General features: G+C 45.5%; 9 protein-coding genes, 1 long non-coding RNA gene and 2 pseudogenes across 18 annotated transcripts; 6 read left to right on the top strand and 6 right to left on the bottom strand.

Annotated features, from left to right (window-relative positions):
- Positions 1–32,486: 32,486 nt before the first annotated feature.
- RAD51 (RAD51 recombinase) lies at positions 32,487–62,653 on the top strand (the record flags this gene model as incomplete). Of its 2 annotated transcripts, XM_082649271.1 has the most annotated exons (9): positions 32,487–32,573; positions 36,494–36,631; positions 44,412–44,529; positions 46,459–46,550; positions 53,091–53,185; positions 59,971–60,084; positions 60,421–60,550; positions 60,761–60,882; positions 61,898–62,653. In XM_082649271.1, 9 exons carry the CDS (start codon positions 32,487–32,489, stop codon positions 62,019–62,021), a joined length of 1,020 nt encoding a protein of 339 aa, XP_082505397.1. The 2 variants fall into 2 exon arrangements, with proteins under 2 accessions (XP_082505397.1, XP_082505398.1); XM_082649272.1 differs by lacking the exon at positions 60,761–60,882 and having other exon boundaries at positions 61,898–61,948.
- Positions 62,654–62,939: 286 nt separating this feature from the next.
- On the bottom strand, positions 62,940–91,006 carry RMDN3 (regulator of microtubule dynamics 3). The gene is made up of 13 exons (XM_082649270.1): positions 90,947–91,006; positions 90,385–90,566; positions 88,379–88,571; positions 87,822–87,965; positions 71,891–72,173; positions 71,021–71,123; positions 67,447–67,507; positions 65,770–65,845; positions 65,557–65,634; positions 65,217–65,315; positions 64,896–64,949; positions 64,676–64,756; positions 62,940–64,377 (listed from the first exon to the last, which is right to left on the bottom strand). The coding sequence occupies exons 2-13, from the start codon at positions 90,557–90,559 to the stop codon at positions 64,324–64,326; spliced, it is 1,401 nt and encodes a 466-aa protein (XP_082505396.1). The 5' UTR covers positions 90,560–90,566; positions 90,947–91,006; the 3' UTR covers positions 62,940–64,323.
- Positions 91,007–103,156: 12,150 nt separating this feature from the next.
- On the top strand, positions 103,157–107,466 carry GCHFR (GTP cyclohydrolase I feedback regulator). The gene is made up of 3 exons (XM_082648674.1): positions 103,157–103,705; positions 105,474–105,568; positions 106,799–107,466. Exons 1-3 carry the CDS (start codon positions 103,670–103,672, stop codon positions 106,920–106,922), a joined length of 255 nt encoding a protein of 84 aa, XP_082504800.1. The 5' UTR covers positions 103,157–103,669; the 3' UTR covers positions 106,923–107,466.
- Positions 107,467–107,478: 12 nt separating this feature from the next.
- Positions 107,479–146,169, bottom strand: DNAJC17 (DnaJ heat shock protein family (Hsp40) member C17). Of its 3 annotated transcripts, none has more exons than XM_082648671.1 (11): positions 146,075–146,169; positions 117,881–117,950; positions 117,524–117,582; positions 117,211–117,298; positions 115,383–115,474; positions 115,046–115,142; positions 114,327–114,442; positions 113,897–113,971; positions 113,282–113,362; positions 112,676–112,786; positions 107,480–107,676 (listed from the first exon to the last, which is right to left on the bottom strand). In XM_082648671.1, exons 1-11 carry the CDS (start codon positions 146,150–146,152, stop codon positions 107,554–107,556), a joined length of 990 nt encoding a protein of 329 aa, XP_082504797.1. In that variant the 5' UTR covers positions 146,153–146,169; the 3' UTR covers positions 107,480–107,553. The 3 variants fall into 3 exon arrangements, with proteins under 3 accessions (XP_082504799.1, XP_082504797.1, XP_082504798.1); XM_082648672.1 differs by having other exon boundaries at positions 107,485–107,676; positions 114,399–114,442; XM_082648673.1 differs by lacking the exons at positions 117,211–117,298; positions 117,524–117,582; positions 117,881–117,950; positions 146,075–146,169 and adding an exon at positions 115,850–116,587 and having other exon boundaries at positions 107,479–107,676.
- On the top strand, positions 109,988–110,572 carry LOC309818581 (uncharacterized protein C15orf62, mitochondrial; the record flags this gene model as incomplete). The annotated part of the gene is made up of 1 exon (XM_082648338.1): positions 109,988–110,572. One exon carries the CDS (start codon positions 109,988–109,990, stop codon positions 110,513–110,515), a length of 528 nt encoding a protein of 175 aa, XP_082504464.1. The 3' UTR covers positions 110,516–110,572.
- LOC309819019 (syntaxin-12-like) lies at positions 118,334–120,056 on the top strand (annotated as a pseudogene). The gene is made up of 2 exons: positions 118,334–118,477; positions 118,613–120,056. The product of its transcript is annotated as a syntaxin-12-like (transcript).
- A 274-nt stretch (positions 146,170–146,443) lies between the features above and the next one.
- Positions 146,444–153,287, top strand: ZFYVE19 (zinc finger FYVE-type containing 19). Of its 4 annotated transcripts, none has more exons than XM_082647578.1 (11): positions 146,444–146,580; positions 147,822–147,943; positions 148,115–148,168; positions 148,553–148,671; positions 148,768–148,913; positions 149,261–149,369; positions 151,400–151,609; positions 152,042–152,121; positions 152,433–152,531; positions 152,667–152,794; positions 152,877–153,287. In XM_082647578.1, the coding sequence occupies exons 1-11, from the start codon at positions 146,527–146,529 to the stop codon at positions 152,953–152,955; spliced, it is 1,200 nt and encodes a 399-aa protein (XP_082503704.1). In that variant the 5' UTR covers positions 146,444–146,526; the 3' UTR covers positions 152,956–153,287. The 4 variants fall into 4 exon arrangements, with proteins under 4 accessions (XP_082503704.1, XP_082503703.1, XP_082503705.1 ...); XM_082647577.1 differs by having other exon boundaries at positions 152,485–152,531; XM_082647579.1 differs by lacking the exon at positions 148,115–148,168 and having other exon boundaries at positions 152,485–152,531.
- Positions 153,288–154,194: 907 nt separating this feature from the next.
- Positions 154,195–162,541, bottom strand: PPP1R14D (protein phosphatase 1 regulatory inhibitor subunit 14D). The gene is made up of 4 exons (XM_082647545.1): positions 162,230–162,541; positions 154,929–155,012; positions 154,693–154,725; positions 154,195–154,505 (listed from the first exon to the last, which is right to left on the bottom strand). The coding sequence occupies exons 1-4, from the start codon at positions 162,476–162,478 to the stop codon at positions 154,440–154,442; spliced, it is 432 nt and encodes a 143-aa protein (XP_082503671.1). The 5' UTR covers positions 162,479–162,541; the 3' UTR covers positions 154,195–154,439.
- A 6,165-nt stretch (positions 162,542–168,706) lies between these two features.
- LOC309818095 (large ribosomal subunit protein uL11-like) lies at positions 168,707–169,372 on the bottom strand (annotated as a pseudogene). The gene has a single exon. The product of its transcript is annotated as a large ribosomal subunit protein uL11-like (transcript).
- A 2-nt stretch (positions 169,373–169,374) lies between these two features.
- Positions 169,375–176,495, bottom strand: LOC309818097. The gene is made up of 3 exons (XR_014296310.1): positions 176,309–176,495; positions 175,455–175,702; positions 169,375–169,388 (listed from the first exon to the last, which is right to left on the bottom strand). It is a non-coding gene; the product is annotated as an uncharacterized lncRNA (long non-coding RNA).
- SPINT1 (serine peptidase inhibitor, Kunitz type 1) lies at positions 176,331–187,591 on the top strand. The gene is made up of 11 exons (XM_082647544.1): positions 176,331–176,404; positions 176,618–177,157; positions 183,223–183,350; positions 183,582–183,720; positions 183,830–184,000; positions 184,177–184,203; positions 184,542–184,667; positions 184,780–184,830; positions 185,864–186,034; positions 186,259–186,306; positions 186,741–187,591. The coding sequence occupies exons 2-11, from the start codon at positions 176,698–176,700 to the stop codon at positions 186,950–186,952; spliced, it is 1,533 nt and encodes a 510-aa protein (XP_082503670.1). The 5' UTR covers positions 176,331–176,404; positions 176,618–176,697; the 3' UTR covers positions 186,953–187,591.
- Positions 187,592–199,729: 12,138 nt separating this feature from the next.
- RHOV (ras homolog family member V) lies at positions 199,730–201,685 on the bottom strand (the record flags this gene model as incomplete). The annotated part of the gene is made up of 3 exons (XM_082649085.1): positions 199,730–201,026; positions 201,225–201,283; positions 201,478–201,685. The coding sequence occupies 3 exons, from the start codon at positions 201,683–201,685 to the stop codon at positions 200,583–200,585; spliced, it is 711 nt and encodes a 236-aa protein (XP_082505211.1). The 3' UTR covers positions 199,730–200,582.
- Between the last annotated feature and the right edge of the window lie 16,189 nt (positions 201,686–217,874).

Here is a 217,874-nt window from a genome sequence, read left to right on the forward strand (position 1 = left end):
TACACAAAAATAAGCACGTCATTGATATTGAATGATCAGTATTATCTGTAAGATAGACAAATATGAAAAAACTTCACCCAATCTTTAGTCAAATCCTAATCATGATAATTTTTGTTTCTCTTATATTGAAGCCTAAACTAAAATATATTTGCATTTTTAAACTAGTTCGTCTTAATATTTTGCATTATACTTTAGGATGGGGTTTAAAGACCTATAGGTCCCACGGATGTTATCTGCCCTTTTGATTGGCTTTTACTTCGGAGCTACTTTGTCAAAAGAGCAACTGGTCTTTTAAGCTTCAAAAGTCAACATAAAACTCATTTGCCATAAAAATCAAGATGTAGATGTTCCCTATTTCTGTGAACTCCTTGAAAAACTTTTAAAGTCACCAATATGGTCTATTTCTCATGAAACTTAAATTAGTTTTCTTACTGGAGTTATTTCTTTTCTGTAAAGCTAAAAAATAGAAGTTTTGTTTTATGCATTTTGGTAACCTGGAATGACCAGTTCCCAGAATGATTTGGCTTGTAATGATGGTCTCTGCTTTCTTGGGCTTGGAGTACATAATTGTAATATTTACCTAGTTATTTGCTTTTGTATTTGTTCAAAGTATTGGTTATTTTTATAAAATTCTTTGGAAGTTTTTCCTCTACTGATTGGAAGCAGATTAGTTTTTGTGCTATTAAAATAAGCTTATTATATGAAATATTTTAAAAGCAGTGTCTCTTTATGAAGTTTTTTTTTTTTAACCATGTATCCAATACATCTTTGAAGATATGCCAAAGAAAGCTCCATTTAGGAACACCCACCTATTTGAAAACTCAGATAAGATTAAAGTATGTCAGGACCTTAATCAAAGAACCAGGTACAAACCATAGTTATCCTTATGCCTCTAAAGGACAGTAAAAGAAAGCTATTTTGAAGTTCCTTAGGAAACTATCACTTCTTATGAGTTAACGGAGTGGTTCTCAAAGTATAGTCCCTAGACCAGTAGCAGCAGCCTCACCCCAAAGCTGCTGAATTAGAAACTCTGAGGGAGGGGACCAGCAATCTGGGTTGTTGGGGTTTTTTTACTTTCTTTTTTTCAAAACAACTTTATTGAAATATAATTTACATATGATTCATCATTTTTTAAATTTTTTTTTTTTTTTGGCTACGTTGAGTCTTCGTTGCTGTGTGCGGGCTTTCTCTAGTGGCAGCGAGCAGGAGTTACTCTTCGTTGAACTGTGCAGGCTTCTCATTGCTGCGACTTCTCTTGTTGCGGAGCACAGGCTCTAGGCACGCCGGCTTCAGTAGTTGTGGCACGCAGGTTCTAGAGTGCAGGCTCAGTAGTTGTGGTGCACAGGCTTAGTTGCTCTACAACATGTGGGATCTTCCCAGACCAGGGCTCGAACCCATGTTCCCTGTATTGGCCGGCGGACTCTTAACCACTGCGCCACTGGTGAAGTCCCTGACTCATCATTTAAAGTGCCCAAATGAATGGTTTTTAGTATATTCACAGATACGTGCAACCATCACAATTTTAGAACATTTTCATCACCTCAAAAAAAACCCCCACTTTTCAACAAATGGTGCTGGGAAAATTGGATGTCTACATACAAAAGAATGAAGTTGGACTCTTACACCATATGCAAAAATTAACTCATAATGGATCAAAGATATAAATGTAAGAGCTAAAACTCTAAAACTTAGAAGAAAACGGGAAAAGCTTCAAAACATTGGATTCAGTAATGATTTCTTAGATAGGACACCAAAAGCACAGGCAACAAAAGTAAAAATAGTTAAATAGAACTATCAAAATTTAAAACTTGTGCATCAAGGGACATAATCAACAGAGTGGAAAGGTAATGTATAGAATGGGAGAAAATATTTGCAAATAATGTATCTGATAAGGGCTTAATATCCAGAATACTCAAAGAACTTCAATAACAAAAACAAAAAAACCCATATCACCCAATTTAAAAATAGGCAAAGGACTTAAATAGACATTTCTCCAAAGATGATACACAAATGGCCAACAAGCACATGAAAAGATGTGCATTATTTGTATTAGGGAAATGCAGATTGAAACCAAAATGAGATACCACTCACACCCACCACAATGATCAAAAAGAAGATGGGGACTTCCCTGGTGGTCCAGTGGTTAAGACTCAGTCCCCACTGCAAGGGGCACCGGTTCGATCCCTGGTCAGGGAACTAAGATCCCGCATGCCCACGCAGTGCGGCCCCCAAAAAAGAGGGAAAAAGACAAGATAACAGGTGTTGGCAAGGATGCAGAAAAATCGGAACCCTTGTGCACTGTTGAATTGATGGAAATAAAATGATGCAGCTGCTATGGAAAACAGCACAGTAGTTACTCAAAAATTAAAAGAATTAACCATGTGATGTAGCAATTCTACTGGGTATATACCCAAAAGATGTGAAAGCAGGAACTCTTAACATATTTGTACACTCACGTTCATAGCATATTCACTGATAGGCAATTTCAGTGTCTATCAGTTGATGAATGGATAAATAAAATGTTATATACATAAAATGGAATATTATTCAGCCTTAAGAAGGGGAAAAAAATTCTGACACATGCTACAACATATATGAATCTTGAGGATATTATGCAAAGTGAAATGAGCCAGTCACAAAAAGATAAATACTGCATGATTCCACTTACATGAGATGCTGAGTGTGGTCAAATTCATAGACACAAAGTGGAAGGGGGCGGGGAATGAGGAATTCTTGTTTAATATGTATTGAGTTTCACTTTTGTAGGATGAAAAAGAATTCTAGAGATTGCACAACAATGTGGATGTACTTAACACTACTGAAATGTACACTTAAAATTGGTTAAGATGTCAATTTTTGTGCCTTTTACCACAATTTTTTAAAAACATCCATAGGTGTTGCTATGGAAACAGACAGGACCTAGGAACCAGGCTTCTTGATTATTATATTCTGCCAGGAGTGTAACATGTTTTACCCAAGGGGGACAAAGACAACCGCATTCTTCTCTACGCATGCTAGAATTGTGATTACCAGCCGGAGAAGAAAAACGGGGCATCATCTACGTCAGCAAAATAACACAACTGACCCGGAACATCACTGACGTGTCCCAGGACCAGATGCTGCCTGGAACCGAGCACTACCGCTGCCAAAAGTGCGGCCACAAGGAGGCAGTGTTCTTCCAGTCACACAGAGCCAGGGCTGAGGACGCCATGAACCGGCACTACCTGTGCAGGGCCCCACACTTTGGCCACCACTGGAGTGAGTGAACCCCTTCAGCCCCACATGTATAAATGCTGGGTTCCTGCGTGCAAAACAAACAAAAAGCAAAACCTATAGCCTTTAGGTATTGCCCCCTATTTTCACATCACCCCAACCCACCTTACCCCTAAAGCAACTAGTAATCTACTTTTTTTTTTTTAAATAGCTCTTTATTGGAGTATAATTGCTTCACAATACTGTGTTAGTTTCTGTTGTACAACAAAGTGAATCAGCCATATGCATACACATGTCTTCATATCCCCTCCCTCTTAAGCCTCCCTTCCATCCCTATCCCACCCCTCTAGGTCATCGTAAAGCACCATATAATCTACTTTTTATTACTATGACTTTGCCTATTCTAGACCTTTCATATTAATGGAAGCATATAATATGTGATATTTTATGACTGGTTTCTTTAGCATAATGTTGGAAGTTTCAGTCAAGTTATGTATCAGCTTCATTCATTCCTTTTTATGACCAAATAATATTTCATTGCATGAATATACCACATCTTATTTATATGTATTAGGGTAATGGGATTTTAGAGATTACACAAGCAACAAATATATATATACAAATTAGACTTCATCAAAATAAAAAGGTTTTGTGCATTAAAGAATATCAAAGTGAAAAGACAATCTAAAGAATGAGAAAAGCTAATTATGAATCATATATCTGAGAAGGATCACGTATCCAGAATATGTAAAGAATTCTTACAACCTAACAATAAAATAGACAACTCTATTTTTTAAATGGACAAAGGACTTGAATAGACATTTCTCTAAAGATCTACAAATGGACAAAAAGTACATGAAAAAGATGCTTGACATCATTAGTCATTAGGGAAATGAAAATTCAAACCACATTGAGATACCACCTTAAACTTACTAGGATGGGTTATATAAGTTTTTAAAAATTGAAAATAAGTGTTGGATAGGATGTGGAGAATTTGGAACATTGTGATTGTTGTAAAATAATGCAGCCACTATGAATGAAAAATGATGCAGCCACTATGGAAAACAATTTATCAGTTTCTGAAAAGGTTAAACATAGAACTACCAAATGACTGAGCAATTCCAATCCTAGGTATATATCCGAAGGAACCGAAAGCAGGAACTCGGAAAGATATTTGTACATTAATGTTCATAGCAGCATAATTCACATTAGCCAAAAGGTGGAAACAATTCAAGTGTATATCGACAGATGAATGGGTAAACAAAATGTGGTATATACATACAATGGAATATTATTCAGCCATAAAAAGGAATAAAATTTTGATACAATAAGAATGGACCTTGAAAATACTATGCTTAGTGAAATAAGCTAGACACAAAAGGACAAATATTGTATGATTCCACTTATATGAGGTAAATACAGACCTTATTTAGTTCCACTAGTTTTTATATGCAACTCATTTGTGTGTGTGTGTGTGGTTTTATGCAATTTTATCCCATGTATATATAGATTTGTGTAACAACCACCACAATCAAGATACAGAACTGATTCATCACCACAGAGTTAGGACTCCCTTTTGCTTCCACTTTATAGTCACAGCCACACCTGCATCCTTATCCTCTGGCAACCACTAACCTGTTTTCCATCTCTATAATTTTATCAATTTTAGAATGTTATATAAATGAAATTATAAGGTATGTGACTTTTTTTTTTTTCGCGGTACGCGGGCTTCTCACTGTTGTGGCCTCTCCCGTTGCAGAGCACAGGCTCCGGATGCACAGGCTCAGCGGCCATGGCTCACGAGTCCAGCCGCTCTGCAGCATGTGGGATCTTCCCGGACCGGGGCACGAACCCGTGTCCCCTGCATCGGCAGGCGGACTCCCAACCACTGCGCCACCAGGGAAGCCCGGTATGTGACCTTTTGATACTGGCTTTTTTTCACTCAGCATAATGCCCTTGAGATCCACCCAAGTTGCCATGTGTATAAATAGTCTGTTCCTTGCTATTGTAGAGGGTTATTCCCACTGTAAGGATGTATCATAGTTTGTTTAATCATTCCCCCATTGAAAAATACTGGGCTGTTTCCAGTTTTTGGCTATACTAAATGAAGCTGCTATGAATATTCATGAACATATTTTGTATGATCATACATTTTTATTGCCTTGGGATAAATGCCCAAGAGCTTGCCGGGTCATAAGGCAAGTGTATATTTAGTTTTATAAGAAAGTATCATACTATTTTTCAGAGTGGGTACACCATTTTACATTCCCACCAACAGTGCATGAGAGATCCAGTTTCTCTATATCCTCATCAGCATTTAGTATTATTAGCACAATTTTTACATTCGCCATTCCAACAGAGGTATAATAATATGATTGTGGTTTAAATTTGCATTTCCCTAATGGCTAACATCTTTTTGTGTGTTTATTTGACATCTGTATGTCTTCTTGATGAAATGTCTGTTCATGTCTTCCGCCGTTTTCTGACAATCTAAACAAACTGTATTGTTTTGTTTTGTTTTTACTGCTGAGTTTTGAAAGTTCTTTATGTATTATAGATACAACTCCTTTGTCAGATATGTGGGTTGCAAATGTTTTTTTCCCAGTCTAGAGCTTGTCTTTTCATCCTCTTAACAGGGTCTTTTGCAGAACAAACTTAAAATTTTGGTGAAATCCAACTAACAATTTTTATTTTATGGATTGTGTTTTTGGTGGTATATCTAAGAACTCTTCACTTAGTCCTAGTTCCTGAAGATTTTCTCCTCCATGTACTTCTAAAAGTTTTATAGCTTTATGCTTTACATTTAAATCTTTTATCCATTTTGAATTAATTTTTGTAAAAGGTTTAGATTGAGGTTCATTTTTTTCCTATGCCCATAGAACTGCTTCAGCACATTTTTAAAAAGCCTATCTTTCAGGCTTCCCTGGTGGCGCAGTGGTTAACGGGATTAGCAACTAAGCCCGTGCACCACAACTACTGGGCCTGTGCTCTAGAGCCCGCGTGCCACAACTACTGAAGCCTGGGCACCCTAGAGCCCGTGCTCCGCAACAAGAGAAGCCACTGCAATGAGAAGCCCGTGCACCGCAACGAAAGTAGACCCCACTCGCCACAACTAGAGAAAGCCGCGCACTGCAGCAAAGAACCAAAGAAGCCAAAAATAAATTAATTAATTAAAAATTTTTTAAAAGCCTATCCTTCTATTGAATTACTTTTTTTTTTTTTTTTTTTTGCGGTACGCAGGCCTCTCACTGTTGTGGCCTCTCCCGTTGCGGAGCACAGGCTCCAGACGCGCAGGCTCAGCGGCCATGGCTTCACGGGCCCAGCCACTCCCCTGCATGTGGGATCTTCCCGGACCAGGGCACGAACCCGTGTCCCCTGCATCAGCAGGTGGACTCTCAACCACTGCACCACCAGGGAAGCCCTGAATTACTTTTTTCAATTAACTTTTTTGGTGTGCAGTAGTTTTTATTGTGGTAAAATACATAATATTGATCATTTTAACCATAAGCATACAATTCAGTGATAGACATTCTAGTTGTTTCTGATGCAAATGTTTCTCTAGGCCCTAGAGTGTAGGGCACATTCTAGAGAGAGAAGTTTCTAAGTCAAAAGATATATGAATCTTAAGCTTTACTAGATAAAGCTAAATTGTTTTCACAAGTATATCAGTCTTTCCCAAACCCAGTCGTGAAGATAGTCCTTTATTTTATCTTCTAAAACTTCATAATTTTTCTATTCACAGTCATATCTTTAATAAACCTGAAGCTGGTTTTACATATGATGTGAGGTAGTTTATTTGTTTTTTTTTTTCCATAAGTGCATACCCAATTGTCTGAGCATCATTTATTGAAAAGACCATTCTTTCCCTACTGAGAAATGACATGTGATACCTCTGTCATAAATGAAGAATCCATATAAATATGGGTTCTTTATTTTGTTCCACTGACCTATTTGTTTATAGCCAAGCCAATAAAACACTGTCTTAATTACTATAGCTTCAAGATAAGTTTTAATATCTGGAAAGGAAAGTCCTGTCATTTTATTTTTCTTCAGTATCACCTTGGCTAGTCTTAGCCTTTTGCATTTCCACATAAAATTTAGAATCAGATTGTAAAGATTCACAGGGGAAAGGGAGACTTGTTGGGATTTTTATTGATAACATTGAATCAATAGACCAATTTGAGAGAAATTGGCATATTTACAATTTTGAGTCTCCAATCCATAAATGTCTCTTCATTTATGTAGTCTTCAAGTCAAAGCCTTTTGATAAAGTTTTATAAGTTTCCCAATAGAGATTGTGTATATATTTTGTTTCTTGTTACTTTTTGATGTTATTATAAAAGATATCTTTTTCAAATGTCATTATTTTTGCTATTATATAAAATAAAATTTTTGTATGTTGATTTTTGTAATGCCACCTTTCTAAAACTCTTAATAATCCTAATAGCTTATGAAATTTCTTTTCAATTTTTTTATATACATAATCATATCATCTGTGAAACTGAGTTTTATTTCTGCCTTTACAATAATTATTCTTTTTCTTTCTTTTTCGTGCCTTAATGCACAAGATTAAACCTCCAGTACAGTGTTTATTAGAGATGGTGATAGGCAGGCACCTTTGTCTTGTTATCTCAAAGTAAAGCTTTAAAGTTTCACGATTAAGTGTGATGTTTACTGAAGGTTTTGTGATGTCACTGTTGCTGTTGATATACCCTTTATCCAGTTAAGAAAAATTCCCTTTTACTCTTAGTTTCTAAGAAATTTAACATGAGTGGATACTAAAGTTTTATCACAGTTTATTTTATTTATCGTGATGATTCTGTGATTTACACTTTTATCCGTTAGTGTGGTGAATTCTAGGAATTCATCCATTTAATCTAGGTTTTAAAATGTATTGGCATAAAATAGTTCATAATACTATTATACATGCTTATTATTTTTTCTACAATGTGAGGGTATGTTCCTTTTATTGATCCTGACTTTGGCCATTTGAACTTATTCTTTTTTTTTCCTTGATAAGTTTAGTCAGGAGATTATTAGCATTTTAAAATAAAAGATCAAATTTTGGCTTTGCAGTTTTCCAGTTTACTAATCCTTGATTATATCTTTATTTTGTCTGTCCTACTATTTTTAAGTTTATTTTGCTGTTCTTTTTCCAACTTCTTGCGATGGTAGATATCTAGCTCAATTTTTAGTCTTTTCTACTATGTACTTAAGGCTACATATTTCCTTTTTTAAATTATTTATTTGTTTGTTTGTTTGTTTGGCTGTACCGGGTCATAGTTGCAGCACACGGGATCTTCGTTGCTGCTTGCGGGATCTTTGTTGTGGCATGCCGGATCTTTTAATTGCGGCATGCGAACTCTTAGTTGTGACATGTGGGATCTAGTTCCCTGACCAGGGATCAAATCCAGGCCTCCTGCATTAGGAGCACGGAGTCTTAGCCACTGGACTGCCAGGGAAGTCTGTATATATTTATTTCTAAGTAATATTTTTGTTATCACTTAGCTCTTCTACATGATGTTTTAAATATATATTATGTTTCTATATCGTATTAATATATACCATATATTTGTCTTTTTTCTTTTGTGGTCAATAAGAAAATGAGATCATTATTGTACTTCATAACAGCACTCAGTCCCAAGGTTACAGATTGGACTTGGAAAACAGATGAAATTTTGAAGGTGGGTGTTTCCACAAATGAAGAATACCTGAGGGGCAAGAGATTGATTTGCACTACTGATATATTTGCTCTTAAAATGTTCATATCTTCAGTTTCAAAGTTTATGAAAATGAACAATGAATAACATATCAGACTGAGCCCAGGTAGGACCTATATAGCTGAGAGTAATTACACTCACAGCTGAAGAAAGTCAAGATGTTTAGACTGAAAATGGTATAAATCCCAAGTGGCACAAATATATATATATATATATATATATATATATTTACATATATATATGTGTGTGTGTATATATATATATATATATATATGTATATCTATATATATTCCAACCATTTTAAAATATTTCACTAGGGGGAATTCCCTGGTGGTCCAGTGGTTAAGACTCTGCACTTCCAGTGCAGGGGCATGAGTTGGATCCCTGGTCAGGGAACTGAGATGCCACATGCCGTGGTGCAGCCACAAAAAAAAAAAAAAAAAAAAAAAAATTCACTAGAAATATTTAACAAGGGCAAAAAAGTAATGAGGTAGAAAATTTTAATCACCATGGTATCATTTCCTTGGAAAGAACATCAAAATCCAGTCTGATGCTCAGATTTGCAAGTACACAAATTACCTTTACTGGAACTCAGCAAGATATTTAGACTCACACTAACCAAATTCACAAGAGATTTTTTTCATAGCAGCTATTATCCAGTGTAATATATACCATCCCAGAAGATCTTAATGGTTATTAACAAAATGTTAAGTTTATGTATCCATATACTTCAGTGTAAACTGCTGAGGAGGAAAATTTTTTTCTCTACCCTGCTAGATTTGTTAGCAAGACAGTAATAAGGAAGGGCTGGGGTTAAACTAGAGTATGTCATACCTTGCCGAAGTAGAATACCATACCAGGCAATAAGAGAAATTGTAACATGTGCTGGACAAGCTTAAGTTAAGAACCAGAGTGTGAATTTCAGAAACCTCTTTGTGTTCTCTTTACTGATGATTGAGAGGAAGGAGAACTATGGCCTCCTAGGTCTTCATGTGAAACAAAGAACAGGTCTCACTAATTAATGATTTTAAAAGATCAAAGAGGGCTTCCATGGTGGTGCAGTGGTTAAGAAACCCGCAGGGGACACGGGTTTGAGCCCTGGTCCCGGAAGATCCCACATGCCATGGAGCAACTAGGCCTGTGCGCCACAACTACTGAGCCTGCGCTCCAGAGCCCACGAGCCACAACTACTGAGCCCACATGCCACAACTACTAAAGCCCATGCACCTAGAGCCCATGCTCCGCAACAAGAGAAGCCACCGCAACAAGAAGCCTGCGCACCGCAACGAGGAGTAGCCCCGGCTCGCCGCAATTAGAGAAAGCCCGCGCAGAGCAACAAAGACCCAATGGGGCCAAAAATAAATAATAAAATAAAATAAATAAATTTATTTTTAAAAAATCAAAGAATGCAGGAACTATTATTGGGCAAGAGAAGTAATCATAGCAGATACAATAAATCAGTCACAAAATCTCCCAGTTCCATATCAAAGGTAAAGACCAGGGCTTCCCTGGTGGTGCAATGGTTGAGAGTCCGCCTGCCGATGCAGGGGACACGGGTTCGTGCCCTGGTCTGGGAAGATCCCATATGCCGCAGAGTAGCTGGGCCCGTGAGCCATGGCCGCTGAGCCTGCGCGTCCAGAGCCTGTGCTCTGCAACGGGAGAGGCCACAACAGTGAGAGGCCCGCGTACTGCAAAAAAAAAAAAAAAAAAGGTAAAGACCAGCCATAAGCACATCCTTGAGATGTTTTTGCAGAATCTAAACCCCCTTGAACACTCAACCACTAAACTAACTGGAGCTTAAGGATTGATTACGCTGACCTTTGCTGACTCTCTTGACTTCACTCAACTAGGTGCCTGGATTTTGTTAACCTAGAGTAAACTTTGCCTCATTTTAAGACTAAAATGTCCATCCCAAGGGCAGGGATTGCTACCATTTTTTAACAGGCAAGTATGTTTGAACATGTTGTGCTGCTCAACTAGAACTCCACCTCCACGTGAAAGATCACACTCACCCTTTCATGAATATGCATGCACCCTTAGCTTAACACTTCCCTGATCTTGCTGTGCTGGGAGACAGTGTTTTGAGAGCTATCTCCCTGTCTCCTTACTTGTCACAAGTGAAAAATACCTCTGCTTTGATCAAAAGTACTTGGCGTGTTCATTGGCTATGCACCCCAAGCCACGGACCCATTGAGTCTGGTAACAATTTCTGGCGACGCTGGTGGGTCCTGATCAGGGACTAGGATGGCCGGCCACACTGGGGTGAAGCAGTTGGTGGGGGCAACTCCTCCAGGGCTTACCTCCGCTACTGATCAGGCCGCTTGGGGTGTCTTGGTCGGTCAGAGGTCTGCTTGGTATCTACCAGCTCAGAGACTGCTCACAGGCTGATCTCTGTGGGTGGAGTGCCCACCTGAACAACTTTGTTCAGTACCAGCAGACTTCAGAGTGTGAGTAGAATTCAGAACCGGTGCTATATTTAAGTGCAAATGTTGGGATAATTTCACTTTTGATTAAAGCAGAATTTCAGGAACGTGCATTTGGGGTTTCAGGTGGGACAAATTAAACCTTGGGTTTCTGTAACTCTGGGAGGTTGTGTTCTTCCTGGTAAGGAGCCAGAAACCTCTGTGAGTGGGAACTTCGTTCCGACTGCTCTGGGGTGTTGCATTCCTCCTGTGGGAGACTAGAGACCTCTGGGTTTAGAAGCCATGTTTTCTGTGACTTGAGGAGGTTAAGTTCATTTTTTAATAAGAAACAAGCGACCTCTGGGTTCAGGGAATGCAGACCTGGATAGGGCCCCTATCAAGTTTCTGGGACACTGGAGACTGGGCAACTTGTTGTCGCAGCTTTTTGGGGATCAACAGAAAACTTGCCACGACTTAGGAGTTCCCACCTGAGATCAGTTGGGCCGGATACTCAACCACATCAGTTTTTTTTGTTTGTTTGTTTTTAAATTTATTTATTTTTGGCTGGGTTGTGTCTTCGTTGCTGAGTGCTGACTTTCTCTAGTTGCGGGGAGCGGGGGCTACTCTTCGTTGCGATGCGCGGGCTTCTCATTGTGGTGGCTTCTCTTGTTGGGGAGCACGGGCTCTAGGGCGCACAGGCTTCGGTAGTTGTGGCACACAGGCTCAGTAGTTGTGGCTCGCGGGCTCTAGAGCGCAGCCTCAGTAGTTGTGGCACACGGGCTTAGTTGCTCCGCGGCATGTGGGATCTTCCTGGACCAGGGCTCGAACCTGTGTCCCCCACATTGGAAGGCGGATTCTTAACCACTGCACCACCAGGGAAGTCCCCCACATCAGGTTTTTCCTTTCTTTTTTTGTTTTGGTTGCGTTGGGTCTTTCTCTAGTTGATGCGTGCGGGCTTTCTTTAGTTGCGGTGAGCAGGGGCTACTCTTCATTGCGGTGCCCGGGCTTCTTATTGCGGTGGCTTCTCTTGTTGTGGAGCATGGGCTCTAGGCGTGCGGGCTTCAGTAGTTGTGGGGCGTAGGCTCAGTAGCTGTGGCTCGTAGTCTCTAGAGCGCAGGCTCAGTAGTTGTGGCGCACAGGCTTAGTTGCTCCGTGGCATGTGGGATCTTCCCTGACCAGGGATCGAACCCGTGTCCCCTGCCTTGGCAGGCAGATTCTTAACCACTGCGCCACCAGGGAAGTCCCAGGTTTTTCAATCAGGAGGATGAGAGGTGGGAAACTATTTTCAGACTCAGGAGGAGCAGACTCTGATGTCTGTAAATTGTATCAGTCAGCCCCTGAGAATGGCTGCTTCCCTGTGGTACATCAGAATGGGAAACATTTCTGTTCCCGATTGTAGTCCGTTGAGATGTATTATAAGTAATTGTAAATCTTTTGGGTAACAACCCATGACAAAGAAACAGATAGTGATCTTCTGTAACGTTGTCTGGCCCCAATGCTCACTAGGAAGCCAAGACAAATGACCAGAGAATGGATCTCCAAATCACAGTATCATCCTATAGTTAGTTCTTTACTGCAGAAGGTTAGAAAAATGGGTCGAGATGCCACATGTACAGTGCTTTATGGCCCTTTGTAAAGTGACAGCAAGCGAAAAACCAGTAAGCATTGGGAAACCGATTCTGCCAATCATAGAGGGCCTATATATTAGAGGGCCCTGTAGATTCAGGACTTCCCATGGGAAGGGCCCAACCTCTTGTGCCACCCCCTTACCCAGCACCTCTTTTTTTTTTTCTTTTGGCCACGCCACCATGCGGCTTGTGGGGTCCTATTTCCCTGACCAGGGATCAAACCCGTGCCCCCTGCAGTGGAAGCGCCAAGTCCTAACCACTGGACTGCCATGGAATTCCCTACCGGGTACCTCTTACCGGGTACCAACACCTGACCCTGTTCCGCCTTCCCTGTCAGAAGGGAAGGGAGGTGTACCACCTCCTGCAGAAGTGAACAAGGGCCTGACCGTTCCCTCTCAAGATTTTTGCCCGCCCCTTCCTCCTGGGCCCTCTGTTTCAGGGGGAACCACCTGAAGTGGGGCTAATTATCAACCTGAGGTTTCTGTTTGCCGCCTCAGGCAGGTCCCTAATGGTGAGGGGGGCTTACAACCATCTATGTCCCCTTCTCTACCTCAGACCTCTATAATTGGAAAGAACATACTAGAAGCCTGAGAGAGGATCCAGAGAGATTCATAGATTTAATGAGTGGAATATTTATGACTCATAACTCTAATTGGGCAGATCTTCAGTCCCTCTCAGCCTCCTTAGAGCTGAGGAAGACCAGTGTCCTGTCGAAGGCTGGGGAAGAGGCAGATAAGCAGCACTTAACTCAGCCAACCACCAGATCTGGAGACCAGCAGTGGAAGCAGTCCCTGCCATTGACCCTACATGGGATCCTGTGTTTCAGTGAATAGGGCCTGGCTTGAGAATTACCAGTCTCCCACTTAAGGGGATAAAGCCTTCTTGCCGGAGACCCATTAATTGGGGAAAAGTCAAATATTCAGCAAGAGGCTGAAAACCCATCAGCATTCCTAGAGAGGACTAGAACATGTCTCCAACAGTATACAACTCTTGATCTACACACCCCTGAGAGTAACCCAGTGGTCAATACTTATTATATCTCAGAGTGCCCCCAACATACAAAGGAAGCTGCAGAAAGTAGCAATGGGCCCAAACACCCCAAACTCCCATCTGGTAGATATTGCTTTTGGGGTGTTCAACAACCGAGATATGGCTGAGGAAGAAAAGGGGGACAAGAAGCTGAAAAGGCCAGGCACCCTCCTGGCTGTTGCTCTCCAGTTCACCTCAGGTAAGCCATGGGCATCGGAGAGACCAATGTGGGTGAGTAACCCCGGCCCCCACCGAGGGACCAAAGTGGGGCCACCAGTGAAGTTGGGGCCCAATCAATGTGCTTTCTATAAGAAGGAAGGGCATTTGAAAAGGGAATGTCCTGACCATCCTCAGAGCAGGAGGGCCACAGAAATCCCAAAGCTCATGATACCCCAAGTAGAGGAAGACTGACAGGGCCTTATAAACCTGATAATACATAATCCCAACCTCCCCAAAGGAGCACCAGGTTGTCTTAGAACTAGAGGGGGAGAAAGTAGAATTTTTCATAGATACTGGAGTCACTTATTCAGTCTGGACCACCCTGAGAGGAAGACTGTCCACACTGGAGTGTACTATTAAAGAGGCATTAGGCAACTTTACTAGGAGGTTATTTTTAGAACAATTAACATGAAAATAGGACCCTCCACACTACTGAACTCCTTCATGTCCCAGAGTGTCCCATCCTTCTGTTGGGATGGGACCTGCTCTCAAAGTTAAAAACCTCTGTAAGTGTTGACCTAATGGAAAGGCATATGTCTCAGTGGGGAAAAACAGCTTTTACTAGCCCTAGGAGAGGATATAAGAAAGTCTGAGAACGTACCTGCCCATATCTTAGAGAAGGTGAACCCAGATGTATGGTCTCAGGGTTGAGTCGGAAGAGCTAAAAACATACAGCTGATTAGGATCACCTTAAGGAATTCTGATCAATATCCTCGAGAAAAGCAGTATCCCCTTAAGCCTGAGGCAATCAAGGATGAGTTACATAGGACTGAGTGAACTGGTGAATATGGTTGTAATATTTATGTTTTTCGTCTGACATATTACTGGCTTTTAATCTGTGTTTTCCAGATATAAGGAAACATTTCCACTTAAGCTAATTGTGATTGACAGCAACTTGGTAAATTATACCTATGTAAGCAGAATTGAAACACTTTTCTTTCTACCTAATCCCTCCAGAAACTGAAACCCTTAGGTTCCCAGCAGCCTGTCAGGTGAACAAGGAAGGTCACCTCCCAACAGGTGCAGAAATCTCAAGTATTTTGTGACTTCAAGAAGAGCGGAATTCATCCAAATCTGTAGATATCACAGGCAGAATCTGTGGCAAGCTCTTGACGTGGCTTTTCTGGCCTTGAGAGGCCTTTTAAAGATTCAATCTGAGATTCCTTATGAAAAGTTCCAGCACAGCTAATTGAAAAGACCCTTTATGATCAGTTAGACTTATGTAAATAATCAGACCAAGTTTATTGAAATTAGACTTACGTAGCAAACAAATTAGTCTTAATTTGGCTATACTGTTTTCCATAGTGGCTGTACCAATTTACATTCCCATTGAATGTAGGAGGGTTCCCAACTGTAAAGTTTAATTAAATTATTAAAAATACACTCTAAGTTTGTTTCTAAAGCTTATCACAGCAATCTATCTTTAGATGAAGATCAGATGCCCTATGACCTGCAACCAGGAGATTAGGCATCTGTCTCCAATCTAGATAAAAGGATCCTTACCAGGTACCCTTAACTAGCTCATGTGCAGTGAAACTGAAGGGAACTGACTCTTGAGTTCATATTTCCCACTTAAGAAAGGCCTCTGCACTGGACTGGTCTATAGAAAGAACTGCTGACTCCAAACAACATCCACACCAGGATGACAAGAAGACAGCAACAATGGTAGGCAGCTGACCCAAGAACCTGGACTAGGCCTGTAAGACCCATCCTACTAATTTAATCGAACTCTTTAACAAATGTTTGTAACTGCCTATTAATATTGAAAGTTATTGTTTTATTTCTAACCATACTGGTGACCCCAATGTATAGAATGGAAAGAAAATTCTCTAGTGAAGTTGTCACAGAGCCTAAGTACTCATGACATGTATCATTGCTTGCTTTAAGTCTACTGTTAAAAGCACATGTACAACGTTTGTGTAACAATTCGGTATAATTGATAAATGTATAGCCTATAAAAAGTTTTCCCATTAGCATACCTCTGAGCTTGTTCTCTGTGGTCTGATTAGTTTTCCCCCAAAGTAGATAACTAGGCAAATATCTGTATAAACAAAAAGGAGACCTAGCACTGAGTGACATGATGGACCAGGGTGAGGCAGCAACCTCACTGGCACTGAAGGACAAATATTTTGATCCAGACAAAGATTTGCAAACAAAAGGGGAAATGATAGAAGAAATCTTCACACTGAAGTATGGGTAAGTCATTCTGGCTAATACATAATTAACCTGAACTTTATGCTGACCAGAACCGCCTGCTTTGTGACCTATCAAACATGTATCGTATAACTGCTTTGACCACTAAGGAGGGGAATCATTTGAAAATCCAAATGGAGTGGCTGTAGTTCAGGCATCCAAGGTGGAGCTGGATGGCCATTGTGAATGTGATTTTTATTCTTTTTTTTTTTGCCTTGCCACATGGCATGTGGGATCTTAGTTCCCCAACCAGGGATTGAACCTGTGCCCCCTGCAGTGGGAGTCTTAACCACTGGACCATCAGGGAAGTCACCCATTTTTATTCATTTTTGTTTGTTTGTTTTTGTTTTTTGGATGTGATTTTTAGACACATTCCTGTATTGCTGTATTTTCTGAACTGTGTCAAGGACACTCACTGGTTCTCAAGGCAGTGTCTGCTGGCAGTTGCCAGCTGGAGACCATCCTTGTGGTCTCCTCTTGTAACTATTAAATTTTTTCTTATTTTGGAAATAGTAACAAATGAGACAGTTCAAGCCATAGCCTCCCAGTAGAAGACACTAGATTCTTTAGCCAGAGTAGTACTGGACAATAAAATTGCTTTAGATTAGATTTTAATAGAAAAAGGAGACATATGTGTAGTGGCCAATAGCTCCTGTTTTGTGTATGTTAATAACACATCAGAAGTTAAAACCTCCTTAAATAACATTAGGCAACTGGTTACCTGGCTACAACAAGTCTCCCCAGAAGTAACAGGTACAGACTGTTTTTCAGGCTTATTCTCCTGAATTCCTCAGAGAATGAGATCTACTTTTCAAGGTTTATTAAAGTTCAGGTCGTCACTCCTCCTACTTCTAACTGGGACTATTACACTAAAATGGTGGACCAAGGAACTAATATCTTCATCATGCAAGACTAGGTTCCAAGACCTGGAACTTGGGAATATTTCCATCTTGGTGTCCATTCCCCAGCTGAGGCAGGACTACACCCCATTTTAGTAGGAAGTATCCAGAGTGGTTACTGCCCCATTCCCTCAAAGATTTGGGGAAAGTTAAAACAGGAGTGGAGATTGAAACTGAGTCCCCCTAAAACTGACTTCCACTGCCAAGTTTATGATTAACCTCTCTATCCAAAACTGTTCCCTTTTTTGTCGTGCCCCTGTTACCCTCAGGATTGAGGAGTATCAAAGAAATGGGGGGATTAAAACTGAGCAGGTTATGACATAGTATGAGTGTGTTTCATGTTTGGTAATTGCAATCATTGTTGCTTTTGTTGTGGTCATCCATTTACAATGCTTGGTGTCAGTCTATTTATCTCTTGTAAAAATAAAATACAGTGTGTGTGTGTGAAGAAAAATCCATCTATATATATCTATATCTCTATATATATATGCTTCTCCCCTACCTCTTCTGAGCAGTTTACTCAGAGGTACTGAGTGGCTGTCTCTCAAGCTATAGTCTGCAATAAGACCCTGAATAAAACTTAAACTCAGAACTCTCAAAAACAAAACAAAAAAAAACTGAGCAGGACCCTGTGAGGCCCTCCTAGGTACAAAAGCCCCTTGAGTCCCCCATTTCTTATATGTAGAAAAAGACTAGACCTTCTCTGAATCCCAAACAGCAGACTCAAGCAGTTACTAATTAGGGGAATGCAGAAGCACAGGAAAAGCAGACAAGAAACAATAGTTCAGTGATAAAACAGAGTCCTAGTTCCTCCTCAAGGGATAACAATATGTTGAATATATTTGAGTTGTTATGCAGAAACTAAGGCCCCCTGCCCAGGCGAAAAATGGTGACTATGTGCTGACCACAAGTGTGTAGACCCCAGACTGATTAGAACCAGGTTGATGATTGAGATTTCTGAAACACCACCTTGTTACCTTACCACCAACCAGTCAGAAGAAAGCCTATGACCTGATCATGCATGCTGCAACCCTTACCCCAAGTGTTGCCTTTAGAAACACTTTCCTGAGGGACTTACCTGGTGGTCCAGTGGTTAAGACTCTGCCCTTCCAGTGCAGGGGGTGTGAGTTCGATCCCTAGTTGGGGAACTAAGATCCCACATGCCAAAAAACAAAAAAACCCACACTTTCCTATTTGGGTCTTTTGAGCATGAGTTACCCGTTCTCCTTCCTTGGTGCCTTGTGATAAACACTGTTCCTTCCTTCACCACACCCCAGTGTCAGTAAATTGACTTTGCTGCACAGCAGGCAAGTGGACCCTAGTTTGGTTTGGTAACAATAGTACCTCATATAAACGGATACATACATTTTAAATTCATAGGTGTGTTAACCAAGGTTCAGCTGGGCTGTTTTCATGGGAAAACTGGATGCCTATGAGTTTAATGGCTGTGACATTGATTGAAATTCACATCTGATTGAATCTTAAGGAATCATAGCAAAACTGTATTCAGCTGAATCTTGGGGAAATATACTTGTAGAAAGGTGTTTTTTATTTACAACGCATGTCTGCTGCCCAAGGACTCTTTCCATTTTGTCAGAGTACTAGGAAATTGAATTAGTAAGGAACAAATGAGATTGCTTGATACACATCACCTATATAGTATTCTGATTTTTAAAAAATGCTTAACCTGAATCTAATCATGAGGAAGTAAATAGCCAAATCCGGATTCTCTGGACAACTGGCTTTAATTCTTTAAAAGTGTCAATGTTGTTGACCTAAAACACACTGCCAGATATTTTTCCAGCAAAAGTGGGTTTATTCTGGATCAGCAGAGAATTGCAGTTCAAGATTTGCAACCATCGTGGGCCACATGCAAGTCCCCACACTATAAGGGAAGGAGAACACATTTATAGAGAGGAAAAAGAAGCTGGGAGGGCTGCAGTAAACAAGGAGTTCATGGCTTTTTGTTGGCTGAGTCCTTGCCAGGAAAGAAGAGGAGTCTTCTGCTTTTTGCTGGGCTCTGCTATCAATGCAAGGTTTGAGAGCACCCCCTTCTGGTCTCCTGACTCTACTTAACTGAGTTTTCTAATTTATTAATTTATTTATTTTAATTAATATTAATAATTTATAATATTAATATTAATAATTTATTAGTTTATTATTTTTTAAAATGTCATGAAATCAAAACAAAACAAAAAGGCAGGGGAATTCTCCTAGAACACAGGAGACTAAAGAGCCTTTGGAAAGGTAATGCCTGATCCCTGATTGAATTCTATAGTTTAAAAAAAAAATTCATAAAGTATATTTTGAGGACACTTGGAAATTTGATTATTAACTATATATTAGATAATATTCTTTTATCAATGTTAAATTTCTTGACTGTGATAATAGTATTATGTAGGAGAATGTCCTTATTAGGAAATACATGTCTGCAACTTACTTTCAAATGGCTTTTTTAAAGTATATATGTGGGCAGGACTTCCCTGGCAGTCAAGCGGTTAATACTCCCTGCTTCCACTGTAGGGGGTGCAGGTTCCATCCCTGGTCTTCGAAATAAGATCCCGCATGCCGTGCGGTGCGGCCAAAAATTTTTAAAATATATGTATGTGTGGGTATGTGTATATATGCATGTGAGAGGAAACAGAGAAAACAAATACAGCAACATGTGCATAGGTGTTTAAATGCACCGTTCTTTCAACATTTCTGTAGGCTTTTTTTTTTTTTTGGCCGCCAAGCGGCATGCGAGATCTTAATTCCCCAACCAGGGATCCAAGCCTGCCCCTGCAGTGGAAATGCAGGAGTCTTAACCACTGGACCGCCAGGGAATTCCCAGCCTTTAATTTATTTTTATTTTTATTTCTTTTTTGAAGTATGGTTGATTTACATAGCCACTGTGTTATTCATTTATTTAGTTATTTATTTTTTGGCCACACTGTGCTGCATGCAGGATCCTAGTTCTCCAGCCAGGGATTGAACCCATGCCCCCTGCATTGGGAGCTCAGAGTCTTAAACACTGGACCACCAGGGAAGTCCCTTCCCAGGCTTTAATTTTTTCAAATTGAAAAATTGCAAATGAAAAGAGGGTTGCTTGGTGGCCAAGTAACTAGAGGTAGTATAGTCCTGAGAGAGGTTTCATCCAGGCTTTAGGGAAGCCTGATGAATCGCTTTTGTTCCATAAGGAAGTATATCTTCCTGCAACTGTTTCTGATGCCAAATTTTGTTTCTTTCCTCCCTAGACTATGCCAAATTCTTGCTGGTGATGTATCCCCATCCTTTAAAATTTTTCCAAAATGAAAAATTGTATTGTGTTCATTTTTAAAAATCAGACTTAAATCTGTATTATTTTTAGTTTTTGAGTGGGTAATACATTCATATGGCCCAAAATTCAAAAAGTACTGAAAGGAAAGTAAACATGTCTCTTTTAGTCTTCCCCCAGACACCCAGTTTCCCTTCTTGGAGACAACTAATGTTACCAGATTCTTGTCCATCATTTCAAAGCTATCTTGAATACAAAAGCAAACATGTATGCAAGTAGGAATGAGTGTGTAAATATATATTTCTTCTCTCCTTCTTTCTACACAAATAGTACAGCAATACACACTGTCCTTCATTTTGCCTTTTTCACTTAACGACATATCTTATAGGTTCAGATCAATACATAAAGAGGTTCCAACCCATATTTTTCCTTTTTATTAAATCATAATCCACTGGATGGATGTACGATATCTCTATTGATAAACATGTAGGTTGTTTATCACCTTTTGCTACTGCAAACTATGCTGAAACTTTGCGTATGTGTAAGTTTATCTGCAGGATATTTTCCTAGAAATGGGGCTGTTGGGTCAAAGTCTAGTTGCATTTGTAACCTTAATAGATGTCACCAAATTGCCCTTTAAAATAGTCAAATCAATCCTACCAGCAATGAGTGCCACAAACTTGCTAATACAGTACATTCCAAACTTTTTGATGGTATCTCAGTATGGTTTTAATTTATATTTCTCTCATTATGTATGAGGTTGAGCTTCTTTATATATGCTTTAGAGAAATTTTTATGTCCTTTTCTGGGTATTGTTGATAATCTTTGCCCACTTTTTTGAGTTATCTTTCTCATTGACTTGTAGAATGTCTTCAAATATAAAAGAACTCTTTGTGATATAGGTTGCCAAATTTCCCCCCTGTTTGTTGGTTTATATGACTTTATTTATGATGGGTTTTGCCATTTAGAAATTTAAAGATATATAGTGATGAAATAAAATTCATATTTTAAGGCAAGACAAAAATTTAAACATAAAATTTTTCTCTGCCCTTTCGGGCCTCCTCCTTCCCCTCCAGTGTGCATTGTGCATCTGTATTATGTATTAACCAGACCTCCCCAACAGCAGAAATACCTGCTTAACCATAAAGATCAATTTTTCTTTTTCTGGAACCAGCCATATAATCCTTGGAAGAAATCATTCCTTTCTCAATCCTGTAAGGGATCATGATGAACCACTACCCACATTGTATGTGTAGATGTCTTTGGTGAACTTAATGAATAGAGATTGGTCCAGAACAGACTGGGTCAGATGACCTGGGAAGATACTGGGAGATACTAATGGAAATTCTTAGCTTAAATATTTACTTACTTTATTAATGTTACTAGCTATATTACTTGTATTCTGCCTATTTTACAAGATTATTGTTTTTTGCACTACCAAATGTGTGACTAAGTCTTCAGTAAAATAATAACGATTAGGGAACTTGAAACGACTGACCAAATATATAGGTCTATAAGAGCAATGATTGTAATAGTGTTAACTCTAGATATAGGAAGAAGCCATTTCCTGGACCATAACAGACTAGTAAGACAGGCGGTCCAGAGGATTTGGGCTGAGTCCAGTAACAGCACAATGAGTGGCCTATCAATGAAATCCTCGCCTGACCTGAGAATGAGTATTCCTAGCGCTGTGGGACGAATTGGTCATGAAATGCCTCCCATCCTTGGTCAAAATTAAGACACAAAGGGAGGGTTTTGTAAGATAAAGAATGGTGGCCAGGGACTTCCCTGGTGGTCCAATGGTTAAGAATCTGTCTTGCAATGCAGGGTATGCTGGTTGGAGCCCTGGTCGGGGAGCTAAGATCCCACATGCTACAGGGCAACAAAGCCTACGCACCACAACTAGAGAGCCCAAGTGCTGCAACTACAGAGCCCACATGCTCTCTGGAGCCCACAGGCCACAACTAGAGAGAAGCCTGTGCACCACAATGAAGAGCCCACGCTCCACAATGAAAGATCTTGTGTGCCACAACTAAGAACCGATGCAGCCAAAAATAAATAAATATTAAAAAAAAAAAAAAAAGGAATGTTGGCCACCATCCAGTTCTATAAGATTCCAGTCGTTAGCAGTGCAGTCACTGACCTACAGTACACCCGAGAAAGGAATTCAGGGCGAAGAGCAGGACAAGGCATTTCCTGCTCTGGGAAAACTGGTAGAACTGGCCCTCAGATACATATTTTCTGGAGAAAATTTTACGAACCCAGTTTCTTGCATCTTCCCATACTGAGAAAAGCACTAACACCATTAACTAAGATATCCATTCCTTTCAAATAGCAGTAACCTTCTACCAAGATGTGTGCTTGTTTGCACATACCCCTTTGTTAAAATCACATACATACTGGCCTCCCCCTTTACTTCTTTGGAACAGCCCTCAGAGCTTCTGAAAGACTGTCTCCTGGGTTATAATCTTCAGCTTAGCTCAAATAAAATTTTCTGTTTCTTTCTTAGACTGAATATTGATTAATTTTCCATCAACAATAGTCAAATGTTTCAATATTTTCCTTTATAGCTTTTGTAAGGCCCATGGTTTCTCTTAGAACTTTTATGGTTTGACACTTTATATCTTTGATCCATTTAGAAATTTATCCTAACATAAAGTATGAGATAAGGATCAAAATTAATTTTTTCAGATGGCTATGTGGTTATCCCAACACCATTTAATAAACCCTCTATATTTTTTCCCTCTGATTCAAAATTCCTCTTTTATCATATATTAAATTTCTCTGTATATTCGTATCTATAACTGATTATGGTAGGCAGAACAATAGCCCCCCAAAGATGTCCACATCCTTTTTTTAAAAAAAATTATTTATTTATTTGGCTGCACCGGGTCTTCGTTGTGGCATGTGGGATCTTTTAGTTGTGGCATGCGGGATCTAGTTCCCTGTCCAGGGATTGAACCCGGGCCCACTGCATTGGGAGCATGGAATCGTAACAACTGGACCGTCAGGGAAGTCCCAAGATGTCCACATCCTAATTCCTGAAACCTGTGAATGTTACCTTACATGGCAGTAGGGACTTTGCAGATGTTTTGAAGGATCTTGACATGGGGAGAGTATCCTGGATTAGCTGGGTGGACCAGTGTAATCACAGGATCCTTATAAGAGGGAGTCAGGATGTCAGAGTCAGAGAAGGAGATGTGATGAGGGAAGCCAAGGTCAAAGTGATTGTTGGCTTTGAAGATGGAGGAAGGGGCCTCAAGGCAAAGAATGCAGGTGCCTCTAAAACTTGGAAAAAGCAAGGAAATAGACTCTCTCCTAGGACCTCCAGAAGGAACACAATTCTGCCAACACCTTGATTTTAGCCCAGTGAAACTCAGAATTTAGGATTTCTGACTTCCAGAATTGTAAGATAATACATCTTTCTTGTTTTAAGCCACTAAATTTGTGGTAATTTGTTACTAGCAGTGATAGGAAACTATGACACTGGGATAACTAGTCTGTGCCATTGACCTATCTTTTTAGCACAAGTACATTTTAATTATTGTAGTTTTATAATTTGTTTTAATAGCTGGTCAGTTCAGGCCCTTTTATTTCAGGATTTTCATGGCTCTTCTTGCTTTTTATTTTACCATATAAATGTGAGAACTAGCTTGTTCAGTTCCAAAATAAAAACCTTGTTGGTATTTTTACTGAGATCATGTTGTATTAAAATTAAAGATCAACTAATGGAGGACTGCTGTCTTTAAGATGTTGAGTCTTGGACTTCCCTGGTGTTCAGTGGTTAAGAATCCCCCTGCCAATGCAGGGGCCACAGGTTCAAGCCCTGCTCCTGGATGATCCCACATGCAGTGGAACAACTAAGCCTGTGTGCCACAACTACTGAGCCTGTGCTCTAGAGTCCACGAGCCACAACTACTGAGCCTGTGTGCCACAACTACTGAAGCCTGCGTGCCTAGAGCCTGTGCTCCGCAACGAGAAGCCACGGCAACGAGAAGCCCATGCACTGCAACCAAGAGTAGCCCCCACTGGCCACAACTAGAGAAAGCCCGCGCACAGCAATGAAGACCCAGTGCAGCCAAATAATTAATTAATTAAAAAAGAAAGATGTTGAGTCTTCCATTACAAGTAGATAGTATGCTTTTCTGTTTTGTGTCCTTCTTTAATATCTTTTTTTAAATTTATTTTTTAAATTTTTTTATTTTTGGCTGCGTTGGGTCTTTGTTGCTGTACACAGGCTTTCTCTGGTTGAGGTGAGCAGGGGCTACTCTTCGTTGCGGTGTGCAGCCTTCTCGTTGCAGCAGCTTCTCTTGTTGCGGAGCACAGGCTCTAGGTGCGCAGGCTTCAGTAGTTGTGGCACGTGGGCTCAGTAGTTGTGGCACACGAGCTCTAGAGTACAGGGTCAGTAGTTGTGGCGCACGGGCTTAGTTTCTCCGCGGCATGTGGGATCTTCCCTGGCCAGGGCTTGAACCTGCGTCCCCTGCATTAGCAGGCAGATTCTTAACCACTGCACCACCAAGGAAGGCCTTTCTTTAATATCTTAAAGTTTCCTTTGATGTACACTTTTCTCATTAAGTTTATTCCAAGATATTTTATATTTTTGTTACAATTTAAAACTATCATCATAAAGTCAAAACAAATTTGTACAAAAAGTTCAAACCATACACAAAAGAATGCAGATGAAGACAAAGTCATCCAAAAATCTTACTAGAGAGCATCCTTCCACATACTAGTTTCTCTTAGCCATAAAGAAGAGCAGTGTCTGTTGGGTAGGCAACCCACAGTGATTGCCACAAATCCCATTGGGATTTCTATTAGGAATTCACTGATTTGGGAGAATTTTCAACTTTATAACATTGAGCTCTTCTGCGAACATAGTTTTAGAGATCTCTCCGTGCAGGTCCTGAACATTTCTTAAAGTTTATTCCTAGACATTTATGGGTTTTGTTGCTACTTTGAATGGGATCTTTTTTTCCATTACATTATCTAGTTATTGTTAGCACTTAATAAAGCTCTGATCTTTTTATACGTAATTAGCTACACTAATGTACTCTCTTATTGTCCCTTAAACTATCCAGGCAAATAATCATATCTGTAAATCTTTTCCAAGATATGCATCTTTTATTATTTGTTTTTTATCTTTTATTATTTCATTCTTTTGTTATTGCACTTAGTAGCACTTTTTGCACAATAGTAAATAATAGTGGCAATAGATAATTTTGTTCTTGATTTTAATGAAAGTGTTTCTAACATTTCATTAGCAAAGAGATGATGGCAGCTTGTCTGGGATATCTGTATCTATATATTACTGATCATGTTAAGCAAATGTCTAATTCCTTTTTACCGTTTTTTCCCCTTAATCAGGAATTTATGTTGAATTTTATTGGATATGTAGGGGAGCAAAACTTGGCACACCAAAATGTCTCTTTGGTTTGTGGGTTATTTCGAGTTGAAAACAATCAAGGCCCAATCAAGGTCAGGAAATAACTTTGACCTTCCCCCTAATTGCCTAAAACAAGTCCACTCTGTGTTCCATTGTCTCTGCATGGCCAAATAAACATTTATTTGCCAAACATTTGCTTTTCCATCTGCTTGTGAATTGCCTTCCTCTCTTTTGAAGTCCTAAACCGCTACCCTCAACATCCTCTTTTGTCCTTACTAAAGACAGTATTTAAGGTGAGGGTTTCTGCTGTTTTGAGGAGTAACTCAGGTTTCCTGGGTCACTCCCAGCTATACATGTTATTAAAATTTTGTTTGATTTTCTTGTCTTACGTCAATTTAATTCTTAGATCAGCCAGAAGAACTTAGGAGGGTAGAGGAAAATTTCTTCCTCCCTGACAGGTGCTTTTCCAATATGATGAAATTAACCATTTGGTTTTTCTCCTTGACCTATTAATATAGCCAATTATAACTGACTTCCTAATATTGAATCGTCCTTGCACTACTCAAATAGATCACTTGGATGTGACATGGGGTTTCCCTTTCTGGATTTCCCTTTCTGTACTCCAGGGTGACTACACTGATGAGATCACTTTTTCTTGAGATGAATTATCAAATTTCTGCTGATTAAGTTTTGGTCTTATTAGAAGTTGCCTCCTTGAGATTTCAGATAGGTCACTTACATTGTAACTTAGGATATATTCAAAACTTTTCAATTACATATTTATAAATATTCTCATGGATTGCTAATTTAACTGTTATCAAGAAATCTATTTTGTCTCATTTCCGACTTCTTAGTGGGTTGTCTTGGACGAAAAGACATATTTGTTTAAGCAGAAAAAAATGGGAGATCACTGGAACATAGGGGTATCTCACGGACCTCAAGAGCATTAAGTGCTGCTGGGCCCCTGAGAAATTGGAAAGATCTGGAAAGCAGTCAGAATTCAAAACTGTTTTTTTCTGTATGACTCTCTCCCACTTTCTTAGTCTCTAAACTTCTTAATCTTTCTGCAGATGGGGTTTCTCTGGTTTGACATCCACACAGCCAAAGGAATTCCATTTTAATGAAAGGTCGAAGTCATGTATCTTCACTCAGCCAAGAGGGGCTGTGGGTTTGCAGGTGCTCTCAGGAGGAAAGTACGTGAAGAATAGGAGGTGAAGGTGCGTATCTCTGGTATGGAAGGCAGTTCACTATTATCCCCAGGTATCATCTATAACCACTAAGGTTGATTCTACCGCCAGAATGCTTCCTGAATCTGTTCTCTCTGTCACTGCTCTAGCTCAGCCCTTCCTCTCTTGCCTGAAATATTGCAAGAGCTTCCTAACAGTTTTTGTAGTCTTTACTCTCACTCTCCTGAAATCTATCCTTCAATGCCACAAGGTAACAGTGTGAGGATTAAATAAAAACTTTATGAATTTTAAAGCACTCCACAAATATAAAGTGGTGGGGAACAAAAAACAGGTCTAAGCACATGACTCATCAGGTTAAGAACTTTCAGTGATTTCCCCATTACCTAAAGAATAAAGGCCAAAGCTCTATAATGGTCTTAAGCCTCTTCATAGCCTGAAATAAACGTAATTTAACAGTCTCAGCACCTGTTACTGCACTTCTCCTGCCTCATCAGACAACAGTATTCCTTGACCACACTGTTAATTTCCATACCCATGCTGCTCTATCCGCTTTTAATGTTTTCATCTCCTCTTCTTCGCCCAGGAAACCCTACCCAACCTTTAAAACCGTAATCAACTTTTAACCACGATAAGATTTACATTCTCAAAATCAATGTCTCCTTCCTCTGGAGTCCCGCAAATCTCCAATAAAGTACCACAGCTTTACTAATATTTCAGTCCTTTCTTCCTCTCCTCCATTAGCTCTATGTTCCAGCCTCATCCATCTACTCGAGCGTCCTCAGCTCCACCACCTACAAAGGCCTAGAAAGCCCCTGGCTCCAGAATTTGACTGAGTTGAAGTTCAAAGCAACCTGAAGGGCCAAATACCCCAGTTTAGATGCTTAAGAAACAGATCAAGAGTTCCGAAAAGCCTAGATATTATCTACAGGTGGTGAGGAGCTAAAGCTGCGTCACCCTCCCGCGGTGCATATTGGGAGATGTAGTCTCGGACCGGCCCACTACCTCTTGGGAGTTGTAGTCCCCGATCTGGTAAAGGGAAGAAGGACGCAACTTCCAAATTTTGAATTAGTCGTAAGGGAGAAAAACAAGAGGGGAACCCAAAACATCCTGCGAAGTCAAGTTCTTTCGGCCTATCTCGGCCTCACGAGTAGCCGAAGTGGCGGGGAGACGGACCCGAGAAGGGCGGGGAGACGTTACGTTGACGCAGGCGTGGCCCTGCCCAATAGGATTTGGCGGGATTTCCGAAGGCGGCAGACGGAGTGGGCGCTGCCGCCTGAGACCGCGGCCTGAAGAGAGCTGAGACGCGCCCCAGGAGCGCAGTTAGGAGCTGAAAGTCGCCTGGGTTTCGTGCAGAAGGCCGGAGCAAGGGCGTAGAGAAGTGGGGTGCAGGTGAGGGGGTCTGCAGTCCGTCCGGGGTCGGGCGCGCGCGGGTCCGGCGGACTGTAGTCGGAGCGCGCAGCCCGCCCGGGCGAGTTACGCTGCAGGCTGAGGTGAGTGTGAGGCGCAGACCTGGCCCCTTCCCACCGCGTAAGCCGGACCCGAACCCGTACCCGGACCCAGACTTGGGCCCCAGCTCCCTTAGCGGGCTTAGGGGCCCCTCCATGCCAAGTAAAAAACTCGGATATGGCGGGGCGGGGCGGAGCAGGGTTGTGCCCGGGCTAGTCCGACCCTCGGAGCTCATTGTGGCGAAAATAGAAGCGCATTCTAGAGCTGGGAGGAACCTTACTGGCCTTCACTTGCAACATCCACTTTATGGGCGTGGGCGAGGAAGCCCAAGATCCAGAGAGGTGTAGTGACTTAAAAGTCACAGCTCTTAAGCCAGAGCCGGATTTCTGGTGAGTGCCCTTTCCGTTACACAAAGTTTGGCTTACAGAGTTCCCAGCTCCAGTTGCCAGTAAGGTATTTGCGTTTTTTAATGCGGAAGACCGTTCAAGTGATGTCTAGGGAATGATCTCTAGTGAGATTTGTTGTTTTTTCTTAAACTTCTGAAGTGAAGTGTAGTATACAAATAGAAAAATGCACAGATCAAAAGTGTTTACAGCTCCATGAATCATTACAAAATGAATATATCTGTGTAATCACCACTCAGGTCAAGAAATAGAATGCTGTCAGCACCCAAGAAGCCTCCCTTGTGCCCCCTTCTCTAATACTCTCCCTTTTCCCCAGAGGTAACCACAGTGTTGACTACTAACACCATTGTCTAATTTTGCCCGTTGTTGAATTTTGTATATAGGAAGACTATATATTTGTGTCTGCCTTTGCTCAACATTTTGTCTGCAGGTTTGTAAATGTCTTTGCATTTAACAGTTCTTTCTTGTTCCTATGTTGTATTCCTTATTCATTATACCGGTGGCGGATATCGGGATTGTTTCTAGTTTTAACTTGTATGAGAAAGGCTGCTGAGAAAGAATATTCCTGCATACATTTTGGTGCACACGTGTATGCTTTTCACTGGGTTAATTTCACAGAGTAGTGAAATTCCTGGGTCATAGCATTTGTCTATCTTCACCTTCCATATTTAATACCAGTTTTCTAAAGTTGTCCAATTTACACTCAAACCAGCAGTGAACGAGTGTTTAGTTGTTCCACACGTTTGCTAATACTTAGTATTGTCGGTCTTTTAAATTTTAGCTATTACCTTGTTGGTTTGTTTTTTAAAAATTATTTATTTATTTTTGGCTGTGTTTGGTCTGCGTTTCTGCACGAGGGCTTTCTCTAGTTGCAGCAAGCGGGGTGGGGGTGGGCACTCTTCATCGCGGTGGGCGGGCCTCTCACTATCGCGGCCTCTCTTGTTGCGGAGCACAAGCTCCAGATGCGCAGGCTTAGTAGTTGTGGCTCACGGGCCTAGTTGCTCCGAGGCATGCGGGATCTTCCCAGACCAGGGCTCGAACCCTTGTCCCCTGTACTGGCAGGCAGACTCTGAACCACTGCGCCACCAGGGAAGCCCTACCTTGTGGTTTTAATTTTAATTTTCCTGATCATTAATGAAGTTGAGCATTTGTTGATATGTTTATTAGCCATTTAGGTATCTTCTGTTATGCAGTGCTTGGTCAAATCTCTTGCCTATTTTTCTATTGGGTTGTCTGTCTGTTTTGCTGATTTGAAGGAATTCTTTGTATATTCTGGTTACCAGTTATATATGTGGTAAATATTTTCTCCCCTCACTATCATTTGACTTCATTCTCACAGTGGTGACTTTTGATGAATAGAAGTTCTAAATTTAAATACAGTCTAGTTTTTCAGTCTTTTGCTTTTTGGTTATTGCTATATGAATACAGTTCAAGCCATCTTTTTCATAAATTATGAAGGAAGACACTTAAATTTAAGCTGCATTCAGGTGATTCTGATATTTGGAATTATCATAAACTCACATTATGCTAAACATGCCATCTAAGAGCTACACCTGAACCAATCAAGAACAAATGGTTATCTTCTGTCAAGTCTCTAAGAATGGACATTTCTTTTTTTTTTCCTGTTAATTTTATTTATTTATTTTTGGCTGCATTGGGTCTTTGTTGTCACGCACAGCCTTTCTCTAGTTGTGGCGAGCGGGGGCTACTCTTCATTGTAGTGCGTGGGCTTCTCACTGTTGTGGCTTCTCGTTGCGGAGCATGGGCTCTAGGTGCGCAGGCTTCAGTAGTTGTGGCACACGTGCTTCGTTGCTCTGTGGCATGTGGGATCTTCCCAGACTAGGACTCGAACCCGTGTTCACTGCATTGGCAGGCGGATTCTTAACCACTGTGCCACCCGGGAAGCCCTTATCTGTTGTCTTTTTTTTTTTTTTTTTTTTTTGCGGTACGCGGGCCTCTCACTGTTGTGGCCTCTCCATTACGGAGCACAGGCTCCGGACGCGCAGGCTCAGCGGCCATGGCTCACGGGCCCAGCCTCTCCGCGGCATGTGGGATCTTCCCGGACCCGGGCACGAACCCATGTCCCCTGCATCGGCAGGCAGACTCTCAACCACTGTGCCACCGGGGAAGCCCATCTGTTGTCTTTTGAGTTAAATTTATCTTGCTTGTTGAATTGTCCAGATTTAAGTACATTTATTCTTGTGGCCATCAAAACTTGTTTGCTTTTACTAATACCTCATAATAGAAATCTTTTTGTTCTTCATTCTTTTCAACCTGAGCAGTCATAACTCTATCAAAATAATCTGACTTTGGTATAGGCCTTATATTTATATGGAAGATTTCAAACTGAGCAAGGTAATTCCATGTTATTTATTCATTTGAACATTCAGTGAGGTCTGGAATTGATTACAATGGTGATCTTTATGGGACTTCCCTGGTGGTCCAGTGGTTAAGACTCCGCAATTTTAATGCAGGGAGTGCGGGTTCGATCCCTCATTGGGGAACTAAGATCCCACATGCTGCACAGCCCCCCCCCCAAAAAAATGGTGATCTTTAAATTTCATACACTTCTATTAGAAGCAGACTGTGTGACTGCAAGCCGTCCTTGCCTAAGGTGGGGCTACTTCTCTCATCTCAGTCCATTGTTTCTCTATCAGGAATGGAGGCTTATGGCAATTATTCTGTACCTTTGTTTCACTCCTGTCCCACCACCCCAAAACCCTGCTTTCTGGAAGGGAACAATGGAACTGAAACAGTTTAACCTTTCATCGATTGTTTTTTTTTTTTAAAGTAGAGTTCTGGAAAGTCTGCATTCACTTGCCAAATATTTACCAAACACCTAAGATGTACCTAAGATTTATCATGTATCATGAGGTGTATACAAATAAATGAGACTTGGCCCCTATCCTTAAGGAATATAAAGCAGGGGAACAGAGGGATATAGTTGATCTAGTTAAGCTGTTCGTCTCTTTTTTTTTTTTTAATTTTATTTTTTGGCTGCGTTGGGTCTTCGTTGCTGCACGCGGGCTTCTCTTGTGCGGAGCGCAGGCTTCTCTTGTTGCGGAGCACGGGCTCTAGGTGTGTGGCCTTCAGTAGTTGCGGCGCGCGGGCTCTAGGGCACCCAGGCTACAGTAGTTGTGGTGACAGACTTAGTTGCTCCACGGCGTGTGGGATGTTCCCGGACCAGGGGTGGAACCCGTGTCCTCTGCATTGGCAGGCGGATTCTTAACCACTGCACCACCAGGGGAGTCCAAGCTGTTCTACTTTATAGAAGCAAGATAGTGCTGGCTCCTCCTAAAGTCTTTCTGATACAGCTATCTAGGTGGAAGAGAAGGCTGGTGAGAGATTTTTTTTCTTTTTCCTGCCATGGGTATGTCAGTGATTAAGCCAAAAGCCTAGCAAGTAATTCTTAAAGAGATTTATTGTAAAACTATGTTTGCAGCTCTGTACTTTCTCTAGTGTTCTTCCTGATGGCCATCTGTACTTTTCAGTATTGAACACTAAGTAATGGCTATGCAGATGCAGCTTGAAGCAAATGCAGATACTTCAGTGGAAGAAGAGAGCTTTGGCCCACAACCTATTTCTCGATTAGAGGTATGTGCTTGGTTGCTAATTTTAGAATTATAATGCTGGACAAGATTGTTCTACCTATTGGGAGAAATCACAACCTTTACATAAACCATTGGTTTACTACCTAAGGTCAAAATCCAAATTAGAGTTTTCAGGAGGGTTGTCAAGGATTCTGTGGAAAGGCTTAAGACAGTTGCTAAACACATCTGGCCAGATCTCTTTTTTTGTCAAGAATTCTTCTACTACATTATCATTTTTCTTTCTTAGAGCTGTATGTCAGAAACTAAGAAGCCCTATGATCCCATGGTAGAGTCTCTGCTATTTGTACTAAGTATGAAATTACTGTCCAGGGAATTACAATGGCCTGGGCCAGCTATGCAGGAAGGGGAGAGGAACAATGTCTCTCCACTGACCTCGATCTGTGCTGAAGTTACTAGGAAGACAGCTGTCATAGGCAGAGAGAAGGGCTTGGGGTTACGTTGTGAGAGTTCAAGACTCTGCACAAGAACATCAAGCACCAGAGCTGGGGCCTTGCACTATTTCTGTGCATTTACAGAGGCCCCAGAGTGAGTGCAGTTGACTTGGGCTGAAAGAAGCAGGATAAAAAGCTGAGAAAGCCTTCATTCTTCTGTCTCTTTATGCATATTCCTCCCGTTGCCCCCTAAGCTTCCACTCTCTGGAAGTTACTTAAACGGGTTTGTGATAAACATTGGAAAATTCAGAGTCATAACTTTTGGTTTCAGTGAGCATCCTTATACCCACACATATGTATTGCTTTTTGCTTAAATATTAATAACAGACAGGTTTCTATGGGCAGGTACTATTCTCTCCCCTCTCCCAAACCTTCCCTGACCCCCAGATACATACACATCCCCCTAATAATTCATGCTGTCCTAGAAGTCATGGTTTTGGTGGCTAATAAAAATCAAAGCTGACTTTGTATATAGGGAGAAAGAAGTGCCTTTGGGTGGTTTGTTTTTGAGAAGTGGTATATAAATCCCTGACCAAAAGTAGTTTTCTCCATCTTTACTATCAATTGTTAAAACAGAGCTTTCCAGTCATTGTGCTACAAAAAGGTTATGCTAAGATATGCTTTCCTTAGCTCTGGGGCAGTCTTAGCTGTTTATCCTAGCTTAGTGTAAAACATATTTTTTTATGTGTGCTTGATGTGGAAAACATTGGGAAATGTTTAAAGTGGGCTTTTAGGGCCCAGGGTCTCAAAGTTCATTTAGAATCCTAGTCATAAAAGGTTTAGAGTTACAGGTTTAATCCAATTCATGACAAGAGTCTATTTTAATATACATAGTGCTAGGTTAAAACTACTGGTTTTGCTCTCCAGAAAGTGGGCATAGAGGGAACCTACCTCAACATAATAAAGGCCATATATGACAAACCCACAGCAAACATCATTCTCAGTGGTGAAAAACTGAAAGCATTTCCTCTAAGATCAGGAACAAGACAAGGATGTCCACTCTTGCCACTATTATTCAACATAGTTTTGGAAGTCCTAGCCACGGCAGTCAGAGGAGAAAAAGAAATAAAAGGAATACAAATTGGAAAAGAAGAAGTAAAACTGTCACTGTTTGCAGGTGACATGATACTATACATAGAGAATCCTAAAGATGCCACCAGAAAACTACTAGAGCTAATCAATGAATTTGGTAAAGTTGCAGGATACAAAATTTATGCACAGAAGTCTCTTGCATTCCTATACACTAACAATGAAAGATTAGAAAGAGAAATTAAGGAAACAATCCCATTCACCATTGCAACACAAAGAATAAAATACCTAGGAATAAACCTACCTAAGGAGGTAAAAGACCTCTACTCAGAAAACTATAAGACACTGATGAAAGAAATCAAAGATGACACGAACAGATTGAGAGACATACCATGTTCTTGGATTGGAAGAATCAATATTGTGAAAATGACTATACTACCCAAAGTAATCTACAGATTCAATGCAATCCCTATCAAATTACCAATGACATTTTTTACAGAACTAGAACAAAAAAATCTTAAAATTTGTATGGAGACACAAAAGACCCCAAATAGCCAAAGCAGTCTTGAGGGAAAAAAACAGAGCTGGAAGAATCAGACTCCCTGACTTCAGACTATACTACAAAGCTACAGTAATCAAGACAATATGGTACTGGCACAAAAACAGAAATATAGATCAATGGAACAGGATAGAAAGCTCAGAGATAAACCCCTGCACCTATGGTCAACTAATCTGTGACAAACGAGGCAAGGATATACAGTGGAGGAAAGACAGTCTCTTCAATAAGTGGTGCTGGGAAAACTGGACAGCTACATGTAAAAGAATGAAATAAGAACACTCCCTAACACCATACACAAAAATAAACTCAAAATGGATTAGAGACCTAAATATAAGACGGGACAGTATAAAAAACTCTTAGAGGAAAACATAGGAAGAACACTCTGACATAAATCACAGCAAGATCTTTTTTGATCCACCTCCTAGAGTAATGGAAATAAAAACAACAAATGGGACCTAATGAAACTTAAAAGCTTTTGCAAAGCAAAAGAAGCTACAAACAAGATGAAAAGACAACCCTCAAAATGGGAGAAAATATTTGCAAACGAATCAACGGACAAAGGATTAATCTTTAAAATATATAAACAGCTCATGCAGCTCAATATTTAAAAAAAAAACAACCCAATCCAAAAATGGGCAGAAGACCTAAATAGACATTTCTCCAAAGAAGACATACAGATGGCCAAGAAGCACATGAAAAGCTGCTCAACATCACTAATTATTAGAAAAATGCAAATCAAAACTACAATGAGGTATCACCTCACACTGGTGAGAATAGGCATCATCAGAAAATCTACAAACAACAAATGCTGGAGAGGGTGTGGAGAAAAGGGAACCCTCTTGCATTGTTGGTGGGAATGTAAATTGATAAAGCCACTATGGAGAACAGTATGGAGGTTCCTTAAAAAAGTAAGAATAGAATTACCATATGACCCAGCAATCCCACTACTGGGCATATACCCAGAGAAAACCATAATTCAAAAAGACACATGCACCCCAAAGTTCATTGCAGCACTATTTACAATAGCCAGGTCATGGAAGCACCCTAAATGCCCATCGACAGATGAATGGATAAAGAAGATGTGGGGGCTTCCCTGGTGGTACAGTGGTTAGGAATCCGCCTGCCAATGCAGGGGACACGGATTCGAGCCCTGGTCCGGGAAGATCCCACATGCCACGGAGCAACTGAGCCCATGCATCACAACTGAGCCTGCCCTCTAGAGTCCACGAGCCACAACTACTGAGCCCGTGTGCCACAACTACTGAAGCCTGCGTGCCTAGAGCCCGTGCTCCACAACAAGAGAAGCCACTGCAATGAGGAGCCTGCGCACCACAACGAAGAGTAGCCTTCGCTCGCCGCAACCAGAGAAAAGCCCACGCACAGCAATGAAGACCCAATGCAGCCAAAGATAGAATTAAAAGAATTTTTTTTAATTTAAAAGGATGTGGTACATATATACAATGGAATATTACTCAGCCATAAAAAGGAATGAAATTGAGTCATTTGTAGAGACATGGATGGATCCTAGAGACTGTCATACAGGTGTAGAGAACAAACATGGACACCAAGGGGGGAAAGTGGTGGTGGTGGTGGGATGAATTGGGAGATTGGGATTGGCATATATACACTAATATGTATAAAATAGATAACTAATAAGAACCTGCTGTATAAAAAATAAATTCAAAAAAAACCCCACTGGTTTTGATAATGAATAGGTTGATAATTTGTTATTAAATGCCTCAAATTTTAGGTCATACTTTTCAAAGCTTTTGTGTATAATATCACAGTTAAAAAGAGCTCTGTGAAGTAGGTAGGACAAATAACCACATTAGACAGATGAGGGAATCGAAGCTTAAATTTATCCACAATTTTCTTCACTTGCAGCAATGTGGCATACATGCCAATGATGTGAAGAAATTGGAAGAAGCTGGATTCCATACTGTGGAGGCTGTTGCCTATGCACCAAAGAAGGAGCTAATAAATATTAAGGGGATTAGTGAAGCCAAAGCTGATAAAATTCTGGTAAGTACTGTTTGTGTGACCGAGGGAGGCAGTAGTGGTATGCAAGGGTGTACAGTGAAAGGCTGCGGTCTTCCTCCTTCCACCCCTCCTTTGTCACCCTCTTCCCCTTTCCAGAAGTGACTGCATTACCAGATGATTATCTTTGTATGTGCCTCCTTGCATAAGTTGGGATTTTTCTTAGGGAATTGCAGTATCACAGGTTATGACATAAATATTGCTAAGTTGACTACCAGTTTGCACTCCCACCAGCAGTGAGTGGTATGTACCTTATAGTTCTGGATATTATGATTTCATGCCTTAGAAATGCACTCATTAGTATGCAGCCACAAAAAATGGTTTCAAAGAATATCCGTTGACATAGGAAAATATTACTGATATAAGAAAGCAGGTTAACAAAACATGTTTGTGTGCATATATGTTTTTGTTTTTAAAAAATGTGTGTTTTTATATATGTATAGCACATACACTGGGGATAGATACACTAAAATATTAACATTGTTTCTGGATGGTGAGAATGTGAGCAGTTTTTATTTTTGCCTCAATTTTCTGAAGTTTCTACAGTTTCTATGATAAACATGTATTAATTTAAATAGAAAAGCTGCTTTTATTGCTTGAATATTAAAGTCATGTTAATTAGGCTCTCAGGGTGTATAATCTGTTAGTCAACTAGTCATAAGCAAGATTCTTTAATAATAAGGAAAAATGTGATTATGAATTATACGCTTGTTTTTTTTAACCTAAATAAATGACATAAAAGTGATTTCACTGGCTTAACCTAAATGAGGTAGTAACTTAATAACCCTTTATATTATATAGCACTTTAACTTTTTTAAACTTTTTTTTAATTGAATTTTTATTTTACATTGACGTATAGTTGATTTACAGTGTTGTGTTTCAGGTGTACAGCTAAGTGATTCATATACATATATCCACTCTTTTTCATATTCTTTTTCCATATAGGTTATTATAGAATATCGAGTAGAGTTCCCTTATAGCACTTTAACTTTGAAATCCCATCCCTTTCATATATACAGTATTCTCACTTAGCCTTCATAATGACACTGGGAAAGACAGGACCAGTATTATCTCTGTCTTACAGATAAGGAAACTTAGGCACAGTGATTCAATTATTTATCCAAAGTCATGCAGTTAATCACAGAACTAAGACTAGAATCCAATTATTTTCATCCTGATATACTGTGATCCTTTCTCATTTCCCTCCAAAGTCTTACAGCTACTATTCATTTTTCTTGCTTCATATATTCCTTTAGCATTCATACCCTGTGATTACATTTTATTTTATGCACTTATCCTTTGGTATTTACAGGCTATACCTTGGAGATAATAGCAGGTTAGGTTCCAGACCACCATAATAGAGCAAATATTGCAGTAAAGTGCCACAAATTTTGTTGTTTCCCAGTGCATATAAGTTGTGTTTATACTGTTCTGTAGTCATTAAGTATACAATAGTATTATGTCTACAAAAACAATGTACATACCTTAATTTAAAAATACTTCATTACTAGAAAATGCTAACCATCATCTGAGCCTTCAGTGATTTGTAGTCTTTTTGCTGGTGAGGGTCTTGCCTCCATGTCAGTGGCTGCTGACTGATCTGGGTGGTGGTTGCTGAAGGCTGGGGGGGCTGCAGCAGTTTCTTAAAACAAGACAACAGTGAAGTTTGCCACGTAGATTGACTCTTCCTTTCATGAATGATTTCTCTGTAATATGCAGTGCTATTTGATAGCATTTTACCCACGTAGAAATTTTTCCAAAATTGGTAATCAATCCTCTCAGACCCTGGCACTGCTTTATCAACCAAGTTTATGTCATGTTCTAAATCTTTTGTTGTCGTTTCACCAGGGTCTTCACAGCATCTTTACCAGGAGTAGATTCTATCTTAAGAAACCTCTCTTTGTTTATCCATAAGAAGAAACTCCTCATCCATGAAAGTTTTATCATGACACTGCAGCATTTCAGCCACACACCTTCAAGCTCTACTTCTCATTCTTTTGTTACCGACCAGGGTTCTTGGCCTTCTTAATCAATGGAAATTGATCAGAGGCCAGACAAGAAATTCAGGCAAGGCTTTATTGGGGCCCCTGCTGCAGCAGCGGGGAGCGAGAACAAACAACAGGCTCCTTTGCTTGCTCGCTCCCTGAGTGGAGGTGAGCTTGTTCTTTACGTGGGGTGAGGGTAGGGGTGTGTCCAGGCGTCTGGCTGGAGGGGTGGCTTAGGTGGTTTGCCCATCCCTTAGTCCGTGTTTCGTGTAGGGCGCATGGCAGTACCTTCCTTTTGCTCCAGGCTCTTCAAAAGTGACAGTTGGGTTTTTTGGTCTCTTTGTATGTTTTGTCCATAATTTGCCCTAATTGCGCATGCAGACAGTTATTTTTTGTCCCATACAGTTTCTTTGTATTTTGTTGCTCAAGGAGAGGTGTGTCCAGGTGCAAGCATTGCAGCACTGCAGCAAAGGGTCCCAGGTCCCAGCCTGTCTCACTTGTTTTTTCCACCACATCTGTATTTACTTCCTCTGTTGAAGTCTTGAACCTGTTAGAGTCACCATGAGGGTAAGAATCAACTTCTTCGAGACTTCTGTTTAATGATATTTTGATCTTTTCCCATGAACCACGAATGTTGTTGTTGTTTATATATATACTTTTTTTTTAAACGAATGTTCATAATGGCATCTAGAATAGTGAATCCTTTTCAAAAGGTTTTCAGCTGACTGCCCAGATCCATCAGAGGAATCACTATCTATGGCTACTATAGCCTTACAAGGTGTATTTCTTAAATAGTAAGACTTGAAAGGTGAAATTACTCCTTGATCCGCAGGGTGCAGAATGAATGTTGTGTTAGCAGGCATGAAAACAACATTAAATCTCATTGTACATCTCCATCAGAGCTCTTGCGTGACCTGGTACCTTGTCAATGAGCAATAAAATTTGAAAGGAATCTTTTTTCTAAGCAGTAAGTCTCAAAGTGGGTTTAAGATATTCAGTAAACCATGTTGTAAACCGATGTGCCATCATCCAGACTTTGTCATTGCATTTATAGAGCACAAGCAGAATATATTTAGCATAATTCTTAAGGGCCCTAGGATTTTCAGAATGGTAAATGAACATTGGCTTCAACTTAAAGTCACCAGTGGCATTAGCCCCTAAAATGAGAGTCAACTGGTCCATTGAAACTTTGAAGCCAGGCATTGGCTTCTCTTCTGTAGCTATGAAAGTCCTCAATGGCTTCTTCTAATATAAGACCATTTCGTCTACATTGAAAGTCTGTTGTTTAGGGTAGCCAGATTCATTCATTATCTTAGCTAGATCTTGTGGATAACTTGCTGCAGCTTCTACATCAGCACTTGCTGCTTCACCTTGCTCTTGAATGTTATGGAGATGGCTTCTTTCCTTAAACCTTATGAACCAACCTCTGCTAGCTTCACACTTCTCTTCTGCGGCTTCCTCACCTCCCTCAGCCTTCACTGAGTTGAAGAGAGTAGGGCCTTGCTCTGGATTAGGCTTTGGCTAAAGGGAATGTTGTGGCTGTTTTGATCTTCTACCCAAACTACTAAAAATTTTTCCATGTCAGCAGTAACGCTGTTTCTCTTTCTTACCATTCATGTGTTCACTGGAGTAGCACTTTTAATTTCCTGCAAGAACTTCCTTTGCATTCACAACTTGGCTAACAGTTTGGCACAAGATGCCTCGCTTTCGGCCTATTTCAGCTTTCGACATGCCTTCCTCACCAAGCTTAATCATTTCTAGTTTTTTATTTAAAGTGAGAGATGTGCAACGTCACTCCTTTCCTCCTCTAACTTCACTTAGAGGCCACTGTAGGGTTATTAATTGGCCTAATTTCAATATTGTTGTGTCTCAAGGAATAGGGAGGCCTGAGGAGAGGGAGAGATGGGGGAATTGCCAGTGGGTGGAGCAGTCAGAACACACAAAACATTTATCAATTAAGTTCAGTCTTATATAGGCGTGGTTTTTGGCAGCCCAAAACAATTATAGTAACATCAAAGACCACTGACCACAGATCACCATTACAAATGTAATATGTAATAATAATTGTAATAAATGTAATAATAATGAAAAAGTTTGAAACACTGTGAGAATTACCAAAATGTGACACAGAGACATGAAGAGAGCAAATGCTTTTGGAAAAATGGTGCATATAGACTTGCTCAACACAGGGTTGCCACAAACCTTCAATTTGTAAAACGCAGTATCTGTGAAGCACAATAAAATGAAGGGCAATAAAATGAAGTACGCTTGTATGTTGTTACAGAGTTTATCTTTACTCTTGGAGTTTTCTGTAGTGCAAAGCAAGTATTTAATTTATAAAATTATATATTTATAGTTTGTGTTGACTATTGTTATACAGAATTTTCTATGAAAAATAATCTTCACACGCTAAAGAATCTTCAAAAAATGCATCCTACAGCTTCAGTACATGTAGTTCTGCCACATAACCTAGTCAGATGGACAATATCTGAGATTTATTTAATATCTCATATAATAATATGTATACAACCCAGTAAATTCTGTTTTATTGTGTATTATACTAAGAGCTTTGTTTTTGTTTTTGTTTTTTTTTTGTGGTACGCGGGCCTCTCACTGCTGTGGCCTCTCCCGTTGCGGAGCACAGGCTCCGGACGCGCAGGCTCAGTGGCCATGGCTTACGGGCCCAGCCACTCCGCGGCATGTGGGATCTTCCCGTACCGGGGCACGAACCCGTGTCCCCTGCATCTGCAGGTGGACTCTCAACCACTGCACCACCAGGGAAGCCCTGAGCTTTGAATTTTTAAGCACTGTTATTTTATAGTATTAATTCAGTGGGCTCAAAAATTATAAGTAATTCTTAATTTAAACCCTTAAAGATGTTGCCATCCATGAAGTATGAAGTTGTCATTTATTGGATTGCTCAAATAAATAAATTTGTTGAAGTGGTAACTTAATTGAATAAGTAAGAATTCTGAATACCTAATACCTCTTTGAAAGATTGTGATATTAAGCCAGTAGGTGTCCCTAAAGTCTATATGTTGTTGATTTCTGGGCATCTGTTTTTGTGGCTGAACAGATCCTGACCTTTGCTTATGCCTTGTCAGACATAAAAAACTCCTTGTCAGACATTGAAAACTCCTACAGATTTAAGACAGATGAAAGCAAGCTTATATAAACAAAATAATAGAAGTCAAGTTCTGCCAGATTAGGCAGTTGGCATGGTTTTTACTTCAAATTTCACTTTGGTTATAATCTGTTCCTTTAAGAGCTCATAGACTAGAAAATGTCGAGCTTAAAATGACAAGAAGGGAAAACATCTCCTATGAGTTTGGTTTTTTTCCTTCACATTTTTGATTAAAATTTTTGAACTTACTGGGAAGTTGAAAGAATGTTACAATGAACACTTATTTATCCACCACCTAGACACTGCTATTAACATTTTAATATACTTATTTATCTCTCTATCCAGCCATCAGTCCATCTGGGATTTTTTTTATGCTTTTCGAAGACAGTTGTAGATGTCAGTACACTTCCCCCTAAATATTTTAGCATATATTAACTAGAGTTAAATATTGGTTTATAGTTCTTATCCCCTCTCTTTAGTATTTTTATTTTCTAATTTTCATTCTTCCTGAAGATTAGTAAAAGTTATAGGAATAAAGAAGGAAAGAAAATTCTCAAAGAAATAATACAAGATTTCCCAGAGCTAAAGGGAAGCAGAAGTCTAAGGCCCCACAGAGTGTCAAAGATGCACACCTAGACTCCTCAGTGTGAAATTTTCAGTATACCAATTGTAAGGAGAAGATTCTGAAAGATTTCAGAGAGAAAAATGTAAGTGACCTCTAAAGGAACAAAAATCAAAAAGATAGCACATTTCTTATTAGAAATCTGGATGGTAGAAGCTAGTAGAGTAGTGCCTTCAAAATTCTGAGGGTAAATAATTTTAAACCTAGAATTCTATTTGTAGCAATATTATTCACCCAGTGTTAGAGCAGAATACAACATTTTCAGAAATACAAGAATTCAGAACATTTTTCTCTCATCCTATTCTTTCTTAGGAAGTTACTTGAGGATATACTTTACTAAAATGAGGGCAGGAAACATAGGATCTAGGTTGGAGAGACTCCAACTCAAATAGTTGGTGAAGGAAAGCCCAGGACAGTAGATAGCCTGGAGAGCAGATAGCCCCATTTGCAGAAGAAAAGGATACCTTCAGGGGGGAAAAGGATTAGCAGAATACTTAGTAAGATTGAGAGGTTGAAAAATTTGAGAAATGATAAAGTCAGAGAGTACTAGAGAAAGATATTCCTCAGATATAAAATCAAGGTAAAATGGAGCATGATTTTGAAACTAGCGGCATATAAAAAAGAATTCATTTGAATTTGACAGAAACCTTTGAGAGACATCGGTTGTTAACATTGGAAGCTTAGTGAAAGAATTGTATTTCTAGCACACCATTTGGTTCTGCAATAACTATAATATAAACATTGTAAGGAGTTTTCAAGTGAAGTATTAAGCATATAGAGAAGTTTAGAGAATAATGCAAACCCACGATTCAGCTATTTATTGGTTTTCTCCCTTTGTGGAAAGTTTTTAAATTACAGGTTTAATCTCTACTTGCTATAGATCTATCCAGATTTTCTCCTCCCTCCCTCCCTCCCTCCCTCCCTCCCTCCCTCCCTCCCTCCCTCCCTCCCTTCCTTCCTTCCAACTCAAACAATTTATTTTACTGAATTTAGATTCAAGCTCAGCTAATTATTTGGGGTCTGGACTTGGATTCTTTTTCTACTTAAGTGAGTTTTGATAGTTTGTGTCTTTCTAGGGATTTCTGTATTTCTTATAAGTTATCTGTTGGCATATATTTATTTTTGTAATGTTGGTAGTAATGTCCCCTCTTTCATTTCTGATTTTAGTGATTTGAGTCTTTTTAAATCAATTTTGCTTATTTTTTCAAGGAACCAACTTCAGGTTTCGATGATTTTTCTCTATTGTATTTCTATTCTCTATTTTACTAGTTTCTACTCAAATTTTATCTTCTTCCTTCTTGCTTTATGTTTAGTTTGCTCTTTCTTCAGTAACTTAAGGTGGGAAGGTTACGTTATTGATTTAAGATCTCTCTAATATAGGCATTTACAGCTATAAATCTCCCTTAAGCACTGCTTTTGCTGCATCCCATACGTTTTGGTATGTTTTGTTTTCATTTTCATTCATCTCAATGAATTTACTAAATTCCCTTGTGATTTCTTTGATTCATTGGTTATTTAGGAATGTAATGTTTAATTTCCATGTATTTGTGAATGCATTTATTTATTATTTTTTATAAATTTATTTATTTATTTTTGGCTGCATTGGGTCTTCGTTGCTGTGCACAGCCCTCCTCTAGTTGCGGCAAGCGGGGGCTACTCTTCATTGTAGTGCGTGGGCTTCTCATTGCAGTGGCTCCTCTTGTTGTGGAGCATGGGCTCTAGTCGCCCGGGCTTCAGCAGTTGTGGCTCGTAGGCTCAGTAGTTGTGGCTTGCAGGCTCTAGAGCGCAGGCTCAGTAGTTGTGGCGCACAGGCTTAGTTGCTCCACAGCATGTGGGATCTTCCCAGATCAGGACTTGAACCCGTGTCCCCTGCATTGGCAGGCGGATCCTTAACCACTGCACCACCAGAGAAGCCTGATAACTTTTTAAAGAGAGATCATTCTGGAAATTTTGTTAGATGTTATCTCTTCCCACTGTATGCCTGGTTTTTACTAAGCGTATTTCATCGATTTGGCATTTCTTATTTTTCCCCAGACTGAGGCAGCTAAATTAGTTCCAATGGGTTTCACCACTGCAACTGAGTTCCACCAAAGGCGGTCTGAGATCATACAGATTACTACCGGCTCCAAAGAGCTTGACAAACTACTTCAAGGTATAGTAATCCCTTATCCTGTGCTGTGAACTGTGGTTAGCAAAGCATCCAGGTTATAGAATATAACTAAATAAAATATTTGGGTCGGGTTTATGTGTTAGATAGAATTAAGAAATAAAGAGAAGTATTCACATTGAAGAAGGAAGACTGCTGGAGGGTGGTACTTGACTTAAAAAATACTAAAATTATCTGCCAATTAAATAATTTAATCTCCATTTAATATTACATTCTGAGAGTAAGCTCCCTCTGCCTAAAGAATAATTATAACCTTTTATCTACCACAAGGTAGAAAATCTGATGACTGGTTAAAACACTCCATGCTTGAATACTACTTTGTAGTATCAATACATTGTAGTGCACACTAATCTTCAGGACTTTATGGAAAGCTGTAAAGGTTTTGAACTTTTGAAAGCACTGCTGTCTTAAATTTTTGCAGAGTTAGATTTGGTCCTTGTTGCTTCCCCAAATATTCGATCATTCAAGTTTCCTTTTTTTTTTAGGGCACAAAATAGCATGGGTTCAGGAATCACACTCAAATTTGAGCATTTGCTTTCTCTCCTGTTCCCCGCTCAGCATTTACTGGCTGTATTACATGGTGCAGACTACTTATTGTGGTCTACGCCTCGGTTTTCTTATGTTCATAATGAGGACAAAAAGACTTCCTACCGGGACTTCCCTGGTGGCGCAGTGGTTAAGAATCCGCCTGCCAATGCAGCAGACATGGGTTCAAACCCTGGTCCAGGAAGATCCCACATGCCGCAGAGCAACTAAGCCCATGGGCCACAACTACTGAGCCTGCGCTCTAGAGCCCACGAGCCACAACTACTGAGCCCACACGCCTAGATCCCGTGCTCCACAACAAGAGAAGCCACTGCAATGAGAAGCCCGTGCACCACGACGAAGAGTAGCTCCCGCTCACCACAACTAGAGAAAGCCCGTGCGTAGCAACGAAGACCCAATACAGCCATAAATAAATAAATTTATTAAAAAAAAGACTTCCTACCTTATAAGTTATTGGAATTAAATGAATTGAGATATATATAAATACATAGCACAATGCCAGATACACAAGAGACATTTGGTAAACATTAGATATTATTTATAATTTATTTTTTGAAATGACTGCTTATTGACTTGTGATGGCATAGTTCTGTATATTGATTTGTGGTGATAGTGAAATGAAGCTACAGATGTGATAAAATTGCATAGAACTACACACACACAAATGAGTGCATATATACCTGGAGAAATCTGAATAAGCTCTGTGGATTGTATCCATATCAGTTTTCTGATATTGATACTGTATTATAGTTATGTAAAACGTTAACATTGAGGGAGCCTGGGTGAAGAATTCACAGGCCCTCTCTGTACATTTCTTTGAAATTTTCTATGAATCTAGAATTATTCCAAAATAAAAAGTATTTTTAAAATTACTGCTTGTTGAAAATTGGGGTTCTAAATTATGTAAACATCTTTCTGATGAGCTTCTAGGACATTTCTTTTTTTTATAAATATAAGTTTATTTATTTTTGGCCGCATTGGGTCTTCATTGCTGTGTGTGGGCTTTCTCTAGTTGCAGTGAGTGGGGGCTACTCTTCATTGCAGTACGTGGGCTTCTCATTGCGGTGGCTTCTCGTTGCAGAGTATCCGCTCTAGGCACATGGGTTTCAGTAGTTGTGGCACACAGCCTCAGTAGTTGTGGCTTGTGGGCTCTAGAGTGCAGGTTTAGTAGTTGTGGTGCACGGGCTTAGTTGCTCTGCAGCATGTGGGATCTTCCCGGACCAGGCTCAAACCCATGTCCCCTGCACTGGCAGGTGGATTCTTGACCATTGCGCCACCAGGAAAGTGTTCCCCTAGGACATTTCTATGACTGTTGTTTCTAAATATTTGTATTGTGCTAAGAGGTGTTTCTTATTGCTCTTCTATTAGGAGGAATTGAGACTGGATCCATCACAGAGATGTTTGGAGAATTCCGAACTGGGAAGACCCAGATCTGTCATACGTTGGCTGTAACATGCCAGGTGAGCTGTTGGGGCTCTAATCAGATCACCAAGAATGTGTTGATTCCTGTTATTAGCAAGCATCTGTTAGCATGGGCAAAAAATGCACTTTCACTGTTTTCAGGAATGCTATAGCTAGGGGAACTTCCTGGGCCATCCAGTGGTTAAGACTCTGTGCTTCCACTGCAAGGTTCAATTCCTGGTTGGGGAACTAAGATCCTGCATGCCACGTGGCTCGGCCAAAAAAGAAAAAAAAAGAATACTATAGCTAGTTAGAAGATAGACTGCTACTGCAAAACTTCCATAGCGTAGAAACTTTCAGATTATTAATTTCACCTACTTTCTTACCAACCACTAGGCCTCCCCTGGCTTCACCTGCCCTCTTCACTAGTTTATATTGTATGATTCATCATTAAATGATTCTTCATTAAAGTCATTCCTTTACAGATACCCTCAGATTTACATCCCCCATCTGAAGAGATGCCATTCCTAGGTAAACCCTATCTGTCTTTTCAGTGCCTGTTCCCAAGTAGCTGATCATACTGGAGAAAAATCCTAACATAAAGGTGATTGGCATCACTTTAAATTCAAGATGACAGACTTTAAGTTAACATTTGATACTGCTTGGCAGACCTACTGAATTTCTCCTCTGAAAAAGGTTGAATTCAGGCAGACTTTTTCCCACTCGGTAGGACAGTTATCTCATACTTTGTCCTTTCTTCTCAAACCTTCATGCTTCTCCTCAACCCTCACTCTTAGCCAAATGACCTAACCTGTTCTTCACATCAAAACTACAAAACCCACCTACCTTTTTTTAAAAATTGATTTTATGAAGTATAGTTGATTTACAGTGTTTTGTTAATTTCTGCTGTATAGCAAAGTGATTCAGTTATACTAATATATACATTCTTTTTCATATTCTTTTCCATTATGGTTTATCACAGGATATTCTTTTTTTAAATATTTATTTATTTATTATTAATTTTTATTTTCTTTTTCTTTTTTTCTTTTTGGCTGTGTCGAGTCTTAGTTGCGGCACACGGGATCTCTTCATTGAGGCATGCGGGATCTTTCGTTTCGGCGCACGGGCTCCAGGGCGCACATGGGTTCTGTAGTTTGTGGCACATGGGCTCTCTCATTGAGGCACACCAGCTCAGTAGTTGTGGCAGGCGGGCTTAGTTGCCCCGCGGCATGTGGGATCTTAGTTCCCTGACCAGGGATCGAACCCATGTCCCCTTCATTGGAAGGTGGATTCTTTACCACTGGGCCACCAGGGAAGTTCCTATCACAGGGTACTGAATGTAGTTCCCTGTGCTATACAATAGGACCTTGTTGTTTATCCATTCTATATATAATAGCTTGCATCTGCTAATCCTAAACTCCCAATCTATCTCCCCCCCCCACCCCTCCATCGCCCCCCACCTCCAGCAACCAGAAGTTGGTTCTCTACGTCTTTGAGTCTATTTCTGTTTCGTAGATAGGTTCATTTGTGTCATATTTTAGGTTCCACATGTAAGTGATATCATATGGTATGTCTTTCTCTTTCTGACTTATTTCACTTAGTATGATAATCTCCAGGTCCATCCATATTGCTACAAATGACAATAAAAAATACCCCTCAGCCCAACAATGTATTACTTTGGTAAACTCTAAAAAGGATTTTGGAGAGAGAGACAGTTTTATGGAAAGATGAGTTCAAAATTAGAGGTGGTGGGTTTGAGATGTTTTGAACAAAATGGTATTACAGATCTTCCTTGATATACGATGAGGTAACATCCTGATAAGCCCATCGTAAGTTGAAAGTCATAGGTCACAAATGCATTTAATACACCTAACCTACTGAACATTGTAACTTAGCCCAGCCTACCTTAAACATGCTCAGAGCACTTACATAAGCCTACAGTTGGGCAAAATCATCTAATACAAAGCCTATTTTTTTTATAAAGTATTGAATATCTCATATGTAGTTTATTGAATACTACACTGAAAGTGAAAAACAGAATGGTTGTAAGTGTACCAGCTGTTTACCCTTTGGCTCAGGCAGCTGACTGGGAGCACAGCACACTGCTGCTGCCCAGCATCATGAAAGTATCGTACAGCATATTGCTAGCCTGGGAAAAGATGGAAATTTAAATTTTGAAGTATGGTTTCTACTGAATTTGTATCACTGTTTCACCATAGTAAAGTTGAAAGATTGTAAGTCGAGCCATAGTTAAGTTGGGGACTATCTGTATTTGAATCTAGATAGATTATACTCACTTCTCCCATGGGCAAACTTACTGATGGAGTTGGAGAATAACTGAAAGGAAATCTGCCTCCTTTTAGTTTTTTTTTTTTTTTTTTGGTTTTTTTTTGTGTGTGTGTGATATGCGGGCCTCTCACTGTTGTGACCTCTCCTGTTGCGGAGCACAGGCTCCGGACACGCAGGCTCAGCGGCCATGGCTCATGGGCCCAGCCGCTCCGCGGTATGTGGGATCTTCCCGGACCGGGGCACAAACCTGTGTCCCCTGCATTGGCAGGCGGACTCTCAACTACTGCACCATCAGGGAAGCCCTTTGCCTCCTTTTATCATTATGACAGAGGGGGCTTCCTAGTATCTTTCCATTCAGTGTGAATTCTTATCATCTCAACAAAATAACAGTCATTGTTGGAACTCATTTATAAATTTAAAAATCAAATATAAATTGTTCTCTTTTGTGTTTTTTTCCCTTATAAAACAAGTTATGAACTATCCTTCATAATTCTGTATTTAAATAGCACTTTATAAAAAATGTTTATTACATCATTGTAATGCAGTGCTATAGTTAAAGATGGTATGTGCCATAAAAAAAAATATGGATTTTGTTAGGATCCTGTGTCTTGGGTAGGGTTCACATTTTAGTGAAACACATATATGTGCAGAGGCTAATATTATGAGACTGATTTTCTGAAGTTACCCAAGAAAATCTGTCTCCTCATTTTTTCATGTTACAGATATGTCCATCAGTCAATACTTCTGTCTTGAAGTGGTGAATGCCATTTCTTTCTTTCAGTATTTATTTATTTATGTATTTAGGCTGCACCAGGTCGTAGTTGCGGCATGTGAACTCTTAGTTGCAGCATGCATGCAGGATCTAGTTCCCTGACCAGGGATCGAAGCTGGGCTCCTTGCATTGGGAGTGCGGAGTCTTACCCACTGGACCACTAGGGAAGTCCCGCCATTTCTTGAGATAGGAAAATATTTTGCTTCTTCATGAATAAATGTTTATCTAATAGCTAGAGGCCCAACTTCATGGTCTTCTGTTTTTCTCATCATTTTCCTTTCTCACTTGTCATCTTAATTGTGTTTCTCTCCTCAGTTGCTCTACTGATCTTTTCATTGCAACTAAAATGTCACCATATGACAGCCACGTTAGGATTCCAGTATCAAGTAGACCTAAGCCATGTTGGCTCCATCTCATACATAACTCCTAGTAGAAAAAGAGTTAGGGGGATAGGAGAACTTTTAGGATAAGAGGGGAAGCAATGAGAAGAGGAAGAGTGGTATAGTAAGCTGTAGAAGCTATAGCTTATTGCCCAAAGCACCATTAGAAAATTGTTAGCTAAAGGGAAATAGGAGTGTTTAAAATATCACCCAGACATGGGTCATTTGACATGATATGTGACCTTTTTAAATAGAAATGATTTCCCCATGTTGTTTTGGGTTTTTTTAATCTTATTTTTTTTAATTGTTATATTTATTTTATTTTTGGCTGCATTGGGTCTTCGTTGCTGCGTGCAGGCTTTCTCTAGTTGTGTTGAGCGGGGGCTACTCTTCATTGCAGTGTGCGGGCTTCTCACTGTGGTGGCTTCTCTTGTTGTGGAGCACGGGCTCTAGGTGCAGGCTTCAGTAGTTGTGGCTCGCAGGCTGTAGAGCGCAGGCTCAGTAGTTGTGGCGCATGGGCTTAGTTGCTCCACGGCATGTGGGATCTTCCCGGACCAGGGCTTGAACCCGTGTCCCCTGCGTTGGCAGGTGGATTCTTAACCACTGCACCACCAGGGAAGCCCCCCCACCCCATGTTGTTTTGACAGGGATTCATGTGGAATAAATATTTCAAGTACATTACACAATATAGTTGCCATGGCAACTCAGCCTATCACACTGATGCTCTTAAGTTGTACAAACAGACTCCTATATTGGAAATGTTTATTAAGTTGTCAGATAATGCCTATTAATAAACTGAAGGAAAATTCTAAAATATATCCTCTCTATAAAAATAACTGAACATTCACAGTTGGCTGAATAACTACGGATCTTTGATATTTTTTTCAGAGAAAAACAATTCTAATTCATTAATAATAGAAAGGATTACATGTCACCAGCCTAAGAGCTGGAACCAGAGGTATAGAGAGGGTGTTAGATTACTATTTAAATCTAAACGTTATCACCTCACATTTTTTCAGGTTTTCTCAACTTAAGCAAAACCCCACTATATATTAGATCTCTGTCTAATAGTGAAGTTACATAAAGTTGGGAGCCATACTTAGGTTACAAAAATGAATAGCCCATGCTTGTTCAAAGTTCTAGTATAATTTTAAAATTCTGAGAAGACAGTTTAACATAAGTATCAATTTTAAATGCACGTGCCCTTGACAGAAAATATGTCTTACAGAACTTTTCACATATAGTCAAGAATAAATGTGTAAAGAATCTACACCATAGCATTATAAAATGGTGAAAGTTCAAAACAACTTGCATCACTACAAAATAGGAAGAAGAGTTAAATTATGGTACTAAGCAGGTATTAAAAATAGCTACTTTGGTGGTGTCCCAGCCCAGTAACACAAGATGGCTGAAGTGGCACTGGGAGGGTGAGGTGGAGGAGACAAAATGCAGTGGGGTGCAGAGCATATAGTCCATCCCCTTGTGACTGGCCCAGCAATACCCTGGGACCATGTCCACTTCTCTGCTGTCAGTCGGCCTACCAATGCCATGCCAGCCACTCATGGCCTCCCTTCTCCCAAGGAGGTCTATTTAGCTGGAAAAGAACTCCCTCGCATGCTAGCACTAAAGATACAAGAAAGTGAGAGAAGGGAGAACTTCATCTTAATTCCTGGGGACTTAGCCCCCTGAATGTGAAGATTTTCTCCTCCCCCCAAGCAGGCAGCTTCTGCTTTCTGTCCTCTTGGCCAGTGGTTTTAAACATTTCCTCTATCAAGACCCTCTTTTGTTATATACATATCCTTTGCTCCTTTCATGGATTCCTAAGATTTGAAAGATTTATCTGCCAACCTGCATAATGATAGCGTAATCATTTCCCCCTTTCCAAATTAACAACGCCTTCTGTAATTGAGTATACGCTAAAATCAGTGCCCTAAGAGGTGGAGGATATCAAGTCTTCCAAGTACATTCTGTATGTCAGGCACTGTGCTAAACAGTTTACATGAATTATCTAATCTTCAAAACAGTGCCATAGGGAGATTTTATCTACATTTTACAGAAAATGTAGAAACTGAGAATTAATATTCTCAGGTTCACATAGCAAGTGGCAGAATCACATAAAAAGTGTTTGTATGAAAATGTATAGAAAGTGATCTGGAAGAGGACTCCTGTGGGAGATGGGAGTGATAAAGAAGAACTTCCAGTTTTTTACTTTTTTCTATATTGTTTGAATTTTTAATACAAGCATGTAGTACTTTTGTAATTTTGAAAAAATACATTTTCTCAGAAATAGGAAAAGAAAATTTTGGTGCTACCAGGCACTTAATGTAAACTGTCCTGAGGGATTTTCCTCAGAATTCAAAGGTGTATTAGGCTCCAAAGTAGATTTCAAGGGTGGAAAATACACTTTAGCAACATTCACTTAAAATCTGTAGAACTCAGGGTGTCTGGTGTGGGATAGGTAGCCTGAAACAGATTTCCCTAAGTTTAGTTTTCATGTCATTCCTCCATTTTCTTTCCTTTTTTAAAACTCTTTGTATTCTTCCTTTTCTGCTTTTGTTCATTTTTAACATCTGTGTGTACAATTGGAGCAAACATCTTTTTATTCTTTCTTGCTCATACTGTAGACGTGCTAGGGATGCCCCTGGGGTATTTCCAGTCTCCTTTAGCAACCCTAAGGAATGAACTCTGCTCAATAAAGTGAAGTGTAAGTGTGGTCTGCATATGCTAATATTAATTGGGTATTGGATCAGGGTCTCTTACTTATTAAAGCTAAGTAAATGATCTTCCAAATGTTTGTTGTCTTGAGAGAATTGATCGGTCGTGTGTTGGTATACAGTCATAGAATTAAAAAAAAAAAAATTAGAAGTTTTTTTTTTTTTTTTTAAGAATTTTGTCACCTACTTTGGTCTATATTTCCAAGCACTCCAACTCTGGCTAGACTCTAGCCTCACGTGTTATGGGACACAATGAGCCTCATATCTACTACTAACTGTATTTCTATCAGAAGTGAATGCCTCCTCCCTACCTCTGATTGTCACTTTAAAGTGTTTTTTCCTTTTGCTTTACTGGGCGTGGGAGGAATTATAGACCTATCATGAGGAAGTTTGTCAGTTATATTAGAAGTACAGTGTCATTTCCACTGTTCTTTTTCTCTCTAGCTTCCCATTGACCGAGGTGGAGGTGAAGGAAAGGCCATGTACATTGACACCGAGGGTACCTTTAGGCCAGAACGGCTGCTAGCAGTGGCTGAGAGGTAGGTTACTGGATCAGGTGAGAGAAATATGGCTCCATATGTCACTGTAGTGATTGCCAGGGCTAGTCTGGCTGAAGGGTGTCTCTTCTTCTCTCTTATTGCTCTGTATCCCAAAGTCATATGTGTGTTTCAAAAGAATAACCTTCCTTAGAGAAGAACATGCTCCTTTAGTCAAAAATCTATGAGTTGCTGTCAGACTGGATAAAAAACAAGATCCAACTATATGCTGCCTTCCAGAGAACCACTTAGATTCAAAGACACAAATAGGTTGAAACTAAAAGGATGGAAAAAAGATATTGCATGCAAAAGTAACCATAAGAGGGCTGGAGTGGTTGTACTAATATCAGACAAAATAGACTTTAAGACAAAAAAAATCAGTAGAGGCAAAGAGGAACGTTTTAGAACTAAAAGGTCAGTTCATGGGGAAGATATAACAAATGTAAACATATAGAAACCTAATAGAGCCCCAAGATATGTGAAACACAAATTGATATAATTGAAGGGTGAAATAGACAATTCAAGCTCACTGGGGCCTAATGCCTCACTTTCAATAATGGATAGAACATTTATCAGATGCCCTGATAAAGAGCATCTACAAAAAACCTACAGCTAGCATCATTTTAATGGTAAAAATCTGAATATTTTCTCTGTAAGATTGGAAATAAGACAAGGATCTCCACTCTCACTACTTATGTTCCACATTGTACTGTAGATCCTAGCCAGTGCAGTCAGGCAAGAAAATGAAATAAAAGGCATCCAGATTGGAATGGAAGATGTAAAATATCTTTATTCACCAATGATATGATACTGTATGTAGAGAATCCTTAGGAAACTACACACAAAAAACTGCTAGAACTAAATTAGTTTGTTGCAGGATGCAATCTTAATATGAAAAATCCATTGTACTTCTGTATACTGTAAATGAACAATTCAAGAATTAAGAAAATAATTCCATTCACAATAGTGTCTAAAAGAATAAAATACTTAGTAATAAACTTAACCAGAAGTTCAAGACTTGTACACTAGGGACTTCCCTGTTGGTCCAGTGGGTAAGACCCCGTGCTCCCAGCGCAGGGGGCCTGGGTTCGATCCCTGGTCGGGGAACTAGATCTTGCATGCCACAACTAAGACCCGGTATAGCCAAAATAAATATATTTTTTTTTAAAAAAAGGACTAGTACACTGAAAACTAACATTGCTGAGAGAAATTGAAGATCTGCATAGAGAAACATTCCACATTCATGGATTGGAAGATGCAATATTATTAAAATGGTAAGGGAGTTCCCTGGTTGCCTAGTAGTTAGGATTCTGGGCTTTCACTGCTGTGGTCCAGGTTCAGTCCCTGGTCGGGGAACTGAGATCCTGCAAGCCGAGGTGCAGCAAAAAAAAAAAAAAAAACCAAAAAAAAAACCACCTCCCCTCAAATTGATCTATAAATTCAGCACAATGCCTATTGAAATTCACCAAGACATTTTTGCTGAAAATGACAAGGTGATTATAAATTAATATGGAAATGTCAAGGACCCAGAATAGCCAAAACATTCTTGGGAGGAAAAAAAGAACAGAATTGGAGGTCTCAGTCTTCCCAATTTTAAAACTTACTATAAACAATAGTAATCAAGACAGTGTGGTGCTGCCATAAGGAGAGACATATGGATCAATGGAACAGAATTGAGAGTTCAGAAATAAACTGTTTGGGGACTTCCCTGGTGGCGCAGTGGTTGAGAATCCGCCTGCCAATGCAGGGGACACGGTTTCGATCCCTGGTCCAGGAAGATACGTGCCACGGAGCAACTAAGCCCATGCACCACAACCACTGAGCCTGCGCTCTAGAGCCCATGAGCCACAACTACTGAGTCTGCGTGCCACAACTACTGCACCTAGAGCCTGTGCTCCGCAACAGGAGAAGCCCCCGCAATGAGAAGCCAGTGCACCACAACGAAGAGTAGCCCCCACTCACTGCAACTAGAGAAAGCCCTTGTTCAGCAATGAAGACCCAACACAGCCAAATAAATAAATTTATAAGAAAAAAAGAAATAAACTGTTTCACTTATAGTCACTTGATTTTTGACAAAGGTGAAAGACAATTTAGTGGAGGAAATAATAGTCTTTTCAATAAATGGTGCTAATGTAGTTGGATATCCACCTTACCTTACACTATACATGAAAGTTAACTAAAAATGGATACCATTCTGGTGATTCCTCAGAAAATTAAACATAGAATTACAATATGATTCAGGAATTCCACTTCTGAGTATATACTCAAAAGAATTGAAAGCAGGGACTCAGTTACACACCAGTATTCATGGCAGCCCTGTTCACAGTAGTCAAAAGGTAGAAACAACCCAAGTATCCATCAACAGTTGAATGGATAAACTAAATGTCCTCTATACATACAATGGAAAATTATTCTCAAAATGTAAGGAAATGCTTACGGTATGCTACAACATGGATGAACCTTGAAAACATAATGCTAAGTGAAATAAGCCAGTTGCAAAAGGACAAATGTATGATTCCTCCTATATGAGGTACTTAGAGCAGTCAAATTCATAAAGACAGAAAGTGGAATGGTGGTTGCTAGGGGCAGGGGTGAGGAGAATGGGGGATTATTGTTTAATGGGTACAGAGTTTCAGTTTGGGATGGTGAAAAAATTCTGGACATGGATGGTAGTGATGGTTGCACAACAACGGGAATGTGCTTCCTGCCATTGGACTGTACACTTTAAAAAGATTAAAATGGTAAATTTTGTTATGTATGTTTACTATATATATGTATATGTATATATATATTTAAAGAATGATAGTCCTATATTTAGCTAAAATTATAAAACTTTTAGGGAAAAAAAAGAAGAAAATCTTTGTGACCTTGAAGTAGGCAGAGATTTCTTAGATACAACACAAGAAAGCATAGTCTATGAAAGAAAAAAACGATAATACAGAGTCAGTTTTCATTTATCAAAATTTGAAACTTCTGTGCTTCAAAGAGCACTATCAAGAAAATAAAAAGACAACCCAAAGAATGTGAGAAAATATTTGCAAATCATATATCTGATAAGGTTCTAGTATCAAGAATATATAAAGAACTCTCACAACCCAGCAGAAAGACACCCCAATTAAGAAATGGGCAGGGCTTCCCTGGTGGCGCAGTGGTTGAGAGTCCGCCTGCCGATGCAGGGGACATGGGTTCGTGCCCCGGTTTGGGAGGATCCCACATGCCGCGGAGCGGCTAGGCCCGTGAGCCATGGCCACTGGGCCTGCGCGGCCGGAGCCTGTGCTCCGCAACGGGAGAGGCCACAACAGTGAGAGGCCATGTACCACAAAAAAAAAAAAAAAAAAAGAAATGGGAAAGGACTTGTATAGACATTTCTCCGAAGCAGATGTAAAATAGCCAATAAGCACATGCAGAGATGCTCAACATTATTATTCAAGAAGAAATGCAAATTAAAACCACAGTGAGATACCACCACTAGGATGGCTGTAATGAAAAAGTAACAAGTGTCAGGGAGGATGTGAAGAAACTGGAACCCTAATACATTGCTGGTGAGAATGTAAAATTGTGCAGTCACTTTGGAAAAGAACAATGTGGCAGTTAAACATAAATTTGTCATATAGCCCAGCAATTTCACTCTGGTTATGTACCCAAGAGATATGAAAACATGTCCACACAGAGACTTGTTTGTGGATGTTTATAGTATTGTTATAGTGGCCAAAACCTGGAAACAACCCAATTGTCCATCCACTGATGAACGAATAAAATCTGGTTGATCCATACAATAGACCGCTATTCAACAATTAAAAGGAATGAAGTACTGATACTTGTTACAGCATGAATGACCCTCAAAAAACATGCTAAATGATAGAAGCTAGACATAAAAGACCACATATGGTTCCATTTATATGAAATTTCCAGAAAGAAAATCTGTAGCGGGAATTCCCTGGCAGTCCAGTGGTTAGGACTTCGTGCTTCCACGTAGGGGGCATGAGTTCAATCCCTGGTCGGGGAACTAAGATCCTGCATGCCACGAGCCAAAAATTTAAAAAATTAAAAAAAAAATCACTTCAGGTGTCTTTTTGTTTTTGACTGCGTTGGGTCTTCGTTGCTGCGTGCGGGCTTTCTCTAGTTGCGGCACATGGGGGGCTACTCTTCTCTGCGGTGCATGGGCTTCTCATTGCGGTGGCTTCTCTTGTTGCCGAGCACGGGCTCTAGGTGCGCGGGCTTCAGCAGTTGTGGCTTGTGGGCTCAGTAGTTGCGGCACACGGGCTTAGTTGCTCCGCGGCATGTGGGGTTTTCCCGGACCAGGGCTCGAACCGGTGTCCCCTGCATTGGCAGGCAGACTCTTAACCACTGGGCCACCAGGGAAGTCCTATTTGTTTTCTTTTTGAAAATAGCCATTCTGGCAGGTGTGAGGTAATATAGCTCACTGTGGTTTCAGTTTGCATTTCCCTTGTGATTAGTGATATTGAGCATCTTTTCATGTGCCAGGTGTTTGTTAAATATGCAAATTATCACAACTCTTCCCTGAGCATTGTGATTCATTAAGTCTGGTTTAGACCTAGGATTTTTTTTTTTTTTTTTTGTGGTACGCGGGCCCCTCGCTGTTGTGGCCTCTCCCGTTGCGGAGCACAGGCTCCAGACGCGCAGGCTTAGCGGCCATGGCTCACGGGCCTAGCCGCTCCGCAGCATGTGGGATCTTCCCAGACCGGGGCACAAACCCGTGTCCCCTGCATCGGCAGGCAGACTCTCAACCACTGCGCCACCAGGGAAGCCCGGAATTTAATTTTTTTAACAGAGTATTCTTATCCTTAGGAAGTTCTGGAAACACTAAGAGAAGTTGCTTATTTCCAACCAACTTTTTCCAAGTTGTGGGAATTGAAAGTTCTATGTGCTGCATCAGGAATGTAAGCACAGAGATCCCCATAGTCGTCTTTGTGAACTCTGTTGAGAGAAAAGCCAGGATGACTCTTTGTTTTTCTAGTAAATCTTCCATATTCTGACAGCAAAAGGTAATCTCCGTTCCTGATAGTAGATTATATCAGTGTTTCTTGAGGCAAGACTAGAAGACTTGTGCAGTACAGTACTTAGGCCTCTTCAGTCTTTTTTTCTGTCTTATAGTTATGATTTAAATAAAGAAAATTTTATCTCCTTATTCCCATTTGGTCAAGATCCCAAGGTAAAACTCTATCTTCACTTCATTTTCTTATCTCCATGCCCAGACTCAACAAATTCATCATCATCAATCCACTTAGTACAAGAGCTATACTTCCATTCATGTTGATAATGGTGAAGAATAGCTGGTGAAATGTCCAGGAAAGTGCAAAGACTGCATGTGCCTAATATGATGAATCAATTCATCATAAGATGTGGAAAATTCAGTTGGATAGAGTGGGATCTCCTGATATTGTGGTTCAGCTTATTGCAGTGTTATTTCAAGTGCTAGAACATTCTTTTGTTTTTCTATTCTTTTGGGTAGGAAAAATGAGAGGAAAACTATTTACTAAAGCTAAGTCTCAGAAAAATAGGTTTGACACAGTGTATGCTGTTGTAATGATCAGAATCTACATAGAATAGACTACTTTTTAAAGACTGATAAAATCTTAAGCATAGAAGTTTTTGGTTCTCAAGGAATTATAGCACACTGATTTTGTTTAAACAGATTATCTTTTGAACTGTTACATAAGGGAGTCAGTATTATACTTTTAGACTATAATGATTTTAGGTAACATTAATGTGAAAATATTACTTGAGTTAAAGTGATGATATATAATTCTCTTTTGGTTTGGGTTATAGATAATAGCTGTATTCAGCAAAATTTATTCAGAATGTACTAGGTATAAAAAAAAATGTGCTAGTTGGAAAGGCCTAGTCTTTTCCCTCAGGGAATTTGTTGTCTAGTAAAAGAATGGCAGGTAGCTCCTCACAAGTGCCATAGAAAAGCCTAAATCAAGTTTTCTGTAAGTGCAGAAGAGGGAGAATCACGTCTATTTGAGAGGTGCAGGGAAGCTTTTATAAAAGTGCGGGTATTTAGTTGTCTTGATAGATGGATAAATCAAACTACCTTTGAAGAAATGGGGTCCCATTAGCATACATTTAATGAGAAGTTGTCTTACTTGGACCACCTTGAGTATTCATGTCTTAGGAAGCAGTTACAAAGGTGAGAAAATATAGATTGTTCTAAGAAAATAGGAAGTATTTTTAAATGCAAAGGGAAGAAAAATCATTATTGAGGTATAAGATGAATTAAGGTATCACTTATTTAACCATACTAGATACATGTCACATATTCCATAACTGTAACTAGTTACTAGCAAGAAAAAAGGGGAGAATAGATGAAATATACTTACTTCTCTTAAACCTCTTACAGTTTTGAGTCCTTAGAAGGTTTTTGAGCTTAGAAGGTTTTATTCCTATACAACAGCAGTTTATGTATGTTTTTAATTGATCTTTGATTGATTCATTGTTTTTGTTTCAGTCCCAATTCTGTCATGCTGCCCTTTGTTTTTCCAGGAGACCATTGTTTCCTTATATTTGGAAATTTCTCATTCTAGTTCAGGAGTCCTCAAAAAATAAATTTGATTTATTCTGAAGTCCTGCCAGGTAGATCTACTCTAAAGCAGTTGCTGTCATCTCTTTATAGTTTCCCTGGGCTTCCTAATAGAAAGGGAATTATATTCTTTAGCCTTCTTACTATCATTTCTTACCTACCCATCCAGGTAATTTCGTTGTTAGAGATGAATTTCTCATCTGCCTTAGTTCTGTGTGCAGCCTCAAAATGTTCTTTCTTCTAGATATGGCCTCTCTGGCAGTGACGTCCTGGATAATGTAGCATATGCTCGAGGGTTCAACACAGACCACCAGACCCAGCTCCTTTATCAAGCGTCAGCCATGATGGTAGAGTCCAGGTATGTGGGCAATAGAAGATACTGAATATGTTCCCAGAGCCCTTACCCTGAATCTTGTACATGCGGCCAATTTGATAGTAGCTTGAATTAGATATGGGGAGATTTAAGTTTTAGTTCCTATTTTGCTACTCTTTGTCGTTTAGGTCAAGTCGCTTTTAAAATATGAAGCTATAATCCACCTGAACTTGTTGGAATTTTTTACTTTGTTAAAGGGTTATTCAGAAATGGATGCTGTATAAATAAATAATATATAACTATAAAATTTCAGGGTAATGGGAAAGAGCAGAATATGACATGGGCTAGAAACAGGCTTCAGAGAATCCATGTTCCCTGTAGGTATGCACTGCTAATTGTAGACAGTGCCACCGCCCTCTACAGAACAGACTATTCGGGTCGAGGTGAGCTTTCCGCCAGGCAGATGCACTTGGCCAGGTTTCTGCGGATGCTTCTGCGACTTGCTGATGAGGTAAGTTGTGGGTAGGGACAGAGAATGCCTACTTTCAGGGGCCATGAATTCTAGTAGCCTTGCTGGGAGGCCAGGGTACCAGGGCCTGGTATCATCAAGTTATCAGTTAGATATAGAGACTTCAGTCATTCATTGCTTTATGGGGGATAAGCAGTAAGTCTCTTGGAATGTCTGACCACAAAAAAATGACATTTATCCTTTCCCTGTCAGTTTGGTGTAGCAGTGGTAATCACCAACCAGGTGGTAGCCCAAGTGGATGGAGCAGCCATGTTTGCTGCAGATCCTAAAAAACCTATTGGAGGAAATATCATTGCTCATGCCTCAACAACAAGGTAAAGTGATGGGAGAGATGGCTTCATCATGGAATGTCATATTAACTGTGCAATAGACATGAAGATAACATTTCCATTTGAACCTTGTTAACTGCTGCTGTTGTGTAATTAGACACGGGAGCCCTTGCTTAACCTAATTGTCATGCTCTGGTTAGAACAGGTGTTTGGCTTTTAGTTCATAAAGGAATTAAAAGCTCTCATATGTGGAAGAATAAATATGAGCAATTGATATCTCATTATTTTTTAAAAGGTTTCAATATGGGAAATCCACTGGGGGGCAGGGGTGAGCAGAAATGCATTCCTCTGGATTGCAAGTGCCCTAAGGCAGTGGTCCCCAACCTTTTTGGCACCAGGGACCAGTTCTGTGGAAGACGATTTTTCCACGGGGTGGGGGTAGTGGGGGGGGTGGCCAGGATGGACGGTTCAGGCGGTAATGCAAGCGATGGGGAGCGGCAGATGAAGCTTCGCTCACTCACCCTCTGCTCACCTCCTGCTGTGCGGCCCAGTTCCTAACAGGCTGCGGACCAGTACTGGTCCACGGCCCGGGGGTTGGGGACCCCTGCCCTAAGGAATACAGAAAGATCCCCAAAGTCCTTCTAGGAAGTATATATGTCTAAAAAATTTTTAGATCTACTATAAATAGTCAGGAATATAATTTTTTTTTTTTAATGTTGAGCCTTCTTTTATTTATTTTTGCTGTGTTGGGTCTTCATTTCTGTGCAAGGGCTTTCTCTAGTTGTGGCAAGCGGGGGCCACTCTTCATCGCGGTGCACGGGCCTCTCACTATTGTGGCCTCTCTTATTGTGGAGCACAGGCTCCAGACGCGCAGGCTCAGTAGTTGTGGCTCACGGGCCTAGCTGCTCCGCGGCATGTGGGATCTTCCCAGACCAGGGCTCGAACCCGTGTCCCCTGCGTTAGCAGGCAGATTCCCAACCACTGTGCCACCAGGGAAGCCCAGGAATAGAATTTTTTAATTATAATAACTTTGGTGCTTTGGTCTGTGTCTTTGTCCCAGACTGTACCTGAGAAAAGGAAGAGGGGAAACCAGAATCTGCAAAATCTATGACTCTCCTTGTCTTCCTGAAGCTGAAGCTATGTTTGCCATCAATGCGGATGGAGTAGGAGATGCCAAGGACTGAATCGTTGGGTTTTTTCCTGTGATAAACCTTAAGTGCTGCAGCCTAATGGAGAGGACTGCTCCCTGAGGTTCTTCACAGGCCTCTTCCTGTTGTGACTGCCAGGAAAAGGCTTCCAGGAAAACAGCTATTATATCGGCTTTTCTTACGGTGTAAACACGAGACAGGTCAGTAGTCACAAGCTGATCTGAAATGTTTATTCCTTCTAGTATATTAATCTCTATGTGAATTCTTTGGTTTGGGGGTGTAGGTATGAAGTACCTTTGACATCATAGTGCCTTGGGGTTGACTCAGGACTAACGGCTATTGGCCAATCTTATGTCTCTAAGAGAACTAAAACTGGAGAGACCTGGCTTCTCTCACTGTCTGAATAATGTTGGGGAAAAATATGCCTGAGCTATGTGGCAAAGGGAGTGGGTCTCCTCACAGGTTTTTTTTTTTCTCTGCCAGTAAAACTCTTAAATCAGAAGCAGGTAAAGTTTGTGTGTCTGAATTAGCTTATATAAGAATGTTTTTTTAGATAAGGGTTATTGAATAGGCCTGCTGGGCTACCAGCCCTTCACCATCTACTCTTTTTTAATGCTAAGAGCAATTCAAGATAGTTCCGGAATCTTAAACATTTCGGAAGCTCTTCAAGTAAGATTCAATGTGGGACTGCTAATAAAGTAGTTATTTGTAGTGAATGTGCTGCTTGTAGGAGTTATTCTGGTACAAGCTGAATATTTCAGGATAGGGCCTTCATAATATAGTTTTGGCTCTGGGTAGGGTGATCAGTTTCTATTGCTTTAAAATTGAAAATTTAAAAGGGAAGTCCCACATTCAGATGATTCATTTTATACTCCTTTAACCTTTAACCTAATAGAAGATCTCACAAGATGGCTACACCATGGCTTTCCTGTGGCCTTTGTTTTTATTCTTTAAGTTTTGTATTGTATAGGGCTGGTTCTTGCCCAGATTATTCTACTTCAGGGGTTTGAGATACTCCTTCCCCTTCAAACTTCTACCCAGGATGGGTTCTAACCAACTCTTCCAATTTCAAAGGGCTTCTCGGCTAGTATTAGGAGAGGCAGTGCAAATCTCTGCTGTTGCCAGTGTTGATCCTACTATATGTAGGGAGATAGGAAGATACAATTTAATGCAACTTTGTTTTAAAAACAGTTCTGTTCCGTGACTTTATAGAACAGAGTACCTCCTAGGCTTCTTTTGTTTCTACATTACAGAACAAACCTGGGATGAAATAATAAAGCCACAGTAACAGATTCTGGAATGGAAGCTTGGTTCTTAAATAAAAGCATCTCCATCTTTTAGTCCTATAAAGTATTTAAGTGACCTTGACCTAAAAACTTCTCAATTTTTCTTGTAGGGAGGATTTTCTTTTCAGATGGGATTAGGCTTTGTGCTATTGGCCCTGAGAGGGTCAGGGAACACCTGCTTAGTTGGACTAGGCCTTGTTAGGCTAAAAATAAGCTCTTCTTATGTTTTACATTTAACTAAAATTTTCTCTGGAAGTATTATTAACCAGAGAGCTCATTCTAAACTATTTGGTACTGTTTTTCTACTTGTCTGCAATAGTCTCATAGTAGAAAACAGTTATGGAAGTGTGAAGCAAGAATAAGGAGCTATAGCAAACATAGAAAGGGGATTATAATCACATCTAGTTAAATTTGGTTTATTTCAGGTTTGTACCAAAATATATTCTAGGCAGCTCCTCAGATCATCATTTTCACAGTCTCATAAGCCTTATGCACTGCTGTCGTTCAAAAGCTGCCAGGACTCTGGAAGTCAAGTGGTCCAGCCCCTCGGCCCAGGAATACAGTTACAATCCACATGATAGGTTGAGAAGAGGCGATACCCATGGACTCTCCGACCTTTTATCCGGGTAGGTTAGGGTGTGATTTTAGGACTATATACTTTGGTGTTGAATAGTAATCAGTGAAAAAGATTAGAGAGTAGAAGTTCTATGTTTTGTTCCTGTAGCTCTTTGGAGTTTCATCCACCTCACCAGCAGTTGGAAGACAGCCTTCAGTGCTCTACCCACACTAGTCTTGGTTTTTCAAGAATTCACTTTACGGAGAGAGTAACAGAAACCCGGGCCTCAAGTACTTCCCCAATTTCAGATTAGGTAACGGATTAGAATAAGTTAACCAGTAGACAATAAGAAGAAGTTGGGGAATGGTGGCAGGTAGCAGTCAGACCTAGGAGTCAGGACACTCCCTTAACCAGTCTTGCCTGATCTAAGCAGAATCTAAGAGAAAAAAGACTTGATTTTTTTCCCCCTCGAGTCATGAAGGCCATTGAAATGTGATTATTCTCCTAAAATTACTTCCAATTCTTCCAGGTCCTTCTGGAAAGCTGAATCCTAGGGAGACAAGAGAATAAGACTAGGACTCAAAATCTAAGCCAACATTTCCAAAACCATTGGTACCTGAGAATGGGCCCTTTGCTTCCTTGCTAAGCTGTTATCATAGTCTTTTTCCTACTTTCCCAGAAGAGCCTGGAACCTACGAAATCTGTCTCCTCCCCTAGGGGAGATGTATACGAAACAGCACACATGCAAAAGGAGGAAATAAGACCTCAAGGGAAGATATTCTTTCCTGAAAGGGTCACATAATGACTCAGTGAAGGATCCCTGTGTTAGTAAAGGTCTTAAGTATTACCTCTTTAGTGACATTTGGCAGCTCCAGGGCCAACTTCATCCACCGTTTAGCTTCAGGGTTTTTCCCTAGTTCTCTGTAGCACTGAGAAGACACAACAGTGAAAACCTGGGAGAAATGCCACCAGGAGACTAGAAGGGGATGAATATTTGTGCCCTCAGGAGTTCCTAGAAATATCAACACACATACTTTCATCTATGTTGAAATAGGCAGGTGAGTTTACCTTGGAAATATATATCCTTCCTGCTTTGGAAAATCCTGGCTGTAGTTCTTCAGCCTGAAGAAGGGAGAACACATTTCAGTAAGGTGTTCCAAAGTCCAAGTCAGGCTAAAGTTTATTAGAGAGTTCCAGTCCCCAACCTGGAGATTGATTCAGTGAATCTATATTTTTTATAAGCTTTTCTGATGGTTCTGATTTTCCCATAGAACAGGCACACATAAAACTGCCCTCTACTTAAAACCCCTTCCAATAATGTCCTTAGGAAAAATAAGGTCACTCTGGCCTTTCTGGCTGCTGTCCACCCTTCCCTTCCTTCCCCAATACCTTTAGGAAGCTCTGGAGGGCGTCCTCCACAGTGGCACCGAGAGGGCTTTCACACAAGGCTGTCGCAGTTTTTTTTTCTAGCCAGCTTAGGTGAGAGACCTGCCACCAAGAGATCAAGGTGTGACTAAAAACTTAAGTATCTTTAGGAACATTGAATGTTCTGTACTGAAAGCAAACAGGGCCAAATAGGACCGGGTCTAATCACCACTAACGTGACCACTTAGAAGAAATAACACATAAGCCAGACCAGGCTGAGGACACTGCTCTTCCTTGTAAAGGTGATCAGTGTCTCAGGACAGTTAGTTAGGGCCCTTATGTCAAGCCCTGAAATTTAGCTTACCTGGTAGCACCACCTGCCAAGGAGAAAGTATGCCATGGGGTTTTCTGGCTTGAGAGCAATGGCTTTGTCCACATGCTCCTGAGGAGAAAATATAAATATAAGGGAACAGAGGCAAGTCACAGAGGCTGCAGGAACACCTTTGCAAGGAGCTAGGATGCAGCAGGGAATCTGGACTAGACCAGCACCAGGGAAGGAGGAGAAGCCTTTCCTCACCTTGAAGCTAAAGCCACTCTGGATGCGCCTCTGGATGCCCTCATGCTCAGCCAGCTGACCACAAAGCACTGCATACCTAGGGGGAAGCAGCAGCAAGCTCAGGGACAAGGACTGAGTACCGTCCCTGCCAGTACTGGGATTCCCACCCACGGGCAATTGCACTGCGCCTGCATCCTTATCCAGAGATGAAAATATCATTTCCATCTGTACTTAATTCCTCTTTTCACAGACTTGTGGTCCCAATTCATATTCTTTAGCAGATACAGTGGTAGGCTTACAATTCTCCAAAGTACCCTAGGTACAAAAAAGGTGGGTCTTCCACATTAAAGCTCTCTTATACTTAATATTTAGGCAAGGTCTCAGTCCAAATTTCCCCTCATAATGAGTATAGCCATAGCTATCATAAACACTTAAGCAGGTATCTAAAAATCAGCATCAAAGTATAAGAGACCTGAGTACACTGCTTTTTGTCTCCTGAGCAGACATTGAAGAAGAAGGTCTCATTAGCCTTGGAAGTATACAGGTATATCATTGGGAAGCTGTTTGGGAATGGGATTCTCTAGGAATTTCTAATGTTAGCTTGGGAACCAACAGAAGCAGAGGAGGAAGAAAAGGCCTCCGATTTCAGCCCTCTCCTCTACATCCTCCCTCCCAGGAGAACAAAGACAGCCAGCTTCCTATCTTCTGCCTTCAGAAACAAAGGCAGAAGATATTACCCCCATCCCCTCTGCATTCTTTCTAGAAGCACAGTTGACAAATGAGTGTCTAAAGGCCCAAGTTGCTTTTTTGTGTACTCACTAAATATCTGGGGGTATTTGTATCAGATACTTCCAGAGGCTCATTTCCAGTTTAGTCCAAACAGCTGTTCCCCAGGAAAAGCTAAGAAAGTATGAGGTCAATTTCCATCCTTGGGACCCCAGGAGCCCCAAGAGAGCCCACAGGGAAACAGCACCCGTGACACCCAAGAAACAATGACCTGGCGTCTGAGAAGAGGCGCTGCAGAGACAAAGTTTCAGCAACAGATAGAGAAACAGCCTCTCCCAGCTCACAGTCTGAGGCCAGGGTTATGGGAAGCAGGGAGGTGGAAAAGGAACATTTTCACTAAAACTGAGGCGCTGGAACCACGCCCCCAGGACACAGGTTGGCCCTGACCCACATGGGTAGGCAGAACTTTGCCTCATGTCAGACCACAGACAGGGCTGATGGTTTTGGAATATTAGTGACTGCTGAACTTCCTGGGGGTGAGCTCACATCTACTTTTCCTCACGCGAGCCAAGCGAAGAAGCCAAGAAGCCAAAGTCCACCACCAGCCAGGGATCGCAGCTATGGGAATGAAGAGCTTGTGTGGGAGAGGGGAACTGCCAACGTCCCAGCCTCTCTGAGGAGCCAAGAACCCACAAATTTTGTAGCCAGGGGTGACTAACAAAGCTACTCGTTTCTCCAAGCTTCACCAGAAAGAAAAACTATTCCCCCTTGCCTCATCCCCAAGGCACTTCCCAAAGCAAACTCCCCTGGGTCCCTAGCTTGGGGAAGGATGGGACATATGAAAGTAAAGGCCAGAGCTCCCTCTCCTGGTGCCTCTGGCAAATGCCTCTTTGGCCACAGGGCAGAGAAACAAAAGGGCTCTCCACTCTAACCCATGCTGGCTCTTCCTGGGACCCTGCGGGGTGTTATTACCACTGGTGACACTCAGCATTCTCATTCCCCTTCTCCAGAGCGGCCTCCGCTGCTTCTTTTCCTGTAAGACAGAGGTGATCCAGAGTTGACAAGGGCTCCCATGCACCCTTCCACGGGAAAGGCTGTGGGAAGAATGACTGCTTTAGCTCTCACCAACCCCCACCCGAACGGGACTTGTAAATACTTATGCACTTGAGCAGAATGAAGAGCTGCAAATAGCTTTTCAGGGATGACTTCTGCTTCACCTTGTTCTCCCTATCCATCGTCAGCTGCCCCAGCTCCCTTATTTTTATAATACCTACCTGATACGCTTGAAGCATTTCAAATATAAAAGGACTCAAAAGCAATCAGAAACTGTCCCCATAGACCGTTACCCTGGAGAGTTTTTGATTTGGGGTCTGGATAGGCTTCAAGGTGTCCATGAATCCCACTGAAGTTGTATATAATTTTAGGTATATGTGCATTTTATTGAGGAGAGGGTCCACAGCTTTGATCAAATTCTCAAGAGGGAGACTTCCCTGGTAGCGCAGTTGTTAAGAATCCGCTTGCCAATGCAGGGGACACGGGTTCGAGCCCTGGTCGGGGAACTAAGATCCCACATGCCTTGGAGCAACTAAGCCCATGTGCCACAACTACTGAAGCCTGTGCACCTAGGGCCCGTGCACCACAACAAAGAGTAGCCCCCGCTCGCCGCAACTAGAGAAAGCCTGTGTGCAGCAATGAAGACCCAGTGCAGCCAAACAAATAAACATTAAAAACAAATTCTCAAAAGGATCCATGATCTAGGAACATTAATCATGGCCCTAGGCCAGAACTCCTCACCAGAGCCAAATGGACTGGGATCTGACCAAAGATGAGTTTCATGTAGTTCTTCCCCAAGTTTTCCAGGCACCCAAACTAACAGAAATCAAGGCCTAAACACATGTAGGCTCTTGACAAGGGTCCCCTAGAATGTCAAGGAGCTGGAGCCCTTCAGATGAGGACCATCACGCCTACACACAGGAAAAGAGAACACTGCAAAATGGGAAATCTGATTAGAACAGAGAGGGCTTCCATAAAAAAAAAGAATGAAATAATGCCACCTGTAGCAACATGAATAGACCTAGAGATTATCATACTAAATGAAGTAAGAGGAAGACAAATATAATATCACTTATATGTGGAATGTAAAAAAATGATACAAATAGGGACTTCCCTGGTGGCACAGTGGTTGGGAATCCACCTGCCAATTCAAGGAACACGGGTTCGAGCCCTGGTCCGGGAAGATCCCACATGCCGCAGAGCAGCTGAGCCAATGCACCACAACTACTGAGCCTGTGTGACACAACTACTGGAGCCCACACATCTAGAGCCTGTGCTCCACAACAAGAGAAGCTGCCGCAATGAGAAGCCCCTGCACCGCAACGAAGAGTGGCCCCCACTTGCTGCAACTAGAGAAAGCCCACACGCAGCAACAAAGACCCAATGCAGCCAATAAATAAATGAATTAAAAAACTTTTAAAAAAAGGTACAAATAAACTTATTTACAAAACAGAAACAGACTCATATAGAAAACAAACTGGTTACCAAAGGGGAAAGAAGGGGGGAGGGATAAATTTGGAATTTGAGACTAACAGATACAGACTACTACATATTAAGCAAACAAGGACCTACTGTATAGCACAGGGAACTATATTCAATATCTTGTAATAAACTATAATGGAAAAGAAACTGAAAAAGTATATATATGTATAACTGAATCACTTTGCTGTACATCTGAAACATTGTAAGTCAACTATACTTTAATAAAATTTAAAATTAATAAAATTTTTTAAATGGTGAGGGCTTGGAAGACAGAGAACAAAAGTAATGGGTTGAGGTGATAGGCTGGCTATTCTGAAATGTTTCCTCATGTTTAAGTGATAGTAATCATGGTATAATTTTGTATATGCAACAAATACATTTAAAGAGAGCAGATGAGAACCCTACATTCCCCTATCCAAGCAGAACCATACGGCTCCACCACTGAGGGACATTTTCTCTTAGGGGACTTCTCTCCGCCCCCTTCAAAGCACTATCTCACTAGGAAAATAACGGTGAAGAATGAGGCAAACCAGTTCCCGCTGCCTCCTGGTGGTCCAGCTTCTAGAGAAAGAACAAAATGAAGAACTTTAGGTCCAGCAAGGTTGGTCCTAAAAAGCTAGAATCCCAGAGCAGTCTTCAAAGATACTGCATAGTCCTCTGACCTCCAGGAGGAACAGATTTGTCCAAGGTGCTATACTCAGGAAGCCAGACCAGACCAGTGTGGGCTTCGCTGCTCCTCTAATCACTGCCCCACCTCCACCTGTAGGGTTCATGTTGGCTGTTAGTACACAGAGATGATCAAAAGGGAAAGGAAAGGTGGTTGTTGCTACCAAGAGTGCAAAAAGCAGCCCCAAAGGCTGATCAGAATCCTCACCTGAAATTTACGAGGGGAAGCAGAAACTGTTTTGAAAAGAAAGAAGCAAGCTGTGTCCCCTGCATCAGCAGGACTCTCAACCACTGCACCACCAGGGAAGCCCCTCCAGGGACTTTTTTGAAGATCTATATCAAACATTCAACTCAATTGACCTTTCTATATTGGCAGAATTCTATAACTGTTTAGAATAATGATCTTGAGGTACTGTCACTCTACATTATCAAAGATTCAATGTTTGCAGGACTGTACTTATAAAAGTGGGAAAGCAGTTCACTTAACTTTGGATAACTGAACCACAAGATCTGGAAGTCCACTGATGGTGCCTGACTCAAAGGGTGTGTAGGTAGGCAGGACACATCACCTTCCCCATAAAACCAGTCTCTATTTTTAAAGTCCCAGGGTTCTCAATGACCTCATGACAGAGAAGGACAGGCCTTGAACCTGGCACAAGTCAGATGTACCCTACACCCCCAGGTACAGATTTTGACAACAGAGTTGCTAAGTAGACCCCAGGGACTTCTAACCTAGCAGTATCCTCCCAAACTGCTCCTTCTGGGCATTCACCAAACATACTCCACTCATTCTTAAACACCTGCCCCACAGGCTCCATAACTGAAACCAGATTCCTAAGCAACAGCAAAAAAAACCTCCTCAGATTAAGAAAGGTTGTGCCTTTTGTAGTTGAGGAATGAGAACAAAGAACTGTGCTAATATGATACAACTACAATTGGCCTTGGACAACGTGGGGGTTCAGGGCACCGGCCTTCTGCCCAGTCAGAAATCCACATGTAGTTTATAGTTGGGGCCAACCAACCATGGATTGTGGATTGAAAATAAATCCACATGTAAGTGGACGTGTGCTGCTCAAACCGCTGTTGTTCAAGGTTCAACTGTACTCCTAAAGTCGTGTATACCCGTGTGACTCAAGCACCATGCAATGCAGAGAAGCAGAGGTTGCTCTCTCTCTCCAGGAGGAAGCAGGGGTCTCTGGGAGCCAGTCTGTCCCAAAGAGTAGTAGAGCCCCAGCTGTACCGACAGCGTGTGTCTTGGTGGCTCCCCTGGGCCCCAAGCTGATGGGCTGGCTCCACCCTCAGAGTCAGTCAGTGGCCTTCCCACCAGGAACCTGTCAGCACTTACCACTTAGGGCATAGGACCTCTTCTCACCCGCCTCCTCAGCAAGCTCACACATGTCACTGTAGGCTCGGGCCAGGCGCCAGAGAAAGTCCTGCTGGCTTCCATGCTGCAAACCAAACAGAGGGATGAGGCCCCCTTCCTCAGCTGCAGAGAGCTGGGGCTCGACCTTCTCCCCACACCCTACCTTTGAGTGTGTTGTGCACACTGACATCAGGCCACCCCACGTGACCTCTCACCTGCAGTTAGCTGACGACATTATCCCTAGTCAACAGATAGCACAACCCACAGAGTGAGGGCATTCTGGCCTTTTAATACTGTGAGGAAGAAAGGTCAATTCCAACATGTAATGAGGCACAACAGAGAAATCTTGCTAACAATGAAAAATTTGTGAAAATGCCCAAGAAAAAGGAAATTCTAACTTTGGGGGCATTTATAGCCAGGTGAGCATAAATTCTGGCAGTGAACCTGAGAAGGGAATTGTGGTTGAGTGACCTAGTGACCTAACACTTGCCACTTGTGATGAAAACTTTAAATGGGGTAGGCAGCTGTGGCTCTGCCTCAAGGGAAATAAAAGAGGGAAAAACATTCTAGTTCTTTCCACATTTCTCTTTAAGGTGAGAGGAGGAGCTCTTCTGCAGTAGCTCTACAGGAGGCAGCCGACTGCCCTGGGGCTGGCAGAGAAAGCAGCTCTGGGGCAGGCAGCACACAGGGCCGGCGCTCAGCCTCCCAGGAAGAGGATGTACAACCCTGGGTGCAGATGCAGACCTAGCCACCTCACCCTCACTTCCCTTCCCATGTCACCTCGCAGGGTCAGTGACACATTTGTGGGGGGTTAGTGGGGGATGGAGGACAGACAGGCAGTTGGAGCCTCACCGCCAGCTTGTTGTTGAGCAGCAGCTGCAAGCCCTCCCGCTTGCCCTGCTCACTGCCCTGGCGCAGCTCGTCTGCCTGCTGCAGGAGGGCCAGCACATCTTCTGGGCCAGGGGAGCCACCAGCCTCCAGGGCTTCAGGCGCCGGGCCTGAAGCCACCTCCAGGTCCAGAGAATCCTTTCTCCCCATCTTCACGGTCTCACAGCTCACTTCATCTTCCCCGTCGTCATCACTCTCCCTTTCAGAGTCCCGCTCATAGTCAGACTCAGCGTTGGCTGTTGTGTAACTGTGGCAGAGAAATGTAAGTGACAAGGTCAAGGGAGGGATTCCTTAGCCTCAGATCCCTGGGGTCTTGCCTCCACCCACAAAGAGGCACTCTCCACGGCACTGTTGTCCAAAGCACCAACTAAGAACCGTTCCCCTCCACTTAGGGGCAGGAATTAGTCCTTGAGAGAAAGCTTCCTATGGGAGGTATGGGCTGGGGCCCTGTGACCGTCAGAGGCCAGTATGAGAATCCCCTGCTTAGCTACCACCAAGTCTGCCAGAAAACAGACAAAAAGAGAAAGCCTAGAAAGGTACGTACCAAAATGGCAGTAGATCTCGCAGGGTCAAGGAATTAATTTTTCCCCCTATACTTCAGTATTAGATATGATTGCTTTACTGAGCATGTATTCTTCTTATAAATAAAGAAATAAAAGTTTAAGATAAAAAACCTTAAGATGGTGGAACGAGGGGAAGATGGCAGAAGAGTAAGACGTGGAGATCACCTTCCTCCCCACAGATACACCAGAAATACATCTACACGTGGGACAACTCCTACAGAACACCTACTGAATGCTGGCAGAAGACCTCAGACCTCCCAAAAGGCAAGAAACTCCCCACCTACCTGGGTAGGGCAAAAGAAAAAAAAGAAAAAACAGAGACAAAAGAATAGGGACGGGACCTGCACCAGTGGGAGGGAGCTGTGAAGGAGGAAAGGTTTCCACACACTAGGAAGCCCCTTCGCAGGCGGAGACTGCGGGTGGCTGGCGAGGGGGAGCTTCGCAGCCGCGGAAGAGAGCGCAGCAACAGGGGTGCGGAGGTCAAAGCGGAGGGATTCCCGCACAGAGGATCGGTGCCGACCGGCACTCACCAGCCCGAGAGGCTTGTCTGCTCACCCGCCAGGGCGGGCGGGGCTGCGAGCTGAGGCTCGGGCTTTGGTCAGAGCGCAGGGAGAGGACTGGGGTTGGCGGCGTGAACACAGCCTGCAGGGGTTAGTGCACCACGGCTAGCCGGGAGGGAGTCCAGGAAAAGGTCTGGAGCTGCCGAAGAGGCAAGAGACTTTTTCTTCCCTCTTTGTTTCCTGGTGCACGAGGAGAGGGGATTAACAGCGCTGCTTAAAGGAGCTCCAGGGACGGGCACGAGCCACAGCTAAAGGCTCGGACCCCAGAGATGGGCAGGAGACGCTAAGCCTGCTGCTGCCACCGCCAAGAAGCCTGTGTGCGAGCACAGGTCACTATACACACCCCCCTTCCGGGAGCCTGTGCAGCCCGCCACTGCCAGGGTCCCGGGATCCAGGGACAACTTCCCCGGGAGAACGCACGGTGCGCCTCAGGCTTGTGCCACGTCACGCCGGCCTCTGGCGCCGCAGGACACTGGTCCACAAGAGACCTTCCAGCTCCACCTAATATCAAATGGCGAAAATCTCCCAGAGATCTCCATCTTAACGCCAGCACCCAACTTCACTCAACGACCAGCAAGCTACAGTGCTGGACACCCTATGCCAAACAACTAGCAAAACAGGAACACAACACCACCCATTAGCAGAGAGGATGTCTAAAATAATAAGTCCACAGACACCCCAAAACACACCACCAGACATGGACCTGCCCACCAGACAGACAAGATCCAGCCTCATCCATCAGAACACAAGCACTAGTCCCCTCCAACAGGAAGCCTACACAACCCACTGAACCAACCTTAGCCACTGGGGACAGACACCAAAAACAACGGGAACTACGAACCTGCAGCCTGCAAAAAGGAGACCCCAAACACAGTAAGATAAGCAAAATGAGAAGACAGAAAAACACACAGCAGATGAAGGAGCAAGATAAAAACCCACCAGACCTAACAAATGAAGAGGAAATAGACAGTCTACTTGAAAAAGAATTCAGAATGATAGTAAAGATGATCCAAAATCTTGGAAATAGAATAGACAAAATGCAAGAAACATTTAACAAGGACCTAGAAGAACTAAAGATGAAACAAACAACAATGAACAACACAATAAATGAAATGAAAAATACTCTAGATGGGATCAAGAGCAGAATAACTGAGACAGAAGAACGGATAAGTGACCTGGAAGATAAAATAGTGGAAATAACTACTGCAGAGCAGAATAAAGAGAAAAGAATGAAAAGAACTGAGGACAGTCTCTGAGACATCTGGGACAACATTAAACACACCAACATTCGAATTATAGGGGTTCCAGAAGAAGAGAAAAAGAAAGGGACTGAAAAATATTAGAAGAGATTATAGTTGAAAACTTCCCTAACATGGGAAAGGAAATAGTTAATCAAGTCCAGGAAGCACAGAGAGTCTCATACAGGATAAATCCAAGGAGAAATATGCCAAGACACATATTAATCAAACTTTCAAAAATTAAATACAAAGAAAGCATATTAAAAGCAGCAATGGAAAAACAACAAATAACACACAAGGGAATCCCCATAAGGTTAACAGCTGATCTTTCAGCAGAAACTCTGCAAGCCAGAAGGGAGTGGCAGGACATATTTAAAGTGTTGAAGGAGAAAAACCTGCAACCAAGATTACTCTACCCAGCAAGGATCTCATTCAGATTTGATGGAGAAATTAAAACCTTTACAGACAAGCAAAAGTTGAGAGAGTTCAGCACCACCAAACCAGCTTTACAACAAATGCTAAAGGAACTTCTCTAGGCAAGAAACACAAGAGAAGGAAAAGACCTACAATAACGAACTCAAAACAATTTAGAAAATGGGAATAGGAACATACATATCGATAATTACCTTAAATGTAAATGGACTAAATGCTCCCACGAAAAGACACAGATTGGCTGAATGGATACAAAAATAAGACCCATATATATGCTGTCTACAAGAGACCCACTTCAGACCTAGAGACACACACAGACTGAAAGTAAGGGGATGGAAAAAGATATCCCATGCTAATGGAAACCAAAAGAAATTGGAGAATTGCTACTGGAGTAGCAATTCTCATATCAGACAAAATAGACTTTAAAATAAAGACTATTACAAGAGACAAAGAAGGACACTACCGAATGATCAAGGGATCGATCCAAGAAGAAGATATAACAATTGTAAATATTTATACACCCAACATAGGAGCACCTCAATATATAAGGCAAATACTGGACTTCCGGGAAGATGGTGGAAGAGTAAGACGCGGAGATCACCTTCCTCCCCACAGATACACCAGAAATACATCTACGCGTGGAACAACTCCTAAGGAGCACACACTAAACGCTGGCAGAAGACCTCAGACCTCCCAAAAGGCAAGGAACCCCCCACGTACCTGGTTAGGGCAAAAGAAAAAACTAAACAGAGACAAAAGGATAGGGACGGGTCCTGCACCAGTGGGAGAGAGCTGTGAAGGAGGAAAAGTGTCCACACACTAGGAAGCCCCTTCACGGGCGGAGACTTCGGGTGGCGGAGTGGGGGAGCTTGGGAGCCGCGGAGGAGAGCACAGCAACAGGGGTGCGGAGGACAAAGCGGAGAGATTCCAGCGCAGAGGATCGGCCGACCAGCACTCACCAGCCGAGAGGCTTGTCTGCTCGCCCGCCGGGGTGGGCGGGGCTGGGAGCTGAGGCTCCGGCTTCTGTCGGAGCGCCGGGAGAGGACTGAGGTTGGCGGCGTGAACACAGCCTGCAGGGCATTGGTGCACCGCGGCTAGCCGGGAGGGAGTCCGGGGAAAAGTCTGGACCTGCCGAAGAGGCAAGAGACTTTTTCTTCCCTCTTTGTTTCCTGGTGCACGAGGAGAGGGGATTAAGAACGCTGCTTAAGAGAGCTCCAGAGACGGGCGCGAGCCGCGGCTAAAAGTGCGGAGCCCAGAGACAGACATGAGACGCTAAGGCCGCTGCTGCCGCCACCAAGAAGCCTGTGTGCGAACACAGGTCACTATCCACACCCCCTTCCGGGAAGCCTGTGCAGCCCGCCACTGCCAGGGTCCTGGGATCCAGGGACAACTCCCCCGGGAGAACGCACGGCGCCCCTCAGGCTAGCAACGTCACGCCGGCCTCTGCCGCTGCAGGCCCGCCCCACACTCCGTGACCCTCCCTACCCCCCGGCCTGAGTGAGCCAGAGCCTCCGAATCAGCGGCTCCTTTAACCCCGTCCTGTCTGAGCAAAGAACAGACGCCCTCCGGCGACCTACACGCACAGGCGGGGCCAAATCCAAAGCTGAGCCCCTGGGAACTGTGAGAACAAAGAAGAGAAAGGGAAATCTCTCCCAGCAGCCTCAGAAGCAGCGGATTAAAGCTCCACAATCAACTTGATGTACCCTGCATCTGTGGAATACATGAATAGACAATGAATCATCCCAAATTAAGGAGCCCTGTGGATGAAAGGCTCTTGGTGCTGCAGCCAGGAGTCAGTGCTGTGCCTCTGAGCTGGGAGAGCCAACTTCAGGACACTGGTCCACAAGAGGCCTCCCAGCTGCACATAATATCAAACAGCGAAAATCTCCCAGAGATCTCCATCTCAATGCCAGCACCCAGCTTCACTCAACGACCAGCAAGCTACAGTGCTGGACATCCTATGCCAAACAACTAGCAAGACAGGAACACAACCCCACCCATTAGCAGAGAGGCTGCCCAAAATCATAATAAGTCTACAGACACCCCAAAACACACCACCAGACGTGGACCTGCCCACCAGAAAGACAAGATCCAGCCTCATCCACCAGAACACAGGCACTACTCCCCTCCACCAGGAAGCCTACACAACCCACTGAACCAACCTTAGCCACTGGGGACAGACACAAAAAAACAACAGGAACTACGAACATTCAGCCTGCAAAAAGGAGACCCCAAACACAGTAAGATAAGCAAAATGAAAAGACAGAAAAACACACAGCAGATGAAGGAGCAAGATAAAAACCCACCAGGCCTAACAAATGAAGAGGAAATAGGCAGTCTACTTGAAAAAGAATTCAGAATGATAGTAAAGATGATCCAAAATCTTGGAAATAGAATAGACAAAATGCAAGAATCAGTTAACAAGGACCTAGAAGAACTAAAGATGAAACAAACAATGATGAACAACACAATAAATGAAATGAAAAATACTCTAGATGGGATCAATAGCAGAATAACTGGGGCAGAAGAACGGATAAGTGACCTGGAAGATAAAATAGTGGAAATAACTACTGCAGAGCAGAATAAAGAGAAAAGAATGAAAAGAACTGAGGACAGTCTCAGAGACCTCTGGGACAACATTAAATGCAGCAACATTCGAATTATAGGGGTTCCAGAAGAAGAAGAGAAAAAGAAAGGGACTGAGAAAATATTTGAAGAGATTATAGTTGAAAACTTCCCTAATATGGGAAAGGAAATAGTTAATCAAGTCCAGGAAGCACAGAGAGTCCCATACAGGATAAATCCAAGGAGAAATACGCCAAGACACATATTAATCAAACTGTCAAAAATTAAATACAAAGAAAACATATTAAAAGCAGCAATGGAAAAACAACAAATAACACACAAGGGAATCCCCATAAGGTTAACAGCTGATCTTTCAGCAGAAACTTTGCAAGCCAGAAGGGAGTGGCAGGACATATTTAAAGTGTTGAAGGAGAAAAACCTGCAACCAAGATTACTCTACCCAGCAAGGATCTCATTCAGATTTGATGGAGAAATTAAAACCTTTACAGACAAGCAAAAGCTGAGAGAGTTCAGCACCACCAAACCAGCTCTACAACAACTGCTAAAGGAACTTCTCTAGGCAAGAAACACAAAAGAAGGAAAAGACCTACAATAACGAACCCAAAACAATTAAGAAAATGGGAATGGGAACACACATATCAATAATTACCTTAAATGTAAATGGACTAAATGCTCCCACCAAAAGACACAGATTGGCTGGATGGATACAAAAACAAGACGCATATATTTGCTGTCTACAAGAGACCCACTTCAGACCTAGAGACACATACAGACTGAAAGTAAGGGGATGGAAAAAGGTATTTTATGCAAATGGAAACCAAAAGAAAGCTGGAGTAGCAATTCTCATATCAGACAAAATAGACTTTAAAACAAAGACTATTAGAAGAGACAAAGAAGGACACTACAGAATGATCAAGGGATCGATCCAAGAAGAAGATATAACAATTGTAAATATTTATGCACGCAACATAGGAGCACCTCAATACATAAGGCAAATACCGACAGCCATAAAAGGGGAAATCGACAGTAACACATTCATAGTAGGGGACTTTAACACCCCACTTTCACCAATGGACAGATCATCCAAAATGAAAATAAATAAGGAAACACAAGCTTTAAATGATACATTAAACGAGATGGACTTAATTGATATTTATAGGACATTCCATCCAAAAACAACAGAATACACATTTTTCTCAAGTGCTCATGGAACATTCTCCAGGATAGATCATATCTTGGGTCACAAATCAAGCCTTGGTAAATTTAAGAAAATTGAAATTGTATCAAGTATCTTTTCTGACCACAACGCTATGAGACTTGATATCAATTACAGGAAAAGATCTGTAAAAAATACAAACACATGGAGGCTAAACAATACACTACTTAATAACGAAGTGATCACTGAAGAAATCAAAGAGGAAATCAAAAAATACCTAGAAACAAATGACAATGGAGACACGACGACTCAAAATCTATGGGATGCAGCAAAAGCAGTTCTAAGAGGGAAGTTTATAGCAATACAATCCTACCTTAAGAAACAGGAAACATCTCGAATAAACAACCTAACCTTGCACCTAAAGCAATTAGAGAAAGAAGAACAAAAAAACCCGAAAGTTAGCAGAAGGAAAGAAATCATAAAAATCAGATCAGAAATAAATGAAAAAGAAATGAAGGAAACGATAGCAAAGATCAATAAAACTAAAAGCTGGTTCTTTGAAAGGATAAACAAAATTGATAAACCATTAGCCAGACTCATCAAGAAAAAAAGGGAGAAGACTCAAATCAATAGAATTAGAAATGAAAACGGAGAAGTAACAACTGACACTGCAGAAATACAAAAGATCATGAGAGATTACTACAAGCAACTCTATGCCAATAAAATGGACAACCTGGAAGAAATGGACAAATTCTTAGAAAGGCACAACCTGCCAAGACTGAATCAGGAAGAAACAGAAAATATGAACAGACCAATCACAAGCACTGAAATTGAAACTGTGATTAAAAATCTTCCAACAAGCAAAAGCCCAGGACCAGATGGCTTCACAGGCGAATTCTATCAAACATTTAGAGAAGAGCTAACACCTATCCTTCTCAAACTCTTCCAAAATATAGCAGAGGGAAGAACACTCCCAAATTCATTCTACGAGGCCACCATCACCTTGATACCAAAACCAGACAAGGATGTCACAAAGAAAGAAAACTACAGGCCAATATCACTGATGAACATAGATGCAAAAATCCTCAACAAAATACTAGCAAACAGAATCCAACAGCACATTAAAAGGATCATACACCATGATCAAGTGGGGTTTATTCCAGGAATGCAAGGATTCTTCAATATACGCAAATCAATGTGATAAACCATAATAACAAATTGAAGGAGAAAAACCATATGATCATCTCAATAGATGCAGAGAAAGCTTTTGACAAAATTCAACACCCATTTATGATAAAAACCCTGCAGAAAGTAGGCACAGAGGAAACTTTCCTCAACATAATAAAGGCCATATATGACAAACCCACAGCCAACATCATCCTCAATGGTGAAAAACTGAAAGCATTTCCACTAAGATCAGGAACAAGACAAGGTTGCCCACTCTCACCACTCTTATTCAACATAGTTTTGGAAGTTTTAGCCACAGCAATCAGAGAAGAAAAGGAAATAAAAGGAATCCAAATCGGAAAAGAAGAAGTAAAGCTGTCACTGTTTCCAGATGACATGATACTATACATAGAGAATCCTAAAGATGCTACCAGAAAACTACTAGAGCTAATCAATGAATTTGGTAAAGTTGCAGGATACAAAATTAATGCACAGAAATCTCTGGCATTCCTATACACTAATGATGAAAAATCTGAAAGTGAAATCAAGAAAACACTCCCATTTACCATTGCAACAGAAAGAATAAAATATCTAGGAATAAACCTACCTAAGGAGACAAAAGATCTGTATGCAGAAAATTATAAGACACTGATGAAAGAAATTAAAGATGATACAAATAGATGGAGAGATATACCATGTTCTTGGATTGGAAGAATCAACATTGTGAAAATGACTCTACTACCCAAAGCAATCTACAGATTCAATGCAATCCCTATCAAACTACCACTGGCATTTTTCACAGAACTAGAACAAAAAATTTCACAATTTGTATGGAAACATAAAAGACCCCGAATAGCCAAAGCAATCGTGAGAATGAAAAACGGAGCTGGAGGAATCAGGCTCCCTGACTTCAGACTATACTACAAAGCTACAGTAATCAAGACAGTATGGTACTGACACAAAAACAGAAACATAGATCAATGGAACAGTAGAAAGCCCAGAGATAAACCCACGCACATATGGTCACCTTATCTTTGATAAAGGAGGCAGGAATGTACAGTGGAGAAAGGACAGCCTCTTCAATAAGTGGTGCTGAGAAAACTGGACAGGTACATGTAAAAGTATGAGATTAGATCACTCCCTAATACCACACACAAAAGTAAGCTCAAAATGGTTTAAAGACCTAAATATAAGGCCAGAAACTATCAAACTCTTAGAGGAAAACATAGGCAGGACACTCTATGACATAAATCACAGCAAGATCCTTTATGACCCACCTCCTAGAGAAATGGAAATAAAAACAAAAATAAATGGGACCTAATGAAACTTCAAAGCTTTTGCACAGCAAAGGAAACCATAAACAAGACCAAAAGACAACCCTCAGAATGGGAGAAAATATTGCAAATGAAGCAACTGACAAAGGATTAATTTCCAAAATTTACAAGCAGCTCATGCAGCTCAATAACAAAAAAACAAACAACCCAATCCAAAAATGGGCAGAAGACCTAAAGAGACATTTCTCCAAAGAAGATACACAGACTGCCAACAAACACATGAAAGAATGCTCAACATCATTAATCATTAGAGAAATGCAAATCAAAACTACAATGAGATATCATCTCACACCAGTCAGAATGGCCATCATCAAAAAATCTAGAAACAATAAATGCTGGAGAGGGTGTGGAGAAAAGGGAACACTCTTGCATTGCTGGTGGGAATGTGAATTGGTACAGCCACTATGGAGAACAGTATGGAGGTTCTTTAAAAAGCTACAAATAGAACTACCATACGACCCAGCAATCCCACTACTGGGCATATACCCTGAGAAAACCATAATTCAAAAAGAGTCATGTACCAAAATGTTCATTGCAGCTCTATTTACAATAGCCCGGAGATGGAAACAACCTAAGTGCCCATCTTCAGATGAATAGATAAAGAAGATGTGGCACATATATACAATGGAATATTACTCAGCCATAAAAAGAAACGAAATTGAGCTATTTGTAATGAGGTGGATAGACCTAGAGTCTGTCATACAGAGTGAAGTAAGTCAGAAAGAGAAAGACAAATACCATATGCTAACACATATATATGGAATTTAAGAGAAAAAAATGTCATGAAGAACCTAGGGGTAAGACAGGAATAAAGCCACAGACCTACTAGAGAACAGACTTGAGGATATGGGGAGGGGGAAGGGTGAGCTGTGACAAAGCGAGAGAGAGACATGACATATATACACTACCAAACGTAAGGTAGATAGCTAGTGGGAAGCAGCCGCATAGCACAGGGAGATCAGCTCGGTGCTTTGTGACCGCCTGGAGGGGTGGGATAGGGAGGGTGGGAGGGAGGGAGACGCAAGAGGGAAGAGATATGGGAACATATGTATATGTATAACTGATTCACTTTGTTATAAAGCAGAAACTAACACACCATTGTAAAGCAATTATACCCCAATAAAGATGTTAAAAAAAAAAACAACCTTAAGATGTAGGTGGAGCTGATCTCCTGAGCTAGATGGCTCACCAGGCTAAGGGTCTGTCAATCATTTTTGCTTTATCAGCCAAATGCACCTGCCAGAACCAACATGGGTGGGTGCCAGTCTCTGCGGCCATGGGCGGCCACAGATACCCACATTTTCTTTCTCAATTCAGTGCATACCTCTGTCCCAAGTCAGCAACCAAACCTAAACCACAACAGGAGTAGCCCTTGAAAACCCTGGGAAGTTGCCGGGGCTGGGGAGGGGCCCTTTTGCAGCTGGAAGCAGGAAAGGAGAAAGATGCGAACAATCCCTTGGGAAGGTGTCTGTGGGGCCGCTATGAGCCAGATGTCTCCTAGGGAGCCCAACCCTGATGCAGCCAGTGAAGAGGAAGCCAAGTTTCTCTTGGATCTTGGCCTCCACCAGCAGCTGATTATGGTGTGTTCCCTAATTGCCAAATGAATCAGACAAAAACTGAGTAGAGCAGAAGATAAGGCTTCCAGGGGTCACAACCAGATACCAAAGAGCCCTCCAGACTGAGTGAAGGAGAAGCAAATTCCATCAAAGCCAGAAGGTTCCAAGGCACAAGGAAGATCTTTCAGTCACTTAAGGATAAGCCTTTCTCTGTCCTGGAATGAAAGGGGTAGGACCCCTATGACTGGAGCGATCAGACCTGAAGGAGAGACATGTACGAATAAAGTCAATACAAGACAGCCTAAGGTCAGGGGCTGAATGCTGCGGGCCGAAGTGCTGTCTTCCTCATCCAGAAAGCCAGAGATGACGAGGGGGCCGGCTCCAGAAGGCAGCAGGTGAGAAACCAGACTTGATGCCCAATCCACGCATGCTGTCTTTTGTTTTTTTTTTTTTTGTGGTACGCGGGCCTCTCACTGTTGTGGCCTCTCCCGTTGCGGAGCACAGGCTCCGGACGCGCAGGCTCAGCGGCCATGGCTCACGGGCCCAGCCGCTCCGCAGCATGTGGGATCCTCCTGGACCGGTACACGAACCCGTGTCCCCTGCATCGGCAGGCGGACTCTCAACCACTGCGCCACCAGGGAAGCCCCATGCTGTTTCTTTATAGAGGAGCTTTCAGACTCATTTAAAAAAGGGGCTCCAGTTACATCTATTACAGGAACTTTTGAGGTACTTGTAGGTAACCTGTAACCTTCCTAACCTTGCTTTTTAAGAGGTTATCCAAGTATCTCTCCCCTCTAGCAATTTGCAGTAAAAACTTTAGAAATTAAAGGGACAAGGAAAAGTGGTAGCAGATTTCACAACCAACCTGGGTGATGATGAGCAAGACCACAGAGACAGCCTAGAGAAACTCGCTACCAATTCCTAGGCTTAGACAATAACCTGCCCCAAACGAGAAAGTCAAATCAGCCAAATCAGCATCTACCAGTGCCCCTACTCAGCCCAGCCAGGCCCAAAGGTAAAATGAGTAAATGGATTTTTTGGGGGGTGCGAGCTTGAGTCCCATCATCTCCCACTGCAAAAAGGAGACCCCATTCCCTGTTCAGCTGAAGGCTACCTTGTCAGATCAGGAATCTCCCAGGGAGGGACCCCTGCTCTCATCCCTGCTGGAGCACAGGCATCAGCATAGTCTCTCCAGGGAGCTAGGCTAAGAGGAAGGTTCTGCAATGCTGTGATCCTGCTGGGTCCTAATGGCCAGGAAGCTCACTTGGACAAGGAAAAGGAGAGGTCAGGAGGGGCCTTGCTGCCACCCAGAGTGAGAGCTGGTAGAGCCCTGTGAGACAGGGAGGCTCTAGCGAGGCCAGCGTGGCGAGGAGACCTTTTATTGCACCTCAGCCCCACTTCAAGGAGCTCTGCCTCACTAATCTGCAACCCTGCTGCCTTACATGCAGCGGGCTGGCAAACACTTGTTGAGTGAATACAGACATCGGCCACCTGGATTTCCATGGGCTTCCAGCCCCATCTCTTCCAAAAGAGAGTTTTCACATGCCAGAGCTCAAGGGCTGCTGTCTCGACATTCACAGCATTCTCTCACATTTCTTGGACCACCAACCCAGCCTCTGGAGAAATCCACCAGAGAAAAAGGGGTGGCCCTTTTGTTTAACATGCCCGGCAGCTTTTGAGATGAGTCAAAGACTGCAGAGACCTTTGAAAAGGCCCTTTGGACCTGTGCACTCAGGAGGACACACTGTTCCCACAGCAGGGCGAGGACCCAAGGCTCCCTTGAAGCAAGGAGGTCACCTCTACTCCTTGAGGAGAGCCCCCAGGTCAGTGATCAAGAACTCGGTTATAGACGCACCCCCTCCTGGCAATTACTTTTCTTTCTTTCAACTCCTAAGCCCCATTAGAGGTGCTGAGCTGAGGCATTCAAAGACAACCAGGCCTGGGCCCTGACCCTGAGAGACTCTCAGTGGTGGGGGAAGATAAGACCTAGCAGAATGAGGTGATAAAGGCCCAAGAAGGAGTGGCAATGAGGTTGCAGGCCGTTGCTCTTGGCTGGGATGCCTGGGAAGGCTTGCCAGAGGAGCTGTAGGGCAAATTAGGTTTTGACAGGGAGGGAACTAAAGCTGTGTTTGGAACAATGCTCTGAGAGCAAGCTCACGGACCCACCCAGTGATTCTGACTCTACCGCATTCAGTTGATCCCCTGGGAGCTCAAAGTTGCTATTTATTTGGAAGAAAGAGGGAACACAGCTTTCAGTGGAGTAGAGTAGCCCATCAAATCATCTTATTCTTTCATCCCTCAAAAAAGCTCTCCTTCCCCAGGGCCCACATGTTTAAAGTCATTCCAGACCAGTCATTCCAGAATTCTGGTCTCCTCCCAGAATTCCCCCTGGACCATGACCATGGCAAAATGAATGATTCACCATGGCCACTGCTCCAGATAGCAGCCAGCTAAACCAGAGTCTTGAACCACGCACGACCATCGGCTTCCACATGCCTTAGGGTCGATCATGGGGCTGAGCCTGCTAGAGCTGTAATGAAGAAAGACACCCTTCCTCTCACACCAGTCCTGCCCTTTAGGGCCTTGGGAGCCCCAGTGAGCATCCCAAGCTGTGAAGCACCTGCACGCTTCCCTGGTTAATCACTCTGGCTCTCACTACCCCCAGAAGTTTGTACAATTACTAAAGATCATCACTAAGGGGTTTGAGTTCTAGTATCCTGGTCTTGGGCAGAGCTGTGACCTCTCCTTCTGTTCTATGCTGTTATAAAGTTCAAATGGCAAGTGATCAGCTTCCTTGGGTCGCATAGAGATGCTCCTTAAGTCTCAGGGCCCGCTATCAACTATTTTGTCCTTTCTTTTCAATCCAGATGTGTCCATTTTTATTTTTTTTAATTAACTTATTTATTTATGGCTGTGTTGGGTCTTAGTTGATGCACGGGGGCTTTTCCTAGTTGCAGCGAGCGGGGGCTACTCTTCGTTGTGATGCGCAGCTTTTCACTCTGGTGGCTTCTCTTATTGTGGAGCATAGGCTCTAGGCACACGCGCTTCAGTAGTTGTGGCACACAGGCTCAGTAGTTGTGGCTTGCGGGCTCTAGAGTGCAGGCTCAGTAGCTTAGTTGCTCCACGGCATGTGGGATCTTCCCGGACCAGGGCTCAAACCCATATCCCCTACGTTGGCAGGCAGATTCTTAACCACTGCACCACCAGGGAAGTTCCCAAATGTGTCAAATTTTAATTTCATTTTTGCCCCCCCAACACAGCCCTCTGGAAGCATGTTTCAGCCCAGAAGTACTAGGTAAATTGAATAGAAAAGGGCTACTTCTTTGAGCCCTTGAGAATACAGATAATAGGGATCAGACAACCCAGGCAACAGCAGTCATGAATGGAGGACCAAAGCTTTTTACCAAGACCTCACTTATTTCAAGAGGCACCTGAGCAATAGTTAAATTCAGCACAGATGCTCAATGGCAGTGACATGGAAAAAGAGAGAAATACTACTCTTAATTTTCTTAGAAAACCAGATAAGGAGGCAGGAGAATATAATGGTTCAAACAAGAAAACAAGGCTGAAACTTCTGAAGAAGATGTACTGAACAGACCGTACTGCTCTGGACAGGTCTTCCCTGGGCAGTGAGCCGTGGCAGCTCTTTTTGTCTTTTAAATAAATTTATTTATTTATTTATTTATTTTTGGCTGCATTGGGTCTTCGTTGCTATGTGTGGGCTTTCTCTAGTTGTGGCGAGCGGGGGCTACTCTTTGTTGCGGTGCACAGGCTTCTCATTATGGTGGCTTCTCTCGCTGTGGAGCATGGGCTCTAGGCACGCGGGCTTCAGTAGTTATGGCTCACAGGCTCTAGAGCGCAGTCTCAGTAGTTGTGGCGCACGGGCTTAGTTGCTCCGTGGCATGTGGGATCTTCCCGGAACAGGGATTGAACCTGTGTCCCCTGCATTGGCAGGCGGATTCTTAACCACTGTCCCACCAGGGAAGCCCCTGAGGCAGCTCTTAATCAATGGGAAGACCTGCCCGGGACTGCAGGCGACATGTCTTCTTGTGAAGGCCCTTCTGTGCCCTGACGACCAAGCCATGCCTCAGAAGGCAGATGAGCCTGGCTGAGCCTGTGCTTAGGAGCTGTATAACCCTGGGAAAGCATGCATCAAACCTCGCTAAGCCTCAAGTCTCTGTCTGAGAAACAGGGCAAAGAACATCACCTACTTCACAGGAACCTTGTGAGGATTAAATGAGGAAATACCTCTGAAGTGCATTGCACAGTGTCTGTTACAGAGGAAGGATAAACAGTAGTTAATACTATAAAGTGTTTTCAGCTGAAGAGGGACATGCTGCGAAGATCATCCTGAATGGCTGGTTTTAGCTTTTAGTTTCCGTGTGCATGTTTTTAGCTAAACCAGTCATTCTGACCTGACAGAAGGCTTGACTGTTCACTTCGCCAGGCTCTTCCTTGAGGAGGAAGAAAGGTCATCAGAGGCCACCAAGAAGAGACCAGCCTCTAGACCTCACATAGGCCACCTGGATGACTGGACCTCACAGCAGAGAAGGGCAGATGCTGCCACCTACAGCATTGGGCACCCCAACAAAGATGTTTATTCAGACTCCATCCTTGGGACCAAAGTTTCAAAATGGCATTAGTGGTTTAAAATCAAAAAGCCCTTTGCCTGCCCAAGTTTGGGGGTTGTCCACCAGACTCCTGCCTGCGGTCCTGTCTCACACACAGTAAGGCCTATGGTCAGACCTGCTGGGCCACCAATTACTCAGGTGAGTCACCGCCCACCTGTGAAGATGGCAAAGATGCATGAGCAGGCCTCTCCCATGGGAAGAGAACTTCCTGAGGGAGGGAGAATGCTTAGTGCTTACAGAGCTCTGTAGACCTGGCCCAGCTACTCAGTGAAGGAAGCAGTCTTAAGACAAAGCTTACAAAGTCCTTGTGGTAACACAGGGAAATGGCCAACCAATGTTACAGGAAAACGAAAGTAAAAGATATAATAACTACATAAAAAACAAACCTACTTGGAGGAAAATAACAGATGCAAGCACTAACCACTGTTAACATTTCAACTTGTCTGGATGACATAAGGTGGATGGTTTTCCTTTTTTAGGTAAGAAGTGGTATTTTTGTTTTTGGTGGATGGTTTTTCTTATTTCAACTGTTCTGTATTTCATTTATTTATACCCTTACCTTGTTCCAAAAATTATTTACAGCAGCTTGGTGTGAATTTTCCATTATAAACATTACTTTTACAAAACGTAACCTGGCTGAAGCCACAGCTGTCTCCAGGAGAGAAGACTCACCCGCCTTCGCTCTCAGCATCTGTGAACGTGGCTCCCGAGGTGGCCGTGAAGTAGACAGAGCTGGAGCCGGTGGAGTCACTCCTCTCCCGGGCAAATGGGAACCTTCGCCGCCGGGCCACTTTCTGGTTCTCTTCCAGGTGGGATCTGAAAAGCAGGCTCGTTTCTAGAAGGTGCCATTGGGCCCCATCCAGCCTGCCTTTCCCCTCACCATGAGGGAGCCTCTTACTACTGCTGCTCATTAAAGAGCTACAAGCAGAGAAAATCCTGGGTCTCTACCCTCAGGAGAGCAAGCAGGGCAGCTCGCTGGCCCCAGCCTTCACGGCAGACCAGTTGAGTCAGAACAAAGCATTTCAGCTGCTACAACAGACCATGAGGGCCCAAAAGCAGCAAGAACTTGTGCAAGGCAAGGCATCAAGCACATGGCTTCCCTGCCAATTAGGTGAGAAGCTATAAAACTGGCTTCGTCCTGAGACGGACAGCAAAGGCTGAAAAGCTGTAGGGACAGGGAAAAGCTGGGGAGCGGGGGACAAGGCAGAAAAGGAGGCTGCATTACTTACCGGACCTCGCCCACAATCTGCCCAGCAAGCCCCTGCAGGCTGCGCCTCAGCTCCTCCACCTCCCCACGCAGCGCCAGCAGGCTGGTCAGCACAAACTCCAGACGGCCCAGCACCTCCTCCTGCCCTTCTCGTGGAAGGCTCGGCAGCACCGCAGCATCACCAGCCTCACCTGGAGCTGGCCGCAACAGCCTCACTGCAGGAAGGAGGAGAGGAGACATTGATGCCCATGAGAGAGAGTGAGGAAACGATCTCCCACCCAGAATTCAGAAACACTTGTTTCTCACTGGAGTTCAATTTACAAAGATCTTTGAGGCTCAGAGAGCATATGTTCACGAGTCCCAGGTAATGATCCAGAAAAAAATCAAGGTCCCAACCTCCAAACAAGAGCCCCCTGTTCCAAAAATCTTCCACACCAGGGCCCTTCAGCAGTACTGCATACCATGGCAGATCATGTAAAATGCTCACAAGAGTGTGGTATCCAGAAGGAAGGACAGCTGTCCTGATAGAGTAAAAGAAAACCCTTTATCTGACTATATTTCATGCCCAAATCCCAGGCAGTCAATACTAACCCACAGCAAAATTAAAATTGAGCTCACTCAAACTCTGATCTTTCATTTTACAAAGAATGGCAAAGAAAACTCTGAGCTCCTCTCAAGAGCTTCATTTAGTATCATCAGAGAGGGGCAAGGAGAAAAGGGGCAGTTACTGAGAGAAAAGGTACACTGGGAAAAGCCCACCCAAACCCCATTGGAAAAACACCATTGCCGAGCCCTGAATTGAGCTCTAGGTAAATGCTAACAGTAAATGCTAGAAAACTGACAGCTACCTAAGGCAAGTGGACTGGAAAATGTAAAAACAGAGAAGAAACCAGTAAGGCAGGACCCACAGTCCAAGCAAGCATAAAGCTGTTAAAGGAAATCTAGTAACAATCTAGGCCAGATTACAATACACACCCAACAGTGTTCCAGTAGGTAAAGCAAGAAAGATCCCTGGGAATGTGGCCACTTTCTCCCAACCTCAGCAGAAGAAACACTATAGCTAAGAAATTACAAACAAACGAAATACAAGGAAAAGAAAGGAAGGACAAGCACATTTGCAACACTAGGTTACTACCTAGTGCTATAAAATGCTGACAAATGATTGCAATCTAAGGTGACAACTCTTTGAAGACTTCAAAAACGAACTTTTCCAAACTATCTGGCATTTGGTAATCAGAGGAAACACTTGTTCCCAATTAACACAGGGCGAGATGATTTGAAATGCTCCTCTATCACACACACCTGGGAGTGGTTTGAACCAGCCCTAGATGCTTTGCTCCAATTAGTTAAGGAAAGTTTTTACAAAACCGAAAGCACTACCCATTTCAGCCGTGGCTGGCTCCCAGCCATATTCAGCTTCAATTGCAGTAAGTGCACTCCCAGCCCCATGCTGTGGAAAGTCCACAGGAACAGGTGACCAGGCCACTCAGGAGAGCAAGCAGCGCAGCTGCCACTTGCTTGCTCTGTGACAGCCTCGGGAAAGTTACACAATCTTTTTCAATATCGACTTATAAGAAGGATTTTTAAAACTTGGCCTAGGTAGTCTCCAAGGTGCCTGCAAAATTTAACACCTAATTTAATACATAAGCCTCAAAAAATTTTAATTCCTACAAGACTAGTTTTTCCTTTTACCTTCTTTTGGACTTTTCCTCTACTTATTAAACAGCTCACCCACACTAATCAAGTGCCTTTAATATATATATAGCACTCCTGTGGCCAGAACTAAACGTGAAAGCTAAGCCTTTTCGCAGTATACTTTCCTGCGATTACAGGAGAAAGACGACAGAAGAGGAAGACTGCTTTTCCTTTTCAATAAACTTTCCCCAAACGTGAAACTCTCAGGCCTCGCACCCACCCTCCTATTCCTTCCTCCGTTGTCCTGTCCCACAGATTCTGCTAAAGGCAGCCCCGACCCCAGGCCCACCCCTCAGCAGTCAATGAGGCCGGCCTCAAGGGACCGTCTCCTACCCTGGCGTCCAGGTTCTGAAGTCTGTATGTAGTCCAGGGAGCTGGGCTGGCTCTGGCTCTGGCCCCGTTTCCACCGCTGGCTGTAAAGGGCACATAGGAATCCAAGGCCCGCGGCGGTGCCCAGCAACAGTCCTAGCCCGGCGCGGGTGCCACCCAAGGCCCCCAGACTAGACATGCTGCACCTGCAGCCCGCGTGAGCCACCGAGAGCAAGCGGGCGAGGGAGGAGGAGAGATTCGTGAGCGTGGTCCACCCACCTCCAAGGCTGAACCCCTGGAGATAATCTTGCCCAGACCCTGGACACCCACCACCCTCACCCTAGTCCCGACCCTAAGGTTTCTGCTAGCCCCGGACCTGGCTACCGCGCGGTTCAGCCGGCCCGGACGCAGCCTCCCCTCCAACACGCCCCCTAACCCTGATTCCGGAGTCAGGTTGCTGGGCCTCCAAACTCCTCCCCCAGCCTCACGGCACTGCAGACCACAAACCCGCCGCCCTGGCTGCAAAGCCCTGGCCTCTCCGCCGCGCCATTTGAAGGCCCCCTGGCCTGTCAGGAGCTCAACTCACACTCCTACCCCGCCGCTCACTACTGCCGCAGCGGCCGCCGCTTCGCGCTGTCAATGACCGTGACGTCATCAAACGGTGCCGACCGTCAGCCCTGCGCGCCTATAGGAAGGTGGGGTGAGAAGGTCACCGAGGCTCCACCTCCGGCGCAGGGTTTTTTCAGGGGGCGGGGCCACGGGCTCTGCCAGCGGGGAGAAACCTGCAGAGAGTAGGAAAAGGGATCCTAGAATGGGTTAGAAGCCGGGAAGAGGGGTAAAGCTGGGAGACCCCCTTGGGCCGGGTGCTAGAGCAGTAACCCCCACAGTCTGGCCAGCTGAGGTTCCATTTCCCTCCATTTACACCAGATTACTTAGTGTTCCCGGAATATGCTCCGCGTATTCACCCTTTCTAGCTTTTCGACTGCTGCTTTCTGCCTAGAATGACCCTTTCTCTACCTGGAAAACGCGACCCCCCTCCCACCTTTCCTTAACACTGGGTCATAACTCAGACTTGGTTTGATTTCAGCTTAATTTGTTTATGCATTTTTACCCAAACCATTTACTAAGCACTAGACAATAGTGACTGGCATTTCAGATTAGAACTGATAAATTGTTGGTTATCCACAAGAGGTCCCTGAGTCCCCAGGGCCAGCTTCTGCCAGTTGAAACCTAAAAATTTCTATTGTAGATGCACACCCCATCATTAAAAAAAAAATCTTAAACCTTACATTGTCGTTTTAACATTAATCAAGGACAGGGTTATAAAAACTTTTATTTCCAGAATGTAAATAAAATTCATTCCTCTAATGATAACATTTTTTAACATTTGGCTGAGGCTGAAACTTGGGTTTATCTCTGATTGCTTAAATTGGTTCAGATACCATTTCAGGTTTTTTTCTTTGTTTTTAATCTGAGTTAATCATTTTTTTCTACTACCTGTGGCCCATAGTTCCTTCTATAATTCTATTTTACTCCTGTGATTTTATGCAACTTGTAATTTTAGAAACTAAAAAGACATGATTTTGTGCACTATGGTTCCAATTTTATCATCAGCTTTCCTTAAAAGTTAAATATTAGTTTAGTGGGAGCTGAAATATCTAGACCAGTCCTTCCCAAATCCTTTACTAGATATTATTTATTCACTTTTTAATTGTGAGATATTTTACACATTTAAGAGACACTTGAGGACTTCCCTGGTGGCGCAATGGTTAAGAATCCACCCGCCAGGGCTTCCCTGGTGGCGCAGTGGTTGAGAGTCCGCCTGCTGATGCAGGGGACAGGGGTTCGTGCCCCGGTCCGGGAAGATCCCACATGCCGCGGAGCGGCTGGGCCCGTGAGCCATGGCCGCTGAGCCTGCGCGTCCGGAGCCTGTGCTCCGCAACGGGAGAGGCCACAACAGTGAGAGGCCCGCATACCGCAAAAAAAAAAAAAAAAAAGAATCCACCTGCCAATGCAGGGGACATGGGTTCAAGCCCTGGTCAGGGAACTAAGATCCCACATACCACAGAGCAACTAAGCCCGCGTGCCACAACTACTGAAGCCCGCGTGCCTACAGCCCGTGCTCTGCAACAAGAGAAGCCACCGCAATGAGAAGCCCGTGCACTGCAACGAAGAGTAGCCCCCGCTCACCGCAACTAGAGAAAGCTCACACGGAGCAATGAAGACCCAACACAGCCAAAATTTAATTAATTAATTAATAATAAAAAAGAGTACATTTGATGCATAGGTACCTTGCAATGAATCAGTGAAAAGCAATGAGGTACCCATCCCACTGCCTAAGGAACAGAACTTCACCAATACCTGCTACTCATTTTTAAGGACTCAGTTTGATTAGTACCTCTTGTGATACACTAAGAGATTAACTATGTTGTCTTGGTGGTGAGAAAGGAATGTTTTTAATATCTTTTCCATATTTTTCCTCATTTTTCTGAAATAAGCATGTATTTCTTTTCTAATAAGAAAAAATATTAACTTTACTTTAGAGGGAATAAAAACCCGTTTCCTCTGGGAAACTTTCCCAGACCACCATCTTAGTGGAATTAATCTTTTTATCTTTCTTTGCTCTTGAGGCTTGTTTACCTCTATTACACTTGGTTCCATGTTTATTTGCTTTCTAGTCTGTCTGCCCCACTGGGCTGCTCACTCTTCCAGGATAGAGTTCATGCCTGATTCATCCCCTATGCCTAGCAGAGCTCTAATGCAAAAGCCATCCATAAAAGTTGAATGGAGAAAAGAAGAAAATAAAGAACGACCAATATCCAGCCCCTGCCACACTGACAATGCTTTACAACTACTTCTTTATCCCATAAATAGCTCAAACCAGGTTTGTTTGCGCAACGTGTGGCAAGCCAAATGCTGAGACACAGAGGTTTGCAGCAGAAAAATAATTTATTCACAAGGCAGCCAAGCCAGGAGACGGGAGAACAAATCTCAGATCCGCCTCTCTGAAGGTTTGAGCTATTTATGGGATAAAGAAGTAGTGTAGACTTAGGCATGGGGAAAGGTGATTAGAGGTAGGGAAAGGTGAGGTAAATGGTGTTTTGCGCAGGCGTATCTGGATTATATGCTTCTTCATGGGATGCATGTTCAAAAATGGAGGGGCTTAGTGTGATCTGAGAGTGGACTTTTGGCCTTCTTATGTCAAAAGGTTGTTCATTGGACACCTGTGAGGGCCCAGCTTTAGGGTCAGTGGTCCCAACCAGCCTTAGCCAGATTGAACTGACCAAGAGCTGATTCAAAGTTCTGAAAAAACAAATTAAGCCCCTGTTACTATAGCGACCCATACTTCAGAAGTGTTATCTGTAGGGGTGGTTAAGGAGTCTTGTGATATATTACCCAGGCTATGCGATGCCTGGAGGGTATGAAATTAAACAGGGTAGAAAAACAAATTAAAGGTAGCTTAATCTGTGAAGGTAGTTTACAAGCAGAGGGGTTTTTAACAAGCTGTTCCTTATCTGTTGTTCTGTAAAACGGGCTGAAGAATTTCTGCTAGTCACAAACCTCCATTAACACTGTGGACACAGTTTCATTTTCATAATGAAAGCTGAGTTGTAGAAGAACAATTTCTCCTCTTTTTACAGGGAAGGGAGATCTGCCAGATAAACGCATTGTCGCGAGGGGCGAGGCCAGATGGGAAAACCAAGTAGGGGAATTCATTTCCTCCTGGATATTAGAGATGTTATCCAGTGTGCATGCGTCTGCCAGGGGAATCAGCCGTGGGCTGGGTGATTCTGGATGGAGCGCTCTATCTTATGCTGCATCTGCAGACCAGTTTTCAAATGTAATAAATCCCTGGCAGTCTGAGATAGGCACTGCCCTCCTGTCTCATCCCCACCCCTCAACGGCCCAGCCTGAGAGAAGAGAGTAGAGCAGACCCCAAACCCCTGTCCTGCTCTCTGCCCAAAACACGAGAGCCTTATGTACCTAGTTCTTTCAAGAGAGGCGACATATGCCTTGGGATGGTGGCCTTACCTCTTGTGTCTAACCTCTAATACGCTTGACACTTAAAAAAAAAAAAAATTGTTCTTGAAACTATCAAACTCTTAGAGGAAAACATAGGCAGAACACTCTATGACATAAATCACAGCAAGGTCCTTTTTGACCCACCTCCTAGAGAAATGGAAATAAAAACAAAAGTAAACAAATGGGACCTAATGAAACTTAAAAGCTTTTGTGCAGCAAAGGAAACCATAAAGAAGACCAAAAGACAACCCTCAGAATGGGAGAAAATATTTGCAAATGAAGCAACTGACAAAGGATTAATCTCCAAAATTTATAAGCAGCTCATGCAGCTTAATAACAGAAAAACAAACAACTCAATCCAAAAATGGGCAGAAGACCTAAATAGACATTTCTCCAAAGAAGATATACAGAGTGCCAACAAACACATGAAAGAATGCTCAACATCACTAATCATTAGAGATATGCAAATCAAAACTACAATGAGATATCATCTCACACCAGTCAGAATGGCCATCATCAAAAAATCTAGAAACAATAAATGCTGGAGAGGGTGTGGAGAAAAGGGAACCCTCTTACACTGTTGGTGGGAATGTAAATTGATACAGCCACTATGGAGAACAGTATGGAGGTTCCTTAAAAAGCTACAAATAGAACTACCATATGACCCAGCAATCCCACTACTGGGCATATACCCTGAGAAAACCATAATTCAAAAAGAGTCATGTACCAAAATGTTCATTGCAGCTCTATTTACAATAGCCCAGAGATGGAAACAACCTAAGTGTCCATCATCGGATGAATGGATAAAGAAGATGTGGCACATATATACAATGGAATATTACTCAGCCATAAAAAGAGATGAAATTGAGCTATTTGTAATGAGGTGGATAGACCTAGAGTCTGTCATACAGAGTGAAGTAAGTCAGAAAGAGAGAGACAAATACCGTATGCTAACACATATATATGGAATTAAAAAAAAATGTCATGAAAAACCTAGGGGTGAAACAGGAATAAAGACACAGACTTACTAGAGAATGGACTTGAGGCTATGGGGAGGGGGAAGGGTAAACGGTGACAAAGCGATAAAGAGGCATGGACATATATACACTACCAAACGTAAGGTAGATAGCTAGTGGGAAGCAGCCGCATAGCACAGGGAGATCAGCTCGGTGCTTTGTGACCGCCTGGAGGGGTGGGATAGGGAGGGTGGGAGGGAGGGAGACGCAAGCGGGAAGAGATATGGGAATATGTGTATATATATAACTGATTCATTTTGTTGTGAAGCTGAAACTAACATACCATTGTAAAGCAATTATACTCCAATAAAGATGTTAAAAAAAATTGTTCTTATAAAATATTTAATGGCTACAAAATAATACTTATAATACATGTATAAAAATTGAGTACATTTATAACCCTTTGCACGCCCGTCCTAGTGTAAGAAAGAGAACATCATTTTTGTCTTTTAAGAACTCTGCGTTCGTTGTTTTGTGTATATTGAAGAATCCTTGCATCCCTGGGATAAATCCCACTTGATCATGGTGTATGATCTTTTTAATGTGTTGTTGGATTCTGTTTGCTACTATTTTGTTGAGGATTTTTGTGTCTATGTTCATCAGTGATATTCCTCTGTAATTTTCTTTTTTTGTGATACCTTTGTCTGATTTTGGTATCAGGGTGATGGTGGCCTTGCAGAACGAGTTTGGGAGTGTTCCTCCCTCTGCAATTTTTTGGAAGAGTTTGAGAAGGATAGGTGTTAACTCTTCTCTAAATTTCGATAGAATTCGCCTGTGAAGCCATCTGGTCCTGGACTTTTGTTTGCTGGAAGATGTTTAATTACAGTTTCAATTTCATTACCTGTGATTGGTCTGTTTACCATATTCACAAATTAAAGAATAAAAACCAGGGGCTTCCCTGGTGGCGCAGTGGTTTGGAGTCCACCTGCCAATGCAGGGGACACGGGTTCGAGCCCTGGTCTGGGAAGACCCCACATTAGTTGCTGTGGAGCAACTAAGCCTGTGCGCTACAACTACTGAGCCTGTGCTCTACAGCCAGTGACGCCTGTGCTCTAGAGCCAGCGACTCTGCAACTTCTGAGACTGTGCGCCACAACTACTGAGGCCTGCGCACCTAGAGCCTGTGCTCCACAACAAGAGAAGCCCCCTCAGTGAGAGAAGCCCACGCACCACAACGAAGAGGAGCCCACGCTCGCCACAACTAGAGAAAGCCCACCTGCAGCAACGATAACCCAATGCAGCCATAAGTAAATAAATAAATAATTTTAAAAAGAATAAAAACCATATGATCATCTCAATAGATGCAGAAAAAGCTTTTGACAAAATTCAACACCAATTTACAATAAAAACCCTCCAGAAAGTGGGCATAGAGGGAACCTACCTCAACATAATAAAGGCCACATACAACAAACCCACAGCAAACATCATTCTCAATGGTGAAAAACTGAAGGTATTTCCTCTAAGATCAGGAACAAGACAAGAATGTCCACTCTCGCCACTATTATTCAACATAGTATTGGAAGTCCTAGCCATGGCAATCAGAGAAGAAAAAGAAATAAAAGGAATACATATTGGGATAGAAAAAGTAAAACTCACTGTTTGCAGATGACATGATACCATACATAGAAAATCCTAAAGATACTGCCAGAAAACTACTAGAACTAATCAATGAATTGGGTAAGGTTGCAGGATACAAAATTAATGCACAGAAATCTCTTGCATTCCTATACATTAACAACCAAAGATCAGAAAGAGAAATTAAGGAAACAATCCCATTTACCAGCACAACAAAAAGAATGAAATACCTAGGAATAAATCTACCTAAGGAGGCAAAAGACCTGTACTCAGAAAACTATAAAACACTGATGAAAGAAATCAAAGATGACAGAAACAGATGGAGAGATACCATGTTCCTGGATTGGAAGGACCAATATTATGAAAATGACTATACTACCCAAAGCAATCTACAAGTTCAATGCAATCCCTATCAAATTACCAATGGCATTTTTCACAGAATTAGAACAAAAAATTATACAATTTGTATGGAAACATAAAAGACCCCGAATAGCCAAAGCAATCGTGAGAATGAAAAACGAAGCTGGATGAATCAGGCTCCCTGACTTCAGACTATACTACAAAGCTACAGTAATCAAGACAATATGGTACTGGCACAAAAACAGAAATATAAATCAACGGTACAGGATAGAAAGCCCAGAGATAAACGCACATACCTATGGTCACCTAATCTATGACAAAGGAGGCAAGAATATACAATGAAGACAAGACAGTCTCTTCAATAAATGGTGCTGGGAAAACTGGGCAACTACATGTAAAATAATGAAATTAGAACACTACCTAACACCATACACAAAAATAAACTCAAAATGGATTAAAGGGGCTTCCCTGGTGGCGCAGTGGTTGAGAGTCCGCCTGCCGATGCAGGGGACACAGGTTCGTGCCCCGGTCTGGGAGGATCCCACATGCCGCGGAGCAGCTGGGCCCATGAGCCATGGCCGCTGAGCCTACACGTCCAGAGCCTGTGCTCCGCAGCGGGAGAGGCCACAACAGTGAGAGGCCCGCGTACAGGGGGGGAAAAAAAATGGATTAAAGACCTAAATGTAGGGACTTCCCTGGTGGCGCAGTCGTTGAGAATCCGCCTGCCAATGCAGGGGACACAAGTTCAATCCCTGGTCCGGAAAGATCCCACATGCCGCAGAGCAACTGGGCGCATGCGCCACAACTGTTGAGCCTGCACTCTGGAGCCGCCGAGCCACAACTACTGAAGCCTGCACGCCTAGAGCCCGTGCTCCATAGCAAGAGAAACCACTGCAGTGAGAAGCCCGTGCACCGCAATGAAGAGTAGCCCTTACTCGCTGCAACTAGAGAAAGCCCGCATGCAGCAACAAAGACCCAATGCAGCTAAAAATAAATAAATAAATAAAATTTTTTAAAAAGACCAAATGTGAGACCAGACACTATAAAACTCTTAGAGGAAAACACAGGAAAAACACTCTTTGACAAAAATCACAGCAAAATCTTTTATGACCCACCTCCTAGAGTAATGAAAATAAAAAAAATAAATAAACAAATGGGACCTAATGAAACTTAAAGGCTTTTGCACAGCAAAGGAAACCATAAACAAGACGAATAGACAACCCACAGAATGGGAGAAAATATTTGCAAATGAAGCAAGAGAAAGGATTAATCTCCAAAATATATAAACAGCTCATGCAGCTTAATATCAAAAAAACGAACAACCTAATCAAAAAATGGGCAGAAGACCTCAATAGACAGTTCAGCAAAGAAGATATACAGATGGCCAAGAGGCACATGAAAATATGCTCAACAACACTAATTATTAGAGAAATACAAATCAAAACTATAGTGAGGTATCACCTCATACCAGTCCAAATGGCCACCATCAAAAAATCTACAAACAAGATTCATGGGCATTGCCTGATGCTCAGGAATTTCAAAAGAATAAGATTAGATGATTGATGACAAGGATTTCTGCAGAAGAGCTATGCAAATAGACCTCTCAGAATGGGCACAGGGGTGGAAGATGAAATCTATCCCATGCAAAGTCTCACCAAAGGTTATTCAGAGCAGAGGAATCTCAATAATCAAATGGACAGAATGGCCCATTCTACAGATGTTGAGAATATCCCTAACCATCTGCTGCTTGTGCAATGGGTTCATGAACAAAGAGAATCTAATGTATAAGATGAAGGTCATTCATGGGCTGAATCACATGGACTTCCCCCAACCAACATGATCTGGTTAATACAACTCCTGAGGGCCCAAACTGCCAACAGCAGAGCCCAATACTGTGTATCTTCCCTGGTACTGCAAACCAGCCAGCTATGTGGAGAAGGATGACTATTTGTGGCATCCTTCCATCATTGTGAGGCTGCGACACCTACACAGGCATGAACTTTATTCTGAATTTGCATATGATATCCCTGCCTGTCCGCAAATTTACAAATTACTTTAATGCCCAATAATGCACTCCAAAACAATGGCTAAATCTCTTCCTAAAAAAGTGAAACATGGACCGTTGCCTATGGAATTCACTGGCCTATAACACAGAAGCAGCTGCTCTTATAAAATGAATGATAAACTGGACAACTGAAGACCCAATTTAGGAAACAGCAGGGAAATGACTTTTAGAGTTTGGAGTGCTGTCCTACAAAATAATGTTTAAGCTCTGAATCCAAAACAAATTTATATTTTGTTTCTCCCTTACCAGAATACAAGGGTCCTGGAATCACGGGATGGCATGAGAAAGAAAGGAGGCATGGTCCATTGTATTAATTGACACCAAATCACAGACTGTACCTAATGTCTATTCTGCTCAAATGATCAGAGACTTGAGATGCACAAGATTTGAGGACACTTGCCAAAGAGATTTGGGGAAGAGATGTGGATAAGATCAACTAAGAAGACACCCAGAGCGTGAGAATATTTGCAGCCCTTGTAAATCTCACCAAAAAGGCCGGAATTGTAGGGAAGGCTCTCTTATGAACTATTCCAAACATAAAATGGTGCCATAAAAATATAATAAAAACCTGTGTTGGGCTTCCCTGGTGGCGCAGTGGTTGAGAGTCCGCCTGCCGATGCAGGGAACAGGGGTTCGTGTCCCGGTCTGGGAAGATCCCACATGCCGCGGAGCGGCTGGGCCCGTGAGCCATGGACACTGAGCCTGCGCGTCTGGAGTCTGTGCTCTGCAGTGGGAGAGGCCACAACAGTGAGAGGCCCGCGTACCACAAAACAAACAAACAAACAAAACAGTACCAGTACTATTTAAGGTCCCTGGGTAACCTTCCATGATCTCGCCATCCTTACTCTCTATACCCCCTCCGAGATGTAACCACTGCCCTGAATTTTGTTTTTTATGTTCCCATTCATAAGTTTATTACACATGTACATATCAACAAAAAACATGTCAATTTTCATATTTTTCCATTTTATATACACGGGAGCATACTATCTGGATTCTTCAGCAACTTATTTATTTTTTGCTCAAGATTACGAAAAGCATCCATATTTAATTTTCAATAATGTATAATTGTCTAATGAGTGAGTTTATTATGATTGTAGTTAGCAAATACCTTTTGAGTATTATATAAGTTGTTTCTAAATGTCTTTTTGCTATTATAAATAATTCTGTAATTTTTGTACCTGTATTCTTGTACATTGAGTTTACCTTGAGTTTTCTGTTTAAGCAATTATATTGTTTGAATAAAAAAACTCATTTATGAAAAAAAAACCCTACAAACAATAAATGCTGGAGAGGGTGTGGAGAAAAGGGAACCCTCTTACACTGTTGGTAGGAATATAAATTGTTACAGCCACTGTGGAGAACAGTATGGAGGTTCCTTAAAAAACTAAAAATAGAACCACCATATGACCCAGCAATCCCACTACTGGGCATATACCCTGAGAAAACCATAATTCAAAAAGACACATGCACCCCAATGTTCATTGGAGCTCTATTTACAATAGCCAGGACATGGAAGCAACGTAAGTGTCCATTGACAGATGAATGGATAAAGAAGATGTGGTACATATATATAATGGAATACTACTCAGGCATAGAAAGAAATGAAATTGAGTCATTTGTAGAGATGTGGGTGGACCTAGAGTCTGTCATACAGAGTGAAGTAAGTCAGAAAGAGAAAAATATATATTAACGCATATATGTGGAATCTAGGAAAATGGTACAGACGCACCTATTTACAGAGCAGGAATAGAAAGGCAGACGTAGAGAACGGACGTGTGGACACGGCGGGTGGGGAACGGGAGGGTGGGATGAATTGGAAGATTAGGTTTGACATAAATACACTACCATGTGTAAAATAGATAGCTAGTGGGAACCTGCTGTATAGCAGAGGCAGCTCAGCTCGGTGCTCTGTGATGGTCTACTTGGGTGGGATGTGGGGGGAGGGAGGTCCAAGAGGGAGGGGATGTGTGTATGCGTATGGCTGATTCACTTCACTGTGCAGCAGAAACTAACACAACATTGTAAAGCAATTATACTCCAATCAAAAAAAACCCAAAACCCTGCATGTCTGTCTCCACTCCATCCCTTTCCCTTTTCTCAGAGGTAACCACTCCCCTGAATATTACATTTATCATTTCCTTTTCTTTTTAATCTGACCACGCATGTCTTTATCTCCGAACCATATACTGTTTAATTTTGCATGTTTGTGAGCTTTAGGTAAATAGAATTATTCTGTATTTTTCCAAGATTTGCTTTTTCATTCAGCATTTTCGTTGCTATAGTTTCCATTGTATGAATCAACCACAAACTCCACTTTTGTTGGCCATAAAGTCTGTTTCCAGTTTTTTGCTAGTTACAAACAGTGCTATTATGAATATTCTTTTTTTTAATATTCTTGTATGTGTATCCTGATGCGGTCAGTGAGTTCTCCTAGGTTTATCTAGGAGAGGTTTGGTGGGTCACAGTGATGCATGTCTTAAGCTTTACTAGACGATGCCGAATTGTTTTCCAAGGTGATTGTATCAGTCATAACAATTTGCAATCCCAACAGTAATATTTCAATTGTTAGACATCTTCACCAATACATGATGCTTACACATTTTTATTTTTTGCAAACCTGTAAAGCAGTATCTCACTGGTTTAATATGCATTTCTGGGATCTCTAATGATATTGAACATCATGTTATAAGTTTATTGGCCATCTCCACTCTCTCTTTTGAAAAGTGCCTATTTGAGTCATTTGCCCATGTTTCTTCTATTGATTTATCTTTTTCTCCCTAATTTGTAAGAGTTCTTTATATGTCCTCGGCATTAATCGTTTGTCAGTTTAACAAATCGTTTGTTAATCTTGAACATGTCTTATCTCTCTAGCTAAACTGTTAGTCCTGGAGGTTGAGGAGAGGTATAGAGAGTACAGAAAAATAAATTAGACCAGTAAGGATCCTTTAGGATTACAACTTCCTATTTCCCTTATACCTTTCTCCACATGGGTCAAAGTGCTGGAGGCACAGAGCGTACCCTTCAGTGAAGTGAAGATTTTTCAAGAGCCTGGGAGGGAAGGTTACAAGCTCCAAGTATTTTATTTTTTTATTGGGGTATAGTTGTTTTACAATGTTGTGTTAGTTTCTACTGTACATTGAAGTTCCCTGTGCTAAATAGCAGGTTCTTGTTAGTTATCTATTTTATACATATTAATGTATGTATGTCAATCCCAGTCTCCCAATTCATCCCACTGTCTTGCTTTCTTTTTAAAGAACCAATCACAGCAAGGCAGATAAAGAATGTTCAGTTGTCAGACTTTGATACATTCAGATGAAGGCGTAGACGCGTGGAGGTGAACTCGCTGCACTCTCTTTGGTGGCTGGTGCGCAGAAGTTTCTTTGGCCCCCAGGTGTTGCCTTATGAGCTCTTACACGTGCGCTGAGTCTCTCCAGCTTCGCCGGAAACTCTCTGAACCGACGGCCAGATTCCGTTGGTTTAAGTCTCTCCAGGCCTGGCACTCAGCCAAGCGCTCAGTTCCTTTACAGATTTACCTACAAGGCCACAGAAATGCACGGTTCCGCCGCTGTACTAGGAATTACGGTCGGGAAGGCGGGAAAGCGCAGTGCACCCGAGGGGTCCCCTGCCTGTCTCCCGCGCGCTGAAGTAATCTCTGGAGAACGTGTCTTGGGGCCGGGAAGTGGGGATCCGCTAAACATTTTAGAGGTCTTCCGCGGGTGGGGTGGGCAGGAGCTTGGGAGGCCTCAGTGGGGTAGCCGTTTGCACCCTGCTCTGCTTCCCAGGGGAGGGGGCGGGGACCAGGAGGACTTTGGAACCTGTTATCAAAGGTGTTGCAGTAACAGGGCGCAAAGTCAACACGCGCGCAGGGCGCCACGGCCCGCCGCAGCCGGCAGAGCCCGGCGGGCCACCCCGGTCTCCGGTCCGGGGCTGGGGGAGCGACACCCCGCCCTCCCCCGCGCCCAACACAGATACCGCTTCGCCTCCGGACTACCCGCGGAAGCGTCGGCGGAAACCATGGGTGTCAGGGCGCTGCCCTAGCGCTGGGGGCGGGTCTCGAATCGTCGAGCTCCGGGGCGTGTCACGGGCGCCAGCTTCTGATTGGCCGGCCGAGGCGGTAACGGGCCAGGAGCTGCTGGATTGGCGCAGCCGGAGGCCAGAGCAGGAGTAACTGGACTCCAGGTGGCCGGTCGCAGTCCCGGAGCCCGAGGGGCTGGCGTCTGCGCCGGGCCCAAAGTCTAGGGAGAGATCCTGACCGGGACGCGCTCACCATGCCCTACCTGCTCATCAGCACCCAGATCCGCATGGTGAGTACCCGCTGGCCATCCCTGGGAGTTGGCGTTCGGCCCGGGTCAGGGGTCGGGGGGCGCTGCAGACCGCATCTCGGCGCCTCCCTCCCGGGCGACGCCCGCGCGTGGCCGGACCCGGAAGCCGCCCGGAACACGCCCCCCTGGGCGGCCGGGAGGGAGGCTGGGTCTTGGACTTAGCCTGGATCCAGGGACTCAGAGAGCTCTGGCAGCCCGGCGACTCCAGCGCCGCGAAGGGGGCCAGGTGAGTGCGTCCCCACCACCCAGCGAGCTCCGGGCGCCTGTGGCTCCGGTCCTACCTGCCTGCGGGAGGTCGGGAGCCTTCGGGAGGGACCCAGGAAGTCCTGGTCTCACATGTGCAGCACCCACTGCCCCACACAGAGCCACTCTGCCAGGGAGTGGGGAGTGGGAGTGGCCTAACCTGAGGGAGAGAGGTTTGTTAAAGGATGTGCTAAGACGCCAAGACCCCTGTGCCGAGTGGCCCACTAGCTACACCCTTAGGCACTTCCAGGAAGAGCTCTCCTGAGACCTTAGAAAAGGAAGAGGAGAAAGAACCCGAGACAGCCCATGGGGTTAGAGATGGGAGAACACCATTCAACAGTCAGAAACCACGCCCCTTTCCCTGGGCGCAGTTTCCTCTGCAAAAAGAAGGTGCTGGTTGCTCCATGAGTCCCCATCTGGCTTCAGAATAATATGACCGGGTTCCCAACCTGGGTAGCAGGATGCTCCTCTGCCCCTTCCCACTCCCCAGTGCTTGGGTGATCCATCAGAGGGTACACAGCTCCCTTGGGATGCAGGAAATAACAGATGGGCTCACCACTGGGCAGGAGAGGTCTCGGCAGTGCCACAGGGCAGTGGTTTAAGAACCAGTCAGCTGTGCAGTTGTTAAAATGTAGACTCCTGGACCCCTTCCCAGACCTCCGGAAGCACTCTGGAAGCCTGAGGCTTGGGAATTCAGTGCTCCTCAAGCAACTTAAAAAAATAAGTTTCATTGATATATTACACATATCACGACAGAATTCACCAAAGTGTACAATTCAATGGTGATGGGGTTTTTGTTTTTGTTTTTTAGCTTGCTCAGAGTTGTGCATCCATCACCATAGGCAATTTTAGAACATTTCTATCACCGTAAAAACAAACCCTGTACTCATACCCTGTCCTTAGCAGTCACTCATTTCCCCCGGGCCCCTCAGCCCTAGGTAACCACCCGTCTACTTTTCATTGTAATATGTGGTCTTTGGCCTCTTTCACTTACGTGATGTTTTCAAGGTTCATCCATATTGTAGCACACATCAATACTCGTTCCTTTTTATTGTCAAATAAAATTCCATTGAATGGCTATACCACATTTTATTTATCCACTGATCAGTTGACAAACATTTAGGTTGTTTCCACTTTCTGGTTATTATGAATAATGCTACTGTGAACGTTTGTGTGCAAGTTTTTGTGTGGACATGTTCTCATTTCTCTGTTCTCCAGGTTATTCTGATACACAGATATAGGTGGTGGTGCCTGGCGTGAAGGTCCCAGTAGTTGGGCATTGCCCAGCCCGGCCTAGAGGGTGCAGGGAGGCCCCACATGACTCAGCCTGATCACTGATGGACTCCACCCCTTCCCAGCTTGTGTTTAGCCCCCAAGATTCCTTTCCTCTCCCTCCAGTCTTTAACTGAAGCGGGCTCAGAGCCAGCAGGCGGGGGAGGAAGGAGAGGCGAGACAGCTCACCTCTACCTGGCAGCCAGCCAAGCAGCCACTGTGACTTACCTTGCAGGAGGTGGGCCCCACCATGGTGGGCGATGAGCACTCCGATCCAGAACTGATGCGGCATCTGGGGGCCTCAAAAAGAAGTGTCCTGGGAAACAATTTGTAAGTAGTAGCATTCCTAAGGATCTTCTCCTTGCCAGCCCCTAGACCTGTCTCTGTTCCTTTTACACAACAGGACAATGCCACTGCCTAGCCTCAGGACCCCTCTGCCTGCATCCTGGGGATCTGTCCTCTGTAGGCTTTCTCAGAGAGCTTTCCCACTGGCCCTCCCTTCACAAGGGAGCCCCTGGACAAAGTCCCAGGACAGAGTCTGGTTCCCTGAGTATAGGACTCTGCAAGTGGACTGCTCCTTGCCCTGCCCTCTCATCTCTAAACTGGATCCCATCAAGGCAAAGACAAGCACAGAGAAAGGCTTCTGTCTTGAAGAGATGGCTAAGTAACAAAGCTCAGCCCTAGAAACAGGGAGAAGGGAGCCTGGGTCCTGCTTCCAGTTCAGCTGCTGCCTGGGGACTTAGCCACTTCCCTTGGCATCCTTCACACCAGCCCCAAGTCTAAACAGTGATTCATGCTTCCTTTTCTGCCCTTCACCCCTTCCTGCCATAAGCAGGGAGAACTCTGGCTACACAGGCTCAAACTCCTGAGAAGGGTCACCAGAGTGCACCCCAGTTAGAAGAAGGGAAAGAGGAGGCGAGCTGGCCGTAGCCCCCTGGTCAGGGTTGGAGGGCAGAAGCCAACGCCATCCCTTTGCCATAAGGCTTTTGTCTCTCAGATGCCCAGCCTGGGGCTTCAGCCCTTTATCTACTTGATGGCCCTTCAGAATTAATTAACTCTGAAAGAAGGGAAACCAGGCATTCTCCATCCTAGGGAGTGGCACTCAGAGCCAGGAGCTCTTGGGGGCCCAACTTATTGCTCCACGACTACAGGACAGCCAGGCAGCAAGAGGGCAGAGGCCTGGGGAAGGGTCCCAGGGAGAGCAGGCCGCTCCTGCTGAATGGGCAGTGGCCTAGGGCACATGGAGCTGTTGTCAGACTCATGCCGGTTCTACTCTCTGGATGACATCGGGAAAGCTGCTTTACTCCTCTCTTTTCTCACTTATAAAATGGGAACAATAACAGTACCTTCCTTAGGTTGTTGGGAGGAATAAATGAGATGATGCAAAGAGCTTAGTAGATGAGGGGCAGGGAATGTGTACTCAGCCCGGCACCCAGAAGGCACCCAGCAAACGTCAGTCCCTGTTAGGAGTACTCCTGACCAGGCCTAGTCTGCAGCAGATACTAGCTTGGTACGGGCTGTGCTGTGTACCCCCTCACGCCACCCTCCTTCTCTTCGCAGTTGTGAGTACTACGTCAATGACCCTCCTCGAATAGTCCTTGACAAGCTGGAGCGCAGAGGCTTCCGTGTGCTGAGCATGACAGGGGTGGGCCAGACGTTGGTGTGGTGCCTGCACAAGGAGTGACCCTCCCACGCTGATGAGCTGCAGTCACCCCTTCTCTGGAGTGGTTGCCATGGGCCCCGACCCCAGGACCCTGCCTCACTCACCGCCCTGCCCATTCTTCCCAAGTCGTCATTTTCCTCGGCCCAGCACCACTGGGCAATGAACGGCCTTCTCTGAAACCTGCCTCAGCCAGTGGGGGGGGCAGGGCCTCTGGGCCTGGTGCCCCCAGCTGCCCCTCCAGCTTCAGGCCTGGCACGGGCCCTGGAGGAGGCCGTGTTCTGTGGCAGGCTGAGGAGCTGGCAAGAGCCAGGCTGCCCCTGGCAGGGAGCTGGGTGCCCCTGCGGAGCATGGCTCCAGGACTGGGCGTGTGGGTCCTGCGTAGCTAGTCCAAGCCAGTAAAGGGCTGTGATGAGTGGCTGCTCCTCTGCTCTGCTGGCCACTGACTCTCACCGTGTGGAGCGCCTCCCTGGGAGGGAGAGCCAGGCCTGGGTGGAGCCCTCCGAGGCAGAACCCAGAAACCAAGGCCACGCTTGGGCAGGCCCACACCCTACACCTATGTATGCAATAGAGGTAGACTCTAAAAAAAAAAAAAAAAGTTTATTGGTGACGTTTAAGAAAAGGGCTGTGGGATGGGAGGGCTGGAGGCAGGAGGCTACGTGGGCTGCCCAGCCTGGTCCTCCTGCTGCATCTGGGCGATCAGCTGCTGCCTCTCAGCTGCCTGGCGCATGCGCATCATGACGAGGCTCTCATAGTCCCTCTCAGACCGCACGGAACCCTGGGGGGACAGAGGGAGGACACGGAGGCGTCAGGGCACAGCCCCACGGATTCCAGACTCGGAGGACAGGGCCTAGGCAGAGCCGCCGCCAAGAGTCAAGGAGGGAGGATGCCCAGGAAGGGAAGGACCCTGGAACATCCTGCAATCCCAACTCACCCATGTTCCTTCAGAGCAAGCAGGCCTTTGGCCCCAGGCCAGCTTCTCAGCTGGCTCCCCTTCAGCCCATCTCAAGCAGCTATCACCCCGCCCCACCTCCCCTTTCCCAGGCCCTTCAAATCTACAGTCAGCTCAGGTGAATCACTTCCTCATGCTCTAGCCAGGCCCTCATCCCTTCATTTCCTCCACCCCATGGCTTCTGCTTCTCACAAGTTACCAGTGAAGGGGGGTTGTCAGAGGCCCAGAAATCCACTCCACTCTGCCAGGTGGAGGTGAGAGCATTGACCCCTCCCAGCTGCCCACCCTCCCTGTGGTCTGGCTCCTGCTGAGGATGCACAGGGAGCCCTACCCTAGACACAGCCTCACTCAGCCCCACCCTAGAAGGAGAGAGAAACAAGCATGAGGCCAGCTTGCCTCCTAAAAATACACACTAGGGCTCCTGGAGGGCAGGGCCCGTGGCTTTTTCTTTTATGATCTTGCCCGCACAGTGTGGGGGACTGAACGGTGCAATATTTTCATAATCAAAAGAATAATAAATGACCACCTCAGTGGGCCAAGGCTGTGGGGTGGAGAGGCAGCTCTACAGGAGAGCCCTGAGCCGCCAACGCCATGCCCTGATAAGGTCTGCAGTGGCACTTAAATCACTTCCTCCCTCTGTGCAGCTGAAGCTGCATGAAGAAGTATGAAGCCCACCAGAGTTGGCACAGAAGGGAGCCAGGCCAGGGAGGCTGCACAGTAGAGAGCTGCTGAGACCTGCTTCGCAGTACCCCGAGCTGATGCACCTTCTTGGAACAGGCCAGGAAAAACGTTCGGTGGTCAGTGACCCGGGGAATTAGAAGGGAGTGGCTGGGGTTAAGATGCCAGGCCCTGGCCAACTGGTTTGGAGTCAGGGGTGTACAGAACCAGGAAGTGTTACCCAGCCCAGATCCCCCTGCCCTTCCCGACAGCCCCATGCCTCCTTCCTCCCAGGCCTCCGCGGTTCCTAGGAGAATTGCCCTCCCAGCCAGGCCCACCTCCTAGCTTTGACCCAGCCCCTTCCCCAGAGGCAGGACCCCAAATGAGGCCCAGGCAGCCCCCCAGGAAGGCAGGACACTGGCTCTCAAATGTCCTTTCCTGCCCTGAGGCTATCTGGGAAAATCGAGGAAGGCTGAGGAAATGGAGCAGCCAGGCTTGCTGTCAGGCCAAGGGGAGGGCAATTCCTCCCCCCCCCCACCCCCCGCCCAAGGTAATGCTGCTCTGCTGAGAAAGCTTGAAGTCACCCTCGGCACGCCCCGAGCCTGGCCCTGGGAGGAGCCAGCCCTTTATAGGCACAGGGCTGCTTCCCGTTAACACACCCTCTGCCTCCTTCCTTCCCCCCATCCCTGCAGGCTCTGCTAATGAGGGCCGGTCACTCACACCAGCGACAGGCCTCTTCCTTCCCCAGCAGTCATTCCACACACCTGCCTTTCAATTAGCTCCCACCTCCCGGAGGTCCTCACCCCACACCCACGGGGGCTGGGGGGCCAGGCCTGCCCGCAAGGGCGCAGGGCGTTGGGCTGTGGAGGAAGAGGCGGCAGCGTGGTGACACACAAAGCAGGGCTGCCCCAGACGGTCCCCAGAGGAATGTTAGGCTCCCCGGTGCCCCGGGGCGTTGCCGCTGCCCCAATCCCTGCCTGCGGAAGCTGCAATTACCTCAGAGCACGAGACCAGCCTCCCACCTGACTGAGTCAGCCGAAGACAACAACACGTCTCCACCGCCACACACTGGCACAAACAGCCAAGCCACTGATCAGTCTGGGAGCCAGCGGCGGAGAGACCAGCCCCCGCAGGGCCAGGAGCCACCCCGGGTCGCGCCGCAGCTGCCCTCGCTCCGGCTCCACGGAGTGGAGTGCTGTTTCTTCCTCCTGGGGTTTTTCCACTGCCCTATCAAGTAACCAGGCCACTCCTGTCCCTCTGGGAACCTCCCGTCACCAGGAACGCTCAGCTTTTTCGGCTCTCCTGGACACGCGTACGAAGGTCCCTGCTGAGCAGAAACCCGGAGGCCTCTGCTTCTGCCAGCGAAGGCTGCCTCCCTGATTCTCGCTGTTCACTGCTCCAGCGGGACCAGAGGGCCCCCAGCTGCCCTTGAACCGGGCTTCTGAGGTTCCAGGCTTGTCTGCTGGCTCCCTGGGGCCCCATGGAGATCTGGCGGAAAGGCTCCTTCCGCAGCGCCTCCTTCTTCAAGCGGCTGAGCCTGCGGCGGCCGCGGAGGCTGCGGCGACAGGGCAGCGTGCTCAGCCAGGCCAGCACGGCTGGAGGGGACCACGAGGAGTACAGCAACCGGGAGGTCGTCCGGGAGCTGCGAGGGAGGCCAGATGGCCGGCGCCTGCCACTGTGGGGGGACGAGCAGCCCCGGGCCACCCTGCTGGCCCCGCCCAAACCCCCGCGCCTCTACCGAGAAAGCTCCAGCTGCCCCAACATCCTGGAGTCCCCGTCCACCTACACTGCAACCTACTCTGCCACCCTGCCCTCCGCGCTCTCCCTGGCGGACGCCCTCTACCAATACTCCGACGAGGACCTTTCAGACACGCCCCCCTTCCAGAGGACACCTGCTCCAGACCTCAGTGATCCCTTCTTCTCCTTCAAAGTTGACCTAGGGATTTCGCTTCTTGAGGAAGTTCTACAGATGCTGAGGGAGCAATTTCCCAGTGAGCCCAGCTTCTGAATGGGGGGAGGGTGGGCAGAGGTGGGTGAAAGAGCCAGAAGCCTGGGGACCCAGAGAAGGAGGGGACAGTCGTGGATTAAGGTAGGGATAGGAATCCAGGTCGCTGCCTTCCCTCTGGGTCCTGAACAGTTCTCTGAGTCACCCCAGAGTGGAGGGACAGAGGTACAGAGGCAAGCTGGAAATGTGAGGGGGGCACCTGCTGGCAGGAGCCCTGAAGGCAGCTAGCTAGGCTGGGAAAGGGAGGCCACACCTGCAACCACAGGGACCAGGCAGAGGCCAGCAGAGAGGGAGGGAGGCATAAGGGGTGAGTCCAGGAGCAGAGGACGTGCAGACTGGGCACGACAGATGGGTGCCCTGCGCCAGCTCCCTCTGAAGCCACTGTCAACAGAACGAGGTTACAGGACAGGTCAGGGCAAAAGTGGTCCAATCCAGGCTGGAGAGGAAAGTGGGAGACCTAAGGGGAGAGGGATGAAACAGGCGTGACCTTGTACAGTATGGTAGCCACTAGCTGCACGTGGCTGTTTAATTGAAATTAAATACAATTAAAAATCCAGCCCTCAGTCACACTAGCCACGTTTCAGGTGCTCAACAGCCACATATGACTAACGGCTACCACACTGGACAGCGCAGAGTGAACGTTAACATCATTGGAGAAAGTTCTACTGGGCAGCACAGGCCTAGACCATGGCCTGGGGCCTGGTGGGGGGAAGGGGGAAGCATATGGGGCCTGCGAGGGAAGGGAGGGGCTGACAGAGTAGGAAGAGTGAGGCAGGTAGAGATACACAGTGTAACTCTGGAAAAACGCCAAACAAATCACTAGCGGAAAAGGGGGCATGAGAGACTCAAAGTGCCAGTACAGCTGCCCGGAGCACGAGCACTCCCTGGTGCCCAAGGAAGGAGGCTCTAGGGAATGCCAGGCACAGACAGCTTGCGAAAGGGGGCTGCGGGGAATTCCCAGAATTATTAGTGACGGGAGCCCTTGGGAAATGCAACAAAAAACAGTGGCAGGTTTCCCTCCTTCCTGCGCCCATGGGAATATGGGAGGGAGGACTGGATCAGGGACAGACACGAAGCTCAGAGCTGTCACAATGAAGAGGCAAGCTGGTCTCCAGAATCCTCACCAGGACTGAGGAACTTTGCTTTGCTCAAAACCTCTGACAACGGGGCTACGACCCCACCCTGAGGCCTGGCCAGAAGACTTGGAGCAGAGCCCAGTTGGCCGCATGAGCTTCTGACACCCCAGGCCTTTCCAGATGTGGCAGAGGGGGAAGGGAAGCCTGGACACACAGCACCTCCACAACCCAAACCTGTGGCCTCCCCCTTCCCTCCTCTTGTGTGGCTGTGCTGAACTGAAAGCCCCCGTGGGATGGTGATAAAGAGAGCTCTTTGTAACACAGCCTGTGGAGTGCCGTCTGGGGCTCTGAAATGCTGGGCCTTAACCGTGGGGAAACAGTCTCTAAAGGAGGATCCCAAGTCAAGCTCAGACCAGGTCCTTTGCCTCCTCTGTCCAGGGTCTGGGACACACTCCAGAGAGCTCCCCATCCTCACGGCCAGGTGAGGGGCGTGGTGGCGGGGTGCCTGAGGCAATGGGAGTGGAGCCGCGAGGACTAAGAGCCGGTGTTGGGCGTGTGTCAGCTCAAGTGCATGCTTTACCACAAGTCGGGCACCAGGCAGCACCTCAGTGTCAGCAGGGTAGTCAGTGTTATTTCTAAAGAGGAGATATTGCCTCTTGATATTAGGTCCCCATCTGGGACAGCCATGGACACACCTGGAAGGAAGCTGGGGAAGGAAGCAGCCACCCTCATCACCGGCCCCTTCCCTGAAGCACCAGGTCATCTCAGCGCCAAATGCTTCACACTGCAACCAAGCGACCCGCAGGCCAGGACAATGTCTTTGGGTGATGATGAGAGACCCCAAAGGGGACCAGAACATGGAAAATAAGGTCTAAGAGGTCTGCATAGGGTGGGCCCCGCTGGCACTCAGAGAGGAAAGGGGATCAGCAAGGAATCACAGTCCTCCTGCTTGGATTGGTGGTCCTGCCAATCTCTCCATATTCCTGATGACTGGGATTTGCGAGGAAAGGGCCCTGAGAAGAGCCCAAACAGGAAGAGGCGCCCCGAAGCCTGAGCAGGCCCAGCTGCGTGAGGCCTGGCTTCTTACCTGGGACAGTCCTGGGTGGTTAGGGCCCATTGTGCTCTGGGGCCGTCCCTCCAACCAGGAAATCTTCAGAGGGTTATCGACTAGGCCCACTTCATTCTGGACAGCCAGCTCCTGTCAAATACAGTATCCGGTCCTGGTCCCATCACTCCAGTCGGCTACAAAGTGGCTCTCGCTACCCCCACAGAAAGAACCAGAACCAGCGCTCTCATCCTCCAAGCAAAGCACAGCAAACTTCATACAATGGTGTGCTGAAGCTCTGACATTCCTTGTGCGCCACGTGAGCTTTCTGACTGGGGAGTGGGGGAAGGGGAGAAGGCAGTGCGAGGGCTCCAACCTGGAGGCGTGCTGGCTTCCAGGGGAAGGTGGAGGGTGTGGAGCCAGGCAGCAGGAAATGAAGCCATCCCCGGAATATTCTCCTGTCCATCCCTTCACTCACTGTGCCTCTACTCCTGGGAGCTGGAGGGGCTCTGGGAAATCTTGGCTCTGAGCTGGCCCAGAGATCCCCTGGGAGTGTGGACACCTAAGCTCAGAGGGCCTACAGAACTGGATTCCTCCCCTGGAAAGGCAGGGCTGTCGGTAGCCCCCAAAGCCCCACATAGCACTCACCGCAGCCTTGATGGTTGCAAACTCCACCACGGCGGTGCCTGCCTTCTTACTGGACAGTACCAGGTTGAGCACCTCTCCGTACTGTGAGGATAAGGGGGTCCCGGTAAGCGTGGCTCAGCCTTCAGGATGGCCCAGCTCACACCAGAGACAAGCCTGAGCCACCCAGAGGCCACTAGGCCATTTTTAGCCGGGGTATAACCTCTCATTGCTAGGTTCAACCAGAAAGGGGATATCAGAGATGGGAAAGAAAGGTTCCCCTGCCCTTCGGGAATGCAGAGGACAGCAAAGGAGAGCTTGGCAGACGTGGGAATTCAGACCAGCAGAGACGCACAGCTGCCTCAGCAACTGAAGGAGGTGAAGAGGATGGGGCTTTGGTGCCAGACAATAGCCTCCTCTCGCCCCACAAACGCAGCCAAGCCCTTTGCTTCTAAGGATGGCAAGGGAAGGGGCACATGGCAACATGAGTGACTGGAAGGCCGTGGCCTGGGGAGAAGGTCTATGACACAGAAAAAAAGGCAGGTAGAGATGGGAAGGAAGGTTAGGCCTGGAGATCCTGGGGTTTGGGCTGAGGTGGGGCCTGAGATGATGGGTTAGGGGGAAGTCAGCAGGGCAGACCTTTTGAAAAAGCCGCAGGAGGACATCTCTGGAATAGCCGCCTTGTGACTTGGCCTCCTTGCTCTTCCACTTGAGCTGAAAAGACAGCAGTGGGTGTCACCATTAAACACTGACTTCTCAACAGAACCAGACCCTGCACCTGAGCTTTACAGTCTGAGCAGACACCCCCCTTCAAAGTACTGGTAATCTAAGGAGCACCCCCCCAAATGCATTCCCCTTGAAAACAGACAGGCAGGTGGCCTGCTCACCCACAGCTACGCTTCCAGCCCTATAAGATGCTCTCCTTCGAGGGCCTCAGGGAGGGCTGCGCTGCAGCCTTTCACGGCCAGCTCTGAGAGGCCATCCTGATGCCCAGGCAGTGGGAAGATGGAAGGATGGGATGTGGGTAGTGGTGTGGCTCCCAGAGATCCAGCGTCCCCGCCAGAAGCACCTGTGCCCATGGAAGCATCTGTTCTGCTGAGAGGAGATGGTGTGAGGTGGCCCGTAGATCCGCAGGGCTCACCTTTAGCTTGGGGGTTCCTTTGCTTTCAGGATTTTCTGCCATTCCTAGAAAATTTAGGAAAATTAGCAAGGTAGAATATGATGGAATCAGAGGTTCTCTCTCCCAAAGGAGACACAGCCCAGGGCCAAAGGACCTAGAAAAGATCACTCCTGACCAAGGGCAGTATTTGCCCCGCCCTGCTGTGGAGCCTGGTAGGGCAAGTAGAGGCAATCCCACCCCAACCCTGAGGAGCTGTCACCTTGGGACAGCTGCCCAGCTGCCTGCTGAAGGCCATGGTCAGCACTCTGCCAACGAAGGGCTATGAACACCTACGGGGGGCAGAAGGTAGAGGTATAGACCACACAATTCTACTGAAACAAAGTACCCCAGAGCCTTCCCCGCCCCGCCCTGGTGATCTGCTCCAAAACAGAGCCAGCTCTGCTTGGGACTAAGATAAATGGGGCCAGGAGATCGCAGGTAGAGTGAAAATCCAATAGGCCTCAGAGAACTGGTAAGAAGAGACAGGTGGCATGTGTCCAAGTGGGGTGCCCAGGGGGTTCCAGCAGGTGGAAGCTTCCAGAACAACTTCCCTGAGCAGCCACTGTGGCCACTCTGGGCATCAAGAGCTGCCTCAGAGTGGGAGGCAGGTTTGGGGGACGGACTCTCACCTCTCAACCTCTGTTCCCGTTCCTGGCGTATCTGCTCCTGGATTACCCTCTGCTGCTCCTCCAGCTGCCGGGAACCCTCTTCTCGCAGGCGTCTGATCTGCAGAGTGGGAGTTGGGGAGGGTGACAGTTCTGTGCAGATCCAGTTCCAGGTTGGCTCACCTTGCAAAGGTCCCTGGGACATTCCACCTGCAAGCTAGGCTCAGCAACCTGCAGGTGGGACAGATCACCCAGATCCCACAGAAGAAAGTGGAAATGGCATGCCCTCTCCAGCCACAGCAACCCCTTTGCTCCACCAGCCTCCTCCCCCTGCAGATGGCTGCAGTGCCTGGACGCTCACCTCTTGCTCTAGTGTCCCGGTGCTCCGGCTCTCCTCCTCCTCCTCCTCGTTGCTGCCGTGGGCCTGGGCCTGCCGCTCCCGGGCCTCCAGGTCTACGAACAAGGGTTGAATGACCCAATGTCTGGTCTAAGCAGTTTCTACATGGCCCCAGCCTACCAGGCTCTGGCTGCTTCCCCAAAGTCTCACACAGCATGAACCTATACAGTAACTCTGGCCCCTCCCTCAATGCCTATGTGCTCCCAAATTAATTTCCATTGAGAAAAGTCCTAACAAGGAAGAGAATAGGATCCAGCTGAGTGGCCGGGGTCTGGAAAAGTTAAAGCAGCTCACGCTGACTAAGCTGGGTCTCCAAACAGTGAACAAGGTGTGGGTGGGTGCTTATGTCAGCAGCCCAGGGCCATGGGTCAGGGCTGCCAGTGGGTGGAGCTCCTGGCCTCTGTTCCTGTGGTTTGGCACCACAGCCTGACCTGCGACCTTGCCATGGCTTTGATGCTCTTCCCACCACTGAGCTTGAGTTCCCACAGAATCTTCTTTTTTTTTTGGCTGCATTGGGTCTTCGTTGCTGCACGCAGGCATTCTCTAGTTGTGGCGAGCAGGGGCTACTCTTCGTTGCAGTGCGCGGGCTTCTCATTGCGGTGGCTTCTCATGTTGCGGAGCACGGGCTCTAGGTGTGTGGGCTTCAGTAGTTGTGGCTTGCGGGCTCTAGAGCGCAGGCTCAGTAGTTGTGACGCACGGGCTTTGTTGCTCCACGGCATGTGGGATCTTCCTGGACTAGGGATTGAACCCGTGTCCCCTGCATTGGCAGACGGATTCTTAACCACCGCACCACCAGGGAAGTCTCACGGTGGAATCTTCTACCTCCCCCCTCAACTCACATTTACCAAGCCTCACTGTGGACCCGGCTACAACGGCTCCTACAGGGATGGCAGCCACCATGCAAGGACATCACCCCAGGTCCTGGAGCCTTCCCACCTTCCAAGAGAAACCTGCTTGTGGCCCTGTCCCAGGCCAGCTGCTGTGACAAATGCTTCTTTCAGGTCTGGGACACACCACTTTGTTTTCTGTTCACTTTACTTACCTAAACTCTTCAGGTTTGTTTGTTTTTGATGGATGTACTGGGATGGTATATGTACATAATAAATATATGGATGTGAAGCAGGCAAGAGGAAGGGGAGAAAAATCGAGTAAAGCATGCTTGGACCAATCTTATGGGGGTGATGAAAATGTTCTAAAATTGATTTAGAGTCATAGTTGCACCATTTGGTAAATTTACTAAAAATCACTGAATTGTTCACTTGAAATGGGTGGATGATATGATATACAAAACATATGTCAATAAAGCTGTTTCTTAAAAGACAAACGCCTGGATCTCTTTGGATTCTTCTGAGAGGATTTCACGGAATGAAAGCTCTGTGCAGAGCTGGGACGAATGAAAAAGTTCCAGGACGGCATGGCCAACAAGAACGCTGACTGTACTCTTGCTGTGTGGGTTCAAATCCTGGCTCCAGCAAGTTCTTATCCTTTTGGTGCCTTAGCCTCTTTTGTCTATAAAAAGTGGGTTTCATAACACCCAGCTCCTTGGATAGTTGTAATAATTAAAGGAGGCACTAAAACATCTGTCACAGCGCTTAGCTAATAGCACACCTAGTCACTGTTATTATTCCTATGACTGTCCTTTAGGAGCCACCCCTGAGAACAGGGTTCTGCCCAGAGCCGGGGCCGCCAAGCTCTGAGTTGCTGGAACTGAAGCTGCAGGAGGAAAGGTGGGGGAGCTGCAGGAAAGCGGTCCAGGGAAACTGCAGGCTACCAGCACCACGATGTCACCTACCAAGCTTCACTTTCTTCCTTCTCTCATCAAGTTTCTGGGTCCTCTCTGCTGCCTGCTTCTTGGCTTTCCTGACCTTGTCATATGCAGCCTGGCAGAAGAAAGGAACACAGAGGAGCAGTCAGCCAGGGAACACACACAGAGCCCAGCCACCTCCCCGGCCCTGCCGTTAGCCCTAGAACCATCAGGAGGCAGTCTGGTGACAGGGTCTCCAGGCTAGGACAGCAAGGACTGTGATGCATGGCCAAGTATAGAGGATGAAGCACACAGTGGTCTATAAATGTGGAGTAATTTAGATAGAGAAGGATGAGCTTACCCTGGCGGCAGCATCGGTCAGTACCTCCAAGGCCTGAGAAAGCTGATGGAAGAGTTCAACTAAACATAGGGATCAAAAAAGAGAGGGGAGAAAAGTAAAGTTAGACTTGATGATGGTGTACTCCCTCAAAAGAGCACCTCAAAGAAGCCACAGGCTGCTAGAAAAGCAGACATCAGCAGATGATGGACTAGCAAGGAAGGGTGAGTGCATCAGCAATTGACCAGATGCTCCTAACATGCGAAGTGCAGCCTTGGGGCCCAGCGCCCAAAGCCAGGCTGTGTGCGTTGGCCTCCCACGGCACTCACACCACACCCAGGTGGGTTGGCCTCCTTCTCCCCATGCCTAGGAGAGGCTCACCTGCTCTGGGATTATCCGGATTTTTGTCTGGGTGGCAGGAGAGGGCCTTCTGCCTATATGCCTTCTTTACCTGGAAGAGTCAAGATTTGGTTATTTACTCTCTCACCCCAGGACGGAAAGGAAAACATTGTTAACAGGGAGTGCTCTCCATCGCTAAAAGAAAGGCTGCCACACTGAAACCGTCACCTCACAACCACAGAGGAGACCTGCAGTGGAGGCAAAGGCCGTGGAGGGAGCTAACCACTGCCCTGCAGCAGAGGGGCTGGGCCTGCTTCCGCTGAGCACCCAGTCTTACCACTGTGGATGTCAGAGGGCTCCTCGCAGGGGGCAGATGTCCCTATAGCCACCCGGAAACAGGCACTCTCACACACTCATGGTGTAATGTAATGTAAACCAGGGCAACCTTTTGCCCTGGAGGGAAATTTAGCCATCAAAATTTTAAATGTGGTCGGTCTCGGCTCCTCGTCATGTCCTACGGTCCCTTAGATATGTACCGGAACCCGGGGGCCTCGGGGACCCCGCTCCGGGACTTCAACAGCATCATCCAGACATGCAGCGGCAACATCCAGAGGATCGGCCAAGCCAGAGAAATAACTTGTACATGCTGCTAAGGACTAAGTTGTTCAGTTTCTACTTAGGAAAAGAGTCACTCAGCAATCACCTGGAAGATTTTGCTTAATTATTGTTTCTTAACAGACTTAGAGGCTATTAACACATCTGTGTTTTTGTAAGCTGCTCAGATAAAGAATTTGATGAGCCAACTAGGAACTAAGCAAGATTCAAGCAAGCTACAGGAAAATCTGCAACAGTTACAGCACTCTACAAATCAGCTTGCCAAGGAAACAAATGAATTACTGAAGGAATTAGGTCCTTGCCCCTTCCTTCATCTACTTCAGAACAGCGCCAGCAGAAACTTCAGAAGGAACGTCTCATGAATGACTTCTCTGCAGCCTTAAACAATTTCCAGACTGTGCAGAGAAGGGTATCTGAAAAGGAAAAGGAGACTATTGCCAGAGCAAGAGCTGGATCTCGTCTTTCTGTGGAGGAGAGGCAAAGAGAGGAGCAACTCGTCTCATCTGACAGCCATGAGGAGTGGAACCAGATGCAGAGCCAGGAGGATGAGGTGGCCATCACTGAACAGGATTTGGAACTTATTAAAGACAGGGAAACGGCAATTCAGCAGCTGGAGGCTGATATTTTGGATGTCAATCAGATATTTAAAGATTTGGCAATGATGATCCATGACCAAGGTGATCTCATTGACAGCATAGAAGCCAATGTGGAAAGCTCAGAGGTGCATGTAGGAAGAGCCACTGATCAGTTACAGCGAGCTGCTTACTATCAGAAAAAATCTCGCAAGAAGATCTGTATCCTGGTGCTTGTCCTGTCAGTGATTATTGTAATCTTGGGACTTATTTTGTGGCTAGTTAATAAATGAAGTGATTGCCTCCGAGCCTTCTCCTGCTGAGCTGTTTTCAAGGGCAAGTGCTTGCTGGAGTCTTGCCAGAACAAACTGATCACAAGAAGACAGAATACACCAGAATGTCCTGTAATAATTTAGTTAGAAACTAACTACTAACTAGTCCTTGGAATTAGTGACCTGTGGAGACAGTATTTATCAATTTATGTATACATTTTATTGATTTCTCAAATTAAGAATTAATTTATGTGGATTTTGCTTTCTCTTATATTCTGATTGCCCTTCGTCCCAAGTGTTTACTGAAAATTACATTCTAGATATTCTTGTTTTGGTAGGTAACACTATAGTCTTGTAATACTGTCTTTCTATGTACATACAAGATTTACCTTTTTACTAGCAACTGAGATAGAATTACTTTCTGTCACCCAGCATATTGGAGTCTGTCAGAAACTGTATAATAAGCCAGCAATTTTTATTATTTAATATTTGTTTGAATTTCTAAGAAGCCTGTCCCCTATATGCTTTCAAAGGTTTTGGCAATGTATTTAACTAGAGAATAAAAAATTACACAGGTGATCCAGATTAAATAAGAAGTAACTATTTGAGCTGGTCAGCTGTTGGGGTGTGTGTTAATCTGGGTTTAAGTTTATTATCTGCTAGTGTCATTGACTGCAATTCATCCATATATACATTAAATGATCTTGTTCACTTTTTGAAGAGTTTAATTTAATTAACATTATGATTCTCTGTGGGGTTCCTCTCCCACCTGTCTGTATAGAAGGGGAGAATTAGACAAAGCGTTCTTCTGGAGAGCAAATAGGAATTGTTTGGAATGATTTAATCTTTTGTTGTTGTTGCTCAGTTGTGGTTCTGCATTCCTGGTAAATGATGAATGTTGCCATCAAAAGGCTGCCCCCTACCCTAATAAGGTTTGCTGGGCATTTGATGGCAGGAAGATTTTAAAAGCTAGACTGAAGTTGGTTTAAAATTTAGTCCTGTGAACCTGGCGATAAAGCAAAGGTTCTTTTTTGTAAATAATACTGGTTTGGAATAGTGATGTTAGACTTATCCTAATTTGTGAACAAGAGATTAATCTCTCCATGCATAGTTTTAGACAAAACTGTTTCAATAAAAGATTGCTGTCTTGTAACATAAAAAAAAAAAATTTAAATGTACTTTCCCTTTGACTTACTCTGGAATTTGGACTTGTAGAAGCATGCCAAAATAAATATGCAAGGATGTCCACTAAAACATAGTTTATATTAGCCCCAAAGTGGAGCCAACCAAAATCTCCAACAACGGAGACCCATTAAAAAAATTACCATAGACTGAAGTCTGTATGTGCTTTCTAGAAAGATCTTCAAGTCCTCATCACAAGAAAAAAAAATCATAACAATGTATGGTAACAAATAGCAAAGCATTATGTTGTACAAAATGTGCCAATTATACCTCAACTTAAGAAAAAGAAAGAAATATCTTCAAGGTATGGTGCATGAAAAAAACAAGGCTTAGTATATACAATGATCATTTTGGGGTTGAAAATAAGAAAATAAAAGAAATGTAAATAGTTAGAGACACTCGGGCATGTGCACAGCCCTTGTTTTCTCTTCTTTCCTCAAAGCAATCATAAACTTGTGGTTTCCTTTGGAAAGAAGCTGAAAGTGGAGGGGAAGGAAACATTTACTTCTCATTTTATACTTTTCTGTAGTTCAAATTTTCAAACCTTAAACACGTCTTACTTTATTATCATTTTTATTGATAACAGGGGTTATCCTGGTGGCAAGGCTATGGTCCTTTTTTAGTTTTTATCTTTGCACCTCTCTGTATTAAAAAGAAAATGTTTTATTTCTTATATTAGTAAAAATTAGCAAAAATAAGCAAACATAGCCACCAAGATTCTCTTTTATATATTCCCCACACATAAGGGAAGGCAGAGCACAAAATCCCAGAAGCTACCCTCTGCTTCCTGAGGCCTTGCTCTCAGTTCTGCCTGCACACCTTACCTACTGCTCAAACCTCCTGGGAGGAGGAGCCTCTAGACCAGAACCTCTACCAGTAGCTAAGAAGACTGGCTTCCCAGAGGGAACCAATAAACACTTCTATCCAAAGTGTGCTAAATAAGGGGCTTCGAGGCAAGCAGCCAGCACCCCCAGGGGAGGGCCTGCGAGCAGGTGCCTAACTCTACTCCCACCTCCAGAGCTAAGGAGGGCCAGGAGCCACCTAGCCCAGGACCTCTGGGGTGTGCTGCCACCTGCTGGGCCACGCCTAGAAACACACCTTCACCTGGCAGGGCAACCAAGCCCATCTAGCTCTCCTGGCTGAGCCTGAGGAAGCAGGAACCACTCCCAGGACAGGCTTTGAGCAGAGAGGGTGTAGATGTGCTTCCCTGCTCCCCAACCTTCCCAACTGCCCGCCTATGTTCACCTCCCACCCCAACTTAGGTCTTCACCATTAAAAAGAAATGACAACAATAACAAAATCTAGCTTTTTTCACTATTAAGAAATAATAATAAGGGAAGGGGAGGTGATAGTTTTATATATAGTCTCACACTTGGAATGTCATCTTTACTCTTTTTTTTTTTTTGCGGTACGCGGGCCTCACTGTTGTGGCCTCTCCCGTTGCGGAGCACAGGCTCCAGACGCGCAGGCTCAGCAGCCATGGCTCACGGGCCCAGCCGCTCCGCGGCACGTGGGATCTTCCCGGACCGGGGCACGAACCCATGGTCCCCTGCATCGGCAGGCGGACTCTCAACCACTGCGCCACCAGGGAAGCCCTTGTTTTGTGTTTTATAATTCATTTTATATGTTCTATATCAGAAGATTGTTTTTTTTTTCACTTAAACAGGAAAACAAAACTGTTCAAACAAAAAACTAATTATATAATAATGGGAAATACTCTACATATATTAATTTGCTTCCTTATCAATTCTCTTTCCAGAATGTGTTCCTTTGACATATGTCTTTAACTGTCTCAACAAACTTTATTTGAAGCAATAGTACAACTGGACCTAGGTCACCTCACTCCCTGTCTGGGTGGACCCCCATCTTACCCCCACCCCTCCAGCCTCCCACACTCCCAACATCTACAACCAAACACAACTGCCCCAATCAATTTGATGTATCCTGGACCCCTATTCCCTCAAGGCCTGACTGGGCCTCCATTTCCAAATCACCCTTTAAAGGTGTAAGGGGTTGAACATTCTGTGTTTCAAGAACCTATTGGAAAAATTTACCAGTCTCATGAGTAGGGGGAGAGGTGAGGCCAGAAAGTCAAGGTCAGGCTGGTATTCATTTTTAGAGAGGAATGTCTAAGGGTAGGAGGGGAGCTCTCCTACAGCCCTTCAGTACAGCACCGAATCTACCCTACCTCCCAGGTCCACTCATGGAGCAGCTAGGATATGGAGGGGCTGAGCTGGAGCTGGGGATACAGAGGAAAATCAGGAATTTCCCTGACACTGAAGAGGAAGGACACTGCTTAGCAAGGAAGATGGCTATGAAAACAATGAATTACACTGAGGTTGTAAGATGCCTGTAAGAGAGGGCCCTAAGAATGGAAACAAAGAGAAAAGAATGGCTAATTTTAGCCCTGAGGGCCTCACAGAGGAGGCAATATCTGAGCTGGATCTGAAACGTGAGTAACAGTTCTCCAAGCAGGGCCAGAAAGGGTATTCAAGACAGAGGATGTGGAACAGCCCAACTTCTCTTCAAGCCCCAGACAAGCTTAGAGAAGAAATATGTTTTCCTTTACTGAGGAATAAGTACTGAGAACAGAAAAAGACATGAAAAAGGAGAGACATGGTTGCAATAAAACATGGGAATAAAAATAATGTTTTTGTCAAAGAATATTTTGGTTAATTAAAAAAAAAAATTCAACCAAAGAAATGTAATAGAAGAAAACCAGGAAAAGAATAAATTCATACCAACAAGTTTTAACACACAAACTTGGGGTGAAGAAATGCTAGGGAATGAGAGCATACATGTAGGCAAAGAAATGCAAACTGGGCTGAGAAGAGGAGAAAAAGATTAAAGTTAACTCAGTTATGATACTGAAAGTACAAGAAAGTTAATGTGATTCATAAGGTATGTGTAATTCATAAAACACAGAGTAGAACAATTAGAAGGGAAAGCCCCACAGTGCATATGAGCAGGGCGAGATGTGGAGAGCCTTCTGAGTTCAAAAGTAATGAACCAGGATGAATGACTGAGGAGGCATTTGGGGTCTCCAAGCCCAAAGAACTTGAACCTCAAAGTTCTCTGTGACCTAATCAAAGTTTATTGTAAAGCACAAAGGCAAGATTAATGGAACATATAAGCATGGCCAAGAAACAAATAGTAATAAATGTAAAAATTCAATGTATAGTAAAAAGTATTACTAAAATCCAATACACTGAGTGAAAAAAAAAAGGTTTTAGCTCTTCATCTCAAACCCTATACCAAAATAATTCCAGATAGATAAAAAAACTAAATACAAAAAAAGAAACTAAAAGAACCTAAAGAAAGAAAATGATGGTAAAGAAAGAAAATGATGGGACTTTTAATCTGCTTTTAGGATGGGGAAGAAATTCCTAAGCATTAAAACAAGGGAAGGAATCACACATGCATGCACACACACATGCATACTTATACAAAATGAATGAATTTACAAATGAAAAAATTTTAATTTCTTTAAGTGAAAAAATCATAGACAAAATTAAAAGATGAGGGATATGATAACACAGAGAAGTATGTGCATGAAATATGACACACAACACAGTCTTCACTATGCAAAGAAATCATGCAGAAAAAGACAAGCAAGAAAAAGACAAACTACAAGAAAACAGAAAGAACATGAAGAAACAATTCATAGAATATAAATGGTTAATAACAAGAAAAATGTGCACAGCAAAGGAAACAATAAACAAAATGAAAAGAAAACCCTCAGAATGGGAGAAAATATTTGCAAATGAAGCAACTGACAAGGGATTAATCTCCAAAATATACAAACAGCTCATGCAGCTCAATATCAAAAAAACAAATGACCCAATCAAAAAACGGGCAGAAGACCTAAATAGACATTTCTCCAAAGAAGACATACAGATAGCCAACAAACACATGAAAAAATGCTCAGCATCACTAGTTATTAGAGAAATGCAAATCAAAACTACAATGAGGTATCACCTCACATTGGTCAAAATGGCCATCATAAAAAAATCTACAAACAATAAATGCTGGAGAGGGTGTGGAGAAAAGGGAACCCTCCTACACTGTTGGTGAGAATGTAAATTGGTACAACCACTATGGAGAACAATATGGAGGCTCCTTAAAAAACTAAAAATAGAGCTACCATATGACCCAGCAATCCCACTCCTAGGCATATATCCAGAGAAAACCATAATTCGAAAGGATGCATGCACCCCGATGTTCATTGCAGCACTATTTACAATAGCCAGGACACAGAAACAACCTAAATGTGCATCGACAGAGGAACGGCTAAAGAACATGTGGTACATATACACAATGGAATATTACTCAGCCATAAAAGGAATGAAATAGTGCCATTTGCAGAGATGTGGATGGACCTAGAGATTGTTGTATATACTGAAGTAAGTCAGAAGGAGAAAAACAAATATCGTATAATATCACTTGTATGTGGAATCTAGAAAAATGGTAGAGATTAATTTATTTGCAAAGCAGAAATAGAGTCACAGATGTAGGGAATAAACTTATGGTTACCAAGTGGGGAAAGGAAGGGTGGGATAAATTGGGAGATTGAGACTGACATATATACACTACTACGTATAAAACAAATAACTAATGAGAACCTACTGTGTAGCACAGGGAACTCTACTCAATGCTCTGTGGTGACCTAAATGGGAAGGAAATCTAAAAGAGAGTGGATATATGTATATGTATGACTGATTCGCTTTGCTGTACAGCAAGAAACTAACACAACATTGTAAAGCAACTATACTCCAATAAAAATTAATTAAAAAGTAAAACATGAGGGATTTCCCTGGTGGCGCAGTGGTTAAGAATCCGCCTGCCGGGCTTCCCTGGTGGCGCAGTGGTTGAGAGTCCGCCTGCCGATGCAGGGGACACGGGTTCGTGCCCTGGTCTGGGAGGATCCCGCATGACGTGGAGCGGCTGGGCCTGTGAGCCATGGCCGCTGGGCCTGCGCGTCTGGAGCCTGTGCTCTGAGGCGGGAGAGGCCACAACAGTGAGAGGCCCGGGTATCACAAAAAAAAAAAAAAAAAAGACAGAGTGGCTGGGACTTCCCAGGTGGTCCAGTGGTAAAGAATCTGCCTTACAATGCAGGGGACGCAGGTTCAATCCCTGGTCAGAGAACTAAGATCTCACATGCTGCCGGGCAACTAAGCCCGAGTGCCACAACTACTGAGCTTATGCGCCTCAACCAAAGCCTGCGTGCCACACACTACAGAGCCCACACTCTCTGGAACTGCATGCCACAACTACAGAGCCCACCTGCCCTGGAGCCTGCACGCCACAACTAGAGAAGAGAAAATCCACATGCCACAACTACAGAGAAGCCCACGCACCACAACAAAAAGGCTGCACGCTGCAACGAAAGATCCCCCATGCCTCAATGAAGATCCTGCGTGCCACAACTAAGATCCGATGCAGCCAAAAACAAACAAACAAACCACAAGACCCCTCTATATGCTGCCTACAAGAGACTCACTTCAGAGGCTTCCCTGGTGGTGCAGTGGTTGGGAGTCCGCCTGCCGATGCAGGGGATGCGGGTTCGTGCCCTGGTCCGGGAGGATCCCACATGCCGCAGAGCGGCTGGGCCCGTGAGCCATGGCCACTGAGCCTGCGCGTCCGGAGCCTGTGCTCCGCAGTGGGAGAGGCCACAACGGTGAGAGGCCTGCGTACCGCAAAAAAAAAAAAGAGAGACTCACTTCAGATGTAAGGACACACACAGACTGAAAGTGAAGGGATGGAAAAAGATATTTCATGCAAATGAAAACCAAAAAAAGCTGAGCCAGCTATACTTATATCAGACAAAATGGGCTTTAAGACAAAGACTGTAATAAGAGACAAAGAAGGTCATTACATAATGATAAAGGAGTCAACCCATCAAGAGGATATAACATTTGTAAATATTTATGCACGCAACACAGTAGCACCGAAATATATAAAGCAAATATTAACAGACCTAAAGGGAAGCATAGACAGCAATACAATGATAGTAGAGGATTTTAATACCCCTCTTTTGTCAATGGATAGATCATCCAGACAGCATATCAATAAGGAAACATTGGCCTTAAATGACACATTAGTTCAGATGGACTTAACAGACATACATATAACACTCCACCCAAAAGCAACAGAATAGGGGCTTCCCTGGTGGCATAGTGGTTAAGAATCCACCTGTCAATGCAGGGGACACAGGATTGAGCCCTGGTCCGGGAAGATCCCACATGCCACGGAGCAAATAAGCCCATGCGCCACAACTACTGAGCCTGCACTCTAGAGCACGTGAGCCAAAACTACTGAGCCTGCATGCTACAACTACTGAAACCTGCATGCCTAGAGCCCGTGCTGTGCAACAAGAGAAGTCACTGCAATGAGAAGCCCATGCACCGCAACAGAGTAGCCCCCACTCGCTGCAACTAGAGGAAGCCTGCACACAGCAACAAAGATCCAATGCAGTCAAAAATAAATAAATAAAATAAATAAATTAAAAGAAAAAAAAAGCAACAGAATACACATTCTTCTTAAGCACACATGGAACATTCTGCAGGACAGATCATATATTAGGCCACAAAACAAGTCAATAAATTTAAGAAGACTGAAATCATATCGAGCATCTTTTCTGACCACAATGGCATGAAACTAGAAATCAATTACAAGAAGGGAACTGGAAAATTCAAATATGTGGAGATTAAACAACATGCTACCAAACAACCAATGGTTCAAAGAAAGATCAATGAAAGCAAGATCTTTTTTTTTTTTTGAAAAGATAAGACAGATGAACTTTTAGCTAGACTCCCCAAGAAAAAAGAGAGGACTCAAATAAATAAAATTAGAAATGAAAGATGAGCCATTATAATTGATATCATAGAAATACAAAGGATCATGAGACTACTCTGAACAATTATATGCCAAAAAATTGGACAACCTAGAAGAAATGGATAAATTCACAGAAACATACAACCTACCAAGACTGAATAATGAAGAAACATAAAATCTGAACAGACCAATTGCCAGTAAGGAGGTTGAATCAGTAAATAAAAATCTCCTAATAAACAAAAGTTCAGGACCAGACAGCTTCACTGGTGAATTCTACCAAACATTTAAAGAAGAATTAGGGACTTCCCTGGTGGCGCAGTGGTTAAGAATCCGCCTGCCAATGCAGGGGACATGGATTCAATCTCTGGTCCAGGAAGATGCCACATGCCGCAGAGCAGCTAAGCCCGTGCACCACAACTACTGAGCCTGCACTCTAGAGCCTGCGAGCCACAACTACTGAGCCCGTATGCCACAACTACTGAAGCCTGTGTGCCTAGAGCCCATGTTCCACAAGAAAAGCTACCTCAATGAGAAGCCCGCACACTGCAACGAAGAGTAGTCCCCACTCACCACAACTAAAGAAAGCCTGCGCACAGCAATGAAGACCGAACACAGCCTAAAATTTAAAAAAATTTTGTTTAAATAAATTTTTAAAAGTTAAAAAAAAAATAAAGAAGAATTAATACTAATCCTTCTCACTCTTGCAAAGAATAGAAGAGGAGGACACATTTCCAAACTATCTTTGCAAGGCCAGCATTACTGCCCTGATACCAAAACCAGACAAGGATGCCACAAGAAAAGAAAATTATAGGCCAACACCCATAATGAACACTGATGCAAAAATTGTCAACAAAATATTAGCAAACAGAATTAAACAATAATATGTACATTAAAGGATCATACATAATGATCAAGTGGGATTTATTCTAGGGATGCAAGGATAGTTCAACATCCACAAATCAATTAATGTGAAACACTATATTAACAAAATGAAAGATAGACATCTTATGATCATCTCAAGAGATGCAGAAAGGCATTTGACAAAATTCAACATCCATTTATAAAAACTCTCAACAAAGTGGGTATAGAGGGAATATACTTCAACTTAATAAAGGCCATATATGACAAGTCCACAGCTAATATCATGCTCCATGGTGAAAAGCTGAAAGCTTTGCCTCTAAGAATCAGGAACAAGACAAGGATGCCTACTCTACCCTCTTTCATTCACCATAGTACTGGAAGTCCTAGCCAGAGCAATTAGGCAAGGAAAAGAAATAAAAGGCATCCAAATCAAAAAGGAAGAAGTAAAGCTGTCATTATTTGCAGATGACATATTATATATACAGAAAACCCTAAAGAGTCCACCAAAAAAAATGTTAGAATAAAAGAATTCAGTAAAGTGGCAGGATACAAAATCAATACACATAGTGCATTTCTAGGCACTAACAAAGGATGATCAGAAAGAGAAATTAAGAAAACAATCCCATTTACAATTTCATCAAAAAGAATAAAATACCTAAAAATAAATTTAGCCAAGGAGGTGAAAGATTTGTACACTGAAAACAAAAAGACAATGATTAAAGAAGTTGAAGAAGACCAAATAAGAGGAAAGATATTCCATGCTCATGGTGTGGAAGAATTAATATTGTTTAAATGTCTTTACTACCTAAAGCAATCTATGGATTCAATGCAATCCCTATCAAAATTCCAATGGCATTTTCACAGGAAAAAAAAAAATCCTAAAATTTGTATGGACCCACAAAAGACCCCAAATAGACAAAGCAATCTTGAGAAAGAAGAACAAAGTTAGAGGCATCATATGTCCTGATTTCAAACTATTTACGAAGTTACAGTAATCAAAACTGTATGGTATTGGCATAGAAACAGACACCTTGATCAATGGAACAGAACAGCCCAGAAATAAACCCACATATACAGTCAATTAATTTACAACAAAGGAGCCAAGACTATGTAATGGGGAAAGGACAAAGAGGCCAAGAATATGCAATGGGAAAAGAACAGTCTCTTCAATAAATGGTGTTGCGGGGAGGGGAGGGATAAATTAGGAGCTTGGGATTAACATACACACACTGCTGTATATAAAACAGATAACCAACAAGGACCTACTGTATAGCACAGGGAACTCTACTCAGTATTCTGTAATAACCTACATGGGTAAAGAATCTGAAGAAGAATGAATATATGTATATGTATAACTGAATCACTTTGCTGTACACCTGAAACTAACACAACATTGTAAATCAGCTATACTCCAATAAAAAAATGTTCCCCAATAAAATTTTAAAAAATAAAAAATGGTGTTGGGGAAATTGCATTCCCCATTTTGCATTTTGCCACATGCAAAAGAATGAAACTGGATTGCTATCTTACCCATACACAAAAATTAACTCAAAATGGATTAAAGACTTGAAAGTAAGACTGGAAATTATAAAACTCCAAAAAGAAAACATAGGGAGTAAGCTCCTTAACATTGGTCCTGGCAATGATTTTTTTTTTTTGGATTTGAGAGCAAAAGCAACAAATGCAAAAAATAAACAAGTGGGACTACATCAAACTAAAAAGCTTCTGCACAGCAAAGGAAACCATCAACAAAATGAAAAGGCAAACTATGGAATGGGAGTAAATATTTGCAAATCATATATCTGATAAGGAGTTAATATCCAAAATATAGAAAGAACTCATACAATTCAATAGCAAACAAACAAACAAAAAACCCCAAAAACAAAAAACAACCTACAAACAAACAACAAAAAACCCAATCTGATTAATAAATGGGCAGAGGATCTGAACAGACATTTTTCCAAAGAAGATATACAGATGGCCAACAGGTACATGAAAAGGTGCTCAACATCACTATCCATCAGGCAAATGCAAATCAAAATCACAACAAGATACTACCTTACCAAAAAGACAAGAGTAAGTGTTGGTAAGGATGTGGAGAACAGGGAACTCACGTGCACTATTAGTGCAGCCACTATGAAAAACTGTATAGAGATTCCTCAAAAAATTAAAAATAGAACTACTGGGAATTCCCTGACAGTCCAGTGGTTAGAACTCTGAACCTTCACTGCCAAAGGCCTGGATGGATCCCTGGTCATGGAATTAAGATCCCACAAGCCGCACGGCATGGCCTAAATAAATAAATAAATATTTTAAAATAAAAAACAGAACTACCAAATGATCCAGCAATTCCACTTCTGGGTATTTATCCAAAAGAAATGAAAACACTAACTTGAAAATATAATGCCCCCCCATGTTCAATGCAGCATTATTTACAGTAGCCAAGACATGGAAACAACCTAAGTGTCTACTGATGGGTGAATGGATAAAGAAGATGTGAGATTATACATATACATACACACACACACACACATATACACACAGATAGACAGATATACTCATTCAGCCATAAAAAAGGAAATCTTTCCATTAGACAATATGGATGGAACTTGAGGGCATTATGCTGAGTGAAATGAGTCAGACAGAGAAAGACAAATATCATATGATCTTATTTACATGTGGAATCTAAAAAACAAACAAACAAGTAACAACTCATAGATACAGAGAACAGATTGGTGGTTGCTAGAGGCAGGCAGTTGGGGGAGGGTGGGGGGAGCAAAATGTCAAAATGTACAGACTCCCAGTTATGAAATATATAAGCCATAGGGATGTAATGTACAGCATGGCAACTACACTTAATACTGTACTGTTTATTTGAAAGTTACTAAGAGAGTAGATCTTAAAAGTTCTTATCACAAGAAAAAACAAATTTTAACTATGAACAGTGATGGGTGTAATTTACTTAGACTTATTATGCTCATCATTTCACAATATATACATCAAACATATCGAATCATTATGTTGTATACCTGAAACTAATATGTTATATGTCAATTATATCTAGAAAAACAGGGGACTTCCCTGGTGGCGCAGTGGTTAAGAATCCGCCTGCCAATGCAGGGGACATGGGTTCGAGTCCTGGTCCGGGAAGATCCCACATGCCGTGGAGCAACTAAGCTCGTGCGCCACAACTACTGAGCCTGTGCTCTAGGGCCCATGAGCCACAGCTACTGAAGCCCACGTGCCACAACTACTGAAGCCCCAGCACCTAGAGCCCGTGCTCTGCAACAAGAGATGCCACAGAAATGAGGAGCCCGTACACCACAACAAAGAGTAGACCCCGCTTGCGCCAACTAAAGAAAGCCTGTGTGCAGCAACAAAGACCCAACACAGCCAAAAATAAATAATAAATTTATTTTTAAAAATAAAAAAACAAAAAGCAAAAAACCAGGGATGTTGAGCTTCTTTCAACTATTCTAAGCTAGGAAGTAGCATGGTTCACGGAAAGAAAGAAGGCTCTGGAGTCTAACATGTGTTTTCAAATTTTGAATCTTCCGCATACTACTAGTGTGACCTTGGGCAAATTACTGGATCTCACTCAGCCTTAGGTTCTTCAACTACGAAGTGTGGGAAGTATCCCATACACATAGGGCTGTTGTGAGGATTAAAGAAAATAACCCATGTGAAGTACCTAACAAAAACCAGGCACTCAATATAAGGTCCAAACCTCTTGTTTATCCACTCCCGAGAGGGAGGTAAATTGTGACACCAGCCCAGGACAATGCCAACCTGACAGGAACTCCAGGGATGGACATGGGTCCACAACAGGCCCAGGTGAGGCCAGTATGAATTCTTGAGGTGTACAACAAGGCTGGTTTCAGGTCTGCTGGGGGCAGTTCTAAAATTCTATCCTTGGTTAGCCCCCAGGGGCTCTGAACTACTCTCATTCAAAGTGTAGGGGGTACGGGTAAGTAGCCTGAGATCTTCCAGAGTGGCCATGAACCAAAACCCAGCTGGCCTAAGAATGCTGGCCAAGTGTGTCTGTCCTGATTCACTAGTTATTACTATGGTCAGCTGCTAAGCCTGCCCTGGGCAAAGCCCACTGCTAGGTTTTAGCCTTGAAGGCCAGTTCTGACTTTGAACCGGTTGGCCTGGAGTTTGGTGTTTTGTGTTACAAATAAGACTCCCAGCTTTGCCCAGCCCTCCTGGAGTGACTGGTGCCTGAAGAATTTCTCATCATGTAAACACAACTCTCCTACAGCAGGCCTTTGAAAAGCTTCCGTGTCGATATTGTTTATTACGAAATATTCTACCTTATTAGCTAGCAGCTCAAGAGGCTGGATTCAGGGCAAAAAGATGCAACAATATTTTTCTTAACTATGATAAGTTGGGAAGGAAGAGGAACTTTCAGAAGAACAAAGAAACAGTAGGACCCTACATGTAATGATGTGAGAGAAAGACAGGACCATCTAATCCCAGGCATTCGGGTTGGCAGCTCCTCTATGAAACCGAGTCTGCAAGTGCTGGGACACCTAGGCAAGGTTGAAGCAGCCACTGGAAGGTGCCAAAAGCTACTGAATTGTCTTAACACTTGCAGTTTTCCTTCCTTACCTATAGGTTTCTCCTAAATCCCCAGGTTTCCCTAGCACTTGGAAACATTCATTTGCATTTCCTGAGACTTCACAGAAAAGAGCTAGGTGACAGTTGAGGGGCCTCTCACCCAATGCCCCCTGCCCAGACCATGGTTTTTCAGATGACCAGGCTGTCTCCAAGGCTCAGCCCCAGAATAACAGAGATCTCAGATGAACATAAGCTCCACGAGGACTTTAAACTCCAATTTGCAGAAGTGTGGTCTTCCTCCTGATGTCTTTCTAAAATATTACTCCCTTTCCCCATCCTAGGACACTACTTGAATTTAATCTTGTCTTCCATATCTCAGGATCATCATTCAGAACAGAAACTACTGAACAGTACATGTTCAGATGCTACTGAGGGCAGAGTCAGGCTTTCCCTACGCTTCCTTAGGTGGTAATGATCTTAAATTCTACTCTTTTTATAGTTTCTCTATCTCCTCCCCAGTCAGCCTCTACTAGACTGTGCCAGATGCCAGCCTGTCTCTGGAAGTGCTTATAATCTGCTGTTTCTTTTCTGGTATGGTCTGGAAAAACAGATAAACTGGTTATGATTGTGCCTCAAATGAGGGCATACAGGTACAGGAAATTATGGGGGTTCTTACGAATAAAGGGAATGTGCTTTAGGGGGCAGGGAGTTTTGCCTATCCCCAGGGGCCAGAACTGTGCACTGGACAGCACCTGGTACTCAGTAGGCACACAGTAAATATCTATTGAATGAAAGGGGCACATGTCCATTTGTTCTCAACCAAACACAATTAGGAAGCCTCAACTATGTCAATTACTTCAGGCCTATTGAAGAGCAGAAGGAAGTGGGTGCTATCCCAACCCTAGGAGACCTTCCCACACTATTTCATAATTTCCCCTTCTACCTGCTAACACTTCCTTTTGAGAAACTAAACCTGGAAAAGGGAAGAAATCACTACCGCAGACTGATAAGAGAACTGCAGTGGGAACTAAATGTTATCCCCCCAGAGCCCACATCACAGAGGGGAATAATGAGTCATGAATTAGCAGCCACCCACTCAGCCCTTCCCGGAGCTCCATAACTGATTTCACCACTCACAGCAACCTGAGCCCAGAGCAGGGAAAGGAGCCTGGAGCTGGCTCTCCCGCCATCTCCACTGCTTGGCGCCAGGCACACAACAGGGCCTCTGACAATCCACCTGCCTTCAGTTTCACCTCTTATAAGGAATGAACTCCTGACTCACACAAAAAAGCCAAGCACTAAGGGGTCCAATAAATATAAAATAGCCATCATTAAACTTAAAAGAAAAGTGCCCTACATAGAAGAGATCATTATTTTTTAAAAGGCTGCTATCCTTTCTTATAATAAAACTTGGAGCCAAGTAAGCAGTACAAGTAATTAAGCCCAGTTCTCAAAAGCCAGACTCGTAGGTCAGACTCAGATACGGAGGGCACACAGGGAGGTCACTCTATGTGACAACAGGTACTGAATGAACAAACCATGCCAGTCAATCAGCTAGGAAGCCATTACAGGCCCAGTTCCAGGAATGGGAACAGTCAGTAATCTAGGCCTGGGCAGTAATTTCTCCCTAAGCCTGGGGGAGGCAGACAGTTCCCTAAGCCTGGGGGAGGCAGACAGTTCCCCAACCCTGTACTAGCCACAACACCAGAGGTTATGTGACTGCCTGATGTCATAGGCAGGAAGTAAACCACAGAGCTCTAGGCACTTACCTGGAAGTCCCCTCTGCCTAAAAGATTGGCCACTTTCATTCCTTACAGCCTGTGGTCCACACTGCAACAGCACTACATAGAAATTCCCAAATTCCTGCGGAAACCAGACTGCTCCAAAGGCTCTGAGCAAGCAGGGTGCCAGCCACCCCTCAGACCAGCACCCTTAGTTCAACATTCCCAAAATGTGGGCCTGCTGGTGGTAACGAGATGCTGGGGACACCCAGACCTCACACCAATATCTCTTGTAGTCTGCTAACCACGGCCCACAGTCCAGACTCAGGACAGTGACCTGTGCAGCCTGAACCAACTGAGACCATGCACAGGGCCTGGGCTGCTTCTCCCCATATGTTGCCCCTATGCACCCTAAAGGATCTGGATCCCCAGCCCATCCCTGAGGTCACTCTTCTGGTCCTCGTACCCCTCGGGCTCTCACCTCTGGGTCCCCCTTTAGCACTCCCAGTATCCCTTCCTGGGCCTCAACCCCTTCCCTGCCCTCCTTCTCAGCCCACTTCCCCAAGCCAGCTATCCACCTGGCGCACAGTCTACAGCCCTCCTCCTCCCCCATGCCCCCTTCTCTCAGGCCCCGCCTCTCCCTCCCACCCTTACCCTAAGCAGGCTTACATCATGCTCAGACTCCAAAATCCTCACCTGCATTCTTCTATCAGGTTGGAGATTCCCACCCCTCAGATCTGTCAGATACCCTGGGTCTGGCGGCCCCTCACCTCTCCCCACAGCCTGCTGTCACTCTTAACCCCTGGAGACCTGGGTCCCTACCCCCAAAGCCACTCTCCTCTGCCCAGGTGCAGAACTCTTTCTCTCTGGGCCCTGGTACTCCCTACATCTCATTCTTTTTTCCCCTTAACACACTGGTTTCCTTTATAAACAAATTATATTAGTAAAAACAAGTGAGTCAATTTAAAGAAAAATAATAACCAAATAACAGTATTCAGGAACAGCAAAAATAGGGAAAGCAGCTATGCAAATGGAGAATATTTTGAATTCTACCTTAGCTGAAATGAAAACTCCACTGTGGTAGTTTTAACACAAATTTTAACATACTTCCTCAAGTTGTCCGGGTCGGCTTAATACCCTTTGAGCTCACCCAGGTCGTGCAGCTTTACCCACGGAGTCAAATCTCTATCAGTGTCACAGATGGGAACACAAGGCTTTCTGGGGCCCGCAGACCCATATCTTGTTACCCTAATTGCTCCTGAGGTGTGAGTCATGGAAAACAGCTCTGAAATAGGAGTAGAAAATGCAGGTTTGGGCAGGCGCTCTGCATTTACTAGCCACCTTATGCTGGGCAAATCAAACTCTGTCAGTGTCAGTCTTCTCATCTATAAATTGGAGCTAATAGTCCTCGCGTACCTCACACTCTTGTTTTTTTTAAAATTAATTTATTTATTTTTGGCTGTGCTGGGTCTTCGTTGCTGCGCACAGGCTTTCTTTAGTTGCGGCGAGCGGGGTCTACTCTTTGTTGTGGTGCGTGGGCTTCTCACTGTGGTGGCTGCTATTGCTGCGGAGCACGGGCTCTAGGTGCGTGGGCTTCAGTAGTTGTGGCACACGGGGTCAGTAGTTGTGGCTCACAGGCTCTAGAGCGCAGGCTCAGTAGTTGTGGCACATGGACTTAGCTGCTCCACAGCATGTGGGATCTTCCCGGACCAGGGCTGGAACCCGTGTCCCCTGCATTGGCAGGCGGATTCTTAACCACTGCGCCACCAGGGAAGCCCCAAACTCTTGTTTTTTTTTTTTTTTTAAGTTACAGATTTTTTTTTTTTTTTTTTTTTTTGCGGTACGCAGGCCTCTCATTGTTGTGGCCTCTCCCGTTGCGGAGCATAGGCTCCAGACGCGCAGGCTCAGCAGCCATGGCTCACGGGCCCAGCCGCTCCGCGGCATGTGGGATCTGCCCGGACTGGGGCACGAACCCGTGTCGCCTGCATCGGCAGGCGGACTCTCAACCACTGCGCCACCAGAGAAGCCCTAGATTCTTATGTATTCTTTTTTTTTTTTAATATTTTATTTATTTATTTATTTTTGGCTGGGATGGGTCTTTGTTGCTGCATGTGGCCTTTCTCTAGCTGTGGTGAGCGGGGGCTACTCTTCGTTGCAGTGCGTGGGCTTCTCATTGCGGTGGCTTCTCTTGCTGCAGAGCACAGGCTCTAGGTGCATGGGCTTCAGTAGTTGCAGCACGCAGGCTCAGTAGTTGTGGTGAGCAGGCTCTAGAGTGCCAGCTCAGTAGCTGTGGTGCCCGGGCTTAGCTGCTCCGTGGCATGTGGGATCTTCCCGGACCGGGCTCGAACCCTTGTGCCCTGCACTGGTAGGAGGATTCTTAACCACTGCACCACCAAGGAAGTCCTCACAGGCTTTGAAGATCACATCAAATGAGATAATTTATGTGAAAGCACTTTGGTGTCATGTAAATATGAGGTATTATCTTGAATACTAATGAATAGCTTACAGCTTACAAACACAAATGAATCATTCCTTTTGACTTAACAGGCAGCCAAGGAACTTCAAAAATTCAGACTTTCAGCCAGACAGACAAACCCAGGAATGAGTTAACCATCAGAGAGGTACAGAGAGGACTTGGAGGCCTGGCTCCTGGTCCCACCCAGCGCTGGTCAGGCCCTTGGTGAATGAACGACAGCTGTCAAGTGAAACCAGGCTCACTGCCCAACCCTGAGGCCTCAGTGCCTGGTCTGGAGGTAAGAGGCTTTGAGAAAGGCTCCCATTGGAGACAGTGGACTGAGTCAGGCTCACCTCAAATCCAGAAATGGCCCCCAGATGCCCACAGAATCAAGTCCAACCACCCTAGGGCCTAGAGGCCCAGAGATACCACATTTTTCAGATTCAACTCCTGCCACACCCTCAACAGACCCTAGGCAATGTCCTATTCCTTGTCATGCCAGGCACTTTGACTTCTACCCCTTCATGCCATTCCTTCAAGTCCTTCTCTGTCCTCAAAAACTTATTCTCTTTTTTTTTTTTTTTTTTTTTTTTTGCTGTACGAGGGCCTCTCACTGTTGTGGCCTCTCCCGTTGCGGAGCATAGGCTCAGCGGCCATGGCTCACGGGCCCAGCCACTCTTTGGCGTGTGGGATCTTCCCGGACCGGGGCACGAACCCGCGTCCCCCGCATCAGCACGCGGACTCTCAACCACTGCACCACCAGGGAAGCCCAAAAACTTATTCCTTTTAAATCTGTAAGAAACAATGTCAATGTATCACATTCTAGGGTATAACAGAAATAAGTGATTTAAATAAAGGTATTAGGGCTTCCCTGGTGGCAGCACAGTGGTTAAGAATCCTCCTGCCGGGCTTCGCTGGTGGCGCAGTGGTTGAGAGTCCGCCTGCCGACGCAGGGGACACGGGTTCGTGCCCCGGTCCGGGAAGATACAACATGCCGCGCAGCAACTAAGCCTATGCACCACAACTACTGAGCCTGCGCTCTAGAGCCCACAAGCCACAACTACTGAAGTCTGCATGCCTAGAGCTTGCGCTCTGCAACAAGAGAAGCCACTCCAGTGAGAAGCCCACGCACCGCAACGAAGAGCAGCCCCCACTGGCCACAACTAGAGAAAGCCCGCACAGCAACAGAGACGCAACGCAGCCAAAAATAAATTAAATAAATAAATAAAAATAAAGTTCCCTTTAAAAAATAAATAAAGTTATTAGCTAGCAAACAGGTAAAACAGCCTTTTCCTTAAAGCAATAATAAAATATAAACTGAAAAGGTGAATATTAAGTTTCCACGGTAGTTTTCCTGGTAAATACATTTAAAACTTCAGTCTTCAAAAACAAAACAAAAAAAAAACCTTCAGTCTTCAAACAGTTGATCAAAATGCATTTTCAAGCTTCACCAAGTAATACCTGCCAAGATACAGTGAGTTATGTACCCTTCAAAGGGCTTCAAATGAAAGGCAAGGCTGCTATAGACAGGAGAGAAATTCATGTGTCAACTGCAGAGCAGTGGAAGGAATATTAAACTGGGGCTCCAGTCTGACCCAACACTCACTCACTGGGTGATCTCAGCAAGTTCCATAGCCTCTTTGGATCTCCATGCTCCTGTCTATAAAATGAAGAGAGTAAATGACCATGATGATCCCTTTTAACCCTGCTGTGATATATTCTTTTCTCTTCTCAAGGTCTTGCACAAAAACACCTCCTCAGGGGAAGTTTTCCATGATCCTGCCAATCATATGAATCTTGTCTTCCTCTTTATTCTGACAGCATTTTCCTTATATACTTTTATTCCACCTCTTTCACTCTACCTCAGAATTCATTCTTTACTATATTGTGTGAGCTGTCAGAAAGCAGAAGTGATGTCTTCTTCAGCTCTGAAGTCCCACCATGCCTACACAGTCCCTTGTCCATGGTGACATACTCCATTCATTTGTAGATTTGAACTGAATAGTGAACTCTGCTGATCCTCAATTTTGTTCTACCTGATGCCCCACCGCCTTTCTACCCTGACCACTGCCTTGGTCGAGAATCCCTGGTGTAGTGTGAGGTGAATCAGCACTGGTCTATCAGGACTGGAATGAGTGAGAAGGTGTGAGGAGTGGAGGGTAAACTTAGACATGAGTTTGGGACATGTGCATTGGACATTAGCACTTACAGTGTAAGGAAGGTGGAGCAACAATGATAACAGCATGAGGGAACTTGTAGTGAGTCTGTGCCAAGTGCCTTGCCAAGTGTTTTGCCTGGACTGAGCCTCATAACAAGGCCGGCGAAGAGGGACTGCCACCATTCCCATTTCGCAGACATGGAAGCCAAGGCACACAGAGGTTAAATATTTGCTCAAGGTCACAAACTAGGTAAGTCATGGAGCCAATATCCAGGCAGTCTGCCTCTAAAGTCCACTTTCTTAACTGTCACTGGTGATAAGTACAAAGATGATTATAAACGCACATTTAAAATTCCCAACATTGCTCAAGGCTCTGTATTATGATTTCCATCCATTCTCAACACACGGTAGATGTAACAAACAACGACTCTTGGCCTTACTTGTTAAGATTAGTCATAAAAGCTGTCATTTTCTACATGAGTTACACTCTCTAGGAAATCACCATCTGATTAGAAAGCATCACCTTCTAGAATTATCAACTTTGACCTCTGCATTTCAAAATGATGGACCACAAAAGCAAGAGACAGAGAGGCTGGAAACAGACACGATGGGGTGACCCTCCAGGAACTGCTCTCTTCACATTTGTATCCCTAGCACCAGGCTCTGCGACAGGCACACAGTAGGTAGGCACTTAAAAGTTTGTGGAATCGAATGGTGTTTGTGGGAAATGTTTCTACCCTCCTCGAAAACACAGATGAAGAAAGAGAAAAACAAAAGAGGCAGGGAGAACACTGTAAAGTTCATTTAATGAACTGTGGGACCTGCTCTCTGTGTGTGTGTGTGTGTGTGTGTGTGTGTGTGTGCGCGCGCACGCGCACAAGGCACTGGGCACACAGCATGCTGTTTTCGAGAGCCAGGATGGGAACTGCCAGCTGAGAGATGGGGTGATCTCCTGCCTACCCAGTGGGAGTATAAGATGGCACCACTTTTCTGAAAGACAATTTTGTAAAAGCTTTTAAATACATTTACTTTTGGTAAATATATTTGATTGGTCTAGTAATTTCACTTTGCCACAAAGTATGACTGCATAAGAAAGTAATAATACATATTCAATCATGCAACAAGGATTGACTGAACACCTATCAAGGGCCAGGCATTGTTCTAGGTGCTAGAGACATAGCAGTAAACATAAAAGAGTAAGTCTCTTCCTTCCTGGATTTTTTACATTCTAATGGGGGAGACCAATGGTAAGCAAATGGGCATGTAATACAACGTGTAGTAATTAGATGTATGACTTCTGAAAGCCTTTGAGAGGGTAGGGGGTGATACTTGAATGGAAATTTGAATAAGGTGTGGGAGTGAGATATACAACTACCAGGAAAGAGATGTTCTAAACAGAAGGACTAGCAAATGTAAAGGCCATGAAGCAGTAATGTGTTAGGTGAGTTTGAAATAATATCACTGGAGGCCTCTTTCATATCCATTAGGATGGTTATTATCCAAAACACCGAAAATAACAAGTGGTGGGAAGAATGTGGAGAAACTGGAACGACTGAGCATTTGTTGTAGAAATGTGCAATGGTGCAGCTGCTGTGGAAGGCAGTATGGCAGTTCCTCAAAACATTAAACATAGAATTTTAATGATACAGCAATTACACTGTGGGATACATACCCAAAAGAACTGAAAGCAGGACTCGAACAGATATTCATACACTCATGTTCCTAATAGCACCATTCACAACAACTAAAAGGTTGAAACAACCCAAATGTCCATCAAAAGATGAGTAGAGAAACAGAATGTGTATATACATATGGTGAAATATTATTCAGCCTTATAAAGGAAGGAAATTCTGATCCATTCAACAAAATGGATGAAACCTGAAAACATTACATTAAGTGAAATAAGCCAGATATAAAAAAACAAATACTATATATTTGCATGTTGTATGAGGTACATAAAATAGTCAAGTTCATAGAGAAGAAAGGTAAAATAGCAGTTACCAGGGGCTGAGGGGAGAAGAGAACAGGGAGTTAACGTTTAAAGTTATGGAACTTCAGTTTGGGATGATGGAAAAGTTCTGGAGATGGATAGTGGTGATGGTTGCATATCAATGTAAATGTACTTAATGCCACTGAATTGTACACTAAAAAAAAGGTTTAAATGGAAAATTTCATGTTATGTATATTTCACCACAATTAAAAAAAAATTATAGGACTGATGTGGCTGGAGCCCGGTGAGCAAGGGAAGAGTGGTAGGGAACATGCAAGAGAGGCATTGAGGGCCCCAAGGGCCAGGGAGGGCCTTCAGGCTTCATTCTAACACTGATGAGAAGCCCCTGGGGAGCTGGGAGCAGAGGTAACACAATCTGATTTACCATCTAAAGGCTCACTCTGGCTGCTGTGCGAAGAGGCTCAAGGGGGCAAGAACAGAACTAGGAAAAGGATTAGAAGGCTATTGCAGTCACCTAAATAATCCCTGAGATTAATTCAGAATCTCTTCAAGGTTTGCAAGTGGCATTAATCCATGACCTACTCTTCATCTTGGCAGGCTCTAGGGCCCGGCCCTGTCCTGTGTGTGTGCGCACATACGCGCACACAGGCACATGTGCATTAGCACATAAGAACCTAGGGCTTACTGCCTGAGATTCTAGGAGGAGACTGGATTCCTGGGGCGTTATCCTCTCCCCCGGAGAACTTCCACACCAAACCTGGGTCCTCAACTCAAAGCTTTCCTACAAGAAAATGATACCTTGCCCCACCTGTCTCCCTTAGGGCTGGATGGGGAACAAAAACATCTACCTTTGGGACTTGCTGACTCTCTAAATTCCCGTGACATATGTTCTTCTTTGTTTTTATTCTGTTTTGGTTGGTTGTTTTTATTGTAAAACATATATAAAATAAAATATATATTAACATAAAAGTTACCATTTTAACCGTTTTTAAGTGTATAGTTCTATGACATTAAGTACATTAATATTGTGCAACCATTACCGCCGTAAGTCTCCAGGACTTTTTTCATCTTGTAAAGCTGAAACTCTGTACCATTTAAACACTAACTCCTCATTCCACACTCGCTCTCCTGCCCCCGGAAACTACCATTCTACTTTGTGAATCTGACTACTCTTAGGAATCTTGTACAAGAGGAACCATATAATATTTGTCCATTTGTGACTAGCTTATTTCACTCAACATCATACCCTCAAGTTTCATCCATATTGTAGCATGTGTCAGAATGTCCTTCCTTTTCAAGGATGAATAATATTCCATTGTATGTATATACCACATTTTGTTTAACCATTCATTTGTTGATGGCCACTTTGGCTGCTCCCACCTTTTGGCTATTGTGAATTATGCCACTATGAACATGGGTGTACAAATATGTTTGAGGGACTTCCCTGGTGGTGCAGTGGTTAAGAATTCGCTTGCCAATGCAGGGGACACAGGTTTGATCCCTGGCCCGGGAAGATCCCACATGCCGCAGAGCAACTAAGCCCATGCGCCACAACTACTGAGCCTGTGCTCCAGAGCCCGCGAACCACAACTACTGAGCCTGCGTGCCTAGAGCCCGTGCTCCACAACAAGAGAAGCCACCGCGGTGAGAAGTCCACACACCGCAGCAAACAGTAGCCCCCGCTCTCCACAACTAGAGAAAGCCCGTGTGCAGCAATGAAGACCCAACACAGCCTAAAGTAAATAAAATAAATAAAAAACAAAAATCTGTTTGAGTTCATTTCTTTTGGGTATATACCCAGAAGTGAAATTGCTGGATCATATTGTAATTCTATGTTTAATTTTTTGAGGAATTGTCATACTGTTTTCCACAGCAGCTGCACTACAAGCAATGTACAAGGGTTCTAATTTCTCCACATCCTCACCAACACTAGTAACTTTCTGTTTTTGTTTTTCTTTAATAGCCATCCTAATGAGTATGAAGTGGTATCTCACTGTGGTTTTCATTTGCATTTATCTAATGACCAGTGGTACTGAACATCTTTTCATGTATTTATTGGTCATTTATATATGTTCTTTGAAGAAATGTCTATTCAAGTCCTTTGCCTATTTTTTAATTGAGTTATTCGGTTTTTTGTTGTTGAGTTGTGGTTGTTTTTTTTACAATCGTTTTAACATGAAAAACCATTCTCGGCTCATGACTCATTAAAAACCAGGTCATGGGCCATTTGACCCCTGAAGTCATAGTTTGCCCAACTCCCTCGTTTTACATTTGAGGAAAGTCAGGCTCTGAATGAGGCCCCAGATCTCCTGATTCTCAAGCCAAGTTGTTCCAGTGGGCTCTTAGCTGCTACTTCCTTCATTCAACAAATATTTATTGAGAGCCTACTCTGTGCCAGTCACCAGGAAGGGGATGCTACAGAAGCGAATGGACCAGACCTGCTCCTCAGAGCTAAGAGTACAGAGGGGAGTAAGGCATGAGATAAATAATCACACAAATGAATATATGCTTGCAAACTGATATAAGTGCTGGAAAGGAGAAGTGGCTGCTATGAAAGTACAATAGGCAAGGCCTCTCTGAGGAAGTGCCATTTAAGCTGAGTTCTGAAAGCCAAGTAAAAGTAACCCAGGTTAACAGAAGGGGAGAAAGAGTGTTCTCGGCAGAGGGAAAAGCATGTAAGAAGGGGTAAGAAATTCTATTGCATGTTTTATTAAAAGTGCAATAGGGTTTTAAAGGAGCACCAAGATTATTCCATTTTCCGTGAGTAGAACAAATTGGAGGAGTGCAACAGAGTGGAATAGAATAGACTGGAAGCAGGGAAATGAGTTGGCAGGCCACTCTAATCATTCAGATGGAAGTTGATGGGCATTTGGGCTGGAGCGGTGGTGGTGGAGATGGAGATTAATGAACAGGTTTGGAGATTATTTGAGAAGTGAATTCATTAGGACCTGGTGATGGACTAGATGCAAGAGTGAGAGGATAGGGAGGTATCAAGAATGATTCCAGTGGACTTCCCTGGTGGTCCAGTGGTAAAAAATCCGCCTTCCAATGCAAGGGACGTGGGTTCGACCCCTGGTCAGGGAACTAAGATCCCATATGCCGCAGGGCAGCAAAGCCCACACATCACGACTACTGAGCTCGCGCACCTCAACAAGTTGCAACTACAGAGCCCATGCGCTCTGGACCCCACGCACCACAACTAGAGAGAGAAAACCTGAACACCACAACTAGAGAGAAAGCCCGCGCGCCACAACTAGAGAGAAAACCCGCACACGACAACTAGAGAGAAAGCCCACGCGCCTCAAAGAAAGAGCCCACGCGCCACGCCTCAACGAAGACCTCGCGTGCCACCACAACTCAAAAGACCCAACACAGCCAAAATAAATAAATAAATATTTTAAAAAATCTTAAAAAAAAAAGTCTTCTCACCTATCCCTTATCTCACCTGAGTGAAAACTGAATCCCAACCTCACTGTGCTGCTTAGACCTTGGCCTCTTGCCTAGACAACAGCCCCACCTGACCCCCTAGTGGCAGCTCCTCTACCCACCCCCTACTTGTGTCCTTTCTGCACACTGATGTTGAATATTTTCTTTAAAATCTGATTATGTCGGGCTTCCCTGGTGGCGCAGTGGTTGAGAGTCCGCCTGCCTATGCGGGGGACGTGGGTTCGTGCCCCGGTCCGGGAGGATCCCACGTGCCGCGGAGCGGCTGGGCCCGTGAGCCATGGCCGCTGAGCCTGTGCGTCCGGAGCCTGTGCTCCGCAACGGGAGAGGCCACAGTAGTGAGAGGCCCGCGTACCAAAAAAAAAAAAAAAAAAAAAAATCTGATTATGTCACTTCTCTGATTAATATATACATCAGTGGCTCTTAATTGCCTTCCTCAGGAGTTCTCAACTTCGAGGTTCCAACACACTGGCTAGATCTGGTGTGAAGTGTCCAAAGTAATTTCTCACTATTAACGAAGTACTAATTAAACAATTTACAAATGTAGAACACTTAGAATAGTGTCCAGCACATAGTAAGTATTATATAGGTGTTAGGCATTATTAATAGTGAAAATTTAAGACTTATGAGATAGGTGTTAACAGATGCTTTTGGTGCTGTGTATACATCCCCATGGCCCACTTCTGATTTCAGCTGCAGCTGCAGGGAACAGTTCTGTACAGGCTGACAGTATCCCTCCTCAAGGGCCCTATGGGTCTCCCTGCTTTTCTGCCCCAGAGCTTCCTCTTCTCACAAGCTCTGCCGATGAGCAGAGCAGCCTGGAGGTACAGGGGCATCTGCAGGCATTAATTTCCATCTGGTGACTTATCTGCCTCCCCTTCTTACACTGCTACAGCTACCACCATAATCCAGGAGAAAGTAACATAAATCTTAATTACAGCTTGATCAGTGTCCCACTCCCTGACACATCTATCAACGCCTTCCCGTGAAACTCTAGGTCATCTGCCTTATCCTTCTGATCCTCCTGCTTTTGGCCCACTAGCACATGGTGAGAGGGCAACACCTGAGCATCTGCTACTTGAAAAGAGTCAAAGGGCTGGGATGTAAAAAGAAAATAGAGGTGGCAGAGTCATAGGTCACACTGCCACGGAGGGTATGAAAAAGGAATGGAGGAGCCTTGAGACCTGGCCTTTCTTCCGCCCTAGGCTCTAAGCAGAGTTAAATCAGCCAGCAAGAGAGAGACAATGAAGCTCCCCCTGCCACAGTTTAGATAGAAGCGGAATCGAAGGCTGACACTGCGCAGGCGCAGGAAGTAGGCTAGGGTTGTCTCACAGACTCACCCGCGGCCCCTTCTAGACAAGGGTCACGGGGAGAGCACAGTACAGTTCCCCGCGCTAGAAGCCTCCCTCTCGTGCCCCTTCTTCCTCGTGAGGCCCTCAGACCATTCAGGAAAGGTCTGGGAACCCACCTGAGGCCGTCGGGCCGCCCCTCGCTCCCCACTCAGGGCCCGGCCGAACGTGGAAAGCTGATGGTGCCAGCCTCGGGCGAGGCGCCAAGACGGGAAAGCACGCCAGGTCGCTCGGGATCGGCCCTCCTCGCCCCAGTTCTCACCTCTTTGTCCGTCGCCTTCTCCTCGATACCTAATAACGCGTACAGGTCCATCTGTAAGAGCTCCTTGGTCACCGCCATGGTTCCAACCCTGACTGGATTAGTACCACAACTCCCAAGAGCCTAAGCGTATGGGGAGTCCCGGGGACTATCGACCCCAAGCCTGAGGAAGGCGCTTAGCCTCCTGGGAAATGTCGTGATCTGAACTAGGCTTGACTGCCTCTGAGGGAAGTGGGCACTAGTGAATGAACTACGACTCCCAACAGCCCTCGCGTCCGCCGCTTGTGCTCTTGGGTTGAGGTGACCGTAGAGATTCTCCTGTCGGAGGCCTTGGTTGGCCCGCGCGAGTGGGCGTGGAGAGTAACGGCGGGGCTGGGTGAGGGTGTACGGGGTCCTGGATGTGAGCCGCAGGAGCTCAGCTCCGCCGACCTTGCCGCGCCGCGCCGGCAACCACGATGGAGAATAGGTGCTACGGCTGCGCTGTCAAGTTCACCCTCTTCAAGAAGGAGGCGAGTCTTCTCTTCCCGGGGGCTAGAGGGCTAGGGAGGACGCGGAGTAGTGGGAAATGCACAGGACTTGCAGTCCGCAGGCTTGTTTTTACGGGCCCTCTCCAGGTGTGTGGTTTTGATGAAGTCACTGAGCCTCAGTTTCCATTTCTATAAAGTGGGGCTAACACTCCCTCGCTTTCGGGGTTGGTGTGAGGGTCCAGTGAGGTCCTGGAGGTGAGAGTTCCCCATAAACTGTAAATTGGGCTCCTGTCATTTTGGGAAATCTAGGCTTTTCTGTCTGCCAAGTGTAGGATCCGGCTGTTTCCTTTCCTCCACCCTGCTTCTCCACAGCCTACTCTCCATCACACCATGCCCTTTGCTCTCTCTGCTCTGAAACCGTCACCAGCAAGCCCTTCCGCGGTTTCTTGAGTTAGATTACTGCCCTTTCTCCTGCCCCAGGGCACCATGGCAAAGTCTCACTTGTCCTCAGGCCAGACCTGCCAAGTTTCCCTGGTAAACTGCAGGCTTCCTCAGCCTCAGTTGTGACCAGGAGATAGGAACCAGATAGGATGAATGAATAGCAGGTAGGGAAGCAGATCCATGTAGCACTCAGAAACCTGGGTTTTGGAATCAAAGTGGTCAGGATCCAAATTTGAGCTCTCCTGTCATTCATGGGGTGACCTTGGTTTGGGCAAGTCGTGTAACCTCTCTGATCCCGTTTAAAATAGGAATAATAATGGTGGTCATCAGGAATAAGTAAGATAGTGTGTATAAATTGTGAGGATTAAATCAGGTGATGAAAGTTAAGTACTGAGTTTAGTGCCTGGCACACAGTAAATGCTTAACAGATGGAGGCTGCTACTGTTACCATCCCATTCTGAGTCAAGCCTCCTTTCATCTCTGCTAGAGCAGAGAAGGCATGGGCTCTGCACTGTTTCTCCTTTTTGAAGAGTCAGTGACCTGAAGCATGGGGCTTTGCCTATTTGTCTTTTACACTCCAGTGTCAGGGAATTGAAGACAGAGTAGAAAGCATGGGAATTTTGCATGAAGCTTTCGAGATTTGAATAGAATACTGGAGACTGAGGAATCGCTTTACCCTCCACCCCTGTCTCTCCCCAGTCCTTAGGGGCCCCACTCCTCATCCTCCTCCCAGCAGCTGGTCACAACTCCAGTGTCTGCTCTCTGTGTGTGTTTGGAGAGTCCCAGGGAGGAGCCTGCAGGGGCAGGTGAGAGGTAGACCCCTTGCTTCATGTTTCTTGTAGTACGGCTGTAAGAACTGTGGCCGGGCCTTCTGTTCCGGCTGTCTTAGCTTCAGTGCAGCGGTTCCCCGGGCTGGAAACACCCAACAGAAAGTCTGCAAGCAGTGCCATGAGGTTCTGACCAGGTGAGAAGCCAATATATGGTCGAGGGTTCAGCCAAGCATGGCAGCAGGCAGATGGCCAGGCCTCACAGCCTTGTGCTCTATGTCTAGAGGTCAACCCAGGAAGTGTTTGGGGTGGGGGACACTCATAGGCAGATGGCAGGTGACTTCTGACACCAGATTTCTTCTCTATAGAGGATCTGCTCCTGCCAATGCCTCCAAGTGGTCACCACCTCAGAACTATAAGAAGTAAGTGCTGAAGGGACAGAGACAAATGGGGATGGGGAAAGGACAATGGAGCCATAGGGTAGGAGTCTCTTCCCAGCCTACAGATCAAATGAGCACAGGATCAGGAAAATATCTACCTCTCAGGCTCCTGACTGCCCTCTTGGGCTTAGAAAGCAGCTCACCAGTCCTTTCCCCAGAAAAGATTCTTGGCAGATCTCGCCCTCTCATCTGGACTCTCCCGTCGGTCAGCTGGGTTGGGCTGCAGGGTGACATGAGCAAGCGTCACAGAAAATTGTCTGTTGGAGGCCTCCCTAGCTGCCTAGAAATGATTTGAATGGGAAACAGTGAGTGCCTTCACCCCTCCCTTCTGCATTCTTTAAGAGCCTCTATCTCATATCTCGCCAGGCGTGTGGCAGCCTTGGAAGCCAAGCAGAAGCCCAACACTCCCCAGAGCCATGGACTCACCCAGCAAGACCAAGTCATTGCTGAGCGCCTAGCACGGCTCCGCCAGGAGAACAAGCCCAGTGAGTGGGGGCAGACAGGGTGGAAAAGACACTATTCAGGGCTCGTGGGACTAGGATTCCTCTGGATCTTACAAGGCTTCTCTATGCCAATTGCAGAGTCAGTGCCCTCGCAGGCGGAGATAGAAGCCAGGCTAGTTGCACTGAGGGATGCACCCCAGGGTTCCATCCCTTCCACCCAGGAGATGGAGGCACGGCTTGCTTCACTGCAGGGCAGAGTTCCACCTTCTCAGACCCCCCAGCTGGTGAGTGCTGTGGCTTTGAAGGGATGGAGGCCCTGGGACGAGGACCCAGTAGAAGCCCAGATACGTGTATGCTTAGATACTTTGCAGGAGTACCTCCTGCTCCTGAGGCCTGCTGCCAGACCAAGGAACCAGGGACAGGCAGCAGGATTGGGTGGGGCAGGAAAGAGTGGCCTCTTGGTCCTGCTGGGGACTGCCAGACCTACTTGATTACATGGGCTCTGGAATTGTCCCCTTTCCCTGAGCTTTGGGAACTCCTCAGCACCCACCCCGACCTAAAACTGTTCTGAGCCTTATGGTGCGGCTTCCTGCCTACGCTGCTCCCCACTGAGGTTCCCTCCTCTGAGCAGGCACATCAGCCACCAGACACCAGGACCCAGGCCCAGCAGACACAGGATCTGCTGACAGAGCTAGCAGCGGAGGTGGCTATTGATGAGAGCTGGGAACGAGGAGGCCCAGGTATCTTCTCCACCTAGCTCCCCCAGGGATCTGCCCCCCGACTCTTTCCCCAGGTGGGAGAGGCTCTGCTGCCCACGCTCTGGGAGGTGAACATCAATCAGAGAATAGTCAACATTACAAAGGCTACCATTTATTGAGTGTTTACTCCAGTGGGAGCCAGTGTAGGCCTAGTGGATAAGCATGTGGGCTTTAGGCTCAGACAGTGATTCCCTTTTCTACCACTTACTAGCTGTGTGACCCTCGGCACGTTACTTGACCTAAGTCTCACTTTCCTCATCTGTAAAATGGAGGAATGTGTGGTAAAACCTACCTCACAAGGAAGTCATGAGGAGGAAATGAGCTAATCCAGTAGTGCTTAGGACTCTGCCTGGCTCATAGTAAATGCTTAGTGAATGTTCTCTACAACGATGATGATGATGCTAAAGAGGAGGAAGAGGCTATTGACATTTAGCTGAAATTAAATACAATTTAAGAGTCAGTTCCTCAGTGGTACCAGCCACATCTCAAGTGCTCCGTAGCCACAAGTGGCTCTTGGCTACACTCTTGGACAGCACAAATACAGACATGATATGGAATGATCCCATCATCTTAAAAAATTCTTTTGGACACTGCTGTTCAAAAGCTTCAGAGCAGTGGTTCTCAACCATGGATGATTTTCCCTCCAGGGCCCATTTGGCAACGTCTGCAGACTTTTTGGGTGTCACAACTCATAGGGTACCACTGGCATCTAGTGAGCAGAGGCTAAGGATGCTGCTAAACATCGTACATACACAGGACAACCCCGCAACAAAGAATTACAGGCATGCCTCAGAGATATTGCGGGTTCAGTTGAATACCACTGCAATAAAGTGAGTCACACAAATTTTTTGGTTTCCTGGTGCGTGTAAAACTTATGTACACGATACTGTAGTCTATTAAGTGTACAATAGCATGTTTAGAAAAACAATGTACATACCTTAATTTAAAAATATTTTATTGCTAAAAATTGCTAACCATCATCTGACAACATAGGGCTGCCACAAACCTTCAATTTGTAAAAAAAAGCAAAAAGCAAAAGGCAGTATCTGTGAAGCGCAATAAACTGAAGCTCAATAAAACAAGGTATGCCAGTATCCTGTCCAAAATGGCAATAGAACCAAGATTAAGAAACCCTGCTTTAGAGATGCAATCTCACTGAATATCCTCAGTAATCCTATAATAACTGTTATTATCCGTATTTGATAAATGAGGAAACTGAGGCCTGGTGAGCTTAAGGAGCTTGACCAAGGTCACACAGCTATTAAGTAGCAAAGCTGGGACTTGAACCCAAAGCTGTCTGACTTCAAACATCTTACTCTGAAACTCTGAGCTAAAGGGGACCATGTCAGAGCCACACCCACTCTGGTAAAATTCTTCCTGCCTAGTGACGTTCAAGACCTCAGCTTCCCTCATGTCCTCTCTGCGCTGCTCCCTGGAAATGCTGATTCCAGCCTGTAAGGCAGAGAGCCTGGCTGGACCTTGACCTCCCCATATCCTGCTCCTTTTGGGCAGTGATTCTCATACAGTGGGGCACCCACCCTAAGGGCAGCATGTTAAAATATCAGGTGGGTGGGATGGATATAATTGAAAAACAAATGTCTAAGATTACTAGTTTTTTACATTTGGGATAATGGAGGAAATACTAATTTTATTTATAATATAAACCACAGGAGCTATTGTTGAACAAAAAGCTGATAATCTGTGGGTTTTTTTTTTTTTTTTTCGGTATGCGGGCCTCTCACTGTTGTGGCCTCTCCCGTTGCGGAGCACAGGCTCCGGACGTGCAGGCTCAGCAGCCATGGCACATGGGCCCAGCCGCTCCGCGGCATGTGGGATCTTCCCAGACCGGGACACGAACCCGTGTCCTCTGCATTGGCAGGCGGACTCTCAACCACTGCACCACCAGGGAAGCCCAGTCTGTGTTTTTTTTTAAAACGTTGAGAAACGGGCTCAGTGGTTTCTGATGAGAGATCCTGAAATGTCTGCCTCCCTGAATGCATCACTCTTTCCAGCCGCCTCTATCCAGAATGACCTCAACCAGGGGGACCCAGGGGCCCAGAGCACCAGCTGCAAGGGACAGGCCACCTGGTCCCTGGAGGAGGAGAAGAGGAGGCTGCTGGCTGAGGCAGCAGTCACGCTTCGGGAGGAGAACACAAGGCAGGAGCGGATCCTGGCCCTCGCCAAGCGCCTGGCCGTGCTGCAGGGACGCGACCCCGATAGAGGTAGAGGCTGGGGAGCAGCCACTCATTCATGTCCACTGGGCAGTCCTCCCCACTCTCACCCTCAGGCCAAACTGCACAGTGGCTGTACTCCCTGCCAGGCTGAGTCAGGGGCTGGGGGTCCCTGTGCCCAGGGGTCTATCGAGCTCCACCCAGAACCACGAGGAAGGTGCTGGGGCAAAGCAGTGGATGAGGAACAAGTGGCAGCCATCAGGGGGCAGGGGACCCTGGGTCCCTTCAGGTACGGAGCCTTCTGTTCATGCCCTCCAGCCCAGCATGGTGGGGCAGGGTCTGATCAGAGTGGCTGCAAAAGCTGCTCAGTTCTGGAACACGTGCCACTGGAAACCAAACCTCTGCTGGGGGCAGAAGTACAGCCACTCAGGTGAGCTCTCAACCTCACTCCTCTTCCCCTGCTCCCGTCTCTCCCTCTTCAAGTGACCCTACAGGACTACCGCCTTCCAGACAGTGATGACGAAGAGGATGAGGAGACAGCCATCCAGAGAGTCCTTCAGCAGGTCGGCCCCACCTTACCCACCCGACCACCCCTTGTCCTGTCCCTGCCACACTGCCCCACCACCCACCTGGCCCCATTCACTCTGCCTCCGCTCTGGGGCTCGATGGCTAGTCACCGTGCAGCTCCTGTTCTAGCTGGGCCCCCCTGCCCCTGTGACACAGACCTGCCCCTGGGCCCTTGAGATGGGGTATCAGCAGCCACGGACAACATAAAGGAAGATGGGTTGAGAGCTCAGGCCACAGAGCGCAGAAATACTGTGTGTTGGCGGGGCTGCCTGGAGTGGGGAGCTGTACCTCTTTGCCCTGTCCACAGCTCACTGAAGAAGCTGCCCTGGATGAGGCAAGTGGCTTTAACATCCCTGCAGAGCCAGCTCTCCGACCCCAAGCCCAATCCTGCAGGGCAGAGCCTGAGGTGAGGAAAACCCCAGACACAGACCCCCGGGCCACCACCACAGCCTCCCTCCCTGCCTGGCCGACTGTTCCTCCAGCCGCCCTCCCAGACCCCATCGGGTACCTTATGTCCCCCATTCCTCCCTGGTCTCCAAAGGTTCAGGCTGTGGCCGCCAGGCCTGAGGCTGAGGAAGAGGAGCTCCCCTGGTGCTGCATCTGCAATGAGGATGCCACCCTGCGCTGTGCTAGCTGTGACGGAGACCTCTACTGTGTCCGCTGCTTCCGGTGGGTGCAGGTGGAATGTTCTTTGGGGCTGGGAGAGTTGCGGGGCCACCTGTGATCCCTGACCTCTATCTATGCTCCACAGGGAAGGCCATGATGCCTTTGAACTTAAAGAGCACCAGACATCTGCCTACCACCCCCAGCATAAAAGCCGAGAGCACTGAGGGAACCCTGGTCCTCCCGGAAAGGCCATCCTACAGGAGTCACACAAGCTGGGGTGCCCTCCAGGGCATCTGATGGGAGAACATGTCAGGCTAGACTGCTTATGAATGCGCCCTTTCCTGAGCCTCCGTCCCTGGAAGGAGGAAGGATTCTCCATTGGAGACGATGACTGGAGGAGCCAGAGGGAAGGCAGAAGTCTGGAGCCTCCAGCATTGAAGTCTGGACTAGGAGTGAGAGGCATGATGGGAAAGACCAGCCTGAATCCAGGGAGGAGTCCTGAAACTTGCTCAAGGGTCCAGGGCCCTCTACTGGCACTTAGAGCATTTAATAAAGTATGTTGATTCATTGGACCCAGCATCTTTTATCTATAGAACCCTGTGGGCCCTGAGCCTAGGCCTTGGAGAGGTGGCAAGAGCAGAATAGGCTGTAAGTCCAGTCCTGTAGAGTGAGGAAAAGGCTTGAGCCATCCTGCAAGCTTCTGCAGGCAGGAACAGTCCCACCCATCCTGGTGGCCTCATACGCAGTAGGCATGAATATTCATACTACTGAACTGAACTGAACTGTGCATCCTGCTCTGGGCAGCCCAGCTTAGCCCCCAGGCCCCACCATACTCAAACACTGCATGCACAAGCAGTGAATGCATACCCTGCTTCCTGCCTTACTCCTAAAGGATGCCACCTCCAGGGCTCCTGTCCCAACCCACATGCCATTCAGACCCAGTGTCTGTCCCCACCAACTTCCTTCTGACCTGATTCCTGGCCTCTGAGCCTATACCCTTTACACCCCTCTGCTTAGCCCCTGCTTTTTCTCTTTCTGCCTCTGGCTTGGAGCTGGTTCAAGAAAGAGTCCTCAGCCTGAGGTCTCCTGAATCATTTAGTGAGGGAAGAGGGTTTAGCTTTCCCTGAGGCCCCCAAACCCAGCTGGTTTTTTTCCTGTTACCTCTACTATGGGTCTTTGCCACTTGGGTTCCTATTGGTGATGTCAGGATGCTGTGTCTCTTAGCCAGGTGCCTTCTGCTTGGCCTCCAGGCCTTGCTTGATGGTAATTTCTCTGACGCAGAACTGTGACCTTTATCTTTGAATTCTCAAGCCCTGGGTGGGTGGATGGATAGATGGACAGATGGGTGAGGTATGTGGAGGCAGCCTAGTGACTCAGGATGCTGGCCTTATGGTATAACACTTCAGTCCCTCCCTCCTCCATCCCTCAGCACAGATATGCTCCACACTCCATTCAGCTGGGGCTCCTCAAGGTTTTATTCACTTGGCTGCCGAGGAAAGCACTGGGCCATAGCCATGACTGGCTCCCAGAAAGCCCAGCTGACAGGAATTAGCTGTGACTGCACATAGACAGGGGTGTCCGAATGTCCCTCCTCACTCTCCATGTTCCTTGTCTGTGTCCCAAGGAGCTGTTTCCCTCTCAGCCCAGGATCCAGGGGTTCAGGGCAGACCTGGCAGTGCTGAAGCTGATGAAGGTAGTCTCACAAGGCTTATTTCTGAGGCCGACTGAGTCTCCGAAATTTCTTGAGTTGACTGAGCAGCTCAGAGATAAAAGGCTGAGAAAGAAACACGGGTGAGATCAAGGCATGGGGTCACACCCACCCACCACACTGCTCTCCCTAGTCTCCACCTGACCCCATCGCTTCAGAGTCAGGGAAGGGGAGAAGGACCCAGGACCAAGCTTTCCTCTTCGCTAGCTGCCGTCCCGCTGGGCCTCCTCTTACCCCCCAGAGCATCCCTTACCTCTGTGGGGCGGGGGCAGTTTTGGAGAATAGCCTGGTGGAAGAAAGCAGAGAGTGGGTCCCTGAGCCACAGCACTTTGTCACGAGTCCCCAGTCAGTCTCCCAGGAATTCTCCCCTCTGAATTGGTTCTCCACACACAGATGGGGAGGCAGAACCTGGGTTCTTGGGCTCCCCTTGGTCCAAGCCCAGCTTCCATCCCCCAACCCCTGGGCCCGGGGCCTGGCCCCCCATTCTACCTCCAACTGAGTCTTCTGCTCCTCTGTGGATAGTTCCATGAGAGCCTCCAGGTCGATCTCAGGCTCAGAAGGAGTTGGTTGATCCTGTTTGGGAATCACACGGGGCTCAGAGGAGCCTGGCTAGCTGGTGCTGGGGTGACAGTTAACTGTCGGGTTCACCCATCTCCCACTCTATTTCCCATGTTCAGTTCCTCTCCTCACCTTACTCAAACCACCCCATTCATCCTTTTATTCAACAGTTACTGAATAACTACTATGGTCTACCTGAAACAGTCTAGAGTTCTTTAAAAAGAGTATATGTTTAATTTCAATAGTTATAAACATTGTTAGTAGGGATGCAAAATGGTACAGATGCTTTGGAAAATAATTTGGCAGTTCCTTAAAATGTTAAATATAGAGTTATCATCTGACCCAACAATTCCACTCCTAGGTCTATTCCCAAGAGAAGTGAAAACAGACATCCACATATGTCCATATGAATGTTCACAGCAGCATTATTCATATTCAAATGTCCATCAACTGGTGAATGGATAAATAAAATATGATGTAGCCATACAATATTTTTCAGCAATAAGAAGGAACAAAGTAGTGATTCATGCCACAACATGGATTAACCTTGAAAACATGTTAGTGAAAGAAGCCAGTTACAAAAGGCTTCATATTATATGATTCAATTTGTATGAAATGTCCAGAATAGGTAAATCTATAGAGACACAAAGTGGATTAGTGGTTGCCTAATGCTGGAAGTGGTGGTGGTAGGGAATGGGGTGTGACCACTAGCGGGTACAGGGTTTCTGTTACAGATTATAAAATGTTCCAAAATAAGGGTCATCCCTGGTGATGCAATGGTTAAGAATCCGCCTGCCAATGCAGGGGACACAGGTTCGAGCCCTGGTCCAGGAAGATCCCACATGCCACGGAGCAACTAAGCCCGTGAGCCACAACTACTAAGCCTGTGCTCTAGAGCCCACAATCCACAACTATTGAGCCCGTGCGTCACAACTACTGAAGCCTGCGTGCCTAGAGCCTGTGCTCTGCAACAAGAGAAGCCACCACAGTGAGAAGCCCGTGCACCACAACAAAGAGTAGCCGCCGCTCACCACAACTAGCGAAAGCCCACGTGCAGCAACAAAGACCCAACGTAGCCAAAATAAGTTAATTAATTAATTTTTTTTTTAAAGTAAGTGCTGGGACTTCCTGGCAGTCCAGTGGTTAAGACACCATGCTTCCATTGCAGGGCGCACAGGTTTGATCCATGGTTGGTAAACTAAGATCCCACATGCCACACGGTATGGCCAAATAAATAAATAATAATAAATAACAAATAATAAAATACACTTGTTTTAAAAAAAATTCCCTCTCTGTTTAAAAAAAAAAAAAACAAGTAAGTGCTTTTTTTTTTTTCTTTTTTTTTTTTTGCGGTACACGGGCCTCTCACTGTTGTGGCCTCTCCCATTGTGGAGCACTCTCAACCACTGCACCACCAGGGAAGCCCCGTAAGTGCTTTTTGAAGAACATTTTGGATGGTGGAAATGTTCCATATCTTGATGGGGTAGTGGTTATATATGGCAAAGTGCATTCAAATGTACACTTCAAAAACAGGCAAATCTTATTGTCTGCCATTAGACTTCAGTAAAGTTGATTTAGAAAAGAAAGGGCTTCCCTGGTGGCTCAATGGTTAAGAATCTGCCTGCCAATGCAGAGGATACGGGTTCGTGCCCCAGTCTGGGAAGATCCCACGTGCCACGGAGCGGCTAGGCCCGTGAGCCATGGCCACTGAGACTGCGCTCTAGAGCCCACGAGCCACAACTACTGCGGCCCGTGCACCTGGAGCCTGTGCTCTGCGAAGAAAGAAGCCACTGCAATGAAAGCCCACACACAGCAACAAAGACCCAACACAGCCATAAATTAATTAATTAATTAAAAAATATTTTTTAAAAAAAAGAAAAGAAAGAAAGAGAAAAGATGCCTCACCCTCTCATTCCTTCCACTGCCAATGGGTAACCACTGTTAACAGTTTTGGTCCTTCTATACCATTTTAAAAATAAACAGTGCTAGGGTTCTAAGTTACTTCTTTCACCCTAAACTCTAGACTTTCCCCTTTGCTTCCTTGGTTTCTAGCGCATCTGATTTAGCATTCATTCATTAAATGCATATTTATTGAGAGCATGCTATGCACCAAGCATTGTGATGGGGCCATAACAGCAAAGACAGACAGACATGATCTTGCCCTTGAAAAGCTTATAGTCTCCTGAGGGATACAGACAAGTCAAATGGCAGTTATAATACAGGGCAATAAGCACTCTGATGAGACACTATGGTAGCACATGTAAGGGGAACCTAACCAAGTCTGGGGTTTAGGAAGGCTTCCAGGAAGAGGTGACCTCTAATCTCAGACCTGAAGGCTGAATAGGAGTTAACAAGATGTTTACACTTCTGATGATGGAGTAACAGGGACTGGATTTATTCTCTCAACATAAGTAACTAGAAAACCGGACAAAAATATATGAAAAGTGTTTTCAGACTTTACATAACAGGTAACTCAGCACTACCTGGGAAAGAAACGAAATGAAAGGGAGATCCCAAGCAGAGCACAGTGGTCATACTAAATTGATATGACAGATACCAGAATTTGGGGTTGAGGTGGCTGGAAGTTGCCAGAGTTCTGCAGAGGAGGAAGTTATGAAGAAAGAGACCTCCAGAAATCTACATAAGGGTTCTTCTGAGTCTTTGCTGAACACAAGATACACATTCACAGGGTAAAACTTCACAAAGCCAGGTACTCTGAGGCACTGTGGGCACAGAGATGAACACTTCCCAGACCTCACAGAGGACTGACACAAATCAATTTCCACTCAGTCAGAGTGGACAGTCATCACTGATCATACAGGAATTCAGGAGAGACCTCAGGAGGGCCCTGCTTTACTTGGGGGGTAAATTATTTCCTAGATTAAAGGCCACTCTATACTCACCCCAACAGAACTTAAAAATAAGCTTCAGAAGGATCAAACTGAACCACAAGTAGCTAAACTGCATCCTAGAACAAAGTCCAACACTCTAAAGGAAGAAAAAAAATCCAACAACGTAAAATTCACAATGTCCAGCATCCAATCAAAAATCACGAGTCAGGGCTTCCCTGGTGGCGCAGTGGTTGAGAGTCCGCCTGCCGATGCAGGGGATGCGGGTTCGTGCCCCGGTCCCGGAAGATCCCACATGCCGCGGAGCGGCTGGGCCCGTGAGCCATGGCCGCTGAGCCTGCGCGTCTGGAGCCTGTGCTCCGCAACGGGAGAGGCCACAACGGTGAGAGGCCCGCGCACAGCAAAAAAAAAAAAAAAAAAAAAAAAATCACTAGTCACAGGGCTTCCCTGGTGGCGCAGTGATTAAGAATCCACCTGCCAATGCAGGGGACACGGGTTCGATCCCTGGTCCGGGAAGATCCCACATGCCGTGGAGCAACGAGGCCCGTGCGTCACAACTACTGTGCCTGTGCTCTAGAGCCCGCAAGCCACAACTACTGAAGCCCGTGTGCCACAACTACTGAAGCCTGCACACCTAGAGCCTGTGCTCTGCAACAAGAGAAGCCACCACAATGAGAAGCCTGCACACCGCAACAAAGAGTAGGCCCCACTCACTGCAACTAGAGAAAGCACGCACAAAGCAACAGAAGACCCAGTGCAGCCAATAAATAAATAAATAAATTAATTAATTAAAAATAAATCTATAAAAAAATCACTAATCACGCCAAGAAGCAGGACATGTGACCTATAAGCAGGAGAAAAAAATCAATTAATAGAAGCGGATCAGATATGACAGAGATGATGGAATTAGCAAATGAGGAAAACATGAACATAGTAATGAGAGAAATGGAAGACATGAGAAAGAGCAAAGTGAAGCATCTAGAGATGAAAAGTAAAATATTTTAAAGAAAAATTTTACTGAATGGAATTAACGGCATATTTGACACTACAGAAAAAAAATACCATTTAAACTTGAGGAAATAGCAAAAGAAACTAGCCAAAATGAAGCATGGAGAGAAAAAAACTGGTAGAAAAGAAAAGAACAGCATAGAGCTTTGGTGATCTGTAGGACCATATCAAGTGGTCTAACATACATGTAACTGGAATCCCAGAAGGTGGATGCTGGGGCCAAATAATAAAAATACATACTAATGATTAGAATTCCACCTCTAAAAAAGGATTAGTCCTGCTCCCAAAACCATTTTATATCATTTATGACATTAACTATACGTATATTGAACACAGGGTATGTATATCACTGAGAGTCAGATTGTCACTGCAGTCTGGTATTGAGAATATGGGCTCAAATCATAATCCAAAATATTCTTTCCCTCGAGTACTTTTTGAATTCTCAGAAAATGAGCAGATATATCAAACAACTCTGACCGAGGTGAACAAGTATGGTTATATTGTGACTCTGTGTTACATGTGGTGGTTTCCTGACAGATGCTGCCTGATTTGACCCCTTTCTCTGCTCCACTCCATACTCTGTCCACTTACTCCTGATCTCTCTGCCATAGAAACCAGTAATGGAGTGAAGTTCAGAGATGAGCTAACAAATGTTTGTTTCACATTTCATTGACTATATATATATATATATATATATATACACACACACACACACATATATATATACTGTTTTTTTTTTCCTTTGGCCTCACTGCTTGCAGGATCTTAGTTCCCTGACCAGGGATCGACCCTGGGCCCATGGCAGTGGAAGCTCCGAGTCCTAACCACTGGACCGCCAGGGAATTCCTGATAATACATTTTTAAAGTTGTAAGTTTAATAGATTGTTTCTTAAAATGCCATCACTTCAAAAGGGCTGCATCAAAATGCATGGTATCATGTAAGCTATAGGAAACTCTGGGGTGGTCAACAGTGTCCCCTGCTGATGTGTACACTAGATTTGGCCCCAAGGTGGTGATTGGTGACTTTGCCAAGAGGTCTCAATAGAGTGGTGGGAACAGAAGTCAGAATCCAGTGGTTTGAATGGTGATAGGAAAGGAAAAAGTAAGTAAAGGCTCTGAGTTGGTACAAATCCTTTAAGGAGCTTTGTAAAGGAGACAGGAAGTAGGGGATGGTAACAAAAGGGGGGCATATTGTTAAACAAGAGTCTCCTTAAAATAGGAGAAACTCATGAGTGTTTAAGTCCCTGCTTAGAAGCCAAATCCACACTCCATTTCTGGACAACAGGAGCTCCAGGCCCCCAAGTCAGTTTGTTTTGTTGAACACAGATCTGGCTTTTCACAAGACCCTAAAGCAGGCTGCACACCCAGTGAGAAGAGGTGGGGTCCTCCAACAAAGGAAGGTTGGGTTCCACTAAACTAAACTAAACAAATAGTGACGCAACCCACTCCTGGAACCATTCCCAGTGGTGCTACCCAAGGTGGGCATGTGGTGGGGAGTCCCAGTGGGTGGAGAGGGGCTCTATGCAGGAATAACTGAGGCAGGGTAAGCCTGGAGACTGGGTTGCCTCAACCTCTGCCCAAGATGACCAGCCACCTGAGGCTTCCCCAGCCACTTGCCTGCTTCCTGCTGAAAAGGACAGAGATTAGAAGAGGAACTGCCACCTGGCACCTTTGGACAATTGTCATGACAACTGTAGACCAGGTTATTTTATTACAATCATTGCCTGGGAGCGGTCCTCCCATATGTCCTGTTTTCCAATGTTATGAGTTCATTATTTTACAGCTTTTCCCCTGCCTTGATCTTTGCCCTGAGGTGTCTGAGATATGAGACTTTTTATGTAAGGGCACAACAGTCTGAAATTGAAACTGATCCAGAGAGGGAGGGTGCTGGCAGGACTGAAGGGCAGCAGAGATGTCCTGCAAGGTGAGAGTACATATAGGCAAAGAAAGTTTGCCTCTCCTGTTCCCAGTTCCAGGGCATCTCTCTCCCCTCTGCGAGTGGCCCAGGATGCTGCCAGGGACACCGTCAACACCTGGACCAAACCAACACATGACACAGTGAGACTCACAAGACAGCCTGGGCCACATGCATCACTCTTCCCCTCCCCCAACCACAGGACCACTGACACAGCCCTTACCTGGAAGAATCACAAGCCCTTGCTGCCCCCAAAAGAAAAGACAGGACCTGAGTAAGGAAGGAGAGAAACAAGGACCATGGCATGTGGACAAGGAGGACTCTGGTCTCCGGCTTGATGCGTGGTTCTCGTCAGCCACACGCTACAATCAGCAGTGGAGCTTATGAAAAAGACCAGTGCCTGGGCCCCACCCTAGTAGATTGAAATTCAGTTGAAATGCAGCTGGGGCATCGGATTATTACTGAAGTACTTCAGGTGTGGAGAACCACTAGCAGCTTGAATAAACGCTCAGGCGCTACAGGCAGAGCCCCAGCTGCAGCTCCTGGTCCCTGGGCTCCCTAGTGGTGTGACCTTGGGCTAGTTACTCAACATTTCTAAGCCTCCATTTCCTCCACGGTAAACCATACCGACCTAATGGACTTGTGGGGAGGGCTGAATGAAATAACACAAGTCAGGTGCTGGGTACTGTGCCTACTGCTGAGTTAAGTGCTCAAAATGTTATTCTTGTTGTTGGAACAGCATTTGTTACTACATTAGGATCCCGATTAGTAGGTATCTAGGTAAAAAAAAAAAAGGGCTACTCTCCCAGGGTGGGGTTGAGGGGAGTCAGTCAGAGCCAGGGCCAAGGCTAGGTCAGGCGCTGGTATTAGCGTTCACTATTGATAACTTTGACGTTCTAGTCCAGCACTATCTGTTCTGAGATGATGGAAATTTTCTGTATCTGTGCTGGCAACTTGGTAGCCACTAGCCACCTGGATGTATGGGGCACTTGAAATGTGGCTAGTGTGACTGAGGAACTGAACTTTTAATTTTCATCAGTTTAAAGTTAAATAGCTACACATGGCTGACAGCTACAGGAATGAACAATGTTGCTCTAGTCGTGTATGTGTGTTGAGGTTGAAAGTAAATAAAGACATAAAATAAAGAAAAATAACTCCTCTACTATCTCATCTGAGCCTCAAAAAGTCCTACGAAAGGTATACGACAGGCATTGATAGCCCCGTTTTATAGATTAGGAAACTAAGTCTCAGGGATGTTAAAAGACTTGCTCCAGATTATGTAGAGAGTGAGAGGCAGAGCCCAGACCAGAGGGAGGCAGATTTCAGGACTGCAAACCCATGATTCACCTGTGGGGAAAAACTTTGTCTCCATGGGAGCATCTCTCATCTGCCCTCCAGCTCCTCCTGAGGCCTCAGAGCAGGCTCTCTCCCGGTCCCCCGGCCCGTGGTGTCTTACTCACCTGGAAGAGATCCTGAATCTGGGCGTCCACCCACTGCTCCATCTCCAGCCAGCTCTGGAGCTGCCCCCGGTCATACTTCACCGTCAGCCGGCTGAGTTTCCGGGACCTGGACGCTTTGGAGGGGTCGGACTGGGACTTTGAGTCTGTGGATGACGTCCTCCTCCTCCCAGAAGCCCACTGGACCTTCTTTCTTGGATTCTCCTTGTTCGGGTTGGGAGATGTGCAGGAGGCAGGGCTTGAAGACAGCATGGAAGGATTGGTTTGGTCAAGGAGCTGGGAAAAACTGCCAGTCAGAGCAAGAGAGCCAGGGAACGAGGAGACAGAACAGAGGGCGAGGCCAGCAGGGAAGAAAGGAAGGCAGGCAGGAGGGAGGGCCAAGGCTCCTGGAGTGGTGGGGGTCAAAGATCAATAGGCCTTTGTCTAGTGCTGGGAATGCCAGTCTTTTGGCTCCTGGCTGCTGGTGAGTGGCACTCCTGAGCCGTGCCCCGGGCTCCCTTTCTGCAGCTGCTGGGACAGAGTGATATACCAAGCAAAGGTCAAGAGGATGCCATGCCTCCAGAGGAGGAAGAGGCCCTTGGGTCCTGAGGCGTGCGGGGCTCTGACCTGAGTCATACTCACCTGAGAGCCCTCAGCATCCCACTTTCCTGGCCTAGATCCACCTGGGCCCCCAGAAGCTGCAGTCACATGGATCCTGCTACAGTGGGGTCCCTGGCTGGCAAGGGCTCCTGCTCAGAGAGTTGTGCTGCTGATGGCAGAGTCACCTCAGGGATAATTAGAGGGGTGGTTATCTCTGGCCCTAATGGGGTCAGTATCCTCTTGTGTCTGAGTATGAGCTGCCTTTAGGAATGTGAGGAAAGAGGCACTACCCTGGCCCTCTGTTTGCAAAGGCGAGCTTGTCTCCCAAGCCCATTCCCCAGGGGCAACTGCTTAGGAAGCCATGTTTATCATCACATGACCCTCCCCTGACTCACATCCTTCCTGATGCAGAGGAACCCTGCAGACCTAACATTTACCCAGGTGTCAAGGACTATTACTTCTAGGCCTACTTGCATTCTAAAGGAAGGGTGTTTTTGGACTTCCCTGGTGGTGCAGTGGTTAAGAATCCGCCTGCCAAGGCAGGGGACACGGGTTTGAGTCCTGGTCTGGGAAGATCCCACATGCCGCGGAGCAACTAAGCCCACATGTCACAACTACTGAGCCCGTGTGTCACAACTACTGAAGCTCGCTTGCCTAGAGCCCATGCTCCGCAACAAGAGAAGCCACTGCAATAAGTCCACACACTGCAACAAAGAGTAGCTGCTGCTCGCCGCAACTAGAGAAAGCCCGCGCACAGCAATGAAGACACAATGCAGTCAAAAATAAATAAATTACAAAATAAATAAATAAAGGAAGGGTGTTTTTGTTTGTTTAGTCTTTTGTAACAAAAATTTCAAAACTTTTTAGAAAGGTTACAACAACAGAATACTACTATAATTTTTTTTTTTAATGAACAGCTCAGGACAAATGAAAAATGAAAGTGTCTCTCTTCCCCCCAGTTCCACTCCCTAGAGGGAACCCAACCAACAGCTTCTGCTTTTAGTTCTCCTGAGATCACCATTATCCCTTTGTGTAATATCATAAATTTGTCCATTTTAGACAGTATCTCTTCTCTCCTCAGTATGAACGATGAGAGATTTAACTCCCTCACTCATGCTCTCTCATCACCTTTCCTTTGCACATTCTAATTTTTGTTTATGTATTTTTTTTTCTTTTATGTATTTCTTTTTAGGTCTTGTAGTGGTTGCCTTTATGATGCTGAGTTTCTGTTTCCAAAGTATCAACTTCATACACTGACTCCTAAAAGACAGTGTTAGACACAGGCCAACGGATGAGTCTTTAATGATGAAATTTTAGGCCCTAAGTTAACAGGGTGAGGGAGATGTTTGAAGGCTGGAGGCCAAGATGGTAGCCTGGAAAAGCCCAGGCTTCAGAGGAAGGCTGACAGACCCCAGTTCAAACCCAGCTTTGCCCTGCATTGGTTTAATAACCCTCAAGTTTCACAACCTGAGTCTGTTTTCTCATCTGCAAAATGGGGTTTTGGAGAGGATTAAATGAGATGATGTATGTAAACATTCAGCCTGATATCCAAAACAGAGTCCCTTCTCAATAGACATCCCTTCCCTTCCTTTCTTTGCCTTCTCATCCTCCCTGCCTTCCTGGCGAGGCTCTGTCCGTCAAAGGCTGGCCCTGGAATTTCTCTGCAGTGGCTTCCTTCCTGGTCCTCTTTGGAAGAAGGTGGCAATAAGAAGGGGGTAGGGAGGCCTCTAAAATACAGCCTGTAGACTCAGCTCTTACCTTGATGACCTGTTACATTCTGTGATAGGCTGTTATGGCTGTTCCCTCCCTCTTCTGTTTCTGTCTTCTGAAGCGTTTGGGAGCCCTTTCAAGAAAAGGAACCAGATCAGAAGAGTCTATGGGTTTTGTTCATTCATTAACTCATTCATTTAACAAAGATTTTATGAGCTCTTCTTGTAGGTCAAGTATTATACTCAGTACTGGGAACTGGTGATCCAAAAAAGACACAGTCTCTGTTTTCATGGAACTTACAGTCTAGTGTAAAAATAAACAAACATTAACCAACTAATCAAATAAATGTAAAACTACAACTGTATTTAATGATCTGAAGAAAAGGTAAGAGGAGATATAGTAGGAGTTAACTAGGTACAGGAGCCAGCAAGAGTGGAAATGGCAGAAGGCACAGCATATGCAAAGGCCCTGTGACAGGAGGAAGAGGGTGAATACAAGGGACTAGAGAAGGTCAATGGAGATGGAACAAAGAGATGAGGGAAGCAAAAGCGAGCCATGAGGCAGACAGGGTGGAGGTATCTACATAGGGCCCTGTCAACCATGTTAAAGAGTTTTGTCTCTATCCTAAGAGCGTTGGGAATAACTGCAAAATCTTAAGCAAGGGTGGTTGGGTAGACTGACGAGTTCAGATTTAAATTTCCAAAATATCGCCTTAGCTATTGAATACAGAGAGGATCAGAGGGCACAGAAGTCCTGGAGGTCAGTTGGGAGGCCATTGCTGTAGGGCTTGACGGGGGGAGATAGCGCTGGTGATAGTGAGAAGTGGACACATTGGAGAGCTATTTAGGCGGTAATATTTAACAGAACTTGGCAATGGATTGGAATATGCAAACTTCATGAATGCCTACACAGGAACACAGACAGGTTCATGCATGGGGGCTCTCTGAGCATATTTCCTCATCTGTAAACTGGGGGTTGGTGAGATTCTGCATGAGCACACAACATGGCCCCAGTGAAGCTTGATGGTACACAAATGAGTTATGCTCATTATTTATAGTGTAACCCTCCTTATTTGTATTCTTCCATCTCAGCATTGACCTGCGGAGTGTCACTATTCATCAGTAAGTTTGCCCAAGATAAGGGAACTCAAGTTTCAAGATAAGATGTGAAGAAAAACCACCAGGACCACAGGGTCATATCAGGGTGGGGAAATAAAGAGGGTGCAGGCCTGGGCAGAGGCAAGGGTGTCTGCCCTGCTCTCCTGGCCTGGCCTGGGTCCAGTGGTGGGATAAAATAAGCAGCAGGCAGACCCCATCAGAACTAGACAGGATTTTTGTTTTTTAATTTTTCAGCCACGTCACGCAGCATGTGAGATCTTAGTTCCCCCACCAGGTACCAAACCCGTGCCCCCTGCAGCAGAAGTCTTAACGACTGGACCACCAGGTAAGTCCTTAAAAATTTTTGTAATAAAAGAAAAGCATGTTCATTTTAGAAACATTTCTAAATTTTCTAAAACATTTAAAAATTCCCATAATCCTGCCACACAAAACCACTGCTAGCATTCTGGCAAGTTTCTATTCTCTCTTTTTTTTTTTTAATGATTTTTAAAACAATTTTATTTATTTTTGGCTGCTTTGGGTCTTTGTTGCTACATGTGGGCTTTCTCTAGTTGCAGTGAGCAGGGGTGCACAGGCTTCTCATTGCGGTGGCTTCTCTTGTTGCGGAGCACAGGCTCTAAGAGCACGGGCTTCAGTAGTTGCAGCATGCGGGCTTCAGTAGTTGTGGCTCGCGAGCTCTAGAGTGCAGGCTCAGTAGTTGTGGCTCACGGGCTTAGTTGCTCCGCGGCATGTGGGATCTTCCCAGACCAGGGCTCGAATCCATGTCCCCTGCATTGGCAGGCGGATTCTTAACCACTGCACCACCAGGCTATGTATATATATTTAACATAGTTGAGAAAATGATATATAATACATAATTATTTAGAAAACTTTAAAAACTACTATCATTATTATTCAAGAAATAAGTTGAACAGAAACAGACTCACAGATATAACAGACTTGTGGTTGCCAAGGGGAAGCGGGGGTGGGAGAGGGATGGACTGGGAGTTTGGGGTTAGTAGATGCAAACTATTACATATAGAATGGATAAACAACAAGATCCCACTGTATAGCACAGGGAACTATATTCAATATCCTGGGATAAACCATAATGGAAAAGAATATAAAAAAGAATGTATATATGTGTATAACTGAGTCACTTTGCTGTACAGCAGAAATTAACACAACATTGTAAATCAACTATCAACTATACTTTAGGGACTTCCCTAGTGGTCCAGTGGTTAAGAATCCACCTTCCAATGCAGGGGACACTGCGGGTTCAATACCTGGTCGGGCAACTAAGATCCCACATGCTGCGGGTCAACTAAGCCTGTGTACTCTAGAACCCACTCGCCACAACTAGAGAGTCCATGTGCCACAACTAGAGAAGCCTGTGCACCACAACGAAGAACCGATGCACCGCAATGAAGACCCTACTGCAGCCAAATAAATATATATATTTTTTAATTTATTTATTTATTTTTGGCTGAGTTGGGTCTTTGTTGCTGCACGCAGGCTTTCTCTAGTTGCGGTGAGCAGGGGCTACTCTGTTGTGGTGCGCGGGCTTCTCATTGAGGTGGCTTCTCTTGTTGCAGAGCATGGGCTCTAGGCACGCGGGTTTCAGGAGTTGCGGCATGCAGGCTCAGTAGTTGTGGCGTACAGGCTTAGTTGTTCCGCAGCATGTGGTATCTTCCCCGACCAGGGATCTAACCCGTGTTCCCTGCATTGGCAGGCGGATTCTCAACCACTGTGCGACCAGGGAAGCCCCAAATAAATATTTTTAAAAAAACAAAAACCTATCGGGACTTCCCTGGTGGCACATTGGTTAAGGCTCCATGCTCCCAGTGCAGGAGGCCCAGGTTCAATCCCTGGTCAGGGAAATAGCTCCCACGTGCATGCCGCAACTAAGAGTTTGCATGCCATAACTAAGAAGCTGGCGAGCCGCAACTAAGGAGCTCCCTTGCCACAACTAAGACCCAGCCCAACCAACCAAATAAATAAAATGTTAAAAAAAAAAAACTATCAATACTTCAATAAAAAAAGTTTTTAAAAAGACATGTTCATTGTAGAAAATTCTAAAATATAGATATAAGAAGTATAAACGATATGTTTGGTGTATTTTCCACTTTTTATATAGATTTACTTATTTTGGATTTTCACAAAATTGGATCATTTTGTAACATATGTGTGCTATTTTGTAACTTATATTTTGAATACTTTTTGTGTCAGTAAGTAATTTTATACACATCTTTTTTCAACACTGTAGAGTTTCTCAAAATTTAGACTATGACTCAGAGTAAGAAATTCATTTAACCTCATGACACACACGCATACAAACACGAAGTGAAAATGTCTTATGAAGCAAAACTTACCTTTATTTTTTCAAGTGCTGACGGCAAGTCACTTTGCTTTCAAGACTCACTAATAGTTTCCAACCTGTTCTGTTAGAGGCAATTCCATGATCTAGTTACTCAAGCCCCTGCTACTAGATATATAGATTGCTACCAATTTTTTTGCCATTATAAATATTGCTGCTCTGAACATCCTTGTAACTATTCCTTTTTTTAGCAACACATGCTTCCCACCCCCACTCCCCCCTCCCACACTTTAGCGGATTTTCTAGAGGCAGAACTACAAGGACAAAGGAAGTGTGAACTTGTAGGGGAATTTGATGTTATGGCCATATTAGCTCCCTGAAAGGTTGTACCAAATAAACTGTTTATAGTTTGATATCCTAATTTTTTTAGTTAACGAATATCTTAGTTTTATATTGCTGCATAACAAATTATCCCCAAATTGATCAGCTTAAAACAGTAGGCGTTTATTATATCACTGTTTTAGTTGGTGGCTTAGCTGGCTCTTCTGGCTCAGGGATTCTCAGAAGGGTGCAAGCCAGGTGCGGGCCAGGGCTGTTGGCCAGACATCTGTTCCCTGCCATGTGGAGCTCTCTAGAGGGCTACTCACCACATGGCAGCTGGTTTCCACAAGAGCCAGGGCACTGAGGGGCGGGGCGGGGGGGGGGGTAGGCAAGATGGAAGTCACAGTCTTTTTTTTTTTGGTTGTCAAATAACCCTTTATTATTTCTTTGTAGTGCTTAACTAGCTGGGCATTCCACCACGCCACTGTGATGTCATCTATGATGTCGTGAGGGTGGCAGCCATCAACACTGCAGCCCACAGACTGGGTGGCCCCCAGGATCTCTTTAATGGTTCCAGAGAGTTCTCTAGCTAAAGACTGATGCCGCATCTGTCGGGCAATGTTGACAATTTCATCAAAAGTCATGTTTCCACTGTACTTAATGTTTTTCTGCTTCTTCCTTTCACTTGGTGATTCCTTGAGGGCTTTGGTCATCAGGGCAGAGGCAGAAGGTACCACCTTAATCTGGGCCTGTCGGTTCTGAATGGTCAGCTTCACTGTAATCCTCAGACCCTTCCAATCACCAGTTGCCTTGGCGATGTCATCACCAACTTTTTTTGGAGACAGATCCAGGGGGCCGATCTTGGGGGCCAGGGCAGACATGGCACCGACTGCCCCACCGGTGCACCTCAGGTACACGACTTTGATCTCGTTGGGGTCGAACTTAGGCGGCATAGTGGAGGCAGCTGGTGTCGGATGAACCCGGATTCGGGACGACTGAAGAAAGTTGCACCTTGGCCTCCTCTGACCCGAAAGCCAAAAGCAAGTCACAGTCTTTTTGTAACCTAATCTAGGACATGACATCCCATGACTTTTGCTGTATTCTATTCATCAGAAGCCAATCACTAGGTCCAGCCATGCTGAAGGGGAGGAGATTACACACAAAACAGCATGAATACCAGCAGGTGTGGACCATTAGTGACCATTTAGAGGCTATCAAACACGCTGAAATATTGTGAGCATTTTTTAAAAAAATTTCCCAAGCAGCTATTTCACTTTCTAAAAATTTATTTATTTATTTGATGCTCTGGGTCTTCATTGCAGCACATGGGCTTCGCTAGTTGCAGCACTCGGGCTTCTCTAGTTGTGGTGCATGGGCTTAGTTGCGGTATGTGCGATTTTAGTTCCACGACCAGGGATCGAACCCGGGCCCCCTGCCTTGGGAGCAAGTAGTCTTAACCGCTGGACCACCAGGGAAGTCCCAAGAGCATTTTGGACATTAGCAAAATTCTTCAAGAATTCCCTTTTGAGGGAATTCCCTGGCAGTTCAGTGGTTAGGACTCTGTGCTTTCACTACCAAGAGCCTGGGTTTGATCCCTGGTCGGGGAACTAAGATCCCACAAGCCTCAAGGAGTGGCCAAAAACAAACAAAAAAATTCCCCTTTTAGGGCTGCAACAGTATCTGAGGGGCCTTGTCTCCTTTACATAAAGATTGAACAGGTGACAGCAGCCTCGCCTGGAAAAGTATTTCAAGGGTCATTACTTTCCCCAAAATTCCTTATCAAAAATCCTTGGGATTCCCTGGTGGCACAGTGGTTGGGAATCTGCCTGCCAATGCAGGGGACACGAGTTCGAGCCCTGGTCCGGGAAGGTCCCACGTGCCACGGAGCAACAAAGCCTGTGCGCCACAACTACTGAGCCTGTGCTCTAGAGCCCACAAGGCACAACTACTGAGCCCACCTGCCACAACTACTGAAGCCCACGCGCCTAGAGCCTGTGCTCTGCAACAAGAGAAGCCACTGCAATGAGAAGCCCACGCACCGGAACGAAGAGTGGCCCCTGCTCCCCACAACTAGAGAAAGCCCGCGCACAGCGCGCAGCAATGAAGGCCCAGTGCAGCCAAAAATAAATTAAAAAAAAAAAATCCTTGACTCTGCATTATCAAGGGAATTAGAAGGCTTTTATTTAGATCATTACAACTAAAATTTATAAAATGTATTTATTTATAATCATCACATAATTACAACTAAAATTTGTTCTGTAAATATATTATCCTTCTGTTTCAGTTATTATTGCCGCAAAACAGTTACCCAAAAACTGGGTTGGCCTCTTGGTGGGTGTTGAGCCAACAGATACGATCCAGCCAGAGACTGGGAAAAGGAAGGATTCATTATTACTTGCAGCAAGTAAGGAGAACACCAGGGATCTTTCCCAAAGCAGTCTCTCACCGAACAGCAAAACTGGAAGTTCTGAGCTAAGGGTACATGCATATTCATGAAGAGGTTTGAGCAGAGGAGCATTCAGCATAGAATTATGGCAAAGGTTGACAGAGTCCAAGTCTTGGTGGATTGAAGTCAGGAGGGTCAACATCATCATTCCGTCCTCCACCTGGGTGGGGGCCTTAGTTCCTGCTGAACTCAAAGACGTATAATCATGTATTGAATATATCCCTTGAGGAGGAACTAGGACTCTGCTTTATCACTGCACTATTGTTTGACTGCCTTCTCTGTTCTGACATTCCTTTGTTCCCTCAAGATCCTTGTTACTGAGACCTGTTTGAGGGCAAGCATTGCGGCCAGGCTTAGATCACAAAATGGCTTCTCTCTTTTTTTAAAAATTTATCCTCGTAGCGCGGCTTGTGGGATCTTAGTTCCCCGACCAGGGATCGAACTGAGGTCCCCGGCAGTGAAAGCCCGGAATCCTAACCACTGCACTGCCAGGGATTTGCCCCAAAATGGCTTCTCTTATGTCAAGAATGCCATTCCTGATTCTCTTTCTCCAGGGACCCGCTAACCTAACTGCTTATGAAATCACACCAAAATTTAAAGGCTTAAAACAAACACATTTGCTCACAATTCTGCAACGTGAGCAGGGCTTCACAGGTGTAGCTAATCTCTGTTGGGACGAGTCGACTGGGGCTAAGGATGCAGGATAGCTTCACGAAGCTAGTCAGCTGAGGTGACTGTGAGATAGCCAGATCCCTCTCTCTCCCTTCACAGTCTCTCATCCTCCAGGGTCTTGCTCTCTTCCGGTGGCCTCTCTCTTCCTCAGGGTAGTCAAACTTTACATCACAACTGGTTCTAAGAGGGGAAAATGTAAGCCACAAGGCTGAGGCCTGAAAGTCATGTGGCACCACTTCTGCTCCGTCCTACTGGTCAAAGCAAATTGTGGATTCAAAGGGAGGGGAAAGATAGATGTCACCTCTTGGTGGGAGGAGTAGCATGCACTTACAGGGAAGGTGAGGTCCTGTCTACCATCTTTGATAGCCATCTTTGTAGACAATCCATTATACCTACTTACAGAAACCACCAGACCACCATCCAAGACAAGGCACTCAGTGTTTCTTTTCTAGTAGTGGTGTTAAGGACTGAATGTTCTCACCAAAACACCCACTCCTAAGGTCAGTGGTTGGTACTGGTGGTATGGCAAATATGAAGGAAACCTGTAGCATAAACCCTGGCTTTCTCTTTCCCAAGTTCATAGACAGGGAGTGAGCCACGTGGTCTAACAAAAGAGATAACTTACCCAGACAGCTCTCCTTGGGCCTGCAATGTACAATTAGAAAACAATATCATCTGGAAATGCTTTGCAGAAAGTCAGGTCAGAATCACAGAAAGAACCTAAGATTGGCATTCAAGAGACCTGAAGTCTGGAGGTGGCCTCTGCCACATACTATCTCTGTGTCTCTGAACAAATCAAGGACAAATCTCTGGACCTCAGTTTCCTATATGTAAGGTGAAGGGCTTTAACTAAGGTCCCCAGTACCTCTGACACTCTCTACCTCTCCACAAACCAAACTTTATGAATCCATCCAGAGGACAGCTGGTTCTGTACACACTGCTAAAGAGGGTCTTGGGGGTCACTGAGGATCTGAACAGGTGAAGGACAGATGAAGGCAGGGCTGGAGTGTTACCGAGTCCAAGCTCACTCTGCTCGCCAAACAACAGGCCAATAAAGCAGGAGACAAGCTGTTGAGGCAAGGAATACGACTTTATTTGGAAAACAGGCAGACTAGGGTCCCCAAAAAACCATCGCATCTGGGTCTGGATGCCTGTTTCTTTTATAGAACAGAGAGGGGGAGGAGGTGAGGAAGTAAAGTGAAAAGGCCATTTATCTTGCAAAACATCTCCTCCTGTGGCCTGCATCAGGGAGGGGATGTGTTAATTTCTTTTTTGCAGCCATTCACAGGTGGGCAGGGTCAGATTGTCTCCCTGTGAGCTGAACAAAGGCACTTTAGTTTAACATTCAGGCACAGGGGCAGGGTTCCCTAAGGCAGGCCATTATGTATGATTATAATAACAAAAACAATGAAAAGCAAAGGTTAAATTCAAAGAAACAAATCCAACATGGAGTCAAAATTGGCTCTTCCCTGGGGCTTCCCTGGTGGCACAGTGGTTAAGAATCTGCCTGCTAATGCAGGAGATACGGGTTCGAGCCCTGGTCTGGGACGATCCCACATGCCACAGAGCAATTAAGCCCGTCTGCCACGACTACTGAGCCCACATGCCACAACTACTGAAGTCCGTGAGCCTACAGCCCGTGCTCCGCAACAAGAGAAGCCACCACAATAAGCATGTGCACCACAACGAAGAGTAGCCCACACTCTCCACAACTAGAGAAGGCCCACGCGCACCAATGAAGACTCAACGCAGCCAAAAATAAATAATTTTTTTTTAAAAAAGAAAAGGCAGGACTCCAAAGTGACTGGGACAGTGAGATCAGGAGAGAATATGGAGACAGAAGCATTTTGGGGCTAAATATGATCAATGTGGAGGTTATGATGATGTAGTTTTCTCTTCACCAAGGAAGCATTCCATGCTCACTAAAGGAAACCTCGGAAATAATTTTATTTTATTTATTTATTTTTTTTGCGGTACGCGGGCCTCTCACTGTTGTGGCCTCTCCCGTTGTGGAGCACAGGCTCCGGACGCGCAGGATCAGCAGCCATGGCTCACGGGCCCAGCCGCTCCGCAGCATGTGGGATCCTCCCGGACCGGGGCACGAACCCGTGTCCCCTGCATCGGCAGGCGGACTCTCAACCACTGCGCCACCAGGGAAGCGTCGGAAATAATTTTTAAGCTAGGAAGAAGAAAATGTCACTTCGAATTCCCATCATTCAAATGCCATCACTTTCACCACTTTGGTGGACTATCTCAGTCTTTTTTCCCCTCGTGTGTAGGTTTTGTCTTCTGGACGTAAGAAGCAGCATAAGGTTGTGAGAAAAGTGTAGTTTTTGATGTCAGAGAGACTTGAGTTAAAATTCTGGCTCCGTCACTTTTTTCAGGTGTCAGATGTATCTATTAACTCATTTAACCCTCATACTAACCCTGTGAAGCCCCACTGCATATACAAGGAGGCTAAGGCACAGAGGGGCTAAATAAGTTGCCAAAGTCTACAACTGATAGTGACAGATGAAAGAGTTAAACCCAGTAGTCTTGAGTCTGAAGCCCACAAGCTGAACCCCTACACAGTCTTGCCTCCCACTCTTCACTGCGTGACCATGATGGAGTTTAGTGAGCCTCTCTGCAAAGCAGAAACTATTCTCAGAGCTGTTGTGGGAATCAGAGATCACAGATGTCGAGTGTCTGGCACACAGCAAGCATCTCAAATGGGGGCTGATCATCACTTGAAAGTTTGTGTTTCAGGCAAGTTGAATCTGAGGTGAGGGTGGAATTTCCAGCTGAAGTCAGACTGTAAGTGCAGTAAAGCAGTGTTTAGGTGCTGAAGCAACAGACGTGGCCTTCCTGGACTCCAATCCCTGCTCTGCCACCTAACTGCCACGTGACCTGACAAGTTCATTCACCTGTCTTAGCCTGTTTGCTCATCTGTAAAAGGGGAATAAAATTAGTACCTATTTTCTTGGTTTGTTTTGAGTATATGGGGCAATGCGTGGGAAATACATAGGGTTTGGGCATTGTCAGGGCTTGACGGATGTAGGTTTTTGTAATGGTGTATATGATGGAATGGAAGTAATGTGTAATGGTGTAATGGAAGTAATGATTAATCTGTAGTAATATTACCATAAGGTAACAGTCTCCTGTGTTAGGATTCTTGTATGCATAAGGTATTGAAGGAGGTAGGAATGAAATCTCAACAAAATCCTTTCTTTCCAGTAACTGCACAATCGTATGCTTCATTCCTGGTGTACCATCATTGCTCTAATGTTCCCCACTGTGCCTGGGGCAGTGGAAAAACCCAGAAAATCCAGAGAAGGGGAGACAGACCTCAGATTCCCACCCCCAACACTCATAATGTGGGCAGCTAGGGAATGTTGCAGTTTAGCCAGGAAAATGATTGAAGGGTTGGCTACAGGACCTAGTAGGTAAAGCTGCTCTAGATAAGAAAGTAGGAAGACCGTTCCCATTGGGCTGGGGTTTGTTAAGTCATCATGAGAAGGTGTGGAATCTCTTTGGGGGGAAAGCATTAATAGGACCAATCTTGCTCTGTAAAGAATGGACTTTAGGGGCTTCCCTGGTGGTGCAGTGGTTAAGAATCAGCCTGCCAATGCAGGGGACACGGGTTCGAGCCCTGGTCCGGGAAGATCCCACATGCCACGGAGCAACTAAGCCCGCGAGCCACAACTACTGAGCCTGCGAGCCACAACTACTGAAGCCCGCGCACCTAGAGCCCATGCTCCGCAACAGGAGAGGCCACCACAATGAGAAGCCCGCGCAACGCAAGGAAGAGTAGCCCCTGCTTGCCGCAACTAGAGAAAGCCCGCGTGCAGCAACGAAGACCCAACACAGCCAAAAATAAAAAAATTAAAGAATAGACTTCAGGAGGAGTTCTTCTCTCAGGAAATGCAATGAGCCTGGCTTCAAGGAGTACATGGCTCTGTGAAGGTCATTAACTCAGCTACTTTGGAAAGCTGGAATTTCTAGCTTCCAAGGATGTTATTTCACTGGAAGAAAGCAGCCAGCTCCTGACCAGGATCATCCCACCTGGTGAGAGAGGAAAGGGATTCTGCAGAGAAGGGATCAACTCACCAAGGAGGCTAACAGGGACTCAGCTCCGACAGTGACCCGAATGTAAACGTTAGTACACGTTGAGGAAGGGCCTCAAACCAAAAGGAACCACTGCAGATCAAGCAGGGAAGCCTGGACACTGGAAATCTCCTGTTTCTCACTCTGACAGAAAGGAGGGCTTTCGGAGCTGGCAAAGGTGGTGACGATGGAGCAGGCATCCTGGATTCCAGTTACCAAAGGTGCAGCCACGCAGTTTCTGGGATCTCTTCCTGCCACAGATGGAAATGATTTCCCGAGGGCTGACGACGACAGCGAGATCTTTTGCATAGGGCTTTCCCCCATTTCTTCTCCGCCAGCCCCTTCCCAAGCGCCTCAGGCCTCGGTCTGGGAATGCCGGCCCGGACCGGAAAGGGAGGCCGGAGGTAGCCGCCCCCGAGTGCCCGACCCACCCTCGGGTGCCTGACTTCGCTGAAGCGTCCTCCTGACCTGTCCGGGCCTCCGGGAATACGGGTGTACTTCTGGGGTGCGGGGAACCACGTGAGGCTGGACTCGGTGGATCCAGCGGCCCGGGGCAGGGCGCCCCGGCCTCTGAGCCCCTTTGGGCACCAGGCTGAGGGAGAAGGGTCGGGGATCCCGGGGATGCGGATAGGCGGTCCGGAAGCTGGGGCTGGACAGGCGCACCGGGCGTGGGCGGAGCCGGCGGCGCTGGGGTTAATGTCCGCCCCGCCCCTGCTGCGCTGACTCAGTTTCACCAGAAACTTGGGGGAGGAGGTGGCCGATCGCCAGCGCACCGGGCACCGGGGCGGAAGCTGCGGCCTGAGCCGCGCAGGAAGCCGGGACCGGAACATCGGCTGGCCCGGCCCCACCCCACTCACCTGAGCAGGTAACCAGGGCCGAGGTGAGCGAGCGAGGAGGTGAAGCGGGTTCTGAGCATGTTTGGCCCTTTGTTCTCTGCTCGTGCGTGTGTCCGGGTACGTGAGTTCCTTAGACGTCCGTCTGGCCGTCCGTCGGGCTGTCGGGTCACCGGAGTGTGCGTGGGAGGACCGGGCCCGCGTGCCCCTCTCCACTCCCGGGGTGCTCGGTGCTTCCCGGTCCTCCCCTTAACTTCCTCCCGGCCCGCCCGCCTACCTTGAAGTCTCCCGGCTGATCCGGTGTCTCCTCCTCCGTCCCCTCCCCTCTCTCAGGTCGCTATCACCCTCGGAGGTCAGGGGCCCACACTGTGAAGGTGACCGCCGTGGGGAGGAGGGCGACGGTCCCTGGGGGGATGATGGCCGGGGCCCGCCTCTCCCAGGCCCGCATCCCAGCGGTCGCCGTGTGGCTCCTTTGCTCGCTCTGCCTCCTGGGCACCGAGGCCGGGCCGCCGCCCGTGCCCCCCAGTCAGCTCACGGCCGACAACTGCCTGGACCGCTTTACCCCCGGGGTGCCTGCCTTCGTACTCGACACCGACGCCTCGGTGAGAAACGGCGCCACCTTCCTGCGCTCCCTCACCGTGCGCCGCGGCCGGGACTGCGTGCACGCCTGCTGCAGCTCCAACGACTGCAATCTGGCGCTGGTGGAGTTGCAGCCCGACGGCGGGGAGGACGCCATCGCCTCCTGCTTCCTCATCAACTGCCTCTACGAGCAGAACTTCGTGTGCAAGTTCGCGCCCAGGAAGGGCTTCATCAACTACCTCACGCGGGAGGTTTACCGCTCCTACCTCGAGCTGCGGACCCAGGGCTTCGTAGGTAAGGACGAGGGTGCCAGGATTCGGGGAAACTCAGAGAAGGGACTGGTTATGGAGTCCTGCGCGAGGCATCAGAACGCAGTTAGGAGGAGAGTCCCATTCGACCCCAACTCCTCCTTAGAAGTAGGCGGTACAAACAGTAAATAAGGGACAGCCTACAGGAGTGGGGAGAGCTGACACCCTAGAGCACAGACTGGCTCCTGAATTGAGGATGTTGAGTGGGTTGGTGCTCTGGGATGTGTGTACAGGAGAGAGGACGCAGCTTCTCCGGATTCTCACTTCTGGCCCCAATAGGCCAAGTCAGGGAGTTAGCTGTCTGGAGGCCACCTGGTGACTAGATAGATAGAAGATACGCCTGGCGCCTTGGCGGAGCACTGTCCTAGGCACCTTGGTGCCCTGTCAAATGAACCTGGTGAAGGATAGGTTCCTTCTCCACTGCTGGGCTTGGGATTGGTTATAGCATCTCTCTGTACTCCTCCCCCCACGAGCTGATTTTTTGGTGGTCTGGGGGAAACTGTCAGGCCCCCAGAGTCTAAAGAACAAGCCCAGTCTGGGGGTGACCCAACTGGGGAGGGGGCGGTATTGAGGACGCAGTAGCCTAGAGCCTCTGGGGTGGGGGTGAGGAGGGTTGCTGGGTGAGTCAGCCCACTGGTATGTATATCTGGTAGGGAAGGGATGTCAGCTGTCCAGGCAGAGGTGTGTGTGTGTGTGTGTGTGTGTGTGTGTGTGTGTGTGTGTGTGTGTGTGTGTGTGTGTGTGTGTGTGTGTGTGTGTGTGTGTGTGTGGTAGGGAAGGGATGTCAGCTGTCCAGGCAGAGGTGTGTGTGTGTGTGTGTGTGTGTGTGTGTGTGTGTGTGTGTGTGTGTGTGTGTGTGTGTGTGTGTGGTAGGGAAGGGATGTCAGCTGTCCAGGCAGAGGTGTGTGTGTGTGTGTGTGTGTGTGTGTGTGGATCTGGTAACCAAGCTGTCTGCTCACCTTGTTTACTTCCAGAATAAGGGCAAAGTCGGGCCCAAGGCTCCTTCTCTTTCCTCCTGGGACTGAGCAGTTAGCTAGGATCAGGGCCCCTCCAGAGACCTTCAGTCCCCATTCTCTCCACCTGCTGTTCTGGCCAGGTGGGGCTCCGGGGCAGGGATGGGTCACTCTGATAACCTCTGTTAGCTCTCTACAGTTTGCTGATTGCTATGCCACTCAGCCTCTCACTTAGGCATCATGACAACCACCTCTGAAAAGGGTGTTAGTAGTCATCCCACTTTTAGATTAGGAAACTGACTCCCATGTTAAATGGATGAAGAAGATGTGGCACATATATACAATGGAATATTACTCAGCCATAAAAAGAAACGAAATTGAGCTATTTGTAATGAGGTGGATAGACCTAGAGTCTGTCATACAGAGTGAAGTATGTCAGAAAGAGAAAGACAAATACCGTATGCTAACACATATATATGGAATTTAAGAGAAAAAAAATGTCATGAAGAACCTAGGGGTAAGACAGGAATAAAGACACAGACCTACTAGAGAACGGACTTGAGGATATGGGGAGGGGGAAGGGTAAGCTGTGACAAAGTGGGACAGAGGCATGGACATATATACACTACCAAATGTAAGGTAGATAGCTAGTGGGAAGCAGCCGCATAGCACAGGGAGATCAGCTCAGTGCTTTGTGACTGCCTGGAGGGATGGGATAGGGAGGGTGGGAGGGAGGGAGACGCAAGAGGGAAGAGATATGGGAACATATGTATAACTGATTCACTTTGTTATAAAGCAGAAACTAACACACCACTGTAAAGCAATTATACTCCAATAAACATGCGAAAAAAAAAAGTAATGGGTCAATGAAGAAATCAAAGAGGATATCAAAAAAATACCTTGAGATGAATGAAAATAGGAATACAACTTTCCCAAATCTGTGGGACACAGCAAAAGTAGTTCTAAGAAGGAAGTTTATAGCAATACAGGCCTACCTAATGAAGCAAGAGAAGTCTCAAATGGAAAGTCTAACTTTCCACCTAAAGGAATTAGAAAAAGAAGAGCAGAGGCAAAAATTAGCAGAAGGAAGGAAATAATAAAGATCAGAGCAGAAATAAATAAAATAGAGACCAAAAAACAATAGAAAAGATCAATGAAACTAAGAGCTGGTTTGTTGAAAAGATAAACAAAATTGATAAATCTTTAGCCAGACTCGTCAAGAAAAAAAGAGAGGGGGCCCAAATAAGTACAATTAAAATGAAAGAGGAAAAGTTACAATCAATATGACGTAAATACAAACAATGATTAAAAATAATAATAATAATTTGCCCAGGATAACACTGCCCACAAATGGGAGACCTGGGACTCAACCCCAGGCAGGACCTCCAAAAGTCCTGTGCTGTTCCTCACACAAGACCACCTTTCTGGTAAACCTGTCTCTGATCCAGGACAGCTCAGTGGACGACAGAACCAGAGACTGGGGAGCCCAGGCGCCAGGATTGGAGTGGAGCTGGGTGATCTCAGTCCTGGAAAGTAGAAAAGGGACTTTCCTCTCCAGCCTTTCCTCTTCTCCCTATTCTTCCAATAGCTCTGGATCTCTGAGGAGAGGTAGGGTGGAGATTCCGGGAGGGGGACACTGTCTCTGGGCCACTGAGTCCCACTGGGCCAGGGCCTGAGCCTGTTCCACAAGGAAGCAGCAGAGTGTAGGTGGTGATGACTCTAATTGACCTGAGCTGCCTGCCCTCCCTGTTCTGCCAGGACCCCTCACTGTAGGGCTAGCACCTGAAACTCTGGGATCTGGTCAGGAAGCTGAGCTGGATGGGGCCTTCCTCATCTGGAAACCTCCCCACCCCCTGACTGGCCTGGTTGGCACAAGACAGGATGGAGTGGGGATTTCCTGGGACCTGTGGGGAGCTGGGTAGACCTTGGACTTAGTATGGGCCCCAGGCCATTTCAGGGCAACGCAGCGTTTTGGGGAGTGGGGGATGCCATGTGCATGTCAAGGAGTCCATTCTCAGCTGAGTCCTATTAGAGAGGTTGGAAGTACGAAGAGGGTACAAAGAGGGTCAAGCCACTGTGGCATCCTGGAGGCTAGGCTAGGGTAGACCTAGGCAGGCAAAGTGGGCAAGTGCTCAGGGCTTCTAAAACCTTTGATTTACTGGGGAGAATCCTCCCCAGGGTGGGTTGATCTGTTCCCCCTTTCCCTGCCTATGGCCAGGCCAGGCCAGGCCAGTCCAGATTGCTGGGGCCTCCTGAGCACCCTGCTCTTTCCTCCTCTCCCCTTCCCCCTCTTTCCGTTGGAGGAGTGGCTTAGAAGGTGGAGTCTGTGTTTCCCTTGAGAGTCCTGAGGCCTGGCAGCTGGGGGAGGGGCTGGCTTTATTGCTACTCTGGCCCTTTGCTCTCTTGGGGGTGGGAAAAAGGGAGTAGTGGTAGGGCAGGGCATCTGCCCCTTGCTCCTGGGGGCTGGGGCTTGGAGCGGGCCAGCTGTGTGTGAGTGGACATTGCTGATTTGGCCCAAGATCTGCCGTGCCACTCAGCTTGCCACTTCCACCCTAGGGGCCAGTGGGGCTAGCCTATCTTTCTGCTAGTAGACTGCCAAGTAGTCTGTCTCCTTTCCCCTTTGACTGCTGATTACTTTCTGAAAAACGCAAGGAGGGAGGAATGGGCTCCTCCCAGCTCACTGCCCCCTTGGCTTGGCCTCTCACCTCAGGGCCTGGGGATGGCCCCTGTTGGGCCCTTAAGCCACTGGGCTGGGGCTTGGTTCCAAACAGGTACTTTCCTGCTCTCCCGGTCTCTTACTTCCCCTCAACCGAGGTTCCCTTTCCTCATTCCCGTAGCCCTCTGCACCATTGGATGTGTTCCTCTGTGGAAGTTCTCCCCTCCCATCCCTTTGCTGTCACTGTGTGTCCTGGTCTTCTCACCTCTGGGACCACCCTCTGAGAGTTCCCTGTTGGCTCTGCTTGCTCTGCCTCATCAAAGAGGAATCTCTGTGACTCAGCCTCCTACCAGCTGTTCTTATCTCTACCTTCTCTTCTTTGAACTCTTAAACTTGATGTAACCCTCTGCAGAGCCTCTGTGGAGGGCAGTTGGGCAATACCCACCCAAAATGTAAATGCATATAACCCTCAACATGACTCCACTTGCAGGAACTCATCTTGCAGCTATGCTTAAACTTGTGTAAAACAACTTACCAGGCAATCAGTCACTGTACCATTGTTTATAAGAGCAAAGAATTGGAAACAAGCTCAGTGTCTGTCAACACATCCTATAATTGGATACTGTGGTGCTGTTTTAATCATAATAATAAACCCTGAGGTAGCAAGGGTTAGTTCTTAGTAGGGAGGGAGGGAGGGAGGAAAGAAGGACCTACATCAAGAGAGACTAGACTGATGGACTGGTTAATGTGTTGTAAATTTTGGTGCATTCATACAATAAGTACTATGCAACAACAAAAAAAAGGAAGAAGAAGTTCTTTATATATTGCTATGACTGATTTCCAGTATATATTAAGGGAAAAGCAAGATGAAGAACTAGCATGCTTGTGAATATTCTATACACTCTCTCTTGATACTCACACATACACACACACCCAAACTAGTAATTGAGAATGCCTCTGGAGAGAGGAACCTGGGGGTTTAAGAATCAGGGACTTAATTCTCACTACCCTTTTGTATTTTTTGCATATTTCATCATGTACATGTATTACCTAAGCTAAAAACAAAAACAAAACCCAAAGACTATAAAGATTATTTAAAGAATCACACTTCTAAGCACATATGGCCTGCAGCATGGTGTTTTGATGTTTTGGAGAGAGCATGAATCAGACCAGGGTTCAAACCCCAGCTCTGCCGTTTTGAAACTGAGCGACCCTGGGCAAGTCATTTAACCTCTCTGGTGTCAATTTGCTCATCTGGAAAGAGGGACAAGAATGCAGTTGTGGCAGGATCTATCCAGCCCAGCTGGTCTCCTCAATGTCCACCTAACCAGTCTTACAAATTCCCGACTCCTTGCTTTGGCTCATCATGTTTTCTGCTGTCATCAACAACACCAACATTCTTCCCCACAACCAAACAAATAAAAACAAAAGGATCCAAAAATCCTTTCTCCCTTCTTCACAAAGCCTTGCCTTTTTCCTCTAGCTTGCTGTGGGCTTTCCCTTCTCTAAACATCCACCTCCTTTTCTTGTACATGTATCACACAGCCCTTCATCTTGTTGGGTCTTTCTCCCATTTTGCTTCCTGTTGTTGGGTCTTACCTGCCTAACTGGACCGTAGTACCCTCAAGGGCAGTGTGTCCATTTCCTAAGGCTGCTGTGCCATGTTATACACCCTGGGTGACTGAAGACACTAGAAATGTACTGTCTCACAGTTCTGGAGGCCAGAAGTCCAAACTCAAGGTGTCAGCAGGGCCACACCCGCTCTGAAGACCCTGGTTGGGGGAGGGTATGGTTGCCTTGTGCCCCCTTGTAACTGGAGGCAGTCTGTCTGAGGTGGCAGAGGCATCCTGCTCCTGTGCCAATCATCATGGGACACCAAGGCTTGACGTGGTGCTGCCCAGGGCTCTGCTCAAGGTCTCTGTCCGGATGGGCTTCTTAGCAGTGATGTGGGCTGCAGGGCGAGGGGTGATGGTGTTAATTACTCATTGACTTATTTGGCTTTTCAAAAGTATCGTTACTCTTAGCTTTTTAAAGCAATTAGCACAAGTACCTGCTTATTGTAGAAAACAAGAAAAGTCCCCCTTCCAAATATACGTGCATATATTGATATATATAGTGTATATATATATTGTATATGTATATTGATATATATAGATATATATATTTATATATTTTTTAATTTTTTTCCTAAATGGGATCAGATGGCAATGCTGTTTAGTTATTTGCTTCAGAAAGTTGGTTTTATAACATAAAAATGTCTTAAGTATGATATATCTAAACAGAGGGCAAGAAGATGGTTTAGTTGTGAAATCGCATCTGTGTCTCAGGCAGGCTGCCAAGTCCTAGGTTGGTCTAGTTGTGACCCATAAGGCACCAGCCCCCCACTCTAGGAGAGATCCTGTCCATTCATTGAGAGTTGACCTTATCTCACCTTCCTCCCAGGGTCCCGGATCCCCAAGGCCTGGGAAGGCACAGACTTGAAGGTACAGCCACAGGAACCCCTGGTGCTGAAGGGTGTGGAGAACACAGACTGGCGCCTACTGCAGGGTGACACAGACGTCAGGGTAGAGGTGCGATGTTGGGCTGGCTCCCTGACCCCCACCTCAGCTCTCCAGGGCCCCCTTTCTGGGGCTGTAGGCCAAACTGCGGCTCCAGACGGGGTGGGGTGGATAGAAGCTGAGGATCCATTTAATACCAAGTCCCTCGGCTCCCCGCAGTGGGGTAGGGGGGCTGACTGGGAGGACCTGGGGCCAACCAGGGGCATCAAGCGGTCCCAGCCTGATGGCCACTCCTGTGTTTAGAGGAATGATCCAGACCAGGTGGAGCTGTGGGGACTCAAGGAAGGCAGCTACCTGTTCCAGCTGACGGTGGCTGGTTCAGACCAGCGAGAGAGCACGTCCAACATCACAGTCACTGTGCTGTCCCCCAAGCAGACAGAAGGTGAGGAAGGGGGTGGGGAGGCAGACCCAGGACTCACCCACACCCTGCACCCTGCTCCGGCTCTGCTGATTGGCTCTCGGAGCTCCCTCACCAGCTTTCCTTCCCCCAGAATACTGCCTTGCATCCAGCAAGGTGGGCCGCTGCCGTGGTTCCTTCCCCCGCTGGTACTACGACACCACAGAACAGATCTGCAAGAGTTTTGTTTATGGAGGTTGTCTGGGCAACAAGAACAACTACCTTCGGGAAGAAGAGTGCAAGCTCGCCTGCCGCAATGTGCAAGGTGGGCCTTTGTGAAGCAGTGTTGGGGCTCAGGTGACATTCCCCCAGGGTAGGTGTTCTCTCGTCACGGGTCAGGGAGGTAGGCGTGGGAATCCCCCGTCCCCGGGCCCCCCTATCAGCTCATCCCTGCTGGGGCCTGGCCCTGCCTCCTCTCACTTCTCTGTTTTTCTCTCCCAGGCCCCTCAGTGGAAAGGCATCATCCAGGTGGGCTTTGCTTCTGTCCCTATTCCCCTCACCCCTGCCAGCTCCCCAGCCTCTGTCAAGTCCAGGCCCCTGACCACACTGCCCTGGCCCAACAACCCATTCCTACCATCAGAATGAAGGCCCACAAGTGCCCCAGCCCTTGTAGCCCAGGATCCTCCTATCAGCTTCTGCCCGTTTTGTGTTAGGAGGGTATAAGGGACAGGGGTGGAAAGGGAACCGGGGTTGTGTCATGATGCCACCTTGGGGTAGAGAGGGCCAAGTAGATGATGAACTCTTGGTATCTGTTGGCCGCTGCTTGAGCCTGACCTCACTGTCCACCCTGTCCCGCCCCCACCCAGTGTGCTCTGGCACCTGTCACTCCAGCGAGTTCCGCTGCAGTGATGGCTGCTGCATCGACAGCTTCCTGGAGTGTGATGACACTCCCGACTGCCCCGACGCCTCCGATGAGGCCACCTGTGAAAAATGTGAGGCCCGGGGGATGGAGGGCGGTGGGCGCAGCAGGGGAGGTCCAGACCACTCACCCCACACCTGGGAGACCCTCGTCAGGTCTGCGCCTCTGATCTTTCATCTTTGCAGATACCAGAGGCTTCGATAAACTCCAGAAGATCCATTTCCCCAGGGACAAAGGTGAGCTCCTGCCCAGGTCCCCTGGGTCAGGGCTGGCACTGCTATCCTCACTCATCCCATCAATGGGCCAAAGGCCTGCTGTGTGTACCAGGCTGTGGGCAGAAAGCTGGGTGGGGGGTGTCCTGGACTTGCCTTCTATGTTTCCCAAGCATCATACATCCTCTTAACACGTTCAGAAATTTAGCCATGCCTACATATCACTGAGATGTTATTGATTTAACTTCATGTATTAAAAAGGAAATTTCATATCACTACCGTAAATGAAAAGCCACTATTATATGCCACGATCTGAGACTGACTATTAAAATAAGTATAATAGGGACTTCCCTGGTGGCACAGTGGTTAAGAATCTGCCTGCCAATGCAGGGGACATGGGTTCGATCCCTGGTCTGGGAAGATCCCACATGCTGTGGAGCAACTAAGCCCATGAGCCACAACTACTGAGCCTGCGTGCCACAACTACTGAAGCCCATGTGCCTAGAGCCCATGCTCCACAACAAGAGAAGCCACCGCAATGAGAAGCCCACACACCGCAACGAAGAGTAGCCCCCGCTCACCGCAACTAGAGAAAGCCCACGCACAACAACGAAGACCCAACGCAGCCAAAAATAAAAATAAATAAATTTATTTTAAAAGAATAAATAAATAAGTATAATAAAACATGGTAATAAATTTTAGCTGGACATTGTTGTCTGCCAAGGCTCAGACCCTTAGCCTTCTTTGTTAAAAGGTAGACTATCCAGTGCTAGAGAGAAAAACAAGACCTTGATAGAATTGGGAATGCTGAAAGAAAATTGAAAAATATATGAGTCAAGTTTAGGGTGATTCTGGGCCTAAGCTTACTCTCCTCTATCTTCCTTGCAACACTTTAGATGAGCCAGATATTTCTGGGGCCCCAGGCCCTCATTGAGTCACAGCCATCCTCAACATGAGGAGGAGGGTCAGGAGGTGGTGGGCAGCAACGATGTGGAGCCTGGTGGTGGCAGGGAGGCCACGTGGACACTCACCCCTTTGCCTGCTTCTTACCCCCCAGGCCACTGCGTGGACCTGCCAGACACGGGCCTCTGCTTGGAGAGCATCCCCCGCTGGTACTACAACCCGTTCACTGAACGCTGCGCCCGCTTTACCTATGGTGGTTGCTATGGCAACAAGAACAACTTTGAGGAGGAGGAGCAGTGCCTTGAGTCCTGTCGTGGCATCTCCAGTGAGCAGGGCAGTGGGGGGCGGAAGATGGGGAGGGGAAAGGCTTAGCTAGAGCATTTGGCTCTGTCCCAAGGCCTGGGCTGGTCACACCTCGTCCTCAGAGCACCCGGAGTAGGGGTGGGAAAGGATGGCACTGGGTCTGGGGCACTGCTGAAGAGCAGCTGTGTCTTTGAACCCTTCATATTGACTTGTCTCTCCGCGACCCCTGCCCTGATCATTTTGTAGAGAAGGATGTGTTTGGTCTGCGGCGGGAAAGCCCCATTCCCAACACAGGTAAGCCGCCATCTGCCCTGTCACCACTGAGTAGGTATCAACTCAAGGATCAACTCACACAATTGGTTGTGACGGCCTAAGCCAGTGCTGAGAAGGATCCTGAGGTTGGCTGAAGGGACAGAGTGCCACGATCAATTGTGGTATCTGCCAGGGGCGAGGGAGAGAAGCATAAAAATGAATGCCAGGTGTGTGTGCCGTCAGCACCCCGGGCCTTCCCCCACACTACCTGCAAGTAGAGCAACCTGGAGCCGAGACCTGAAGCCCATCAGAATCCCTCTCACCGAGCTCCCAACAGAGCTGATCGAGCTGCTCACATGCCCGAGGGCCGTCCACACCCGGCATCCATTTGCCTTGACCCTTCCTTACAGAGTTGGGGTGGGCGTCAGAACTGAGCAGGTCCTGGGAGCACCTCATTCGGCTCCTTCTTCCTCCAGACTCCGTGGAGGTGGCCATTGCAGTGCTCCTGGGAACCTGCATCGTGGTGGTGGTAGCCATCCTGGGTTACTGCTGCTTCAGGAACCAGAGGAAGGGCTTCCACAGACACCGCCACCACCACCCCCCACCCTCTACCCCCACCAGCTCCAAGGTATCCACCACCGAGGACACGGAGCATCTGGTCTACTACCAAACAACCCGACCCCTCTGAGCCTGGGGCTCTAGAGGGCTCTAGCCAGTTCTCACCTGGCCCTGCTTCCTCCTTGCCAAGGTAGAGGCCTGGGCTGAGGAAGACTTTGGGACCAGAGTCCTCCAGCCTGTTTCCCAGGCCTATCTGCCTCCAGGGCCAGGGCTCCAGACCCTCTTGGAGGTGTCTCAGCTAAGCTCAGGCTACTTGTTCCTGAGAAAGCTCAAGGGTCTGCAAGGAGCAGAAAACCTTTGAGCCAGGAGTCCCACGCATGGTTGGACCCGTCTGCCTAGGACTTCAGAGGAAGTTGGAATTTTGCTTCCTGTTCAGAGCTGCCTGCCCCCATCCCACGACCTTGAGAAGAGGCCTGGGGTCGCATCAGAGGCTGGAGGCCCCAACTCCCGTCCTCCAGAGCTGCCCCTCCCACCCTGCAAAGTCCAGGGCTGGGGTGCAGGGGAGGACGTCCCTGTATATTCTGTGTTGTACAGAGCTGCTTTCTGTTTATTTAATGCCGTGCCGGGTGGGTGGGAGGAGTGGAAAGTGGCTCTCTGGCCGCTGCCGCCTCTTCCCCTTCCCCACGGAGTGAGCCCCAACCTGGCCTGGCCTGGCACACACAGCCAGATCCTCGGCGCCCCCCAGGGCCCTGCTGCTCCCCTACTTCCCACCGGCCCCAGTCCACCCACAGTGTAATAAAGTGATTTGTCCTGTGAGTCTCCTGCCTCTGCTGTGTGGGCCAGGAGAGGGACAGAGCTGCAGGGGGAGATGGGACTGCCCCGTCTTACCGGTTCAGGCTTTGGTCACCCTGTTTAGCAGGTTTTCCCGCCCTTCCCGAAACTGTCCTAGCCCCAGCCCCTGAGGGTGAGGAGATGTGCCAAGTCTGACCGCCAGGGGGTGGGGAGGGGAGAAAGGGCCGTGGGAATAGGGGGCCTAGGGAGGCCACAGAGCACCATTTCTTCCGGGTTTGAGCCTGCAGTGTGTAGTTGAGGACGGGGGAGGGGGGTGGGGGGGTGCATAGGCTTGAACCCTGGTTCTTTTTTTTCTGCGGCATTTGGGAATCTTAGTTCCCTGACCAGGTATGGAACCCAGGCCCCCTGCAGTGGAAGCACAGAGCCCTAAACACTGGACCGCCAGGGAAGTCCCCTGAACCCTGGTTCTTATCTCTGCTCCCTTTGGTGTGGGTGCAGGGGTCCCATGTGGCCACCCACAGAAGCCTCTGCTTCTTTACCGGAGTATAGTTGCTCCCCAGTCTCTGAGGAGCAGAGGAGGAAGGAGCCTTTAGCTGAGGTGCTTCTCTCCAACACACACGCCTGCATTTGTTTGAGCTACCTGCCTCTTGGTGCCCCCCCCCCCAAAAAAATCATCTCTTTAATGCATTTCTTCATTTTCTTTTTAAAAAAAATTTTTTTTTTTTTTTTTGGCCGCGTCACAGGACATGTGGGAATCTTAGTTCCCCGACCGGGGATCTAACCTGCACCCTCTACAGTCAAGGCACAGAGTCTTAACTGCTGGACCGGCCGGGAAGCCCCCATTTCTTCAACAAATTATTGAGCTCCTATGTACCAGGCACCGCCAGTCATTAGAAATTTGGTTTTGTAAGTTAAGCACATAGGAAGTACTATGTAAGTGCTTTACATATCTCAAGTGATTGCCTCAGCACAAAACCCTGGGATGAAGGTACTATTATCCTCATTTTACAGGTGAGGAAACTGACTCAGCAAAGTTCAGTTCCTAAGGTCCTAGAGCTGGTGCCGGAGGACTGATTTAAACCCTTACATTATGGCTCCAGAGTCTAGCCTTACAAAAGAGACACTTTTAAATTGTGATAAATGCTATACAGAAAAATCAAACGGCAGTGTGAGAGGTTGGGAGCTACTTTTAAAGGATTGAAGGGCAACCTAGGTGAATGTCCATATTTGAGTCCTAAGTGCACGCCTCAATGAATTTCTGTAACTGAACACACCCAGGAGCCAAGCACTCAGATCAAGAAGCAGAACCTTATTAGCAGCCACGATGGTCCTCCTTTGGATGGGTAACTTTCTCACACCTTTGTGTTCTAGTACCTGTTGTACTCAGCCTGGACCACCTCCCCCTTTCTCATCTTTCAACCTAAACTCGAGTTCTCATTCCTGAAATCCTCCTGCATACACACGGCTGGGGGGCACTCCCTACTCTACATCCCTGTGTCTGCTAACAGGACCTTCAGCACAGAGCACCCCAGCACAGAGCACCCCCTTTTCCTTTCCATTTACTTATCTGTCTTCCCACTGAGTTGTGGGCTCCTGGAGACACAGATGGTATCTTAAGTCACCTCTGGGTCTCCAGCACCCCACACCCCCTCTACGACGTTAGTAAATGGTAGTAGGTCAATAAACTGAGTAGATGGCAGGGGGTGGGTCCTGTTACGGTGCTGTGGCTATTCCTATTTCATCAGGCACTGTATTTTTTTTTTGGCCGAGACACGCAGCTTGTGGGATTTTAGTTCCCCAGCTAGGGATTGGACTTAGGCCCTTGGCACTGAGAGCACAGAGTCCTAACCACTGGACTTCTGGGGAATTCCCAGACACAGTATTTTTGCTTCCTACCTTGCCAGCCACTCATCCATCCTTCAAAGCTCGAAATGGGCTCTATTCCTCTTCTGGTCTCCCCAGCACTGGGAACAACCTTCGTTATCCCTTGGTTCTCTATGAGCACTTCCGGGCTGAGGTCAATTCTGTATCCCAATGCCTAGAAGAGTAATCAACACATAATAAAAGCTTAATAAGTGTTTGTTGGACCAAAGGGAGCATCCTCCTCTTAGGGAGAGGTGGAGATGTAGTGAGATGATGGCAGACAAAGCGCCTTCCCTAGAAAGAGCTGCTGGGAGGGAGGAGGGCAGGGCTGAGTCAGCTGGGTGACAGGAGGTGGGAGCGCGGAGGAGCCGCTAGGAGGCGCGCTCACCACTGCTGGGCGCTGTCTTTGCTGCAAGGGTTGGGTCCAGAGTACACAGTCCCAGGCAGGTGTCAGGTGTGGAGCAATAAAAGCTGAGACGCAGTGCCTGTTCTTCTGCAGCTTACACTCTGGAGTGCAGGCGGAAGGAATGCAAATACTGTAACAAAACAATATGGTCCCCAAACTACTGAGATGTCCCCAGCTGTTCTCTGCTCCATCCCCAGCCAAATGACTCCCTTTCTCAGAACTTTGATGCCTCCCAGGACTTCCCTGGTGGTCCAGTGGGTGAGACTCCGCGCTGCCAATGCAGGGGGCCCGGGTTCGATCCCTGGTCGGGGAAATAAGATCCCACATGCGTGGGGCAACTAAGCCTGCATGCTCTAGAGCCCGCATGCCACACCTAGAGAGCCCGCCTGCCACACTACTGAGCCTGCGTGCTCTGGAGCCTCCATGTCACAACTAGAGAGCCCCGCACGCCACAACTCCAGAGCCCACGTGCTGCAACTACTGAGCCCGAGTGCTCTAGAGCCTGCGCACCACAACTAGAAAGAAGCCCATGCGCGGCAACGAAGACCCAGCGTGCTGCAACTAAGACCCGATGCAGCCAAATAAATAAATATTAAAAAAAAAAAAAGACCCGGCACAACCTAAATAAATAGAACTGTCATGCCTCCTTTCTTTGCACAGGCAGTTGCCTCCACCTCAAATGCCTCTGTACCCCCTGGAAGGCTCCTACTTACCTCATGACCTTCGCTGTTTCACAGCTGCCCTCTCCATTCTCTCACAGCTCTGCTGCATACATATGGCCCATGTTAGCATAAGTCTACCCTCATAGGGACAAGGCTCCTCGGGGGCAGGAATGGGGACTGGGTCTTATTTATCTCCGTATCAACCGTGCTAGGATCTGCTTGTGCATACAAGGTATCCCACAAATGGCTGTTGAATAAAACAGAGGCTGATCAAGCCGTGGAGATTAAGAAAGAGCTTCATGAAGGAGGTATAAAATGAGATGAGCAGGTGGGTGTGGGTGTTCCAGGCATAGCAAAATCATAGTGAGCAAAAGCTGGGCAGGGGAGATCATGGGTCTTGTTGTGACTGGGGTCCAGCAAGCTGCTCAGTTTGTCTCAGGCCTTGAGAGGAAAAGCTGGGAGGCTGGTGGGTAGAGGTCACATTGGTGGGCACTTGGGGATTTGAACAGAGGGACAGGGGAAGGGGTAATCCAAACTCGGCTTTAAGGAGTATAGAGGTCACAACACAGGGAGAGGGGAAGGAAGAGGATTCCATACCAAGTAAATCAGGGAGAGTAACCTGTGTGAAGTACACAGTAGATGTGCAGTAAAGGCTAGTTGGCAAGGCTTGCATGCTGGCAGCCAGTTGGGCTGTGACCCAAACAGTAGTTTAATTTCTTTAATTAGTTACTAACAGTTAAAGAGTCAGGAAAGTTTATTTTTTTTAAATCCCGTATCTCTAGCTTCTTGTGAAAATTTGGGAGACTGGCAATGGGGGCCCACATTCCTGCAGCAATTTAGGTCTTAGGTCCTCTTGAGCGCCTCAGGCTCTAACTCTCCCCATCCACCCTGCCACTCCCAAGGTTAGGTGCTTGCCTGGGCCCTCCAGGCAGTTTTATTCAAAACCTATTGGTCCCAACAGTTCAAACAAACACGGACAAAAACTGGGTTGTTTCTCCCAAACCCACCCCTGCCCACTTAAACAAAAAGCCCTGAATGAGGAGTGGTTTGCCCTATAGCACAAGACCGCTTCCTTCCCCGCCAGCCACCGCAGCTAGACTGAAGCCTGGGAAGGCACTGCTCAGCTCCCCCCACACCCCACTCCAAGGGTTGTGGTCAATGGCACCACCTAGAAACCCCAAACCCGGAAGCCTGCTTCAGCCCTGGGAGTGGCCCAGATTCCCCCGCAGGCTCTCCTTCCCCACCTGCAGTAGCTCCTGGGGTTCCATCAGCTGAGCCCAGAACAAAGAAGAACAAGAAAATAGACTTGGAAGGAAACTGAGAAGCCCCCTGTCACAAAGCTAAAAAACAACCACTTTTTTTACACAAAACTGGAGAAAGATATTTACCCAAATGTCCACAGTGTTCTCTTGTCGTTGATAAAATTACAGGTGGTTGGGCTTCTCTGGTGGCGCAAGTGGCTGAGAGTCCGCCTGCCCATGCAGGGGATATGGGTTCGTGCCCCGGTCCGGGAGGATCCCACATGCCACGGAGCGGCTGGGCCCGTGAGCCATGGCCGCTGAGCCTGCCCGTCTGGAGCCTGTGCTCTGTAATGGGAGAGGGCACAACAGTGAGAGGCCCGCATACCGCAACAAAAATAAAAAATTACAGGTGGTTTTTACTGTCTTCTTTTTGTTGATCTGCATTTTAAAAATTTTCTACAATAAATATTTATTGCTTTTGTAATATGAAAAAGGTGTTTTTTGAAGAGGTATTGAGATCTATTTCAGAAAGAAACAGATCATCGGATGAGGAGGCTCCCAGGTGGGATAGAGACCATGGAGCTGGAAAAGGAGAGATAGCATCCTAAGCTCAGGGGAAGGGAGAAGCTCTGAGACCTGGTGACTGACTGACTCATGCAGAGGGAGAAGCTGAGTCAGAGGGGCCTTCAGGTTTTCTGTCCTGGGAGCCTGGCAGTGCCACCAATAGAAACAGGGCTGACGGGAGGGGGGTGGCTTCAGGAGAACCAGGCAGAAGGTGAGGGATCATCAGGTACCAGATGGAGGCTAGTTTTATTGATTTTATTGCAGGTTACTTAGTTTTTGTTTGCTTTTGCCTAGCCTTACTGGGGAGGGATTTAAAGGCAGTTTAAAAGCATCTATAAACTATGAGATAACCTGAGTATAAAGTAGGACAAAGATTTAAAAAAAAAAGAAGGAACATAAAATAGGGCTAGGAACAGGGCAAAAACACACGTGTCTTGTAGTCTTTGGGCCACACACTTAGCTCTGTGTCCCAGCTGTGGGTGCATCCTGGTGAGGCCCCCGACACTCTGGAGGTGAGCATGTGGGCCTGGTGAAGGGAACGAGCCATGTGAGGGTGAAACGGAGGAGTGGGGAGATTACTGGAAGAGGGAGAGAGCGGACCCAGAGAGGAGAGCAGAAAGTGAGGACAGAGGCTCTTCTTGGAGGAAGAGGAAGCAGAAGAGGATTAGTCGGAGGGGCGGTGGGAGACCCAGGAAGAGAGAGGCTCAAAGGCGAGGGGTTTCAAAGCCTGCCAGGGTCAGGAAAGGAGGATGCTGGGAATGAGGAGCCAGCTGACCATCATGAACGGTTGAGGAGCCAGGTAGGAACCTAGCGGGGCAGGGGGCAGAGTCGGGTTGGAGACTGTTGCAGAAGTGGGGAAGGGAAGGAGAGCTGTGGGTAAGGAGAGGCCCGTGCTGCATTTCAGGCCTGGAGGGAGAGGCTGAAGGTACAGTGACAATGGAACACTGATGGAGTACAAAGGAGTACATTGCTGCCCCACCAGCTCACTTGGGGTTGCCTTCCCAGTGGATTTTCTCTGACCCACGTACCCTCTCTTGCTTGATCCTCTTTGCAACCACTTTATGACCTCAGGTTAACCAGGCCTCCAGAAACCCCATAGTGGTCTATGAAAAGCAAAGGACTTGGACTAGAAGGCGAGATCCTTTCTATCCCAAAACTATGGTTACAGGTTACAGGCTCTAGGATCCCCTGAATGCACAGCTCGGGGAGGCTGTCAGAGCCAAGCTGTTGAGGCCCAGAGAGGGGCAATGACTTGCCCACAGTCACACAGCCAGCGGTTGGGGACAGAGTGGATTGGGAGGCCTGAGCCCCAAACTTTTTGCTCTGACGTCTCATCTTCTCCAAACAACCAGACTCTTGGGTTCAGTTTCTGCCCTTTGTCTGGAAGTGGGACAAAGGAGCCAGGAGCCAGGCCAAGAAGCTGTCAGGGCTGTTCCCAAACCTCAGGAGGCTGGGATCCCGAGGTCCACACCCAGGTAAACACAGGTCAGCGCTGATACCTCTCACTTGGCTCTTGATAGTTTCCTCCAAATCAGTTCCCCACTATTATCTTGCTTATCCCTGCTGGCCCCCTGGGAGCCAGGGAGGGGCAGAGAGTACTAGCCCTACTTCAGAACCGGGAGAAACTCAGACAAGGAAGAAGGCAGTAATTTGCCCAAAGTCGCCCTGCGAGTCAGGGATAGGACTGGAATAGGAGAACATGTGGGAGGGATGGTCCAGTGGTTAAAACTCCGTGCTCCCAATGCAGGGGGCCTGGGTCCCATCCCTGGTCAGAGGACTAGATCCCGCATGCCAAGACTAAGACCCTGCGTGCCGCAGCTAAAAGATCCTGCATCTGGCAACAAAGATCCCATGTGCTGCAACTAAGACCCGGGGCAGCCCAATAAATAAATAAATATTTTTTTAAAAAAGGAGAACCCATGGGAGGTGGGGTGGTCAGCAGAGCACACGGCCTGTTGGGCAGGGGTGGAATGGTGCCGTAGGGAGAAAAATGCACACAGCCTCAGGAATCGAGGGTCCCCTGTCTCACCAGGACAGTGATCTCGCCATCCCAGGAGGGAGACCTCTGAGGACAGGCTCTGCTCGCTCCCCGATTGGTGCGGGGTCCTGGGGGTGGGGAATGGAAGATGGGCAGAGGCAGCGGAACATGGTCACAGAGAATACAGATCTGAGGGGGAAACTAATCTTGGGTCAGGCTACTTGCTTTTCTGCCAGATTCAAGGGGCCTCAGGGAATCCCTATGCAGCACAGCGCCCAAGGCTCCCCTGCTGCCCCTCACTGCCAAGGGGCCAGGGAGTCATCTGGACACCTGGGGACAGCAGCAGATTGGTGCAGGCAGGGGTCAAGGAAGCCACAGAGCTGGCCAGTCAAGGAGGCCAGTGACTGGCTCTGCCTTCCAGAGGGGTTATGTGTGGGGTGACCATAAACCCAGGTTATTAATAGAGTTCGCATACAATCTTAAAACCATCCTGAGTCTGACAATGAATTCCATTGTCATCCCAATTAGGGAACAAATCTGTTCAGTGGAGGAAGCCTTGAGAACATTCCACTAGGAGGGCAGGCCTGGTTCAATGCTAACATCTCTCCTCACTTCCAGCCCTGTCTCCCTCTGCCCTGCTCCCAAGCCTAGGAAAACCTAATCTGTCCCGTAAACTATGCCTCCCAGCCCTGCCCTCTGAGAGATCCATTTCTAGGGGGCAGAACCCCCCAGGTGACACAGCAGAAAGAAGCCTGGACCCAGGGTCAGGACCCAGGTGCAAGCCCCGTCTGCTTCACCTTGGTCGTGTGGCTCTGTGCTTCAGTCTCCTCATCTGAAACTTGGAGCTAATAAGAGCTGTCTGGCCCATCTTGAAGTTCCGTTGTAAGAATGGAAGGCGATAATGGAGGAGACCAGGCTGCCTAAGCATTGCCACGTACAGGGACAGAAAGCGGTGGTTTCCTGGGACAGCCAGCACTGCCCAGGCCTGGGAAGTCACTCCCTACTGTTGCCATAGCGTGACTAATGTGGCTCCTCGGCCGGCTGAGTTCCGCTCCCCGGAGGATTTGGCCCAGGCCCAAGGAGGGCGCTGACAGTGCAGCCCTGCTGGGAGCTGGGTTTCCCGGCAGTCAGGCACAGTGGGCAGGTCTGACCTGTGAGAGCCTGGTTCCCGCCTGGGGCCTGGGCTGGTTACAAAAGGGGCCGGTGCTCCTGACGCAGATTACTCTCGGTCTCACTCACTCTCCCAGGCTGGTTCCCAGGAAAATGAAGAGCTCAGAGGGTGTGTCACCTCTGCCCTGGGCACCACTCTGCTCCCAGGGGGAAAGCAAGCCAGGCCCAGCTCCCTCAGGTGTGCACACACTTACACACCGGCCTAGCACGCATGCCCAGAACAAAGATGCACGTGGAGAGAGACCCCTCACACAGACCCACACAGAACTGAATCTGGGCACACACAGACACATAGACATACAGCCCCCAAGAAACGAGGTCCAACCCAGATGTGCACCCACAGGCACAGAGATCAACTCACACACCCGGACACACACATAGTGTTGTGTATAATACACACTCCTAAGGGCAGACATTGTGTGGCTACACAGACATACACGTTCAGAGCTATACACATCTCACCTAGACACCCACATTTACAGACATGGATACACAGACTTGCACATATATGGAATGATCCAGAGGTTTGCACAAAGGTAAAACCCACTTGAAATACACAAGAGCAAAAACAGGGACACAGAGGAATGTACATGAAAACCAATATGTCATATATACACACCTTGTCATCAGTTAGTATTTATTGAACACCCACAATCTGCTAGTCATGCACCAACAGAAAGAGCCCCCCACGAGTCACACAGACACAGAAACTCAAGTTCCCTCATAAGTGCCACTTGGGATTATATGGGGGCCCTGTCTCCAGGCCAAAGATGAAGGACATTTTTTTCTGTAGATGGTCACCAACTCATGGTGGAAAAAATAATCAACTGTGGATATAGTCTCATTTATAAAAGAAAAAAACTATTTAAAGGAAAACAACCTAAATGCCCCCAATTGGGGATCTAATTGAAGAAATTATGGTCAGGGTGAAATAGGAAACAAACATACATATATGGTTATAGATTCTGGTCAGAGTTAATAATGACATGAAAAAACGGTTAAAGTTTAAAAAAAAAAACCCAAATACAGAATTGTATATACAGCATAATCACAAGAAATATTTCAAAAATATGCATAGAAGAGAAGACTGAAAGGAAGTACATCAAAATATTATTACTGGGCTTCCCTGGTGGCGCAGTGGTTAATAATCCACCTGCTAATGCAGGGGACACAGGTTCAAGCCCTGGTCCAGGAAGATCCCACATGCTGCGGAGCAACTAAGCCCGTGCACCACAACTACCGAGACTGCGTTCTAGAGCCCGTGCTCCGCAACAAAAGAAGCCACCACAATGAGAAGCCCGCGCACTGCAACGAAGAGTAGCTTGCGCCCGCGTGCAGCAACGAAGACCCAATGCAGCCAAAAATAAGTAAATAAAATTTAAAAAAAGACTATTAGTACATTTTCAATCTTCTAGTTCTTCAGATTTTCCAATTTTTCTATAAGCATTTATTATGGAAAAAGAAAACAGACATTTTAAAAAATCAGCTAAGAGTTGGTTACAGAGATATTAAAAATAATTTACATTAATAAGCACTAATGTAAGAAACATACACTTATCCATTTACTATAATCAATGTTCCTTTAAATTTAGATTCAAGAGCAGAGAAAGCAGGGCAAAAGAGGCAAATGAAAGAGAGATAAAGAGGTAAAAACAGTCCCAGAAAAGTAGAGAGAGGACACATTATAGAGAGAAACAGAAGCAGAATGAGACAATGGTTTTGGAACCAGAGGTAAATCCCTTTTGCTCTGCACGGGCTTGGGCCCCCGTGCCTCAGAGGGCCTTTCCAGCAAGCCATTGCTCTTTAGGGCTGTCTTCAGGCCTCAGTGACACAAACCTGGAGATGGACTTTATCCTCAGGATCCCCTACAGGGCACACTGCTTGGCTTTTTTTTTTTTTTTTTTTTTTGCGGTATGCAGGCCTCTCACTGTTTTGGCCTCTCCCGTTGAGGAGCACAGGCTCTGGACGCGCAGGCTCAGCGGCCATGGCTCACGGGGCCCAGCTGCTCCGCGGCATGTGGGATCTTCCCGGACCGGGGCACGAACCCGTGTCCCCTGCATCGGCAGGCGGACTCTCAACCACTGCGCCACCAGGGAAGCCCTGCTTGGCTTTTTTATCTTAGGCACTTAATGGCCAGCAGCAAACATTGCCTGAGCTCAAGACCCTATGGGAGCACATGGGCATGAGTAGGACTTTTTCTCTGTCTGTTTAGCTGGAGAGATGTAGCCTGAGCAAGTGACCAAATTCGGTGTCCCTTCAATGTGCCAAGAGAGCAGTGCGGACAGTAATACAGGTCCTGGAGAAGGGGAGTATTGATTGGAAGATGGTTAAAGGAGAAACAGCGCATCTGGGGGATTGCGGGGGTGGGGGGAGGTGGGGGCACTTTCTAGAGGATTTGGCAAAAGCAAAGACTTGGAGTCAGAAGTAAAAAATTATTGGGGATCAGGGAGTGGGGATCACTGGGACAAGCTGGCCTTGTCCGGGTTGGTGTCAGATTTGAGGTCCTGAGTGCTTAAATGAGAAGCTGGGAGTTCACTGCAGGCAATGAGAGGTACTAACAGTCTTGAGTCAGGCAGGTGCCAGAGGATAAGGAAGCAGCACTAGGGGGACTGGAGTGGGAAATGGCAGTGGCAGAGATGTAGGAGCGAGGCTAATAAGGCTCAGTGACCCAGCAGGAGAGGAGACATAATAACATGGATGTGCTGGTACCATTAGAGAATTAGGGAAGTAGTTGGAGGTGGGGCGGCCCAAAGATCACCTAATGAGGCTTCCTCCCCTGACCCATGGCACCTCTAAGTCCCCTTGGAGCAGTTTGAAAACCTCTAATCCAGAGCCTTGAGTGTTTCATTTTGCAAATGAGGAAACTGAGGCACAGAGAAGGAAAAAAAAATGCCTAAGGTCATGGTTGATGCTAGAGCCTGAACTTGAACCAGGAAGGGAGTGTGTCAGGCTGGGTTGAGGTAACGGCAGGCCACGGAGAAGGGGTGTGAGACCCCCATCAAGACCTGTCTGCAATGGTGCAGCTCAGCACCTCCACCTGAGGGGGCAAGGGGACAAAAGGAGACAGGTGGCTGGAGTTCTGGGGGGTGGGCCCAGGTGGGACAGAAGTTGGACAGTCTTGGGTAAAACTAAACTTGGGGATTATTTGAGGTTTCACTTGGCTAGGGTTTCTGTCCCTCAACCATATGCTGTTTCTCACATACATAACTTCCTGCAGAGGGAGCTGCGCAGGGACAGAGTGCTCACCTGGCCCATTAGTTGCCTAGCAGGTGTTCCAGGTGTCCCAGGAAATACCTCTCCACACGAATAACACTTACCCATGTACCTACTCTGGAGTTTGCAAAGTGCTCTTGTAGCCACTTAGTAACAATATCTCACTTGCGATATTACCGTTTTTCTCTTAGCCTCTTTCCTGATGGGTAAAATAAAGTGGTGCCCCGCCCCCCACAAATGTGCCCATTAAAGTTCCTTCCAGCTCCAGTTCCAGGGAATGTTCTCTGGATCCCTGCTCCTCTCCAAGTCCTCAACCAATGAATGCTCACTCTCAAAGGATTTCTGGGACCAATCTTCTATTTAAGTTGTTGACAACTGGCATCCTGACCTTCACTGGGTCCTTATGTGGACTTTGAGTGCTAAGGCTGAAGACTGGGTCCAACCAACTCAAGTCCAAGAAGTTTGGCCAGTGGTTGAGGTTTAAGCTGTATATGGGGGTCCTTTCATGCTCAGGGTCTGAACCAGAGGGCCACTCCAACCTGAGACCCTGGGCCCTGTGGACTGTTGGAAGGATCAGAGCAGGAAGGTTAGAAGGCTCAGGATTGCCCCAGAGCCCAGCGCTGAACACTGTGCTCTAGAAGGAAGGAGGAGAGGGGAGGGGCACCACCCGCCTGGTGAGGTCATGGGAAAGCAGCTCTGGCGCTGACACCTGGGGAAACCCGTTTCCAGGCTGCTTCCCACGCTAGCTTTCCTGGGAACCAGCTAAGCCCCAAGCGGGGAGCCCCCAACCCACCCCCCCAGTCCAGTTCCCATCACACTGTCCCATCTAGTCCAGCCCGCACCTTTCGATCTAGCCTCATTCCTTTGGTACTCAACCTGCCTCCATCCAAACTGTTGGGCCTTGAGGGACCAGTGTGCTGACTCCTGCAGGAAATGACACAGACAGCAGCTTCAGAAACTTAAGGCTTTATTTGCAGACTCTGCACTGCCTTATCTTCTAGGTTGTGACCTTGGAGAAAGCCCCTTCTTTCTTCAGGCTCCAATTTGCAGCTCTTCCCCCTCCTCTTGCTGGGCCTTGTCTCTCACTTCCTGCCCCACTCCTGGCCTAGCCAGTTTGGGCAGTGCCTAGGGAGCACTGAGACCCAGCTCTTCCCAGGGACCAGCCCTACCCTCCCTGGCCTTGGGGGTTGAGGACAGCCCAGGTGGCAGCCTTGCTCCTCAGCTGCCCCACTTCTCTGCTCTCCTTCTTTCTCTTCTTCCTTCCAAGCCTAGCCCTCTCGTCTGCCTCCTCCTCCCCAGCCTGCCTCCAGTCCCAAGGCTCCAAGCCTTTACTTTCGGACCCCTCTCAATCTCTCACTGACCTCCGTCTTACCCAATCCATCCTAAACTTCTCTCCAGTTCAGGGCCGGATGCCTTCCAGCCCTCCTAGATGCCCAGCTGTTCCCCAGGCTCTTCCTCATCCCTGTGCCAAGGAGCAGGTGGGGACCACCAGGAGTGGTCCTAATTCAGCCAGATTGACCTGAGGGCCCATGAGAAGAGACTGGGTATTGGATCCCAAACTGCTTGGAGGGAGCTGACACTGTTAGGATCATCCCATGAAAATCAAAGTACTGGGATTTCTCTGTACTTGAGAAATCCAAGTCAGAGAAATCCACAGAAATCCAAGTCAGAGCCTTCCCTCCTCCAGGCCCTAGGCTCACCCTGGCACATAAGAGTGGGCAGTTGGAGGCTGTGTTGCCACAGTGTTCAGATGGGAACTGAGTCCCACGGGGGTGACGTGGCCCTGCCAGCAGGTCCCTCAAAGGCTCCGTGCTCCAGGTTCTAGAAGTCTGTGGCCATTGGCCTACTGATCATTTTGCTGCCACAGCTCTTCAAACAAAGCAGAAGAACTTCTTCCAGCGGCAGCGGGAGAGGGTGCGCACACCTTTGGCGTTCAGTTTCTTCTCCAGCCGGGCTTTGTGCTCAATGGCACTGAGAATGGCCAAGTCAAACACCTCCTTCAAGTTCTTCTGCGTCAAGGCAGAGCATTCCAGGTAGCAGCAGGCCCGGATCTTCTCGGCCAGACCCTGAGCCTGGGGTTGAGGCACGGGGCCTTTCCGGCCTCCCTGGTCCAGCTGAATCAGTACATTGACATCGTCCCTCAGGTCGGCCTGCGTGCCCACCAGCAGCACGGGCGCCTGGGGGTTGTGAGTGCGGATCTCTGGCAGCCATTTCTCTGTGATGTTTTGGAAGGAGCTGGGCTGCACCACGCTGAAGCAGACCAGGAAGACATCCGTATCCGGGTAGCAGAGGGAGCGAAGGCGATCAAAGTCTTCCTGGGATGGAAAGGCCAGGCCATTAGTAGGCTTATTCCCTGCCCCTGGACGCGGGAATCCGCTTGTCACCTGAGGTTGGAGACTGAGCCTCGTAACTAAGGGCCCAAGGCCTTCTCCATTCCTGATGGATCTGGGGTCCTCCCAGCCTCCAGCCCCCCTCACCCCAGACCAGCAGAGGCCGCTCCCGACTCCTCTCACCTGTCCCGCTGTGTCCCAGAGCTCAATGCGCACCGGGGCTCCGTCAACCAGGACTTGCACTGCAGAGGAGGAGCAGGGGAAAGTCTGAGTTACAGCGTCCAGGATCCCACCAGGCCTCACCAGCGCCACCTCGGGGCCTGCTCCCGTCAGCCTCCCCGGCGGTTTCAGTGCAGTCGGCGCCTCAGCGCCAGCCCCAGCCCCGGGTGCACAACCCCACCCCCGGCCACGCGGCCGCCGGGGCCGTTGAAATTACCGGAGAAGGTGTCCAGCGCTGTGGGCCGGTAGCGCGCGGGGTACCCATTGCAGGTATAGCTGACGATGAGGCTGCTCTTGCCCACGGCGCCGTCGCCCACAAGCACGCACTTGATGCCCAGCTCTGGGGACGCGCTGCCCCGCCGCGACGGAGGGGTCGGGGCCCGGAGCGGGGACGACTCGGCCTCGCTTAGCTCCCGCGGGGGCATGGCCCGCTCCCGGGACAGCCGGGTACCAGGCTCCGCTGTGCTCGGTGAAGCACGGTCCGTAGGTTGCCTCTGACTGAATCTGCCGAGACCCGGCTCACACGCCAGCAGCTAACCGTGGGTATATGTGGGGGCCCCGCCTACCTCATCTGCATATCCCATGCGTGCCTCGGGCCCCGCCCACCCCCCAGGCCTCCTCTAGGACCTCCCACTGCAGCGTACCGCAAGAGGTCAGGCAATCTCACACCCCGAGAAAGAGAGGCAGGCCAAAAAATGACGCTCGGAGAATCACACAGGTACGAGGACAAAGACTCGCCCAAATGAGGCAGATCTAGGTATCTTGGCAGAGAAAGATATCCAGGATTTATTGTTAGGAGGAAGAAGCAAATTGCAGAACACATAATGCAGCATGTTCAAATTAAACCTTTGTTCAAATTAAAACAAGAAACTAGACATGTTTGTACGAGTATAAAAAAGTCTGGGTAATAAGTTTATTAATTAATGAATTATTTTTTAAAAATATAGAGATCATGAAGAGGCCGAAGATAAACTCAGGCGTGAACTCAGCAGGCAGGAATGTAACGACCCCCTTCCACCGAAGAGCATCCTCTAGACTCAGCCTGAAGGCAGGCTTTAAACACCTTCACTCTGCTCCTCTAAAGGAACTCAGGGTGCTGGAGAAGCTAGCTGGGGAGGATCTTCAAGGACAGTCCTCCAACTGAATATTTTCTAAATCCCCAAAGTTCCTAATATTATCTTCATCATCATCATCATCAAAAGCACATAGTAATTAACTATTTGCTGACGCTGTTCTGGGCCGCCCACTGTCCTTGCCTTAGGAGTTTACAGACAGAGACAAGATATCCCAGGTAGCCCTAAGAAGGTCACCAAGAGAGCAAGTGAAAAATAGCCTGATGCTAATTTCATCTCTTTATTGCAGCCACACCAAGTGACACCAGGCCCAGAATCCTTTCTCTGAATTCCAAGCCTGTACAAAGATCTCAGCCTACACAAAGATCATTGAAAACACCTCATTCATGAGTTGTTGAAGGGAAAGTGTTGGAGGCAGATAGGGCAGTGAATATTAAAGAAAAGAGATAATCCAATTTCTTAAACAGTTGGTAGTATAAAAATCCCTAAGTCAAAATCTCTAAATCTCTTGAAAAAAGTCTCAGGACCCCTGGTTTTTATTTATTTTTCTTTTTTTCCCCCCACTGTTGGTCAAAAGTTGAGGACAACTAGAACATTGCTGATTTAACCATTTAAAGCTTGACTGTGGGGAAATGGTAGGATCCCCAGTATCCACTTCTGCATCCCAATGTCTACATCCTGCATTCCCTATGTCCGAGTGTCTGGGGATGCTAATAACCCTTAACTATAGCCCCCAGTGACTTCTCAGACACATCCACCTAAGTTTATTCATCTGGCAAGTGAAAGAAGCCTCAAAGTGTTGTCTTGCCATTGTATAACCCAGGAGGTCTAAAAGCTATTCTTTTTGCTCTCCTGGAAAGGGAGGCAAGAATGGGGATTTGAAAAGACCTAGACATCAAGAGACGTGCCCCAGTATTCCTACTTCTTCAGCTCATTAGCTGTGTGATTCCTGAGAAATCACTTGCTCCATCTCAGCTATAAAATGCCAGGTGAAGCATATTTATTTCTTAAAGTCCTTCTGGTGCTAGCAATCTGTTATTCAGGGAACCTGGGGAAGTTGCCTCAGCCCAGGTGTCTGGGACAAAATTAACACACACACACACACCCAACACACACCCAACACACACACACACACACACACACACACACCCAACACACACACACACACCCAACACACACACACACACACACACACACACACACACTCTCTCTTTTTCTCTCTCTCTCTCTCTCTCTCTCTCTCTTCTTCACAGCACTCTTGTCCTTTTACTCAAGCTTTAATAGTTTTATTGTAGCTGAATTTGAGGGTAATCCTGTTTAATTCTTTCTGCAGGTAGAAGGGGTATAAATAATACACAAATACACAAATGGGGGGAGGTATCAGCTGGCTATGGTTAAAGCCCTAACTTGGCCTGCAACAGGCCATTCTTCACTGGCCCCTTGGGTGGGGACACTTTCGAACCTAGGTCGTTCTGTCAGAGCTAGTTTAGGGACAGTCTTGTCAGCAAGAGGGGGAGGGAGGAGACAACCTGGGGAGCTGGTGAGTCATCTATTTCTCAGCTAAGGGCTTGTAATTCTGGCTGTTGCTGCTGGGAGAGTCCCCTCCCGAGAGTGGCTTGAGTCTTATTCCTGCCCACCTGACGGATTGTCTGTCCCAACTTCCAGTCAGATACACATTTGCTAAGACTAAAACGACGCCTTGACTTTCTCCTTGGAGAAATGATTGATTTTAGGATTGGAGTAGGAAATATACAAGAGGAGCCTGGGAACATTTTGTAGCACAGAAAGTAAGGAAGTGCTAAACAAACAAACAAAACAACAGGAAGGTGGAGATAAATTAGAGGACACAGGGGCCAACTGAAAGAGCTTCCAAAGGCCAAATCTGGGACAATTGGAGCAACAAAATAAACCAGTATTGGATTATAACCCAAAGTATAAAATAAATAGCTGCTAGTCTATTCTGATATAAATGATTGAATACATAAATAAATGGAGGATAATAGCCAAATCTCCTGTGAAGAATTCCAAATAATGTATGTAGATATTCCACCCTCAAGGAGGAGTGTAAACCAGCAATCTTGTGGGCTGTGTATAGTGACTTCCTTGCAAAGAGGACAGTCTGAAAAGGGTGGGGAAATAAATAACTTTACAGTGGAGAATCCTGACAAACGCTCCCTCAAGCAGGTGATCAAGATTAAGATCAACATTGATAAGTCAAGTTGATAGTATGTACCCTTGATGTGATGTGATGAGAATGACATTTTACCTCTGAAGAACTCCAGCCTAATCATGAGAAAAACATCGGAAAAGTTCCAACTGAGAGACATTCTACAAAATGCTGGCCCAGTACTCCTGAAAACTTTCAAGATCATCAAAGACAAGGAAAGTCTGAAAAACTGCCACAGCCAAGAGGAGCCTAAGGAGACATGACAATTAAATGTAATGTGGGATCCTGGGTGGGATCCTGGGAGAAAAAGAGGACATTAGGTAAAAACCAAGGAATTCTGAATAAAATATGAACTTTAGTTAATAATAATATACCAATGCTGGTTCATTAATTGTGACAAATGTATACCATACAATGTAAGATATTTATAATGGGGGAAACTGGGTGTGAGATACAGGGAAACCCTGTGCTATCTTCTCAATTTTTCTTTAAATCTAAACTGTTCCAAAATAAAGTGTATTAAAAAACAAAAAAACTGAGCTTCCCTGGTGGTGCAGTGGTTAAGAATCCACCTGCCAATGCAGGAGACACGGGTTGGAGCCCTGGTCCAGGAAGATCCCACATGCTGTAGAGCAACTAAGCCTGTGCACCGCAACTACTAAGCCTGCGCTCTGGAGCCTGTGAGCCACAACTACTGAGACCCTGTGCCACAACTACTGAGGCCCACGTGCCTGGAGCCTGTGGTCCGCAACAAGAGAAGCCACTGCAATGAGAAGCACGCGCACCACAACAAAGAGTAGCCCCACTCGCCGCAACTAGAGAAAGCCCACACGCAGCAACAAAGACCCAACACAGCCAAAAATAAATGATAAATAAATTTTAAAAATTAAAAAAAAAACTAATAAAGAAAAGTATGGTACTGGAACAAAAACAGACACATAGATCAATGGAAGAGTATATAGAGCCCAGAAATAAACCCTTGCTTATACAATCAATCTACAACAAAGGAGGCAAGAATATACAATGGGGAAAAGACAAGCTTTTCAAAAATGCTGCTGGGAACACTGGACAGCTACATGCAAAAGAATCAAACTGGACTACTTTCTCACACCATATACAAAATAAACTCACAATGGATTAAGACTTAAATATAAGACCTAAAACCATAAAACTCCTAGAAGAAAACATGGGCAGTATGCTCCTTGACATAGGTCTTAGTAATATTTTTTTGGATCTGTCTCCTGGAAAGGGAAACAAAAGTAAAAATAAACAAATGGGACTACATCGAACTAAAAAGCTTTTGCACATGGCAAGAAACTATCAACAAAACAAAGACTGCCTATTGAATGGGAGAAGATATTTGCAAACAATATATTCGATAAGGGGTTAATATCCAAAATATACAAAGAACTCATACAATTCAACGAAGAAAAAAACCAAAACAAAACAACCCGACTAAAAAATGGGCAGAGGACCTGAATAGACATTTTTCTGAAGAAGACACATGGATGGCCAACAGGCACAAGAAAAGATGCTCAACATCACTCATCATAAGGGAGATACAAATTAAAAGCACAGTTGTCAGAATGGCTATCATCAAAAGACAACAAATAACAAATGTTGGTGAGAATGTGGAGAAAAGGGAACACTTGTGAATTATCAATTGGATTGTAAATTGATGCAGCCGCTATGGAAAACAGTATGGAGGTTCCCCCCAAAATTAAAAATAGAACTACCATATCCAGGAATTTCACTTCTGGGTATTTACCTGAAGAAAACAAAAACAATAACTCGAAAAGATACATGCACTCCAATGTTCATTGCAGCATTATTTACAGTAGCCAAGATATGGAAACCACCTAAGTGTCCATGATAGATGAATGGATAAAGATATGGTATATATGTACAAAGGAATATTACTCAGCCATAAAAAAATGAAACCTTGCCATTTGTCACAACATGGATGGATCTACAGGGTATTATGCTAAGTGAAATAAGTCAGAGAAAGACAAATGCCGTATGACCTCACTTATATGTAGAATCTAAAAAACAAAACAAAACGAAATAGGGACTTCCCTGGTGGTCCAGTGGCTAAGACTCCACACTCCCAATGCAGGGGGCCGGGGTTCGATCCCTGGTCAGGGAACTAGATCCCACATGCCGCAGCTAAGACCCAGTGCAGCAAATAAATAAATACATAAATAAATATTTAAAAAAATAACAACAATAAAATAAAAAGAGAGTCGTAATTACAGAGAACAAACAGGTAGATGCCAGAAGGGAGGAGGGTGGCAGGGAGTGAAATACTGAGGGGATTAAGAGGTACGAACCTCCAGTTATAAAATAAATAAGCCATGAGGATGTAAAAGGAATATGGTCAATAATATTGGAATAACTGTGTGGCAACAGATGGTTACTAGACTTATGGTGATCATTTCATAACATATGCAAATGTCAAATCACTATGTAGTACATCTGAAACTGATGTAATATTGTATGTCAACTGCATCAAAAAACCCCCAAAAACCTAAGCCCTAAGTTAAAAAGAATTAGCTAGCTTAGGGAGAGTGTAAGATTAATAAAATAGTTTTAATTAGCAGAAAAACAAAACTAAACTAAAACATGGCCCTGACATTGAATCACGGCAGTCATAACATTTTGTTTCCAAAGTGTCCAACACAAGGTGTAAGGAGCTTTAGACTTGTAAAAGTGCTTTAGTTTGCCCTATCTCACATGGTACCCAAGTGCAATTGCTGGGGTCTGTGAGGGGTGTTGGGGGAGTACACAGGGGCCCAGAGAAGTTAGGGGACTAGCCTCAAGATCAAAGAAGCTAGTAAGCGGCAGACAGTCCCAGAACCAGCAATCCACAGGTTCACACTCAGGTATGGTCAAATTCTTAGGCATTTCTGTTAAGCCCATATCTTATTTAAAATTACTGCATACATTGGAATACCTACAGCAAAACCTCAACTCAGTAAGAATAAACTAAAAGAAATCTACCCGTACCCCACCACCGTGATTTTCCTATTGCTGAAAAAGGGATTAACAAAAAAGAAAGAGTTTACTCAAAAAGTTCAGTGCACAGGCTCTTTGTGAGTGAAATGCACCTCATGTAGTCTTTTTCTATTTCTTCTGCATACTCCACTCCAAAGCCTCCGAATCAGGCTTGCGACTCAGAAGGAGCCCAGAGACTCAATGGGCAGGTCAGAAAGCTTTGAAATAAAAAGAGGATGCAAGAAAAAGAATTTTATATCTAACACTTAATTTCTTTGTCCATCATACTTCAATAAACCTGGGAAGAACACTACTTATTTACCAACATACTGATGATAATACAATAATTAGGCTGCACACTCACCAGGCTTTCCAGTTAATTAATTGGGTTTTTCTCTACTCGGTGTACTTGTGTCCTGGGAGAGAGCTGGCGGCAAAGTCAGCGGCCTGGGCTGAGTCAGCCTCCTGGTGCCAGGGGAACAGGATCTTGCTAGTCAGCCCTCCAGCCCCTCCATGCCATCTGTCTCTAGGATCAGGCTGCCTCTGGGGCTTTGGCCCTGCCCTGCCCACTGTCCCGCATCCAGCCTTGCTTAGCCTTTGCTTCTCCCTGTCTTTCTCTCCACCCCGTCTCCATCTACCTGATCCCAACTGCTACTGCTCCCCTCAGACAACTCTTTCCTGCCCAGACTCTGCACTCAAGCCCTGGCCAGTATTTTTTTCTTTTTCTTTTCTTTTTTTTAACTGCCTTCAGGAGTTGCCAGCTAAAAACGTTCATGTAAAAGAACTCCCCTCTCCTTTCATTAACAGAGTTCCCCTTCTAACTTCCTTATTTCTGACCACGTAGCACAATTCTCTCAAGCTAATGAATTGGAAGGAGTTGGAGCCGAATACTCTCCAAACCTTCCAATGCAGTTGGACTCCCTCCTCTCCATCCTCCTCTGTCCTCAGTCCTTTTCGTGAAGTACTTGACACCCCTCTTCCTTTTAGCATCCCTTGCCCAAAAAATCACCTCCTGCCTGCCTCCCTGGCTTTGTTTTGCTCATTTCTAGTGTACTCAATCTTCCTAAGACAAGTTTATTCTGTCACCCTCCCACTAAAAAACCTATAGTGAATCCCTGTTTGCCATTGGATAGACTGTACAAGTCCCTGCTGGCATCCCACAGCCTCTAATTACAGTATACCCCCAGGATGGGATAAATAGCCACTGAAATAATCCTTAAGAGAACTTCCAATGATGTAGGGAAATGTTAAAAATAGTGTTAGGGCTTCCCTGGTGGTGCAGTGGTTGAGAGTCCGCCTGCTGATGCAGGGGACACGGGTTTGTGCCCCGGTCCGGGAAGATCCCACATGCCGCGGAGCAGCGGCTAGGCCCGTGAGCCACGGCCGCTGAGCCTGTGCTCAGCAACGAGAGAGGCCACAACACTGAGAGGTCCGTGTACCGCAAAAAAAAAAAAAAAAAGTTAAATGATACAGAATTATATAAACAGTTTGAGCCCAGGTATTTTTTTTTTAAAGTGTATAGTTAGAATAAAAGAGAGTCCTATATGAAGGACATAGACCAAAATGTGGAAAGTCATTGCCATTGGGTGGGAAGCCTGATATATAATGAACACTAAACACATGTTAGCAATTAATATTATGTTGCTTTATCATCATTTTCTCTCCTTTTTCTACAATGAACATGTTATTTTACACCAAAAAAAAGTTACTGGGCTTTCCTGGTAGTGCAGTGGTTAAGAATCCACCTGCCAATGCAGGGGACACGGGTTCAATCCCTGGTCCGGGAAGATTCCACATGCCGCGGAGCAACTAAGCCCGTGTGCCACAACTACTGAGCCTGCGCTCTAGAACCCATGAGCCACAACTACTGAAGCCCGTGCACCTAGAGCCCATGCTCCACAACAAGAGAAGCCACAGCAATGGGAAGCCCGTGCACTGCAACGAAGAGTAGTCCCTGCTCACCACAACTAGAGAAAGCCCACGCACAGCAATGAAGACCCAACGCAGCCAAAAATAAATAAATTTTACAAAGTTACTGAAATTAAAAAATATATTTGTCGTATATTTAGAAAAAAAAGAGGAAATGCACCAACATGTCAATGACTACCTCTGAATGGCAGAATTATGAATAGTTTGTTCTCATTCATTCCTTCATTCCATGAGGTTCTTTTTGAACCCACTGTGGGGCAGTCACTGTGGAAAGTGCTGAGTGCATGTGGATGAACAAAACAGGCCTCACCTCTTTCCCCACCTCGCTGTACCCTACATTAACCTCCCTTCTCTAAACTCATTGTCTGTTTCTCTCACTTTGAGAACGTTATGTGTTTCCTGTGTGCATATCATATACTTCAAGCAGCTGGGAACAGGGAGGGTCTCATACAACTTCTGGCTCTTACTGCCCCAGTCCAGTGGCATCCCACTTAGGAGTACTTATTAACTCTTTGTGGAATGAATAAATGAATGGGGAGGCATGATTTGCCAAATGATAAAGAGACTGATAAGCAGGCAGCCCCACCTCCCCTGATGTCACAAGCACTTGTCCAAATGGCAAAGCCCTGGGTTCAGCCAAATCCTCAGTTACTTCTCCTCAAAGACTGGCTCCACTGGCCCAAAGCCTCCTCTTGAATAGAAGTTGGGGCCTGAGACCACCGAGGTCCACTCAACTCCCTGGGGTTAACGCTAGAGTGTGTGTTTTCCTTTGATGATGAGGATGATCATTATGAACATTAGCAACTTTACAAAAAGAGGACCCAATAAACAAGCATTCAATTAATAATGACATCCAAATTCTCTTCTTGGCATTGCTTATATAAATTCACATTTTACATAGTTTTAATCAGGGATGATATTTACATTGTTTAACAACTGGTATGGCTGCAGAGAGATGCTAGTCCTTGTGCTGGAGCAGCTTTTTAGAAGATCTTTAGTGTGCCTGATATTAACCCTTTAGTGGCTGGCTCCTGGGGAAGAGTGATGGGGAGGGGTACACTCAGGGAAGTGGTTTTTTTTTTTTTTTTGGCCACATCATTGCGGCACATGGGCTCTAGAGCACGTGAACTTAGCTGCGACATGCATGTGGGATCTTTGTTCCCCGACCAGGGATCGAACCTGCGTCCCCTGCATTGGAAGGCAGATTCTTAACCACTGGACCACCAGGGAAGTCCTGGAAGTGGATATTTTAACAACTGGTGTGGCCACATCGGTGTGTACCTGCTGAACTTCATCAGTCTGGTTGGGTTTGGAGTGAGTGTGAACCAAGCAAAGAGGGCTTGGAAACAGCCTGAAGAAACAGCAGGAATCACGCCCAGAAGGGAAAGAGTCTGGTCCATTTTGGAACTAAAACTATCTCAGCCTGGCCAAGGAAGAGAGTGGTGAGAAATGAGCTGGAGAGGGAGGCAGGAGCCCAATCCAGGTCACATCACAGCTTTTCTTTTCCTTCGGGGTTATTTCACTGGGGAACAGCTAGCCTAGGGTGACCAGGACTAGGGGGTATCCTGGGACACAGAACTTTCAGTGCTAAACCCAGGAGGGCTGGTCTCCCTAACTAGGTCTCTTTTTCCTCCTGTTAGTAGGTCCAACCTGCTCTTCAGAAAGACCACAGCAATTGAAACTAGAAACAGAGCAGGATTTTCCAAACCACCATGAAATCACCTTTCACTATTTTTTGTAAAAGTGCTGATAGAAAGGTACCGGGTTTTGTTCACATTTAAGTTTGTATAAAGCTAGTATTTCTCAATCAACTTCCTTTCCCTGCCTTTATTGCAAATTACGCTTTTGTTAACAAGAGACAAGATAGCTTGATGGCTAAGAGCGTGGGCTCTGGGCCAAAGCACCTGGGTTGGTATCCGGGTTGTGTCCCTTAATAACTGTTGTCTTTTCTGGGCCCCAGTTTCCTTGTCTGTAAAATGGGATTGATTAAAATAGTACCTGCTTCATAGAATGTTGTGAGGATTAAATGAATTATGGAGAATGCTCAGAATAGTGCCGGTACAGAGAGAATGCTCTGCAAGGGTGCACTAGTGTTATAATTATCTTCCTCTGGGACAGGGCAAGTTTTTTCAGATGAAGTCATGGCTCCACCTGAGACTGAACAATACAAATTTGTCAGATAAGGTAGATTCGGAATTTCTTCTTCTGTGACCCAGATAGGGAACACAAAAAGTCATCATTCTAATACACTGGTATTGTTATTATCTTTATAGGTGAGGAAACTGAGTCTCCATTGAAGTTAAATGACTTGCCCAAGGCCTCACGGCTAAGACTGAGCCAGGATCGCAGAACCCCGTCTGTCGCCCCACCATCACCCCCGTTTCAGTCCTCCCCTTAAGAATGGTGGGCTATGGGGACTTCCCTGGTGGTCCAGCGGGTAAGACTCTGTGCTCCCAATGCAGGGGGCCCAGGTTTGATCCCTGGTCGGGGAACTAGATCCTGCATGCATGCCACAACTAAGAGTTCACATGCCGAGACGAAGATCAAGTGTGCCACAACTAAGACCCAGCGCAGCCTAAATAAATAAATAAATAAATAAATAAATCTTGAAAAAAATAAAAGAGTCATGGGCTACACCATCAATGGACATGGTTTAGGAAGACATGATATATGTATACACACACACGCACGCGTGCACACACACACACAATGGAATATTACTCAGCCATAAAAAAGAATGAAATATTGCCATTTGCAGCAGCAAATGGATGGACCTAGAGAATATTATACTTGGTGAAGTAAGTCAGACAAAGACAAATATTATTATGAAATCACTTTATATGTGGAATCTAAAAAATAGTACAAATGAATCTATATACAAAACAGAAACAGACTTATGGACACAGAAAACAAACTTACAGTTACCAAAAAGGAAGGGGGGCAGGGATAAATTATGAGTATGGGATTAGCAGATACAAACTACTACACATAAAATAGATAAGCAACAAGGGTTTACTGTATAGCACAGGGAAATATATTCAATATCTTATAATAACCTATAATGGAAAATAATCTGAAAAAAATATATATATAACTGAATCACTTTGCTGTACACCTGAAACTAACCCAATATTGTAAACCAACTATACTTCAATTTTTAAAAATACAAAAAAAAAAAAAAGAATAATTATGGGCTACAAAGCATGCTATCTATTGTTTTATTATCTTTTGTCTTATAAACTCTAATATCCATTCTGACATTTGGGCAGAGATTTTTTGATTTTTTTAATTTTTATTTTTTGAAAAATATTTATTTATTTATTTTTCTGTCTATCTTGGTTGCACCAGGTCTTAGTTGTGGCATGCGGGATCTTTAGTTGCGGTGTGTGGACTCTTAGTTGGGGCATGTGGAATTCCTCTTAGTTGCGGCATGCAGACTCTCTTAGGTGCAGCATGCATGTGGGATCTAGCTCCCCAGCCAGGGATCGAACCCAGGACCCCTGCATTGCAAACGCAGAGTCTTACCCACTGGACCACCAGGGAAGTCCCGTGGGCAGAGATCTTTTTAAAATTTGATATCGCAATCAACTCATTTACATCTAAAATGCACCCATTTTAAGCGTATAATTTAATGAGTTTTGACCAATGTATCCACCTACATAATCAACACCACCACAATCAATATACAAAACATTTCCATCTCCCCTAAAAAGTTCCTTCTTGCTCCTTTCTAGTCAATCCTCCACCCCCATGCCAGGTCCTAGGCAAACACTGATCAGCTTTCTGTTGCTAAGGTTTAGTTTTTGCGTTTTAGAATTTCAAATAAACAGAAACGTGCTCTGTGTACTCTCTTATGTCTCACTTCTTACACTCAGCCCGTTTTTGAGTTTCATTCATGCTTTTGTATGTAAGGCTAGTTTGTTCTTTTTTTTATTGCTGAATAGTATTCCAGTGTATGGATGTACCACTATTTGTTTATTCTCTTATTGATAGACATTTTTAAAATAAATTTATTTATTTTATTTATTTATTTTTGGCTGCGTTGGGTCTTCATTGCTGTGTGCAGGCTTCTCATTGCAGTGGCTTTTCTTGTTGCAGGACATGGGTTCTAGGCACGAGGGCTTCAGTAGTTGTGGCACACAGGCTTAGTTGCTCTGCGGCATGTGGGATCTTCCCGGATCAGGGATCAAACCCATGTCCCCTGCATTGGCAGGCGGATTCTTAACCACTGCACCACCAGGGAAGTCCCTCTTATTGATAGACATTTGAGTTGTTTCCAGTTTGGGGCTATTATGAATAAAGCTGCTATAGACATTCGTGTCCAAATCTTCGTGTGGACTATGTTTTCTTTCTCTCAGGTAAATACCCAGGTATGGAACTGCTGGGTCATAAAGTCAGTGCATGTTAAGTGGCTGTGAGTCATCACACCATTTTATATTCCCACCAGCAATGGGTTCCAGTTGCTTCACAGCTTCACAACACTACATATTAGTGGTCTTTTTGAACAGTTTGGATTTTACTGTTGTTGTTGTGTTGTTACTCTTGTTCTTAATGTAAAAATCTCATTACTTTTAAAAGTTTGAAAACAGTTTCTGCAAGAGGCCACGTGGATGAGTACAGAGGCAAGTTTTATTCAGACATATGCAGTGTGATGGCATGATGTAAATGCACATTAACGTGTCAAGTCATGCATTAACTCAGCAGGCACTTCCCAAGTACTTACAGTGTCAGGTCTTATGATCTAAAAGGTTGGAGACAGGATGAGGGCTGGTTGTTAGATTTTATTGGGTTTCGCATAATCAGAGAAGGCTTCCTGGCTGAGGCATCTTTTGAAATGTATCCTAGACTAAGGGATAGATAAGCAGCATAGAAACTGGCTTGGAGGCAGTGCCCTGAAAACCATTATTCCCTGGGTGCTGTCCCCAGGTGTCTCTAAATGGACTGTGAGAAGGGTTTGGCTTTCAGAGAACTACAGACTGTTAGAGATGGTCTAGTTCTACCCTCACCAGTTACAGTTGAGGAAATACAAGGAGTTCAGAGGGGCCAGGTGACTTGTTCAGCAGCATCTGGCTGAGTTAGCTTCCATATCCTGAGAAGAAGGGGGTCTGGAGAAACAGCCCGGGAGGGTGGTGGGGAGGGCAACTGCCAGCCTGGGAGGGGCTCCTGGAAAGGTGGTGCTGGTCCAAAGCATGCACCCCACCCAGACTCCCAGACTCCCTAGAAGTGTATAAAACTGTAGGTACTGACAACTAAAACTTTTCATCTTAAGACCACATAGCTGCAGAGAACGCCATTTGTAGCATACTGTGAATAGTAATGCTTAAATAAAACTATGACCTCATTCTTTTACATATACACATTGGAATCTAAAATACCAAAGGAGTTTGATATTCTAACACATCCATTTAAAATAATGTGAACAAGCTCTCCTTTAACAGTTGGAAAGTTTATGTTATTTATTTTCTCTTTCAGTGCTCCCAATCTTACTGTAACGTATGTTATGACTGAAAGTTTTATTGGTACCTTATCCTAATTGGGTATAATTAGTATATACATTTTTTAACGTTATAATGTTATATATCTGGTGACTTTGAGGCTCTAAGTCTTAACATTGTTTTCTTTTGAATTAAATTATCATTATAATTATTCAACTCATCAAAACATAAATATATTACACATTTTGATATAGTTACACATAAAAAGTAAAATTATACAAGAAATACACTTTTTTTTTTTTTTTTGCCGTATGCTGGCCTCTCACTGTTGTGGCCTCTCCCGTTGCGGAGCACAGGCTCCAGACGCGCAGGCTCAGCGGCCATGGCTCACGGGCCCAGCCGCTCTGCGGCATGTGGGATCTTCCCGGACCGGGGCACGAACCCGCATCCCCTGCATCGGCAGGCAGACTCTCAACCACTGCGCTACCAGGGAAGCCCAAGAAATACATTTTTTGATGAGATGCATCAGGCTCTTTTGGTTTTGTTTTCAATCAGTTTATGCATTCATGGATAGAATGCTTGAATGCGACAAAGTTCAGCATCAATTCTCTTACGTTTTTGTTTTGTTTAATGTAAGTGCAGAGAAATCTTGTTCACATACATCTTTAGACGGGAATGGAAGGAGGTTTGGTATAGCAATATTACTTGATTATTTGACTCCCTTCCAAATTATATGTCAAAAATATTAGCAATTATTTTTAGTGATGTTTTATTTATTTTGGCTGTGTTGGGTCTTCGTTGCTGCGCGCAGGGCTTTCTCTAGTTGTGGCTAGCGGGTGCTACTCTTCATTGCGGTGCGTGGGCTTCTTGTTGCAGTGGCTTCTCTTGTTACAGAGCACCGACTCTAGGTGCGCCTGCTTCAGCAGTTGTGGTTCGCGGGCTTCAGTAGCTGTGGCTTGCGGGCTCCAGAGCGCAGGCTCGGTAGTTGTGGCTCGCGGGCTCTAGAGTGCAGGCTCAGTTGTAGCACACGGGCTTAGTTGCTCCGTGGCATGTGGGATCTTCCCAGACCAGGGCTCAAACCCGTGTCCCCTGCATTGGCAGGCGGATTCTTAACCACTGTACCACCAGGGAAGTCCCTGTTAGCAATTTTTTTTCAATTAACTAAAGTTTGATTAGGTTCTCAAATCGTATTCGAATTAGCGAATTAGAAACCGTTCGATGTTTTCTTGTCACTTGGTCTTTATTCTCTTTGTGGGAACACCAACAATAATTCCAGTAGTCTCTTTGCTGGGCTCCTGGAAGATTTTTATGCCCTGAAGCAATGTACCATGGGGTGGAGTGGTTTCCAAGCGGATAAGACCTTGCTCCCAGGGGCCGTCTCCTGATGGTCACTTTTGGCCCAGGGAAACTCTGGACACTTATTCCCTTAAAACTATTTGGTGTGCTCTCCTTGGGACCTGTGAACCCCAGTGTGAGGACCGCTGACCTGAGGATGCCTTCCATACCCCTAAGGACCTGTGAACTCCAGTTTAGGACCACTGACCTGAGGATGCCTTCATTTCCCACCTAGAGAGGTGAAAAAAGTGTCCTATCCCCTCTCACCCAGTGGCTTCTCTGGGGTCTTCACAACCCTGGAAGGTGGTGGGAAGAAAGAGGGCAGGCTGAGTCTATACATGCCTTGGGCAGGGCTTTGTCACTCAGTGAGAGAAGGAATGACAGTAACAGGGAGGGGAGAAGGCTTTTTGAGAAATGGGACTATTTTAGGTAGATTTGGAAACATCTGGAAGGGAATCAAACAGGAAGAAGAAATTTACCTCTTACAAAGGGTTGTAAAGAGGTGTTCTGAGTGAGCCAAGGACCTTCTTTCTTTCAGCATATTTTAGCAGAAGCCAACAATGTGCCAGCCCTGTGGCAGGAGGAGGTCTGCAAGTCACCTGTCACTGCCTTCAGCGAGCTTATACTGTACACAGTTGGCCCAGGGAGGGGGAGGGAAGGGAAAAGAGTGGGAGGGGGAGGAAGAAGAGGGGGGAGGGGAAGGAGGGGATTGAGGAAGAGGAGAGAGAGGTTGCGGGGGAGAAGAGAGGGAGAGAGAAAGAAAGAGAGAGAGGAGTTCTAGGCAGTTGTAATGCAGGGAGATCATAATGTGGGGTGATCAGCACAGAGGGCTGAGGGAGGGGCCCTGATCAGGAGGGAGGGGCCCTGATCAGGAGGGGCCCTGATCCTGGCAAGGGGAGGGGTACCAGGGAAGAAGCCAGTCTGGAGGGAGCAAACACCTAAAACCAAATACTCAGGTGTCTGGAGGGGTGGGGTGCATTTAGGGAATATCCTTAGATCAGCACTGAGAGATAAGAACAGACCTGATGAGGAGTTTAACTGGGTATGAGGCAAAGGACTGCTCTGTTTCCTTAATAAGTCTTACAGCTCCCTCTCTCTCTCCCTCTCTCTCTCTCTCTCTCTCTCTCTCTCTATATATATATATATACACACACACATATATTTAATCATATATATGATTAAAATAAAAAATTAAATTTATAAACAAATCCATAAATCTCCCACACAGAAGAATTCCCAATGATTTGTACTTTACCCTCAAGTGAGCGTAAATCTCCACTCCTTAAGTCTCGTCTGTGCATAGTAACTTCCTTCCAAAGAGTACAGTCTGGAAAGGAGGGGAAGAGTAACTTCACAGTGGAGAAACCTGACAAACCTCAGTCAGGGGATCAAGGTCAACATCAACAGTGATAAGTCATGTTGATGATATGTACCCTTGATATGATGTGATGATAACGGTACTTTACCTCTCAAAAACCCCATAACCCCAGTCTAATCATGAAAAAAAGATATCAGACAAATTCCAATAGAGAGCATCCTACCTACCCAGTTTCCTCAAAATGGTCAAGGTCACCTAAAACAAGGAAAAGTCTGAAAAACTGCCACAGTCAAGAGGAGCCTAAGGAGACAATGATGACTAAATACAAGGTCATATCCTGGATGGGATACTGGAACAGAAAGA

Source organism: Grampus griseus (genome assembly GCF_964374135.1).
Source record: "Grampus griseus genome assembly, chromosome: 2".
Lineage (NCBI taxonomy): Eukaryota > Metazoa > Chordata > Mammalia > Artiodactyla > Delphinidae > Grampus > Grampus griseus.

Coding starts and splice junctions, on each gene's coding strand:
- RMDN3 (XM_082649270.1), bottom strand. CDS start 90,559: ATGTCTAGTCTGGGGGCCTTGGGTGGCACCCGCGCCGGGCTAGGACTG. Junction 65,846..67,446: donor AATGCTGAGTGTCACCAGTG/GTAATAACACCC, acceptor GCTTCCCCCTAG/GTATGCAGTGCTTTGTGGTC. Junction 64,757..64,895: donor GAAGGATATATATTTCCAAG/GTAAACTCACCT, acceptor GTGTCTTCTCAG/TGCTACAGAGAACTAGGGAA.
- GCHFR (XM_082648674.1), top strand. CDS start 103,670: ATGCCCTACCTGCTCATCAGCACCCAGATCCGCATG. Junction 103,706..105,473: donor TCAGCACCCAGATCCGCATG/GTGAGTACCCGC, acceptor CTTACCTTGCAG/GAGGTGGGCCCCACCATGGT. Junction 105,569..106,798: donor AGTGTCCTGGGAAACAATTT/GTAAGTAGTAGC, acceptor TTCTCTTCGCAG/TTGTGAGTACTACGTCAATG.
- DNAJC17 (XM_082648671.1), bottom strand. CDS start 146,152: ATGGCGGTGACCAAGGAGCTCTTACAGATGGACCTGTACGCGTTATTA. Junction 117,951..146,074: donor AGAAGGCGACGGACAAAGAG/GTGAGAACTGGG, acceptor TGACTCTTCCAG/GTAAAGAAGGCATATAGGCA. Junction 112,787..113,281: donor TTGCAACCATCAAGGCTGCG/GTGAGTGCTATG, acceptor TGTATTTGACAG/GAGCTGGCTGTCCAGAATGA.
- ZFYVE19 (XM_082647577.1), top strand. CDS start 146,527: ATGGAGAATAGGTGCTACGGCTGCGCTGTCAAGTTCACCCTCTTCAAG. Junction 148,169..148,552: donor CCACCTCAGAACTATAAGAA/GTAAGTGCTGAA, acceptor ATATCTCGCCAG/GCGTGTGGCAGCCTTGGAAG. Junction 152,795..152,876: donor TACTGTGTCCGCTGCTTCCG/GTGGGTGCAGGT, acceptor TATGCTCCACAG/GGAAGGCCATGATGCCTTTG.
- PPP1R14D (XM_082647545.1), bottom strand. CDS start 162,478: ATGCTGTCTTCAAGCCCTGCCTCCTGCACATCTCCCAACCCGAACAAG. Junction 154,726..154,928: donor AGCAGAAGACTCAGTTGGAG/GTAGAATGGGGG, acceptor TTCTTCCACCAG/GCTATTCTCCAAAACTGCCC. Junction 154,506..154,692: donor ACTGCCCCCGCCCCACAGAG/GTAAGGGATGCT, acceptor TTTCTTTCTCAG/CCTTTTATCTCTGAGCTGCT.
- SPINT1 (XM_082647544.1), top strand. CDS start 176,698: ATGATGGCCGGGGCCCGCCTCTCCCAGGCCCGCATCCCAGCGGTCGCC. Junction 183,351..183,581: donor ACACAGACGTCAGGGTAGAG/GTGCGATGTTGG, acceptor TCCTGTGTTTAG/AGGAATGATCCAGACCAGGT. Junction 186,035..186,258: donor GTCCTGTCGTGGCATCTCCA/GTGAGCAGGGCA, acceptor ATCATTTTGTAG/AGAAGGATGTGTTTGGTCTG.